Source organism: Puma concolor, chromosome B4 (genome assembly GCF_028749965.1).
Source record: "Puma concolor isolate L17-30 chromosome B4, mPumCon1.1.hap2, whole genome shotgun sequence".
Taxonomy (NCBI): Eukaryota; Metazoa; Chordata; class Mammalia; order Carnivora; family Felidae; genus Puma; species Puma concolor.
In genome coordinates this window covers 72,107,072-72,395,429 of record NC_141673.1, presented here as the reverse complement: position 1 = coordinate 72,395,429, position 288,358 = coordinate 72,107,072, and the positions used below count along the sequence as shown (strand labels likewise).

At 37.2% G+C, this 288,358-nt stretch overlaps 2 long non-coding RNA genes and 1 pseudogene across 2 annotated transcripts; 1 reads left to right on the top strand and 2 right to left on the bottom strand.

Moving 5' to 3' along the window:
• Positions 1-71,557: 71,557 nt before the first annotated feature.
• On the top strand, positions 71,558-253,702 carry LOC147579215 (uncharacterized). Its single transcript, XR_015253142.1, has 2 exons — positions 71,558-71,640; positions 253,164-253,702. It is a non-coding gene; the product is annotated as an uncharacterized LOC147579215 (long non-coding RNA).
• LOC112867536 (serine/threonine-protein phosphatase 4 catalytic subunit-like) lies at positions 175,067-188,688 on the bottom strand (annotated as a pseudogene).
• On the bottom strand, positions 198,897-287,635 carry LOC147579214 (uncharacterized). Its single transcript, XR_015253141.1, has 6 exons — positions 287,552-287,635; positions 208,837-208,985; positions 207,933-208,011; positions 206,169-206,311; positions 199,729-199,770; positions 198,897-198,988 (listed from the first exon to the last, which is right to left on the bottom strand). It is a non-coding gene; the product is annotated as an uncharacterized LOC147579214 (long non-coding RNA).
• Between the last annotated feature and the right edge of the window lie 723 nt (positions 287,636-288,358).

Below are 288,358 nucleotides of genomic sequence, written 5' to 3'. Positions count from 1 at the left end.
ATTATGTTACATAAATGGTTAACTAACAAGTTTATGAAACCAAGGGACTCATTATTTGTAAACACTTGTGAGACTTCTTCGGGATTATTTTGAGGTAGGTAGGAGGGAATTGGGGATGAGCGACAGTGATTTCCATGGTAGTAGCTAAGCTGGAGATCAGTTTTTTCTCTTCTTCTGGTCCCATTATTGCTCTCAGTAGGTACAGCCTGAGGAAATGTGAGTAACATGCTGGTGTATTTGTGCTGAGATTTACACATGGGAGATGGCTCCCAGGATAATAAGATGAGGACTCTTGGTAACTGTTTTGTCATTTTCAGGGATAGTTTGGTAAATTACTTTTTTTCCTAAATCTTAAATGGGCCCAAATATGTCCAGAAAGAGTTAATGTAACTCCAAAAAATCCTTTATATAGTGCTAGGGACTGATGTGGTCCCATGAGAAGCTATTTCCAAATTTAGTTTACAAACACAATAAAATGTGTGGTAAAACGTTTGAAAATATAAAGTTATTTAATTCATCCGTGATTTTTGGACCAACTTAACTTACCATCTATAGTCTGGTATAATATTTCTAAGGCTGCTGATTTCGAATTCCATGTTGAGCTTGCAAGCCTTCTTAAAAACCTCATTTCCTTAAAAGGAACAAGAAGCCCCGTTTTTGTCCCTCACAGAGGAATTTGTGCAGGAAACAAGAAGGTACCAGGGTTAGTTATTTGAAGCAGATTCCTGCTGTGTGCAGCATTGTTGACTAAATTGCATCTGAGGCTCCAAAGACAGTTTACTCAAAATAGGTAGATGAGCTTTCTGTTGATCCTAGAGAATAAATGAACTCAAGGACACACCATGCATCTTCTGCATTTCAGAACTCCTAGAAGATGCTTCTGTCTTTCATATTGAGACATGATGTAAAAACTCATAGTGAAGATATTCTTAATTAGCACCTGGAAATATTGATGATAGCCTCTAAGTCTGTATATTTGGTGGTAAGTCCCTAAATGAACTTGAGAAGCAAAGAACTATTTTGAGGAGGAGGAGAGCAGGACCTCAGAAAATGGAAGTGTGTTAGCCTGAGGAATGACCCCAATTCTCAGTCAATGAATAAGGCTTTTGTTTCAAGGGAGGTGACTTTATTCAGAAGAAAGAAGCAAATAGAACAAACCTCAAACTGGAGACATGGTTTCCTTGGCTCACAAGGCCGGAAGCAGCAGCCAGAGCCCAGCACATGGTGGTGTCTTATGCAGTTGGATTTTCAGAGAATGTCATCATGTTGGACTCAGAAATGGAGTTTGTTTGTTTAGTCTTTTTGACATTGTTGATAAAGCCAATATGGGCGTTCAAGGTCTCTGACCAGATGGTCACCGAATTGTCCTCCGTGTAGGGTCATCCATTTATCTCTTGTTTAGAAACAAAACATAATCGAGGTTGTAAAATGGTTAGGACTTGTATGCAGTCCAGACAAGCAGCCTAAGTTAGGAGGGAACAAGGTCAAGGCGATGAGGATAAAGGCAGATCTCAGAATAATTCTGGGCTAGGCGTGGCCAAAGGCAGAGTGGGAATAAGATCAAAACTGGAAAAATCAAGGTCAGAGTTGGAGTAGAGAAAGGGAGGGGAGAGGATCACAGGGTAGGATGCCAGGGAAGCAACACTGAAGCCTTTCTTCTCTTCTCGAGGAGAAGATGACTGTGCCTTCTGTTACAGAATAATAATGCTTTGAGTTTACATAGAATGTTTATACTGAAGAAATCTGGTTCAACAAAATATTGACAATTAGAGAACTAAATATTTAAAAAATTATATTATTGTTAAGAGTTTTTTAAATGCAATAAACATATTTTTTGAATCTAAAATGTAAACCCCATAAAAGCAAGGACTGTGTTTCATCCACTATTGAATTCTCAATGCGCAGGACAGTATCAAGTAAATATTTTTTAAGTGACTAAAACAGAAATGAAGCTCTTACGTACCAGGCATTATGCTAGAGGCTATGGAGACATACAGAGCTCCAGTTTTTAAAAGGATTATTAGGATATTAAGGACATATTAAAAAATAACCATACAAGGCAGAAAATGGTATCAGAGTAGACCATACTCAATGAGTTTACAGTGGAAATGGAGTCTCCCTGGTGGGTGGGAAGTTGGAGGTAGGTATATGGTCATTTATATTTTATTCAGGCTTCATAGGATAGGATGGGTTTAGAAATGGCTGAGATGAATAAACAGGTATTCCAGGCCAAAGAAAATATATGAATGAGGGGATCTGAAAAAGCTAGGGGACACTGAGTAGTTCATTTCAACCAAAGTGAAAGCTAGCTACATGATGGGGGCATGGGAAGTAAGGTGGGGAATGTGTGTCAGGATAAACTGATCGAACTCATTCAAGAAAGGAGTTTGAATATCACAGAAATGAGGTTTTGCTTTATTGCGTAGGATGGAGAGGGTTTTTCAAAAGGGGTCAGAATTATATTTTGGAAAATGCATTTGGTAGTAGGATAGGTGATGAATTTGAGAAGAGGGAGCAGAAAGGCAACTAGAGAGACCTTCAGGGGGACCAGGCAAAAGGCTATGAGCATTTGAACGAGGGTGGTAATAATGAGGTTAGACCATGATGGTGAATGTGAGAGATCTCACAGAGGCAGGGGGCACAGGTGTGGATGGAGTATCCAGGTAGAATTGTTTGATGTAGAATTAGAGATGTGGGGGTGAACCTCGGGAGAGAAATCAGGATAAGAAAAGATTTGGAAGTCCATTTGTATAGAGCTGTTAGTGGAAGCTGTAAAATTGAACTAGGCACCAAGTGAGCAAGAGTGGAAGCAACAGGGAATATTGCCAAGGAAAGATCATTTAGGAAAACCTAAATTTAAGGAGACAAAGAACGGGAGAAAAATGCAGCGGAATGATTGTCAGAAACAGAATGAGGAACGTGCATAATGGAAACCATGGGAGAGGAGTCAGAGAGTGTCCAATGGCTCCTGATGCCATAAGAAGGTGAACGATGCAAAATGAGAACAAAACGGCCAAAGCAACTTCATTAGAGAACTTAAGAGCGTGTGCAGTGATAAAATTGAAGAATACAATCCACTAATTCTGGAAGGTTGGAATTTAAGAGCAAAGACAGTAGTGTCTTGATAAGGTGCTGAAAGAATTGCAGAAAAAAAAATCATAGATGGGAGAGGTTGTATTGCACGGTAGATGAATGGAAGGGGGTGGAAAAAGGGAGTGCGGGAGGGATGGACAGAGAGAGACAGAGACAGACAGAAGAGAGAGAGATGGAAAACGGATGGAGCATCTGGGAATACCTAGAATCATTAGGCATTTTTTCTCTCTCTGATTCTTTCCAGTAGGTCCTGGAAAAGGGGCTTAGTAAATAAAAAGACGTTGAATTTGTTTGTTGAGTATGGGATGTTTACCTGAGCTCTGCTTTTGCCAAGGCCTAAATTATGTTTTTACAGAAGATCTTTTCCTATTATTTTGCTATCATTTGTTGGCTGGAGTATCCCCTGAGTGCTCTTGTTCTGCCAGTTTGGAAACACAGACCTAGACTTTTGGTTCCAAAGTATAAAAACTTATTGTTGAAACCATTGCCATGACCTATCCATGCATGTGAATGGCCTGGATTAGTATGGCCCCATCAAGTCATTCTGTACCTTTTAAGGGCTGTTTCAGCTTGTTTCTGGGAATGAGTTTAAGTTTGTTTTGAAAATGGAAGCCAATGCCAAAATTACACGCATATTCATAAACTATAAACAAACACAATTATACATACACAACCTGACACACCCCCTGTAATAATAAAACTGAAACCAAAGGCACCACACAAAATACTTTTTTGCTTTGCTGGCAGAAGTTGCGGAAGGCTTTCTGCAATACTGGGCTCAATTTGCAGAGTTTATTACAAGTCCACAATTAAAGATAGTACACACAAAGGAATTATTCTCAGATGTAGGATTGCAGTACTGTTTGCAACTCAAATATGCACTATCCGGGGTGCTGTTTGAGGTTCATAACGTAGTACATTTAATTGTATGTAGCCTTGGTCATGTTTTCAACATATTCTTGGAAAAGTTCTTTTATTTGCTTTTTAGCGTACATGGGCCTTTGCAATTTGTTCTCTTACTTGGACTGTATAAACAGCATCAATATGCTTTTTTCCTTTCATTCAAACAAACAATGGCTTTATAACTAAGAAGAAAATTAGTAACAGGTGAAAGTTTATTTTTAATGATGTTGAGATCAAATTGCTGTTTAACTTACACAGCAACCCCCCCATGTCTCTTTTAATGTTTCAAAATTATTTATAAATGAAACTTACACAACCTCTAAACACGCTCAGAGCATAAAAATGGCCTCTTTATTCTATATTACTAACAGAATATGAAAGATGATGCTTTGTTCTGCAAAACTATTTTTTGCAAAATTATTTTTAAAACATCTTGCATTATAAAAATTTACATAGAGCTGTCTTGGAGATTTTTAATTTTGTACTTGTATATAAATCAAAGTTCTGTTTTTAGAATTATGTTTCTTTTAAAATCCATACTAACATTTGCTTTTATTAAGTATGTTTTATATTGTATATATATTTGTTTATGTTGTAGTTCATTGCATTACATGATTGTGTCTTTTGGGGGCTTTGTAGTTATCCTGTTTCATCACTGCAATTTACAGAATTTATAACTGCCAATCTAATAAAAATACGTACTAAGAGTTAAATCCTTCCTATCACTTTCCTCTTTAAGTCATAGAATGTCTAGAACCTATAGAATAACATAAACAATATAAATGAAGATCTAGTTTTATCCAATGTATCCCTACTTGTATTGTAAATTTCTATTGAAACAAATTAAATGTTGAATGATTCCGTTGATGACAGTTTTATAAAGTATTTGGGAGAGAATGGAGAAGGATTTCAGTTTAAACAAATAATGTTTTGTAAGTCAAGAGCTCTTCAGAAACAGGAACAGTGCCCTTGAAAGGTGGAAGGGTTCCCCCCACCATAAGTGGTTTGATGATCCCCTGGGAAGGAGGTATCCTTCCTGGGTGAAAAAGTGGGGAAAATTGTCAGTGCCTGGTTGGACATGTCATGTGTGGTGTTGAAAATCTACCATTCTGTGGAATTGCAAACTTGAGAATAATTCCACAATGGACCCAATCCAAAGAATGTGGATTTTGAATATTGGGGTGTGATATGGTAGGTGGATATGTTTGAGGAAGGGGAGTTAGGTGTCTTGAAAATGGCTTTGATGACAAGTTAGATTTTTTTTTTGGATGTTTATTTATTTTGAGAGAGAGGGAGAGAGAGAGGGAGAGAAGTAAGGGCAGAGAAGGAAGGAGAGAGAGAATCCCAAGCAGGCTCTGCACTGTCAGTGTAGAGCCTGATGTGGGACTTGACATCAGAAACCACGAGATCATGACCTGAGCCGAAATCAAGAGTCGGACACTTAACTGACTGAGCCACCCAGGCACCCCTATTTTCTTTTGTTCTAACATTAGGGATTTTCTGTTGAAGGCTTTTAACTTACAACACTGTGTATATGAATATTTGCAAACTAAATACTTTTTAATGGTTTCATCTTTTCCCAAGTAAAAAAATGTTGATTAGTGTGTAAACTTCTGTGGGTTGAAAGCATGTCTTCTTCATAGGGCTCTTGGCATTCTTGTGTGATAGTCTATAAATTCTTGTGAACCTGAGATTATGCAAACAATGCACAGAGTTAGTCCAACTCCACTTAACAAACAATTTATCAGATATCAGTTATGGGTAGTAATTATGCTAGCATAAGACCCAGTTCTATAATTAAAGGTTTTGCACCCAGAGGAGTAGAAAGTAGGTGAAAGACTCTTTGATTCTTTCCCTCATATTCCCATCCCTCCTTTCCCATTGGCAAGCTGAATGAATAAATCCAACCTAGGGAGCCAAGGGTGGTTTGGGAACAGTTTAGTTTGGCAAACAACTTCTGCTAATGGAGGTTTCAGTGGCTTAGAGGTGAACCAGGACATAGGGAAAACATCAGTATCCTTTCAGCCAAGGAATGGATCAGGTTCATCCATTGATACTAATGCATGGAAGGCACCCATCCATGTTGACTTAACCAATGAATGGGCAGGACAAATGCCACTGTTGTCATCCTACCTACTTTTCTAAAGCCTCCCCTCCCCCAGCCTTTGGCATAGCCCCTGTTAACATGCTGCCATGGGTTTCCCAAATGCCTTCCCTTCTCCAGCTTAAATCAGAACTCCCACTCTCCAAGGAGGTCATTTTGTTTATCCCTGCTCTGGAGTGAGTCAGTGCCAGGTTTCTAAGAGGTGTCTGCATTTGAAAGACAAGCACATTGATCAGGTGCCTCTCCAGCTAGCATGAGGTGTTGGGTGATGGAACAGAGAACAGAGTTCTGAGCTGGGTGCTCCCAGTCTTCCCTTCTTCCTCCATGTTTGCCCACCTTACCTTCTCCAAGGACTAAAATGTATGGAGTCAGCTTTCCATAGATCATTAGCTGCTCCTTTCTCCTGCTTTTGCTGAGACTCTGCATCTCAGGGGCTCCAAAGAAGAATTTGTTGCTTAGTGAGAGAGGGTATGTTGCTAGAGCACATCGCACATATTTGAAATCCAGTTTCCCAAATAGGGAGCCTCCTCCAATTCTCTTGCAGAACAGTTCTTTTTTTTTTTTTTTTTTTTATGTTTATTTATTTTGGAGACAGAGCGTGAGTGGGGGAGGGGTGGAGAAAGAGGGAGACACAGAATCAGAAACAGGTTCCAGGCTCTGAGCTGTCAATACAGAAACTGACGTGGGGCTCAAACCCACGAACCGCGAGATCATGACCTGAGCCCAAGTCGGATGCTCAACCAACTGAGCCACCCAGGCGCCCCACTTGCAGAACAGTTCTAAGCACAGTGTCAGCATTGTTCCAGTTGCTTATGGCTACTCCCAAATCACCCAGACTTAGAGGTATAAGCAGCAGCCTTTTGACTCTGTTCACGATTCTGTGGGTGCAGACTCACATATACCATAGCCCCACAGCGTCTGGGACCTCAGCTGGGAAGGCTCAGATGACTGTAGCTGGAACCAGCTGAAGACTTCTTTAGTCATATGCCTGTCACCTGGGCTGGAATTACTCTCAGGTTCAACTGGGATTATTTACCAGCACACCTACATGTCACCTTCCCATGTGGTGTGGACTCCTTACAACATAGTAGCTGGGTTCTGAGAGGAAGTGTTCCCAGAAGAAGTATCAGGGGAGTGGATGTTCCAAGAGAACAGGGGAAGCTGTGAGGGCTTTTCTCATCTATCCTGGGAAGTCATGAACCATCTCTTGTGCCACATCCAAGGGAGCTGCTAGGCTGGCCGGATTCAAGAAGGGAAGAAGTAGACTGCACTTGTCAATGGAGGAAGGGGAGTCAAGGTCATACTGTGGAAGAGCATGTGGGCTGGGAGTTGATGGTGTGGTCATGTTCAGAAAATACAGTCGGCCACAGCACTTAACAATGTTGCCCCTTATTAGTATAGCCCACACTTTACACACATAGTCTCCAATCCTCTCAACCACCCTGCAAGGTAAACATTACCCTCGTTTCTGAGCTAAAGAAACTGAGGCCCAAGGAAGCTTGGAGACTTGCCCCAGGCCGCACATCGATAAAGCCAGGATTGTACCCTGGGCCAGTTTAACTCCAAAGCCCACACTCCTTCCGTTATATGACATTTTTATATTAGATTATATGGGGAAAGGGGAAAACTGTGTTTAATAGAACTAGTTTGAACTTGCTATGGTAATTAGCAAATTATAAAGGATTATGTAAACTGAAATAAATATACGTTCACATTTGAGAAATGAGAAAGTCCCACACAATACAAGTCATTCTCCCTTCTTACTGATTTTTTTTTTTTTTTTTGTTTACCCTGGAACAAGTTAGAATATGATGTCAACATGAATGTAGACTTTCTAAATTTAGGCTTTGTACAGTTTAGCTGTTATTGGGATAGTCAGATGCTTTGGTAGGAAAAAGACAATACCTCCCAAAATTTTGCCATCCTTGAACAACAGGTTATCTGAAAATGTTAACAATACGTGGCAGACACATTGTGAGAGGGAAAGATCTACATTGATTTTAACCACATTCCTTGGTTCAAAACTTTCCAGTGCATCTCTCCACAGACTCTCTGGCATTAATCAAAAAGAACTTGTTGAAGCATTTGTGATGTATTAAGTAGAATTTTAAGGTATTTTATTTTCAAAGGAAAAGTGTACATTACAGATGCTCTGTTTGTATCTGTAGGTAAAGGAACATTGCTGTGACCTAGAAGAAGCTAAAAAGCTGGAAGGTAAAATTTTACAAAATGCGTACATATCTGGTTCTAAAGTCTTCGTGCCTGTGTATCTATGTGTGTGGGAGGGGGTATGGGGCGTTAGATGGGGAGAACTGTTGGGAGAAACATGCTGGTTTTTTCTAGGAGGAAAAACATTGCTTTAAAACTAGGTTTGATTTATGTAACTTGCATATATTTACTTAAGAGAACAAAGAGTAAATTCTCAGGCCTCCAAATGACCAGTAAATTCCACGGACATGGATTCCTCATAATAGAATGCTGTTATGCTTTCTAGATAAATGTGTTAATAATTTATAACTCCCAGGCAGTTGGAGTGGCGATCCTGAGGTGTTTTCAGGGAATGGAACCTCAACTCTGATATATGTCATTATTGCTAATTGAGCATTTGTGTCATTATTCACAGTCTGATTTTTAAAGTTTCCTCTCCCGAGTTCCCATGAAACACCGCTACAAGCAGTGGGCGTAGAGGATTGTCAGTAGAAAGCACTGTGGTTCCAGAATCTGGGAGGGAGTAGGCTTTTTCCAGGAAGGGAGAGCTCAGAAACCAAGAAAGGCAGAAATTGCACTTCCTTCCTTGAACTCTGTGTCCCTTTGCTGAGGCTGCTGTAACAAAGTGTCCCAAACTGGGCACCTTCAACAACAGATACATCGTCTCACAGATCTGGGGACTAGAAGTCCCAGGTCAAGGTGTCCACAGGGTTGGTCCCTCCCAAGCGCTGTGAGAGAAGGGGCTGCTCTGGACCTCTCTCAACTGTCTTCTCCTTGTGTCTTCACATCATCTTCCCTCTGTGTGTGTGTCTGTGTCTAAATTTCCCCTTATTATGAGGACACCGGTCATATTGGATTAGAACACACCTTAATGACCTCATCTTGATTTGATAACCTCTGTAAAGATCCCGTCTCAAACAAGGTCACATTCTGAGGTACTGGTGTTTAGCACTCCAGCATGTGAATTGGGGGCAGAGGACATAATTCCACCCATAACTGACTCCATCCTGGACTTTGACTCAGAGGCATTATCTCCTCAGGAGAACCACAAGCATGGGCATGCAAAGGAGCATGAAGCACCCCAGATGTGTGAGAATCTGGTCGCACAAAATTACCCAGAGAAAGAGCAGAAAAGTTCCTCATGTGAAGGCGATTATATGATCTGTCGTGGAAACAGGGACACTTGAGAACAAAAGGGGACACTAACAGGAAGACTGCTGGGCCAGAGCATATCCTGGGACAGTCTCCCTCCGTTTTTTTGTTTTTGTTTTTTTAGTTTTTTAAATGTTTATTTGTTTTTGAGAGGGTGAGGGACAGAGTGCAAGTGAGGGACGGACAGAGAGAGAGGGAGACATAATCTGAAACAGGCTCCAGGCTCTGAGTTGTCAGCACAGGGCCCGACGTGGGGCTCGAACTCACAGACCGTGAGACCATGACTTGAGCTGAAATCAGATGCTCAACCGACTGAGCCACCCAGGCGCCCCTACCTCCTCTTACCATTTCAAGAATCCCCAGTTTAGAATGGGTGCATTCCCACTAGTGGTGCTTCAGATTCCTGACCATCCTTGTTTTGCTCATGGGATAATCATAGTGACAGTTACTGCCTGAGCAGCAGGCATGTGCTAGTTACTGCCCACAATCTCTATAACATTCTTCAAGGCAAGTATTGTTTTCATTTACAGGTGAGGAAAAGGAGACTGAGAGAGAGTTAGTGATTTGAAGGAAGTCACACAGCTATTACAGAGTGTGGATTCCCACTGCCGTTATCCAGGTCTCAAGCCTTTTCTGCCCATCCCTCTTCTCTCTCTCTTTTTTTTTTTTTTTTTTTTTTTTTTTTTTTTGAGCATTGCACACAGGCCACCCTGACATGTAGCCAACTGTTGTAGGGGCACTTTTTGAGTCTGAATTCGTCTAAATTCACGTTTGCCACAAACAAAGGACTGGTCTCATAACAGACACTGAGAAAGGGGGTACTAGTCTTGTGTTGGTTCTGCACATACCCAAAGCAATTCTCACTCTAGAAACATGTGGTCACAATATACTGTATTCAGTTAGTGTCATAGAGAGTTCTTTTAAAAAACTGGATGGATGGTGCACACATGTCCGCTTAACTAATACAGGTTTGGTGAGCTTACACCCCAATACAACACCTGCAGCCATTGCCTCGCTGTTCTATGCTTGGGGTCTTGCCACCCTGTTCTCACAATTCCTCATTTTAAAGCTACTTATGAATCTAAATTTTAGTACATGATTGCATATACAGCACTTAGCAGGGTTGATAATTATAGCCTTTGACCAAAGAAAAAGGATTAAGTGATTCAACTCACATTTAATCATTTTTATTTCATTCTGATGCAGAAATCCATTTCCTTTAGAATGAAATAAATGATTCAATCTTCCTCCAGGGAAGAGTTAAGGTAAATGCAGTTGCCACATAAAATCCAAATGGCTCAAGGTAATATTACATATTTCTAAAAGTAGGCAGTTGGAGATGGAAATGAAACTTAATAATAATATTGCAAGCATGCCCTGGGATTTTATTGTAAGTTTATTGCAATCATAAATATGGAATTTACATGTGATATATATATTTCGATATTATATTTTGTTAAATTAGTTCAGCATTTAGTCATTAACTTGGTGGTATGTTACTTATAGTCCCTTTGCATTACATACTTGACTTCTGAGACTCACAAAATGAATTAAAAATCAATTCTTTACCTTCACAACATATTCTAAAGCAGAGTTTATGTATATGCTCAGTATTTGAACCACTTAGGAGGTTTTTGACTAAAGCGCCTGTGAAAAATTAAATCTCTTCTGTCATCTGCGTGCGTGCGTGCGTGTGTGTGTGTGTGTGTGTGTGTGTGTGTGTGTAAAGCTGAGGTTGACATGGAAATTAAGCCGTAAACGACTTAATGACCCACCTAATGATCTACAAAGAAATCAAATAACTTCCTTCTCTACATTTCTACATGAAACTCCCAAGGCAGGCTATCATATTCATTCACCGGGGAAGCCCACATGTTGTCTGTATTTGAGCTGCCATTTTGTAAACACACGCTTGAAGAAATCCCACACCCAGAGCCCAGGAAGGTGGTCACGGCAGTGAGCTGTGGTCAGGGCATGCTGTGGACTGTTTTCCATCCCAGCCATCTTCCTCTATTTTGTTTCTGTGTCTTGTCTCCCTCCACCTCTCCACATTTCTCCCATGCCTGCCACCTCCCCTCCTCCTATGAAACAGTTAGGATCAAGGCTGCCAACAGTTTTCCTAGTTTCCAAAGCCAAGTCAAACATATTTGGGGACAGTTATTTTCCTTTGCTTTGGACTCTCCTAGCCTTCCTCAGAATGATCATGGATTCCAGACTGAGTATCAGAAAGAGACTTTTTAGTGGATTCTGTCAAACCCATTGATGCTTAGAGAGAATCCTATTTATAAATTCTGCTTGGTGTAAACTTATTACACATAGCTTTAGGGAAGAAAAAAAATGTTTCCAAAGGACTCAATCTGCAGTATTTGTTAAAACACCGTAATGTTCTGAAACCCCACGATAACATAATCTTAGGGTTCAAGTTGCACAACTGCACAAACACCAAGTCCTTCCAGTACTTTTTGTAACTAAATTTGCTTGGATGAAATGCAAGATAGATCAAGTCTAGGGTCACAAATTGAGTTGTTAGGCCCCAAACATAAGCTGTGTCTGCACACCCATGCCTCCTGGTGAAAGTATGTGGACAGTGAATAGTGACTACAGAATTTTTACAATGGGGTTTGGGGTGGAAAACTGGAACTCGTGCAGAGAGCTGCTTTTGCATGGAAGGCACATTTTTTTTAATTTAGAATGTCTGTTACAAATCAATTAAAATAGCAGGCTTCTATTTCCAGATGCTTTCGTTGACAGCTTATTAACATTCAGAGATGCCAAACGTCTATATCGAGAAATATTATTTCATTCTCCTTAGGAAGATTCAAACCCCCTCCCACATTCAAGCCCCCACCCTGGTGCTAAGACTAGTGAAAGTTAAAGCAATTTAAGAAGATGGGAACCAAACACAAAAGCTGAGTTTTGAACATGTACACTGGATGGTTGATTCAGGTCTCTGATTCTCCATATCCCCGTGCCCCACAACCTGACAAGTATTCGGAGGTGGTGCAATTGTATGGAAAGGGAAAGGAGTTGCTAAACTTGGGAAACAGAAACAAAAAATCGTGAAGATGCATAGAAAAGGCCCTATTAGCAATGTTAATATTGAAATTCCCTCAGCAATTCAAGGAAGATTCTAAATGCGGTTGTCTCCCACTTGTTATGCCCCTGTGTCTGGGGGTGGGGGTTGGTGTCTTTCTTGCTGTCATCACGACTTCCAGCTCCCTCTGTCTCCCTTTTCCCTAACCAGCCCCTCAGATTTTCTGCCCCTATCCTCAGACGACCACCTATGTCCCCTCCTTGAGGCTGGACGAAAAGATCCGTCTCTCCACCTCGTAACTTGAGAATTTTAACTTTCGTCTGTTTGTTCTCTGTCTTCATTCAGAATTCCTGAGTGTTTCAGTATCCATGTAGACAGGTTTCAAGTAACCTGACTCAAAGGTCCTCTCTTCCAAATTTCTTGTCCTCTGCCTCACTGCAGTTTTCCACTCCTACGGTCATATGTACCACAGGCCTTCTAATTGCCAGGAATAGCGTCTCTTCCGTAATAGTAATTTTGAGCATCACATTCTCTGCGTCCCTCCTCCTTTCTTTCCTCCTTACTCCCTCTGAAGCTCGCCTCAGAGAATTCTCTGACCCACTGGGAGAAACAATCCATTGATTCTGCTACTCTTTCATTATTTTGTACTCCCTTCTTGTCCATACGTCTTCCTCGCATTCCATCCCATCGTCTTTCTTCATCGTCATCATTATCATCGTCACTGTCATTACCTCCACTGCCTGACTCCTCTTAACTCCTCTTTCTCTTCATCGAGCTCACGTAAAAAATCTGAACTGTACACAATTTCAAACCAGCATCCATGCAGCTGGAAATGGCTGGAGAAAAAAACCCTACCATGCTGCCTGGTCTCCCTCTAAATTCATGACTGCCATCTTCATATGGGTTCCTGGAGCTGCCAGGCAATCCCATTTCGTGTTCCTAGTCTATTCATTACGTCACTCTTCCAGGTGATTATTCATTGCTTCTCCTCTTCCATAAGCTCCTCAAACCCCTTCCCCATCTCCAGTCTCAGTTAATGGCCTTGTTTTCTGTATCACTGAAAATTGTATCATATATTCCTGCCACCAAATTCACCAGCCCACTAGCACCTGTCTCCAAATGCCTTAGTGTCCACCTGTTCCTAGGGAAGAAGTGTCCATGTTCCTTGCTGCCTGACTCTTCTGATTGTGAACTAGATGCCTTCTCTTCTCCTTTTCTCAAGGACGCCACTTCAGCAAGTTTTCATTTTTCCTGGGAATTTATAAACTTTACCTTCTAGAGGTACAAACTTCCACAAAGATACAAGGACCCTATGATGTCCATCAATTAAAATAAAACAAAAGAAAAACACTTCCTGAACTTACTTTCCCCCTACCTACTGCTCCATTTCCTTTCATTTCTTTCCTGAAAAAATTCTTTCAAAGAGATTAAAATTATGCTTTACTAGTTTTCCTAATGAATATGTTAGTGGCTAAGGAGTTCCATCCAAGTCATAAACCAAATATAAATAAATAAATAAATAAATAAATAAATAAATAAATAAATAAAATTAAATACACCAGCATAAAGGGGGGAAAAGCAGGAGTAGAAGCAGGTGTTTGTCAGTCTTAGCCAGTCTGACTTGATAACAGTTTCTATTCCTCTCATCTCCCTTTTCATACATCAAAATTATGAATATTCTTGTCCATGAAGATCAAGCTTAAAAAGAATTCAAAACCTATAAATGTTTTAATTTTGCCAGTGCTATTTTATGAGACATGTATTTCATTTCCAAAATACTGCAAGTTTGAGTGAACCTTAATCAGCATTTTTGTTTGGTGACAGCTTTACAGGGAATTTAATGGAAAAGTTGCTGAGCACTTTTCCATTAAAGGACAGGCAGGAAGAAGTACCAGGGTAGAGCTCATTCTACATTTATTATTATAACCCTTTCTGTTAGAATAGTTTTCTAAATTTTTAGAATAGATAGTATATTCATTGTATAGCTCCTGATGACCGCAAATTATATGAAGAATATTTATTCAATCATTGCTTACAACTTTCTTTAAGCTTGGCAGCTAAAATGCAACCCTGCTTGTGTGTGTGTGTGTATGTGTGTGTGTGTGTGTGTGTGTGTGTGTGTGTGTGTATTTGATGTTTCCTGAAAGCAATATTTTGAAATGCAGTGCCCATCCATCTTGATGCACAAGCGATTCAAGCAGAAGAAAGAAGTTCAGAGCAAACTTCCATGAATAAATAGAATATATTGGGAAGTCCAAGAAAACTCCCTGGTTGATAAACAAAACAGAACCAAAATTCCTTCGACAATTAAATTTTCCAGAGCAGCAGGTAATGAATTAGCCACCCTTGAGAAAGACGTGCGAGAGAACTGACCCAGACTTCATTGCATATTCTCATGGAAAAGAAAAAGTGCTGCTATTAAGATGGTTTTGCACGTCTTAGCCATTTTGTCCCTGTAGTTACAACATTTCACAATGTAACTAAACACCTGACTAATTCATGAGTCCAGAAATTAGCATCCTTCAGGAGTCAAGAGACACAAGACTGCTGTTGAAATGGAATCTTGCTTGGAAAAACTATTAGGGACGTAGGTTTCTGAAAAACACTTGAGGGCCCCGTTGATTTGTACTTTTATATTTTATGTATATGTGACTTCTGTATTTACTTATTCATTTTTTCTCCTGAAAAATTCAGCATCAAAGTCATTCCTCAAGGCCATGTACAAAAATGTGAAAACCAAGGCAAATAAGAATAAACAAAAGCCATGTGTATCTGAGTGCACTGTTTGAGGCATGCTTAGGACATGCTGTCTTTAGAAGTCCTTAAGGCAGAGCTCAGAAGTGACCCAAATATCATCATGTCTAAAAGCTAGAACTGTTTTGATTTATCATAAAAAATAGATGCTCGAACGGTTCCTGAGAGCCATTTTTGTTTCTCAGTCCCTCTTCCCTGAGGATTCTTACTTCATGGTAAGAAGGAACAATGGTGACTTTGATTTTTTTTGTCCTTTTTCTGTTAGTGCCAGTTCCCTCCTCTTCCCTTTGGCCCTTCTCGAGTCAGCAAAAACCTTTTCAAAGCCCCCCCTGAGCTGGGGACTTTACAGCTAGCAGAGGCCAGAGAACTGGCAAGAATCCAGTTCTTATCATTCAAAGTCACTGTTGTTTCTTCTCTGGAGGGGATAGCAAAGGGAAGACAATTTCATGCATTGCTTGCAGCCAAAATAAGTCTTTATTTTGAATCTGTTCAAATAAGATCTTTTTCAAAATTCTCGATCTATAAAACTTTATGTAAATCTTGAAAAGTCATTTCTGCAGAAACCAGATTTCCTGACAGTTGCTTTCTATAATTCATTGGCTGGCTGCGGAGAAACCTTTTATCCAACATAAAATGTCTTTTATTAAAATCGTTGTGCCAAAAATAAAATAGAAAAAAAACCTATTTATAAGGCCCATGTGAAATCTATTTTTACCATCTTATTTTGATAAACTGTTTCAGTCACAAAGAACAATGGTATAAAAGTAATATAACAAATAAATGTGTTTCTAGCACAGTTAAGAAATAAAACATTATAATTGCAGTGGAAATCTTCTGTGTACTTTCCCCCATTGCATTTCTCTCCACTGGACGCAAAACCTAGAGATAACTATTGCCCAAAATTCAGTGCCAGTCATTCCTACCGTGATCTTATACTTTCTTTCCCTCAGTCTTCAAAGCAAATTTAGCAACCTAAGTCAAACAAAGCACATAAAGCAATATAACAGGAATTCAACAATACAAGAATCTGTAAAAAAAAAAAAAAATAGAGAGCTTTAGGGCATCTTCCCACTCTAAAAATTCCATGATTCTATAAAATGTCGAAAATGTAGTGAATCAGCTAATTTGTTAGTGAAACCAAATAGCTAGCAAAGCACATTGAACATTAGAGCCCCAGTGAGGTTGTGGATTCTATTTTCATTTAATTCAGCCATCTGCAGGATTAGACTTTGAGTTCAGTTTTTAGAACCAAGGCTTCAGAAACAGTGGCTGTGCAGAAGCAACAGTTTTTCTTGGACTTCATTCACCAGCTTCCCTCTGTGGGCTCATTCTGATAGGTGGACAGACCGGAGCCCCAGATTCACTTGCAGATTTCAACTTGTCCACCTGCACCAGTGCGGTACAGAAGCTGGTTAGCGGTTGTCCTTTGATGTATCAACTCTCCCTTTTGGGAAACACAGTTACAACTTAGCCAAAGTGACTCAGACCTAAAGGCTTTCTAGTCCCTTCCCCAGACCTGCTGCTGAGAATTTAAAGGCTTGTGTTCATGGGGTTTGTTTCTAGCCCACGTTCTGCAGTACACCGAGAAGCAACAAATCACACTAATGTATTCTTTATTTTCACTAGATATTATACAGGAGCTACTACTTGGCCGCTCAAAACCTTATCTTGTGTGAGTATTCGATTACCAGTGATGACGTGATGATTTAAATAACTGTTTCGTTGCAGCATGCCATGGACATCTAGTGTCCTTTTGACCAGTGGGCATGGTGTCTCTGATGACACCTTTATCAGACCAACATTTCCAGATTCCTATCCTTTTTGCTCTGTTCCCTGGAGCCCATTCTGGCAGCAAGAGCTATCGGTGAAGTTTCAATTGGCTAAGTAGAAGAACCATGAGGGTTATGGAATAAGAGATTTATATGGGAGTATTGTCTATTCAATCATAAAAGAAGCTGGAGCCACAAGGGTCTGAAAAGGGGAACTGTAGGATCAGTGAATATTCTCTAAGCAGCTCTCCTAAAGCCAGTCCCATCCATTACCAAACGTGAACACAAAGGAGGAGAGCTGGGAGAAAGACTAGGGAAGGCCATCATCTCTGCATCTGTGAGAGAGCCTGCAGCCGCTAGTGGCCATCAGGCCAGCTGTCAGGAAGAAGGGGGGGGGTATGGAGCCAGGGAAAGGGACAAGAAGCTGGAACCCAGCACCTGGCCATCTGTCTCTTATTGTACCTACCTCAGTGCAATGGCTACCACGTCATTTCTGCCCTCCAGATCTTGTACCAGTTTCTCCTTTGGCCACTTCCCACATAGAACCACGCAGGAAGGGGGATCCTGGAAAATGGGGTTCCAGCTTAGCCAAGGTGTTACAGAATGAAACCACTGTATCTTCTTAACCTCAGCTCAGGGCTCCAAATTCTGACTCAGAATCTATCCTCAGACTCAGAGTACCTGAATTAGATCTAATGTTTGTCCGTGTATCCTAATTAGGTATGACCTTTTTGCTGATTTTACCAAAATACCAGGCTGTCGTGTTCTATCTATATTTTCCTCAGTATCTAACTTCAGTCTGTAAGGATATTCACTATATTTATGGCAGCCAGCATCTTTTAAACCCATTTTCCACATTATTTTTCCATATTATTTGTATTTTTCATTCCCAAATGTAAGCTACAGCTCATCTTGCCAGCTTCCAGTAATCTAGGTTCTGTAAATCAACTCACCAGCATGGTCTCAGACAGATGTAAAAGCTTTAGAGGCAGGGGCGCCTGGGTGGCTCAGTCGGTTAAGCGGCCAACTTTGGCTCAGGTCATGATCTCACGGTCCGTGAGTTCGAGCCCCGCATCGGGCTCTGTGCTGACAGCTCAGAGTTTGGAGCCTGTTTCAGAGTCTGTGTCTCCCTCTCTCTCTGACCCTACCCTATTCATGCTCTGTCTCTCTCTGTCTCAAAAATCAATAAACGCTAAAAAAAATTTTTTTTTTTTAATAAAAGAAGGAAAAACCAAAGCTTTAGAGGCAGCAACAGCAGAAGTCCCCGTGTGTGTGTTCTGTACCAGGCGTCCCCACGGGTGAGATATGGTGCCTAGAAATGTTGAAGGCACCCACACAAGCATCCTGATGTTGAGCTTATGCATAATTCCTGGACGCAGAGACTGCCAACTGACTCCCTGGACCTTCTGAAGGCCCATAGGACCTTCCGAGATCCTAATGCAGCATAGGGCTTCTCACACATCTGTGTACATACGAAGCAGGTCTAGCATGGAATCTGGATTTTGCATTTCTATTAAGCCATTGATGATAGGGAAGCCTCTGGTCTAATTGATACAGGCCAAACCTATTTTCTTTTATTTTTTTAAATGTTTTATTTATTTTTGAGAGAGACAGAGAGAGAGCATGAGCAGGGGAGGGGCAGAGAGAGGGAGACACAGAATCTGAAGCAGGCTCCAGGCTCCCAGCACAGACCCCAACACAGAGCTCAAACCCACGAGCCAGGAGATCATGACCTGGGCCAAAGTTGGACGCTTAACCTATTGAGTCACCCAGGCACCCCAGGGCAAACCTATTTTCAACTTTGCTACCTTCTTGCCCTCAGTAGTGAGGCCAGAGTACTGAGGGATAAATAAGAACTCTAGTTGGTAAAGTCTGGGACTAGCGTGTTTGGGACTTTAATGAGGCAAGCCTCCTGCTGCAAAAAGGATATGTGTGACTGTTATTTTATTTCTAGTTGAGAGAAGTTTTCTTACAAAATTTTACTTATTATTTTACAATCTTATAATTGTGATTAGCAATCCTAGATGATCTCACGGCTTTAAGCACCACCCAGTCATTGTTGACTCCCGTGTTTCTGTGTCCATCCCAGGACTCACCCCTGAACTCCAGACTTGTAAATCTAAGTGTTAATTCGACGTCTCCACTCAGAAGTCTCATTTTAGATTTAACACAAGCCAAGCTGGAGCTCATGCTATTTCCCCAACACCTGCTCCATGCATAATCTTTCTCATCTCAGATAATGGCAACTCCATCATTTGAACTGCTCATGTCCAAATCTTAGAGGAATTCAGCTCCCCCTTTGCAACTAACATCCAACTCATCAGCAGCTTCTTTGCAAAATCCAAGTTTTAGCGCCTTCACTGTTCTCACTCGGGTCTAAACCACCATTGCCTCTCACTTGGATTATAAGCCTTCCGGTGCTTCTTTCCTTGGTCTGCTTGTCTGTCTTCACACAAACTATAGTTTTATTGGTAAACACATTGTTCATGTCACTCCTTTGCATAAGATACACTGGTGACTTTTCTTTTCTTTTGGAAACAAAGGCTGAACTCTTTATAATGGCCTACAAGGCCCTACGCAATGTGGTCCTTTGTCAACATTTGACTTTATCTTCTACTGCATTATTCCCCCAAACCTTCAGCTATAGCCAGTCTGGCTTTGATTCCTCAAACACAGCATTCATGGACTTATCTTTGCATTGGATAGTCTCTCTGTCTAGAATGTTATTCCCCTAGATATTCACAGAGTTTGCTCTCTCGTGACCTTTAGGTTTTACCCAAATGTCCCGTTTTTCTCAGTGAGGCCTTGGACCATTCTATCTAAAATTCAATACCCTCTCCCGAGCTTTCCTATTGCCTTTTTCTACCTTAGGGTTTTTTTTCCTATTCTTATTACCATTGCCCATACTATATATCTTGCCTTGTATATTTCTCTTTTTCTCAAAAGAGTGTAAGTTCAATGGGGGAGAGATTCTGTCTGTTTTGTTTATTGCTGTGTATACCATGCCTAGAAACATGCCTGGCACATAGTAGGTGATCACTGAGTGTTTGTTGAATGAATGAATTGGCAGAACAGAAGATTAGACGGTTTTAGGCCTGCCCAAGAAGTGAACTTCAGGACTTTCAGATAGATATCAAAGAGGAGTATTTAGTTCTTGTGGATAAGATAACACTGTATGGAATATTTCTTTATTGTACACTTATTCAGTAATGGGAAACGTGGGGTACGAGGTGTATAGAACATAGTCTTTGCTCCTAAAAATATGGAAGTCAAACTAAGATAAAAAAACATTTCCACAAATAACTGTAGTACAAGCTGGGTGTTGGTGGGTGGGATCTTCCAAGAATGCGCTGTAAGCAAGTAATTATTTCAAGGTTCACGTGGGAATGCTGCAGTAGAGGGGTTACTTTTAAAGCCTTACACAATGGCCTGATACCTATGATCACCCAGCTCAATGCTTAGTAAGTGGGAATCATTATAAATACTAGTATGTCTTTATAATAATGCCATTGGAGATGAGAGAGAGCTGCATGAAAGAATGTCTCAGAATTGGCATTAAACTACTGTAATTTTTCTGATTAGTTAAGCAGTATTGCTTATTACATAAAATTGAGAAACTGAGCAAGGTCAAAATATTGAATGAAGAAATTTAAATTCATGGATAATTCTATCCAGAGTTAACCAACTTCAATACATATAAATGAGATCATAAGGCGTATTCTGCCTTGTATTTTATTTTTTAGCTTATTTTATCCAGAACATTTCCCTTTATCAATAAATATCTTTTAAACATAATTTTAAATGCCTACAAAATATTTCATTTTATGTATGTTATACAAATGTTTAAGTTATTCTCTAGCTGTTGAATGTTTGTGTCATTTCATTTTTTTCAAAATTGTAAATAATACTATCCACTTTTGTATTATTTCCTTAGAATGGATTCCACAAAATTATATCAAAGTTTTGATTATGTATAAAGCAAAGAAAAAATACTTCTGTATAACACATACCTTCTAAAAAATACCAATTTACTTAGTATGTGAATGGATAAATAGAGATAGACATTTTTACAAGCTACATAATTAGAAAAATATACTCTTCTCACTTTATAATACAAGCACTCTATATTCTGTATTTCCTGTTGCTTTCAATAGTGTCTAACATTGTTGGCTCCAACCAGTAATTTCACTGTTGTTAAGAAGAACTTGGAGGTAAAACAGTTGGGTACTTGGGAGCATGGTTCTGTTCTCCCCATCTGGTTTGTACTTCCCACTGGAAGGGTTTCTCTTCCATGATATAAGTATATTTGAAATAGAAATAGCCCAAGTGTCCACCTACTGATGAATGGATAAAGAAGATGTGGTAAACACACACATACACACACACACACACACACACACACACACACACACACACACACACACACAGGAATATTACTCAGACATAAAAAAGAATGAAATCTTGCCATTTGCATGACATGGATGGAGCTAGAGAGTCTTATGATAAGCGAAATAAGTCAGAGAAAGACGAATACCATGTGATTTCACTCATATGTGGAATTTAAGAAACAATACAAATGAGCTAATGGGGAAAAAAGAGAGAGAGAGAGAGAGAGAGAGAGAGATGCAAACCAAGAAACAGATTCTTGGCTATAGAGAACAAACTGATGATTACCAGATAGAGGGGTTGGGGAGGGGATAGGTGAAATAGGTGATGGGGATTAAGGAGCTCACTTGTCATGATAAACACCAAGTGATGTCTGAAATTGTTGAATCACTCTATTGTACACTGAAAGTAAAAGAACACTTTTATGTTAACTAACTGGAATTCAAATGAAAACTTAAAAAAAACGTTTTCTCTGAATCAGTGCTGGTAAACTGTTTAGGAGAAGTAGGGTAAGTGAGCACCGCACCCCCGTAGCTGTCCCTGGCAGCAGGCAAGCTGGGGAAGCCTCATAATGCCAAAGTAAGCTACTGTATTAATGGTGTAAAGGTCTTCTCATCTTCAGAAGCATTAGCCAACACGAACTCATTAACCTTCATGCTATCCCTGTGAGGCAGGCCTAGCTAGTTAGGAAAAACTAACCAATGATTATAAGGCCCCTTTAAAATACAAATGCTATCTAAATGCTGAATACCAAATCATAAAAAGCAAATAAATATTATTGTCCCAGTTTTATAGACTGGAGAACTAGGTCATGGGTATTAGGTATTAAGTAATCACTCCCTGGGGACAATATAACTAAGGGCACAGAAGAATTCATAATTAGAACTCGGACATCCTCCAGTCTGAGAGGCTGTGCTCAGAGATTTGGACAAGGGCTTTGGCAATGGTCTGGAGCACTGGGAACCATTAAGATTGGGAACTAGTAGGGAAGATCAGAGTCTTGAAAGCTAAGATTCATAGCTTGTACTGAAATGTTCATGTTTGGCAATAAAAAAGCGAGTTGCAGTTGAATCCATAGTAGGGTCATGGCAGAATTCTTTCCTCTGAGCTTCCATTGTGCATATTAAATGTGTTAATATAACAGCACTTTTTTTTTCTCAAATAATAGTTATTTTTGGATATTTGTGTCTCTTGCTAAAGGCATCTCTGAGATCACAAATTGCATCTTATTTTTTGTACCTTCGGTGCCTGACTCAGTGCGGTACATTGTAGGTATGAAATAAAATTTATTGAGTGTACCAAAGAAGAAAAAATACTTAGAAATGTGGTAGCATCATAATTTTGTACAATGAATATACCTCCTAGGGAAGTGTATTCCAGGAGTTCTCAACAGAAAGCTCACTTCAGAATCAGTTGTAGAGCTTTTAAAGCATACAGTAATTACCCCGACCCTGATCTTCTAATTTATAATCTCCAAGATAACTTTCAATAAGGCTTCAAAACTGATCCAGTGTTTACTGCTGATGGAGAATATAGTCTATTTCCTTTGAAAATCCTTCAGTACTCTTTTGTCATCCCACTACTGAATGACACAGAAGTCCTTTACACGGTATATTTAACTTAACGTGAGAGATGTTGATAGAAAACAAGGGGAAAATCACATTGATTGAAACACCTCTTATGAGCCTGGCACTGGCCTGGTTGTTTATACAGGTGTTACCTGTCCGATCTTCACAATGACCCTGCAAAACAGGTGTTTCACGCTAATTTTCTTCACGTAAAGATGGGAAAATTGGACCCTCATGTTTCAAGTTAAATGTTAACTGCTATTGTCATCCCATTGATGTCTACATCCATCCAATATTGTGTACAAATATAATCTGTTTTTACTTTTGTGGTCTCGAAGGTCCTTAATTCTGCCACACTGCTGTCCTTTATTTAGTAAAGACTCAGTTTAAGGCTACTGTTTATCATGCACAATGCTAGGTCCCATCCTGCCGATTGAATTAAAAGCTGTGTAGAGGCTGAACTGCTCTTTCTTCCCTCCTTTGTTCTCTCTCTCTCTCCCTTTTTCTTCTCTCCCTTCTTCCCTCTCTTCTTTTTTTCTTTTCCTTCTCCTCATCCTTCTTCTTCATCTTTGTCCATCTCATTCTTCTTCTTTTCTTTCTCTGTTCTAAAGTATAGGTTTCTTTTTTTTTTTTTTTAATTTTTTTTTCAACGTTTTTATTTATTTATTTATGGGACAGACAGAGAGCATGAACGGGGGAGGAGCAGAGACAGAGGGAGACACAGAATCGGAAACAGGCTCCAGGCTCCGAGCCATCAGCCCAGAGCCCGACGCGGGGCTCGAACTCACGGACCGCAAGATCGTGACCTGGCTGAAGTCGGACGCTTAACCGACTGCGCCACCCAGGCGCCCCCTAAAGTATAGGTTTCAATTATAGATGGCCCACAGACGGGGAGACAGCTGCCCTTGAAAAGACAGTTTGCTACTCAAGGTTTCCAAGAGGAGTGAGTGTGCCAGTCATGAGGCAGATGGAACGAGGGAAAAGCATAGGCAAAAGCCTGTATTATGGTTTCTACAGGAACTAAGAAGAGGACAGAAGAGTGAGCAAGTTTAGGATTGGATAGTTTGAAAAACTTCAGTGAACTCTGCATTATAGGGGTAGTCTTAGTTGTCTAGTACCTGGCCCTGCAGTGATTTAGGTGGGGGGCGGTGGTTAACGTTCTGGATTGTAGGAACCCAGTAAAAGGAGATAAGGTTTGCGTTAGGATTTGAGATTGCTTGGTTTGCATATTAAGGACTTGCTTTGGGCAAGTTGTTTGTTTTCTCTAGGAATTAGCTAACCTTAGGAGGGGCTGTCCTTCCCTGGGCCCACAGGACACCAAGATGTCAAAGTATTATAAAATATAGAAAATAACCCCATGATTAATACACACTCTCTCCATTTTTCTTCATATTCATATATCAGAGTTATAACTCTATATAACTATAGTCTGTGCAGAATTGGACTCAATACATTTCTCATTTAAAACTTACAGCAACAAAAGAGAAATGAAACTGTGAATATAACTCTAGAATCCATATAGATTTCAAACTAACCACTTTCCAGAATGCCTTTTCTTTTAAAATAAAATTTTAATATAGGAATTAATGATTAGGTCCCAAAGAATTAAACTTGTATTTTACTACAGCAAAAGATGGGAAAATAAAGAAAAATCAAACTGAGCTAATGACCCAATTTGAAGCCGAAAACAGTGCAGAACTTGCAACCTTTGTCCTTGAGGATAAAAGAGATTTTCAGTTAAGTATTTGAGCTCTGAGAGATGTTTTTTACAGAAATAGGCACGTGGATCCAAGTGCCCAAGACCAGTAACTACAGCGTAGTTCCTTTAATCACCTCCCTACCCCCATCCCAACAACAATGGTCTCAGGACAATTTATGATGCAGAAACACATTTTGGGGTAATAAGATAAGGATGTAATTAAACAAAGAAGGATATCTAGGTTTCAGTCCATTGAAGACCCTTGAATAATGTTCAGCCAATATGAGGCAGAATATATCTAAATGTCAGCTTTCTACTCACAAAAAATAATGAGTAATAAGGAGAAGTTGGATCCACTGAGAAGATAAAAATTATTCCATGTTTTTTTCTAGCAGGGTGAATCATAAATATGATATACTGGTTGGAATTTCTTTCTCCTTAATACACATTTCCGTGCCAGGTCAGGAAGAATTCAGGAGGCAATATCCATGATTGGAATACCAGCTGCTTATAAAAGAGGATTAAAGATTAAAAAATACTCTAAATAAAATGAAGGATTACCGGAGAACAGGGTGGCTAGCTTTAAAGAGTCTTCAAATAGCCCCTTCTCTGAAATTGTTAGGAAATCATGTTCATTTCTTAAGTCAAGCTGTACCTTCGCAATTCAATACTGCTCTTGGAAGGGTAAAACCGTGTTATTGTAAATAAAATGGTTATAACTGACATTCCTATGACCTTCTGCACATATTCACCTCCTCCTATGCTCAGAACAAGTCCATAATCCAGGTTACTGTTTTCATTTTATAGATAATGAAAGAGAGGCTCAAAGGTTTATGTGTCAACCCAAGAATAAATAGCCAGCAATTGGCTAACCTGGGATTCAAGTTCCGGTTTTGTTGATTATAAGTCTTACACCCTTTAAACCACAATATCCTGCCTTCTTGTCCACTGGAGGTACTGGACAGACGTATGTGGAAATATACTGAGCTGACTTCAAATTTTGGAGGAATTCCAAGATGACATAGATATTTATTTTCTTTAGCAATCTTTTCCTTTTGAAATTTAAGATAGCCATGTGATTGAAAATGTACTTGGTTCCAAAAGCACTGGTAATTTTTGACCTATGATAGGAAGATAGACCTAAGATCATAGGGATCCAAATTTCTATGGTTTCTTAAAAAAAAGAATCCATCCCCTACCTTCAGGTGTTCAATCTGTCTGCAGCTGATTTGGGGGATACATCAGAGCCGTCTCCTTTTCTTCCTCTTTTTTTTTTTTTTTTTTTTTTTTACCAATTCAGAGCTTACTCTAGTCTAGTCCTTAGGGAAAGAAGTAGGAGAAGGAAAAGAATGAAAAGAGAAGATATGACCTAGGTTATGTGTCTTCGAGGTTACAAATCCTCTTCACTGCTGTTGATTGGAAGACGTGCACATTGGTAGCGAAGCCGAGCATCTTCACCTATCTCCTGAGGAAGCTCCCCAAACAATTCAAAACCTCGTGATAGTTCCATTTGTTTTTGCCAGGTGACACAAAGCCCATTCCAGTCTGGCAGTAGCCAGTGTTCAATGGCTGCTTCACTTTGGCTAAGAAATAACTATGGTATAGCAGGGATATGAGGGAGTAACAGAGAGATCTTGAAGCTGAAAGACCAGAGAAATCTGGGGCTTTTTTGTAAAAAAAAAATTTCCCAGGCACAATTGTTTCCTTTGTTAGGTTACTGCCTTTATTGAAACGGATGTCACATAGAAAGCAGTGGTTTATATCGTTTTCTCTCTGATCCCCTATTGTAAGGGCCAAATCTGACATCGTTGACTTTTTGGTATAGATCGAGTTTCCTCACAGTAATGAACGCTTGCATCTGCTGCTTTGCAGAGATTTATTTATTATTTATTTTTTTCGGGAAGGAGTAGATCCTCTCAATGTTCCTTCCGGCTCTTAAATTTGATGATTCTGTGACTGTAATATCAGTCGTCTGTCAAAATCTCAGTTATACAGCTGGGCTAAATGAACCTATCCTTGATTACATATGGACTCCCATCCATCTTGCATTAAGGAAAAATGCTTTTCTAACATGCTTCAGAGCTACTTTAATAAACCTAATGGTAAATCACTTCTCCCAAAGGTCAAGGGCAGCAGCTTGATTCAAAGGTTGAGCACTATTGGGATTTAATTGGGGTAAATGCCACTAATGCTTCTTTTGGCAAAAATGCTTTTGGCACTAAAATGGATGGCCTCTGGGTTTTACACCCTGGGGATGAGATACAGCTTGCTCTCTCAAAAAAAAAAAAAAAATTAAGTAAATTTTTACTGATTGGGCCAAAGGGATGTAGAACTAGTCATAGGAAACTCAAATAAAAACTAAATTTGTTTTGATGCTATCTATATCAGAGGAGGAAAGTGAGTGCAAGGAAGGAGAGAAGGAGTTTCATTTGACATTTGTTGTCCTGAGGAGTAAAAACTAGGTCAAGCGGTAAAAACAGCTTTGTACATCGAATGTGTTATTAAATCATACCAAGTCATTTTATAAGATTGTAGTCTACTTATATAGGAGTCACTGTAATAAAAATTCCAAATTTTGGATTCATGGCCTACATTGCACGCATAATTTCTCATCCGACATCGCTTTTAGTGTTGGTTGTTTTTCATATTGCACCTGGCACATGTAATTTGAAACATTTTCCTTTAATTATACTAATTGCATTAACTTCAGTTTTAAGACTAACACAGTAGTCTAGTTTATCAACTGAAATTTGTAGTGGCTAGACATATATTGAACTTCATAACTAAAAAATTGGGGGGCGCCTGGGTGGCTCAGTGGGTTAAGCGTCCGACTTCAGCTCAGGTCACAATCTCACGGTCCGTGAGTTCGAGCCCCGCGTTGGGCTCTGGGCTGATGGCTCAGAGCCTGGAGCCTGCTTTGGATTCTGTGTCTCCTTCTCTCTCTCTGCCCCTCCCCCATTCATGCTCTGTCTCTCTGTCTCAAAAATAAATCAACGTTAAAAAAAATTTTAAAAATAAAAAATTGGGACAAGAAAGATAAGGCAGTGGGGGATGGGTAGGAGTGATGCCATCAGATACACCCACATCTGATTGATTCCAAAGGAGCAGTACGTCTTCAATACTCCTGAGTGCATACTTCCTTTGGAGTCAGGCTTGTATGCTTAGAGCACTCAATGGTGAGTACAGCTTCCCAGGTGAAATGAGGTGGCTGAAGATACTTGGCCATCAAACATGCTTAGAGCCATCAAAGGAAATTCACACTGCCTAATCCCACATTTCTAATCTGTCTTCAACAGGCCAACGGACAGACTTAAAACTTTGGAACTTAGCATGTATAAATTGTGAATGAGACTGATAATCGAAGCTTAGTCATAACAGGAAATAGTATGTGCGACTGACTTCTAGCTGTTACTAGTGGCCGTCAGGCAGGGTAAAAACACAGGATATGTACACAAGCTATATGTGGACATTTATATTCAAATTAGATATGTTGAAACAAAATGTCATTATGCGTATGGTATTCTTTGTCTCATTGAGAGCTTGATATATCTTGCCTAATGAAGTCACTAGGTAGGAGAATGGGCCTTCTAGGAATCCAGTGTTCAGATGCAAACTTTTTGTTTTCCAGTCTGATAATCTCGTGTAAGCCGTACAAGCTGAGAGTGGGGACACTGGATTTCTTCAGGCTCTTGGCTTTTAGGCTAAGTATCCATAGTTTCCTAAATTAGTAACCCAAGATGAAAGATGAAGAACAAATATCTTCAGCAAGCACAAAGTCATGGCATATAAAGCAAGTTATAGTTAGCCAGAAAGGTGGGGCACAGAATACTTTTTAAAAACCATAAAATTCTCAATGATTATAGTTCTTTATGTCAAAATATTCAGGGCTGAAATTACCGCAACCCACAAGAGCAGGTGTTCTGAATGATAATTTAAGGTATAATTAGAGTTTCTGAAGAACACTATGCAGTGCAGTTAATTGAAAGACACTATATAGTTAATCATGGAATGATTTATTAAAAAATTTTTTTTAAATAGACAAGCTATAAAAAAGCTCCTATTTCCCAAATCTCTATTTTGGCTAAACATAAAGCTGAAATATGTTGTTACTTTGATTAAAAAATGTAAACAATTTAGTTATGTCTGTAAAATAGTATATAATTATCTCACTTTTTATGATATTACACCTCATTATTTACATAATATGTAGGTTGTTTCCAAGGTTCACAAAACCGTGCAGAGCAGACAGATTATAGGGATAAGTGGTAGGACTGTGTTTCAAATTCCACTCGGATTAAAGGACTTAAAAATATAGAATGAAATAGAGATGTAGCCTCTCGATACTTGTAACCACTTTGGGTACTCCTATTTAAACCACCGTAATCTCTATGTGTCTATCAATAACCTTGTAATCACCTCTTTAATTTTTTTCAATTCCCCAAAAAACTGATCTAGAGCTCTATGATTGTTATGAGAAGAATTTTAATGGATGATGATGGGTGCTCCTATAGCAAGTTAGAACAAGAATCCTTCAGAGACAGGACTTCACTTGAATACTGGTCTGTGGGGACAGGGATCACACACTATTGATAAGGAAGGAGTGAAAGAAAGAGTAGAGTTAGAAAGCTTATCAGAGGCATCACTTGCCCTCCTTTATTATGTAAATGAAAAAATTGAGGCCCAATGAGATTAAGAGAGTTTCTCAAAGGGTCAATACAGAGCACTAACCTTGCAGAGCAAAACAATTTGATCAGAGGTCTGCAACTTGGCCTAATCTGTGAGAAAGGCTCAGGCAAAATAATGTGGGATTCAAGAGAAAGGAGACATCACATTCAGTAGCAGGAATGAAAACGGCATCACGAAGAGAGGAATATTTCATATGGCTTTTAAAAACAGGGATTGAGAATTTTCACTGGTTGAGATGGAGGTCAAGAGGAATGACAAGGAAGAAATATCCTACTGTGAACAATGACCTCGTGGTAGAAAACATGGTATACCTCAAAGCAAGGTGTTCCAACCTCAGCACTATCGACATTTGGGGCAGATAATTTCTTGTGTCAGGGGCTACCCTGTGCATTGTAGACTGTTTAGCTCCATATCCAGGCTCTACCCACTAAAAGCCAGCAGTAAACACTGCTGTGCTGTGACAATCAAAACTTCCAGACTTTGTCATGTCCTTGGGGGGCAAAAGTACTCCCCAAGCTCCTGAGAACCACTGCATCAAAGAAATCGAGAGCCTTGGAGAAGGATGTTGGTCACTGTGTATACATTAGTCACACCTAAATGTTTGTCAGAAATAAAAAAGGAAGGAAAGGATGAGAAGAAAGAAGGGACGAAAGAAGATGAAAGGATAGAATACTTTTTCCAGAAAACTCTGTCACTAAGTTGAAAACCATTAAAATAAAAGCTTAAAAAAACACTTTTTTAAAGGTTTATTTTGTGAGGGAGAGAGAGCGTGTGCACAAGTGTGTGCCTCCAGGGCACGAGAAAGAGGGAGAATCCATGTTGTCAGCGCAGAGCCCCATACGGGGAGCTCGGACTCACTGGGGGCTTGAACTCGTGCACCATGAGGTCATGACCTGAGCCAAAACCAAGAGTCGGGGTTCAACTCACTAAGCCACCCAGGTGCCCCAGAACTTAAAAAAGAAAGAAAAGAAAAAATTAATGGGAAAATTGTGATGCATTCCATCTCAAACTGAGATATCAAGTAATTTTCACAGACAGAAAAATATTATCAGTTTAGCTCCAAAATGTTTCTTTTACTCTGTGACATAACATTCAGTGTAAGGAAGGTTTATTGTACTTGACAAAGGGGGAAGAAAGGATGTGATAATGCATTGGTGGTGATGAGGTATCAGGGGTCATTTGGTGGAAGGTGGTAGAGAGCTGGTCAGTCAGATGGTCCACTCTTAGCAGGCAACCTCTTGGCGACTCATATCTTGTACTTAAACCACATTTAAAAATAAAGTAATAGCACAGAAAAACATCTTCAGAGCAAAATGAAGGTTATAAATGAGTGTTTCGGTACCTATGGAACTAGCCCAACGAACACAGGAGAGCGAAGAGGAGTAAGAGTTGCTGCCCCTTTATCCCACTCATGGAGCGGTAGGTTTTGAGTTCATCCAAATATACTGCATAGTTAGAATTTGGTCCCTAAGATAGCCCCAAGCCAGAAATTGCTGCATCAAGTAAATTGGTTTCCTGTAGAGCAATGTCACAGTGTTGCTTCTTAGAGCCCAGTTTTTGGAGGGTTAAAACATCATCAAACGGAGAAACAAAAATCACAGATATCTTCAAGAACCTTTATGAAATAAAATAGTTAATTGAGCAAACACTACGTGATGTAGGTCTGTATATGTCAGGGCTAGTGGGAGACAAAGCTGGGAAGGTAGAATGGATGGAGATACATGATCTAACAAATAGTAGAGTCAAGTATATAGGACATAAAGACAAAAAATGCGGAACCTATCATTTAGGAAACATTACTCTAGACATCAGAGAAGTAGGAAACTTAATGTGACCAGCAAATCTGTGAAAGCCTCACAGAAAAGGTTGCCATAAATGAAGAAGTCTCCAAAAGAAGTGGGTGGGGAAAAAGCATGTTGTAGGCTGCTAAGTCTAAGAAGTCTAAGAAGACAGGTGGGTTCATAAAATAGAATCGAATCTGAGGTTTCCTACCAGGTGTGGACATGCAATAACATAGACACAGGACCCTAAGCCAGACAATAGAGCTGCATGTATGTGATATGAGTACGTTAGGTTTTGCTACATAATAAAACACCCCTATGCCTACATCTCAAAGAAGCAAGCATCTGTTATTTCTCATGATTCTGAGGGTTGGCTGAGTAGTTCATCTGGCTTGGGAAGGACCAACCGATTTCTGCCATAGACCAACAGTGTGACTGTGTGGGGATTCTAGAATAGCCTTCTTCAAATGTCTGGTCCTTGGCAGGCTGATTGTTCTAAACTGAGGATTGCCAAAATTTTGTAATGGACAAGGTGGTAAATTTTTTAGACTTCGCAGGTCAAAAGATAGAATTAAGGATACATTTATATAGGATACATTTATAAAGGCATACTTATAAAAAGAAAAAATTTCCATAGATTTTTATTGACAGAATTCAAAATAAAATAATAATGGAGCATAACTTTTGGGATCTAGGTCTTCTAATGAGGAGAATGGAAAATTCGGGGTTGGGGAACATTTGGGGTTCAAAGTTCGGGTTTCCTATTATCAAATTAATTGTTAATTTTTTTTTATATAAATCATTTTTATAGCTCAGGTTGTACCAAAACAGATGGCAGGCTGCATCATGTCTGCAAGCTGGAGTTTGCTAACCTCTGTTCTAGAAAATCTCAGCCATGCTTTATTCTCTAGAAGGTCTCATTCTCCAGTGTGCAAGCATGGCCTTTTTCACAGGGGTGACTCAGGATTCCAAAGACAGCAAGAGGAGGCAAGATCCAATGTGGAAGCACTTTGTGAGTCTCAGATGTGTCACATTTTCTAATGTTACACTGGCCAAAGTAAGTCATATGACCAAGTCCAGATTCCAAGGGTAGAGAAATAGACTCTATCTCTTGATGGAAGGAGTGATACCATCATAGCAAAGGGGTGTGCACAAAGATGGGAGGATTCGTGAACATTTTTGCAAGCCCTCTACTGCACGTTGTTGAGTTTTAAATTTATTTTATAGGTAGGGAGGCAGTAAAGATTTTTGTGCAGATGATTGTCGTGTCTGACACTGAGCTGAGGAAAACTTACCATAGCCATGTAAGAGAGGTGACGGCCACGGTGATGGGGGAGACTAGAGGAGGCTATTATAATTCAAGCAAGAGGTTTTCGAGGGTCCGATGAGAGACATAACAGAAGAGGAGCAGATAGATGAGAGAGTCACTGGAGAGCCTCCATGGTTTAATAGACAGACTTTGAGCCTAGAAGTTGGTCAGACCTGCCTTTTAATCGTGACTGTGTCATTTGCTATGTGAACACAGGTCAGTGACCTATCTTTATTTATTAAAACCTGTTTCTAAAGTTGTGAAGATTAGGGATGATAAGTATAATTGTGCAATATTTTGAGAAAACAAATACAAATGTGCCTGTCCTTTTTGCGTTTTCTAGCACATGAAGGTCTCTCTAATCAGCTCTTACCATGCATCTTATGTGTGTATGTGCACGCGTGTGTGTGCACATGTGCGTACATGTGTGCTGTGTGGTATTTGTGTGTATCTGTGTGGATAGGGTGGGGTGATCCCATAGCAGGAATGAAAAGCAAAAGAAAGTATTACTCTTCAGAATCTGGTATCCAAAATAAAATATTTGGGAAGATTGTATTTACAGAAGTCAGGCTTTAGTGGAGGGGGAGGTGAAAACATTCCCTTATTTCCTGCTTTAACAAGTGGAAGCAGGTGTGGCTGAACTGGAGTTTTATATAAAGGAGGTCCCATCTGACCAGGAAGATGAAGGGGAAGGGGACTTGACTGCTTCAGTTCCAGGGCTTATGGGAAGAGAAAAAGCTGGAGGGGGGTTGGACGGCCAGGGATGGAGATCTTTGACTACCTCTCTCTCCCCTGGAGGGATGCCTGACTTTGGGCTCTCCCTGCAGGAGTCTAAGAGTGGTACTCAATCAAAGCAACTCCATCTCTGTAGCCTGTTTAGGCAGAAGGAAAACCAGAACCTACATTTTCTGGGTTGTTTTTGATTTCTGTATGCCGTGAACTGGAATGAGAATGTCCCAGAGGGGTCACAGAAAACTACTGAGTAGAAAGCCAGTGATTCCTGCCACTGGTGTTGTCGCAGTAGGGGCATGGTGACCCACACCAGGGTTTGCAGGTGAATGGTTTAAGCCAGCAGCCAATGGGAGGAACTGCAAGTATTAGAGAGTCATCAGCACCAGCAAGAACAAAACAGCAGGGCAGATGACTGGGCCAGAGTTATAAACCACAGACTTCAGAAGCAGATGAAACCAGAATTCCCAGAGATGAGACCTGTGACAGTCCATTGCCACAGTTCTGAGAACACCCCAGTGAGCAGTAAGAATGCATCATTTTGTCTGTGGATCTCATCTCTCCATGAGGAGGTATCATCAAGATGCCATCTGGGGAAGGGGCAGAGGGAGAAAGGCGGATATATGAGAGATTGAATGCTTCTATCCCAAGAAGCTATATACACTGAAAGAAACTGTTTAAACTGTTCCATTGGCTAGATAGGACTAATATTTAGTTTCTTGTTTTTTTCCTGCTACCTTTCTAATGGAGCCCTTGAGGAAAACTCAGAGTAGTGTTAGAGATCACGAGCAAAAAAAACCAAAACAAAACAAAACAAAAAAAAACCTTCATTTTCTTTGTAAAGCCAGCAAGCAGTGTGGGTAAATGTGACCCCAATTTATATAGCCACAGCTTGGTACAGAATAGGTATTCACAAAATCATTGCTATTATTGTAGGACTTGATACCTGATTGGATTTGGAAGATTGAGAGAAAAGGAAGAACCACAGATTTTGCCAAGACTTTGTCCTGAATAGTAAGGGAGAATGCAGGCAAGGAATATGGACATCAGCAAGAGGGATTCATCATGTAGGGTAAAGATAGGGTGCTATGAAAACAAGAGGGCTGATGAGCTCTGAAGCATGGAATAGTTAAGAGGAAGGACTACAAAAATATAAAGTGTTGCATATTTATAATGCTAAACAGCAGGGGCCCTTGGGATCAGGGAACAGATTATTTATAGGAACTGGATCTTTGCAGTTGAGGGAAGGCTAACAAAAGTCTTGGTGGTGAGTCGCAGATTTTACTCTTACAATTGTTGTCTCTATAAAGTGGCTTCTACATGAATTGATGTGGGAATTTTTGTAAGTGAGCAAATACGACAAATCTCTCATAGCCATAGTTTGAGGCTGAGGAAACAGCGAATGCTCAAATAACATATAGAAGGTTACTAGTTTTCATTTTGGAAACAAACTACTTTTCTCATCCTCTGGATTCTTCTGTTTCCAGGAGGAGCAGCTTGGAGAGGGTACAGAGAAATGGAGTGGTAAGTAGGTGTCTTCCCATGGTTTCTGTTTTTTCCCCTTCTCCACACGCACTTTCCCAGCATTATTGTTTCGTAACACCCCTGGTGAAAGTAAATAGTCTTCTGGAAGGTTTTGCCCTCTATTATGAGAGGCTCAACAAGTCTAAAATTTATAAGGACCGGGATCATTGGAACACAGTTCCTTTGTTGACGCCGACTTTTACATTTTAGTTTGAAGGGCATCTGCTCAAGGGGACCTTTATAAGTATTATAGGCTAAGACAGAAAACTTCTAATACAATGTGGGAGGAAATAAGCAAATGTTACCTACTGTTTGCAGACCAATTGGTTTACCTGGGAGTATAAGTGTGTGTAGGAGGGGGAGACTCAGGAGAGGTTCTTGTTAGTGGCCTGCCTGGCACCCATGTTCTAGTCCTTTCTCCCATAAAATGTAGGGCTACCCCATGGCTTTAAGGGTGTAGGGAGAATGTGAATAATTCCTCTAACTGATGCTAGACAGTAGGAGGTGGAGAAAAGAGAGTATTGAGAATTATAGGGGGCCCCTGAGAAAAAATGATTTTGGAGAAACCTCAAGAATAGCAGAAGATCTAGTGGTCAGCAGCAGAATTAAGTCAATGGGGGAATGAAGTGTGGGAGGAGGTGAAATGGAGCTGGAGGGAGTGATGAAATTTAGAAAATGATCTTGGATACTGAGAACAAACTGAGGGTTGATGGAGGGTGTGGGAGAGGGGAAAGTGGGTGATGGGCATTGAGGAGGCCACTTGTTGGGATGAGCACTGGGATTTTGTATGGAAACCAATTTAACAATAAATTATATTAAAAAAAGAAATTTAGAAAATGAATGGAGGGAGAAATTAGGATGGATAAAATATAGGTTTTTTGGTAACTATTTTCTTTTAAATCATGTGCTATACCAGTGTGTAATGAATATAATTACGTAGGATTCTATCCCCAAAGAACTTTCACTAGGTGATCGTACATTTAGTATAAGGTGCGTTAAGTTAATATGATAAAAGTAAAATAATTCAGGAAGGCAAACATATCCCCTAATTAAAACAGGCCTTTTCTTCCTTTTCTTGATTGGCCAAGCTGCGGTGGGTCATCCTAAAACAGAGTATTTAAGAAGCCATAAAGTGTTTCACTAGATGAATTTGTGTTAGATAAGTGCCTGCTCTTCAAGTGCAGTTAAATAGTTCATGTTCCCAGTGCTCCAGGTGAAAACTTGCCCCCAAGTGTCACTTGCCGGCATGTCTGTTTGAGGTTCATCCCGTTTCGCCATTGAGTCGAAGAATTAATTTAATGTATTTCCTTCCTTTCTTCTCTCTGTCTCTCTTCCTCTCTTTCCTTTTCTCTTCTTCTGTCTCTTTCATCCACAATAAACCTACGGGGTAACCAGGCAACTGAACATTATTAATAATCCTAACATCCTGTTAGAATATGAACATATATATGGAAGGCTCATAAAACAGCAAATTTTTGTTGAATAACACACTTCCTACACATTCCTCAACCCCCTTCCTCCAGCTTCCACCCCCATCATTCCTGAAATAGTTCCTGCTAAGGTCACCAGTCATCCAAATTTAAAGGATACTGTTCAGCCTTCACTTTACATGACTTCTCAGCCGATTTCACAACAGTAAAATCATTCTGTTCTTAAAACAGTCTTTTCCCTTGTCTTCTAGGACAAAGCCATCTTCCTTGGGTTTTATCCCCACCTCCCCTTTCCAGACTCCTTTTGTTGGCTCATTTTACACTACCCAATCTTTAAATGTTGGAGTTCCTTAAGGCTTGTTTCTAGAATCCTCTCCTATTGCTTCTCTCCCACTGCTGCAGTTATCATATGCGTCAGTGACTCTCTAATGTATATTTCCAGTTTGAGTGGGTCTCTTCAGAATCCCAGACCTGTGTGTATCACCTACTTGATACCTTCACCCGGAGCTCGCATTTGCACCCCAGATATAGCATGTCCCAAACCCAACACATGATTTCATCTGTAACCCCTTTCAGTGCTCCCTACTACAGTAAGTGGCATCATGGTTCACAGAGCTTTGAAAGTCAGAAATCAAGACATCATTCTTGATCGAATCTCATCCTGACTGCCTTTCCTTTTTACTGTCATCGCTCTGGTCAAAGCTATCATTATCTCTCGCTGAGACTCATGCTCTTGCTTCCTAAATGATCTTCCAGGCATTCATTCTTCCCTCTCTGTAATCTGCTGTTTTCACTGCTACCTAAGTAATCTCTTTAAGATGTAAAATTTAATGTATCGATATCCTACTCAAAATCCTTGTCTGACTTCCCATTGTTATTAGGATAGAGACCCAAATCCTTACCTCCTAACACTCTCACCACCTTCCTACCCTTCTTGTGATGCACATAGTGACCTTGTTTATATCTTTGGATGTATCATGTTCTCTTGTCACCTAACACCTATGTATATATCTCTTTCTCTACCCGGAGTGCTTCTACTGCTGTGTGTCACTGGAAATTTCTACTCATCCATCAGATTTCATTTCTGCTGTCATGGTCTCATAGAAGCTTCATGCTGTTATAGTGTTCTATGCTCTCACAAATGCCTGTTCTTTACCATTGTAGGATTTACCAGAGTTTGCAACTCTCTCTTTATGGAAATAAATGTCTTCCTCGCTAGACTTCAAGCTCTATAGGGGAAGAGACCATTTTTGTTCTTCTTATCATTGTATACCTAGTGCTAATCATAGTACCTGGCACATAATTGGCCCTCAATGTTACTTGTTGAATCAATGGAGAGGCTATTTTCTACTTTGGTTTCTGACTCATGCAAAAGAAAAAAAGGCTTAATTTTAGTATACCACAAGTCTTTATACACATACAAATTTGCAAAACATGAGCTTGTTAGTGAATGTACCAAAATAATTTTACTCCCTGAAGAAAGAAGACATTAAACTTAGATAGCATTTAGGCTAGAATTTTTTTTCAGAGACAGAAGTACATTTTCCTGGGGTCTTTGGGGAACTGACTGTTATTTTAAACTATTATCGTTCCTTTGCTGTGGTTCCCAAAATCAGTGTATGGATGGAGAGAGGCAATGATTATAGTATACGTGATAACGAGTTTGGGCAGAGTGGGCAGTATTCACTTCCCAGCTCCACTGACTATCACAGAAAGGTACTGGTGGACCCCACATGTTAGCCATGAGAAATACCCATGCAAAGCCTTTTGTGGTAGGCTTCAAAAAGGAAAATGATGTACGCAGTTAGTTGGAAGTGAGTTGTCACCACGAGGGGAAAGAGCAGGTGGCCATTTAAGAAAGCACTTCACAATTATTCCTTCATGCAACCTGAAAAGAAACATATAGAGTGTCCAAACTCTAGTCTGTGGATTACATTGCTAGAAAAGTTAAAGACTAAGGGTCAGAGTCTGCAGGTGTTTCCTTTCAGTTTTTTGCCTTCAGGAAAAAACTAAAAGTAAATAAAAATTATGGTTATTTCGCTGGCACCGGAATAACACGTATGTATTTTTAGATTGCTGCATTTTAGCTAAAGCTATAAAAGATGAAAGTAGGACAGAAAATGTTATTTGAGAACTATCCTTTCTGCAGATCCTGATTATTTTAATAGATGTCACCAATGTGGATTTAATATTCAGAATTCTAATTCTTATAACAAACTCAATAAGGAGACAACAGACTCCAGTATTTCAGAAAGCTTTGGAGTAGCTGGTCTTGAAATTGTGTGTGTGTGCATGCGTGTGTGTGTGTTTTCCCAAGGTAAGAGATCTGTTTTTGTTCTGTTTATTTTGTTTTAGTCATGCCATGAGGAAACGAGGTATGTAAGTTAATTATTTTAATCCCAATAAAATGATAACAAGCTATAACTACATGATATCCTCCTCAACTGATCGACTTATTTAAACAGCATGTAAACTAGATATTTTTTGGTGATTTATAAACAGAGGGCCTAAATGTTCCTCATGGAAATGGATTACTCTAAAAATCACACTATCCTAGAGAAAATCTGAAATTGAATAAGATACAAAATCTCTTTGTATTCTATCCCAGGAGTCTTGTCTATATTACTATAATTTCAAAAGATTTAAAACAGTTGTTGAGACACACAAGAAACTCTGCTGTTATAATAGCATTACCATTTTACCCCTAAGGGATGGTTTTCTACATGAGTCTCAGATATGGTGTAAAATCTCCTAAAATGTTGCAAGAAACTCTTCTGAAATAATTATCATCTTTAGGGAACAAAAGTTTTCAAGTTAGCATGACACATGTATCACAAAGAACTCACAATCATTTACTTTACCAAGTATAACATCAACCAATCAATTAAAGAAGCAAGCAAGCAAACAAAAACCACCTCCCCTGTAGAGTTCTCTGGTGGGTTGAACAATGTCTCCTCCCCCATTTATGTCTACCAGAAACTCAGAATGTGACTGTATTTGGAAAAAGGCTCCTTGCAGATATAATTACCTGGGTTAAGATGAGCTCATACTGGAAATTATGGACTGAGTATTTGTATCCTCCCCAAATTCATATTTGAAATCTAATCCCCAATGGGATGGTATTTGGAGGTGGAACCTGGGAAGGCAATTAGATGCTGAGGGTAGAGGCCCATGAATGGGATTAGCCCTCAGAAGAAGAGGCCAGAGAGGTAGCTCACTCTCCCCACCATGTGAAGATTTAAGAAGTTGGTCCACTGCAACCGGGAAGAAGGCTCCAGAACCTAGCCACACTGACACCCTGACTGTAGACTTCCAGCCTCCAGAACTGTGAGACATAAATTTCTGCTGTTTAAGCCACCTAGGTTATGGTGTTTTGTTATAGCAGCCTGAGCTTAGATACTGGATCAGAATGGGCCTACATCCGATGACTGGTGTCTTTAGGAGAGAAAGGAGAGGAAGATCAGACACAGATGGATAGACACAGAGGGAAGAAGGCCATGTGAAGAAGACAGAGGCAGGAATTGTAATACTTCAGCTACAGGCTGAGGAATGCCAATAATTGCTAGTAACCCCCAGAAACTAGAGAGGAAAGAAAGGATTCTTCCTTGGACGTTTCCAAGGGTCATTGGCCCCTTTGATACCTTGAATTCACACTGCTAAACTCCAGAACTATGAGAGAACAAATGGATGTTTTCAGAAGCCACCTAGTTGGTAGTAACTTGTTATGGCAGTCAGAGGAAACCAACGCAATTCCTCAGGCTTCTTTCCTATCTTCTCCACTTCACAGTTGAACTTCTTGAAAAAATTGCTCACAATTGCTGTTTCCACTTCATGGCCTGATGTTCACTCCTCAGTCACTGCATTCTGGGGTCTACCCTCATCATTCCACAGAAATTGCTTTTACCAGGTTTACGAATAGCCCCTTGAGGCTATATTCAATGGATATGTCTCAGCCTTTTCATTATTTCATCCTCCTCCGTATCGGGCACCCTTTACCATTTCCTCTCTGAGTCCTGTGACTGAGTTCACACAATTTTCTTCCTACCTTTATGAACATTCTGTCCCAGGGGTTGTTCGAACTCAGTCCCTTCTTGTGGTTATCCCTTAAATGTTAGTATTATCAGATTCTGCCCTGGATTCTCTTCTTGCTCTAAGTATTGTGGGTGGTTTGATTCCCATGCATCTATTTGTTAATTTTTTCTAAGCCTGTCTTCAGACCAGGTCTCCCTCCTGAGCTTCAGACTTGTTATCAGCTCCACAATTTAAGTGGGACATCGCAAGTTAAATGCATCATAGGTAACTTCAAATCAATGTGCTTAAAACAGAAACCACCATTTCTCTCTCAAATCTGCCCATCCTCTTGTGTCCATGTCCCAGATCATGGCATCACCTTTCTCCCAGGTATAAAGTAAAAAAATCTAAGCGACATCCTTCGTTCTCTCTTCCTCTCACAACCTGAATCCTGTCTCTCTTTTCAGCCTCACAGACAAAACTCTAGATTCATCTGCTGGTATCTTTCTCCTGACTTTCTGCATGAGTCCATTAGCTGGTCTCCTCCCACATCTGCCCTGGAGTGATCCTTGTGAAATTTAAATTTGTCATGTGACCCTCTTGCTTAAAAGCCTACAGTGTCTTCCCAGATCATGTTGGATAAAATCTGGAGTGCCCGACAAGGCTCAGCAGGACAGGTCCCTCTATGCTCAGACCAAACAGAAAACCCTCCTCTCTGCCCTTGAGATATGCCATGCACTGTCTGCACTTGGAGAGAGGTCACCCCTGGGAAGCCTCTTCCACTTCCCATGACACTCCTCCCACTGCCTTGCAATCCTCTGCTTTCCCCAGTGGTCCTCTGAATTGCAAGGAGCTCATCTGTCTTATCTACTGTGTATCCCCAGTGCCAACTTCAGAGTCTGGAGTAGAGAGATGCAATAACAATTGGCAGAATGAATTACCCTATCCCCGTAAAAAAGAAACCAAGGCTCATAATATCCAATTTAGCAATGCAAATGCAGACCAGGGTCACATTTTTTTCCAATGATTCTCCATTCTGATGCATTTCCTTACAAAGAAAAGAAAAAACTTGCATTATGTAAAATGAAATATTGTTTAAAAACATCTCTTCTGAAGTACAACACAAAGCTGTGAACAAGTGATAAAAACCAAGAAAGGCCTAATTTATAAATGCTATACCTTCTAGCCAATTAAAAATAAGTTCTTTCTTCTAGTTACTACTTTGTGTCCTTTGTCTTTTCATCTGCTAATACAGCCACTTTTGCAGTTTTGAACTTTGCTCCTTCAGCTTGTACTCAGCTGCTGGCTGGTCCACAGGTGTCAAATGCCACATTCTTCTCTTTGCTCACTCTGAGCACTGGCAGTGCCCTCAAGACGCCTCCTGCACATTTTCAGCTTAATCCACCCATTCGTAAGCTCTGACTCTGCTCTGAACTCTGGCTCACCTTGCCTGCGTCTGAGCTGCCTTTGAAGGGGCATGCATGTCATGGTTCTGAATCTGCCCCAGCTGTTCCTAATTCTTTCATTCCTGAAGCGCCCCTGCCTCAGAGGTTGTGCTGGCTTCTCAAGGGAGGGGCTGGGCCGGGGAGAAGGGGGTGGGGTGCTTGAACCCCACTCAGCCCCCAGAGCCTTCTCCTCTCCCTAGGGGCCTTTAAAACTGCTGACCTAGTCAGTGATGCAAATTAGTTGTCTTTGTTTGGCTTGTTTCGTTTTACCAAAAATAAAAATTGTTCGTGTTCATTAAAGAAAAATTTGGCAATAGAAAAAAATCAGAAAATAATTCTACAGAACATGCAGTTTCACCAACCAATCACCGCCGTCCCAAAGATTTTGGTATATTTCCTTTTAGTCTTATCCATGTATGAAACTTTGACCTTGACACAATTATTCTCTTATCGTGCGTGTAATTTTGTATCTTTCTTTTCACTAAACACCGTTGAGGTCTATTTTGCAAGATATTTCAACCGGATGGATATGCCAGAAAATAATTATCCTCCTTGGTTATACTTATAACTTGTTTCCATTGTCACTGTGAAAAATAACAGAATGAATGTGATTTAGGCACTTATAAGGACGAAACAACTCTGAGAAGAACCTCTTTATGCCTAACACCTTGTCTCTATTTAGAAGGCTTTGCTTAAGATTTATATCCAGAAGTGAAAACACTGAGTAAAAGGGAATGAGTATTTTCAAAGATCCTATTTCATTGGCTCAAATTGCTTTCCAAACACGTACCAATTTATACTGCAACTGTGTATGTATGTGAATGGCCATTTCATTCATCCTTGACAGGCTGTGGTTATACATTTGTTTTCTTCCTAATTTCATATCATCAATCATGAAACTATAGTTTTATCTTAGTTTTAGAGAAGCTGAACATTTTCACAAAAGTTAGTTTATACTAATGGTGTTTTTTCTGCGAATTTCTTTTTGTGTGTCCTTTGATCATTAATGTATTGGGAACTTTGTACTTTTCGTCTTTCTTATAAGCTCTTTATTTAATAAAGATGTTAACTCTCATATTTGCTGCAAATGTTTCCTCTTAGTTGTTTATATTTCAAATGCTTTACCTACAGATTTAAAAGTTTTTATGTAGTCAAATCCATTTATCTTTTTAATTTTTACTTTTATTAAATTTGAGTTTAAAAGAATACTTTTCACTCCCTGTCTGCTCCCTGACTCCACCCAAACATTTAATAATATTCACTTCCATATTCTAAGATTTTATGTGTTAACATTTTTTACATAAACACTTTATTTAGTACATATGGGATTTTATTCCACTGTATGGAGTAAGGGGGATTTTTTTTTTCTAAAATTTTAACTAAATGTCCCCAAGCCATATCTGGAACATTCTTTTTCTTGTCCCTTGATTTGTGATTCTTTGTTAATTTTATTTTCAATTCTCAAATATACTGGGAATTGTTGTTGGACCATCTCTTACGTCTCACCGATCTGTGGCCATTTTTGTGCCAGTGGTCAGTATTTAGTAAATTTACAGTTTAGAATATGTTTAAGATTTGGAGTAAAGTTTATAGTTATTTTACACAGTTTGCAAAAAGCCCTCCTTTAGTGTGCAATTGAAAAACAATTATGCATTTACTGGGGATAGGGGAGTTGCCCCATTTAAAATAGGTTGTCCTTCCTTCCAAAGCATAAAAGATCTTGTGGGTTCCATTTCTATTAATGTTATTCTTGGATTTCTAGTTATTCTTGGATTTTAGAAAATTATTTTTGTGGATATTATTATTGTAGCCTCTTTTTTCCATTATACTTTAAATGGTTATTTCAGTTCTATAAAAAGACTATAAAATTTTATGTGTTTATTTTGAATTGGCCCCATTTCACAAAATAAATTTTGGAAGCTTTTTCTATTAATTCTTTTTCCAGATATGTAAGTATATCACCTGAAAATAATAATTTTGTCATTCCCTACCAATATTTTTCCTTTTCTTTACTTTGCATCTTACAGCATTTTCCAGACCTTTCATATTAAAAATGACATTAGTTCTTAGCGTTACTTTGTTTCTGATTTTATTTTTTTATTATTTATTTATTAAATTTTTTTTTTTCATGTTTATTTTTGAGAGAGAGAAAGTGAGAACCAGGGAGGGGCAGAGAGAGAGAGGGAGAGACACAGAATCAGAAACAGACTCCAGGCCCCGAGCTGTCAGCACACAGCCCATGCAGGGCTCGAACTCACAAACCGAGAGATCATGACTTGAGCCAAAGTCGGATGCTTAACCGGCTGAGCCACCCAGGTGTCCCAGATTTTAGTAAAATGACTAAATTTTTGCCACTAGTGTTTTATTAACTATTGATTTGGAATAAATATTGCATATAATTTAAAGAGAACATCCGTCTATTCTGATATTTTAAAAATAATTTTTGAATTACAGATAGATTTGGAGTTTTATCAGATAATTTTTATAAATGTTTTATAAATCTTTTCTATAAGGGCCTTACAGAAAAAATTCACCCTGCTGATATGAAATGCCATGTTATCTACCCTGATTTTCAACGACTCATGAATGTCTGCAATAAAGATTTCCTGATCATGACAGATTATACTTTTACGTTGAACATTTTATTGGGGGTTTTTCACTTCTCTGTCAATAAGTGAGATTGGTTTATAGTTTAATTTGGTGTTTATTTTTGTTAGATTTAATTTCAGAAAAACAGTTGCTTGGTAAAATTTAGCATTTCACTTTATTATGTTTCCAGAAAATATTTATGTAGCACAGAACTTATCTCTTAAATTTAATAAAAATAAAACTTAAAAGTTGGAAATAATTTTATCCTTTAAACTACCTAGACCTGGAGTCATTTGGGGCAGGTATTTGTTGTTGTTCCCAGTTTCTTCCTCAGATTCTGGTCTCTGCATCCTTTCTGTTTTTGATTTTTCTTTGTGATTTCTATTTTCCTCATAAAGAACAGCTTAAGTTTTCAAATTCAATTATTCTTTGTAAAATTAAGTGCTATGTGCTTCAGTTTATATATATTTAAAAATTTTTATTTATCTCTTCTCTTATTTTTTCATCAGATTTGTTAATAGTTCATTTGAAATAAGAACATTCATTATTGTGTTTACTTGTTACACATTTACTCATTTCAATATAATTATTTCTACTGTATCACTGTCACTTATCTCCATCTTCTTTCCTTAGGATTGTTAATACCAACAGTTTGTGTTAAATGCTTATTTTATTTATTTCTTCTTTATCTCTTTTGAGTTAAAAGACTAAATTTGTGTTTTAATTATTGTGTAAGTTGTGTGTTATTCTATTTTTTATTTTTTAATTGAATCAACAATTACATTTTTTTTCTGTAGTTTTGACTGGCAGTTTTGTTATTGTTGGCCTGATCTTTTATTTATAGTATCCACTTTTTCTTTGTGTTACAGTCAGAAAATATATGGTGCACATTTTCCTCTTTTTTGAAACTGTTTTAACATTTTTCATAAACATAAACTCAATTATAAATGTAGGAGATGGTGTATTTCTGTTTTCAATTTATAATGTCTGATACACATTTTATATCAATTTTTAGATTAAATAAGTTAAATATATTCTGTGTCTTTAACCCTTTTAGCTTGTCTCTTGTTCTATCATAAACTAGCAAGACTGAGCTGAACTTTCTACAGTTATGTTTTGTCAGTTTCTTACTGTCTTTCAAACTCATAACTATCATTGGTGCTTTAAGGTTCTTCATTGTTATACTTTTCTTGTACATTTTATCTTTATGAAATGCTTTTATTTATTCCACTTAATGTTTTTGCCCTGTGAATTCTTCCTTGCCTAGTACTTCTTTAGCCACTCTTGCTTTGATATATAGATTTTACATATCTTATGCTTGCTAATCTTGTAATGTTTTACCTTTTTGTTTGTACATTTCCGTGACCTTGTATTTATCCTTTAACATGCAGTTGGTTTATTGACTTTTATCTTTAAAAATTCGCAAAGCAGATAACATTAGTGTTAAACTATTTTAGTATACTCATGATTCTTAAAACTATGGAAATTAAATTATAAAAATGGAAAACTTCAACATTCAATTCAGTAAAGTTTTAACATTTAATTGCCCGATCATTTACAAGTAAGATAAAACTATCCACAGCACAACATTACGCTATCTTCTACCCCAAATTCACCATTTGTAACTTTCACAGAGTTGATCTCTGCTGAAGTTCCTCCTATCCCTCTGGCCATTTCTTCTCTGTCTCCTTTGCCAGTTCCTTCTCCTCTCCAGAATGTTGAAGCAAGTAGAATTCCGGAGGGCTCATTCTTGGACCCTTTCTCTTCACTGTAGGAAGTGACAGATGGGCTGAAGGGTAGGCAAGAGTCAGTCTCACGAATATGTAGCAGTGATTTCGTCCTGTCCTGTCCTGTCCTGTGGCATCTAATGCCACACATATGCAGTCATCTCTAAACCGTCCCAAGAAGTCCAAAAGGATTTCTTCACACCTCATTTTCCCCTTGCCCCACAAATACAGTCCATTAGCACACTCTGGATTCTTCAGCCATTATAGAACTGAATCAAGAGCCTGTCTCTCCTGAGTCTACTCCAATACACTTTAGCTCATTGATTGCCTGAACCGTTGTAATGGTCTCTTTACTGGCTTATCTGTCTCCACTCTCACTCCATCTGCTACCCAACAGTGATCTTTTCAAATTAGACATCAAATTATATCCATCTCTGCCTGGAAATTATTTAGTGACTTCTCATTAACCTCAAAATAGCATCCAAATATTTCAACATAAACAAAAAACCTTTCACAATCTGGTCTCTAGTTACCTCAACTAACTCACCTTTTACCCTTATTCCATTTTGCCTGCACTGTTCTCCTTTCAGTTTCTTTAATGCTCTTCTTACACAGGATCCTTCTTACACAGGATTCTTACATACCATGCCCTTTGCCTGAAATGTTCTTTCTAAAAAAAAAAATTTAACGGTTTTAACATTTATTTATTTTTGAGAGACAGAGCATGAGCACGGGAGGGGCAGAGAGAGAGGGAGATACGGAATCTGAAGCAGGCTCCAGGCTCTGAGCTGTTGGCACAGAGCCCATCACAGGGCTCAAACTCACAAACTACAAGACTATGACCTGAGCCAAAGTCAGATGCTCAACCGACTGAGCCACCCAGGCTCCCCATGAAATGTTCTTTCTAGATATAGATACTTCCTGCAGCTGATTCTTTCTTCTCCCTCAGGTCACAGGTCATCTGTCACTTCTTCAGAGAGGCCTTTCCTGACCATATAATGTAGAATATACTTCACCTGCAACAGCTTTCTTCTCTCTCATACTAACCACTTGCAAACATATATTTACTCATGTGTTTATTTGCTTAATGGTAGGTGACTTTTAAGATGGCCACCAGTGATTCTTTACTTCCTAGTTTCAGGCCCTCGCACAATCCCTTCCCTGTGAGTATGGTTTGGACTAGTGGTTTGCTTCTAACCAATATAATATGGCAAAAACATTGAGGGGTTACTTTTGTTATTAGGTTACTCTGACTTCTGTTGTGTTCTCTGGCTGGCTCACTCTGAGAGAGGCCATCTGGCGTGTGAATTTCCCTTTGGAGGGTCCAATGGCAAGAAACTGAGGGAGGCCCCCAGCCAATAGTCAGCAAGGGACTGAGGCCCTCGGTCCAACTCTTCAGGAGAAACCGAATCCTGCCAACAGCCACCTGAGCTATTCATCTCTCCCCCAACATGTCAGGAAACAGGTTTGGGAAAAGCTAGCAGGTCTTTGTCACAATAAGGCTGCCTTACTTACTTTTCCATTCTCATTTTTTTTGTGACCACTCCTTCGCACAAAAACTATTCTCTAGCCAGTATACTAGTAGTTCATTATTTAATTAATTAATTGATTCGATAAATATTTACAGAATACCCCCTATGTTCCAGTTACTAAGTTAGGCATTGGAATAAAGCAACGTACAAAATATCCTATCCCTACGTTAGTGGAGTTTATATTACGGAGAAGTAGAGACAGACATTGCAAAGGTATGAAATGTCAAATTGAGATTAGTGTTGATGGAGGAAAATAAAGTAACTGGGAGAAGGGCGTGTCAGGAGTTACGAGTCACTATTTTGTTTTGAGTGTGCTCAAGGCAATCCTCCCTGAGAAGCTGACATTTGAACAGAGACTCCAAAGGAGAGGCGGAGAGTGTCACACAGTTCTCAGGGGAAACGTGTCAGGTAGGGGAAAAGCCTATGCACAACCTCTGAAGCAGGTGTGTTTGAACCCAGCAAAAATGTATCAAATTCTATATATTTACCAAAGGTAGAGCTGATGAAGTTTGTTTATAGGTTGCATGTGGGATGTGAGACAATGAGGAACTTGAAAATGTTTCTGAGGTTTTGTGTCAAGCAACCGTATTAACCAATTGCCTTTTGCTGAGGTAGGGGAGACGTGGTATTTTGAGGGGGTGTGGGTGGAAATGAGAGGTTGTTTTTGTACTCATGTTCCAGAAACATGTGTTGTCTTTCACTTTGGCTCTTTGCATTCACTGATTGATCTTTCTAGAATGTCCTCTCACCTACGCCTTCCCAGGCTAACTCCTATGGGGGATACTATCCTCAGTGTCGACATCACCTCCTCCAGCGGCCCCCCTGTGCCAGCCGGATCTCAGCTGTAGAATCTAGTCAAGCTGTTTTCTTACATTCCTTCCTGATGGGAATGCAGGCTTCTAGAGAGCAGGAACTATGTTCTACTTATCTTTATAAATCCGGTGTCTCGCACAGTGCCAGTCACCTAGACGGTACTCGATAAAAATAAAATGTTGTTAGATGATTGAATACACGGGTATAAGAAATGATAGAGCTGCCGCAGTGCCAACAGTAAAGCATTTTCCAGACACAAACAGTGAATCAGCACGATATATTTGATGAACTTCAAATGGTTAGAAATTGTGGAGACATGAAGTGTATGGCTGTGCTAGGGAAGGGCCAAGTGGTCGCAAGTCACCCTGGCCACCTGAGGGAGGAGAGTGGAGGGAAGGGCTGTACTCCATGCTAACGTGCTGGGCAAATGTGTTGACCACTAACAAGTTGTGAGCAGAACGCTTCGTGTGTCTTTTGTGCTATGTCCCCCAGTTTCCCATGAGAAATAGAGCAGGCATTTTACTTGGCTTCTTATTTCCTATGCAAATCTAATTTAGAGGAAAACTTTACCCCTCAACCTGTAGGAGATTGTCAGTCCCTGACAGTTTGTGCTGAAGAATGTATTTATTTGCATCATGTTGATTTTTTTGCTCTTTGTTCATTCTTTTTTTTTTTTTTTAAGTTTATTTATTTATTTTGAGAGAGACAGAGACAGCCTGGAGGGGGAAGGGGCAGAGAGAGGGAGGGAGAGAGAGAGAATCCCAAGCAGGCTCTGCACTGCCAGCACAGAGTCTGACGTGGGGCTCGAACTCGCAAAACTGTGAGAGGATGACCTGAGCAGAAACCAAGAGGCCCACATATAACCGACTGAGCTCCCAGGCGCCCCCTTCCTGTTTGTTCCCTCTTAAGTAATGAAGAAGAGGGGCTCCTGGGTGGCTCAGTCGGTTGAGCGACCGACTTTGGCTCAGGTCATGATCTCGCAGTCCTTGAGTTCTAGCCCCGCGACGGGCTCTGTGCTGACAGCTCAGAACCTGGAGCCTGTTTCAGATTCTGTGTCTCCCTCTCTCTGACCCTCCCCTGTTCACGCTCTGTCTCTCCCTGTCTCAAAAATAAATAAACGTTAAAAAAAACTTTAAAATAATGAAGAAGAGTTAGGCTGTGTAGCTGTCTCATGTTTTCTAACCATCCACTACATTGCTGGTGAGATCAAAGTCTTTCAATGTGTTTATTAGTCTTTAATTTTTTTGTGTTTATTTTCCTAATTCTGTTAAGTTTTTTTTTATTTCTATGCTTTATTGGCTTTGTAGAGCTCTTTATATCTTAAAAAAATTAACGTTTCAGAAAGTTGTTCTTAAATGTCACTGAATTATTTCTAGCATTTAGAATCCCTGTTAAATTTGCTATTTCTCCTTTAGATATCTACCATTCCCAAGCAATGTGTTTCAAGGACAGACATCTCCTTTAGGACAATGAGATTTACATTTTGTTCTAGTAATACCAGCACTGTAGTTTTTTTCTTCCGAAAAAGCCAATGTGTATGCAAATGTAATCATTAGAGCTGAATAATAAAGCCATCAGTGTAGTTCTCTTATTCCTTGATTCTATACAGCATTTTAACTTATTTAAAGAGAAACATTATGCTTAGAAATTAAAACTTAGACTTTGGATTTCTAACCAACAGCTCTATTCTCTAGAATTGCGAGATTTGGAAAATAACATTCAATGAATAATTATAAAATAAAAGTTTTAAAATTTAGTTTCCACTTTTTGTTTCAAATTCTCTCTCCCTGGTGGCATACATCCATTGTTAGAATGATAACCAAGAAAATAAGCCCATAAAATGAACATGTTAAATCAAAATAATATAGAATAAACTAGCTTCTCTTTCTCCCTGTTTCTCTCTCTTTCTCTCTCACACACACAAATTATTTTTCACAAGTGTGTAATGAGCACAAATTGTGTAGACTATGACTTGGAGTCTTTTTATCTATGCTTTTTTTTTCCTTAGATGCAATCTTAGTGACTAAAATATCATCTATTTCAATGTCATTGAACCTTTCTTGCAATCCCAATGAACATGATAGAATAAGTCTGGAAAAGCAGAAAGGTTATGTTGAAAGAATCCAAAAGACAAGAAGGTGAAATCTAGGCTCCAGTTGCCAATTCACGTGAACTATCCTGTGAAAGGAACCACTTGTACACTCTGTAGCCAATTTCCTATCTATAGAGGCAGCAGCTACCTCAGGGGGTGGTGCTGAGATCAAATATACAAACTTCTAGAAAATATTAAAACCAGTTGAATGCAATCTGTGCCAAAAAATTAAACCATTCAGAAAAGAAAATGAGTTATATAAATCAAGGCATAAATGTTTCCCAATCATTCCATTTTCAAGCAGGAAACCAGAGTGAGATTTTTATTCTATGCATCAGGCACAAGCTCACTTTGGATTCTTTCTGAAAAGTCTGGTCCGGGGGTCACTTAAGCATTGTTGGTGAGTCAGCTTTTCATTCGTATTCTGACTTCTCCCTAACTTTATCAAGTCCTATGAATGAAAGAATATATAAATAATAGAAATTATGTAATTATATTCTGCTTTTAAAACTTTGTGTCCTTTGAAGGGGATGGGAAACTGACCAGGGGCATGCATTTTCTTTGTGAGGCTAAGAATATCCATGAGTACTCTGACCCACAAATCCCTCCTTGGTAAAGGCCAATTTTCTACTTTAAGAAAGTGCCTGGTTACTTAGTTCAGACTGGAGTATTCAGCAGTACTTTTTCATAACCACAAATTAATTTTTATAATCTGATTATGCAATAATGTGGAAGAAGATAATCTCTCAAATTGGGTTAGTCTTTAATCAAAGCCAAAATTTTAGGTCCAAGATACCTTGCATGAGACAACTATTAATGCAGGTACATAGGGGGGAAATCATGGCAATCACAGGTTGAGATGCATTTTGGTTAAAATAAGAAACTCAGTGACATAAGTTGGGCAACAGTGGGTTTGGATATAGATGGGCAGATGCCATAACTGATGTTTATATTAAAAAAGAACGTTTTGATCAACAATTGATATTTTACGTTTTTATTGATAACAGTGATTTTCTTTGTGTTTCACCCTAACCTGAAAGATTGCAATCATTTTTCTGGAAACATATACAAAGCCAAAGAGCTATTTGCAAGGGAAATGAATTTTCCAGGGAAACTCATCTAGAAATGTCGAGACACTTTTCAAATAGAAATTAAACCTACCAAATTAAAAGGCTGTTAGGAAATGCTTTCTTAGGTTCTGTTTTGTTTATTTTTACAATTTAGGGATAAATGTGCCAGTTCAAGAAGCACATTCATTTCAGTGTGAAGCATAGGGCTAAGCACTGTAGAGAATACCAAAGTGAACACCGAGAATTGCTTGCATTGTGTTGCATTTACAGCTTACTGTGTGCTTTAATATTTATTATTCACTTTGATCTTTCAGCCACCTTGGGAGGAACAGCTCCCAGGTATCATTACATGTATTTTGGACACAGAGGAAGAAACAAGACCAGATACCATAGTTGCCTTGGCCAATGTCAGACAACTAGTTTTACAGGACAGTACCTTCAGTGAATTAATACTACCGTAAAGGGGATCCTGACATAAGATAGACCAGTTCCAGCTAGGAGAAATGAAGGTACTTAATATGGGCCTTGAAAATGTCTTAGATTACAAAGGCTTGGCATTTCGGGTGGTGGAAGTGGTGTGGAATAAAATCTTGGATTTGTGAAAAGTAGGATACTGGACGACAGAGGGCCTTGGTCTGGATTTGTAAGAGGATGGGGAGCCACTGAGTATTTTTGAGGTAGCTTCTTGTTCATACAATGAGATTCAGTCTGCCATGGTTCAAATCTCAGTTCCATCACTTACAAATTATTTGGTCTAGGGCTTTATCTAAACCCCAGGTTCCTCAACAGTAAAGTGAGTCTCAAACCCACTAACTTCTAAGGCTTGTTGTGAGGATGTAAATGGGTGAAGGTCATATGCCTGGAGAAGAGCACCTGAAAATAATGATTAGTCATAGATATGACCAGATCAGAGGTACACTTTAGGACCGCTATTATGGTAAGACATGACAAAAGCCAGGGGTCATGGGGGAGTAACTGGAGGAAGGGATCAAGATGAAGTTCAAACAGCCAAGTTGGAGTCTACACCAAGAGTCCAAATGAGGCGCGGTGAGGGCTTACCTTGGAACATCAGCACTGGGAATGTTAAGTGTCAAACATGTTAATACCTTCTACAGGAGAGAAATAAAATGTGAAGCATGTGTTTTTAAACTGTCCCCAAATTAAAGCTTCTCTCTGTTGACTGGCTAGGTTTAAAAAGTTTGATGGCCAAATTTATGATGGTTTGTTCCAGTCCCCAAATCCTATAAATACACCAGATAATTCTAGCCTTCACACCTGTTCAAACAACAACAGAGATAAAACAAACTAGCGGAAAGACCATCCCTTTCCTTTCCTTAATGAGATTCCATCGATTTTTGCAAACAAATGAAAGACAATAAATTGCCCCTAATGCCATTTTTTTTTTTTTTTTCACAGCCAGGTTATAGGACGATTCCCAGCCTACTCAATGCCATCAGGCCACACAGCTGGACCATAAAATGCTTTTGCAGCTCTAAGGATATTCCCCTATGTCCCTTTGTTCCCAACAGAGCTCTGGGCATCAGGGAGTTTATCCTGTTGGTCTCAAGACTAATATTTCTTTGTTTGTTTCACACATCAATAACCAAAAATCTCTAAAAAGTCACAAAGGAGCTCATGAAGAGGTCAGAGGCTGCCCCAAAGGCATTTGATTTCTGTCCCAGGAACTCCATACAGACCTCAGATCTGGGCTGGAGTAACCTTTACCAACTTGTCATTTCCTACAAGAGTAGTGAGTTTGCTTCCTTCCAGTGGCTTCTGTTTTGTACGCTCAGTTCTGCAGAGGAGACTGAGGTCTAGGGTTGTGCTGTTCAGCATGGAGCCATGAGCAGCATGTGGCCACCTGAGCATATGAAATGTGGCAAGTATTGAAATGTGCTGTAAGTGTAAAATACACACACACTGGGTTTCAGAGGCTTAGTACGAAAAAAAGAAAAGAAAGTATCTCATTTTTATATTGATTACATTTTGAAATGACAATATTATAAAACTAATTTCATTAGTCTTTTTTTTTTTTTTTTACTTTTTCTAGTGTGTCTACTAGATAACGTAAGATTACATATGTGGCTCACATCGTATTTCTTTTGAAAAGTGCTGTTCTAAGAGGAGGATGCCATTAGTCCCCCAGATTCTCCTGACAAATTCAAAGCAATTGGCAATTGTTGATTATTTTGTTGAGCACTCTTTGGTTGGACATATAACCTCACTGTTCATAGGAGCTGAATTTTTAAATCTCTATTTTATATTTGTCCTGCAATCTGTCCTGTTCATTTGACTCTAGTGCAAGACAGCTTCCATTTTGTCTTAATAAAAGGAGGCAAATTAGGTAGAAGATAAATAAATAAAGGCAGATGGGAAAGAAAAATGCACCTTATCGAGAAATTTCTACTTAAAACACCTCTACAGTATGTTATTTTTGCCATTTTTACAGAGGAAGAAACAGTGGCTCAGAGAGGTTAAGTAAGTTTTCTAAAGTAATACACTTCATATCCATCAGAGGACTCACAAAGGTCTAATGGACTCCAAAGCACAAACTCCTCCTCTACATCATAATGGCTCTCTTCTATTGATAACTTTTGAGAAAACTAAACAGTAACAATTGATTTTGGAGATATTTCTTTTATTAATCACCAATATCCTGGTTTGTGATTTATGCTTGTATTGGTGCTTATTTGCCAAATTATGTTAACAATTTGAGTTAGAGTATATAGAACAAACTTTATTCATGGAAACTTTTATTCATAAGAGGTCAGTAAGTACTGCACTCTCTTACTTCTCTTCCATCAGTGTAACCTTAAATAGCCACGTATGCAACATGGAGTTAATGACACAGATCTCATGGGGCTCTTGAGGAGTAAGAGAAGGCTCTGTGGGAGAAGGTAGAACATCCACTTGCCAGAGTCGGCCTCTCCAAACCATCCTCCCACCCCTGGAGTGGACATAAGATAATGACGTCACCTTGTTCTTTATTGCCAGACATTTGGGGCCACTTTTCCTTTCTGTAAATGAGATACAATATGAAAAAGCTAGAAATTATGAGGACTTTATGGGTTGCCTACTTCATTGCTCTCTTAACACACAACTGTTTCTCAGGAACGACAGACAAATCTCATAAAGTTTCCTTTTAATATTCCATTTCAGCCTCTTTGATCTTTTTACTCAAAGACTTTTTTTCTCCTCTGCTAACCTAAATTTTCCTCATTAATTATTTTGGATGAAAATAAGAAAGATATTGGAAGATTACTGTCACTTCATAACTTTCTCTTCTCTAGACTAAGTTATCCTGTGGCCAGTAATTGTCTCCTTTTCCTCAGATTCACTGCTGTCTCCTGAAACCCATTTGTGTGAATTTTTCTTCAACTGGTTCTTATTAAGTAAAATTCTGATCATAGAGGAATGCATTTCTGTCATTATTTTAGAAAGATTTCCTCCAAAGTCAGTTGATATGTATTTGTTCTCTTGCTTCAACTAGACTCTAGGAGAATGATATAAGGAATTTGAGGATAATAATAGTTTGTTGCTTCCTACTGTTGACTCAGTTTCTCATTTTAACATTTGAGACTTAAAAAACTAAGATAAAGGATAGTGGAGAAGGAGGGTCAACAGAAAAGGCGCATTTGTTCATCAGGACTTGACATGGAGTCAGTGCAGTGTTCAGGTAGCATTGGAACCAAAGTGTAGTAATCAGTGTGTTGCATTAGGTCCCTGATGCTGTAAAGACCCTGCCCTTACTAGTTTACTTTCACCACAGGGAATGAAGGCATTGCCAAGGCGAATGTGTTAATACCAAAAAGAACAGTATTGAGACTCCTCTCAAAATTTAATTACTAATCTACTATCAAGACACTTTTTGTGTTCTTTAATCTCCATATGTTTAGAGATTTTAGTTTACGGGGGTCAGAGCAATGGTTCCAGGGAACTGGAAGGTGAGACTACCACTCTGCCACTCAGGCACCTCATACCACTGAAAGAGCATGTGAAAGCATATATATTTTGGCTAGGAGATTGAAGCTGATTATCTGGGGCAAATTGACTTGTCTGATACAGTGGCACCAAAGATGAACAGGACTGGAACTTGGAGGATTCTCTGGATGTGCTACTCAGTTTTCCCATATTCTGTAGCAAAATAATACAGGCATAGCTGTTTATTCCTTCAGGAATGAAGATGTGGGATCTTCAGGCAAGAAACCAAGACTAGGCTAGAGAGTATTCAGAATAGTAATGAAAGAAGGATATTATAAATCCAACTACAGCCATGGGAGTGATTTCACAAACAAGGGCCACAGAAGTCATGTATATTTTTTCCTTGCTTTGATACAAATATATTCATTTTTATTAATGAATCTTTTCCTCTGCTCAATTCTCATTAATGTAAGGTATGTTAGCAAGAACTAATGATGTACCTCAGTGTTCAACTACATGATATCGAAAGGGGAGAGTGGATTGCTAGAAGTAACTATCATCCAGAGATGCATAAAATAATATGGAGCTTTGTGTTTCATCTTTTGTGGAGGTCAGCATGTTGAGTTGACCCAAACACCAACTTTTCTAAGGCTGATAACCATATTTCTAACAATTCACTTCCCTGAATGGTTCTGGCATAGGGTTTACCCTTGAGAAGAACTACTGGGAGATTTTGAAGTTGGAAATAAAGCAGAAGCCACCATTATTGGGAGGACATGGTGGGAGGATGTTGGACAGATATGGAAACTCTTTGGAACTCTCCAGATGCCTCACTTCACAGCTGTGACTGCCAGACAGATGTCTCCATGAGCCCCTCCTCCACAGTCATGGCAGCCAGATGTGGTGGCTTCTCGACCTTCACAGTGACTCTTACTTGTCCACCTTTTCCAGTGCTGTGGGATAAAATCATGAGTAATGACTTCTCCAGTATTCTAGCTGCTGCTTTTCAGGTGTTTTCTGCCCAGTTCTTCCCACATTCAGAAAGCCTCCAATTCCTCTATCATTATTATCACTTTATTTTCAACATGTGCAGTGGATCTGTTTCCCTTTTTTTTTTTATTTATATATGAAATTTATTGTCAAATTGGTTTCCATACAACACCCAGTGCTCATCCCAAAAGGTGCCCTCCTCAATACCCATCACCCACCCTCTCCTCCCTCCCACCCCCCATCAACCCTTAGTTTGTTCTCAGTTCTCAACAGTCTCTTATGCTTTGGCTCTCTCCCACTCTAACCTCTTTTTTTTTTTTTTTTCCTTCCCCTCCCCCATGGGTTCCTGTTAAGTTTCTCAGGATCCACATAAGAGTGAAACCATATGGTATCTGTCTTTCTCTGTATGGCTTATTTCACTTAGCATCACACTCTCCAGTTCCTTCCACGTTGCTACAAAAGGCCATATTTCATTTTTTCTCATTGCCACGTAGTATTCCATTGTGTATATAAACCACAATTTCTTTATCCATTCATCAGTTGATGGACATTTAGGCTCTTTCCATAATTTGGCTATTGTTGAGAGTGTTGCTATGAACATTGGGGTACAAGTGCCCCTATGCATCAGTATTCCTGTGTCCCTTGGATAAATTCCTAGCAGTGCTATTGCTGGGTCATAGGGTAGGTCTATTTTTAATTTTCTAAGGAACCTCCACACTGCTTTCCAGAGCGGCTGCACCAATTTGCATTCCCACCAACAGTGCAAGAGGGTTCCCGTTTCTCCACATCCTCTCCTGTGGATCTGTTTCCCTAACTGAACCCAAACCAAGATAGTATAGGATCAAGTGATCATTGCACTGAGTAACTCATTATTTCCTTAATTTGATTCCTTCAAATTTAATTGCCATAATCTTGGGACCTAATGTTTCATTATAATCATTATACATGTAGTTTATCATTGTCATATTTATGAATAAGTAGATAAGCATAATTTTTGGTTGCTAGCTATATGAACATTTAACTCTTTATAATTCTGAATGAGTTATAAAAAAATAACAATGGAACCATACCAATATTTTATACTCATAGCTAGCTACCAGGTAAGATGATATTCAGTAGGCAATGGTCCTGCTGATGGTGACACCAAAACATCTAGATGAATACTAAAAAAAAATAAACCATCATTTGATGTTTGAGTACATGGTGATAAACATTTTGATGCTTTCAGTATTTGAGGGTTTTGACATTTTGTAGATAACATGCAAAAATGATTCATTAAGCTTTTAACTTTGTATTCAGATGTTTGCCATCCTGCTCTTGGAATAGAATAGGAACACCACTCTATTCCATTTGTTTTCATTTCCACATTAGTGCAGAAGAAACATAATTAAATAGTCAAAGTGCTGAGCCTCTGAATTAAGCACTGGCTCTGTAATTCAGACAATTTCATCAAATGCTCTTGCTGTTTCTGGACTTCCATCAAATCACTTTGGTTTAATGCCAGATTCATGGATTTCATGGCATGAAAGTTATTAGTTAAAATGTAATTAAACATGAATTATTTCCCATTGCAGTTTTGTAAGCTAACGCATATTTAGGTGGGAGTTGGCAATAAACTATAAACAAATATGGTCTCAAACACAAACCTCCCCCCAGTTAACCAAGACAATACTGGCTTTGCTAAATATGTCTATAGTATCCATTATGGTAATTTCAGCTTCAAATGACTACAAAGCTAATTGAACCTGACCGAAACAATGAAGATACTCCAGTAGTTCACAAAACATAAATTCTGAAATTCCCAGGAATGAAATTCAGCTAAGATTCAAACTTGTTTAAAAAAAATGTATGGGCAAAGCCTCAATCACAAACATGTCAAACTACATTGGAGAAGTAATTTGATGATGAATTGATCTGTCTAGGAATCTGAACTTTTTAAAAGCAAATCTTCATAATCTTCTGTAAACTATTGTTATTTCTGCATATTATTGATGTATGTTCAATAAAAATAGATTCATACAAAAAATCTGTTTCAGTTATTCTCTATATTTGGTTAAAGAAGATTTATCATACTTCAAAGTTGCAATCATAGAATTTCAGGAGTGGGTGAATCTTAACATTCATCTACTAGATGAATTATATATATATATATATATATATATATATATATTCAGAGAATCCAAGTTTAATAAATGATGGTTGACATAAATTATATCAGGCATTACTTAATTTTTGTTGTTGGCAATAGAGTACTTAAAAGTCTTTCTTCAAGGTCTTATTGTGATTATTAATCATTATACTCTAAAAACGCAAAAGTTTCAGTTAATAGTGTATAGGTAGTAGAAAGTTATATTAAAGCAGTGCTCCAACAGGCCTTCAGTGTTAACTCTCTTCAAGCTTATGCACTCCTTGCTTGCTGACCTAAACTCCATAGTTTGTAGCAGAACTAACCTACTTCCTTGAGATCCTGCAGACCACTGGCTTTGGGGAACAAAGGACCAGACTTTCCGGAAGATAAGGCCTGACTGGGCTCAAAAACAGCCTCAGCTGATCATGATATTCTCCATAAGAGACACCTGGGAGTCTTGATTACTGGAAAAGCAGAGGAATCTGGAAGTCTTGAAAGGCAAATGATTGACTGCTGAGCACCAGCTCCTTCCTCATGTTGCCCCCTCACTATTTCCCACATCTTCCCCTTTAAAAGCTTCCTGCTCCACCTGGACTCAGAAAAAATGGTTTTTTGAGATGTTAGTCTGTAATGGGACAGAGGTTTGCACAGAGAGTCGTGACACTGAGGCTTTTCTTTCCAGGAAGCAACTTTATTCCTGCCAGCACGGGTTCGGTGAGTTCATACATACCCCAAACACTGAGCCCTGAGCGCAGCTGGGTGTAGCCTTTTATAGGATTTCTACTTCTTTGTCTCCCATACATGGTAACTTACAGACATATGGTCTGATTGGGTGGTCTTGTGTTACAGAGTCGTGAGGTATATCATGTTCGCGCACGTAACCAGGTCGCCTTTCCTTATCTTGGGGTTTTTTTCACCACATTCCTTAGGGAGGGGACCCTACCACAAGTCTGCCATCTTCCCAGGTTGCAGGCTTCCTGAGTAAAGCAACCTTTCCTTTCCCACCAATGCTTGTTTCTGGACTATTGGCTTTCGAGCAGCAAGCAGCTGAACCTGAGTCTGGAACCAGTGCTCTTTTGGGTAATAACGTAAACCATGTCCATCCATAAATCTATGTTATTATATTTAAGTGTTTCAGGAAACCGTAATCCTAGGCCTTTGTTGGCAGTAGTCATCTGCCAAATGCTAAATTACCAGAGAAAGTTGCTGATTTGTTAATCTGGTCCTAAGGATGCGCTAGTGTGTACTGTGTTAGAAAATCTCAATGAATAACTGGTAAATATCAAAACAAGCTGAGTGAAGGTATGAAACTACTTTTATGCCAAATCTTGAAGCAAGAAAATTAGCCTTTTCAGTTGTGGGATGTGCAGCATCCCAATTAGTATCAACGTTTAGTAAACTTTAGGAAAACGCTTTGAAAAAACAAGTTTTCTGACCTTAATAATAATAGCATTGCTATATTTCCAAATATAAAAGCAATATGTGCTTATATACAATTTAGAAAATATGAACAACATAAATAAGAAGACAAAAGTCTTAGAATCTTACAAGCCATAAGTAATCCCTGTTTTTCTTTTTTAAAATGTTTATATAAATTTAATTCAAAAGATACAACTTGGCGTACTACATTCTAACATTTTCCATTAAATATTGTTTAATAATATGATTTTTATTTCCCTAATATTAATCATTTGGATGTATCATAATTAAACTGAGTTCATGCAGCTGGAAAATTAGATTGTCCACATTTTTGTTACTACAAGTCATTTGATGGAAAATCTCAATACCTAATTTTTGAGAATATAACAGGGTATTTTCACAGATTAATTCTTCAGGTAAGGCATTAAGTCAAATTAAATAAACATTTTTGAGATTTTGGATTTATAGATCCTAATTGTCCTTACTCAGATTCTTATAGATTAGCTTCTTGAACCTCATTGGCATAAGATTGTGTTGTTGGTGACTGGTTCTCAGCAACTTGATATTTCTGGATCATTGCTGCCTGCTCAGCCTTGAATCTATTCAGGGGATGTTTTTAAGGCACTCTAGATTGACCCTCTGGGGTTAGCCTATGGTCTTCCTTGAATCCTTGGGGCTCTTTTGACCCTGAATATCTGCTTCTGCTTTCTTCCCCAGTTTGGAATCCTTGATTTAGAAATCTACTTCACCTCACATGCTTTTTTCAGGCTATTGCTTCAACTGAATCCAATGGATCCTATGTCACCATATACTCACTTGCCAACAGATGGAATTCTGGCTTTTGGATTACAGACTAGTGGCAAAGGGCCTATTACTGATAACTTCCCAGACATAGCATTAATAGTGACCACTAAAATGACTGAGGAATGCATTTGAGAATGGTAAGGGGAACTATTAATAATTATGCCAGTACAACAGGCATAAATTGGGACTCTCCCAGGATATCTGGTAGCTTGGATACCTTATCTCCATGTATGCCCACCAGGTGGGGCATTTTGTGCTACATCTCCATGACTGATGGACTGCTTGCATCTGTGGTTACACTCAAGGTTCTTACCATAAAATACAACCTTAAAGTCTCTGCGTAAACCTTATTATAATGCTAGTTGAGAGAAATGCTATTTAATAGTATTTATGAATGAATGCTTGTAGGGCATGCAAGTTTTCCATTCCTGTATGAGATTCTAAAATTAGGCCATCTATCAAACCAGATGTTAGAGTTCTGCATTCTTGGAACCCGAGTTAATTGCCATCTGGTATCATTTTTTTTTAAAGGCTATATTGGAGCACATTTTAAGAAACAGGTGTTTGAAATGTGCTGCTTTATCAGTTGTTGACATGTTGTAAGAAAGGCATTTGCTTCTTCACTGTGTCATCTTTGTGAGAACAATGAGACCAGTTCTACTCTGGTCTCAATTTAAAGAGAAGAAGCTAGGTTTCTCCTAAGCTGTTGGTTTGTTTCTTATTTTACAGACATGGAACCATGTGACATTTTGTGTTTCTCTCTTTGCTTTGGTCACTAGTAAGCTCAGGGTGAAATTTTGCCACATTTCTAGCAACTGTACACGGCTTTGTATATATTTCTTACACTTGGCTTTATTAGTTTCTTATCTCTATTCCTCTTAGCCAAAATCCCTACATCTAATTTGCAATTTTGTAATGTAGTTTTAGTCTTTGTAATTGTTTCATTGTTAGTTACCCCAGGTCTTTTGCGGAAGGGAAGTAGGGCTTAAGAATACTAGTAAGTAAATATTTGACTAGAAAGTGTTACACAGAGAGACAGTCAAACAGATTTGGAGAAACCTTTTTATTTATAACTAAGTCTTACCCAGGTTATCGCTGGAAGTATTTCTTTTTTATGTGAGGTCAGTCGTACTGTCTCTTTCATGCTTTTGTCTCTGTGTTCTTTTCCACAGGTTCCCTTCCAAGAACAACTAAATGGTTTCAAGCCTCCCCTTTCTTTCAAAACTAAATCCTTCCTCTAGGGTTTTAAAACTAAAATTCAAGGCCCCCAGCCCCCTTATTCTCTGCTGCCTCTTTCTCTCCATGTTGAAAGAAGTGTGTGCAATCACTGTCTCCATGACTTCCCCTTCACTTCCCTAGGCCCCGAAGCTGACCCTTTGAAAGTCAGCCTGATCTTCTCAGTGTTCAGTCCAAGAGACGCTTCTCAGCTCCGGACTTCTTAGCTTTCCATTCTTTTTCAGAATGTGCCGTTCCCACGGAGTACTTACACCATATGCTGCTGGAATTTTTTCTTCGCTCTCTTTTGGCCACTGCTTCTCAGCTTCTTTTTCAGGCTCCTCTACCTCCATCTTTCCCTTAAAGTTAGTGTTTCTCAGGTTTTGATCCTTCTTCCTCTTTTCATTCTACCCACAGATCCTGTGTGGTCCCATTTGTTTCCTAAATTATCTGTCTAGCCTGATAACTGTCCTGATCGCTGTTGCCTATTTTTTTAAAATGTTTATTTTGTTTGAGAGACAGCATGCACATGAGTAGGGGAAAGGGGGAGAGAGAGAGAGAGAGAGAGACAGAGAGAGAGAGACAGAGAGAGAGAGAGAATGAACATGAATCTTAAGCAGGCTCCGTTCTGTCAGTGCAGGGCTTGATGCAGAGGCTTGAACTCATGAGCAGTGAGATCATGACCTAAGCCGAGATCAAGAGTCAGACACTTAGCCGACTGAGCCACCCAAAGCGCCCCTGATCTCAGTTGCCTCTTACATGTTGGACATTCGGATGTCTTGCTAGTCCATCACACTCAACTTTTCATCTTGGTCCTTATCCCCTGGACCTGTCCCTTCTTTTGTTTTCCTAGCTTTGATAATGGCACAGTCAGAGGCCTTCTTGTCAACTCCAAAAACCTAGGAGTCTTCTTTAGCTTCTCTCTTCCTGCCTGCATCCAGACAGTCACCAAAACCTGGGGACACGTTGCCTAAACATTACCTAAATCCCCGCCATCACAGGCTGACCCCACCACTCATACACCCCACAAAGCGTATTCATTCACTCAACTTGGTTACTCCTGCACTTTTACAATGCCAGGGACATAATAAGGGCTCAAAATATTTTTTGAATAAAGAATTAATTTTAGAAAACTGAGAAATATTAAGAGATAATGGCAGGGGCGCCTGGGTGGCGCAGTCGGTTAAGCGTCCGACTTCAGCCAGGTCACGATCTCGCGGTCCATGAGTTCGAGCCCCGCATCGGGCTCTGGGCTGATGGCTCAGAGCCTGGAGCCTGTTCCCGATTCTGTGTCTCCCTCTCTTTGCCCCTCCCCCGTTCATGCTCTGTCTCTCTCTGTCCCAAAAATAAATAAACGTTGAAAAAAAAAATTAAAAAAAAAAAAAAGAGATAATGGCAGTGGAATATGGATTTAAAAAATAACGTCATGTTATTAGTACACAGGTTTTTTTAAATTTTATCTTTTATTTTTAAAATTTACATCCAAATTAGTATATAGTGAAGCAATGATTTGAGGAATAGATTCCTTAATGCCCCTTACCCATTTAGCCCATCCCCTCCTCCCACAACCCCTCCAGCAACCCTCAGTTTGTTCTCCATAATTATGTCTCTTTTGTTTTGTCCCCCTCCCTGTTTTTTATATTTTTTTGTTTCCCTTCCCTTATGTTCATCTGTTTCGTCTCTTAAAGTCCTCATATGAGTGAAGTCATATGATTTTTGTCTTTCTCTGACTAATTTCACTTAGCATAATACCCTCCAGTTCTATCCATGTAGTTGCAAATGGCAAGACCTCATTCTTTTTGATTGCTGAGTAATACTCCATTGTATATATATACCACACCTTCTTTATCCATTCATCCATCGATGGACATTTGGGCTCTTTCCATACTTTGGCTATTGTTGATAGTGCTGCTATAAACATGGGGGTGCGTGTGTCCCTTCGAAAGAGCACACTTGTCCCTGTGGATAAATGCCTAGTAGTGCAATTGCTGGGTCATAGGGTAGTTCTATTTTTAGTTTTTTGAGAAAGCTCCTTACTGCTTTCCAGAGTGGCTGCACCAGCTTGCATTCCCACCAACAATGCAAAAGAGATCCTCTTTCTCCGCATCCTCGCCAACATCTGTTGTTGCCTGAATTGTTCATGTTAGCCATTCTGAGAGGTGTGAGGTGGTATCTCATTGTGGTTTTGATTTGTATTTCCCTGATGATGAGTGATGTTGAGCATTTTTTCATGTGTCGGTTGGCCATCTGAATGTCTTCTTTGGAGAAGTGTCTATTCATGTCTTTTGCCCATTTCTTCACTGGATTATTTGTTTTTTGGGTGTTGAGTTTGATAAGTTCTTTATAGATTTTGGATACTAACCCTTTATCTGATATGTCATTTGCTAATATCTTCTCCCATTTGTCAGTTGCCTTTTAGTTTTGCTGATTTTTTCCTTCACTGTGCAGAAGCTTTTTATTTTGATGAGGTCCCAGTAGTTCATTTTTGCTTTTGTTTCCCTTGCCTTAGGGACGTGTTTAGTAAGAAGTTGCTGTGGCCAGGATCAAAGAGGTTTTTGCCTGCTTTCTCCTCAAGGATTTTGATGACTTCCTGTATTACATTGAGGTCTTTCATCCATTTTGAGTTTATTTTGGTGTATGGTGTAAGAAAGTGGTCCAGGTTCATTCTTCTGCATGTTGCTGTCCAGTTTTCCCAGCACGACTTGCTGAAGAGACTGTCTTTATTCCATTGGATATTCTTTCCTGCTTTGTCAAAGATTAGTTGCCCATATGTTTGTGGGTCCATTTCTGGGTTCTCTATTCTATTCCATTGATCTGAGTGTCTGTTCTTGTGCCACTACCATACTGTGTTGATGATTACAGCTTTGTAGTATAGCTTGAAGTCTGGGATTGTGATGCCTCCAGCTTTGGCTTTCTTTTTCAAGATTGCTTTGGCTATTTGGGGTCTTTTCTGGTTCCATACAAATTTTAGGATTATTTGTTCTAGCTCTGTGAAGAATGCTGGTGTTACTTTGATAGGGATCACATTGAATATGTAGATTGCTTTGGGTAGTATCGACATTTTAACAATATTTGCTCTTCCTATCCAGGAGCATGGAATCTTTTTCCATTTCTTTGTGTCTTCTTCAACTTGTTTCATCAGCTTTCAATAGTTTTCAGTGTATAGATTTTTCACCTCTTTGGTTAGATTTATTCCTAGGTATTTTATGGGTTTTTTTTGTGCAACTGTAAATGGGATCAATTCCTTGATTTCTCTTTCTGTGGCTTCATTGTTGGTGTATAAGAATGCAACTGATTTCTGTGTGTTGATTTTATATCCTGCAACTTTGCTGAATTCATGAATCAGTTCTAGCAGTTTTTTGGTAGAATCTTTTGGGTTTTCCATATAGAGTATCATGTCATCTGCAAAGAGTGAAAATTTGATCTTCTCCTGGCCGATTTGGATGCCTTTTATTTTTTTGTGTTGTCTGATTGCAGAGGCTAAGACTTCCAATACTACGTTGAATAACAGTGGTGAGAGTGGACATCCCTGTCTTGTTCCTGACCTTAGGGGGAAATCTCTCAGTTTTTCCCCATGGAGAATGATATTAGCGTTGGGTCATTCATATATGCCTTTTATGATCTGCTCCTTCTATCCCTACTTTCTTGAGGGTTTTTATAAAGAAAGGATGCTGTATTGTGTCAAACGCTTTCTCTGCATCTATTGAGAGGATCATATGGTTCTTGTCCTTTCTTTGATTGATGTGATGAATCACGTTAATTGTTTTGTGGATATTGAACCAGCTCTGTATCCCTGGTATAAATCCTGCTTGGTCGTGGTGAATATATTTTTTTAATGTATTATTGGATCCGGTTAGCTAGTATCTTGTTGAGTATTTTTGCATCCATGTTCATCAGGGAAATTGGTCTGTAGTTCTCCTTTTTAGTGGGGTCTCTGTCTGATATTGGAATCAAGGTAATGCTGGCTTCATAGAAAGAGTTTGGAAGTTTTCCTTCCATTTCTATTTTTTGGAACAGCTTCAAGAGAATAGGTGTTAACTCTTCCTTAAATGTTTGGTAGAATTCCCCTGGAAAGCCATCTGTCCCTGGACTCTTGTTTTTTGGCAGATTTTTTATTACTAATTCGATTTCCTTACTGGTTATGGGTTTGCTCAAATTTTCTATTTCTTCCTGTTTCAGTTTTGGTACAGTATATGTTTCTAGGAATTTGTCCATTTCTTCCAGATGGCCTATTTTGTTGGCATATAATTGCTCATAATATTCTCTTATTATTGTTTTTATTTCTGTTGTGTTGGTTGTGATCTCTTCTCTTTCATGCTTGATTTTATTTATTTGGGTCCTTTCCTTTTTCTTTTTGATCAAACTGGCTAGTGGTTTATCAATTTTGTTAATTCTTTCAAAGAACAAGCTTCTGGTTTCATTGATCTGTTCTGTTTTGTTGTTGTTGTTTGTTTTCGTTTTTGATAGCATTAATTTCTGCTCTAATCTTTATTATTTCCTGTCTTCTTCTGGTTTGGGGTTTTATTTGCTGTTCTTTTTCCAGCTCCTTAAGGTGTAAGGTTAGTTGTGTATCTGAGATCTTTCTTCCTTCTTTAGGAAGGCCTGGATTGCTATATACTTATGACCGCCTTTGCTGCATCCCAGAGGTTTTGGGTTGTGGTGTTACCATTTTCATTGACTTCCATCTACTTTTTAATTTCCTCTTTAACTGCTTGGTTAGCCCATTCATTCTTTAGTGGGATGTTCTTCAGTCTCCAAGTGTTTGTTACCTTTCCAATATTTTTCTTGTGGTTGATTTCTAGTTTCATAGCATCATGGTCTGAAAATAAGCACAGTATGATCTTGATCTTTTTGTACTTACTTAGGGCTGATTTGTGACCCAGTATATGGTCTATTCTGGAGAAGGCTCCATGTCTACTGGTGAAGGATGTATATTCTGCTTTAGGATGAAATGTTGTGAATATATCTCTTAAGTCCATCTGGTCCGGTGTGTCATTCAAAGCCATTGTTTCCTTCTTGATTTTTTGATTAGATGATCTGTCCATTGCTGTGAGTGGGGTGTTGAAGTCTCCTACTATTATGGTAGGAGTTTCTTGATGTTTGTGATTAATTGATTCATATGTTTGGGTGGTCCATATTTGGCTCATAAATGTTTACAATTGTTAGGTCTTCTTGGTGGATAGACCCCTTAATTATGATATAATTCTCTTATGCATCTCTTGATACAGTCTTTATTTTAAAGTCTAGATTGTCTGATGTAAGTGTGGCTACTCCCACTTTCTTTTGTTGACCATTAGCATGATAGATCGTTCTCCATCCCCTTATTTTCAATCTGAAGGTATCTTTAGGTCTAAAGTGGGTCTCTTGTAAACAGCATATAGATGGATCTTGTTTTCTTATCCATTCTGTTACCTCATGTCTTTTGATTTGTCCACTGATGTTTAGAGTGAGTACTGAAAGATATAAATTCATTGCCATTATGATGCTTGTAGAGTTGGAGTTTCTGGTGGTCTTCTCTGGTCCTTTCTAGTCTTTGTTGCTTTTGGTACTTATATATATATATACATATATACATATACATTTTCATCATCTCTCCCCTCAGAAAGTCCTCCTTAAAATTTCTTGCAGGGCTGGTTCAGTGGTCACAAACTCCTTTAATTTTTGTTTGTCCAGGAAACGTTTTATCTCTCCTTCTATTTTGAATGACAGCCTTGCTGGATAAAGAATTCTTGGCTGCATATTAGTACACAGTTTATTTTAACAAGCCAAATGAGCCCAATATTTTTTATACCGAATTGTTTTGGGGAACATCTATATCAAAAGCATATACTTACGTATTTTGTAATAAGTTCCAGGAGGCTGCTTCTGGGGTGCCTGGGTGGCTCAGTCAGTTAAGCGTCTGACTTTGGCTTAGGTCATGATCATGGTTTGTGAGTTTGAGCCCTGCATTGGGCTCTCTGTTGTCAACACAGAGCCTGCTTCAGATCCTCTGTCCCTCTCTCTCTCTGCTCTTCCCCTGCGCATACACACTCTCTCTCTCTCTCAAAAATAAACATTAAAAAAATAACCCACATACTTAGAAATGTATTTTTAAAAATTCCAGGAGGCTGTTTCGTCACATCTTTTGTGGGAAAATGCTACATGGTGATAATTTAGTCACATGAGTCTTGGCTGAGATTTAACATATGAACATTTAGCATAACAAAACACCAAAATAAAGAAGTGGCATATAAATCGAATGTTGCCACAATTAAATTTCATGTATTATTTGCTTTTAGGGAAGCAAGAACTACATTTCTAAATAACTCTGAAAACTATAACGTTGGTGGTCAAAGAGACTCTTTAGTGTGTTGTAATTTATAAAAGTAAGTTCTTAGTGACAAAATTCTAATTGTTCAACCTACATGTGTTTATAATGAGGCAGTAAGAGTGTGGATAATTGGGTAGCTCCTTTGAAAATTGAATCCTGGTAATTTCTCCAACTGGTAATTAGTAACTGGATGCTTCACTTTCCCAGGGCACTGGGTTTTAAAGATTTTGCTAAAAGCTTCTGCAAAGCAGTATTCACTTCTAATATTCAGTCTTTCTGGTGATCAAACATTCTAAGCTGTAAGGAAGAAGAGGAAAGGATTACTTATGAGAGGATATCTATGGAAGAGTAGAATTGCTTCTTGAATTATGCTCACACTATAGGTCTGTCTAGGTTTTAACTGGTTGACATGAGAATCGTGGATGTTCTGGATGCACATTATTATGTTGAGTTACTCTTTACTCAGGAGAAGGTGGAGTGTGTCAGGAGGTGAATTAGAGGCTCTTAGTCTGGATGCTGTTTAAAGATTAATGTTCAGAGATTGATCACCTCTGTGATGAATACTCCTGTGGATATCCCTGGACACTGAACAGAAAGGAGTGACATTAGCTAAAGTTATCACGGTTAATATCTTTTAAGAAATCATGGTATTGGCCTTGATCACTTACAATCTTGACGTTGACTTGGTAGTGTACTTAAGTGAACTTGTTAACTTTAAAGTGAGGGTTGTTTAGACGCTGGATGGGCAGATTTCCAGTACATGACTGGACGTTTGCATTTTTTATTTGCTGGAGATTCCTTTGACCTTGGTGAAAGCCAAAAGAGAGGAAATAGCATTCAAGGAGGCAGAACTTACAATGAAAACCACATGAGATAGGAGTTCTCTGTGGAACTGAAGCATGGAACACTGACTAGGAATGTGGTGCTGTTTGTTCTTGCACACCTTGGCCTGATCACTCAGAGGAATGCTTGCTGTTTGTCCATATGCAATAGGCACAATGAAAAAGAGGTGATTATTGGGTGCTGGAATTTCTTCTACAGTTTTCCCTAAATATAAACCTTTTTTGATCACATATATGTACTTGAAGAATTCTGTGAATTTTTTTAATGTTTATTTATTTTTGAGAGAGAGAGACAGACAGACAGACAGACAGCGTGAGTGGGGGAGAGGCAGAGAGAGAGGGAGACGCAGAATCTGAAGCAGGCTCCAGACCCTGAGCTGTCAGCACAGAGCCCAACACGGGGCTCAAACTCACAAACTGCGAGATCGTGACCTGAGCCAAAGTTGGACGCTTATCCGACTGAGCCACCCAGGCGCCCCACTGTGAATTTGTTAATAGCTGTGAAGTTACCGTGTGTCTTTCATTTTGTCCAGTTAGAGACATCAAATTAAAAGGTCATTGGTTTCTGTGATCCTTCCATATATTGGATAAGGAGAGGCTCGCATAGCAAAAGGCATGTATTTACCATTTAGATATGGGAGACTTGTTATAGGTCACTAGGACTGCCTGTAGCAGATGCTATTATCTATTAAAACTAGTTATATTGTTAACATTTATTGTCCCATATAATAATGGCATCGGCATTTAAGAAGGAAAACAAGTCAATTACCCACATGAAAATTAATCTACTGAAATTAGACTTTAAAAATGAATCCAAGAACAATTTTCTGCCACTCTGCAAGTGAAATAGGAATTGCCATGAGCTTAACATTATATTTAAAAAATGTCATTATATAGTAGTAAAGTTTTTCTTTCCGCGGAAGTTTATTATGACCCCTTCCACTAATCTTTTTGCCTCAAAGTTTGTAATCAAACATAGGATTTTTGTAATAAAGTTAATAAATTTAATTCATGGCCCATTATGAAGTGTTTATAACTGAACAAATGAACTACTGGGTTCTCAGTAAGAGAGAAGTCAGCTCTACCTAAAAGGAACTACTAGTTCTGTCATCTTTGCCTCTTCCTCCAGTCAAGAATGATGATGAAATTTTAAAAACTGTACTTCACATGCCCTTACTTACCCTGTTTTCAATGTTGATTGCTCTTTCACTCTCTTCTCTGTTTGGTGAAACCCTAAGCATCCTTCAAAGGCCAGTATAAATGTCATCTTCCCCAGAAGGACTCTTCATGGAAGGACTCATTGCCTCCCTATGAGTTCCCTCTGCCCTAGGCCATAGGGCCCGGCAGTGCCTGTGACAAAGATCTGTCTGCTGTGGTTTCTAATGAATGTGGGGTAACACCTCACCATATTTGTGGCCCACTGGGTGGTACAATACCTGTCACAAAATGTTTCACTTAAATAATGAAGCATAAAATAAGTTGAGGGTCTTGAGATGTATCTCAAATGAAAATACTATTATTTTCCTAACTCAAGGAAATAAAAACTTTCCATCAAAGAAATAAGCATTTATTGTCTGCATGTCCAAAGTGATGGAATCCAGGCTTAAAAGCTTTTATTTGATTTTGTGTCTCTTGCTGGGCTGGTTTTGGGAATAAAGGACCAAATGGCTAAATATCAGTAAGTTTATGAAAAAATTGCTTATTTAATTTGTGTAAAACGGCTCTCTTATCTCCAGTTTTTCTTAAATGTCATCTCTTGTAGCCTGGCTCCTGACACATTACTGCTCGAAGCAATTAGAGCAACCAACAGTAAAATACCTGTTACCTGTAGCAGGATACAATTTAGCTTTTGAGATCAGCTTTATAAAAGTTTAAGGAACACTTTTTATTGTGCAGTTTGTCATTATTTTTACTTTGATGTCAAAGATATAAACCATCAATAAAATTTTGAAGATATAAGTGTAATATACTAATACACCCTAATATAATTATTTTTACTTTTGCCAGGGACTTCATTTATATACCTGTAATTATATGGAAAAGTACCATTGTGCATTACACTTTTTAACTGGATGCTATATCATAACGTTTCATGTTTCAGCACAGTCTTCGTTATTGCAGTTATAAGAAAAGTACTTTTCTCTTATGTTGTTGTGCCATAATGTATACATATGTGTGTATATATAATATAAATGCAAATTGTTTATATCATATACTTTTAAATAAATATATGCATTTGTCTATCATTTAGCTAGCTAGCTAAATAAACACCTATTTAAAATCCAAAATAAATCTTTCGGGTTACTAAATGAAATATAAAATTCTCTCTGTTTTCTTCTGATTATTTTGGTTAATTTTCCTGGAGATCTATCTGTATCAAAATTTAAAATGTTTTTGTTAGATAAATGGTCTAGTGACATGGGGAATAGGTGAAGAGTTTTAAGCTAAAAAAACTGTTTTTTTCAAACGAATGGAATATTTTATTTCATTTAAAACAAATTTTTCAATACTTACTATGTTTCAGGAATTGGGATTTTGCTGGGATCACAGAAATGAACCTGATAGATGTACCATCAGTGACTTGAACTCCTATTCCAGTGAAGGTAAGAAACTAAAACTAAGTGGACAAATATTTATGAATTGTAACATCAAGGGAGGAAGTTTTTTTAAAGCAACTCAGGTAGAAAAAGTCTGTTTGGAGTCAGGGTATTGGTGGGGGGGGGGTTGAGGGGGGCTGCTTTCAGACAGTGGAACACCGTAGGATAAAGCCCTGAGGTGGAGAAGGGTTTATTTGAAAAAACTGGGAGTGGGGAGGGGGAGCCTCAGATAATGAGCAGAGAGTAAATGGCATGAGATGAGATTGAAGCGATAGCATGAGATTGAGGGACTGGATAATGTTGGACTTGTCAGCTGGGATTAGTAATGTGTGCTTTGTTCTGGGTGTAATGTGAAGCCTTTGCGTGATTAATCAATGTAGTCACATTGCCCAACTTCCATATTAATTTCACATAATGTAGAAGATGGATTGGGGGAAGGGGAAAACAACGGCAAAGGAAACCATGTTGGAGTCAGTTGCACCTGTCCAGGTCAGACATGTTGGCATTGTGGAATGGAGTGATAACAAACAGAAAATGGAGAAGAGTGTGCAAAACAAGATGTGTCCTTCGGGTAGAAACAATGGCATATGGAGATATTTGGGATGTCAGGAGTAAAAGAAAGGAGAAATCGAGAATGATTAAATATCTGACTTAAGCTACCACGTCACTGGTGGTGATGTCTACTGAGATGTGGGAAATGTGTGGGTTGGAGGGGTGGGTAGCAGTGGTGGTGTTGAGTAGTCGCATATGGCGAATCTGGGGCTCGGCGGAAGGGCCTGGCTGGACAGGCTGGTTGACTCGTTTGGTGATGGGGGAAGGCCCCATATCTAAGGCCCTCTGACAATGTATTTGTCTTCATCTTAACTATGCCTTTAAACCTGAGGAAATGCATAAAATTATTTAGGGAGAGAGATGAGGGAAAGAAGAAAAGTCCTCTTGAGACCAAGTTTGGGAACACCAACATTTAAAGGGTGCAGGGAGTTGGAGAACCTGGTGTCAGAGATTTGACAGGTGAAAGCCTGGCTGTACCTCTAATGTTTTGTCCCTAAAAAGTCCTGGGAAAAAATTACAAATGCATTGATAAGTCTGAATGATAGGTACATAGATGTCTGTTCTATTCTGCAGTTTAAAAAAGATGCTTAAAATACTACTTAATTTAAAACATTTAAACTTAAATTATGAAATGCTTTGCCAAAGTCATTCATAACATGGTAACATTAGATAGTAGAAACCTCACAAACTTATTTATTACTTAATGACACTAGTAAACCACCGCTATAAATGTTGGAACCGACTAGAACATTGAGGTTCTTGTAATGATAAATGATGTAGACAATAAAGCATAATATATAGGGTCACCTACTAGAGAAGTTTTCAAGTGACCTTAAAGGCCGGTCTCTGAAATGCATCTATCTTCAATTCACATTCACTCTATCCACTGTGAACCATAGGTTCCAAAGCAGGAAGGGATTGTAAAGCTATCTAACCTGTCACATCATTTTCTGAAGAAGAAATGGATTCTTTAGAGATGCTGGTGGTCTTGCTCAGTCTCACACAAGACTGCACATGGTTCCATGTAAAGACCCATTGGGGTGACATGCATCCAGCGACGGCTTTATGCTGTATTAGAAATGTTCATGTTAAGACCATAGGTTTAGTTTACATGAAGTTTGGAAAGGCTCAGTTGGGTTGTTCTATAACATAAGCTTTGATTTTAACACATCTCTGTGCTTATTGTTACTATTGTAGGCTGTGAGAAACTTTTCTACACAACAAATAATAAAAGGCTGTGAGCAAGCTGATTAAGTAACAAAGTACAGTAAAACCTTGGATTGCAAGTAACTTATTCTGCGAGTATTCTGCAAGACAAGCAAACTTTTCTAGTTTTTTAACTTGATAAACAAGTGAGGTCTTGCAATAGGAGTAGTACGTGATACCAAACGTCACATGATCACACCTGAGCCAACGGTTCTTCTCTCTCTCTCTCCCTCCCTCCCTCTCTCTCTTTCTCTCTCTCGCTGCGGGATTGTGGGTGATTGTCTCCAGTGCTCAGATGCTCTGTCTCAGGCTGTGGTACGGTGTTTGGCAGAAATCAGTGGTTTTTCAGAACGTCGGAAGGTGTCCACAACTGGCACTAGGGTAGTTTTTGTCACTTCGGGGCACCTGTGGACAGCCCTTGGCTTTTCCCTACAAGAGTAAGCCTAGGTAAGCTTTGCTTCATTCTAGGTCAGGCTGCCTGCAGATATAGAACCTTTCCTCTGCTGTCTTATTGTGAGTTCCATTAAATACAGTATATGAAAAGAGTTTATTAATCCTGTACTGTAGTCAACATCCATGAGAGCATATACAATGGCCCCCTTGCAGAAAAAGATCCCATTGAGCCAAGAGGTAGCAGTAATTCCATTAGTGATAGTGAAAATCATCCTACGCAATAACCTTCCTCCCTCTTGTCTCCCTCACACCAGCCAGGAAGTTTTTCAAAGGTAAGTGCAGGTTAATTTGTTCATTTTTCTTTATATTTTGTCTTTTCTTTATTATTTTGTATTATATTACAGTATTGTGATCATTTTTATATGAATAGTTTGGGGCTGTGGAATGAATCATCTGAGTTTCCATTATTTCTTATGGGAAAATTTGCTTTGATATACAGATGCTTTGGATTATAGGCCTGTTTCCAGAACGAATTATGCTCATAAACTGAGGTTTTACCTAAAACCTTGTATACCTGAAAAACAAGGATGATTAAATATATTACAAGGGATTTTTTTTGCTTTTATACAAGAATTCCTTATACCGTTTTCTTAAATAGAAGGTCTGCTAATATAGAAATGGCAAACAGATTTAATTAGGTGTGTCATCTCTAATTGCTACCTAGAGCAAGTTTTGAGCAAAGACCAAGCCTGGACTCACTAGGAATATATAGTCAGAGTTCTCCAGGACCAATAGGATATTATTTTTAATATACATAGAAATTCATTTTAAGGGATGAACTCAAGTGATTGTGGGGGCTGGCTAAGTGAGGAATCTGTAGGAAAGGCCAGCAGATTGGAAATTCAGGTAAGAATTGATGTTGCAGTCTTGAAGCAGAACTGCTGCTTCCAGAAAGCTCAGTCTTTGCTCTTACTGTCTTCAACTCATTGAATGGTCCACCCATATTGAAGAGGCTAATCTGCTTCACTCAAAGTCTATTGATTATAAATGTTAATCACACTTAAATACTATCTTCACAGCAGCATCCAGACTGTTGTTCGACCCAACACCTGGGTATCATAGCTTAGCCAAGTTGACACTTAAAAGTACCCATCACACTAAGAAAGAGGGCAATGAACATGAACGCCTGCAGTGTTTTAAGGAGGGATGAGAGGCATCATTCCTGCCATGTGTTTGCCATCCTTATCCTGGTTGTATTTAGATGTTCCTTTAGCGTAAGAAAATCCATTTTATTGACAAAACTTCAAAAATATTATTGCATGAAATGAAAAAAAATTAAGTCCTAAAGATTTTTAAATTTGGGAAGCAGGAAGATAAAGACTTTTTATCTCATAAAGAGAGTTTGCAATAGATGTACATTTTACTTTATTGTTGCATTATTTCTAAAGATGTTTTAAATCCTTCCCATCCCATTCCACCCCATTATATAATCCAGAATTTCAGCCCACATTGATTGTGGATCTCTCACTCACCTGAGTATGCTGTAAAGAGGTCTATGGTAGTAATACTTTTAGAGAAATTACTGTCTGGAATTTTCAGAAACTAACCACTACTTACAGTCCCAAGATTAAAATGCAAACTGTCAAAAAATACTTAATAATCACTTGATGGCTTCAGTCTACTATGTTGGCTTTAATCTTTTTAAGTGATATGACACATCATAAACTTCTGGTAACTTCATCAGTGTCTCATCTAATCTAAAGTGATGTGCTACAGCCCAAACAATTGTACTATTGTATCTAATAATGCCCACAGTTTGGGAAAATGGTGGGGGGAAAGTCTCATTTGAAAAGTGGCTTCAGTTAGAGAAGATTTGAAATAGGACTTAAAATAGTAACCTTTGTTATCAAAGCATCTTAATATAAGAGCATTAAAAAATCTCGGGAAAAATAAATCCTTAGAAGTAAAACAACAGTTACCAAAGGAATGATACTTGGACAATATTTGAGCAAAACCAAATCCAATAAGGATTTTCATTAGAGAGTTCCTTTTGTTCCCCTTGAAAATGTTTTACATTATTGAATATCACATGTCTCCCTGAATTTCTGTTTTCAGGCACGTTTCCTGCTAGGAACATATGGAAAGGGTAAATGTCTGGAGTAAAATTTAAATGATATTATAAACTATGAGAGAGGATCTTGAAGGATTAATGCAGTTGAAAGAGCTAAAACTATGTCTGCAGTTAGATTTAGACAACGATTTTGCTTATCCTATACTTTTTTTTATATAGAATATGGAAAAGAAAATGTAAAACGCAGACCTTATAAAATGCCGTTACTTTATGTGTTTACGTTTTGATGTAGGTATCAATTTACTCTCCTGCAGATGCTTAGTATTATGTTTTGAACACAGAAATTTCATGTGTATAAAACTGTAGAAAATTCTACTGGTGGACACTTATGAATAGGAAAATGGTTTCCGTGGAGAACTTTCACTCAGAACCTCAGTGCTGATTTGTGACACCCCCTACACCTGGGACTTATATCTCAGGAACAAACCGAAGCATGTGATTCTTAGACGTTAGAGGTGAATTTGAGAGTCAGGGCCCAAAGTCAGGGTAGATATGGGCAATTACCTCAGTCAATCAGGCGTAAAATGTGCTGTTAGTGTTTGGCTCATTTAGTCTTCAATTCTGTACTTCGCTGTGGTTGTGAAGACATGGCCTTTCTTTCCCTTCATGATGTAAAACTTAGACCTCCAGAGAACCAAAGGCACTAACCCGTTGCCTTCCTGTGCCTACTCTTGGTTCAGAATCATCACGGAGGCACAAGGAAGCAGCCAGTGTAGGACTTGGAGGCCAGGACAGATTGCATACTGGGGTGTGGCTGGCCAACCGGGGAGATGCTGATAATGACTCTGCATTTCGTCCCATGCCACACTGTAGGATACACAGGCTTTCAGCAGACCTCCCACCAAACCTGGTAGATAGGCGTATGAATCCTATTTTACAAATAAGACAGCTCGTTTGAATTACTTGCTGGAGATTTCAGGAGTTTAGACCTAGGCTTGGAATTCAGCCATGTCTCCAAGACCTGCTTTGTTTTCCTTATACTTTTGTTATTATTTTTGTTACTGAACCCAGTCTTATACATTTTGAGTTTATTTACCCAACTTGATAGTGACTTGCTCCATTAAAAAAAATATGACAAATTATATCCATCAGTGCTAGGAGACATTTAATATATCTCTGGCTTTCAAAACAAGTCATCAAAACATTAGAATTCTTGTCATAGCATCAGCTCACAAAGCTGAAACAGACAGGGTATGCTTGACAGTGGAGACGAGGGTCCTTTAAGTGAGAACCTGGAATACTCGGGATTGATTTGGTTGTACCACAGGCCTGAAATTGGTAGTCATTCAAAATTCAGGGCATATGGTCTGTAGGGCTTTTGCATACTCCTGGGTATTTATCAATTAGGATTCAGTGGCATTTTGCCTGTTCTCATTATGTAATTACATAAAAAATATTCCTTATCACAGGAAAGAAAAACCTAATTACTAAATCTTGATTAAGCCTTGTGCTAGAGACTAACCTCTTGACCAGTGACATGTGACCATAACAAAAGAAAGGCAAGCCGGAAAATTCATCAAGGGGGCTGACAATGACCAGCAAGCACTCAGCAACTGATCTTGGAAAAGTGTTTGCTCTCTCAGTGTTTTATTCTTTTCTAGCAAAAATGATTACAAATAATATTAGCACCTAAACCACATATATTGTTGACAACCACAATGTCTTTTCCTACATGTATATCTTGATTTTGCTATAAATCCAGAGCTCCTCAAAACATATTCTCGAAGAAAAGCTTTGGTGGCCAACAAATGGGTACCAACACATTTCCTTTCCTTTTGCTTCCTCTCTGTAGGGAGAGAGTGTAAGATTGCATTGGTATACAATTAGAGCATAAAGCACATTTCCATTCTTATTGAATCATATGTAACAATAAGCTAAAACTTGTTTTTTGGGTACTTTTATATTTAATCAAGCTAATATCACCAGACTAGATGTCTCACAAAATAGTTTAAAAGTTTATTAGACGTTTTTGCTGATAAGCCATGGTTATATTTATAATGAAAACTTCAGGTCTTGATGTGGTAGATATTTTTACTGTCTTTATTACTTTTAGAAGGATTTGAGGCCCAGAAAGGTAAAGGGAATTTTCCAATTTTTTAACCAAGCAGTATTGAAAACTGTCCCTTTTCACCATTTGGAATGTATACTTTCAGCAATCAAGTTTGCGAACTCATAATTTTCTTAATGATTTGTTACCTTTTTTGCATATTCAAATAAATTCAGGAACAAGTTGATTACAAGAAACTGTGATCCCCATGCTTCTAAAATGTTTTATTTCTACATGAAGGTGTGCACTTTCCTTTCCTGTGGTTATACTAAGTGGAAATGTTCTTTGTAGTTTCAGCTCTTCTAAAGGTATGTAGGATTAAGACTTTCCTGAAAGAGTTTTTTCTTGACCATCTTATGGAAATTAGTCTTTCCCCTCCCTGCTCTGGCAATTATTTTGTTTATTCTGACTTCTGGTTTACCACACAAGAATGAAAGCTCCACAAGGAGGGATCGTGTCGGCTTTACTAACTATGGTTTCCTCAGTGACTGTGGTTCAATACTTGGCACATAGTGGGTGCTTAAGAAATACCTGGAGATGGAATGAATGCATGAGTGAGTGGATGTATACAGGCATCCCAGGATCTCGAATGTGGAATTCTGTTCCCATTGGCAGCTGGAGGCTGAGTGACAAATAACAAATAACAACAGAAATCCAACAGGCAGTTGCTGTTATTATAGCCACTTTCATTTATTAAACTTGTACTATATGCCAGATCCTGTACTATATGTTTTACTTTTCATTCCTCTCTATAGTACTAAGGAGATGATGTCTGCGTAGGAGAGAAGGCAGAGAGGAAAGAGAGGAACAGAGCTATTAGGTAGGTATTTCAGGCATAAATTATGCTATTGGCATTTGGTATATTTAGAATTTAATTGTTTGTGTTTCTTTGATGATGGAGAAATAGTCTTTATCTTTTTTAGTATTTGAAAAAAAAATTAATGTTTATTTTTGAGAGAAAAAGAGAGAGAGAGAGAGAGCGTGATTGTTGGGGGGGGGGGCTGCAGAGAGAGAGGGAGACACAGAATCCAAAGCAGGATCCAGGCTGTGAGCTGTCAGCATAGAGCCTGACGCAGGACTTGAACTCATGAACCATGAGATCATGACCTGAGCTGCAGTCGGACGCCTAACCGACTAAGCAACCCAGGTGACCCATCTTTTTTACTATTTTAAATTTGGGCCCTAAGAGAATGAAAGTCACAAACTCATTGTCCTCTGGAATATCTTTCCACAGAGCTAACTAGGTGCCAATCGCCCATGTCAGTAGTATCGGGTGATTATACCCAAGCTCAGAGTTCAATTGGCAGAGGGAAGAGGCAGGTCAATGACAGCCCATGTGTGTCTACCAGATGAGCCATGCAAATTGCAACTTCTGCTAATCAGCCGGCAGTCCTGTGTGGTGTATAGAATTAGTGCGGTAAGAATCTTTGCTCAGAGAGGCCATATAAGAGGGTGAAATGTATGCAACTTACAACCAAAAGCCATTACAGAGTCATGCCAGAGAGAGCTTTGCCACTCCCTTCCCCATTCTACCCCCAGTCCCCACTCTGGCATATAGGGGCAGGAGAAAATTCAGAGACAAATTGCTTGTGATGAGAAGTGACTGCACATAGATGGGATTTGAATGTCAGGATGACTCTATCCTTTTGATCATATAAGGAACCATAAAACCAGTTGGGCCTTAGGATGGAATTCTGACACTTGAAGTACATTAATACTTTTATTTTTTAACTAAGCAATCTAAAGACCAGACACATACATACATTGTACTGTGTTTCTTGGCTAGTCACCTTTGTCTTAAATCAGAAGATTAACAGTCTCTTTCTATACAATGAACTAACTTACCTATAATTCTCTGCAGTTGTTAGTTTGAAAAAAGGTAGATAATAAGATCAAGGCTAAGAGACACATAATATTTCATCTTACTGTCAAAATCTATTATTTAAATAATTGGAAACTTCTGAAACATTGAAATAAAAGTAGTCCCCAGGGGAATAGAAAGGATTTTTTTTTTTTACAGGAAGAAAAGACAGAAAAAGAAGGAAATTGGATTTTGTGTGATAATGACGTGTCAACGTACATTCATCTCGTGTAACAAATGTAGCACTGTGGGGAATGGTAATAGCAGAGGGTATATGGGTGTACTTTCTCCTTACTTTTGCCATAAATCTAAAACTGTTCTAAAAGATATAGTCTATTTAAAAATATAAATGGATGAGTTTAAAAGAAAATCTGTACGTGCAGCTAGGATATTGCAATGTTTAGGTTTTGGGTATTCATATTGATTACCACATCCATATTAATAACCACACAGAGTGGGGAAACCTGACCATTCAGGCTACAGCCACTCCTTCCATGTATGCCCCTTCCTCACAGGGCACTTACCTTACCACTTCTCTGAGCTACACTCCCATATCAAAATTTCATTTTGCTCTTATATATGAAAATATACTTTTGAGAGTAGTCCAACGGGATTATGCTTGAGAGTTCTGAAAGAACTTCTTTCTGTTTAAAAAAAAAATTCCCTATGAAGATGAAAAGGTCTAAAGATAATTGTGAATCTAAAACTAATCAAGCTGGGCCTCCATACACAGGGAACCCCGGTAGAAGCCTTGGGAAGTTCAGTTCCCAAGTTCCCATAATTGGTGGGATATTCTCATCAATTATGGTGGTTCTGTCTGTACAACCCAGAAGAGACTTTCAAGGCCTGATTAACCTGGTTCCACGGAATTTGTAGATTAGAGCTATGTTTGTTGTGTTAACTTGTGAACTTCTTGCTTTGCCTGACGTTTCTCCAAATAAGAGTGGGTTTGGTAAGGTGAGAAAATGCATGGTCTCTTTTTCAACTGATTTTAATGCTGGTTTTCAACTCTATGTCTTACAAATAGTGATCCCTTTCTCTATAAATTCTTCATTCCAAATTGATTGTTACCATGAGAAACCCTCATGTTCATTGGGCAGAGTTTGGAATGAGGTTCATGAGCTGTTAAAGTTGTAAATCAGGAAGTACAATATTTTACCCTTTTAAATTGGCCAACGTTCTGGGAAAGGACATACCAAATGGCTAGGGCACATTACAACTAAAACAGGAGATTTGGAACACAGGCAGACCTCATTTTATTGAACTTGTTTTGTTGTGTTTCACAAATATTGTGTGTGTGTGTGTGTGTGTGTGTGTGTGTGTGTGTGTGTGTGTGTGTTGTTTTGACAAATGGAAGGTTTGTGGCAACCTTGCATTGAGTCTATCGGTGCCATTTTTTAACAGCACTTCCTCACTTTGTGTCTCTATCATATTTTAATAACTCTAGCAATGTTTCAGTATTTTTCATTACTATACTTGTTATGGTGATCTGTGATCAGTGACCTCTGATGTTACTATTGTCATTGTTTTGGGGCACATAAATTGTGTCCATATTAGATGGTAACCACCACTTTGATCATTCAGCAGCCATCAACATCGAGTCAAGACGCTCCACCAGCAACAAGATTATGAATTGCTGAAAGTTCAGATGGTGGTTAGCATTTGTTAGCAATAAAGTATTTTTAAATTAAGTTATATACATGTTTTAAGACAATGCAAAATTAATAGTCTATAGTATGTTGTTAACGTAACTTTTATATGCACTGGGAATCCAAAAAAATTCATTTGACACACTTTTTTGTGGTGGTCTGGAATTGAACCCACGGTATCTCCCAGGTATGCCTATATTACCAACAGAAGGAAAGATGAATACTACCCTTTGGAAACTCTGTAATTTTTTCTTTGTGAATTGTGATGTGCAGCTCTTGAAGTGAATTCAGAAATCCAAGTTATTGTACATATTGTTAAATAATTTTATTCCTTGTGTATTAAGAACGCTAAACATTTAACAATGAATAGTTTCAGACATATTAGAATGTCTTTCTCAATTATCTGTTCTAAAATAAATGTCCACTCTCCCTTTAAGAATTTCAAAAGCACACTTTAGCCTATTGACTACATATATAACCATTTGTGAGATACATTAAAATTGCTTTGGGAACACTGAAACATCAGTGTCATAATAAAAAATCAACTCTGTATAAAAGGCACTGATTAATATAGCTTTTCCCCCCTTAGCTACTGAATGATTTATCAACTATTTATTGGGCCTCAGAAAGAAGTAAATAAAAATGGAAAATAATAATTACCCCCACTGAGGATTATTAGTTACCAGCTGACTTTCTTGAACCCATTACCTTACATAATAAAAATTATTCCTACACCGTGTGTCTCTCTATAATCTGTTTGAAAGCATATACTTACACAGTTATCTTTTCTAAGTAATGGTCTCATGTTTTTACTGTTGTTCTCAAAAATAGAGCATACAGCAGGAAATTTCTATTTCTGAATGTTATTACATAAAACCATTTTTTTATTTTATTTTTTTTTTTAAATTTAAATCCAAGTTAGTTAATGTATAGTGTAATAACAGTTTCAGGAGTAGACCATTTATAAACCTCTTTCAGTTGATGCTGTTTTTATTTAATTGTTACTAAGAAAACATTTCATCTAAGATCAGGAACAAGACAAGAATACCCACTCTCATCACTCCTATTCAATATAGTACTGGAAGTCCTAGCTAGAGAAATTAGGCAAGACAAATAAAAGGCATCCAAACTGGAAAAGAAAAATTGTTTCTATTTGCTGATGACATGACTTTACATAAAGAAAATTTCAAAGAGTCAATAAAAAAAAAACTATTGGGATTAATCAATGATCTCAGTGAAGTGGCAGGTTAGAAAATCAAGAGAGAAGTCAATTTCATTCCATTTCAACTAATGATAAAACATTGGAAAAAGAAATAAAGAAAACTGTCCCATTCACAATAGCACCAAAAATAACAAAATACTTAGGAATAAATTTAACCAAGGAATGAAAAATCTGTTCAATGAAAACAATAAGACTTTGCTGAGAGAAATCAAAGACACAAATAAAGGGGAAGACTTCCTGTGTTCATGGATCAACAGAATAAATTCTGTTAAAATGACCATACTACCCAAAGCCATCGACAGAGTCAATGTAATCTCCATCAAAATACCAAAGACATTCCTCACAGAAACAACAACAAAAAATTCTAAAACTTGTGTGGTACCACAAAAGATCTTAAATAGACAAAGAAGTCCTGAGGGAAAAAAATAGCAAAGCCAGATATATCCCACTCTCTGATTCCAAACTATACTACAAAGCTGGAGTAATGATGACAGTATATTAATGGCACAGAAGTAGACACATAGACAAATGGAACAAAATAGAGAGCCCAGAATTAAATTCTGGCATATATAGTCAACTAATATTTGACAAGGGAGCCAAGAGCAGCCAATAGGGAAAGAATAGTCTCTTCAACAAATGGTTCAGGGAAAACTTCAACAACTGGTGCTACAGAACAATAAAATTGGACACCTGTCTCACACCACTCCTAAAAATTAACTTGAAGTGAACCAAAGACTTAAACACCTAATACCATATAAAACTTCCAGAAGAAAACAGAAGACTTGTAGAAGAAAGGAAGCTCATTGATATTGGTCTTGGCAATGAGTTTTTGGATATGATGCCAAAAGCACAGACAACAAAAGCAAAAATCAACAAATGGGACTACATGAAACCCAAAAGCTTCTGCACAGGAAAAGAAACAACAAAATGAGAAGATAGCCTACAGAATGGCAGAAACATTTTGCAAAGCATATAGTAGATAAGGAGTTAATATCCAAAATACCAAAGAACTTATACAACTTAATAACATAAAACAATTGATTAAAAAATAGGCAAAAGAACTAAATGAACATTTTTCCAAAGAAGACATCAAAATGGCCAATGGGCACATGAAAAGATGCTCAACATCACTAATCATCAGGGAAATTCAAATCAAAACCGCACTGAGATATAATTTCACACCTATTAGAATGGCTATCATCAGGAAGACAAGGGACACAAGTGCTGGTGAGGATGTGGTAAAAAGGGAACCCTTATATACTATTGGGAATATAAATAAGTCCAACCACTATAGAAAAAATGTGGCAGTTCCTTAAAAATCTATGATCTATTCAGCATTATTTCTAGTGGGAAATATAGGAAAGATGAACTTTTGTAAACTTCCTGGAAAAGGTGGGAGTTGAGTTAGGCACTGATAGATGGGCCATGTTTTAATCAGGGGAGCTATAGATCTAGCTTCTGCTTTACAACTAGGGAGTTATTATGGCAAATTTAATCTCAGGTCTTGGATTCAGTCTAGAAGTTAGTGCTGTGTTATATTTTAATTTACAACTATTAGGTAACTAGGCAAGATTAGGTTTAGAGAGTACACTGAACTTAGGAACTTAGATGTAAATGGCTTTCAAAGGGGTTCCTGTTCATAAGCAAAATTTATTTAAAGTTAACAATATAGGAAAGTAAAAAGTTGTAAAAAAAAAATTGAAAATGCTATCAAGGCAAAGGCAAGCAGCAAACCATTAGGGAAGCCATTAAAAATTTAACAAAAGGGAAATAGGGATTTCACCCACCAAAGAGAATAAAGTATCACAGATATGACTGATATGTTATGAAGCTATCCCAGCAAAGGAGGTTGGATGGCTCCATAGAGCTGTTTCTGATTCTTTAATCCTATTACATTAATCATAAATAATGTGTGTTTATAAAGTAGTTCATGTTGCATTTTATTATACTTATGATGGCCATGTCTACGGTGTACTCGTACAAGGGAGAAAACTGAATGAGAATACAGAAAAAAATGGGGGAGAAAATTATGGAGCACAAAAAAGTTTGGTTGGCATAAACGCCATCAACCATCTTTTGAGGAAACAACCATCACTTCAGTAAATAATCTTGGGCTGAGAAGATTTGTTATAACATTTATGCAGAAAAACATTTCTCACCATCTATTGTATATACAGAAGGTAAGCACTTTAGCATTCCGAAGACCCTTTGTAGATGCCAATATAAATCCGACCTAGACTCTGCCTCAAGAATCTTATGGTCTAGTAGGGGAAATCTGTCAAGAATATGGGTACTTATGCCATCATCATGATCCAGTTAAATACCATGGGGTTTCAGAGGAGGGAAGTTAAGTTCTTAATAGCTGGTTTTATATTGGCATGAAATAGTGTTCTTTTAATCGTGGTTAAATGTCTTCCATCTCAAAATACATTGTTATTTTGCAACAAAAACTTAAGTCTTTTTGTAATAAAACTTTTTACAACAGACCCCAAAATAAACCCCTTCCTTTAACCTTGTGTCCCCCTCTAGGTATTTTTCTAGATTTCTTTTCTTCTGCTAGCAAAGTTCTTGAAAGGAAGAGTGTTTAGTTCCTTTTTCCACAAACTTATCTAAAACCAATCCACTCCACATCATCTACAAATGGACTTCCACATCCACCACTTTATCTGTGATCAGCGTCAAATACGTCAAACTGTTTTGAGTCCCTTTATTACCTTCCATGTCTTCTGCATTTAGTCCCTGATTTCTTTTTCCTTGAAACTGTTTCCTCCCCTAGTATACTAGATTTTCCATTCTGGTTAACGATTTCTTTTAAGTCTTCATCCCACATTTCTTTTCCTCAGCCAGTCCCTTAAATGTTGATGTGCTCTACAGATTAATCTTTGGATCTTTCAATTCTTTCTCTCATCACATTCCTCCTGGCTGAAATCCATTCTTACAGCTTTTTTTTTTCTACAGATAACTATGTCTCCTACAAATTGTTCATGTTCTCCCTTCCAACAATGTAGAAAGACTTTCTGACAAAGGACTATATTTTTCAGACCAAGCCCCCTTGAATCCAAGAGAGAGCACAAGACCAGTTTGTGACAATAGAATATGAGGAGAAAGGATAAGTCATTTCTGGGCCATGGAATTAAAAAAAAAAAAGACAACTCTTCTGACTTTTCCCATCTTTCCCTGGGAGAAATGGACCTAGACAGTGAAAGTAGTGGAATCCATAATAAGCATGTGACTAACTACCTGCCAGGAACATTTACGATTAACATTTATTGAATCAAAAAAAGTTCCATTGTATTAAGCCACTGAAATTTGGGGATTTATTTATTGCAGTAGCTAACATTAATATATAAATTGGTGACTTGAAGTGTGATGCTATGATTTGAAAACTCGAAATATGTGAAATTGGATGAGTATTTGGGTAGTGGGCAATAAGGAAACCAATATAAGAGTATGGAAAGATGATGGTAAAGTCCCACAGTAGTAAAATATTTGGTAAAACTGTTGCCTGTAATAATTTGGAAAACATCTAAGACCCCTATCTATAGTTGTAGGAGCAAAGATTGGGAAACAGAATATTAGTACTGTTTGTTGATTGTCACTGGTTGAGTTTAATAGAGTCTGAGAAGAAAAAAATTAGGTCAGACAAATAAGAATCATACGATCAATAAATAAAAGAAGTAGGGAGAGTTCTGAAATACGGAACATCTCAAAAGTGATAAACCGTTACTACATTTAGACCCAAATAAAAAAGAAATAAGACTTTGAAAGGTTTTGAGAAGATACAACACTGAACACAAATCCATGAAAGAAATTGATAAATCTGGACTTCATTATAGTTAAAAACTTATACTCTTTGGAAGACATGGTCAAGAGAATGAGAAGAAAAACTGCAGATGGGGAGAAAACATTGGCAAAAGATATACCTGATGACAGACTATTGTCCAAAATATATAAAGAACTCCTAAAAATTCAACAATAAGAAAGTGAACAACCCAATTAAACAGTGGGCAAAATATTTGAACATACACCTCACCAAAGAAAATATACAGATGGAAAATAAGCACATGAAAGGTGCTCAACATCATACATCATTAGGGGATTCTAATTAAAATGGTGAGATACCACCACATACCTATTAAAATGTTGAAAATCCATAGTACTAACAAAACCAAATGCAGGTGAGGCTGTGGAGAAATAAGAACTCTCATTAATTGCTGATGGAAATGAAAAATGGTATAGACACTTTGGAAAAGAGTTTGGCAGTCTCTTACAAAACTAAACATATTTCTACCATAAAATCCAGTAGTATTTCTCCTTAGTATTTACCAAAATGAATTGAAAATTGACATCCATAAAAATTCCTGCACATGGATGTTTATAGCAGTTTTATTTATACATACCAAAAATTGGAAACAACCAAGATGTATTTCATTAGATGGATGGGTAAATAAATGGTGGTGTGGATGGTGGAACATTATTCAATGCTAAAAAGGAATGAGCTATGTAGCCTTGAAAAGGTATGGAAGTGAAAGTGGAGATATTACAACTGATACCACAGAAATACAAAGAATCAAACAGACTATCAACAATTGTATGCTAACAAATTGGATAGTCTAGAAGTAATCGGTACATTCCTAAAAACATACAACCTACTAAGACTGAATCACAAAGATATAGAAAATATGAACAGACTATTAACAAGGAGACTGAAGTATTAATAAAAAAAAACTCTCAAAAGATATATACCCAATGCCAGATGGCTTCATTGGTGAATTCTGCCAAATTTCAAGAAGCATTAACACTAATCCTTTTCAAACTCTTTCAAAAAATTGAAAAGGAGGGCACACTTCCAAACTTATTTTATAAGTCCAATATTATCTTCATACCAAAGCCAGATAAAGGCACTACAAGAAAAGAAAATTACAAGCTACATCCCCAATGAACATAGATGCCAGAATCCTCAATAAAACATTAGCAAACTGAATTCAATAACACATCAGAAGGATTATATACACTTGTGGTGAGCATAGCATAATGTAAAGACTGGTCAAATCACTATGTTGCACAGCTGAAACTAATGTAACTTTGTGTGTCAACGATACTTTAATATAAAAAAGGGGTCATTCACCATGGTTAAGTGAGATCTATCCCTGCAATTTGGTGCAGGCTAAAAAATTAATATACAAAACTCAGTTATGTTTCTATACACTAAAAACAAGCTATCTGAGAAAGAAACTAAAGAGAACAATATCATTTATGAAAGAATGAAAGGAGTAAAATATTTAAAATTCAATCTAACAAAGGAGGTAAAAAATCAGTACACTGAAAATTATAAGACCTTGATAAACTGAAGACACAAATAAATGGAAAGATATGTCACGTTTATGATTGCAAGATTTAATCGTTGTTAAAAATGTCCATATACCCAAAGTGGTATCCAATTTCAGTGCAGTCTATCAAAATTCCAGTGACATTTTTTTCAGAGGAATAGAAAAACACAGTCCTAAGATTCATGTGGAACCACAAAAGACGCTGAATATCCAAAGCAATCTTGAGAAGAATGAACAAAGCTGGTGGCATCACACTTTCTAACTTTGGGCTATATTGCAAAGCTATAGTAATCAAAACTGGATGGTACAGGCATGAAAAAGACATATCAAGCAAAGGAACAAAATCAAGAGCCCAGAAATAAAATCATGCATACATGATCAACTATCTTTGGCAAGGCTGCCAAGAATACATAATGGTGGAAAAGATAGTCCCTTCAATAAATGGTGTTGGGAAAACTAGATATTCACATGCAAAAAATGAAATTGGATCCTTATGTTACACCATACATAAAAATTAACTCAAAATGAATTAAAAACTTAATGTAAGACCTGAAACCACAAAACTCTTAGAAGAAAACAGGGAAAAAGCTACTTGACATTTTTCTTGGAAATGACTTTTTGGATAGGACCCCAAAAGCACAGGCAACAAAAATAAACAAGTGGGACTATATTAAACCAAAAGCTTCTGTACAGCAAGACAAACAAGAAAATTAAAAGATGACCTACAGAATGGGAGAAAATATTTGCAAACCATGTATCTGATATGGGGGTAATATCCAAAATATATAGGGACCTCCTGCAACTCAATAGCAACAAACAAAAACTCTGAAATAACCCAACTAAAAAGATAGGCAAATTACCTGACTAGACATTTTCCAAAGAAGACAAACAAATGGCCAACAGATACATGAAAGGTGCTCAATATCACTAATCAGGGAAATGCAAATCAAAACCATTGTGAGATGTTACCTCACACGTGTTAGAATGGCTATTATTAAAAGAGATGACAAGTGTGGAGAAAAAGGAACCCTTGTGCACTGTTAGTGGGAATGTAAATTGGTGCATATGCTAAACAGAAGGAAGGCTCCTCAAAACAACCCTATTTCTGGGTATATATTTAAAGGAAATAAAATCAATATCTCAAAGATATCTGCATTTCTGTTCATTGCAGCATTATTCACGTTAGCCAAGATTGGAAACAACCTATGTGTCCATTGACAGATGAGTACATAAAATGTGGTATGTATTCTGCAATTTTATTCAATATACTGCAGTATTATTCAGTCATAAAAAGGAAGAAAATTTGCCACTTATGACAACATAGAGGGCATTATGCTAGGCGGAGTACATTAAACACAGAAAGACAAAATACTGTATGCTCTTACTTATATGTGGAATCTGAAAAAGTCAAACTCTTAAAACCAGAGAGAAAAATGGTAGTTGCCAGGGGCTGGGTTATGGGAGATATGGGGAGAAGTTATTTAAGGGTATAGACTTTCAGTTATAAGATGAATAAGTTCTGGAGAGCTAATGTGTAGCATGGTGATTATAATTAATAATACTGTACTGTACACTTGAAATTTTCTTATGTTCTCACCACACACACACACACACACACGTAATTATGTGAGGTGATGGATGTGTTAATTTACTTGATTGTGGTAATCACTTCACAATATATACATATCTTAAGTCATTACATTTTACACCTTAAAAGTCATGTTGTACAACCTAAATGTATACAATTTTCTACTTATCAGTCATACCTCAGCAAAGCCGTGGAAAAAAAAGAAAAGATAGGGAAGAAATTTATGTGCATATTGCTAAGTGAAAGAAGCCAATCTGAAAAAGCTCATATTGTATGATTCCAATTATAAGACATCCTTAAAAAGGCAAAACTATGGAAACAGTAAAAAGTTCAGTGGTTCCTAGGGGTTAGGGATGAGGGAGGAATGAATAAATGGTCAGAGTACAGAGGATCCTTAGGGCAATGAAACTATTCTGTATGATAATATGATGGTGGATACATGTCCTTATACCTTTGTCAAAACTCATGGAATTCACAACACCAAGAAAGAACTATGGACTTGTAGTGATAATAATGTGTCAATGTATATTCACCCATTATTACATTGGTGCCACTCCGTTGGGGATGTTGATAGTGGATGAGGTTGTATGAGTGTGGGACAGGGATATATAGGAATTCTCTGTACTTTCAGTTTTGCCATGAACACTGCCCCAAAAGAATAAAGTCTATTAAAAATGATAATAAATAAAAAAATCTAGTCATAATTTGTTAAAGAGAGGCTATCAGGATAATAGTCCCATTAAAATTTCTTATAAAACGAAAGAGCCCATGATGGTGGTCATTGTCTTAGGTGGCCTTACTTAGGTGGCCTCAAAGTACCCGTGTCTAAGTTGAGGGAAAGGAAGGATGGTAATAAAAAGGCTGAGTAGGATATACCTAGGAAAAAATCTTTGGGTATTTTTGCTTCCATGATTAAACTGACTACCTAAATATGGGGAAGTCTTAGCATCATGACAAACATAATATTTAAATGGATGGTACTTGCTGGAGCCACACTAACATCTCTGCTAATATCTCAGTTTCTTCCAACTTACTCTTCCCCTACATCCTACATCCTTTTCCTAGCCTTTTGTCTAGAGTATACAACCTAAAATAAAAATGTTGGTATCTCCAAAAAAGAGAGGACTTGAAACGGATAAGTAAGATGCATATTTAGTTTGGGCAGGCAAATTTAGTTTGGCCAAAATAATCAAATCCTGTGACTCTAAAACTACCACTGCATTCTCGAAAAGAAACCAGCAGGAAGGAGCTGTAAAAGCTGTGCAGGCACTAAAAAGCCCCAAAATCCATTTCAAATGTGACCATGGGGGACAAAGGGCAAAAAAACAATCTCCCAGAGATGGAGCCAGGAAATCATTGCTATAGAGTGATGAATGCTGTGTGTCTCTGATCCTTTTTTGTTTGTTTGTTTTTTGTTTTTTTCCTGAGTGGAAGTGTTCATTATAGTCTTTCTGTCCCTGTGCCAACATTATCTATTGGGTTAGGGCAAGGGAGAAGGGAGATAACTTGTCTTCAAGTACATTAGTTGCTGGATGATAAGGGATGATATTTGAACTTGCTGGAGAAGACTATGTGTCACTCAGAGATCCTGAAACTGGAGCTTGAGGAAGTGACAATATTGGACCATGTGGTGTCTTCTTTGGAGACAGAAAGTGTGTTTGTAGTATGCTCATGAATTTGGTGGCTGGAAATTTGGGCTTTGGCTCTCTATCAAAGATTCATGCTCCACTTCCATAATTGTATTAGCCAGGGCTTTCCAGAGAAACAGAATCAATAGGAGGGTGTGCATGTGTTTGTGTATAAAATAGATTTATTATGAGGAATTGGCTCATGCAACTATGGAGTCCTATTTATCTCAGATACCATGACCTAATATGATGGATCATCTCCCTCTGACTATCCTCATAGTTTCCTAACTGGTATGCTTGCTCCTGTTCTAGTTTTGTTTGTTTTAAATACTTCCTCCACAAAGTTGCTGTAATGATTTATTGAAAACATGGGTCAGACCACAGCACTCTACTGCCTAACAACTTTTAATGTTCATCAACGATTTCATGATTAAATCCAAACTCCTTAACATGCATACAATGCTCCCTCTAATGTGCTCCCTTTAAAACAATTCAGCTTTTCCTACAGTCACTTCTTACCTAAAACATGACATTGAATCAATAGTTCCACTGCTCGCCGTTCTGTGTTTCACCTTAGATCTTCTTTGACTTTGCCCTCTTTCTCCTTCCTTCAAATAATCAGCTCAGTAAATTATTATTATCGCTTAGCTTAGGTAACGCTTTTTCTCAGTCTACTATCCTCCCCACTTTCCCCCTCCACTCACCTGTATTAGGTATCTTTTTCTTTGGCCTGGTAGCATCCCAAATCTACCTCTATCACTGCACACAATTTATGGTTTTATGAGTATCTGTTGCTGTGTCCGTCTGCCCTCATTAAGTACAGTTTCTAGAGGTAAGAGACTACATTTATGTTCAATATTTTTTACCTACCTTTTGTGGCACACAAAAACTGATTTAAGTGCTAGAGTCTCTGACTGACATGATTCCTTCCATCAAGGAGTTTACCCTATAGAAATGAGATTTTAAAATAATAAGAAACATAAATAAAGAAGGTATTTTAGAGATTAATAAAGACTGAAGAAAATAAAACAATATGATAAATGACAGGGAGGGGTATGCTTTAGATAGAATGGTCAGCAAGGGCATTTGTGAAGAATCAAGTTTGAGCTAAGCCTAAAAGTATGAGGATTGTGACGTGTTAAGAAGCGGGTGAAAGTTCTAGGCAAGACAGAGATTGCTACAAGTTGGTTTTAGAGAAGAGACTGAAACTTTTTCTAACTGAAGGATCTGAAATCCTTTATACTGAGTTGTAAATGACAAATACTCAGCTTAAAAAATTATTGCTCTTAAGTAAAACTAAAATACTTGCTCCTCTTTTTGTAAATATTTCATTATCCTCCCCTGCACAGTTAGATCCCCTCATGCTGAGGACTTGGGAAGGAATATGGCACTTGACTGCATCTTGAGGAGCCCTAAAGTCAATGGTTGTGTGGTCATTTCTCCAGAGGGAGGCGGCAGAATAGACAAGAGAGGGATAGGATGAGAGAAGATACTGTGGTTGGCTGAGCACTAGGCTGTAATGGCTAAAGAGATGTTTAATAGTCAATTTTGATTTGACCGCACTTCTGAAAGGCAAAGGCCCTCTGTCACCAAGGTCATTAAAAGTTTCCACTCTGCTCACAAGAAGTTCTCATGGAAGTGTCTCCTGTTGATTTACGAACTTATATGTGTGTCCCGTTTTGGTAAAAATCAAGTAAAGGGGCTGAGTTTTGGGAATGTCTGCAAGTCATAGAACAGGAAACAAGAATTCATTGGAAGCCACCAGAGTCAGCTGGAAGGTACCATGAGATTCCTCAGTCCATGACTAGAATTTACAGAAATGTAGAGAGAGACTTGAGACAAGTCTCAAACTTTGAGGAAAGTTTGGAGCTTGAGCTTATCTTATTTGGATCTTAAAGAAGTGAGCGATTCTATGTGATGTCTTCATTACATAAAGCGTGTGTTTTCTAACACAAATTAAAATGTTAAGGGATGGCATTCCTTGTTTGAAATTTGAAGCACACAGTTGAGTCAGACATAATGTAGGGTGCATTTCAAAGGACTGAGAGAAAGAATACGAAAAAAACTAAAAGGAATATCTAGATAGGTCACTGGAAGGAAATGGGGAGAAAAAAAAAGTCAAAAACCTATTTCCCCAAGATGCCCTTAAAACTTTCCCCTTCCTTGTTCCTTTGCTCTCTGCTTTCTCTCTTTGGCTGTGCCAAGCCTGCCCAGCCCTGGTGGAGACTGTCGCTGCTTACTGGTATCCACTCCTCTTCTCCTTTCTGGGCATACAGCTGCACCACCTTTCCTAGTGCCCTTGCACTAGGTCAGATCATGGTATTCAAACTAGTGGAATGAGGGTAGTCTTGGCTTGACCATACACTATGTCCTCTCTCTTCTTCCAACTTCATGGATAGAAAGGAAAGTTGAGGGGATACTGTCTTGCAGAGCTACTGATTGGGGACATCTGCCTTAGATTTTATGTGAATGATGAGCTTTTGTGTCAAGCCACTGATACCTTGTTTTTGCTTTTATAGTAGCAATTGCTGCTGTGACTTGATGTAACAGCCGGTGCTGACTCTCTCCACCTCCTTCTCCCTCTCCCTCTCCCTCTCCCTCTCCCTCTCCCTCTCCCTCTTTATTTTCCATCTGGTTGAAATATCCATTTGGCTCATATGACTTTTGGGGGAGGTGGAAGGGGACAGGAAAAGGGGCTGAGTTTAGAGAATGGCTGTATGTAGAAGAGAAAAGAATTCAGTGGATACTGGAAGAGGCATCTGGAAGTTACCACGAGACTCCCCAGTCTCTCTGTCACACTTGATAAATCTGAGTTCCATGCTATCGCTGCTACCACCATTCATTACCTTTTAGCTATGTGCAAAGTTGCATCATCCCCATCACAGGGCTTGAAGATTTGGAAGGTTTGATTTTAAGCTAATTGAGGGCAGGGACTACACCTCTTTGCAGCTTTATATTTAATTAAAAGTTTTTTCAAAAGAAGATATAACTTGACAGGCTTCATGAAATTTAGGAAAGCATTAGATCTGCCTCCAAGATACTGATAAAAAATATTTAATTTGAATCATTGAATAAAACCTAATAAATTTTTATCCTATTATGAGTACACTGTTAAAATATGCTTATATTTTGCAAGGTCAAAACCACCCATTTTCTGCAAAGGTCTTGATGTCAGCAGTCCCTGCCAAGGTCACAGATGCATTGCCTCAAAGAACTTATGTACTATCTCTGTTATTATACACTGTGGGCTGCTTACAACATATTTTAAGTTCTGTAGTTATTTTTCAGGGCATCCATATAGACAAGATTCATTTGAAATCCTTTAACACATTTTCCTCATACGGATGTTACTGTTACAGTCCCTTGTGAGAACATGTGTTGGTTATGTTAGAATGAGACTTCAAGTAACAAATTGACTTCCTTTCAAATGCTTTAGAAAATTTTAACCCTCAGGAATAAAACCCTAATTAGGTGGTTAAGTCTCAGGGAGTAAGTGAAAATAGACGAGGGGAAATTTTCCAGCAGAGGTCTCCCCTTCTGGAGACCATCCTGGGGGAGTTGTCAGGAAACCACTATACTCCCCTTACAGTCCTCCCAGGTCCCTGCCACTGTCTGGTGGTAGTGTTAGGTAAAGCGATCCTTAGATTCCTTAGATGGGGAATGAAGGGAAGTGGGCAGTGGGCCAGTAATTCTGGGAAGCAAAGTATGGGAATGAATGTAGGATAGGCTGTTTACAAAAGGGAGAGATTTAGAGGAGATAAACTCAATGGCTATTGTGACCAAGGGCAAAGAATTAGCTTAGCTCATTCACAGTAAATGTTCTATTTTAGACCCAAAAGATCACATTAAATCAGATGACATCTTTACTTTTGTTTTGTCCCTCTGTAAACTGGAGTCTCTCAGACCTACCCTAGCGCATGCTTCTATGTTCTTAATATGCTTTTATATCTGTAATTCCTCACACAGTATCTCATTTTATCTTTATAATAGCCACCTGAAGTGGTGGGACAGACTCGGTATCAACAGTTTATGAATCAGCAAAGTAAATCTCAGAAAGCTTACGGGTATATTTTGGAAGGTATAAGACTAGGAAGTCTCAAGTTTGGGTCATTTGCTTCTAAACCTCATGATTAATACATAATATGCTCTTTATAGCCTACAAATCTCTTGATGATCTTGTTCTTTCCTTCTCAGGTGTTGTATTTTATCACTTTCTCATTTTGTAGTCTGTAATTCAGTCATGCTGAACATCTTCCAGTTCCTCCCTTTTGCCACAGTCTCTCTCACCTACTTTTTAAATGTTTATTTATTTTGAGAGAGAAAGAGAGAGAGAGAGAGAGAGAGAGAGAGAGAGAGAGCGCTGATCACTCCGTTCTCTGCTTCTGCCTTTAACATACTGGCCATCATTTTGTCCGATTAACTCTTAGTCAACCTTCACATTTCACCATGTATGTCATCACTTCCTGGGAACCTTTACTGACCAGTCCCCTCCATAAAAGCCCCCACAGTGCCTTGTTTGCCCTCCATCTTCATATGTGTCATGCTTAATGTATTGTAATTTTATCACCCACTGGTCTATGAACTATGTGAGAACAGTGGACCACATCTGTTTTATTTAGTGTCTGGCTTACAGTATAGTAAGTGCTCAATATTTATTCTTTGACTGACTGAAAAGGTGAATGAGTGAATGAATGGGTGTGTGTTCCCTGTTCCTTACTCAAGTGTACCTTTTCTTCCAGCTAGTTTCCAAGTCTCCCTTATTATTTTCTCAAATGTTTTAGCAAGCTAAGAATAACAGTTAATATGAGTTAAGGGTGTGTCATACATTTATAAATACAAAGTCTGTCTAGTCACTCTGTGGCCTTCTGAAAGTAGATCTTCTGGGAAGACCAGACGTCACTTTGAGTGAGGAGAAAGAAAGAATACAAAGATCCCACTTTGCTACTTTTCTGGGTTTATTTTTTTCTCACCACCTATTTTTCAGCCTTGGATTCCAGTCACTTCCATTTTTAGCCCATTCATCAAGGTTTGCAAATATTTTCTGTGAACCATTTGTTACCTATACAGAACTAACTCATAGGTCAAAATAACAATAAAAATGCAAATTTATAGGAGTATCACATTATGCAGAAAAGGTTATTTGAATTCTTAGTCTTAACATAATATAATTTTAGACTTTGCTGAAATCAATTCCCTTGAGATTTTTCCATCCAAAAGTTCTAGAAATTCTTTGTTAGATTTCTCAGTCCTGATGTGCAACTTTGAAAGCTTGGGCATACTCTGGCAGGGATTTTTTAATCCAAAGGGATAAAAGCTTCTTAAAGGTTATCTATTTTGAAATATGTCCAAGTTTTCCATGAACGAGCTACATAAAATCTTGCCATATGCTCCTCTTCATACTGGTACATCTGAATAGAGTAAGATATTTATAAAATAATCTAGGTTATTCACAGATTGATGAAAGTCATTAGTTTCTGAATATTTGGATAACTCAATATCTAGAATTGTTTGATTTACTTAGAAAAGCGAAATGTGGTTAAAACAAACCTATATGGTCTTATATCATGGGGCCTTTTTTTTTTTTTTTTTTTTTTTTTTGGCATGGAAAAGGTCTGGAGAGCAGCTGGCTACCAGCTGGAGCCTCATACTGTTTTATTGAAGTGGAATTGGGGCTTTAACAAGCTTAATTATAACAAGACTTCACCTGCCTCACAGAACCCGTTAACCACCCCCCCACACCCTTTTTAACACATTGCTGGTTGTTTTGAAGGCTGTTTTCAATATTTCCATGCAGACCATATTTGATCTGAAAGCTTTATAGTGATACTCTTGATTTAGTTACAATGGCATAAAAGGGTAAATTAAATCTAGCTACTTTTGTGTAGGTAAGATCAGGACTTGGAGATAACGGTGTTATCTATAAACTTTATTTAAGTGATAGATTTGGTTTGGTTAGATCTTCTGTTTCAATGAGTTGATGAAGGAACCATGTGTTCGTATCATTGGTCCATGTGTCCTGAGGGTTTACCTTTCTTTCACTTCATGATTCTCTTAAGCATATTATACAGTGTCAGCCTCACATTGGATTGTAAGCACTTCTAAGTACTTCCTAATGTAGCTGATATAGATCCCAGCACGCAACTGACACTTAGGAAATACCATTGATAGCTTAATTTACTGGAAGTCGATACAGATTTGCAAAAAAGATTACTAGTCACGTATTTAAATATTATATTATAAAGTCATGGGTTTTTTTTTTTTTAGCATGGACTGCTAAATGATGATTAACCACTGCTACTTCCTTTGTGTTGTGTTTTTAGTGTATAAGCAAATGATATTTAACCTCTTTAAGATGATGACCTAGGGGAGAGTTTAGACAGAGATTTAAATTACCTTTGAAACATTAAGAGAAAAAAGTGATGAAAATCTTTGGTTGGTGACAATAGTAATAATATAATGTGAAAATGTTGGTAAAAAGTAATAATCCCCTGTTGCTTTTTGTGCTAAAAGATTTCAGGATCCTAGGCAGCCTGGAAAGGCACAAGGCTACTGGATAAATTAGATGTTAGCATAAAATCAGCGGGTTGACCTTTTTAGATTTATGTTTATAGCTTTCTTGTCAATAAGATAATTATATTTCTATTTTTCAGCAACACTTGGGATTAGAGATAGTTATGCCTTGGAAAAGGAATTGGGGACAGTTGGCTTAGTCCAATAGCAATATTGCAATAGCAAGGTTTTCTAAACTGACAATTGGATGAAAGATTCATCTCTGATATTTATTATATACCTTATTTTGGGAGGGTTAGCTGACAAGCGATATTCAGTGAGAGACAGGGAAATGTCATATTGCTTTGGACAGTCTTATGAGGGAAGGATCATTGTCCTGTAATAAAAGAAAGGAAACTCTGTTTTTTAAATTATTATATGTTTTATTTAGTCTTTTTTTTCAAATATTTTAGTCTGTAAATTCAATTTCTCTCAAGCTCTAAGATTCAGGGTCAAACATCTTTTCTTTGTAGCTCTCTCTGACTTTCCTTTTTGCCCACCACTTTGCTCCCCCTCCGACAGGATTACCATCTCCTTCATCTCTGCTAACATCTCTGCTAACAGTGCATTCCTTTTCTCTTATAGCTCTTCTCAAATTGCATTGTAATTATTTGTTTACATGTCTGTCTCCCTCACCAGACTGTGAGTTCTTCAAGGACTGAGACAAGATTTTACTTAATTCATTCGGTATACCCACAGCCTGTCAGTGTCTCGCACATGATAGGCACATAATAAATGCTGCAAGATAAAAAGGGGGGCATTAATGAACAAATGTAAGTTACTGTCATCTCTGATTTATTTGGCAATCATATAGCGTGCAAAAAAGAAACACCCATTTTATTATTCTTTCACTGTCATGTAGTCTTTTCTAGAAAACTGCAGAGTGCTTAACAGTCTTCTGAGCTTATATTGCATCATTCCACAATAGTGATAACAGCACTGTAACTAAAACGTAAGCACTGCCAAATCATTGTAAATCATACTGAGTTGCAATCCTGGAGTCTATGAGTGTAGTTTTTGTTTTAATTATTTTTTTTTAAATGAGATGATGTCTGATTGGGTATATAAAACTTGATAACTAATAATTAGACTTCAAAACTTCATTTGCATTTACAAATAGTTGAAGTTAGAATTTATTTGTAGCAAGAAAAACTAGAGGGTTAAGTAGAGTCATCAAAGTGATCAAGTAAGCTTGTTGGTAAATGGTTCACTTGCTCAAAGACCAAGATTAACCCTCAAAGTTGGTGAGTAAGTGAGGTGGTAGCTGAAAAGCCTGCTGGGTATTAAGTTTATCTTTTGAATAAGTGTTTTGGTTTCATTAAAAATGAAAATGCATTCCACCCAGATTTTCTTATTATTATGTAAATTTATGTGTATTTAAGAGACATTTAATTATTCTGTTTCACTCATTTACACTTGAGTCATTAAAAAGATATTTGGTAATGGATAAGAGGGGCCTCTTTCTTGGCTTTACTCTTTATTATTACAAACCCCCAAGACATTTTTTTTCCCTGACAGCCAACAAACTTAACCACTTAGATGGTCTGACAGTGGCACAATCACCTCCAATACCAATTTTGGCATCGTTAGTAAATGATGTCTGATAGGTTATGTTGTTTTTATAAATAAATGTATGTGAAATTAAACACATAAAATTACAACAGGAACATTTATAGGTCTTTAAGAATGGGGACCATGATTTCTTATTCATGACTATATTATCAGGTCCTAGCAGAATGCCTAGGACAAAACAGAAACTCAATAAATATTGAATATGGATTAATTGATGAATGCACCAACAAATGTCATAGGATAATATAAAATTTTTTGTTTAGTGATTAAATCAGCAGAGGGGAATGCAAAGGTCATTTTTGTATTTGAGGCATGTCAGGAATTTCAATTACAGTGGGAGGCCTGCAGAGAGAGAAACCTTGATTTATATGCAATGCATATTTTGTACCCTGGAGAGAAAATAGGAGGGTTGGTCTTAAACAAAACAAAGCAAAGATTTAATTCAAATGACAGAATTTCTGATTAGCCAATACTGGGACTAGGAAAAGGTTGGGATGGAACCAGAAATGCTTGTTGTTTTCCCATTCCCTATATTCTTAAATTGACCAGATTAATTGTGGTCTCCAGGCATGGGCAACAGCCAGTTTCTCTACTCCCTGAATATGCATTTTTCCCCTCCCCCGCTGGACTAGACTTTTTGAACTCTCCAGAACTATTGTCTGGGAGGAAATCTGTTCTACTCAGTATGCTCTGGCTCCAGAATAGTGGTGTCCAAAGGGTTGTGCATGTTCCAGGAAAACTCACTGAATCATTGAGTAGGGTGTGAAAAGAAACAATTAAAACTGTCACTTATTTTTATTTTTATCTTATTCATCTTATTTATTTTATTATAAATTATTTTATATATTACTTATATATAATATACATATTATTTATATATTATAAAATTATTTTGTTATAAAATTATATTTGTCTTATTTTCTTAAAAAATTAAGAAAGTAAATTAAGCTTTACTCATTGTGTTTTTTTTAAATTTGTTAAGTATAACATACACAAAGAAAAGTAAATGATAAAACGCATACATTTAGATTAGCTTTCATAAAGTGAACACACCCGTGTAACCAACATGATCAAGAAACAGGCCTTATCAGTACCACAGAAGACCCCTCCCACACCCAGCAATATCTCCTTCCTATGACTACCCCTCAGAGAAAATCAGTATCTTGACTTCTAATATCACATGCTAGTTTTTCCTTTTTAAAAATTTTATATAAGTGGAATTTTTGTGTATTTTTAATCTGGCATTTCTCTACTCATCAGTATGTTTATGAGACTTACTTTTATTGTTACATATAATTGTTGTTCATTCATTTTCAGTGTTGTATATGACTCCATTGTACGGATGTACTATGATTTATCCATTCTACTGTTGATGAGCATTTGGGTTGTTTCCTTGTTGCCAGTTTTTGGCTTAGTACTGAAATGAATACTATTATCTATCAATATTTTTGTTGGATGAATACCTAGGAGTGGAATTCCTGGATTTTAGGGTACGCAAATATTAAGCTTCAGTAGATAGTGCTAAGCAGTTTTTCAAAGTGGTTGTACCAACTGATACTCCCAACAGCCATTTTATGAGAGTTCTAGTACTCCATATCTTCACCAACACATGATATAGTTAATTTTTTATAGCAAATCTTTTGTGTGTGTAGTGACATTGCACTCTAGTTTTAAGTTCTATCTCTCTCATGATTAAAGACTTAGAATTTTTCTTTTTCTTTTTTTTAATGTTTATTTTTTATTTATTTATTTTTTTAACATTTATTCATTTATGAGAAAGAGAGCACAAGCAGGGTAGGGACAGAGAGAGAGAGGGAGGCACAGAATTGAAGCAGGCTCCAGGCTCCAAGCGGCCAGCACAGAGCCTGATGCGGGGCTTAACCCCACAAGCTGTGAGATCATGACCTGAGCCGAAGTCAGACGCTCAACCAACTGAGCCACCCAGGCGCCCCTACTGTTTATTTTTGAAAGACAGATAGAGTGTGAGTGAGGGAGGGGCAGAGAGAGAGAGGGACACACAGAATCCCAAGCAAGCTCCAGGCTCTGAGCTGTCAGCATAGAGCCCAATGCAGAGTTTGAACCCACCAACTGTGAGACCATGACCTGAGCAGAAGTCTGACACTCAGCTGACTGAGCCACCCGCGCATTCTGACTTAGCATTTTTTCTAATGCTTAGTGACCATTTGGATATTCTTTTCTTGTTCATGTCTTTGCCCATTTTTTTTGGTAGGTTGTTGGCCTCTCTCCTTATTGATTTGTAAAAATTCTTTACACCAATCTTTTGATGATATATGCATTACAAATATCCTCTCCACCTCTGTGACCTTTCTTTTCACCATCTTCATAAGGAAACATTACTAATTTGCTTTATGGAATGACATTGGCATCCTCACTGCACATACATGTAAGATGGTCACCACATACAGAATGCCCATATGGAGCAAGGTTGGGAGGGGAAGCTGGATGGTGAGCTTAACTGTGGTGCCCTCACTTGAACCTTTTTTTTTCTTCTCAAGATATTATTATGTACTGTAGTTTAATATGTGCATAATTTTGCATTAAATGACTTGCATCCAGTTTTTACTAGACTAACCTTTACAAAATGGATAAATGGCTTTAAAATATTCCTGCAAAGCAAACTTAAATTGAAGACAATGTTAATAGAGCAAGCATTTAGGCACTACAAGAAAATGGTTGTTCTGATACCTTTTCCCCAAATAAGAGCTGTTCTTGGGGTAAATAAAGAAAATGACAACCTGATAATATCTGGAAAACTAGTCAAAAATAAACTTACCAGAAAAGCTATTTAAAATGAAGGTATGTCTACTCTAGTTAACAATGAGCCTTGTCCTAATATAGTTTTCCTTGATACCTTAAAGTATAAAGCCACCACGATTAACAAAACATTAAATATGTTTAGTTCATCTTTATCTCATCCTTTAAAATGTTCTAGTTTTTTTATTACATGTATAATTTATAAACACATTAATATACATCTATTAGGGTCATAATCAAAATAGTCTGGAGCACTGCTCTAGAAAATTTAAAACTCTTGAGGTACCGTCTCAAGGAAACTTGAAATGGAAAGGTACAAAGCACCTTTTCCATTTTAGTTTATACCTGGCTATTTGAAAAGCATGGCAGAGAGTTATATAGTGCATGTGGGGGAGTGGAGGCAGCTGGAAAAGAATTCTGATAGGTTTATAAATAATAGAAGTGACTGTTCTCCATTTTTCTAAATCAAAGCTGTCCTGAATATCCCCATATTCCCAGGAAAGGACTGATTCCTGAGAATGGAATATGCCTACCAAGGACGGTAGATTTCACTTTGGAATGTAGGATTCAGAGCCTGAGCCTGGATGCCTGGGAGTATCTAACTGTGTCTTTAACTATGGCAACAAATCAACTAGTAGAGGCAGTTGGCTATATGGTGGCAGGTGGCGCATTTTGAGGAGAAGCCAGCTTGAATGTCACCTTAACGGCTCCAGTAAGCTTAAATAGATAAGTATTTCGTTCCTACTAAAGAGTCTAAATCTAAATCTAAATAACGTAAAGAGGAAAAGACAATGGACACACGTATTTTTTCTTCGTATTCAAGAGACTTTGTAAGATTTGGTGACACTATTTGGCAGTTTGTTTGTTGGGTATTCGTTACAAATGCCTCCTTCCATCTGATGAATTAAAATGGCCTCAGGAATCACCTAATACATCCTGTGTGTTGCTGGCAGACCCCAGAGAGGCCACCCTGGGTGGATGAGTCTTCAGGCTCTCCAGGAGAGGAGTTTCCAGATCCTGTCAACAACCCGTTGCAGTTGTTTTTGGCTGCACACTTAGTGGACACTTTTCTTTCAGCCGAACCTCACATCATTCACTTGGAATGATCTGCCCTCCCCTCACTCCCATCCCAAACGCTGTGAACACTTGGAAGAAAATGCCGTGGAAATGTGAGGCATTATTTTAAGAACTAAATCTCTGTAGCCGCAAAGCTTTTGCAAAGCACTGCGTCTATAAGCGACATATCTGCCACATCTGTTTTTGTGTGTGGGAGGCACACTATATTTATCATCCAAGATGAGTCACCTCATAAAGGAGCATAATCTACTTGAGCTTTTGTGTTTAAACTGCTCTTTGGTAGAGTGAGCTGTAGTATTTAAGCTTTAAGTGGTACATATCTAGGCCTCCTGGTAGCACCCTGCCAAGAGCAACAATAGCTACAGAGGAGAAAATCTCCTTCCTTCCATTTCCTCTAAGTCTGTCTTTTTAATGATATTACTGCTGAGACAAAGGCAGTGAGGATCCTCAAGGGGCATCGCCCTGAAAGACCAAGCCATCCCACACCTGTTCTGGAATTAGAGCAGCTGAATTTGGCGATGCAAAAAGACACAGAAAGAAAAGAGAGAAAGAAATATTATAAAACACCAGTTAAATATCTGTAACCAATCATTAAGCATCTATAGTAGTTTATATCAGATCATCTGAAGTGTGGTTTCTCAGACAGGGTCTTTAGTATGCAACCCTTGGTCTCTCTGATCCATTCTCTAAAGATTTTTCTTTAGTTTCTCGAAGTCTAAACAAAAAGAGTGGCTTTAACCTTCTTTGCAATTCTGTCTTGGGGGATCTAAAAAAAAACTTTTTCATTATAGGTCATTCATTTGTAGAGAGAACATTATTTTCTTTGACTCCAAAATGTTTGTAAGGTATTTCAGTTAAGTACTGGTAAGTGGTATCGATGAAGTAAGCATGACTTTCAAAAGAAAATGTGTAGCTTGGAAGTGGAAATTAACATCCACTAGTTCTCCTTCTATCGAGTGGGTCTTAGATTTGTCTTCTATACCCCAACACTTGAATAAGAATCCTCACTTGGACCAACATAGCTCTATGACTTAAGTCATGAATCAAGTAGTGCTGGGTCTGTGAGTGAAACACAGCCCATAATATTGTCCCACATATTAACTCATTGTTTTCCCCTAGCTCCTACCCGCATATCCTGTTCAAAAAGAGAAGGCGATACAATCCAATTGATAATCATGTATGCTTCTCTACAGAGTTATGCAGTCTATCGAGTTATAGAGTTATATAACTATAGAGTTATATAGACATAGGATTTAGCTGTCACCTCGCTATCGTTATTTTGATCATTAAAATTGAGTGCTAAAGAAGTCTGGGTCATAAGTTCAGTCCCCGCTGATATCTAGCTACCTTTAGCAATGTGGAGCCTAACTGGCTCTCTGATCAAGTAATTGTGTGACACTGGTTCATTCCTCAATAGAGGAATGTTCTCTCTGTTCGACCCTAAGAAATAAGCAACATTTCTTTATTCTTGTTCCTGTCAGTCTCATCTTACTCTTTCCTATGAATTTAAATAACACAGTTTTTCTTGAACATAAACATAGTTTGGGGCGCCTGAGTGACTCACTTGGTTAAGTGTCTGAATCTTGATTTGGGCTCAGGTCGTGATCTCACAGTTTATGAAATGGAGCCCCACATCCAGCTCTGCACGATAGTGCAGAGCCTGTTTGGGATTCTCTCTCTCTGCCCCTTCTTCCCTTGTGTTCTCTCTTTTTATCAAAATAAATAAATAAACATTTTTTAAAAAACATAAACATAGTTTGGAAGGGATCACATATTAGGGTACCGCCAACCCTCAAATTTTTCTACAAGGTTTTTCCATCCGTCATACAGAAATGTTGAGGAATGTGACTGCGGTCGTGGTAATGGGAGAAGATGAGAAGCAGAGAAATAGAGTACAGCCTCCAAGGAGAGAAACAGTGATTGTTCTAGGAGGCCCAGGGAAGCAAGTGGGAAATTGGTCTGCGTTTGCAGGGGTGTACAAATAAGAAAGAGCACAGAAGTGTGCCAGGGAGAACGATGTCTATTTCCCTATTTGCTCACCCTTCCTTCTGTTTGATATTCTTGTGAATGAGTGAACGAGTGGCGCTGATTGTAAAGAGGCTGGTGAGGAAATCATGGATGCCTCAAAGAATAGCACCACTCATGGAAAAAGGCTGGAAGATGTCTGACTATGGGTGAAGAAATGATAGAAGTGTTCAGAGCGTCATATACATTTTTCAATTATATAATGCACTCAGCATTGTTCCTAGAGCATAATAAACATTCAGTCCATGTAAATTCTACTCCTCCTCCTCTGCCTCCTTCTTGTTTTAATTGCTGTTTTTGTTACTTATTCTCATTACTTCCTCCTGCCTTTACTTGCCATCCCAACTATACATGTGTTACCCAAGCATTAAGATCATATCTCTAGTATTTAAGTTCTATCTTTTTCATTAAGCTTTCTCTAACTCTAACCTACACTGACCTTCCATTTTGGAATTAATACTTTAGTTGCACACTATCTTAAACTGTTCCTTGTTATTTCAAGTATTATTAAATCTTGTTAGCTGAACAAGATACTAAAAACTTTGAAGGCTGAAGCCATATCCTATTTATTTCTCTGTATTTGCCACAATAATTAAAGCAATGTTGAGCATATAGAATGTCCTATGTAACTGTGTATCAAATAAATTATAGGTATTTAAGAATCGTTTAATTGATGGACTTCCCTCTGCATGCTTAGAAAAGTATACATGTTACTGTACTGTGAAGAAAAGAGTGAACAAAATCTATTAGTGTTCATGATTTACTTGGCATACTCATATTTCCATCTTGCCAGGTTAAAAAACTCTATTCGTGACTCACTACTCTGTCCAAAACAAACAAAAACAAATGAACAAAGAAAAGCCCCCAAAGGAAAAAAAGTTAAACAACAACAAAAAACAAAGCCAAAAACCCCACAACAAAAACCACAAAAAAACAAAAAAAAATCCAAACAGTCGTGAAATGAACAAAAATAATACATTTATAAGGTCAACACAGATAATCAGTATACAGATTATTACTGGGAAAGATTTACTCAGTCAAGGTTATGTTTATTATCCTGGAATTGAAGCAAATATTTGAAATGAATTAATAGTGGGTAGAGCAGCATCTGATTTTTTCCACATAATACAGTTTAGATCAGGAGTGTTTTGTAAAAAGAACATGAAATCAGTTGAGACCAGCTGACCTTTGCAGAGAATTGTGGCTGGTTAACTTCATAGTTCATTTTGTATTATATTTGCAACATGAAAGAAAAATCTCCCAGTCGCCATCTGCTGAATTATTCCCCTCCCCTCTTTTAAAGCCCAAACAGGAAACTACCAAAACTACCTCTCCCACAAAACCTTCACATGGAAACTGCATGTGAATATCCTGCTCTGTCATATTAGAACAGTGAACCAGCCATTTTCACTCTTAATTCAAGCAAACAAGAAGACAATTCAGTTAAATATGATTAAATATGCAGCAGGATTTTTATTTTCTTTTTTCTTTTTTTTTCTTTATTTCTTTTCCCCTTGTTTTTGTTTTGGTTTTGGTTTTTTGTTTTTGTTTTTTGCTTTTTGTTTGTGTTTGTGTTTTTTGCTGTGATTGCTCTTAGGGTTTGTCAGATCAGCTTGGAAGTAAGTATATGACAAAGAGAGACTGATTTTTTTGGTCCTATTTAAATTTTCTGGGTAAAGGAACTAAACTCCACACAGTATCTGCTAAGAGTACAGCAAATCTAGCCAGTGTCTTTTGTAGTTATTTAGCTTCTCTTTGGCTAAAACTAACACTTTTTCTAAGTGCTTGATAACAGAATGCTTCCAAGCACTGTTATAGCCATAACTCTTGTGCAAGTTGAGTAGTACAGACTTCTCCAGAGCTGAAAAAAAGTGCTGTTAAGAGAGTCATTTCTGTCTCCACCAGGTCCTATTTCTTGACGCTTCCCAGGCAGGCCACAGCTGGATGAACACCAACCCTAGTGTACTCCAAATACTAGACTAAATGAGATCGTTTGTGGAAACTCCACCATGAAGACATTCCATTCTCATGGTGGAGTCTGGGGTTGGCAGTGTGCTTTCCTGGCTGTGTTCCTATCTACTTCTTTGCATCTGTGAATATGAGTTGTTCTTTCTGTTCTGCTCCATTGTACCTACTGGAATGCTACCTCCTCTCTAAGAAAAATCATGTCTCTCTTTTTTAGAAACTATTTCTCATCTAATGGAAATGTTGCTCTCTCACTAAGAATCCAAATTCCCATTCTCTTTTTCATGGAAGTCTCACTTCCCGCTGGCCCTGATTAAGTGGGGTTGTAGTGAGAACTGGGTTTTTTTGTATGTGATTTCTTGATCAGTGAACCAGCTGTGTGAGCACGTATGGTATAAACCAAAGAGAGGGACATTATTTTATTTTACTTTAGTTTCACATGATAACAGTTGGAGTGCAGGAACCCTGCCTTCTGAAGAACCTCTCATTTTTATCACCTCAGGGCTATTACTTTCCTCTGTGTGGCCTTCCTTAAAACATCATTGCTATTCACTACCACACCCTGGAATTTATTTCAGGTTATATAAATTATTTGGTGCAAAACTTTCCTTTCTGAGTGTTCTCTGCAACCTTCCTTAATAACTTCAATACTTATACTTTTGACCCTGAAGATTCCTTGATCTGATTCCTTTCCACTCCTGACCCTATGGACCTGTAGCACATTGCTTTCTGAGCCACACAGAACGAAATTTGTCATCATAAGTCAATATTTTTCTTTCTGAAATCTTCAATTCAGCACTTCCCTGCCTCAACCACATTTTTTTTTTTTTTACCTTCGTCTTTCCCCATTCAACTCAGCATTTATTCTCCATTCTCTTTAGCACCTTTACATGCTCAAATAGCATCTCTCCTTTCTGACCCAGGCTTGTACACATGGCCAACTTCTCAGTTCATCTTTCTGATCCTTCTCCCTACCTAACTCATCAAATCTCTACCCTGGATAACCTCCACCAGTTGCTTTCCTGCCACTTTTTTTTTTTTTCCTTTGAGATGACAGAATGTTTGGAGAAGGAGGAAACAAAATCTGAAGGCTCTCCTGATGACTGAAGACACTCTGTTTTCACTGTCAGTTCTCCCTAACATGGAAAATTCATGTCTCCATTCAGCTTTCGCATCAAATTTAGTAATGTTGTTTTCTTTCATCTCTCAACACCATCAGGTTACCCCACTATTTTAGGGAGAAAAGAGCACGGGGTTTGCCCCCCTTTTGCATACTCTAATCTTCATTCCCCTGTGTTCCTTTCTCTCTGACGCTTCCCTAGTTGAGACTTCACTCCTCTCTCAATATTCTGGACTCCAAACATTACCAGAGTTTTCAGGATATTGTTATCACAAGTATCCACTTTTTCTCTAACATCTTCACTGGATCCCAATCTGTGAACACGCACATTTTAAATAAAAACAAAAGCAAAACAGAGCTCACTCATTCAACAAATATCGGTTGAACCTGCTCTGTATAGGTGCTTTGAGAGATATACAGGATGCGAGGAAGTAAGACTCCATAAACACAGACTTCTGGGTCCTTTGCTACCTTTTCTGTTTACCAACTGAATTCTTTACCTTCTTCAAAACCCTTCCAAATGTGGTCCAAAATTTACTTCCTCTACTTTTCCCCTATTATCTTCAGAATTTCTTAAAGTCTGGCTTTGCCTCTGTTGAAGTTGTTCCCTCAAAGATGAGGATAAAATGGTGGCTTAGATATTTTCTGTGTCCTTATTCTCTTTGCTCACTTCACTTTGGCTTATATTCATTCTGTTTTCCATTTTCCAGGTCTCCTCTTATGTCTCAGGCTTCCTCTTTATCTCGTCTCACACCTTCAGTCTGGTTGTCTTTTAAAATGTTATCATAAACCCAGGGCACCTGGGTGGTTCAGTCAGTTGAGCATCTGACTTCAGCTTAGGTCATGATCTCATGGCTAGTGAGTTCAAGCCCTGTGTCAGGCTCTGTGCTGACAGCTCAGAGCCTAGAACCTGTTTTGGATTCTGTGTCTCCCTCTCTCTCTCTGCCCCTTCCCCACTCACGGTTTCTCTCACTCTCTCAAAAATAAATAAACATTAAAAAAATTAACAATAACGTTAAGACACAGAATTCGAAGCAGGCTCCAGGCTCCAAGCTGTCAGCACAGAGCCAGACACGGGGCTCGAACTCATGAACCATTAGATCATGACCTGAGCTGAAGTTTGACGCTTAACCAACTGAGCCACCCAGGTGCCCCAAGAAGCAATTGTATTTTAAATTTCTCACTATCAGCCTTAGGTCCCTCTCTCAAAATTATATATCAACTCTGGCCTCCTCTGCAGCCCGTATTTCAAATGGCCTATCTAGTACCTCTATTTCAATACCCTGCCACACCTCAAATTCAACATGATCATAGCTATGAGGCAGATCTGTAACATGTTAAGTTATACAAGGACAGGAGTCCTAACTGGGATGAGGGCATACAGAGAGTTAATTCCTCCATAGAGTCAGCCCCAGCAACATCAACTGGAAATGTTCCAAGACATGAGTCCGATGGATGTGGTCATTTTACGTACATTTCAGGGAATGCCAAACCAGTAGATCTAAAACATAATTAGGGACACAGTGCTGGGGATTTCAGGAAAAGGGTAGAAATGTAAGAAGCTGTTTATATTTAGCAAGTTCTCAATTCACAGTTGTATAAATGGAAAATATAAAACAAATTTAGAGGAATGGATGAGCAAGAGGCATGGAAGGCATTTTAGATGCAGTTATTAGGTGAAATTCATGACAGTGACCTAGAATGGTAAACAGAGTTATGGAACAGATTGCATATAGATGATCAAGGCAAAAGCCTGGTTATATGGATGGTGGCAATCAGATTATATGGTGCTGGGAAGACAGATAAGGCATCTGTGGAAAGTATCTTTCAGCTAAGTGACAACATGGCCTGCCAGGATATCTATATGGTAAGGGCCAAAATATCTACATGGTAAGAGCTGATAAATTTTCTTTGCTATTCCAATTCCCATCTTATTGGACATCTCTTCAATACTGACACTATCAGGCATTGAGCTTTGAAAATCTCTACTGTGCTAACATCTATGAGGTTATTCTTTTTTTGACTCTTATTTTCTTTTCTTTTTTTTTTTTTTTAATTTTTAAAAAAAATTTTTTTAACGTTTATTTTTATTTTTGAGACAGAGAGAGACAGAGCATGAACAGGGGAGGGGCAGAGAGAGAGGGAGACACAGAATCTGAAACAGGCTCCAGGCTCTGAGCTGTCAGCACAGAGCCCGACGCGGGGCTCGAACTCACAGACAGTGAGATTATGACCTGAGCTGAAGTCGGACGCTTAACCGACCAAGCCACCCAGGCGCCCCTGACTCTTATTTTCTTGAATATTTCTTCTTAATCTTCCTTATGTGCTCTACATCTTCTTCTTTCAAATATTGGTGATTCCCTTGGATTCTGTCTTTGGCTCTTGGCCATTCTATCTTCATTTTCTTTGAGCAAACTCATTCACTTTCTTGATTTTAACTACCACCATGTCCTGTTGCTTTGGAATCCAAGTCTATAGTTCTGGTATCTCCCTGGAGATAACCTTCTAGTTAAATCCATTTAAATGTCTTACTCATCATGTCGAAATACAACATGTTCAAAGCAGATCTGAAATTTCTCTCTCTCCAAACCTACTCTTCCTTCCTATGTTTCCTATGTTGGTTAATTGCAACATTATTCACATAGTTACTCCAGCCAGAAATTGGGAGTCCTCCTAAGTCACTTCCTCTTTCCCATTCCCCATATACAATCAACCAGCCAATCCTACAAATTGTACTTTATGATTATTTCTCAATCTCTTAAACTTTTCTGGTTTGGTCCATCAACATTGCACACCTGAAATGCTTCACTAACCCAGTCCTTGCTCTCCCTTCGTTGTTGACTGGCTTCTCCATGTTACCTTACCCTCCAGACAGTCTGGGTGCTGTATTTGAAATACATATCTGGCAGTGTGTCACTTTCCTGCTTTTCACCTTGTCATGGTTTGTTTATTGAATCAACCTAAGCTGCTTAGTCCAACTTAAAGACACTTCATGATCTGTATGCTCTAGCATCATCTCTTATCATACCTTACCTTAAACTTCTTGCCTAAAACTGAAGTCATGATTTATTTTTATCTGCTTCTCATCCCCTAAATACATACTTCCTCCTATATATGTATCCATTTTTTTCCAATCTTCTAAACTAGAAAAGAAGTAAACATGTACTCCTTTACATCTCTCACCAGTAGTAACTCAAAACAATTTCTCACCAGATTTGATTAATTTTACCCCAGAGAGTAGGTCTCAAATCAGGATCCTTCATTCTATTACTCTTTTAATATTTCCTACCTGAACAACAAAAGCATCCTGATGCTACAAAATTTAGCTTTCTTAGCATTTGACGGCCCCATTCTGTGTTAGAGCTTTGGGTGTTCCCAAAAGTGCTCCTAAAATTATTGAACATTTCTGGAGGAAAAGCACATATTATAGATATTTATTACTACTAAGTCCAAAGTAGATACTTAATATAAAGTTTGGAAAAAAATGCATGGATTGATAGATAGAGATAACATTAAATATGTGGTCAAAATTACTCAGCCATTACTCATGGATATAAGTTAGTATTTATTTCCCAGTGTTTTTGTAGCATAAGGGACTAGTGTATTTTTTTCCCTACTAACAGCGAACCATGGTGAATTTATTAAAAACTGAAGGGACATTACAAAATATTCATCACCTAAATAATCTCAGTGTTGGGGCGCCTGGGTGGGTCAGTTGGTTGAGTGGCCAGCTTTGGCTCAGGTCATGATCTTGTGGTTCATGAGTTCAAGCCCCATGTTGGGCTTTATGCTGACAACTTAGATTCGGATTCTGTGTCTCCTCTCTTTTGGTCCCTCCCCCAGTCATGCTCTGTCTCTCTGGCTCTCTGTCTGTCTCAAAAATAAGTAAACATTAAAAATTAAAAAAAAAAAAAATCTCAGTGTCACCCCTACTTGCCTTCTTGCCCATATAGTGGTGTGCATAGACACAAAATGTTTTGAAATTATCTAGGCTTTTTTGAAAAATATAAGCAGCCACCTCCAAAAACTTGAGAGAAAATGTTTTCAAGAGAATTTTCTGGAGATTTGGTACTCCCTATTTTTGATTTGACCAAAACTGCTGTTCAAAACGAGACTTCTGGGAAGTAACGTCCATGAGAGGTCTCTAACTTGCATTTTTCCTCCTGCCAATTCAGATAAACAGCTCCTAATTCAAGCCTTAAATTAAGGCCCAATGAAAAACTATGTGCTTTTAATAATTCAATAGCTTCATAAAGGTCCTTCAACGCATGAACCTAACAGCAGTATGTACTGCTAATGAGAACGGGAAACTTGAAAAGAGAGTGTTTAGGAATCTGTTTAGGAAGTAAGATGGTGTAAAGTTACCCCTGTTTCATATTTTAAGTTGCAATTATAAAAAGGGACTGCTGAAAATGCTCAGAAGAAATGTTTGGTTGGTTTTTTTTGGAAGGTGCAAATAATTCACCATCCACCAGTTCATTTGGCTGGGGGTGGGGGGGGTGGGGATCCTTCTTTTCTGGACATTCAATCATGAAGACTCACGTTTCACTTTTCATCAACCATAGCTACTAATTTTGGCGGCTTCCCCTCATAGCTGACAGCACCCCCATGATTGGGATGGAATAGGAGACCAGGCAGGTCTGGCCTTGAAGTAATCTTCTTGAAGTTGCATTTGCATCAAACATTGTGTCTAAAAATGAGGACTGCCTTTAATGTTGGGAAGTTGATGACGAGGAAGAAAAAAGTGTCTGAGTTCTCTGAGAGGTTAACCTTATCTTGAGTGTGAGTTTGTTTGGAATATCAGCAGCCAGTCTGAAACAAAGACTTCCTTGTATGGTGAAGATGTCTTTTGAGTTTATTTTTCCATTGGAGAACTGAGTTGAAGACAATAGTCTCTGGGGGAGAAAACAGAGTACACTATACTTTGGGTCACTGGCATTTACAATTAATATGATTTTTCTTTTTTCCCGGTGACCCAAAATGGCAGGTATATGCCATTTTGATTCAATTATCTACTTTCCACATGTCCCCCATACCATCAATTTAGGCAGTCTAGACATTACGGTTGCTCTCTTGTAAGTGGACTTCTTTCTGGGAATCGATTCTTCTGGATCATTGAGGATGTCTCAGCAGACCTGGATAACTCTTCCCACACATTTCTTTTGCCAATATATTTCAATATCTGTGACTCCATAATAAATTAATACATCTGTATCATATTAATACTACATTAGAGCAATGCAATAGTAACATGATACAATAGAAACATTGCTCACCCCGTAAGACTTTCACGTGGGTCTGCTGGATGAAAACCATTACTGTCAATTTCAGCTCACAGACCTTATATCTGTGAAAAGGCAAAATAGACAGTGTCCTGGGTGTCTCTGAGTAGTATAAACTGTCTTGTTATCAACACCAACACTGCTGTCCAAAGATAAGGAAAGCAGACACTCCGACTGGCTATTCTGTAAGCTCTGCATTTTTTATAACCCTCGGCACTTTCGTCTTTAGCATTATTGGTTTGTCATTCTCTAGATAATTGTTCACAAATCATTGCTTAAATTGCTCATGACTCCATAATGTTTCTTGCCAAAAAGGATTTAATTGAATATTTAATAGATTTTCCAAAATAATTTATTCATAAGATACTTGGATTTCAAATTTTCAAAATGATAGAAAAAAAAAACAGAAAAAAATTAAGACTTTTCTAAAAGCCAAACTTGCTGGATATAATTTTTATTTCCAAAGTGAGCAATACAGATGCATGAATCTCAGCTAGACCTTTTCTAACCACATTACCAAATATCTCTTCTTTCTAGCTGGATCTGGGCACAGTACATTGCTTTTCTAGGGAAGTTGACTCCATGAAAATTTTCAAAGAAATAAATATCATAACCTATTGGGTTAATTGAGTCTATTGTTTTATAAGGACTTTACAAGGACTGACCTAAACCTTTATGGCGCATTCGAAGTCCCTGTCCTGTGCTTGCTTTTACCATTATAAATAAAAATTAAAAACAGCTGCTTACCTCTGCCTATTCCTTTTCACATCCTTGAAATATATTGGTAGGTTTGCCCCTTCATATTTCTACACTAAATAGGCCTAGTTCCCGTGACCTTTCCTTAGAGAGACAATTTTCCAACCATTTAATCATTTTCATTGCTCTTCTTTGGACATACTCCAAAGTCTCTATCCCTGGGTGGCCCCCAGTGGTCATCGTGTTGGGGGATAGACCCCTAAGCAATGCTGACTAACTTGGAAGTTACTTCATTAGAGGCACATAGCATGAGCCTGATGTCATTCTACCCATGTGGCTATACCTCATTTTATGTAACTTCACTATGTAAAAATTCAGAGATAGCTTAAAAATATACTTTGCAAGATGATTCATCAGAGAACTTCTAGAAAAATAATATGTCTAAAATGGGATTTGTTTTTCAAAGTCTATGTATGATGTACAACTTCTCAGAGAATATTTATCATGTGAGATGAAATACACAATAGCCATCTATTCATTCACTCATTCCCTCTTCTGATTATTCAAGAATGTTTGTCAAATGTCCAGTGATTTCTGATAACCACTGGGAATATAAAAATGAATACCTCACTTACCATGGCTCCTTAGCTTGAGGAGTATGCAGCCCAGAGAGACAAATGTAAATTGTTTGGCTTTTGTGTTTTTTTTTAATATTTATTTATTTATTTGTTTATTTATTTATTTATTTATTTATTGTTTTTTATATTTTACCTTTATTTTTTATTTTTTAAAATTTACATCCAAATTAGTATATAGTGAAGCAATGATTTGAGGAATAGATTCCTTTTTTTTTTTTTTTTAATATTTTTTTAAATTTTTTTTTCAACGTTTTTTATTTATTTTTGGGACAGAGAGAGACAGAGCATGAAAGGGGGAGGGGCAGAGAGAGAGGGAGACACAGAATCGGAAACAGGCTCCAGGCTCCGAGCCATCAGCCCAGAGCCTGACGCGGGGCTCGAACTCACGGACCGCGAGATCGTGACCTGGCTGAAGTCGGACGCTTAACCGACTGCACTACCCAGGCGCCCCGGGAATAGATTCCTTAATGCCCCTTACCCATTTAGCCCATCCCCTCCTCCCACAACCCCTCCAGCAACCCTCAGTTTGTTCTCCATAATTATGTCTCTTTTGTTTTGTCCCCCTCCCTGTTTTTTATATTTTTTTGTTTCCCTTCCCTTATGTTCATCTGTTTCGTCTCTTAAAGTCCTCATATGAGTGAAGTCATATGATTTTTGTCTTTCTCTGACTAATTTCACTTAGCATAATACCCTCCAGTTCTATCCATGTAGTTGCAAATGGCAAGACCTCATTCTTTTTGATTGCTGAGTAATACTCCATTGTATATATATACCACACCTTCTTTATCCATTCATCCATCGATGGACATTTGGGCTCTTTCCATACTTTGGCTATTGTTGATAGTGCTGCTATAAACATGGGGGTGCGTGTGTCCCTTCGAAAGAGCACACTTGTCCCTGTGGATAAATGCCTAGTAGTGCAATTGCTGGGTCATAGGGTAGTTCTATTTTTAGTTTTTTGAGAAAGCTCCTTACTGCTTTCCAGAGTGGCTGCACCAGCTTGCATTCCCACCAACAATGCAAAAGAGATCCTCTTTCTCCGCATCCTCGCCAACATCTGTTGTTGCCTGAATTGTTCATGTTAGCCATTCTGAGAGGTGTGAGGTGGTATCTCATTGTGGTTTTGATTTGTATTTCCCTGATGATGAGTGATGTTGAGCATTTTTTCATGTGTCGGTTGGCCATCTGAATGTCTTCTTTGGAGAAGTGTCTATTCGTGTCTTTTGCCCATTTCTTCACTGGATTATTTGTTTTTTGGGTGTTGAGTTTGATAAGTTCTTTATAGATTTTGGATACTAACCCTTTATCTGATATGTCATTTGCAAATATCTTCTCCCATTTGTCAGTTGCCTTTTAGTTTTGCTGATTTTTTCCTTCACTGTGCAAAAGCTTTGTATTTTGATGAGATCTCAGTAGTTCATTTTTGCTTTTGTTTCCCTTGCCTCCAGGGACGTGTTGAGTAAGAAACTGCTGCGGGCAAGATCAAAGAGGTTTTTGCCTCCTTTCTCCTCGAGGATTTTGATGACTTCCTGTATTACATTGAGGTCTTTCATCCATTTTGAGTTTATTTTGGTGTATGGTGTAAGAAAGTGGTCCAGGTTCATTCTTCTGCATGTCACTATCCAGTTTTCCCAGCATGACTTGCTGAAGAGACTGTCTTTATTCCACTGGATATTCTTTCCTGCTTTGTCAAAGATTAGTTGCCCATACATTTGTGGGTCCATTTCTGGGTTCTCTATTCTGTTCCATTGATCTGAGTATCTGTTCTTATGCCAGTACCATACCGTCTTGATGATTACAGCTTTGTAGTATAGCTTGAAGTCTGGGATTGTGATGCCTCCTGCTTTCGTTTTCTTTCTCCAGATCACTTTGGCTATTCGGGGTCTTTTCTGGTTCCATACAAATTTTAAGATTACTTGTTCTAGCTCTGTGAAGAATGCTGGTATTACTTTGATAGGGATCACATTGAATATGTAGATTGCTTTGGGTAGTATTGACATTTTAACAATATTTGCTCTTCCTATCTAGGAGCATGGAATCTTTTTCCATTTCTTTGTGTCTTCTTCAATTTCTTTTATCAGCTTTCAATAGTTTTCAGTGTATAGATTTTTCACCTCTTTGGTTAGATTTATTCCTAGGTATTTTATGGTTTTTGGTGTAGCTGTAAATGGGATCAATTCCTTGATTTCTCTTTCTGTTGCTTCATTGTTGGTGTACAGGAAGGCAACCAATTTCTGTGCATTGATTTTATATCCTGCAACTTTGCTGAATTTATGAATCAATTCTAGCAGTTTTTTTGGTGGAATCTTTTGGGTTTTCCATATAGAGTATCATGTCATCTGCAAAGAGTGAAAGTTTGATCTCCTCCTGGCTGATTTGGATGCCTTTTATTTCTTTGTGTTGTCTGATTGCAGAGGCTAAGACTTCCAGTACTATGTTGAGTAACAGTGGTGAGAGTGGACATCCCTGTCTCGTTCCTGACCATAGGGGGAAAGCTCTCAGTTTTTCCCCATTGAGGATGATATTAGCGTCGGGTCGCTCATATATGGCTTTTATCATCTCGAGGTATGATCCTTCTATCCCTACTTTCTTGAGCGTTTTTATAAAGAAAGGATGCTGTATTTTGTCAAATGTATTCTCTGCATCTATTGAGAGGATCATATGGTTCTTGTCCTTTCTTTGATTGATGTGATAAATCACATTGCTTGTTTTGTGGATATTGAACCAGCCCTGCATCCCAGGTATAAATCCTGCTTGGTCGTGGTGAATAATTTTTTAAATGTATTGTTGGAGCCAGTTGGCTAATATCTTGTTGAGTATTTTTGCATCCATGTTCATCAGGGAAATTAGTCTGTAGTTCTTCTTTTTAGTGGGGCCTCTGTCTGGTTTTGGAATCAGGGTAATGCTGGCTTCATAGAAAGAGTTTGGAAGTTTTCCTTCCATTTCCATTTTTTGGAACAGTTTCAAGAGAATAGGTGTTAACTCTTCCTTAAATGTTTGGTAGAATTCCCCTGGGAAAGCCATCTGGCCCTGGAGTCTTGTTTTTTTGGCAGATTTTTTATTACTAATTCGATTCTTTACTGTTATGTTACTGTTCAAATTTTCTATTTCTTCCTGTTTCAGTTTTGGTAGTGTATAGGTTTCTAGGAATTTGCCCATTTCTTCCAGATGGCCTATTTTGTTGGCATATAATTGCTCATAATATTCTCTTATTATTGTTTTTATTTCTGTTGTGTTGGTTGTGATCTCTTCTCTTTCATGCTTGATTTTACTTATTTGGGTCCTTTCCTTTTTCTTCTTGATCAAACTGGCTTATCAATTTTGTTAATTATTTCAAAGAACCAGCTTCTGGTTTCATTGATCTGTTCTACTGTTTTTTTGTTTTTTGTTTTTTGGTTTTTGGTTTTTATAGCATTAATTTCTGCTCTAATCTTTATTATTTCCTGTCTTCTGCTGTTTTTGGGTTTTATTTGCTGTTCTTTTTCCAGTTCCTTAAGGCGTAAGGTTAGGTTGTGAATCTGAGATCTTTCTTCCTTCTTTAGGAAGGCCTGGATTGCTATATACTTTCCTCTTATGACTGTCTTTGCTGCATCCCAGAGGTTCTGGGTTGTGGTGCTATCATTTTCATTGACTTCCAATTTCCTCATTTTAAAAATGAATTTATACAATGACAATTTCTGTTTCGTAGAACATTAAATAAGAGATGCATGTGGATAGTATGACAGAACATCTTATTCTCTTCCAGAGCCTTCCCTATAGCAGACAATTATATTGGCTGAATTAAGAAACATGAGTAAATAAGTGAAACATACAGGAAAACTGATTTTTACAATAGATTATAATAGGCAATATAATGAGATTATGAACAAAGTCTTATGGAGGAACAGAAGAGCAAAACACTAAGCCTATATGTGGAGATTCTAGGAAACATGTAGAAAGTAATATGTAACTGTGCAATTAAGCACAAAGAAATTGTATACTAGGTGAAAAATGTGAGGGAGGGCATTCCAGACAGAAGGGAGAACAGGTGTAAAGGCATTGAAATACAAGTAGGTATAGCAAGTTAAGAAACTGTGAGAGGTTATGGGACTCCTGGGTGGCTCAGTCGGTTGAATGTCTGACTTGGGCTCAGGTCATGATCTCGTGGTTCTTGAGTACAAACCCTGCATCAGGCTCTGTGCTGACAGCTCAGAGCTGGAGCCTGCTTCCAGATTCTGTGTTTCCTTCTCTCTCAGCACCTCCCCCACTTGCCCTCTGTCTGTCTCTCTCTCAAAAATAAATAAACATTAAGAAATTGTGAGAAGTGAGGTACATTTTAAATAGGGGGGCTGGATGGAGGAGAATTGTGAGTGATAGGGTTGGAGAATTAGGCTGGGGTCGAGTTGAAGGGTCACAGGAGCAGTCTTAGAATTTATCCTTCATGCAATGGAGAGGAGGTGAGATTTTAAGCAAGAGGATGAGGTTCCAAAAGAAATTGGGAAAAAAATTAGTAGTATAATTGACAGAAATAAAATAGGATGAAATGGGAAGAAAAGAGAGTAGTGGCATAAACTAGTTATGATATGATATGAAGCCTACTGAGGTGATCCAGGGAGAAGATGAGGAAGGTCTGAACTAATAGTGGCGGTGGAAATAGAGCAGAGAGCTCAGATTTGGGAGAGATTTTCATGCATGAAATTAATCGAATTTGGTGCACAGTTGTTTAGAGCTTCAGATGAGGGAGGTAGAGAAGTATATGTTGACCTGTTTAGAAGATTGCATACAATAGAAACAATTATAGGAGGATGAGAAGTGGATGAAAATAAATTATGAGTTCAGCTTTAGTCAAGTAGTTTAAGTCTTGGTCTACAGAGTTGGAAATTAGAATCTGTAGCTTGGAAGAGGGATTTGGAACAGAAATGTGGACTTGGGAATTGTTAATCTAGACAGTCATTGAAGGCTGAGAATAGAAGTCTCACATGGAGTTTGAGATCCTTTTTGGTGCCTATCTGTTGACCATTTTGTATCATACTTACAAAAAGTGTTCTTCTTTCAAATATAGATCACCTTAGAATTGTTTCTTTGGTATAATTTAGTCAAATTTCTTTGTGCATCTGTCATTAATTTATTTAAAGCTTCATTCTGTTTCTAAGACACTAGACCTTTTACCCCAAATGCATCTCTGTCTCCAAAATCATTTACCAAAAGGGATCTGGCTCAGAAGCATGGGACCGCATCAAGTGTACTTCTTCCCTTGAAGACCAAATGACAGGAATATGCAGGAATACTGGGTTGCATTACATAAACAGGGGACTTTACTAAAATGGGAAGAAATGATAGCTGCTTGTGATGTCACTGTAAAGAAAAACATTGATCAAAGATCCACTTGGAACTATTTAGAGCAAACTATCCCTCCATCAGTTCTGCTGTTCCTGAAATCCAGATCTCTTGCACACATGCCTTCTCTGTCTTCCAAGCCACAGTAAAGTTCTCATATCTGACTTGTGAGTATTGGGTTGCTTTGTGAACATTGCCCCACTCAACATCAAATACTTTTGTTAAGCAGTTATATGACTGAGCAGCCAAATAAATCCTGAGCCATTATAAGCTGTTGGCTTCTGTTAACTAGCTAAAATTATGCATAAGATTCTTTCAAATGACATCACTTCTAAATTATCAATACTGACATCACTTCTAAATTATCAATACAGAATGTTTGAGAGTGTTAATTTTAAAAATTTATAAATTCTCTTGCCTTTCTCTAAATAAACCTATGTTCTAAGACCTTCTGGAATTAAAAAAAGCATTTCAATTGTGATTAGAGTCTTTGCGTAAAATAAGAGACTCTCTTGTGCATGTCTCATTTTTATTTTTTCTAGCCCTGGGGTAGAGAACAAGGGAAAGAATTCTGCTGCATTTAAAAGATGGAGCTCGGGGCGCCTGGGTGGCGCAGTCGGTTAAGCGTCCGACTTCAGCCAGGTCACGATCTCGCGGTTCGTGAGTTCGAGCCCCGCATCAGGCTCTGGGCTGATGGCTCGGAGCCTGGAGCCTGTTTCCGATTCTGTGTCTCCCTCTCTCTCTGCCCCTCCCCCGTTCATGCTCTGTCTCTCTCTGTCCCAAAAATAAATAAAAAACGTTGAAAAAAAAAAAAATTTAAAAGATGGAGCTCTCAGGATGTGTCTAAAAATTATCATTAAAAAAATAAATGCTAAAGAGGTGGTCTGATCGGAGGAGACTCTGAAGAAGGAATGTTTTTACACTGTTAAACTGTTTCTTCACGATGTCATGTTACCCCCATGCTCTAAACATTCACAGTACTCTCACAGCAAGGGATGGGCATTTGTTTGTACCTTTTTCTAATTAGAAACAAACCCCTGATCTCTAAAATGATAATCCATTTCAGAGCTAATAGTCTGTGAGTTGTTCACTTCATGAATGAAACCTGTTTGGAAATCATTTTGCATTACAAAAAATATTTTCCTGGATTTTCATTTTCGAACTGCCCTGTGACTCATTTCTCCTAGCCCTATTATTAGCAGGTAAGAACCAGCTAAAATTATAAACAAATTCATGTGGATGTGTGTATGGATGCCAGTGCACATGCCTCGGAAAGAAAATGGCTTCACACAAAAGAGGGATTTAAAAGGTGAGAGTTTTAGGCCCTTTGGATAATTTTCAAAAAGCTAATTCATGAGGTGAAGGATCACTGACTACGTCTTTAATCAGACCACAGTGGTATGCACTGATAGAATTGTTTATAGAGCAATGCTACATGCCTGTAACAAAAGCATACTGGGGCTTCCAGACTTTTGTCTCTCTCTTTTTAAATGTTGGTTTGTTTTTGGGAGAGAGAGAGACAGAATGCAAGTGAGGGAGGGCCAGAGAGAGAGGGAGAAACAGAATCCAAAGCAGGCTCCAGGCTCTGAGCTATCAGCGCAGAGACTGATGTGGGGCTTGAACTCACAGACCACAAGATCATGACCTCAGCTAAAGTTGGACGCTTAACCAACTAAACCACCAGGCAACCCGCTTCTAGGCTTCTCTCTTAACTGCCTTTCAGTTTATGCTTCTCTACCTTTTTTTTTTTTTTTTCTATAGTAAGTCAATTTAGGCAGTTTTTATGGAAGGATACTTTTTGTATGATATTTTGAGACATAAGTGTATAATAACCAATAATATTTAGAAACCCCCCCAATTTTTTACTACCACAGGTAAGAGGCTGTCATTTCCCTTTTACTATATTAGTCTTCATTACAAAAAACAAATTCTATGACAATTTAGATATTCCAAATAAAGCTACAGACATGTTAAGGTTTTAAATAAATTGATGCATTCCATCTTTTTTAGTAACTACACATTTATTTCTCATTGCAAGTCTTCTTCAATCCCTAACAAAAATCTTTGCATAATTATTTGTTTTTTTTAACTTTATGTTCTTTGTGGGGAACGGAGACGCCAAGTAGTCATTTAAATTTTATGTTTGCAATTTCTTACTTTTTCTTTAAGAACTTTAGTAACCAAATGATTTAGCTCATGATGCTTCCGTGGATTAACCCACATCTGTTCCATAAATCTGGAAAGATTTCTGACAATTGCCAGTATTTTTTTATGGGAATGATAGACTAAGATCAAGCCTTTTCTTGTATTTATGTGTCTGATTTATATATATTCCTTCCTGGAGGGATCTGCTGTACCCAGCAAAATGGTTATAATGTGAAATCTAAAAAAGGGTTATCAGAGAAATCAACAGTTAAATTTTTATTAATACCCTATTCAGGCCTGCATCCGTGTCATATTTGGAAAGAAAATTAGGGATCTTAAGTTAAAAGATTTGGGTTAAATATTCCAGATATGATAATACTTTTATTCATTTCATCCACTAACAGATATTTATTGAACATTTATTATGTTTTAGGCACTGTATTAAATCATGATGTAGGCTTACTATATGTGTGTCTTTGAGCAAGTTACTTAACTAAGACCTTCAGCATTTGAATCTGCAAAAGAGTGAAACTTAGGCCTTCATAAGTAGACACTGTAATACAAACCCTGCCATAGAGTGCTTATACATATCCCCACTGGTTGCCAATTCAGGAGCCTGGGTGATCTTCTGAAGTAGGGAGTGTTCTATGAAAATGTTCTAGGCCTGGGGCGCCTGGGTGGCTCAGTCGGTTAAGCGTCCGACTTCAGCTCAGGTCACGATCTCCCGGTCGGTGAGTTCGAGCCCCGCATCGGGCTCTGGGCTGATGGCTCAGAGCCTGGAGCCTGCTTCCGATTCTGTGTCTCCCTCTCTCTCTGCCCCTCCCCCGTTCATGCTCTGTCTCTCTCTGTCCCAAAAAATAAATAAACGTTAAAAAAAAAAAAATTAAAAAAAAAAAGAAAATGTTCTAGGCCAGAACATATAGGAAAGTAGTTGATATTACACTTTGGCATCATGGTCATCTGTATTTTCACAATAAAGGAAAAGAAGGTGGCATGAGGAATGATGGGAACCCAGCAGGATTGTCCCAAGGAACTTTGGACAGATCTGTCTTCAAATCCTAGACCCACCTAATTGTTATGTGAGTGACTGTGCTAGTTACTGGGCCTCTATGAGACTGTTACCTCATCTGTTAAATGGGATAACAATATTGCGCCCACAAGATTGTTGAGTTAAATGTGATAATCCTTGCAAGAAACCTAGTACAGTAGATGGCGGTAATTATTGTTGTTGTTAGTGTTGCTATAATCAAGGATCCCTTGGAAACTCTACTGATTTGTCAGTTATGTTGCTATCTGTCCTTTTAAACATGCTTTTCCTGAGTTAACAGTACAATGACAAGTGGAGTCATAAAATTCCATGGCAATTTGAGAAGTCCATCTCTACTTTTAAAGGAAAAACGACTGTGAGAACAATCCCTGAATGGAACTACTATTCATTTGGACAGATATGTAGGTGAGGTCATACATAGACTTAATGTTGGGCCTCTAGGTAGAAAAATAACCAGCCCTTTTCTACTTAAAATTTCATACGCTTTCTTTGAACAAATCCATGGCATCTCATAAACTAAAGAAAACGTTATTTCCTCTGAGTTAAAGAAAACCCCAATATGTTCTTCAGTATTACCTTCGTAATTGTTACTTGTTCATCTATTCATATTGTAAACAGTTTAGAAATGGTCTATTTATTTCCCTATGTCAGCATTCTGCTCTTTCTCATGTGTGCATTGCTTATCCATAGAAAATGATAGAAAATCCTCCATGTGAAAGGTTTAGTGAAAGTAACAGCACCAACATTCTTTTATCTGTGATGATGGAAAGATAATCCACATGTGAAAGCACTTGGTGCTTCAGCTTATTTTGAGTGACGGAAGCATAATAGAATCTCCTAAGCATTAACATTCTACAATAACACAGCATTGTCATCCTTTGTGTGATCCTGGCTCATACAAATCTCACTCAGTGTTTCAAATTCCTAACAAAAACTAGAGAAATACACCTCAAAGCTATTATGTAAAAATGGTTTGAGATAGCTCTAAATCTTTAAACAAACCCTTCATGATATAAAAGTCCTATTTATATACTTCTCAATGGATGTTTACGAACAGGATGAAAATTATGAATCTGGATCTCACAAGCCTTTTGCATGCCTAAATCCTGAATACATTTTTTTTCTGAAAGTATTAGCCTTTTATGTTCTTTCTCTGCATTTGATAATTTGGCTTGCTGTTATGCAAACAGCTTTAAGAATGCTGAGAGAAAAATTCTATATCTATTTCAATTTAGAATTAAGGACATCATATAACCTTCCATTATCTCCTGACTTTTAATTTTAAAGAACAAAAGCTATTACCTTTGTTACTATCAGGTATGGTGAATCTTTGGCAATTCTGGAAATGGGAAGAATTTGTCAGCCATTTCCTCCCACATCTCTTTTGGTGCTCACCTTCTAGGAGGTGAGCTCTTCTGTGTTGCTCCCTGGCTGTCCTGAACTCTTGTCATATGCACTAAATCCAGACCTTCCTTTCCAGGCAGTGCCCTTGCTTCCAGTTATCCTTTCTTTGCACCCACTGGACCTTAACCGTCTTTGTTCTCATGCTCTTAGCTTTCTACTCCTAACCAGTGCTCAGGGAGGCAGCATGGTAGGGGTAGAAAGAGAATTAAGCTGGAAATACAGACTTGAGTCAAAGTTCTGGTCAATACTTGTGGTATGGTCACCTATACCAGGCCCTGCTTTAAGTGCCTGCTATGTGATAACTCATTCATTTCTCAAAAACAGTCATGAAAGCAGGTACCATTAGGTTAAATCACTTGCTTAAAGTCACACAGCTATCAAGGGGGGGAAAGGTTATAGTCCAAGTGGTCTAGCTCCAGATTCTGTGTGTTTAATTGTCTACTATACTGCCAATAATTCACCCTGTGGACTTCTCTTGGCCTCAGTTTCTTCTATCAAATGCGAGAGTTGATCTAAACTCTCAAGGATCACTTGCCATCATAAAAGTACAGGTCTAAGTACTAGCTCAACAGAATCAACCAAGTTACATTTAAAGCTAGACCTACAGCAGCATCTGGGGGGCCCAGTCAGTCGAGCATCCGACTTCAGCTCAGGTCATGATCTCACAGTTCATGAGTTCGAGCCCTGCATTGGATTCCGTGCTGACAGCTCAGAGCCTGGAGTCTGTTTCAGATTCTGTGTCTCCCTCTCTATCTCTTCCCCTTCCCCCTTGATCTCTGTCTCTCTGTCTCTGTCTCTCTCTCTTTCAAGAGTAAATAAATATTAAAAAAAAAATAAAAGCTAGACCTACAATTGCTTTTTGACTAGAGATAGAAGACACCAAATAAAATTTTGTTTGCTTAACATCAAATACTGGTGATATTGGGAATGGTCTTCTCTTATGTCACCATAAGTGGGGATGCAATTGACAGCTGATGTCTGGGTATATAAATAAATATCTACACACCTGTGATTATGCAATGTAACTTAACATGTTGTATCAGTTAGAATTTGATTTTTCTGTATATAAAGAAAACACAAAATATCAATGGCTTTCTCAAGACAGAAGTTTATTTCTCCATGTAGAAGAAGTCAGGAGATAAGGGTTCCAGAACCTGAGGTAACTTAATATCGTGATTCTTTCTCTAGTCCCACTCTACCCTCTTAGTTCATGTCTTCCATCCTTCAGATCAGCTCATGGTCTAAAATGGCTGTATTCTATACAGAAGGAAATAGAAGAGAGCAAGGACCAAAAGCCTTCCTCCCATATGAGTCAGCCATCTTTAAACACATTTCACTGAAAACTCATCAAGCACTTCTACTCAACATTTCCACTTATATATCTCTGGCCAGAATGTAAAGTTGATCTTATCCTCAAAGTAGGCTGGAACATGTTCTCTCTTAGCTGGGTGCTTTAAAGAAGAAAATCACTATTCAATGATGAATAAAGAAGAAAAGAATGGGTATTGAGTGACAAAAGGGAATTTTGATAACCATTGATGAGATAGCTATAGAAATCTACAAAAGAATAATAGCAGTGATATGAAGAAGTCCCATTTAGAAGGTATTTAAGGTAGAGTCAATAGGACTTAATGATTAATTGGATGTGAGGGATTAAAAAAAAAACCATGGAAGAGTCAAAGTCAGTGACTAAATTGAAGTGACAAAGTAGATGGAAGCACCATTCTCAGATAAAGAACATGAGGATAAACTGATTACATGGAGAAGATGACCCAATAAATTTTACCTTTGTTAAAATTCAGGTATGTAGAGAGGAATCAAAAAGGAAATTGAGAAGGAAGTTGAACATTAAGTACTGAAGCTCAGTAAATTAATCTGGGCTAGAAATGTGTAGATGTGTGAGCAGCTGGCATTATAGAGAGTAACTGAAATAATTGGAATTGGCAAGTTCACCTGGGAAGAGTTTGAAGAATAAGAAGAGAATATAGACTAGGACTCTGCTCCTGAGAAACAACTACCCTTAAAGATGGGGAGAGAGGGACACCTGAGTGGCTCAGTTACATGTCCGACTTTGGCTAAGGTCATGATCTCGCGGTTGGTGAGTTCAAACCCCACATTGGGCTAGCTGCTGTCACCAAAGAGCCCGCTTCAGATCCTCTGTCCCACTCTTTCTGCCCCTCCCCAGCTTGTGCACTCTCAAAAATAATAAATAAATAGATGTTTTAGAAAAAAGTTGGGGAGAGAAAGAAGAGTGAATACAAATACAGGGAGATAGGAGGAAAGCCAGGAGAGCTTGGGATCATTCAAGCCAGAATAAGAGTTTCAAGTTGAAAAGAACACCTAATGGTATTAGATGCTCCAGAAGAGCTGAGCTAAATAAGAACTAAAAAGATATTTTTAAAGATCATTTAATCCCAATGAAGTTCTCAATGGCTTTGAATGGAAGTTTTGTGGACTCAGTGAAGAAACAAGGAAACAGTGAAATAAGAAGTACACAAAAGGTGAGGAATGGAGATAATATGTGCAGACCACTTTTTTAAAAGGTTTGTTGTGAAGAGAGTAAAAGAGGATGATAATTGGGGAAAGATATGGAATCAAGGGAGAAGAAAATCAATACAGTGAGTTTTGCCAAGGCTATTGCAAAGTTAGATTACTTTTAGGTAGAAGTAAAGATATTTAATTCACTGTGATAGGAAGGAAGAAGAGAAGATTTAGAACCAGCTCCACCTATTTGTTGATAGTAAGAATTTAAAAGAGTTTCAGTATGATGCCTTTCTTTTCTCTGCAAAGTAATGGTCAAGTCCTCAGCTGAGAGAAAGGGTGGAGGGTTAAAAATTGTAGAGCAGTTTGAAATGACTCTGGACAATGAGAATATGGACCAACAAATTTTAAGGGATGCTGGTAATGGTCAAGGACATGATTAAGGTCAAAGACTTCAGAAGGCTTGTAATCCTCTTCCTCTTCTCCTCCTCCTCCTTTTGTTTCTTAACTTATACACATTTCCATATTTCTTGTTAGTTTTTTCCTAGGTACTCTATTTCATATTTTGATTTCTATTAGGATATTTTCCATAATATTTTCTAACTAGTTATTGCCAACATAAATCTATTTCAACTTACTGTATTAGTGTCTGACCTCCATGATAAAATTTGTTATCCAGAGTTGTTCAGATATAAAATACCTATGCAACTAATAACCATTTCATCCCTCATTGCTAAAATATATTTCCCAGTCTTGTCCCTCTTCTATTTAGTGACTACAACTTCTGAATAATTATGAATAACAAAGGTTACAGAAATAATCCTTTTCTTTTTCTGGACTTTAATAGGAATGTCTTCGGTGTTTCACCACTTACTAAGATTCATTTATCTCATAAATATTTATTGAGTACCTATCATGTGTTGTGATTGTATTAGGTGCTGGTTATACTGTGGTAAAATAATTTGACACCCTTTTCAATGTTACATAATTTAAAGTCTGGTAGAGAAAAAAATTTTAAGGTTATAAAGATATGGTCTCATAATTTGTGATAAGGGTTATGAATGAAGAAAGGGGGGACTCTATGAGACAAAAAAAATGTGAGCCCTAATTTAGAATGGAGGATCAAGTAATTCCTCTCTGAAAAAGTGACATTTAAGTTAAAACATAAAAATGGAGTCAGAATTATTAAAAAAAAAATCAGGTCAAGGTGCCAAGGTAGGGATAAGTAAGAGGAATTGGGGGTTTAATTAATGCAAGAACATTAGTGGGATCACAGATTGAGATTACTGTTTAGTTTGGAAGGCATATGAGAGCATATACTGAGTGCTAATGAATGTTGACACTATATATAATTTTAGATGATAACTTGAATCCTTTCTTATACCAAGAAAGTTAAATTTTAGACTTTGCTAAGATGAGTGTTTAAAAATAGGAACAATTTAAAATGTTATTAATAGGCCCTACAGTTGTATCCTGCGAGATGATCGATCATATGGTTTTTCTTCTTTTACCTATGAGTATGATAAATTATGTGAACTCTCCTTTCATTCCAAGAATCTCACTGGGCCATGATATGTTTTTTAAATATAATTTTTCATTTCATTGGCCTGTAACTTAGAGATTTTATAAATATATCAACAAATAAGTTTTTGAGAGAGTTTTTGGTTATTATTTATTTGTTTGGGCTTCTTTGATATAAGTAACTGTCAAACATATAGTTACCAAATTTATTCTAACTTTATGAAATCAAGTGGAATTTTTCTATTTTTCTGTTTAATGTTTGAAAACAGGTTTAGCAGCATAGGAACTTTCAAATAACACTGCTGTGAAACCATTTGACTTTTGTGATTTTGAGGAGCACATATTTCTTTGACGATTTTATCAATTATTTCTGGTTACATATCTACTAAGGTTTTATGTCTCTTTTTAAGTCAGTTTTGGTAATTTATATTTTCCTACTTTCAGTGACTCCTGAAACTGGACTGTTTACACTGTTTACACTGATTTCTAACTGGTCTCACTCAATTCCAGTTCATTCTTTTCATTGTACAGTCTGTGTGATCTCTCAAAATTGTCATTCTAATTAATTTATTTCTCCTCTGAAAACCCTTCAACAACTCTCTATTTCCCTCAAGATAAAATACAAACTCCTGACACAAGATAGGAGTTGTGAGTCTCTTCATTATTCTAAGATGACATCAGTTATCTTGTTCTCCTTTCACTTCGATTCCCAGAATATTCTAGGTTCACCTTTCCCCTGGGCATTCACTTCTGTTATTTCTGCTAGTTGAAATTCCTTTTTCCTCCTACTTCCCAAACACTGGGTAACTTTTCATATCCTTCAGGTTTCTGCTCAGATGTAACTTTCTCCAGAAGTCCTCCTTAACTTCCAAAACTGTATACTATGTGTCCTCCCATATGGGACCTGTACCTATAGAAGGACAATAAGAGAGTGTTTGGTCACCTGTCTCTGTCTCACACAAGGGACTATAAAAGTAAGTTGAGAGGAGAAACATTGTGTTATTCATCTTTGTATTTTCAATATTTGGAATAAAGGCTGGCACTTAGTAAGTACTCAATAAATATTCATTGAGTGTTGAATGAATGACAGGTTTGAATGACTTCCAATTACACTGAAATTTTTAGCAACTCACATTTCTTTTCCAAAGAATATTGATTATTTTCCAAAATATTCAACTTAGTTATCAGAGAAATAACATATTTTTCCCATTCACATATCATCAGGCTATATAATATTTAATTTAATTATGCAATTATAAAAACAAGCACAACTCGCATAGGGAAGCTTAGGACTAAAACCTGGACTCTTGCAAGGCACATAGCTAAACCCAAGAGAACAGAAAAAATTTGCTAGCTAGGAGCACAGAAATGGGCAGCATGTGTTCATTTGTCAGTTGGTTAAGTGAAAGTTTCTTAGAGTTTTCACTAGGTACAGAGGGAGCTCACAATCTAGAAATAGTTGTTGAAGTTTATTGGTGAATTTGATTAGTTGGTTTCAAAAAACATATTTTGTCATGCAAGATAACAAATGGTTAAGGCTAAAAGATTGGGCACAATGTCCTCATTAACGTGGAAGTTTAAGACTACATCATTACAGTCTGATTTTTAGGTCCAAGGAGCTGGAGACTGAACAGTACAGAAGGGAGGAGAATAAATCATATAAAGAGAACTTTTCTTTTTCTTGGTACTAGAAATACTCTGGGAAAAATTCCATAGTACATAAAAGAAAATTTTATATGTGAGCCCAGATGCTTCTGTACATTTCTCCTATCTCCTATTCAATTTCTGCCTCAGGTATTCCAAAATATTCTATTTTCTAAAATTTTTTGGAAGGTCTTGATTTTTAGACTTGATTTTTTTTTTTTGTTTCTTATTAGCAAAGCACCACTTAACCATTCCACTGATATATGTCAAACAAACAAATATTTATACCTAAGCTGGATATAAGTATAAAACTTCTGCTTTGAAAAACATTTAGCCTACGCTATTTCGGATGTATCTTTTGAATCATTTACCCTATTGCTGCCACTGGGGTAGTGTGCATTTTATTTGGAGGACTCAGAACTCAAGTCACCTGCCGAAGGAGTGAAGAAACTCGGCTGGAGCTGATTTACATGGTTTTATTAGTCCCCTTTTGTCCATCTATCCCTGCAATATTAATTTATTAGAAATGTCTAGTCAATGTCTCCATTCTCATGTAGCACTAAGATAATTTATCTTCCATTAAATGTCTGCTGAAAATCTTAACCCTGGAATGCAGATATCTGCTAGGGAACTCAGTGCTGGCCAGCTGTAGGATAGAGGTAGAAACCTCATTCAAGTTGGGGTATTTCTTTCTCCCCCTCCATCTCCCTCTCTCCCCTAGGAATTTGGCAATTAGCGTACTGAGTCAGTTCACTGAGCATATTGTGCTAGACAATTACCTAGAACTGGACTTTGAGTTGGTGCCAAAGCCAATAAAAGGTACATTTATGGAAGAGCCAAAACTAAAGAGGCTTTTAAGAAAACAGGTTAAAAACAAAACAGATGTACAGAGAAAAGTAGAGAAGGGATGTGGCTACAGAGACAGAGAGGCAAAGTGGCTGCCTGATGACTTTTAGATCTACTGAAATCCAGCTAAACCTCAAGCACTTTATTTCCTTGAGTTTTTCTAATATCTCTTCAATAAACTTGCTAATTTTCATAGTTTAAGTGGGTGTATGTGTCTTGGAACCAAATGATTCCTGGCTCATTCTTTGTACCATATTGAGAATTTGAAAACAAGTAAACTTTCAGATGGAAAATGTGACTCATTGAAGAGACAGGGTGAAGCTCAAGGAAAACATCGCCCCCTCCACCCCCACTCACGCTTTTGATATCTTTTTCCTTATAAATTGTAATGCCCAAGCCCCATACTGGTAGATATCAAAGTCAGAAACTTGCCTTTGATGCTCACATTCTCTTCTTTAATCCATTTGCTAGCTTATAGTTGTACTACCTTCTCTTTTTGGTACCTAGGGACTCATGCTTTCATCATTCTCCCTCTTACGACCAATTTCAGAAAAGTATCTGATACATTTACTTACACAAAGGGAAAATAATTTTAATGCGCTCTCTCTCTCTCTCTCTCCATGCACATGTGTCAGAGAGTTTCCCTTTTAACAGTATTACACATGTTAAGATGCAAAATAACTCTTGAACTGGGAAATTCCAGCTGGAAATGGGACTTGTGTTTCAGGGGCAACCTGAACATGTTTGAAATAACTGCAGAGATGGTTGTCTCCTGTGTTTCCTCCATGTGAAGGCTTGCTCTGATTTGCGTTTGTCTGTGACAGTGTGTGGAATGTGAATATTTGAGAAGAGACCACCCTGCCTGTTTGGATTAGTGTCTGTATCTATTTTAACAAGTATGGTGCCTGGGAGTTCAGTTATTATGAGTTCAACTCTAGTTTGGGGTTCTGCATACATTTCAAGGGTAAAGGGCAAAGTACTTGTAGTCTTTTCTCTATGCTTCATAAGACTCTTTGAAATATAATATTTTCTTGTAAGTGGACGTGTCTTCAAAATGAGCCAGCTAGTTGACAGATAGCTTGCATATGCTTATGGATAAGTACATTCATAACATACAACTATTCAAAAATGCCAGAATTGTTTTCTCAAAATTCAATTTTGCATAGTTCTGGTAATTAACTCACTGTCAAACTCTGCATAAATTTGAATTGCTTCAGTCTGCAATTTCCAAGCTTCTAAGAAGCTTGAATGGAGATCAAACAAAAACTCTCAACCTCACTAATGCCAATGACAATATAAAACCAACTCCAAATTTTTTCCATCATGTAATCAATAAAATCATATGAATTTGTAAACAGTCCTGTCAAATCTCTGGAAGTATATATCCCCAGACTTGAGGTAGCCTGCAAGGTCTCCGAAAAAAGTCTGAGGAAATTGGTTTTCTGTTAAACTCATCCAGGCTCAACTTAAACCTGATGTACTTAGATTCGTTTACTTTAAGGTATCATATCACAATTTCCTGCTACTGAATAATGATGCTGAAGAAGTTTTATTAGAGTCTTTATTAGGGAAGAGAGTACACAGCAGAATCACAGAAACCCAAGTGGGATAATTAGAGATGTGGACTTTATCTCAAGCCAGGTTCTTGATTCATGATAGAATTGGACATTTTATTCCTAAATCTTTCCATTTCAGTATAATACATTAGCTCTGTCTCCAACTCTCCAAGGAATTGCAATGTTAGGTGATTGGATGCGCGCAGATTTTAACCCAAAGTTAGGGACCTTGTTTTTGTCCCTAATGCTACTTGGTTTTTTATGGCTGCTATAACAAAATGTCATAGACTGAGTGGCTTATAAACAACAGAAATTTGTTGTTCATAGTTTGAAGCCCGGGAAATCCAAGATCACGGTGCCAGCTGATTCAGTGTCTGGTAAAGATGTGCTTTCTGCTTCATAGATGGTCATCTTTTCTCTGTATCCACACATGGCAGAAGGGGTGAGAGATCTCTCTGGGGCCTCTTTTATAGGGACTAATCTCATTCATGACAGGTCTAATCTTATGACCTAATCACCTCCCAAAGGTCTCAACCCAAACACCCTCACATTGATGATTAAGTTTCAACACATGAAACTTGGGGAAACACACTCAATATATGGCAATGATTATTAAATTTTCTAACATGAGGTCATTGATCCATTCATTCATCCCACTAATCTTTTTTGAGTTTCTATTAGATAACAGGCTCTATGTGAGGAGGAAGAAATTCAGACATAAATAAGTTACAGTTTAAAGAGTTTATGGTTGCCAAATAATGTAGAATTACAGGAATAGGTATGTGCACATGTATTATGTGACCCGAAAGAGTGGCACTTAGCCCATTTTAGTGTGAGTAGGAGATCATGGGATGGGAGGAGAGGAAAAGAGAAGATGAACCAAGGAGGGTAATGATGCTTGGATTGAATCTTCAAGGATATCTAGGTGGAAACCAGATTAAGAAGACTGCTTGAGCAAAGGAGCCCATAAAACAAATAGCAGAGAACATGCTCTGGTGTGTGAGTTAACGGTAAGGCAAGAGCACTGAGGGGTTGGTGAGGCTGGAGAGAGAGGTAGGGGCCTGATAATGGAGGACTGGAGGTGCCATCAAGGCCCATAAAATTCCGAATCCAAATATCTTGGGTTATGGGAAAATGAACCATTTCCTAATTATCTTTGTAGCACCCAGACACAGCACATGTCTACCACTGAGCAAATGCTTAATAAATATTACCTGATTTGATTCTCCACCTCTGGCTCTTTGTATTTACTTATTTTGTTTGTTTGTTTGTTCTCAAAAAGAGAGGCATTTTTACTTTTTAGATGGTATTACAGGTTTTAATTAATCAGGTAAAACCGGCTGAAAATTTTGAGTATATAAAATAATGTCAAACATAGCTTCATCCATTGTTTGATGTCTTACAGAGTACAAAATGGTTAGGACAACACAAATTGATTAACAAAAAATGAAGCACTCCCGTTTGATTGAGCAGTATCTAGGTGCTAAGCCTTGTGCTACCACTTGACATGTGAATTATTAACGTATACAACAACTTCACCCACTAGGTTCTACTATCCTCACTTTACATATGGGAAAGTGAGTGTCAGAGATGTGAAATGGGTTGCTCACACTCAGTTGATATGTACAGAGGCACAGTTAGCACCTCAGTTTGCTGGATCGAAACTTCTGGCACCACGGCACTTGCAACACTAGGTACACAAAATACACAGGAAGAACCTCTGTTTAGATTAATGCGAAAAGTTCACACACAGAAAAAGTTGACTTTTTTTTCTGCATTTGCTGATAGTTGAGTTTATATTACTAAATCATTTTATGAGATGTTTGACCAAAGCATTTAATAAACTCTGTGTTTTATATCACAATAATAGATCAGGTCCTTCTGACTTGGGATTGCTGAAAAAACCTCAAAACATCACTCCAAAATCTTTTGAAAATACCTCTTGGCTGAAGCTGCTTTAAATTGAGTTGAGAGAGGGAACCTTGTTTTTCCTCCTGTAGTTCTTGGAAGCCTTCTACTCTCTTTGTGGTTAGACATGCCCTTGGCATTTTTTCCTTCAAGGGAGACTGTCTGAATAGCAGCATTCAGGTTTTCAGAACTTCCCCCCTGCCTGGGAATGTAAAGTGAGGGCTTATAATGTACAGTTTGTTATTGGGCTCAAGTGATACAGCAACACACCCAATGCCCATTCTAAACAAAAATGAATGGAAGAATAAATGCAGGACATCCCATCAAGACAGGAAAATAATGGTAGCCAGACAAGATTTATATTTGGAGGAAAAAGTATGTAGGGCAATTATATTCACACCTTGAGTTGTTTATAATGTCTGCTTTGTTTTTGCTAAAAAAGATAAAAACATCTCTAACCTCGTTGCATGGGGCTCAGTATATTTCCAATTTTAAAAAATCCTTCCATTAAAGTGTGTGAATAAACGGAGTAAAGAAAATATTTTTTAACTGCCAGTTAAAACCTTTCTTTCTCTTTAAGTGATTTTCCCTGGTATTTTAGCTAAAGAATAATTTATTCCCAATTACCTACCCCTAACTTTCCCAAAGTCTTTATTTTCTCTTTGTCTTTTTTCATACTTGGACTTCTCAACATACTTCTGCTGAGAAAACAGCCCCAAGTTTCAGAGCCTCAGACTCATTGGAAAACTCATTGGAAGATGGAGAATGTGATTGGTTCGTTTTCATGTCAACTTGACTGGGACACCAAGGGGCGGAAGCAGGGGTGGGGTGAAGACCAAACATTATTTCTGGGTATACGTGTGAAAGTGTCTCCAGAAGAGATTAGTGTTAGAAATGGTGGACTGCACGGCACCTACGTGGCTCAGTTGATTAAAAGTTTGACTTTGGCTCGGGTCATGGTCTCACGGTCCGTGAGTCCAAGCCCTGCATCAGGCTCTGTGCTGACAGCTCAGAGCTTGGAGCCTGCTTCAGGTTCGGTGTCTCCCTCTCTCTCAGCCCCTCCCCTGCTAGTGCTCACTTGCGCGCGTGCTCTCTCTCTCTCTCTCTTAAAAATAAATATTAAAAAAAAAAAAAAATGGTGGACTGAAAAGGCCTTTTGCCCTCCCCAGTGTGAGCAGGCTTCATCCAATCCATGGAACAAAAACATGAAGGGAGTATTTATTCTCCCTGCATGACTGTATGAGCTGTGCCCTCAGTCTTCTCCTATCCTTCGACTAGGACTTAAACCATTGCCATTCCTGGTTCTCAGGCCTTTGGACTGGGTTTGGAATTTACATCACTGTCTTTCTTGGGTCTTTGTTTGCATATGGAAGATTGTGGGACTTCTCAGCCTCTGTAATGGCATGAGTCAATGCCTTGCAATAAATCTCATTATGTATATAATATATCCTATAGAATATATTGTATTTTTTCTGTTTCTCTGGAGAACTCTAACATAGGGAGTATGTGCATCTTTAGAGACCTCCCAAGTCTATAGAAGTCTATTCAGACTTCTCTTTCTGCCAATATTTGGGTTTATGTCTTTAGTACACAGGTCCAAGATGGCACACAATCTGACAGTCCTCTATAGTCTTGAAGCCTTTAGCATTTCTTCTCCTGTCTGTCTTTTTCTTCAAAAGTTCAGACATGACTAGAAAGTAAACCAAATCTGTTGCCACCTCTCTTCTCTCCCTTTCTTCCTTAACCTTTCTTTCTTCAAAATGTCCCCACTCTGCAAACCTTCTGGGACTCTAAACCTTTCTTTCCCCATCATAATTATCAGATCAGCATGGTTAGCAATCTCATTTTCTCAAGTTCAAGATAAATTCATTTGTAAATCATTTAAAATGCATTATTGATAGCTGATAATAATATATTAAAATTCCTTTATCTTCCTAAAGGCATGAGCGATAAGACATTTTAACACCCACTCACAAGTAAAAGAGAAAGACCTTCTAAGAAGAAGCAGTCATTTTGTACTACAAACAATCATTTCCTTGCTCCAGGAGGTGGCCCTTTCTGGACCTTCATGGATTCAGTCCTGACATTTAATCACCTCAGCCCTCAAATGATTTCTATCTGTCTCTCCATGGACAGAAAAGTGGTTTTCAACTCTTCATGTTGATGAAAAGTATTCATCAATATGTTCCTGCATTGGAGTTTTGTTCTTTTTCTTTTAGACTTAGGAAAGATCAAATCAGTTTTAAAGAACCTATTATCAGAGAGCATCTGGTAATGTTCCATACATTTTTTTTTCACAAACACTGAGACATTTCAATGAAAAGTATAACCCCTAAAGTAACTGTAGAGGAACATGTTGTTCTTACATTAAGGAAAGAATGAGGGATTCAGATTTAAATATGGTATTTTATCACATAACACGTAAGATCCTAGCATAAAGTTTTTGTCCAAGTGGCCCTTGTCCAATGTGTGTGTTTATATTGGCATCTCTTTTTGAATTTTTAAATAAACACTTGCCCTCTTACCATTGCATTTCCCTTAACATCTTCTAAAAGAGCTATGAGCCATATTAACATTGCTTATGATACATATAAAAAACATTCTTTTTCCTGAAATTTGGTAAGAGTCTTAGATTTACAAAAAATCTTATAATTTCAAAAACATTATATATATATATATAACATATATATAGCTACATATATATATCTATATATCTCTCTCTATATATGTATATATAGATATATACATATATATATGTAGCTATATATATGTAGCTATATATATGTAGCTAATGGTAAAAGCTACACCAAACATTAAAACACTTGTATTTTCTCTCTTCAAAAAGGGTACAGTTTTATAAAATGTTGTTAGAATGCCTTAAATATCATGGCCCCTTAGATTTAAATTTATTCAGCAAACTGCTCAGTTTCCAATTTCTATTTTATTTTGTTTTGGGTGAGTCATTGAAAAAAGATAGTTTACTACTTAACAGTAACAGGAAAGCTCCAAGCTTGGTCAAACAGTTTCAGTGTTGCTGATAGCAATTTCAAGTGATAGCATAGTCATGCATGAAATCATTCAGGACACAGAAACTGAGAAACTAATTTATACACCACAGCAACAATTTACTATGCACCAAATAAGGATCAGACCAGGTTAGACACATTGTTGTCTCTAATCTTCACAACAATCCTGGAGGGTAGGAATTCTTGCTGTGATTTTACAGAAGAAGGGAAAACAGAAAATTAAAGCAACTGGCTTAAGGATACATAGTTGCCAAGTTTCAGAGTAGTGACTTCTAACTTAGTCTGCTGGCTCCCAAACCCATGTTCTTGCCACTACACCATCCTGCCTCCTTATGATTAAAAAAAATGTGCTTCTGAAACAGTTTTTGGTTTTTCCAAAAAATGTAATCTGCTTTAATTTTTATATGATATAATTTCTGGGATACATTAAAAAATAATGGTATCTGGGATAATGTTCTAGAATGCCAGTGAAACATTTTTAGGTCTTTTTTTGGTGAAAATAGTTGTCATATAGTTTATAAAGGTTTATACAAAAGGCATCATACTATATGTATTGCTTTGCAACTTGACTTTTTTGTTTAAAATTGTTTTTGAGGGTCACCCTGGGTGGCTCAGTTGGTTAAGCTTCCAACTGTGGCTCAGGTCCTGATCTCACAGTTTGGTTCATGAGTTCAGCCCCACATTGGGCTCTCTGCTGTCATCATCAGAGACTGCTTCAGATCCTCTGTCTCCCTCTGCCCCTCCACCCCCTGAAAAATAATCATTTAAAAATTTTTTTAAATAAAATTGTTTTCAGGCTTGTCCATGTTGGTATCAGTAGCCCTAGTTCATTCATTCTTCAAATTTGTACCTATAGTTAGATTTTTTTCTTTTTTCTTAATGTTTATTTTTTTTGAGACAGAGACAGAGCATGAATGGGGGAGGGTCAGAGAGAGAGGGAGACACAGAATCCGAAGCAGGCTCCAGGCTCTGAGCCATCAGCACAGAGCCCGATGTGGGGCTCGAACCCACGGACCGTGAGATCATGACTTGAGCCAAAGTCGGATGCCCAACCGACCGAACCACCCAAGCGCCCCTAGATTATTTTTCAATGTCATTGTCCCAAATCATACTCCTGGCAGCAGTGTATGGGTACCCCCCCTTTTTAACACGGTGTATGGGTACCCCCATTTTTCAACAGCCTTGCTGCCATTCTTTTCTTACTAAGAGAAGCCTGATCTTTTTAGCAGTAACATGTCCAGTTTCCAAAAGTATATTTTCCAGTCTCCTTTGGTAATAGAGATGGTTATGTGATACAGTTCTGGCCAGTGAGATAAAACCAGAATCTGTTGGATATTTCAAAAACATTTTTCATTGGTCAGAGAGGTCTCAGTCCTTTTTTTTGCTGCTTCCTTGTTTTCAAATTGTCCTAGGGTACAGGCATGAGGTTAGAGGTGGAACAGTTATCTTGACCCCATGAGATGTTAGTATGAGGGGGAAAACGTACAATAAGGATGATGTAACAGAAAGATTGAAGGAACGAGGGACACTAATGAAGCTGTTCTATTGATAATGGACTGCCAATCTCTGTATGTCTGGTTAATGATCAAAGTAAACCCTTATCTGGTGAAAATCATTGTATAGAAAAATGTATCACTCTATTTCTATTACAATCTTGGCAGGTTATTAATGTGTTTAAAAAGATGGTTTTTACATTTCACCCAGTATGTTTAAAGTTTTGTACTTAAAAATGTCAGAGTATTTAATCACCATTTTTTTGCCAAAAAATGAAGCCTCTTTAACTCTTCAAACTTTGAACTTTTAATGAATTCAATGTTCTGCATGCTGGTTGGGAAAAAAAAATGTTAAAGTCCATAGTAACTCAAATAATAATTCATTCAGTTCTTTCCCTTTCTTCATTTAGTTTAATCTGCTTTCCAGTCCATTTTGTGGGGGTACAATACTAAAATCTTCTGTGATTATAGCAATTAAAAAAATCAAGGAGGAGAAGCACTTCTGGGGTGACACCAGGAGGAGCTCTGCTGACCCTCTCCCTAGTGAAACAACCATAACTGGTGAAAATCATTAAAAAAAAAATCATTTTAAGTATCTGGAATTTTTTTCTAAGGATACACAGCAAGTGGAGAAATATGTGGGAAAACATAGTAACCTCAGAAGACTGAGAGTCTGTCATTTCAGTTGTACCCAACTCCCCTTCCACCCCCAGCTCAGGGTGAAGGAAGGTTTATTCTGGGCTTGGATAACCAAGAAGGTGGGGGCTCCCTCTGCCCCTCAGCTTGTGGTCTATGGTTACTTTTCCTCTCAGTGAGAGACAGGCCACAAGTTTTTCTCATCCTCCCCAGTTCAGTGTTGCAGAAACTGTTCAGGCAAGCACTGAAGTCTGAGACCCACTCATTCCACCAAATTCCCAATTGATGATTGCCTTCATCCCAGTTTGTTCATGTAGCAGAGATTCCACATGAGGAAAGGAAAGCCAAGACCAAGTGCTACCATCCCCACTTAGTACTCTCCTCACAGAGAAGAGATATCTTTGGGAGATAAGCAGACAATTACATAGGTTCTGCAAAGGGCTGGAGGCAATCTGTCATCACAGAGAGCTTCATAGCTCACCCCAAGGCAACTGGTGTTATTTGGAACAGAGTATGGAGAAGTTCAAGCCTAAGGATTTTGTTGGGGGAGAAAAAGAATATTTTGGTGGTGAGTTTAGGGAAGGCTGGTAGCTTCATGATAGCAACAAGTGAAAGGGGAGATTAACTAGAAGTTTAGTAAAGAGAAGCAGGGGAAAATATGCTAAGAAGTTCTATCCTGGGGCATGACCAGGATCCAAAGACTGGTCTCAAAGACTGACTTTGCAAAAAAGCTGACGTTGATGGATTTGTGGAGGGATTTATGTGCTAAAGCATGATTCAAGGAAAAGAAAAGCTATCAGCTATCATTTATTAAAGTTTAACAACTGGGAAAGTATAAGACTAGAGGCAGATCAGTTAGAATCTTAGTCTGAAGATCAATGAAAAACATCCCAGCTAAAACCACAGTCATCTCTAAGCAAGATGGATATCAGGATGATTGCACATGTCTAAGGCTGTGCCTTCTGAGGTTGACATTAGAGCCTGCACACTAAAGTGGATGTAGAATTCACTGAAATAGTCTAGCCAAGTCACTAAGCAACTAAACAAGCAACAACTATAGTAAGCCCTCAGTTTGCAGGAAGATCAATACCCACAGTTGTTATGTCAAGTTTTCCACAAATAAAAATTGCAAAACATACAAAGAAACAGGAAAGTGTGAACAATACATAGGAAAGACAAAAATAAAATAAAAGCAACAGAAACTACATTTGAAAGGGCATAAATGTTGGATTCAGTAAAGGTTTCAAAGCAGCTATTACAAATATGTTCAAGAACTAAAGGAAACCATCTTTAAAGAATTAAAGCCATGATGATGATGTCTTATCAAATAGACAATGTCAATAAAGAGAGAAATTATAAAAAAGAACTAAATAGAGTTTTTGATATTAAAAGTAGAGTAAACAATGTGAAAAATAAAACTAAGGGGCTAAATGGCAGGTTTAAATTGACATAAGAATCAATGAACTTGAAGACAGATCAATAGAGATTTTGTAATTTGAAGAATAGAAAAAAGAATGTAGAAAAATCAACAGCACTTGAGAGAAATGTGGGATGCCATAAAGTAGAACAGAAGTACCAGACAACATTTTAAAGAGAAAGGAGGAAAGAATTCTTTTAAAAATGGCTGAAATATCCCAAATTTGATTTAAAAAACATCATCTATCCAAGAAGCTTAATGAACTCCAATCAGGATGAATACAAAGATATCAACATCCAGACACATTATAGTCAAAAGTTTGAAAAACAAAGGTAGAGGGAAAATCGTGAAAACAGAAAGAAAAAAATGACTTCCCAAGGACTTGGGATTCCCTAAAAGACTAAAAGCTGACTTATTGTCCAAAACAAAGGAGATTGAAGACAGTGGGATGACATATTTAAAGTGCTGAAAGAAAATATTACAAATCAAAATTCTTATGTCAAGCAAAAGTGTCTTTCAAAAAGTGAGGATAAAATAAAAACATTGCCATGTACACAAAGCTGACCTAATTTTTTAACCTGTCTTACCAGGCATACTAAAGGAAGTTGTTCAGACTGAAGGCAAGTGATCTTAGTAATTCAAATCCACATAAAAAAAAAAAAAAAAGAGTATTGGTAAAAGTATATAGGTAATTATAAAAGATACTATAATTGGAACTTTTCTTCAATTTCTTGTTTTTTAGAGCTTGTTTAAAAAGTTGTGTAAAACATTATGTATGTAATTATTTTGTTGTACTTATATTTACAAAGGAAGTGAGTGGAAGCAAAGCTGCATTAAAGTGATAAAATGGCATGAGATCATAAATCTACAGGAGGGAGAAGAGAACAGAAAATGGTAAATGAGAAGGTTAATATAACAAACCCTATAAATATGTCATTATTTTCCTCTCTTTTCTTAGCTTCTTTAAAGATATAAAATTATGCAAAGTGATAATTACAATAATGTATTGTTGTATACATAATATGTACAACAGTGTAAAAGATTGGTAGTGCAAAAAAGAAGACGGAATATAGATACCATTTGCAGAAGTCACATTTCTATATCTCACTGGAACTAAGTACTGTAAATCTATAGTATACGTTGATCAATTAAGATGTATATTGCGTCTTATGGGGCGCCTGGGTGGCGCAGTCGGTTAAGCGTCCGACTTCAGCCAGGTCACGATCTCGCGGTCCGTGAGTTCGAGCCCCGCGTCAGGCTCTGGGCTGATGGCTCAGAGCCTGGAGCCTGTTTCCGATTCTGTGTCTCCCTCTCTCTCTGCCCCTCCCCCGTTCATGCTCTGTCTCTCTCTGTCCCAAAAATAAATAAACGTTGAAAAAAAAAATTTAAAAAAAAAGATGTATATTGTGTCTTAGAACAACCACTAGGGAAGCAACTCAGAAGTATAGTGAAAAAATAATCACAGAAATTAAAATAATAAACATTCTCTTTTCTTCTCTCAGCTTCTTAAAAGACATACAATTATATAAAGTAATAATTAGAACCCTGCATTGTTGGGTTTGTAACATGACCATACTACATATAACAATAAGATCATGGGAAGAGGGAAAAGGGAAGAGTGCTATAAAGGAGTACATTTCTATATCTCATTAGAATTAAGTTAGTATTCATCTGACATGGATTCTGTTAATATGTCTACTGTAAGCCTAGGAAACCGCTAAGAAAATAACTTAAAAACATGGTGAAATAATGAATAAAGAAATTAAAATGACCCACCAAAATTATTAATTAAATATTAATAAAATCAATGAAAAAAAAAAAGGAACAGAAGAACAAAAAGACATGAAACATATGTAAAAGAAAAAGTAAAGTAACAAATGTAAACTCAAACATCAATACTAAGTGTGAATGAATTAAACAATCCAATCAAAGGATAAAAATTGTGAAGCTGGATTTAATATTTTAATTTTTAATTTTTTTATTTTTTAATGCTTATTTATCTTTGAGAGAGAGAGAGAACCAGCAGAGGAGGCCCAGAAAGAGAGGGAGACACAGAATTCAAACCAGGCTCCAGGCTGCAGGCTCTGAGCTGTCAGCACAGAGCCCAACGCGGGTCTTGAACTCATGAGCTGTGAGATCATGACCTGAGCCAAAGTCGGATGCTTAACTGACTGAGCCACCCAGGAGTCCCATGTGAGGTTGGATTTTAAATGAAAGATCCAATTAGATGTTGTCTACAAGAGACACATCTTATATTTAAAGATCTAATAATTGTTTGAAACAGTTTGAAAGTAAAAGTTTGAAAAAAGTTCTCTACAAACAGCAACAATAAAAGAAGTAGAGTAGCCATGCTGTCATTGGGCAAATAGAATTATACACACACAAAAAATAGTACTAGAGATAAAAGAAAGACATTTTATAATGATAGAATTGTCAGTCTGCCACGTATTATACAATAATTACAACATTTATAACATATATGCCCCTAACAACAGTATCCTAAAACACATGAAATCTGACAGAGTTAAAGAGAGAAATAGAATATTAAACAATAGTAATTTAAGCCTTCAATACTCCTCTTCTGATAGTGGATAGAATAACTAGGCAGAAGATCAACAAAAATATAGAAGACTTGGGGGCGCCTGGGTGGCGCAGTCGGTTAAGCGTCCGACTTCAGCCAGGTCACGATCTCGCGGTCCGTGAGTTCGAGCCCCGCGTCAGGCTCTGGGCTGATGGCTCAGAGCCTGGAGCCTGTTTCTGATTCTGTGTCTCCCTCTCTCTGCCCCTCCCCCGTTCATGCTCTGTCTCTCTCTGTCCCAAAAATAAATAAACGTTGAAAAAAAAAATTAAAAAAAAAAATATAGAAGACTTAAACAGCACTATAAATCAACTAGAGCTAATAGAAGTCTCTGGAACATTCCATCCAGAAACAGCAGAATAAACATTCTTCTCAAACACACATGAAAATTTCCCAGGACAGATCATAGCTTGTCATGAAATAGACTCAATAAATTTAAAAGGGTTACAACCATATACAGTATGTCTCCAACCGAAATTGAATAAAATTACAAACCAATAATAGAAGGTAATTTGGAAAATTTATAATTGTGTTGAAATTAAACAGTATATTCCTAAATAACTAACGGGTCAAAGAAAAAAAATGACAAGAAACATTAGAAAATACTATAAAATGAATGAAAATGAAAATACAAAATTATGGGATGCAGCTAAAGCAGTTTTTACAGGGAAATTTGTAACAATAAATGCCTATCATTAAAAAAGAAAGATCTCAAATCAGTAATCTAACTTCCACTTTAAGATACTGGAAAAGAGGGGTGCCTGGGTGGCTCAGTGGGTTAAATGTCCGACTTGTGCTCAGGTCATGATCTCACGGTCCGTGAGTTCGAGCCCTGCATCGGGCTCTGTGCTGACAGCTCAGAGCCTGGAGCCTGCTTCAGATTCTGTGTCTCCCTCTCTCTCTGACCCTCCCCTGTTCATGCTCTGTCTCTCTCTGTCTCAAAAATAAATAAACATTAAAAGAAAAAATTAAAAAAAAAAGATACTGGAAAAGAACAAACTAAACCTAATGCCAGCTGAAGGAGGAAAATAATAAATATTAGCGCATAAATTAATTTTAATAAAGAATTAAAATACAATTGAAAAAATACAAGTGAAAAAAAAATTGTCAATTTTGCCCATATTTTCAAAGAACCAAACCTTTAGTTTATTTTTTTTTAATTTTTTTCATGTTTATTTATTTTTGAGAGAGACAGACAGAGTGCAAGCGGGGGAAGGGCAGAGGGAGAGGAAGACACAGAATCTGAAGCAGGCTCCAGGCTCTGAGCTGTCAGCACGGAGCCTGATGTGGGGCTCGAACCCACAAGCCATGAGATCATGACCTGAACCGAAGTCAGACACGCAACTGACTGAGCACCCATGTGCCCCAAAGAACCAAACCTTTAGGTAGACCAACAAAAAAAGAGAGAAGATTCAAATTACTAAAATCTAGAATGAAAGAGGACACATCATGACTGACTTTACAGAAATAAAATGGTTCATAAGGGAATACTTATAAAGAACTACATGCCAGTGAATTAGATAAAGGAAATAGACAAATTCCTAGAAAGACAGAAACTATCCATATGACTCAAGAAGAAATAGAAAATCCAAATAGACTTATAACAAAGAGGTTGGACTAGTAATTTGAAACCTTTCCACAAAGAAAAGCACAGGTCTGATGGCTTTATTGGTGAATGCTACTAAACATTTAAATAAGCAATACCAATTCTTCATAAACTTTTCTTAAAAACATAAAGGAGGGAATAAATTGCAACACATTCTATATGGTCAGAATTTTTGTAATATATCTATGAAGGATTTTTATTCAGAATATATTAAAAAAAAACTCTGACAACTTAATAATGAAGATATACATACCCAATTAAAAAATGAGAAAAGGATCTGAATACACATTTCTCCCAAGTTATACAAATGGCCCATAAATGCATGGACAAGTGTTCAACATCAATAGCCTTTAGGCAAATCAATCTCAAAAGATATCACCTTACATCCACTATGATGACCAAAATAAAAAAAGAGAGTTAAAAAGTGGTAGCAAGGGTGTTGAGAAATTGGAACTTTTATATATTGCTGGTAGATCGCTTCTCGGCCTTTTGGCTAAGATCAAGTGTATATATTGCTGGTAGAGATGTAAAATGGTGCAGCCACTTTGGAAAATAGTCTAGCACTTTCTCAAAGGTTAAGTATAAAGTTAACATATGACCCAGCATTTTCACTCCTAGGTACATACTCAAGGGAAATGAAAACATATGTGCATACAAAATCTTTCACATGAATGTTCATAGAAGCATTACTCATAATAGCCGATTGATAAATCAATTCAGTTGATGAATGGATAATGTTGTTTGTTCACACAATGGAATATTATTTTCCAAGAAAAAGTAGTGGAGCTACAACATGGATGAAGCTTGAAAACATTATGCTCAGTGAAAGAACTTAAGTCACAAAAGACCACATATTGTATGATTCCACTTACATAAAACATCCAGAATTGGCAAATCTATGAATACAGAAAACAGATTGATATTGCCTAAGTCTGGGTGAGGCAGGAAGAAGTGGAGTAGGTGGGAGATTGAGTACTAAGAGTACAGGCTTTTGGGGGGGAGGAGTTGTGAAATTTTCTGAAATGGATTGTGATGATCGTTGCACGGCCGTAGAATTTATTAAAAAGTGTTGCATTATATCTTTTAAATGGGTGAGTTGTATGGTACATGAAATATCTCTCAAAGCTATTATAAATTTCTTAGGAAAGCGAGTGCTAAGGTGTACATGACATTTTGAAAAATTGCATGACTTTTTTTTTTTCTGTTTAGCATATATTGCTAGAAGTTAATCTCATGACTTACACACTATACTGCACTAGAAACTAGAAAAAAACAAGGATCAGAAGAACCACTTTTATATTACTTAGTCTGTCGTTTACATGTTGAATTGTGGAATATTGATGGCTTCTTTCTCTTGTAGAGGATTCAGACACAGTGAAATGCTCACGATTCAGAGGACCTTAGTGATCCTCTAGTGTAGCACCGCTCCCACACCCACCTTTTTTTTTTTTTTTTAATTTTTTTTTCAACGTTTTTATTTATTTATGGGACAGAGACAGAGCATGAACGGGGGAGGGGCAGAGAGAGAGGGAGACACAGAATCGGAAACAGGCTCCAGGCTCCGAGCCATCAGCCCAGAGCCTGACGCGGGGCTCGAACTCACGGACCGTGAGATCGTGACCTGGCTGAAGTCGGACGCTCAACCGACTGCGCCACCCAGGCGCCCCCACACCCACCTTTTAAAGGAGATATGGAAAAGAATGAAGCCTTCCTAGATAAAGTGGCTTACCTAAAGTCCAGGGGCATTAGAGATTGAACTATAACCCAGGTCTTCTGCTTCCTAGACTGGGATTTCTTCATTAGTTCAGATTATACTGCAGTTGCGAAACATCATATTTTGACTCTTCATTATTTATTTGTGCTTGGCTTCATCCATATTCAAAATACCTATGTCTAAGGTCATAGCTTAACCCCTGATGGCAGGACTTGGTTTTACTCCTTTATTTTCTTATGCAAGATTTCCTATTTGTGAAACCACAACATTCATTTATGCACACACTCGTTTCATTTATGAAGCATTGTGAAGCCCATATTACCTACCAATTTCTGTGCCCTGAAATTGCTGTCTTTGCACGGGACCACAAATATTAATAAAATAAATACTTTACATATAACCTGTGCTACTAAGATGAAAAAAAAAAACACACACAATAATAAATAATAACAGTTTAGTGATATGGGAACATAGAACAGGAAGCAGCTAACGCTATTTAAAAGTAAGACTATTCCCAACAGAGTTAGAAGGTGGAGAAGGAAGTCTGTTCTAAGGAAAGGAAACAGCATGTCCTAAAGGGCACAATCATGTTAGAAATGTAGCCAAAAAGACAGTACAGGGGAGGAGAATGAGCAAGTACTTCAAGAGGAGCTATCAGTCTTAACTTTGTAATTAAAATGTAACATGCAAATAGAAAAAGGCACATATCTAAAGGTAGCTAGCCCTCAGTGAATTTTCACAAAGAGAGCAGGCCTATGTAGTCAACAGACAGAATAAGAAACTGAATGTTATCAACAACCCAGAAATCCTCCTCCGCCTCTCCAGATACTACCTCCCTGCAAAAGTAGCCACAATCCTATTAAAAGGCTTAAAAAGAGAATGAGACAATTAGCATAGAAGATCAACCAAAATAGAAAGGGATTAATAGAGTAGAGAAAAAAAAAATTAGCAAGCTATTGGAATAGTCTAGGTAGGAGATAAGAATGACAAGTAATTCCGATAGGGATGAAGAGAATAAAAGAAATCAGAAATTTAAGGGCATATTTCTCAAACTTGACTATACGTCAGCGTTATCTGGGAGCTTTAAACAGAATATAAATCCAACACCCACTGAATCTCTGGGTTTAAGTACCAGGAATAAACATTTACAAAGCCCTCTTCATATGTTTTCTCATGTGCAAGCGAATTTAGGAACTGCTGACTTCAGAGACAGAATTCACAGTTTACGGAGACTAATTAACTTCAGGAAATGAGGAAGAGGGACCAGTCAATGGGACCATGGAATCTCTGTCTTGGGCAGGTGGGAGAATAAAAACAAGAAATTTGTTGAGTTTGGGGTGACTCTGGAGCATCAGAAGTAAACAGATGATAGGATACTGAAATTATTAGTCTTGAATTAAGAATGGACTGATGAAAATTTGGGAAATTTTAAATGTATGTGTTAGTTAATCCAATTGTATTAGATTGTTTACTTATTTGAAGCATTCTTCAATTTCTTTGGAGTGGTTGATGGAGAAGTGACTACACTTTATCTTGAACTAAGTGTCTACTCCTCTTTTCCAAATGGGGTGTTAAGTGATTTAGAATAGTTTAGTAAATATGGATGTCTATGACATCTTTGAATATAATTAATAGCCATGGGTAATCTGAATTGATTTCCTTCTGCTGTAGCTGTCACTAGTATTTTGAATGAAGGGAGAGGTAATTGGAGAAAAATATCAATGTCACAGCAATATTATACACACAGATACCTTTTAACTTGAACCATTGGTGACCCTATGTAATTAAGCAGTAGAATAAAAGAGACAACAGGTGTAACTACTGCTCCTTTGTATGTTATGGATGGACAGTAACAACTCACTTTAAGAAAAAAAATTTAAAGGGCACTTGCTTTCCTTAAAATATGAAAGACAAGAATTTCTTGGTCTCTTTGGTATGTGACTTGAAGGGTTCTTTCAAATTTGCAAGTACGCTTTGTTTAGCCATTTAGAATGAAACTAACGGCAATGAATACAGTCATTAGAAAAAATATGGCAGTCCATTTCCAAATATTTTTTCAATCTGTGTTATTTGAAGAAGCTTATAGACTTAGTCCTAGAGCTCTACAAGTGTTGGTTTATAACAACACACTAAACATTGGATTGGAGAATCCAATTCTGCTTCACAATAAAAAATTGAAAATAAGACCAGAGGCACCTGGGTGGCTTAGTCAGTTGAGCATACCAACTCTTGATTTCAGCTCAGGTCACGATCTTGCAGTTCGTGGCATGGACCCTAAGTCAGGCTCTGCGCGGACCTTGTGGAGCCTGCTTGGCATTCTCTCTCTCTCTCTCTCTCTCTCTCTCTCTCTCTCTCTCTCTCCCTCTCCTTCCCCACTTGTGATCTCTGTTTCTCTCTCAAAATATACAAATTTTTAAAAAAGAAAATAAGAAAACCTGCTGTACCAGAGAATCATAAATCAGATAGTGTGGGTCTGTGCTTTGTCTACTTAGTGGATTCTCCGATTTATGATGTCCTCAAGTACTGAAGGGTGTGAAGGGCACCTTGCTTTTTTTTCACTCTTTCCCCCTTCCCTGATATTGATTGGGAGCAAAAATAAATAAGTAAAGGAGTAATATATAAACTGAGTGAAAATATCTAGGCTCTGACCAACCAGGCATTAATCTTGCTCCCTTATTGAGTCTGTTGAGTTATGTTACTTTCATCTATTGGAATTCAAACTGGTATCATTCTCTTTAACTTTTAGTGAGTTTTCTTCACACTTTAGCATGCTATAAATTTGGTCTGTGGTCAAAGCAGTTTTAACTAAGAACGATCACCTGAAATTACAGTACAATCCCTATGAAAGTATGATTTGAATTTTTTCAAGATTTTTCTTTAAAGAAAAATGTATGTTTTTATTTTATTACTTGATAGAGATTTTCCATGTGTGTTAACATGAGTATGAAATGTGTGTTTAGTAACAATTTGCTTAAGCCCAGTGGTGTTATACATATTTAGCATAAATGTCACCACTCCTAAACTACATTATCAATATCAGTGTATTTCACTGGGCTTATTCATTCTCTATGTCTTATTAATGAAACTAAAAAAACTCCAGGTAAAATCTATCACTTTTTGTCTCTCTTCTCTAGCACTCTGTGCATACTTCCAGCCTGATGCTTACCACCAGGTCCTCTGTCCTGCCAGGGGGACATTCACACTGTGGCCTTTTGAATAGCTGTGTGTGTTCCAATCCAGAGGGCATCGTTTACATAGGCCGCAATGTGAATTTACCCCTGGAGTTGTGCAACATGGGGGCTCTGCTTATGTTGTTAAACCATAACTATTAACTTATTAATAGTTAATATTAACAGATTAGTTACCTGTTTGCCCCACTAGAGAGAAAGGTACTTGAGGACAAGAATAATGTCACGTTCAACATCGCATACCTGTTTCTAGCAGACTGCCTGGCACATTGGTAGTGCTGAATAAGCGTTTATTGTGCAAGTAAATAGGCAAACACATTTGATTCATGGAATAGTTCTCTAGAAAGCAGTCATGTCATAAGTGCACCATGTGATTCAGATGTCCTTCCACCATCTTTTGTTGCTAGACTAAAACTTAGCAGCTTAACAGAAGAACCATTTTATTATATCACGTGATTTTCATGAGCTATGGAATTCAGGCAGGGTTCAGCTGGTTGGCTTTTTTGGTTCCACATGGCATCAACGAGGGGCTGGGGATAGCTGGTCTGGTCTGGAGCATCCCAGATAAGTTCATTTACATGCCTGACTCCTGCAGTGAGGTGGCTGGAACACCTGGTGGTCAGGATTGCTTTCCTTTTAGCTGGTGGTCAGGATTGCTTTCTTTTTCCTCGTGGCTGGTTTGGGCTTCTTCACAGCAGGGTGGTCTCAGGGTAGCTGGACTTCTCACATGGCAGCTCAGGGCTTTAAAAGCAAGTGCTACCAAAGATCAAGTCAGAAGATGCAAGGTTCACTTCTATGGCCTTTTGTTGGTCAAGTAAGTAGCTAAGGCTGGCTTAGATTCCAAGGGAAGGAGATTAAACTTTACCTATGAGGGGAGGAAAGGCAAAGGATTTTTGACCATCTTTAATGTGCCACCGATATTTGTATCCAACCTTTATTTTTTTACACTTGACCTTAGCCAAAAGGCCAAGAAGTGATGTATCCAACCTTTGTTTTTTAAGAAAGAGGTTAAGTAAATTGAGAAGTAACTGACACTAGTAAGGTGTATATGTTTCGTGACTTCTATTAGGAGTGGCATCTTTTCTCCCCAATCTCCCAAATCATCTGCATCTATAGCTGTGCATGTGTCAAATTTACAGTATAAATGAGGAAAGGAATCTTAGTAAACTTTTGAGGTCAATTTCACCATTGTAAAGTGTCTTTACAAGGTTCCTGAAAATTAACTTGAAAGTTTAGAATATGTTTTATGCATTCTGTTGAATAATGCTGGAGACAACACATTTCATAAATATTATCATTAAACTTCAGGGGAAAATGTCAAAGATAATCTCCCACTGTCTATACCTAGGAATTTTAAGGTGTATGTTAGAGATATCTGATTTTTACATACTTCCGGGCTAAAAGTATTGTGGCCATTCCTTCATGGAGTTGTGTGTGCTCTGGTTAGCTCATCTGTCTCTGTTTGAAGGGTTCAAATATGACTTTCTGAGGGGTAACCTTGCCCCTGCCTATTTAATCCCTTGACTCACCATAAAGTAGTTCTCTGGTGGTCTTCTACGCAGGGGCTTATACTTGTTTGTTTTCTTAGTCTTCAGCGGAGAATATCAATCCTACTCACAGCTCAGCTGCTAAAACCTAAACTCAACTGGCAATAGAATACAGCTGTTATCCAGCTACTTGGAAGGAAGTATATATAATCCCTTGCCACTGAATACCTTTAAAAGCTCAATGGAAAGAAATAATATTTGTGGAGGACATCCTGGAAAGCACCATCCTATCTCTAAAAACTCACCCCTCTCCCCTTTGGTTAAGTCAGACAAGTTAGGATTGCCTGTCTTAGAATGCATCACTTTGAATTTGATAGATTTGCCTATCATAAAAGACAGTCTTACAAACTCCCTGCAACAAAGTAAGAATGCTGAGTACATCATACAAAGTTCTCACTACACATATGAAATGAAATATTATTCAGTTTTAGTATCAAGATAACTTGTTTACTCCTATGTGACTGGTTTGTTTTTGTGGACACCATGAATCATATGATCAGTCAGATTTCCTTTTTCTGCTAGCTGATAGCAAGTCTGTAGACAGTGGCTGGACTCTGCCAAGCGTAAGTGACTTCATGGCATTAGATGATCTGCATTAGGGTAACTCCTGGTCCCACTGAACTCTTCTAACCTTATTTTCCCTTTGTCCACTTTTTCTTAATTTTAAAAACATAAATTATCTTGCTATGTTTTAAGTGAATCCATGACTTGCTTTAAACCTTTTTAAGAACAATAATGGGGTACAAATTAATAAAAATTCAAATGAGCAGGTGCTGGAGACCTGCTGGTCTATTTTTCACCTATGCTGGGATAAGGTAGCTCCTTCTAGAGTTGAATTTAAAACCTCTGTAGGATAGCATTAATATCAATATTACTGTTTTTAATTATTGTAAATAGATATAGCTAAGTCTATGGAAGACTCACGGAAAGAGATACCTAATTCTATTGTGCAATTATGTAGTCACAGAGAGTTAGCATCTTGGGGAACAGGGAGCACTCAAACCACAAACCTTACGGTCTTGCAGAGGGAGGGTCTCATTCTGATGCCTGAGCCTGGGGCAAGGGATTCTTGGCATCTCAGCCTGGCACAAGGACTTTAACTCCCACAAAAACAATCTTCTAACTTGTGTTTATATGTAGTAAAAATATTACTGCCATTATATATGGTATAAAAGTGTATATAAATACCTATTTTAGACACATAAGTATAATTTTTGAGTTTATGTGGATATCTAATCATAATTTTGCAACACTGTTTCTATGAAAAAAATGTATTCCAAATTTTAAATAGCCTTATTAGTAAATCTACTGAGCCAGGGGCGCCTGGGTGCCTCAATCAGTTAAGCCTTCGACTTCGATTTGGTTCATGATCTCATCTGGGTTTGAGCCCCACGTCAGGCTATACATTGGAGCCCACTTTGGATTCTCTGTTCCTTCTCTCTCTGCCACTCCCCCGCTTGTGCTCTCTCTTTCTCTCAAAAATAAATAAACATTAACAAAAAATTCTGACCAAGATTTACTTGTGAGCTGGGACTTCTTTTGCCTGTATTTGTGCTTATATTGAACAGATCTGGAGGAGGTTAGAAAATGAATTTAGGTCACCTCTTCATTTAACACATAAAGGAAAGATAATTAATATTACAAAGGGTTTTGCTTTTTGCAATTCCTTAGTAAAGGAATTCTACTCCTGATAGTTTACATGTATGTTTCTTTACAAAACTATAAATATTATATCTTTATTTGTAAACTTTCTTTGTACAGTATGCTACTAAATATATAGTGGCTGAATTAGAGGGGAATTGAAAAACATATTTAAACTATCACTTATTTAACAAATGTTCAACTGGTAACTGCTTAATAGTGAAATTAGTACTGCATAAAATTACATTTGGGACTATATTTAAACAAGTAGAAATAAGAAAATGAGAATGATTTTAAAAAATAAGATTCATGAGAAAAGTAAAAATTTCCAGAGAATGGCTCTTAGCTATGTTTATTTTGAACAGATAATGAAATCAAATTAACTTTTCTTCTTCATATGATAACCCTATTTATCTTGTGACAACATCTTTGCCACCCAAGTGATGAGAGTGGGTGTTTAGAAAGGTCCATAATAGCCCCCTAAATGTAAAACTCTGAAGAAAAAGAGGCGGCAGGGCATTGCAGTGAGCTTCTGGATACATTTGAGGAAATATTTGAGGAAGGTGTGTGTGTGTGTGTGTGTGTGTGTGTGTGTGTGTGTGTGTGTGAGAGAGAGAGAGAGAGAGAGAGAGAAAGAGAGAGCGAGCGCACACGTGCGGGGGTGGGGGGGGAGAGCAAAGGGAACTGAACAAACGTTTATCTGTTAATCCTATACTGGCAAGGCATTATTCCAAGAAATCCAGAGTGAGAGAAAAGGAAAAGTGAGATAAAGAAGGAGAGAAAACAAAAACCAGGAGGTCCATTACCAGGCCGACCACAGCGTTGCAGAAGGCACAGCTGACTGCTTTGTCTGATGGGACATCTGAGAGGCCATATGCTGCATCTCAAAACAACCATTATAGGAGGACTAGGGGTAAACCATTTATCTGCTGGTTCTTTCCAGCATCATATCTCTCATTGGTCGGCCCCACAGAGCATTCTCAGCCCTGAAACTTTGCCTTGTATGACTGGGCGGCTCTTGCTGTCCTGGTGACAGCTGTGTGTGAGGGGCTTCTCACTGGGTGGCAGTGGACAGAGCAAGGCCTTTGTGACTGTGGGGGATGCCCTGAGCTGTCTCTAGGGTTACGATCATGAGTGAAGTGGGCAGGGCTGAGCCTACACTGAGGTCAGCACGTACATTTCAGATAATCTCTAAAATTTTGCAGAGCCACCAACAACTATACTAACATTTGTTTGCTGCTTACTATACTCCAGGTTTTATTCTAAGCATTTGATTTACATTATCTCTTCTCACACTCAAACACATGTAAAAAAGACACTACTATTATTTCTATTTGATAGGCAAGTGAACTGAGGCAGAGAGGGTATGGAGGAGCTGCCTAATAAATCTTGATCACAAAACATCTAAGCCTTACTCTGTCAAAGCTGGGCAGAGCCAATTAATCCACTGAATGAGGAATATACTTTAATTTTATGTCTTTCCAAATAGTTGACTTCAATAGTTTCAGATTTCATAACAATTTTATGGATAACAATTAATTTATAAGAACAACTTCCAGTCGAGTAGCTTTTTAAGAAGTGTTACAACCAGTGTCTCTGTGATCAGAGCCTTTTAGATTTCCTCTTTGCTTCAAAATGTCTTCCTTTTGATGATTTCATTGCAATGTAGTATCTCTTTCAGAGGGAAAAAGGAAAAGAGAAGAAATTCAATGAGTATTCATGGGTGATCAGATCTCCAAAATGGTTGGATGTAAAGACTGGTCGAAATAAAATCCTTAGGAAATCTAGAGTCTTTGTTTAGTGACCATCTTCTATCGCCCCACATAGTGTGGATGGCATGGAAGAGTCCTTCAGCAGGCTGAGCTTGAACTACTGAATTGAAAATTATTGCACTCTGATCACTCATGAGTAACTTTCCGAAGGATGGACAATTGTGGATAACTTAGCAGCCAACCGACAAAAGAAATGCCATGAGCAGAGCCGATTATTTTATTGTCATTCAATTGATGAATAAAGTGGATGTGGGCTCGGTGTTATGATTAATAATAAGTCACTTGGTTATGTGTTATGTGCACAAAGAAAATTCCACATCTTGACCTTGAGAGAAAATAGTCTTGTAATTTGGGGGGTAGTCTTAATGTAATTATTACCATCTGGGTCTTTTGTTGAATTTCCCCCCATTTCTAATGCTGTTAGCAGCAATATCCTTGATTCTGTTATCGAGGATCCCTTGGAATAATAGTGACCTCACAGGAATGATTAATGACTCTTAATCAGAGAATGGGGACAGGCATCCAAGCACCGATTCAAACACTGAATATAATTAGCATATTCACTTTTCAGAAGCCAGTCACTTTTTGTTATGGTTTGTGCTGGAGTTCTTGGACTGAAACTTGTAAGTAATTATTTCACATCCCTTTATTTATTGCAATGACCTCTAATGCTAAGCATGCTTTTAATTTTGGGAGAAGACTGCCTGTTGCGTGACTTCTTAGGGTCTATGCTTTTGATGTTGGATAGTTTGTCCTCAGTAATAGTCTAATTATCCCTCTGGAGGAGATGTTTTGTTTTCAAAGGAGATTATTCATGGCTTAAATCGGATACCCCAAAGCTGCCAAGTAATAAAAAAGATGGTTACGATTCTAAATCTTCTTGCCTAACTACTAAGTAAAAGCCAGAAATGTTGGTGTTATTTTGGTGACCACACTATTGCATTCTTCTTGCAAAACTGCATAATTGAAAGGGTGGAGTCTGGTTTGCATTCCATCTAAACTGACTTTTATAGCCCTTAGAAAGCTGGAAATCTGCTTCATGTTTAATATCTCTTTCCACAACAGATTAGGTTCATCCTTTTTTCACTTAAATCACTGAAAAGCATCAATGTTCAGGGTTTTTTTCCAAACCCAAGTGATGGATACCCTTAATATCTTTTTATGCTGAAATATGTTCCAATACAATCCTCTATTGTTGATCTCTTACTTTTATGTGCAGTCTTAATGTGCCAAATGATTTAGTCCCAACTTTATTTCTTAATAAGTAATAAATAATATTTCATTGGTGAGCAAATGCATATGTAACATCTGTTTTGGTAAGCTGGAAGTTTCCTACCTTGTGGGAAGCATTTCAGAGCATATCTCTTCCCTATTTTGCACTTAGCCTGGAAGGAAGTTCTTGATGCCTGGATGCAGTGTCTGTCCCCACCCTCCACCCCCCATCCCTGATTCCCCCACCTAGGGTTAACATAAGATGGGAACCAAAGAAAAATCAAACAATGAATCTCAAAGACCAGAAGTAAATATCTGAGCCAAAAAATCTGAGTCAGAGATAGCGCTAAAATAGTTCCAGTTATGGAATGATGAATTAAAGAGATATGGCAAACATGATAAAGTCCCCTAGCCTGTCTGCCATAGCACCATGCCTGAGAGTCCCGCCTCAATCTCTCCCCTAAACCATTCCACATGGATGTCTAGCTCGTTCTCAAAGGAGGCAGCTTTTCATACCTGCCTTACTCAATGTTTCTGGACACCACTGCACTTTAGTTATTTTTTTTTCTTTCTCCAGGTAAAATAAATAATCACTATTTATGACATACTATATTTATACAACCCAGGATAGTGACTTGGTTACCTCTCAAATACTTTCCAATCATGGTTCTGTAACTTTCAAATATAATACTATTAGGACATATGGGCTAGGTCTCTGTACAGACAACATAACTGCTATTGTACAGGAAGTTATACTGTAAAATAAATGTGACTTCAAATCTTAGTCAAATACAGATAAAAATCCTTCAGGTTTTATATCGTCTTCCCCATTAGCAACATCTTTTAATTTTTCTCCTTTATTCATAAAGTGTAGGCAAATTCTTTCTTGTAGTTGTATTGGTTTAGATATCCCTGCCTGAATGAGTAACTCTAGACTTTTTTTGCTACAAATTCCCCCTCTTTAGTGCCCACTTACTTAATATTTTACCTTGTTTTAGCTCATTTTTCATTGCCTTTTTCCTTAAAACTATTTTTAAAAACTTGAATTTTCTGTCTTTTAGGGCTTTTTTAAAAAATGTCTTATTAAGGTCTAAACTGACTATAGTCTCTTTCATGCTACTAGCCAGTGAGTACTCCCTGAATTCTAAAAAAAAATCATTTTCCACTTGTAAATTCATATTTCATTCAAGTTTTTGGACATTTTTCTTTGCCTTCTATTAATAAGTAGATAACTATCAATTCTTGGCCAAAAAAACAAATAGGAAATTTCATCTACATTTTTAAAAAAGATCTATACAGTGTAGTATTTTTCTTTTAGTCTTACAAGTTACAGTGAAGTTAACCTTCCTATGTAATTAATTGCCTCATACTGAAAAATGTCACACATCAGTCATCTGTCTTTTCAGAAGGGACCACTGCCCAACTGCCATGCCCAAGAGTGAGTATGGATTTAAAAACAGTTGACAGAGTGTTGAAGGAATGAACAGGACAGATATAAATGCTTGTCTCCTAGGAGTTAACTCAAGGTCCACATGTCCTATCACCTTCCCACAGTATGAAGGTATTTTGTAAGTAATAAAAGTATATAAGTATAAATTCTTCTCCTTCTCTTTTTTGGTAATATTTACAATGATAATTATAATTGCTATTATTACTGTTAACAGTTGGTGTAATAGAAAAGGTTTTGGAGCCAGGCAGAGTTGGGTTTGAATTCCAACTCCACCATTGTGTGGCCTTGGACAAGGTACTTCTCTTCCTCTGAGTCCTAGTGGCTTTATCTATAAAACAGCATATAAGAACACCTACTTATTGTGAGGCTATAGTTGTACACCTAAAGTACTATTCTACTGTCTGACACATAATATTTCAAAGTTCTTTTATAAAAAGTATTATCAATACCTCAGCCGCTTCAAAAACTGTTTTAAGACATAAACGAAGTTATTTAGCTATATCAAATCAGAGTTTCAGAACTAGAAGAACCTAGAAATCAATGATTTATAAAGGTTTCTCCAGTTTTATGAGCACAGAAATTAACTTTGATATCTTCAGAACCTTCAGATTGCCAGGAAGACAAGGTGTCTGAGATACTTCTGTAAGTATCTGTGAAGAAGATACATTCTTCTTCTGTGAAGAAGGCAGCTCTCAGGGAGGGCTATGAGTGCTCTATAAGATTAATATCAACCTAGTTGGAGAATCCTACCCATCCAATCTCCTTACTTTAGAGATGAGGAATCTGGATCTCAGAGAGTTCATGACAGCGAATCGGTGGTATTGCTGAGAACTAAAAAATGGTTTGCTTCCCAGTTGAATGCTCTTTCCATATGAAGTTATTTTGAGTCAACTAGAAAATCTGCAAGAACATCAAAACAATGTTCTTTCTTCCTCCGACCCAGTAATAACTGGTTAAGGATTTAGAATGCTTTGGAGAAAATCCTCAAAGCAGCTGCAGGTCCTCAATGTTCCAGAATAGATATTTTAAGTTCTCTAAGCAAAAAATCCTGATAAAGATCTTCTATTCACAGTAGCTAAAAAGACTTCCAGCTCTCTTTCTACAAAGTGGCTATTGAGACCTCAAATACAAGATGATCTCCTTTGAAGTAGCAGGAGGGAATGAACAGAACTCTAGAATGGACATCAAAAAAGTCCTTGATCCTAGTTATAACTCAATTCTACCTTTTATGTGGCATGAGGTAAGCTTTAGATATCTCTGAATTTGAAGTTATTTTTGACTCTTCTTTTTTTTCACACACCCTGTATCTAGTCCAGCAGCAAAGCTTGATGGTGCTATCTTTAAAATATATCTAGAATCTACAAAACAGATGAACATAAGGGAATGGAAGCAAAAATAATATAAAAACAAGGAGAGGGACAAAACATAAGAGACTCTTAAATACAGAGGACAAACAGGGTTGCTGGAAGGGTTGTAGGTGGGGGGGATGGGCTAAATGGGTAAGGGGCATTAAGGAAGACACTTGCTGGGATGAGCACTGGGTGTTATAAGTAGGGGATGAATCACTGGAATCTACTCCTGAAATCATTTTTGCACTATATGCTAAATAACTTGGATGCAAATTAAAAAATAAATTAAAAAATAATTTAAAAAATTTAAATAAATATATATATATATAATCTGACCACTACTCACCACTTCTGCTGCTACCTCCTTCATTCAAGCTGCCATCATTTCTTCTCTAGACATTTAAATAAATCTTCTAATGGGTCTGCCTGCTTCTACCCTTTCACCTTAACATTTTCATTAGTAAGGGTAATCTTGGAGTTTGTTAGCCAAGCTCCCACAATAGATCTGTCCCTTGTTTAACAACCTTAATTTGTTCTTAAAAACCCTGCTGCTAAGCAAAACCCTGCTGTATTATACAAGAAAGTGTTTTCATTAATTTCAATAGAAAAATTATGAAGAATTTCACTGCAACCCAAGGTATAAAAAATGTTTACAGATAGGAAACTATTTTAATTGAACATTAGTATATTCAATTGTCATAACATTGTGTAAGCAATTAACATAAAATTGAAAATAAATCAAATTGTGTATAAAATGTAATGACATTTTATATTGTATTCAGCAAAGGAGGAAAAGACTTGATGGCGGATGCTGGTTGGTAGACAAGTGTTGTGGCAGATGTCCATTGTGGAGTACATTCTTCCTTCGGAACAATTTTCTTTATCAATGCTTTAACAATTTGAAGGGTCATGGTTATTTTGCACTCAAAGTATACTTAAAGTTATAGCATAGAAACAGGTCTTTAGTCAAGGTAATAGCTAAAGATGAGAGCACTTGGAATGATGAAATAGTCTATTTGGTACATGGAGAATGAGAAGTCATAAAAAATTCACCTCTTCATTCTTCTGACTAGGCATACCTAAGCAAAATAAAATATTTTTAGTTTATCCAAAGAAGGTACACAGTTCAAGTTTATTCCGACTGATGTTTGATGATTAATAACTGTTGAGTCACCTAAAATAACATGTTCTCCTCAAAGACTGCAATGTCAAAATATCATTTCTTATGCTTAGTTGCTTTCTGTGCTTTAGGAAATAAATACCGCTATATCAAAAAAAGAACAAGTTGTTTTAAAAGTAGGGACAACTTGGGGCGCCTGGGTGGCGCAGTCGGTTAAGCGTCCGACTTCAGCCAGGTCACGATCTCGCGGTCTGTGAGTTCGAGCCCCGCGTCGGGCTCTGGGCTGATGGCTCGGAGCCTGGAGCCTGTTTCCGATTCTGTGTCTCCCTCTCTCTCTGCCCCTCGCCCGTTCATGCTCTGTCTCTCTCTGTCCCAAAAATAAATAAACGTTGAAAAAAAAAAATTAAAAAAAAAAAAAAATAAAAAAAATAAAAGTAGGGACAACTTTTGAAGAGTCATTATGGCAAAGAGTGATTAACTGAATAGAAATATTGTTTATGGTAAATCTGTGTTTACTGGTCTTTTATTAAGGTTCTTAATACTTTGTATGGCAGTGTAGAATATTGCTGACTCATTTATAACCCAGGAATCAGAACACAGGGAAGGGTGTTCACCTAACATATCTCACAATCAATTAATTCAACATGCATTTTTAAGTACCTTATATAACAGGTACCCTGATAAGATATGTACATCAAAAGGAAAAGGGTTATCTCCATTCTCAAGGAGTCCTCAGACTAGTTGGGGAAGAGGAGGGCAGAATTATAAACTCTATTATAATATTAAGTGCTATAGTGTGGAGTGCTATGCACATTCTTGTCAAAACCTGTTATGTTTTGTCTTTTTTTATTTTAGCCATTCTGGCACGTGTCAGGTGATATCTCATTTAAGTTTTGATGTGCAATTCCTGATGATGAGTGATGTTGAGCATCTTTTCATGTATCTGTTGGCCATTTTTAGGTCTTCTTTGGGAAAATGTCTATTCATGTCCTCTGCCCATTCTTCAGTGAGTTGTTGTTGGTTTGTGTGTGTGTGTGTGTGTGTGTGTGTGTGTGTGTGTGCGTTGAGTTGTATAAGTTCTTTATACATTTTGGAGACTAATCCCTTATTGTATAGATCATTTATTATTTTTTTAAAGTTTATTTATTTATCTTGGGGGGGGGGGCAGGGGAGGGGCAGAGAGAGAAGAAAAGAGAGAATCCCAAACAGGTTCTGCGCTGCCAGAGCAGAGCCTGACATAGGGGTTGAACTCATAAGCCATGAGATCATGAACTGAGCTAAATGGATGCTTAACTAGATGCTTAACTGACTGAGCCCACCCAGGTGACCCCTGGATATATCATTTTTAAATACCTTCTTGCATTCAGTAGTTTGCCTTGTTGTTTTGTTGATAATTTCTTTCATGGTGTAAAAGCTTTTTATTTTGGTATAGTCCCAATAGTTTAATTTTGCTTTTGTTTCCCTTGCCTGAGGGGACATATCTAGAAAAATGTTACTATGGCTCATGTTAAAGAAATGACTACCTATGTTTTCTTCTAGGGGTTTTATGACTTCATGTCCTACATTTAGGTCTTTAATCTATTTTGTGTTTATTTTTGTGTATAGTGTGAGAAAGTGGCCCAGTTTCATTTTTTTGCATGTAGCTGTCCAGTTTTCCCAGCACCATTTGTTGAAGAGATTGTTTTCTCCCCTTGTATATTCTTGCTTCTTTTGTAATAGATTAATTGAACATATATACATGTGCTGTTTCTGGGCTTTCTGTTCTGTTCCATTGATCTATGTCTCTATTCTTGTGCCAGTACTATTCTGTTTGGATTACTACAGCTTTGGAGTATACATTGAAATCTAGTATTGTGATACCTCCAGATTTGTTCTTCTTTCTCAAGGTTGCTTTAGGGCTATTCAGGGTCGTTTATGGTTCCATACAATTTTAGTATTATATGTTCTAATTCTGTGAAAAATGTTGGTGTTTGGATAGTGATTGCATTAAATCTAGAGGTTGCTTTGGTAGTTTGGACATTTTAATAATATTGGTGCTCCAAGACCATGAGCATGGAATATCTTTCCATTTGTTAGTGTTATGTTCTGTTTCTTTCATCAGCATTTTATAGATTTTGGGGTCCATGTTTTTAACCTCATTGGTTAAGTTCATTCCTATGTATTTTATTCTTTTTGGTGAAACTGTAAATGGGATGGTTGTACTAATTTTTCTTTCTGCTACTTCATTATTAGTGAAATAAATGCAACATATTTCTGTATGTTAATTTTATATCCTGTGACTTTACTGAATTCATTTGCTAGTTTTAGTAGTTTTTAGGTGGAATCTTTAAGGTTTTCTACATATTATATTATGCCATCTGCAAATAGTAAACATTTTATTCCTTTGTTAACAATTTGGTTGACTTTTATTTCTTTTTCCTGTCTGATTGCTGTGGCTAGGACTTGTAGTTCTATGTTGAATAGAAGTGATAAGAGTGGACATCTTATCTTTTTGCCTGATCTTCAAGGGAAAGCTCTCAGTTTTTCACCATTGAGTATGATGTCAGCTGTGGGTTTTTCATGTATGGACTTTAATATATTGAGGTATGTTCCCTGTAAACCTACTTTTTGAGAATCCTTATCATGAATAGATGTTGTACCTTGTTAAATGCTTTTTTAGCATCTATTGAGATGATCACAATGTTTTTATCCTTTCTCTTGTTAATGTGACATTGATTGATTTGTGAATATTGAATCACCCTTGCATTCCTGAAATATAAATCCCACTTGATCATGATGAATATTTTTAATACATTGTTGGATTTAGTTTGCTAATATTTTATTGAGGATTTTTGTATTCATCAAAGATATTGGCCTATAGTTGTCTTTTTTTTGTAATGTCTTTATTTGGTTTTGGTATCAGGGTAATGCTGGTCTCATAGAATAAATTTTGAAGTTTTCTTTCCTCTTCTATCTTTTGGAAAAGTTTCCAATATTTGGAAAAAGGAGCTCTTGTGCACTTTTGGTGGGAATGCAAATTGGTAGGCACTGTATGTGGAAAACAATACGGAAGTTCCTTGACAAATTGAAAATATAATTACCATATGATCCAGGGATTCCACTACTGGGTATTTACCCAAAGGAAAAAAAAACAGCAATCTGAAAATATATATACACTATGTTTATTGCAGAATTATTTATAATAACCAAGATGTGGAAGCAACCCAAACATCCAGCATTGATCCATAAATGAATGAATTGAATGAGTAAAGAATATGTAGCATACACACACACACACACACAACAATATTACTCAACCATAAAATCATGAGATCTTACCATTTGAAACAACATGGACTTAGAGGGTATAATTCTAAGTGAAATATGACAGAGAAAAACAAATACCATATGATTTCACTCATGTGGAATTTAGGAAACAAAACAAATGAACAGATAAAAAAGACAAATAAATAAACAAAAAAACCCCTCATAAATACAGAAAACAAACTGGTGGTTACCAGAAGGTAAGTGGGTAAGGAGATGGGTGAAATAAAGGGGATTACGAGTACACATATGGCGATGAGCACTGAGTAATGAATAGACTTGTTGAATTATTATTATACTGTACACCTGAAACTAATATAGCACTGTATGTTAATTACACCTCAATTAAAAAATAATAATAAATAAATAAAGAGTGCTCCAGCAGACAGTTAGGAGAAAACCACTAATTCTGCTGGGGTAGGGTTGAGTCTTCAAGGAGTAACTCAGAAAAAGAAACATCTTAAGATGAACCTTGAAAGGGCCTAAAAATAGAGGTGGATATGGGACTGTGGGTAGCCCAGGCAGAAAGATAGTATCTGAAATGGCATAGAGTCATTAAAATGAGTCTTTTCCTCAAGAAGTAGCACCTCTCCATTTATGAGCTTTCATCAGTGTTGATTGTGCTTTGTTTCATATTTAGGCAACAAAATCTCCTGAAAGGTTTAATAAGGGGAAAAATTATCACCATCATCTCGATCCACAAAGATGTGAAAATATCATTTACTGCTCGAGTTACCTGTTGCAAGAAAACAATGCACCCAAAACTTGAAGGCATAAAGTGACAAGCATTTTATTACACTTATGAATTATATAGGGCAGGAAGTTGAAGAATAGCAGGGAGGGCTTGATTCAGCTTCATGATATCTGGCTGCTCAACTGGGATATCAGAAAGCTGGGAAAGCTGGGATGACTTAAATGGCTAGGAGTTGGAATCATTTGGAGAATCCTTCACTCTGATGTATAGCACCAAGGCTGAGATGACTTAAAAGCAGTGTTCAACAAGACTATCTATACATGAATTCTCTATGTTGTTTAGGTTTCTCCCACCATAGAGGCTGGGTTCAAAGATGAAGTGTCCTAATATGTTCAAAGATGAAATATCCCCAAAATAAGCATTCCAAAGAACCAGATAGAAGCTGTGTGGTTTTTACTGAGTGAGCCTCAACTGTCACAAAATATCACTTTCTCTGTATTTTATTGGTTGATACAGCCCCAACAGAAATAAAAAGTTCATCTTTCTATGGCAGGAGTGTTAAAGAATTTGTAACCATTTATTTAAATCCTACATTTGGCGCATTATAAAATGTTTAATAATTACACTATAGTATTTTCTCCATAGGTTATAGAGGGAGGAATTGCTTTCTGGTATAACTGTCAGGTAAAATCTTTCTTCTTTTGAGTAATTGGTGTATTTTTACTTTATGGTTACTTGAATTATATAATTGTATTTCCTTCTTAAGTTTGGTGACTTGGAATACTTTTATGTTGTCATTTAAAATATTTTTAAGGAAGACACAGAGTAAACTGAAATATGTTTGTAGGCGACTATATTTGAGTTTTATATGCATATGGAGTAAGGACAGGGGAGATGTGAAGATAGTCAGGGGCCAGTTCAGAAAGGCCATGCATGTCCTGCTAAGGACTGATTCACTTTATGTTATCTAATTTAATCTTTATATTTATCCTATGGTGTAGGCATTAACAGTTAAATTTTATAAAGACAATAAGCAGGATAAATTACTTTTTTGACTTTAAAGTTCAAGAGCAGCATGGAATTATAACTACATAAAATTTATTTGTCTTTCCTTTCATTATAACACTAATTTAAGCACTGGCTTTTACAAATTTTCTGCTGAACTAAATTAGAGCAGTGTTTCTAGAACTATATGTGGTAAAGAATCCACTTTATTTTTTTATTTTCAATTTGCCAATCACTGACATTCCATAAAAAGAAATTAAACAAAAATGAAGAAAAGACCTATAAAATACAAGCCCATTTTTTGTTATTAGATTTAATAGGTATAAAATTCCTTTGTCAAATTGATGGGGAATTTCTAAACGCTTGCCTTCACTTTCTGTGCTTCGACTGGCAACAATTTTTGGACAATTGTCTACAGACAAATTTTGAGTAACATTGACCTATAGGATTAGATTTAGGCAGAAAAAAAATTTTCATGCCTTGATCTCTCACCCCAAACATAGTCTGCCCTGGGTGCCCATCTCAGTTAGCTTTTTTAGCTTGTTGAGGTTTTTTTTTAAGAGCTGCATACAACTTACTTTCAGTGATTTATGCAGAAGGGTCAGCTTACTCCAAATTCCCTGGAGAATTGTTAGTGCTCAGCCCATTGTTTAGCCTCAGCAGGTTTCTGAAGACCAGAGAAAGTCTTCTGGTGATTAAGCAATGGCATATGCATGCTATGCTTATAATTTACAGGCAGCTGTGTCCTTCCCACAGAATTCTTCCTTTCACTGGAAGGTAAAGAGAGACTGGCTCTATCTGAATGCTGTCTGTATATGGGATGGAAAGTAGAAGGTGGCTGTATATTGATGCTGTATTTGTGTTTGCCAAAAAAGTACTCTAAAAATATCATATGTCTCTAGAAAATGTGTGTAGATTAAGAATTTTTCTTTGCATAGCTTGGCTGAAATTTTGTCAGAGTTTGTGGTAGACTGTATTCTACATGAGTACTTTCTAAGCTTCTTTTCCAAGAAATAGAAAGAAATGCAGTTTGAATTTAATATCAGAGGAATTTGCCAATCTTGGATGCCTCATGAGGTTTGGCAACATCAGATTGGCATAACATTTTCCAAAGTGAATTTAAAGGGATTAGAGTTTGCTTTTCCTGATTCTTCTACTTCAGCAGATGATTTCTCAGAATAAGGCCTTGTACAGAAAACTATGGTAGATCAGCCTAGCTAACACAAGTAGTTGTCAACCTTTATTGTTGACATTGAAACAACCTTTATTGTTGTTATTGAAAACACCAGGAGAGGGGTGCCTGGGTGGCTCAGTCGGTTAAGCATCCGACTTCGGCTCAGGTCATGATCTCGCGGTCCGTGAGTTCGAGCCCCGCGTCGGGCTCTGTGCTGACAGCTCAGAGCCTGGAGCCTGTTTCGGATTCTGTGTCTCCCTCTCTCTCTGCCCCTCCCCTATTCACGCTCTGTCTCTCTCTGTCTCAAAAATTAATAAACGTTAAAAAAAAAAAAAAAGAAAAGAAAAAGAAAACACCAGGAGAGCTTTTTAAAAATGCTGATTCCTGGGGTACCTGGGTGGCTCAGTCAGTTAAGCATCCAACTCTTGATTTCAACTCAGGCCATGATGTCATGGTTCATGGGTTTGAGTCCCATGTCAGGCTCTGTGATGACAGTGCAGAGCCTGCTTGGGATTCTCTCCCCATCTCTTTCTCTCTGCCCCTCCCCAGCTCTCGCTCTCTTTCTCTCAAAATAAACTAAAAATGCTGATTCCTGGGCCTCATCTAGATCTAAATTCATTATTCTGGATTAGCACCTGGACGTGGATACTTTTTAAAAGCTCACATAATAATTCAAGTTTGAATAATAATCAAGGTTAGGAACCATTGCCCTGAAGGATACCATGATGGATGAGTCAATATTATTGGGGTCAAATTCTATTCTCATTATGTTACAGAAGAATTTTGCTTCAATAATTGATGAAAATAATATATGTGCTTACTACCTTTATTGTTGTATGTAAAATCCCAATCAGTTTGAGAAATAAAAATATGCCAAATAAAAAACTAATAATAATTTGTTGAGTGCCATTATGAACTAATTGTATTATCCCAGTTTATCCTCACAATGTTAAAGAAGTCAGCTTTTTATTTTGGTTTTGGAATTACAGACATTGAAGTACAAATAGCTTATGAAAATTGTCTATGGTCCTAATTTTAAAAAGGGAGAGCCCTGGACTTTGAGGTCCAGTATCTATTGATTTATTGAAAACTTAGCATCTTAAAGTCAATGCCTTCTCCCCACTGATACTTTTGGCTCCAATATATGTCTCCGTTCTTCCATAGGCCACCTTCTCCACCAACACCTCTAGGCTCTAAATTAAAATTTAAGCTCAATTCCTTGCCAGGTTTTGGATTATCCATAATTTATTCTGGGTCTCTTCTCTAACATTAGCTCCTTCTCCCACTGTTTCCCTCTTCAATTTGTCACCTTTGAGTTATCCTTTGCTTTGAAACACAGCTGCAGGGCTGAAATTCTTGGTTGTTAAATTTGATTTGTGTTTGGCCTGACCTCTTGCTTGGGAGATCTAGTCTATGACATACCTACAACACATCAATCCCACCCATGACCTCATTTGCTCCCCAAGTAAAAACAGAGATAAGACAGCTAAAATCTTAACATTTAAATGATCTCATTTCATATTCTAAATGGGATTTCCATTTCATACAAGCACAAATTCAAATCAAATGGAATGAGGTAACGATTGATGATGAAGCTGAGATGACAATTTTCTGTGTTATGTTTCCATTCCATTTCTTCCACATGCATAGGGCACATGCAAATACTGAAAACAGAACAGGTTGCCTCTGTCTTCCATAATTAATAGCGTATGGGGATTCATGTGTTCATTAATTCATTTGTGAATGTGGTGTTTATGTGGGTCACATACCAGGTTAAAACTGCAGTAAGAATCTGCTAGTATCTCAAGAAGCAAACACACTTCTACGGCTACTATCTAGGACAACAACTCTGCCTCACAAACACACACCACTGGTCACCAAGGAAATGTGGTTACATTAGCACAACCAATTGACATTTACTAGGAAAACCTAACCATAACCAAGACACCACCCCTTGCCAACACACTTTACCAAAAGACAGAGATTATTTAGTTAGCTTTTGGCAAGAAGCCTGCCTGCCTTCCTTTCTTCCACAATATGTATCAAAATGTATTTATTTTTCTGTTATTTATTTTTTCAATTTGAGTATATCAGACACCCAATGTTAGATTAGCTGTAGGTGTACAACTTAGTGATTTGAAAAGCCTGTACATTATGCTATATCCATCACAAGTATAGCTATCCTCTGTTCTGTTACATTGCTATTATAATATCACTGTATTCCTTATGCTGTGCCTTCTTTTTTCATGACACTCATTCCATAACTAGAAGCCTGAATCTCTCACCTCTTCTTCATCCATTTTGCCCAACCCCTGACTCCTCCTCCCTCTGGCAACCATCCTTTGGTCTTTGTATTTATAGGTCTGATTCTGCTTCGTGTTTGGTCATTCATTTGGTTTATCTTTTTTAGATTCCACTTATGAGTGGTTTTCTTTCTCAGCCTGACTTATTCCACTTAACATAATACCCTCTACGTCCATCCATGTTGTCTCAAATGGCACAATCTCATTCTTTCTATGGCTGTGCAACATTCCATTTTATATATGTACCACATTTTCCTTTATCCATTCATCTATTGATGGACACTTAGGATGATTCTATATCTTGGCTATTGTAGATAATGCTGCAATAAACAAAGATGCATACACCCTTTCAAATTAGCATTTCTATTTTCTTTAGGTAAATACCCAAAAGTATAATTATTGGATCATATGGTATTTCTATTTTTAATTTTTTGAAGAACCTCCATACTGTTTTCCACAGTAGCCGTACCTATTCGCATTCCCATCAACAGAACATGAGGGTTTCTTTTTCTTCATATACTGGCTATTTCTTGTCACTTTGATTTTAGCCATTCTAACAGGTGTGAGGCGGTATCTCATTGCGGTTTTGATTTGCATTTTCTGATAATGAGTGATGTTGAAAATCTTTTCAGGTGACTATTGGCCACTCTGTATGTCTTCCTTGGAAAAAAAATATCTATTCATGTCCTCTGCCCATTTTTAAATTGGATTATCTTTTTTTGGTGTTGTCTAAGCTCTTTATATATTTTGGATATTAATCCTTTATCAGATATATCATTTGCAAATATCTTCTACCATTCAGTACATTGGTCTTTTTATTTTGCTGATGGTTTCCTTTTCTGTGCAAAGCTTTTTGTTTTGATGTAGTCTCAATAGTTTGATTTTGCTTTTGGTTACCTTGCCTCAGGAGACATATTTAGAAAAATGTTGGTATTCTGACGTCAGAAAAATGCCTGTATTCTCTTCTGGGATTTATATGGTTTCAGGTCTCATATTTAGGTCTTTAATTCATTTTTAGTTTCTCCTGTGTATGTTGTTAGAAAGTGGTTCAGTTTTCCTGGCACCATTTTTTGGAAAGACTGTCTTTTCTCCATGGTATATTTTTGTCTTCTTCATCATAGATTAATTGACTATATAAATGTGAGTTTATTTTGGGGCCTCTATTCTATTCTCTTGATATATATGTCTATTTTTGTGCCAGTACTATACTGTTTTGATTGCTACAGGTTTCTAGTGTATCTTGAAATTTGTTATTGTGATACCTCCAGTTTAGTTCTTTGTCAAAATTGCTTTGGTTATTTGGAGTCTTACATGATTCCACATAAATTTTAGTATTACTTGTTCTAGTTTTACGAAAAATACTGTCCATATTTTGACAGGACTTGCATTGACTCTGTAGATTACTTTGGGCAATACAAACCTTTTTACAATATAATTCTTCTAATCCAGAAGCATAGAATATCTTTCCATTTGTGTGATCTTCAGTTCCTTTCATCAGTGCTTAATAGTTTTCAAAGTACAAGTCTTTCAACTCTTTGATTAAGTTTATTTCTAGGCATTTTATTCTTTTTGGTGCATTTGTAAATGGTGGTGTTTTAAATTTTTTTTTCTGCTACTTAATTATTAGTGTATAAAAATGCTACCAATTTCTGGGTATTAATTTTGTTTCCTACCACTGTTCTAAATTCACGTATTACTTCTAGTTTTTAGTGGAGTCTTCAGGATTTTCTGTATAGTATCACGTCATCTGCAAATAGTGTTTAACTCCTTCTTTACCAATATGGATGCTTCATTTCTTTTTCTTGTCAGATTGCTGTGGTTAGGACTTCTAGTATTGTGTTGAATTATGTTGAAAGTGATGAGTGGGCATCCTTGTCTTATTTCTGACCTTAGAGGGAAAGCTCTCATTTTTCACCAATGAGTATGATGTTAGCTGTCGGTGTTTTATATATGACCTTTATTATGTTGAGGTTTTGATGGGAGAATATATATCTTGCAAGTTAAACTTAAAATCTTCCACTGCTAATAATTTTGCACAAAGTCACAAATAGTGTATTATTTTTTTTAATTATGTGTATTACTCTGAAGTCAAGTCTTTATGATGCCAAATGTTGTGGTTATCTGAAAATAATTTCTCTTTGTTTTATTTTTTAATGTTTATTTTTGAGAGAGGGAGAGAGAGCATGAGTGAAGGAGGATCAGAGAGAGAGAGAGAGAGAGAGAGAGAGAGACAGAGGATCCGAAGAGGGCTCTGTACACAAAAAGCCCAATGTGGGGCTTGAACTCACTAACATGAGATCATGACCTGAGCTGAAGTCAGATGCTTAACTGACTGAGCCACCCAAGCGCACCTCTGAAAATATTTTCAATTACTTGATCAATCTATATAAATAACCTGGACCAGGGAGATAGTATAGATTTTTGAGTTTCAGCAATCTTCTACAGGTTCTCAATTCAAAGGATAATTTCATACTTAGACATTAAACAGTGTCACAAGTTTGTGGACAGTGTACAAAACCACTTCCCTAAAGCTGTAATGACACTATTTAAACATTCAGATCATTTTGATCCCAGTTGTTATGAAAAGAACAGCTTCTATAATTTGTGAAGTTTGAGTAAAAGTAAAAAAATAGGATGTACAGATTTCACTAAGTTGTGTTGCTACTAACAACATCAGAGATGAGTCTCATAAGTAATTAATACAACATATTGATCCAGCAGAAGTAGCCAGTTCTGTGACTACCAACCAGTATGTTGGTAAAAATGAATTAAAGACCTAATTATGAGACCTGAAACCATATAAATCCCAGAAGAGAATGATTAGTCAATTTGTTAATAAATCAAGCTCACTATTGTTTGTGAAACAGAAGAGATTGTCTTTTCATTTTCAACTAGATGTTGTTGGCAGGGATTAAACACAGATAAAAGTGAATCGATGCAGACAAAAATCAAGGAGATACAATTAGAAAAAATTTCTTTGAAATTAATACCCCATTTAGAGAAGGGCTAATTTGACATTTTTATAGTGTGGAATTTTCCAGGAGAGAATATTTTTGTTTTAATTTTAATAGACTATATGATACAGTAACAAAATTAATTTCATAATCATTAGAAATATATATTTTTGATTTTGCATTTTCTAATCCATGTTCTCATATTCCCATCATAAAATATTGTTTTCTAAAAGTTGATTTTAGGGGCGCCTGGGTGGCGCAGTCGGTTAGGCGTCCGACTTCAGCCAGGTCACGATCTCGCGGTCTGTGGGTTCGAGCCCTGCGTCAGGCTCTGGGCTGATGGCTCAGAGCCTGGAGCCTGTTTCCGATTCTGTGTCTCCCTCTCTCTCTGACCCTCCCCCATTCATGCTCTGTCTCTCTCTGTTCCAAAAATAAAGAAAGGGTGAAAAAAAAAATTAAAAAAAATAAATAAATAAAAGTTGATTTTAGTTATGAAAAATTTTTTAAATATCCTTCATCTTCAATGTTCATCATATAAATTATCATCATACCAGACAATATTTAGTTTAAGAAACATACATTTCCTTGCTAATATTCTGAAGTAAGTTGTTTAGGCTCATTGTTCAATAAAATATAGCTCATTATATATTGTATTATTTAGCAATTTTTTAATAATATTTGAGTCCAGATACTACCTCAATGTATTTTCCTAGCAATGGGTTCATTCACTTAAAACCAGACAGATTCTAGTTTTTTAAATCCATTCATCACAAAACTGCCTATTTTAGGTTTACCACAAAACAGACAGCAGTAATATTTTAAAGGCAGAGAAGTACAACCAGGAATACAGAGGCCTCAAAATGTCTCTTACAGAAGATGCTGGCAGTATGGAAAATTAAGTTAACCAGATACTCAGCTTTCTTCCACAAACACATAAAGAAAACCATGAGTAGAAGATTTAAATTACAAACAATTTAATTACGTAGGTTTACTCAAAAGAAAGAAGCCAGATAAAAAAATCTAAGCCAAAAAGGTTAAGTACATTTATATTTTAGCTGCTTCCAGGAGACCTGAGACCTACTCTAGGTCTTGGGCACTAGAGTTTTGGTATTACTAATATAAAATTTAATATTTTAATCTGACTCTCATAGTGTGTGGAGGCAGAAGCTGGAACTGAGTCTCCTACAGAAAACCTAGAGCCTTAACAGAGCTGTCCTGGCCTGAATAGGAGAATAGGAAAAATGCCAGACACCAATCTGGGTAAGAAGATATACAGATTTTTTGTAAAAAGAGAAAAACTAAGGTTCCTAGGAGAAATCAAAATCCCAGTTAAGATGTGAGCCCAGGGTTGTCTTATTCCAAAGCTCTTGTTCTTTGCTTTGGTTTATGCTGACTCTCCTTTCTCTGAATTGTCTCAATATTTATGTAGACTAATATAGAGTTTTCTCTTGAATCCAGAACCAAAACTTAGGATTCTCTAATTACAGACTATTTTTATAACATATTTATACATGTCACCCTACCAGCCTTGTTAAATTCTCATTTATTTCTTTTTCTTTTCTTTTTTATTTCTTTTGATAAAGATAGGGTACATTTCCTATTTTTTTGTGTAATTATTTTCTAGCATAGATCTCAAAGTTCTGCAAACTAGTGAACATCATACTAAAGCTGCAAAAACTTCAGCCCCTGACTCAAAGCTAAACTAAGCCAGAAACTGAATCCCATTATGTCACAGTGTATGCTCCAGAGCAGAATTTCATTGATTGTGCCCAAAACTGCACTTGAGCTAAAAGGCATCATTGTAATCACAAAGCTTCCCAACCTGAAGAAAGCTACAACTTGAGAAAGGATGCAGGTAGATATGAATATTGGATTTTGGTATTGAAGTTCCTTAAGAACAATCTAGATGTTACACTTGTGTTTTTAAAAATGGGCAGGTGGGGGCGCCTGGGTGGCTCAGTCGGTTGAGCGTCCGACTTCGGCTCAGGTCATGATCTCACGGTCTGTGGGTTCGAGCCCCTTGTCAGGCTCTGTGCTGAGGCTCACAGCCTGTGCTCAGAGCCTGGAGCCTGCTTCTGATTCTGTGTCTCCCTCTCTCTCTGCCCCTCCCCCGTTCATGCTCTGTCTCTCTCTGTCTCAAAAATAAATAAACATTAAAAAAAAATTTTTTTTAAATGGGCAGGTGGAGACCAACTTGTTGCTCATGGAACTCTGACATACATCTTGATTGACCAATATCGTACTGCATAGGCAGCGTCATCTGCAAAACTATACATTCAAATCTGTATTAAAAGTATTGAGATTAGTCATTCTTTTATTGTGCACACATTTTCATGAACTGCAAACCTGAGAATGTGATGAATGTCATAATACGGCCACCAAATTTGTGGGTGAAGGGGTAAAGTTCATTGGAGGTGGGCACTGGAACAGACTCGAGGCTGGAATCTATAAGTTGATATAAACTTTGTAGACATCTTATTTCATCTCTACTAATGAGCATCGCTTCCCACCAGAGTTTATCATGAAGTTAATGAATGAAATATGTATCTCCAAGTGCAACATAAATATTAAATAAATTTATCTGATAGACTGAGATATAACAAAGTTTATGGGAATTAACTCTGGAATCCTTCATAAGCTAGGGAACCTTAAAGTAGGGACCTTTCTCAGAAAGAAGTGTGAAATAGAAGAGTGTATTCTAACTTGTAGTCATTAGAGCCACATTTTCATGATTTTCCATATTTAAATAACTCCTGAACTATTATTTAGTATTTTCTTTTAAATCTACTCATTAAAATTCATTCAATACATTTTTTCCTCAAAATTTTATCTGAAACCAAAGAAAAAAGGGGGGAAGGAGAAAAATGGCACATTAATGGTTCAAGTGGGAGAAACAAGAGGAACATGGAGCTAAGGCTCCAAGCCTCTCCAGGAAAAGTTCTCATTCTTGAAGTGTCCTCTTTGAGGATGAGAGCAGAGTCACCGATGGTCCCCCAGCCCCAAAGCCCAGCTTCTTTTTGGAGAAGAGGGCAGAATCACAGTGGCCTAAGGCCAGAGGAATTGGAGGGGGAGAGGGGTCAAAAGGTTACAGGAAGTAGTTATCCACGAGCTTCTTGGAGTGGATGCCACATGTCTCTTGGGGGGCAGCCTGGAAGATAATGAAATCTTTCCAGAGATGTGTTCATCCAGTTCCCGGATGGCTGCCACATTCCTAGAATGGTAGAAACAGCACAGTGAGCACAGTTTTATTGAAGTGCCACCTGTAACCTTCCCTCACCATTTGGTGGGCACAGCAGATCAGGCCAACATCCTTGGCTGCATGTTACTGTGAAATAGGTAGGCAGCACCAGAAGCTCTCTTCAGGGTCTGATGGCCCCCTCATGAGGCACCTCTTGCTTTCAGTCAGTCATCTGAATCTGGTCTAGAGTCTGGATGGAGGGAGAAAGTACCCGTGCACACAAAAGATTGCCATTAATGATGGCTGACAGACTGATGTAGTCAAAAGAGCTCAGGGCAGTAGCACCATGTGGTCACCAAATCATATTCTCACAGGCACTCAGCAAAGAAGCCATAGACTTGGGGGATCTGGCAACTCTAGTGGTTCCCCAGGATCTTGGTGATGTAGTCATTATATTAAACATTAAGTACCAGCAGCAGGAGGAATGTTTCAATGCCTAGAAATCATGTTCCATAAAGTCTCTCATGAAAAGGTAGTTGGTCTCAGGGTCTTACCACCCACACTGAACAGTTCCTTGAAGTCATAGAGTTGTCCGTGGATGTCGCCACATATTGTGACCTGCGACTCCACCCTCTGTACATTGATCTCCTTTACCAAGATCTCTCCTGCCTTAGCGTGCAGGACACCTTGACTTCACTCTCCTGGATGATTTCACAGCATGGCAGTTGCTCCCACTGCGCATTAAGGTAGCTGACCTAACACCCTGGCCCCAGAGCTCTGAACCCCTCCCCTGCATGGGTCAGAGCCAGCGGGCTCCACTACGTGGAATTCGCGCTGGCTCTCCAGCTCCCTCCCTTCTGCTTCCTTCTTCTTGGCTCCTTGCCCTGCTGCTTAGCCTTCCATCTTCTATCTTTTTGTAGTATTTCTCCCTCCTTACCTCTAGTCTTCCTTACCCTGCTTCTCTTGATTTCTATTCATTTCTTCTTCAGATTTTAACTATTTCTTCTTCAATCATTTTTTGGGAAAGTTCTGTTATTAGTCCACATTCATTATCCTACATTCTGCATCTTGTTTGTCAAGTTATTTCCCCCACCAAAAATAGTTAACCCTCTAAAAAGTGTTAATAGATTTCTACCTACATAGGAATATTATATTTAATGAAAATATTATTAGTAATATATAATATAGTAATAATAAGTGATAGGAACACATTATGCATTCCATCAAAGCCAATACTATGCAGAATTATATTCCTTGAAAAATGGCTTCATGCAAGTAACCAGAAAAGAAAAAAAAATGTGTAGACAATCCTAAGTGGGTAATAAGGCAATAAAATTATATTAAGAAATACTAATATAAAGGATGAAACTCTGTTCTATATTATTGTCTTTTTTAATGTTTATTTATTTTTGAAGGAGAGAAAGAGTGTGAGCAGGGGAGGGCAGAGAGAGAGGGGTACACAGAATCCTCAGCAGGCTCCAGGCTTTGAGCTGTCAGCACAGAACCCAACGTGGGGCTCGAACTCACGAGCCGTGAGGCCATCACTTGAGCTGAAGTCGGATGCCCAACTGACTGAGCCACTCAGGCACCCCTATATTATTGTCTTTTGAATTTAAATGTAGATACTTAGTTCTTCTGAAAATAAATAATGGCATGGAAATTTTCCTTTCATTTGAGTTAATGAACTTGGCCATATTTTTCAATGAATGTTAAAAATAGAAAGTAAGACACATTGTATATACATTCTTCTTTTCATTAATTACTATTTGCGAAGGAAGAGTGTTTAATAGGTTATTCAAAATTTCAGAGAATTGAAATTGATTCTGAAAAGTTACTCTGTAACTATTATGATTAACTTTTCAACAGGGTATATGTGTACATGTATGTGTGTCTATCATTTTCAATCCTCTGGACCAGAGAGGGCACCTACCATTTGTCTAGGATGGTCTACATTCAGTGTCAAAAAAATGTTGACAAAATTTATGGTAGTCAAATACAAAACAATTCTATAAATTCTGATAGTAACACGTTTCATGTACTTTAACTTGCAAATTGGATAGACAGCGTCCTGAAAGAGTATTTTTAAAATGACAAAATCATCTATGCATACTCTAGAAAAGGTGTTAAAAAGCTGAGTTAAGGGAAGGAAAAGGTGAGAACAATTATCTGACTTTAGAGCATAACAAATAATCATGATGTAAATTAGGTTCTTTAGGGAATAAATTAGCACCCAACTTTACAAAATAGCTTAAAAGCAAACTACCCTTATAACATCAGAAGTAAGAGAAGATGAACACATCTCTTTGCATTGCTGTCTTGGCCAGATCTGAGTGTGCAATGATGAAAAAGATTGATTGGTTAGATCCTAAGTTTGTTTTGCCATCAAAGTGTCAGTATGGATTGATCTTTTTTCACTAGTGTGTTTTCTCTTTACTGCCCTGCCTGGAAAAGAATTCATTCTTCGATACACTCTCCCACTCCAACAAAAGAACAATCTAACCAAAGTCTAATAATTCTGCAGTATATAGGAACACGTGTTTGTTTTAAAGGATTCTTCCTACCCTGCCAGAATACATTTCTCACGAAAGACAATGTTGTTTCTACCAGGATGAGTATATGTGTTTTTCTAGACAGTTAATACAAATTTAAGGAGCTGTCTGTAGTTTGGAATTCCCTGAATATGTGTGATTTGGGCAAATAAACAAGGTTTGTCTGGTTCAAATGTGAAGATGTGGTTAATTTCAGAGGACTTGGTGACATTTTCAATGTGCACATCAAGGACTTGGAGGTACGGAAGATAGGAAGCAAATGTCAAAGAGAGAACAATTATAGTTTGCTAAACACTGCATAAGACATAGGTTTTTATGCTGTTTATATATCTCTAACTGCTAGGATATGGAGCTCACATAAAGTCATATGATGTCCTGTGATGAAGTAATAACAAGTGTGTTGTGTGAGTGGAAGAAGTCATTTAAAAGTATCATCTTGCAAGAAGTTTTTAATTATCAGTGATGAGGAAGAATAGTGACAAAGTTACCACATTCACCATTAGGCAAACGTTCATTTTAACAAATTTGAAATATTTGCATTTGACATCTAAAGCCAGACTAGGTGGCAGACATATATATAGGGGGATTGGAGTCAAAGGCAGGGACGTCTATATTTTCAGCACTGGAATGTTAGAGTCCCCAAATTTAAGCTGATTTTATAACATTGAATATGTATTACATACCTGGAAGTGAACACTGCAGTAATTTGATAAAGTGCCATTTCATTATAGATATCTATTACTAGAGTTAAATTTCTCATGGAATTCTGAACAAACACCTTTCTCTAACGTCACTTCATATTGTAATATGTAATATGATTCTGTCGGAGTACATGAGCCTACTCTCATTTGTTTCAAACTTTGATGTAGTGGTTTAAACTTTTTTACTGTAATTTTATGCTCATAATAGATTCACAGTTGAATTTCTATGTAGCAAAAATTTCCATTATTCTTTGACACTAGCTTCCTGCTCAGTGTTCTACCTGATAATCCATATACTTTATTTTTTTTACAGTTTTTTTACAGTTTTTACAGTATTTTTTCTTTTTGAATGGGTGTATGATCTGCCAGTACAGGAATATATCACATATTACTTATCTATCTATTTGTATTCAGGTATTCCTATTTTTCTTCAGCTTTACTGAGATATAACTGAAACGTAGCATTGTATAGGTTGAAGGTGTACAATGTGTTGATGTGATATATCTATATATTGTAAAATGATTATCACCACAACGTTAGCTAACAACTCCATCATGTTTCATAATTACCATTTCTTTTTGTGGTGATAACGTTTAAGATGTATTCTCTTAAGTACATAATACAATATTGTGAATTATGGTTCTCATGCTGTACATTAAATGCCCAGAACTTATTCACCTTACAACTAGAAGTTTATACCCTTTTATCAACATCTTTCCATTTCCGTCTACCCTTCTATAACAACCTTCTACTTACCCTGTTTCTATGAGTTCATGTTCTTAGATTCCACATGTAAGTAATATCATAACAGTATTTGTCTTTCTCTGATTTATTTCATTTAGCATAATTCCCATCCACACTGTTACACATGATCTTTCTCATGGGCTGAATAATATTCCATTATATCTCTATTTTTACACAGATAGACATTTTTATCTATCTGTTGAAGGTGAATGGTAGGGAAGTTTCAGAGAGAATACAGTAAAAATTACAAGGCCCTCTGCGTCTGAACATTTAAAAGTATGCTAGAAATGTGGGCGGGGGGGGAGGGGTTATAAATATTTCCATTCTCAGTAGGAAATCTTCATTTAGATTTAGGATTTGTAAGCTCTGTTTTTCCTTGTGCATTTTATTTTTTAAGTAATCTCCACATCTAACATGGGGCTCGAACTCACAACCCCAAGATCAAGGGTCACGTGCTCCACTGACTGAGCCAGCCATGTGCCCCTCGTTGTGCATTTTATTGATTTTTAGTGGTTCACAGTTAAACTTTATTTAAGAATTTAGGGGCGCCTGGGTGGCGCAGTCGGTTAAGCGTCCGACTTCAGCCAGGTCACGATCTCGCGGTCCGTGAGTTCGAGCCCTGCGTCGGGCTCTGGGCTGATGGCTCAGAGCCTGGAGCCTGTTTCCGATTCTGTGTCTCCCTCTCTCTCTGCCCCTCCCCTGTTCATGCTCTGTCTCTCTCTGTCCCAAAAATAAATAAATGTTGAAAAAAAAAATTTTCAAAAAAAAAAAAAAAAATAAGAATTTGGAATATTCTTAGGACTTCTTACCTAATTAGTGGGCTGCCTACTATTGAGACATGTAGTAGCTTCAGAATTTTCTAAAAAAGGGTATGAAAGTATGGGTTTTGAGGACAAATGATAATTAAACATATGGGAATCTCGGGATATTGCCATATTGGTTGAAGGATTTCAGGATTTCTTTAAACTGTGTTTGAAACTATACCTACTATCTAATTTTACCACCAAATAATTAATGTCAACTTTTTGTTGTTATTGTTAATGGGGAAGATGGTAGTAAAAAGGGTGGATAGGAGGAGTGTAGCAAGGGTAGACATTTAGATAAGGATAGATCTGGGCCTGAAAAAGTAAGAATGCCTTGTATGGTACATACTATTTCATACTTAACAGTACATTTTATAAATATGAATAACCCTTCTTCATAAGCAGATACATCACAGTTAAATCCCTTCCTTCCTTCCTTCCACCCTTTTTTTTTTTCATGTTTCTATGCATCACTTTTGTTTTTTGTTTATTATTTTCTCCAAGTTTTTATTTAAATTCCAGTTAACATATAATAATATTAATTTCAGGAGTAGAATCTAGTGATTCACCACTTATGTACAACACCTACTGCCCATCACAATAAGTACCCTCCTTCGTCCCCATCACCCATTTAGCTAATCCCCCCACTCAGCTCCCCTCCAGTAACCCATGGTTTATTTTCTATACTTAAGGGTCTATTTCCTGGTTTGCCTCTCTTTTTCTCCCTGTGTTCATCTGTTTTATTTCTTAAATTTCACATATGAGTGAAATTATATGTATTTTCCTTTCTCTGACTGACATATTTCACTTAGCATAATACACTCTAGCTCTACCCACATCATTGCAAATGGCAAGACTTCATTCTTTTTTTGATGGCCGAGTAATATTCCATTGTGTATGTCTATATGACACATCTTCTTTATTCATATCCTCCTACCATTTTTTATCTCCATCTCTCTCTTTCCTCTCCCCACCATAAACAAAATTTTTTAAGTGTTCAGTATATTTCCTTTTGTTTTGTGGGTCTTTTATAAAATGTATGTTACTTTTTAAATTGTAATTGAACAAATGTGTGACCAGTCTCCAGATGAAGAAATATAAATAATCAGCACCCCAACTGCCTCTAGTTCTCCCTCCCAGTCACTTCCTCCCACAAAGGGAACCATCATTATGACTGCTATCCCTAAATTAGTGGTGCCTATTTGAACTTTATATAGTTAGAACCATATGATACATACTCATTTGTTACTGCTAAACATTATGTCTCTAAGAGTCATCCAGATGGTTATGTTTAGCAGCCTTTCCTTCACTTTCTGTACAGTTTTCTATATTATGAATATGCCATACTTTACCCACTCTATTTTTTTGGATTTTGAGATTTTCCAGAAGAGGCTGTTATGAGTAGTCCTACTCGTGCACATGTAATCTTGTAGACATATACACTTATTTCTCCTGGCTATCCACTTCGTAGCATAATTATTGGTGGACAGTGTATGCTGCAAGTTCAACTTTAGATACACTGTCAAAGAATTTTTCAAAGTGGTTTATTGATTATGCTGTCATAACAGTGTGAACATTTCACTTTTGCTAATAATACCTGGTACTATTTTTTTTAATTTTATCTATTTTAGTGGCTGTGTAGTAGTTTCTCATTATGAAGCTACTAATAGCTTTATTGAGATATAATTGATATACAATAAGCTGCATGTTTAAAATGTACAGTTTGATAAGTTTTGACGAAGGTATACACCTGTGAAACCATCACCACAATCAAGGTAATGAATATATTTATCACCCCTAAAAGTTTCCTTGTGCCCCTTTGTAATTATTTAATCCTATTCCTCCTTTTCTCCCCTCTCCCAGGGCAATCACTGATACCTGTGCTCCCATGTACATAATGTTTCTATTTTTTTCTTCTAGCTGTTGGTTTAAGATTTTTCTGGTTTTCAGTCACTCGACTGTGATGTATCTTAGTATCAGCTTCTTCATATTTCTTGGAGTGGCTTTGTTGTACTTCTATGAAGTATAAGTTTATTATTTTTATCTAATTTGAAAAAATAATTGGCCAGTGTTTAAATTTTTTTCTCTGGCTTCTATCTCTCTCCTCTCTTTCAAGGACTTTAATTACAAATATGGTAAGCAGTTTGAAGTTGCCTTATAGCTCACTTTTTTTTAACCATATTTTTCCTGTGTTTAATATTATTGCACAATTTATTGTTACATCTTCAAGTCTACTGTTTTTGTCTGCAACATGTAACCTCCTATTAATCCCATTTGGCTCACTTTTCTCTCCTGAAATTTTCTTTCTTTCTCTCTGGAATTTTAGAATTTCTATTTTGCTCATTTTTATCTTCCAATCTGTCATTAACATATTCATGTTTTCTTCTACCTTCTTACACATATGGAATACAGTTATAAAACTTGTTTTAATATTGTTTTTTACTATTACTTGAGTAATTTCTGGCTCTCGTCTTATTGATTGAGTTTTCTCTGCATTCTAGATATTTTTCTGTGTTTTTTTTTTTTTTTTTTTTTTTGCACACCTGGTAATTTTTCATTAAATGCTAGATAGTGTGAATTTTCACTTGTCAAGTGCTGGATATTTTTGTCTTTCTATGATTATTTTGGAGGTTTGTTTGGGGACTCAGTGATTGACTTGGAAACAAGTTTAATCTTTTTGAGGGTTTCCTATTAAGCAATGATAGGCATGACCAGAACACCCTGTATTGTAAATGCTTATTCAAGCCATTTGCCTATTTTTCTGTTGGGTTATCTACCTTTCTTTAAATATGTTTAGCATATTCATTCTATCTATGAGCCATTTATTGAGAATATATAGGAAATATCCTTTCCCACTCAGTGGCATGTTTTTGAACTTTCCTTCAGTGAAAATGTTCCCTGAGAAAGAACATAATAAATATTTCCCTCCCAGAACAGGGTTGTCTACATTGTAACAGGGAGATAAATAGCTTGTCAAAACAATACAGGTTTAATGGTTGGATTTTTATTACCAGTTCATTATGCCAAGAAGTTCAATGTTACAGAACAATTCCTGTTATACCACAATTATGCCATCTTCTTTGCCTGCTGCTAGGATTGCTTGGTCCTGTGTGTAGAAAGCAAAGAACAACTTTTTCCTATGACACAGGCATGTCTTGGGTGAGCCCTATAGACCTAGTTAGTTAGTTAGTTAATGTGTATCTATTTATTTTGAGAGAGGCAGAGTGAGTGCGGGAGGGGCAGAGAGAGAGAGGGAGAGAGAGAGAGAGAATCCCAATGTGTACTGCCCGTGCAGAACCCAATGTGGGACTCGAACCCACAAAGTTATGAGATCATGACCTAAATCAAAACCAAGAGTCGGATACTTAACCTACTGCCACTCAGGCACCCTTACCCTTTTTCCCTACAGACCTTAAAAAAAAAAATCTCTGGAGCTCATTCACCATGAAATGTCATAAAATAAATGCACAAGCCTTCCTTTTTATTAAAAACATACTTTTGAAGATGAATGTTTATTCAGAGATGAAAATGCCTATAGGAATATTTTCCTAGAAATATGAATCATCCAGTGCTTTGGCTTTTCATAAAGAAAATGAATCTTTCTGCTTAAATGCATCTAAATGGGAACTTGTTATATCATCTATTTATGTTTCAAAGGGAAAAGGGTCAATTAAATAGCTTTAATCACTGTCAATTAAGTAATTTTCATTTCTTTGTCCAAATAATTTCCAAATATTCATTATCCCCAAATCATAGCAGCTGGGGAATTGACCTTATTTTTTCCTATCTCCCATCCCAGATAACATTAATTCATTTATTCTTTCAGAAATAATTGCCTACTATGATGTAAGACACACTGAACTAGCCACTAACTCTCCTCCAAAGATTGCAGGGAAGAGATATGAGTGAATAGGGGAGAGAGACCAGCACAGCCTTTGGATGCCAGTTGCTGATGGCCTATCTTCTTGATGCCTACAGGAAGAGCTATGCCTAAGTTGACTTTTGTGTAAGACAGTTAAATGTTACATCTTAGCAGGTAATGAAGTCAGTGAAATCTAAGTCAAGACATAGTTGTCTTTTCAAAATAAGTGAATATTATAGGCTTGCTGATGGCCTATCTTCTTGATGCCTAAAGGAAGAGCTATGCCTAAGTTGACTTTTGTGTAAGACAGTTAAATGTTACATCTTAGCATGTAATGAAGTCAGTGAAATCTAAGTCAAGACATAGTTGTCTTTTCAAAATAAGTGAATATTATAGGCATTTGAGTAAGGTTGTGTCTGATTTGTATGTAAAGGGGAAGGATGGGGGAAAGAAATAGGAGAAAGGAAGAAATCTGTAGATAATTAAGTAGGTTCTTTTAGAGAAAACTATATAAAACAGAGGAGTGTATCACCACTAGTTGTCGTCATCATCATCATCATCATCATCAAAACTACACCATTCATCATTTATTGAGCCTAAACTCTGGCCTAGGTGACATACAAGAATTGAAATTTGGTGTCCATAATGGTTCTGCTTAAAGTCTTGCTGCCAGTATCTAGCAGAACAGGGACTAGATTCAAAATCTGTCTCCCTGAAGACATACTTTTTGCACTTCACTAGGTTTCCGAGTAGTACATTCTAGTCCAGGAAACCAGGAGTAAGGGAACTGTTTGATCATGGAACTTGAGGGCATAGGTCCATAAGAGATGCACAAAAGGCTCAGACAAGTAGAATCTTTTCCATCTAGAAACTGAAAGAATTAAAAATATTAGATAATTTACAGATGACTAGTAAAGCTGGAATGTAGAAACTTTAAGTGGCAGGGCCTAGAAAGAACACCCAGAGATTAAGTGGGGGGTGATGGTGGGCAGATGGCTTGTGAATGTGGCTGGAAGGATTGTTTACTGCCTTCACTAAGTTAGCTAAGAAACATGAAGCCATAGTGGCTATATATCCTCACTCTCCATAGTTTAAAAAGGATCGGACTGTGCTACCCCAAAAGATGTATAATATGCAAAAGATGCACTTTGGCATAATGATTACTTTAAGCCGAAGGCAACTGAGAATTAACACGTGTAAGGAGAGTTCTCTGCCCTCCCCTCAGATGTCTAAAATCAGAGCACAAATTCTGCTTTGTTGAAGGACTCCAGGAAGAGAAAACCAACTCTTACAACCAAAGACAGAGGGTCACACTGAGAGGAATCAGTATAAACAAACCTTACCAAAATAACCCTTGTCTTCCATTATATTTATTCCTTGTACATCTACTCACCTTCCCACAACTTATCACCACTAGAAGCCCAAATCTCCTTTCCCCTTTCTAGTCACTTCTCCACAATGTATTGCCGTTTGTTAAAATGGTATATAATCTCTTTTGCTAACTAGTTCTTTGCGTTTTCACATCTTTTCTGTCACTTCTCCTATGCACATAAAAAAAATATTCACATCAGTAAAAACTGCAACTTTTTTTCCTGTTCATCTGTTTTATGCCAGTTTAATTCGTAGGCCCTAGCTACTTAACGTAATAAGGTGGAGGAAAGTTCTGTTTCCTCCCCATCAGTCTGTGCCATAGGTTTTTTTCATTCAGGAGGTAACATAATGTGGTGGGAAAATATCTGGCTAGGAGTTGAGATATTTATTAGTCTTATCCTGGACATTAGTTACTTCTGTGACTGAGTTAAAGGGTTCTACAAAACGTCTTTGTGGCTTAAGTTCCTTATGAGCATAATAAAAGAGTTAGAAACAAAGAGGATGGCAGACAAGGTTCACTTCCTGGCTGGAGGGCTTTGTCAAAGAAGACTAAGAAGCCACATGGGCCATGATTACCAACGGCTACCACAGGCACTGGAGCAAAGCAGTTCTGGTGGATGTACAGAATATATATCATCTCTGGAATAAAAGATGCATAAAATTTCTTCCACTTCTGCATTCGGTGAATTAGTTTGTACCCTTTTATGGATTCTACCTGAGGAAAAAGCGGGCACATGCAGCAAGTGACGATACAATGTTTAGGGGAGAAATGAAATCCCTTTTGAGCCTTGGGTGGTAAAGAAGCAATCCAAGATCTACCAAGAATTCAATATTCTATTTATCCCATGTTGTCCATGATGGTTTGGGTGCTACAGATGCCTGTAATAATGTGCAATTAACATATAGAGATAGGACCCCCATCCCAGTTCTAATGTCCAGATTAATTGGCTGTCCTAGAAGGAAAATCAGATCTATGAAGCATATATCTACTATTATCAAAGACTTGATTTCAGGAAACTAATAATGGATATTAGTTTCTTCCAGTGAGAACCAAATTGTATTATTTAAATACAACCGTCTCTATAACATGTTGCATTCAAAGTTTCAGAAACTTATTCCCGCACAATTTTACTCCCACCTCTTTCTCCCAGATGCAGATGTAATTCATGTAGAAGCAGACATTAAAATAAGTCACTCAGGGCAGACTTGCTTTCATTTACATAATGTTCTTTGAGGGGGGAAAGTATTAAATCAATTTTAACCTGTTTGGGCCTGTATCCAAATAATGCGCAGGCCTGTTGAAGGAGAATCAGTTTTGATATTTGTAAAAGAGATCATATGAAATGCATTACTCAATTAAGTAAAGGAATTTATACTTTATTATAGAATATTGTACCATCTGCCGGATGAATATAACTAATTAAATTTGACTTGGTATGTGGTTTTAACAAACAGTTGAAAAATGAAAATTCGACAATGAATTCTTCAGCAGCACCTGAAACGATAGATACCCACTGGGAAAGACTGCATCCAGCCCTGCTCAGGTTGCAAACAGACTTCCCATTGTCTGGTTGCAGTCTGCATAATGTTTGCATTAAAAAACAGGTCAGATTCAGTAACTACTCACAAGCAACACGGAAAAGAATGCAATGTGTGTCTGCTGTTGCCGAAGAACTAACAAGGTAACATCATGGAATAAAAAATGGCTGCAAAGCTTCCCTGGCCACAGAAAAGAGACGACTACTTTGCTCTGAAGTGTACTGCCAAAATCCCTGCTTAAAAAGAGGCTACCGAAGCAAGGCTGGCCAATACCCATTGTTGGTAATACTGCAGTCAAGCTGAAATGCTACCGCGACAAATCAGGCTAGAGCCATGCTGCTCTCCGGTCTTGGCCATGAGGCAGTCAAACCTAGCTGACTCTGTAGGTATCAGTTGTTATCTATCAAATGGCAATAATATTATGCCACCTTGTCAGGAGGGCTATTAGGGGAACCAAAGAGCTTAGAAATTGCTTTATACCAAATGTTGTGTAAGTTTATTGATGGAGATGCTAAAATAACAAAATGATTAGTTAAAAGAGAAACATTTCTTTTTTTTTTTCAATATATGAAATTTATTGTCAAATCGGTTTCCATACAACACCCAGTGCTCATCCCAAAAGGTGCCCTCCTCAATACCCATCACCCACCCTCCCTTCCCTCCCACCCCCCATCAACCCTCAGTTTGTTCTCAGTTTTTAAGAGTCTCTTATGCTTTGGCTCTCTCCCGCTCTAACCTCTTTTTTTTTTTTCCTTCCCCTCCTCCATGGGTTTCTGTTAAGTTTCTCAGGATCCACATAAGAGTGAAAACATATGGTATATGTCTTTCTCTGTATGGCTTATTTCACTTAGCATCACACTCTCCAGTTCCATCCACGTTGCTACAAAGGGCCATATTTCATTCTTTCTCATTGCCATGTAGTACTCCATTGTGTATATAAACCATAATTTCTTTATCCATTCATCAGTTGATGGACATTTAGGCTCTTTCCATAATTTGGCTATTGTTGAGAGTGCTGCTATAAACATTGGGGGTACAAGTGCCCCTATGCATCAGTACTCCTGTATCCCTTGGGTAAATTCCTAGCAGTGCTATTGCTGGGTCATAGGGTAGGTCTATTTTTAATTTTCTGAGGAAAAAGAGAAACATTTCTATCTGAAATGTGACCTCTCAGTGTGAACTACTGACATCATGCTATTTGACTTTTTCACCCAAATGTTCTCATTCTTTGTTGACAAAGCCTTGGTATTCCCGCATCACTCAAACGCTTCATTAATTGAGCACCACAAGAGTGCTAGTGTTATATCTTTTATGGGAACTAAGTCTGTTGAATATTTAGTCATCATTTCTCTGGTAAAATTAATACTTTCTCATATGAAAAAAAATTTTTTTAATGTTTATTTATTTTAGAGAGAGAGAGAGAGAGAGCACGAGTAGGGGAGGAGCAGAGAGAGACAACACAGAATCCAAAGCAGGATCCAGGCTCTGAACTGTCAGCACAGAGCCCCACGTGGGGCTTGAACTCACAAACAGCAGGATCATGACCTGAGCTGAAGTTGAATGCTTAACCGACTGAGCCACCCAGGTGCCCCAATACAATCTCATATTTAAATGGTGTTGTGTCTTTTAAAAAAATAAAATAGCTATAGCATTTTCTTAAAGGAACATTTCAAAGCATTCCATTTGTTCAAACAGTTGAACAGTAGTCCTTAATAAGAAGAAGGAGATGGATGAGAACAGCTGACTCTGGGAGCCATCCACGTGAGACAATTGTGTCGAGAAGCTGATCTACAGAATTTGGGGATAAAAGCTTCTGAGTAGCATATGCTTCCACTTTGGGCTGAGGGTGTTTACGAAGCACTCAGCATCATCACTCTTCAGAAGAGAGTTGGGGTCACACGGAAAAGAAAACAGAAGATTTGTCTGAGAAGCAGAAGGAGTTGACACCATTAGGGCGTCTGTGAGGAGACAGGTTTCTCAAGTTTCATTTGTGCAGGAGTTAGGGATCCGTGGGAAATGAACACTTTGGAATTAACTAGCTCACACAAATACTGAACTTATTTTTCTGTAACTGTTTTCCCTGGTATGAAAATCATGGTCTTCTTGGGGCCCTATATAAGACAGCTGAATTTAAAGTAACCTGTTGACATATGGGAATGATAGGAACAAATTCCAAATTGAAATAAGCAGAAGGAACATATGAAATAAATCACTGGAAAGCTGAGCACGTGTAGGTAGAGGTGGCCCAATTAGACTTTAGAAAACCAAGAAAACACAGAATGAGATAAACATTTGTGGTAGCAGTTGGGGAATACAATTATTCTCCTGAGGTCAGAAGAAGCTTCAACAAACAAGCCTGAGCTATTGGATTTGAAGGTAGCTGTAACATGAATTCCATCCAGAAATGCCATCAAGCCCTATTCCTTAATTACATATTTATTAAAGACATTTTACAGGATATCCCCAGTAAGCTGACCTGCCCATTTACAATATGTGTCCACTTAAGAATGGATTTATAAACATATATCATTTGCCAAGGTTCAAAATCTCCAACATCTTTTATAAATACATTATCCAGGCATTATTCACAAACCGGAACTATTGTCCTGGTGAGATGATTTCTGGCAGGTCTCTGTGGGATTTCCTGTTCTAATATTGTCTGAGGAGGTGCTGACCGCACATCAGTCAGGAAGCATGGTGACATGCACCTGTACTCATGGGAAAAAGCATCCTATCAACCCAGGGCACTGCATCTACCTTTCGGTAGCCTGTCTCAGGTGGTGCTGGCCGGAGAAGAATCTTGTCTTCTGAAGTTTCCTTTTAAAATTGTTTTGAGCCAATCCATCAACAGGTGTACGATTTTTCTGCCAGATACAGCAATTAAGATATCAACTGCTATTTCCTTGACTGCAAAGGGGGAACAGGAGGCTAAGATGTACTCGCTGAGCTCAGTTTAGGTTAGAGGCAGCATCTGGGTTTCTGTAAGGAACTGCTTTTATCCAGTTTGGCAGTTGATTGGAATGAGAAATCGGCATCCAGTGACATTTGCAGGTCACAAGAAGGTAATGTGGAACAGAACCTTAGAAAGGGCTGTCATTAAGTCCCACTCTCCCTCAATGATGGGATATAGCCACTCCTCTCTCTGCTTAAAAAGTGGTTTTGAATTTAAATATTACACACTTCAGATTTTTTATTGGATTTTCAAAACTAGTTTCTCAGAGACAGAGTTTTGGTGTACATATTTAATTTCAGAAAAATATACACTGCTGTAGAGTTGATAGAATTTTGCTTTTTCATTTCTTAAGTTCATGTGATACACCCATTGCCATCTCAGGAAGCTGAGGCATGAAAGTATATTTAATTTTACAGTATCCCTACTCATCTTTCTAACTCCAGCTACAAGGTTTCTTAGTGCAGAATGGTTATGTGGTAGGATTATGTTGTAATCTCCTTTTGGTGTCCCTACGCTCATTCCCGTCTTGGGTCCTAACTCACTGATTTCAAAAACCTATTCTGAATCAATTGTTTTAAGACTCGATGCTGCCTTTAACCCCTGGCAACAGTAACATGTATTACTCAAATCTGATAAAAAAGTATGATATTAGCATATTTTCAACATTTACTCCCCATATTCACCAAGTATGTTTTCATTTTAAAATGAAACAGCACTGGGGGCGCCTGGGTGGCGCAGTCGGTTAAGCGTCCGACTTCAGCCAGGTCACGATCTCGCGATCCGGGAGTTCGAGCCCCGCGTCGGGCTCTGGGCTGATGGCTCGGAGCCTGGAGCCTGTTTCCGATTCTGTGTCTCCCTCTCTCTCTGCCCCTCCCCCGTTCATGCTCTGTCTCTCTCTGTCCCCAAAATAAATAAACGTTGAAAAAAAAAATTAAAAAAAAAAAATAAATAAAATAAAATAAAATGAAACAGCACTGATGGATCACTTCACTCATTTGTTCATAAACTCAACTATTCATTGAGTGGTAAAAAAAAAAAGAGAAAGAAAAAAAATGTGGTAGTCAAGACCTCACTTTAAATCTCATTTCTGCCTTTTACCAGTTATGTGATCTGAGGCAGGATCCTCTAGCCAAAAGGATCTTTTGGAATCAGACATACCCCGGTTCTGAAAATTAATCGCATGGCCCTGGATAAATTACTTTAACTTCTCTGAGCCTCAGTTTCTTTACCTGTTAAAAAACAGAAGAATAAGCTGAGTACTTGGCACTGGGCTGAGCACAGAATGTACACATTACGTTGTGGTTATTATTAATATATAACTGTCATATGTTAATATATAACAGGAAGTATCTGTTGTGTCAAGGTAGATGCAAGTTGGTTCCCAAAGAAAGCCAGTAGCAGAGTGACCAGGATTCCAGGATCTGCACCCCCCACCCCCGCCACTGCCCGCTCTGTGCTTCTGCGGGAAGCCACTCTATCTCCTAAGTCCAGACTCAGGAGGGAGGAAGCCCTGGGAAAGGCATGGCGGAGAAGGAACCTGCCCAGTGCTCCTCCTGAGTGGCCTGTCTTCATGTCCCTTTTCAGTTTCAAAATGGCACATATTTCTTCCCCCCAAGCAGCTGTGTGGGGCACTCTGGATTGCACAATCCAAGTCCTGTGTAAAGTAGGCTCTGCAGTCCCCAAAGATCATTCCCGTGGATTTGGCTGATTCTGAGGATTAGTATCAGCTTGTACAGATGTAGAAATTATTGGTGCTTCTTACTTGAAGGGAGCCAGGTGTCTGAAAAGCCAGCCACAAATAGTCATATGTAGACATACAAAATGAGAAGTTTGAAAGAAAAAAAGAAATGAGATTCTGATTTTTTTTCCCCCTTTCTAAATGCTCTCTGCTTTGGAAGGTATTTAATTGATCAAAAAGGAAGCTTTTTGTATATGTATGTTATACGCGATACCTTCTTCTTAGTATTCAGTATTCTCCAGAAGGGGTGCTTTCTTTTTTCCCATTGTTTGTTTCTGGACCTTGGGTGTAGAGGCTTGAACTAACACACTCCTTGGTTTATGACTTTTACTATTAATTGACAAGAAAAGGTACTGATTTAACTGACTGATTGCCTTCTATCTCCTTTTCCAACATTCACTTGCTTCCCTCCACCCAGAGGCTACTATTCTGATATCATTCATATAAATTTCTTTAGTTATATGCGTTCTTACAAAATATTGGCCTGCATTATTCATTTAAATTAATGAAAGTTTCTCCACTTATTATCTTTTATGTTACATGATAGAGATTACATGATGGAGGTTTCTGTGTTCCTTGTTAGATTAATGCCTAGATATTTTATATCTGCCTATTTGTTATCTAGAAATATAGTTTTTGGTTGTTAGGAAGTTTAGAATCTCATTTTTTATTATATTTTCAATGTGTTGATATTTTATTCAGCCATTACCACAGTAACACTAAGTAACAACCTAAGTACCAACAAGATCAGTGACCATAATAAAGATTTTTTATTTTTGATTATATTTCAAATTGCTTCTTGCTGGTTATATTAGCTATTACTCCAGCAATTCAGTAAAGCAAGCCAATCCAAAATGCCGTGTTTTACAAAACATGTCTATTTCCCCTTGTCTGGTCTCTCACGTGTCTTTAGGTTAGTTAGAGCCGTGTAGGACTAGACTAAGAGGATCTGATCTTGCCTGTGGGCTACAGATTGGATGCGGATCCATTATATATGTCTGTTCATTCTCCTTGGAACAGTGGCTACCCAAGGAATATTCTTCTCTTGATGACTAGCAGGAATGCAAGAGAACCAAACTGAACCATGCAAGCAAGTTGAAAGCTTTTGTTCTCATTCAGTCCGCTAACAGGCCATTGGCCAAAGCAAATCACAGAGCCAATGCCAACATCACTTTGGAAGCAAGTATATTCTGCCATAATGGGGGCTGGAGGATGGTAGTGTCTAGTTATATGACAGAGGCTATGGATATACAATTGTTACATAATCTCTGTTGATGTAAATTATATCAATTTTTGTGAATTAAAAAAAAAATCCTTGCTGGATCCCCTTACCACTATTAGTTGTTGAAACTTGTGGGTTAAGGAAGGTAACTGTATTGTTTGTAAATGATGAAAGTTTAACGTCCTCCCTTTCAATGCTTACACCTATTCTTTCTTTTCCTATACTATTAGCCAGGATCTACTCTGTGGAAGACTAGTGGTGATGGTGGGCACCGCTGTCATAATCCACATCTAACAGGGAATAAATATGTTTTCTCTATTAAGTATGTTTACTGCAGGTTTTTTTGTCTGTAAGATTATCCAGTTAAGGAAGTCCCCCTCCATTCTTAGTTTTCTGAGTTTTAATCATGGTTCTTGAATTTTATCAATATTTTCTATGCATTGATTGACATAATTATATGGTTTTTGTCACTTGGTTGTTAATATGGTGAGTTACATTGGTAGTATTTCTGATGAACTCTCTTTGATTCCTATTTGAACTGTATTTATAAATACCTGAAAGATTCAGTTAATATTTTAAGGATTTTTTAATTGAGTACAATTGATACACAATGTTACATTAGTTTCAGGTGTACAACTTAGTGATTTGAAAACTTGATACATTATGCTCTGTTCACCATATAGCTACTATTTGTCCCATTACATTGCTGTTAGAGTATCATTGACTGTATTGTTTATGCTCTGCTTTCTTATTCATATGACTTATTCCATAACTGAAGGTTTGTATCTCTCTCTCCCCTTCTCCTATTTTGCTCAACCCCCATCCCTCTGGCAACCGTCGGTTCTCTGTATTTATATTTCTGATCCTGCTTTTTGTTTTTTCACTTTTTTAAGATTCAATTTTTTAATGGAATCATATGGTATTTGTCTCTGATTTGTTTCACTTAGCGAAGTACCCTCTCTAGGTTCATCCATGTTGTCTCAAATGTCATGATCTCATACTTTTTATGGCTGTGTAATATTCTAGCATGTGTATATATGTATGTACCACATTTTTCTTCTCTGTTCATCCATTGATGGACACTTGTTACTTCTGTCTTTGCTATTGTAAATAATGCTGCAGTAAACATAGGAGTACAGATATCTGTTTGAGTTAGTGTTTTTGTTTTCTCTGGGTGAATACCCAATTCACCTGGGTGAATCTCCAGTAGAATGGAGATTCCTCCCATCAACAGTTTGCCTTCCTATCAATAGTGCAAGAGGATTCCTTTTCCTCCACATCCTCATCAATACCTGTTGTTCCTTGTGTTTTTGATTTTAGCCATTCTGAGAGGTATGAAGTGATATCTCATTGTGGTTTTGATTTGCATTTCCTGATGATGAGTGATGTTGAACATGTTTTCATGTGTCAGCCATCTGTATGTCTTCTTTGGAAAAATGTCTATTTAAGTCCTTTGCCCATTTTTTAATCAGATTTTTTTTTTTTTTTTGGTGTTGAGTTACAGAAGTGCTTCATGTATTTTGGATATTAGTCCCTTATCAGGTGTATCATTTGCAAACAACTTCTTCCATTCAGTAGGTTGTCTTTTATGTTGTTGACAGTTGCCTTTGCTGTGCAAAGGCTTTTTATTTTGATGTAGTCCCAATAGTTTGAGTTTGCTTTTGTTTCCTTTACCTTAGGAGACTTATTTAGAAAAATGCTGCTACATCTAACATCAAATAAATTACTGCCTGTGTACTCTCCTAGGATTTTTACAGTTTTAGGTCTCATGTTTAGGTATGTTATCCATTTTGAGCTTATTTTTGTATTTTGTGTTAGAAAATAAGCCAGTTTCATTCTTTTACATGTAGCTGCCCAGTTTTCCCAGGACCATCTGCTGAAAAGTCCCTTTTCCCCATTGTATATTCTTGCCTCCTTTGTCATAGATTAACCATATAAATATGAGTTTATTTCTGGGGGTTCTTTTCTGTTCTCTTGATCTATGTATCTGTTTTTTTTATGCCAGTACCACATACGGTTTTGATTACTACAGCTTTGTAGTATATGTTGAAATCTGGAATTGTGATACCTCCAGCTTTGTTCTTCTTTGTCAGGACTGCTTTGGGGTCTTCTGAGGTTCCATATAAATTTTAGTATTATTTAAAGCTGCCCTCTCCAGTGCAGCCAGCAGTGCATCAGTCTCATAATCTGAAGGTCCTGAGACCTTCTAATTGTTCTAATTCTGTGAAAAATGCTGTTGGTATTTTGATAGGGATTGCATTGACTCTGTAGAGCGCTTTGAGTAATGTGGACATTTGCCAATATCAGTTTGTCCACTCCATGAGCATGGAATATCTTTTCACTTGTTAGTGTCATCTCCAACTTCTTCCATCAGTGTTTTATAGTTTTCAGAGTACAGATCTTTTACCTCTTTGGTCAAGTTTATTCCTAAGTCATCTATGTTCATAAATGAAATTACCCTTCATCTTCTATTACTTTTATTGTTTTTATCCCATTGTATAGGATTATTCTAATCTGATCAAATGAGCTAGATAGGCTTCACTCTTTTCTTCTGAAATAACTTTTGCAAAATAGGACAAAGTCTTCTTTACAAGTTTTGCTGGAAAATACCTACAAAACTATCTGGGACTGAGGCTTTTTGGAAGTAGGTTTTTGACTGCTGTTTCAGCGCCTTTGCACTTTGCTCTTTCCTCTGCCTTGTCTTCTTCTTTCTCCTCCTTTTGCTATAAACTCACATCAGCTTTACTTAAAGATCAGTTCTTCTTTATAGCAACTTTCACCAATTCTTCTGAACAGCAAATATACTTCCTAGGGAAATATGTTCCACACATGCTTTTGTCAATGTTAATTAGAGTGAAGTTCATGGCTCGGTTTGGAATATGATGCTTGTAAGTGAGATTATGGAGTGGTTGCAGTTATCAGTGATGACAAGGTCTAGAGAAAGCCTCCAACAGTGAGGGTAGAGGTAGAGGGAGGACACCCTCCTCATCCAAAGAGAAGAGTTCTTGGTTCTAGAAGGCCAACTGTCATAAACAGCATCTATATGCATATTGCAGGGGTGGCATTGGATAGAAGACCAGGAGCTAGAATTTCAGGGCATGACAAGCACAGTAGATGACTACAGCAAAAAAGGGATAATGGGTTGACCTGAAAGTCAAAGCTGAAAGTATTTGGGGAAAGGGACAGCACTGGTAACTAGAAGCAAAGATGAAATGTTAGGAAGGCACCTACAGTTATCTTCAGGTTCAGAAGTAAGAGGGGTATGACAGAGGAGAGCCACTGAGTGAGAAGACTTGGGGAAACAGTGTCCTCAGGGCTTACCCAGATTTTAGAGCATGTAGGTGAAGGAAAGGTATGGCAAAAAGGTCAAGGATCTGAGTGATTTGCTGATGACTGATCATGACATCTGCAGGCCCCAGGGGAAGTGTTTCAGGACTTTAGAAAAGGGTGGGAGATGAGTCAGAGGAGGGAGTAGAGGGAGATAAAAGCTATGGGAGATGTGGAATGAACTGGGAATCATAGGCTTCTTATAGTGACCAAATATAAGCCAGATAAAAAGCATAAGGAGATCATATCAGCCCTGTACCTTAAGAACTTAGGGACTAAGTAGTGGTGGCTGGTGAGTAGCCATATAAAGGTGGGCAAGTCTATAACGAACATACAGAATTCAAGGGCTTTTTCAGATTGCTAGTGAAAAAGCCTATTATACTTATTTATAATTTTTTACATTATTATAAAATTGTGCATATTATACTTATTTAAAAATTTTGAGCTATTTCAATAATTTTGCTTCAGGCGTCACATACTGCTCAGTTACTATTGTTGAAATAAGATTTGTTCTTATTAGGCAAGGGCTAAAGTTCACGTCTTTTCTGGTGTGTTTTGGGAGGAGAGCTCAGGCTGTCTCAGGCACAGGGCAACTCAACTTGTCTCACCTCAAGCAGAAATTTCCTTGTCATGGATTCAGCCTTAAACTAAATAGCAGCAGCCACAGCATTGGCAAGACACTCTCCTTTGGCTGGAATCCACTAGCCCTGGGGCTCTGGAGAGGAGCAAGTAGAGGAATGGCTTTGGGCTTCCTCTGGTCACATGGCTCTTACACACTGGCTGTTTCTTCTGGAATGCTCCTCCTTCCGACTTCCAGTTAACTGCAGCTCAAGGGTCACTTTACCAGAGAAACCCCCCTTTCCTCACCAGTCTAGACCTCCTTATGTTCTCCTAGAACCTGTTCCTTTCCTTCAGAGCATTTATCTCAGTTTGTAATTACATGCTCATTATCCTGATTATTTGACTTATGACTGTGTTCCCACAAGCCTGTAAACTTCACTAGAGTGGAAATGGTGTCTCTTTATTATCTCTAGCGTTCTGAATAGTGCCGGTACACAGTGAGTGAACGAATGAATGAATGAATGACTCAGAAGAAGAGCGGATGATATGGAGGACAGTTTCCACTGGAGCCAAGCAATTGATAAGCTTTAAAAAAAAGGACGGGGGTGGTCTTGAGAATAGCTTATTAGAATTAACACTGCCTCTATTGGGTGTCATTCTAAGATAAAGCACTCGTAAATTTCTTTCAATTGATATCTATAATTTTTACTTCCATATCAATTTTCTAACCTGATACTTCAGAGTGGGAAAATGTAAACCAATAAGTTAAAAGCTGTTACAGATAGATATAAATTATTTATATACATATATAGGTATATATATAATTTCAAAGTTTCATATGGAAAAATAACAGGGTTTTAACTCAGCAAAAATATTTTGGAAACTGTGGAATTAACCTCATTAATATGATTGATTACAGATGGTGACATGGATAAATGCAAGGCATAGTATTTCCAGGTTAAGTACTACTGTGTTTCAATTAAATTGTGGATCAAAAGAACAGAACATCTTCCTTTGAATTCTCTGGAGTATCACGTCTCATCTACCCTAAACAGCTTCTTCTATGAGGGAGTCTTGCTGAGAGAATGCTTTCAAGGGTCAAGGTAAATGGCTTATGATTAGATGGTAGTGAAAACATGAAATACATTGATTAGTCTGTAGTGTATAATGACTAATTTTACTTAAACTGATTCCTTGACCCTGTCAGTGCTATCGTTTGCATACCACTTTGGCTTTATAAACACACTTCTCCCATCCCCTTCCACTCTCTTAATCTGACACTCTGGAATGCAATTTTTATTAGCTTGTTAGCAGTACAACATTATTAACTAAATGGCACTTTTGCCCATTCTGTCAGGGTCCAATCAACATGGGTAGGCTGATGTTTAGGGATAGTAATGATATGTTAACAGTGAATAATTTTAACATATTAATTGTTTATTCCTCTAGTTGTGAGACTCTGGAAATACTAATGACAGTAGCCTTGGTTGATTTTACGTTTCTTTTAGCTGAGATGATTAGTATACTGAAATGTTGAAATGTCACTTCTGACATTTTTTGTTAAAATCAAAGTCAGGTTATCATACATTTGTAATGTTTTTCAAAAGAAAATAATTAGGAAGTGAGCACTTTTGTTTAACTTTTCCCCATTAGGAAACATTCTTTTTTAGGTTAAAAAAATACCTATTATTATATACCAACTTCAGCGAAATCAACTGGTGTATTAAATGAATATATATATACACCACATATCCTATAATATAGTAACATAAACCTTAAATGTTATCATACCATCTTAATACCTTCGCAGATAAATTGTAAGTGAACATTTAAACAGTTCAGTTTATAGAACTCTAAAATCCTTTCAAAACAGTCTGTGACCTGAGAAAAGGAATTCATCCATTTCTAGACATTTTCCACAGTAATAAGGTATACAGACACACATATACTTAAATACACACACATATTTTTAATATATGTGGATATGGGTGATGTAATGCAAAGAAAGAATAAAATACAAATTAAAAAATACAACTGAAGACATAACTAAGCAAATATCTGGGGAAAATCATTCAAATATGATAGATAAGGGTTTATTATATTTAATATATTAATAGTGTATATTCATGAGAAAGAAAAATATCAAGATGCTAATAAAAAAAAAATAGAGTGAGGAGAGGGGACAAAGAACCTGAGCAGATAGGTCAAAGAAGTCATGCATACAACACAGAAATTACTCACCTTCAGTAATAAATCAAGGAAACACAAAGTATAGTGTCACAAAAACATTTCCCTACCAAGAATAAAGACATATATATATATATATATATATATATATATATATATATAATTTTTTTTTTTTTTTAAAGTAAGAAGTTCAGGTCAAAATGGACCATTAAGTTTAAACTTGAAGGTACTGCTCCCAATCCCGGGCAGTGTTAGATTAAAGCTAAAAAGAAAAAGACATATCAGGATTCAAAAGGAAGATTAAACTCATGTATATTTTAAAAAGTTACAATAAACCACTATAAACTTTATGCTAATATATCCTTTAAATAGATATACAATTTTCCAAAAAAATTAAAAGACACAAGGGACGCCTGCGTAGCTTAGTCAGTTGAGCATCTGATATCTGACTCTTAATTTCAGTTCCGGTCTTGATCTCAGGGTTGTAAGTCCAAGCCCCATGTTGGGTTCTGGGCTGGATGTGAAGCATACTTAAAAAAATTTTTTTGGGGGACGCCTGGGTGGCTCAGTCGGTTGAGCGTCCGACTTCAGCTCAGGTCACGATCTCGCGGTCCCTGAGTTCGAGCCCCGCGTCGGGCTCTGGGCTGATGGCTCAGAGCCTGGAGCCTGCTTCCGATTCTGTGTCTCCCTCTCTCTCTGCTCCTCCCCGGCTCATGCTCTGTCTCTCTCTCTCTGTCTCAAAAATAAATAAACGTTAAAAAAAAAAAATAAAAAATAAATAAAAAAAATTTTTTTTAATTAAAAGGAACAAAATTAATGTAATAAGAAATAAAAAAACCTAGAAAGATGACCATTACATACATTTTGTCATTAATCAAATTCTGGTCTCTAATAAAAATGTACATATATATAAAAACTTCCATGACCAATGAGGAAATGATGAACTATTCAATAAGTGGTGCTTGGTAATTGGTTATGTATATGGAAAGATAATATACTTACCTCATTTCATACACAGTAGTCAGTTCCAATTGGAAGTAAGATCTAAATAAAGAAAATCTTTCAACATTTATATGAGAATATATATAAAATTTCTTTATAACTCGTGATAGGGAATTAGTTTTCAACCATGATTCAAAATCTTAATTAAAAAATAAAACTTTGAATACATTAAAATTATTATAAAGCAAAATGGTAATCTTGGAGAGAAGTTAAATAAAATACTAAAACTGACCAATATATTGTATCTATTATATGGAGAGTATTCTTCAGTTTAGACGTCTGTTACTGGCAATATGGCAAACCAGAGACACTGAAAGCCTCCTGCTATAAACATATAAAAGTGTTTGATTAAATCCATACTTTCAAGTAAATAAACAACCCTGTGAAATAATAATAAAATGTGCCAGTTCCAGGATCAAAACAAGAACAAAACTGCAGCAAGATAAGGAGGCTCTAAAACTTCTGGCCATATTGGTCTTCTAGAGCAAAGCATTCTGGGGATAAAGCTTTGGATTTGCAGTGCCAGGAGTCACAATGGAAACAGTCCTGAGATGCTACACCTTCAATGAGGTGGGTAAGCTAAAACACAAAACTGCAAGGAAAATTGGCCCTCTCATCCTTCACACTTTAGGTTGTGATTAATAAAAGTCTTCTGATCAATTACAGGACCACTGGCTAGCCTTGTATGGGTATAATGCCTGAATCAATATAAGTTGCATAATTTTAAATTCTTTAATCCAAAAAACAATGTAGATCTAGGTCTGTAATGCTCTTCAGTACCTAGCAAAAACGAATGCAGTTGAACTGTGGAGGAAGTATTATCCAATTCATGTTTCAAAAAATTCTTGCAAAAAAACAATATCTAAAACAGGTCTCCTAGTACTGAAATTATCAGTTACAATATACAAAATAATTATGTCTTGTACACTTAATAAAAGATGGAAATAAAAAATATGAGCAGTGAAAAATTAAATAAGCAGGAAAATTTATAAAAGAACCTAAGAAAAGCCCTAGAAATGAAAAATATAGTTCAAGTCAAAAACATAGATGATGGGTTAAGCATAACTGAAGAGAAAATTAGTCAATCATACCATCACAAAAAATTTCTCAGAATATAACACAGAATTAAAATAAGGGAAATATTAAACATTTATCAACATGGAAGATGAAGAGAGAGATGGAAAAGGGGAAATATTTAAAAGAAAATGGTGCAAATTTTATTCAGAATTGATAAAAGTCATGAATCCTCAGATTCAAGAAGCCCTAAGAATTTCAAACACAATGTATAAATAAAAATTCACACCTGGAAATATCATAGTGAAAGTACAATGCATCAAAAATATTACTCTAAAGAAGAAAAAGAGAAAAGAGGGTCCTTAAAAAAAAAATCCTGGGGCGCCTGGGTGGCACAGCCGGTTAAGCATCCGACTTCAGCCAGGTCACGATCTCGCGGTCGGTGAGTTCGAGCCCCGCGTCAGGCCCTGGGCTGATGGCTCGGAGCCTGGAGCCTGTTTCCGATTCTGTGTCTCCCTCTCTCTCTGCCCCTCCCCCGTTCATGCTCTGTCTCTCTCTGTCCCAAAAATAAATAAAAAATGTTGGAAAAAAAAAAAAATCCTAATGAGATTGGCAGCTGATTTCCTAATAGCAAAGATGGAAGCCATAGAACTCTGGACTGATATGTTTAAAGCCTGGAAATAAAAGTGAAAACCTAGAGTTCAAAGCTTAGCAACTCTATATTTTAATAGTAAGTGAAATAGTAAAACATTTTCAAGTATATGAAAAAAAGTGTCAGTGAAAAAAATATAGACCTAAATGATTTCTTCTGTCTCACAAAAAATGTCCGAGGATTAAGAAAATGTTAAAAACATGGATAAATGTAAACAAAAATGAATATATAAACCCATTATAATTGTAGCATTAAATTAGTTGTAACATTAAAAATAAGCAAAAGTATTAGATAATGAGTCTATTAAACCAGGAAGGAAATAATGGCACTAGAGTATTCTAAAGACCTTGGGGTAAATAGCCTAACTTTTTAGTCTTTATGCATGTCAATGTTTCTACTGTGAGATCAAAGGAAAAGAAAAAGATACACTTTTTTAAAGAAAATATACATTTTAAATGAGTGGAGGCTAGTAGAATGAGAAATAAAATGAAAAAATATCCTCAATCTATTTAATTGAAGGAAAGAGACAGGACAAGGCAAATTTAAATTGTCTCATAAGTGCATACATATTCAGCACATTTCTTAGTGATTTACTCATTTAGTTCTCATAACAATCCACAATCCTAAGAGACAGGTAGTATTATTATCCTCATCTACATTTTACAACTGAATAATAAAAATGTCACATATATATATTTTTTTAATTCAACTAAGGTACTTACAGGAAATATGATAACCTTAAATGTACTTTTTTATGTGATGAAAAACACATACTATAAAATTTATCATTTTTACTTGTTACTATTAAATACTACATTTGTTTAACTTTTATAGGGCAAAATAAGGAAATAAAAAGTATAGATTTTGGAATGTAGAAGACTGTGAGGTATTGGCATAAGATACACAAATAATAGCTCAAGGGAACACAAAAAGAATATAGAAATAGAACCACATGTATATCCTTTCTTGATTGTCATCAAAACCACAAAGGCAATTCAATAAAGAAAAGTCATTTCAATAAATAATGCTGGAGCTAACTTTATAGGAGGTTGTGGGGGGAGTGGGTGGAAATGAACCTTAGGCCCTACCTCACTTTATATGGAAAGAGTTGGCATGGCTCATCGACCTAAATGTCAAAACTAAAATCTCAAAGTTTCTAAAAGAAAATAAATGCGGGGCGCCTGGGTGGCGCAGTCGGTTAAGCGTCTGACTTCAGCCAGGTCACGATCTTGCAGTCCGTGAGTTCGAGCCCCGCGTCGGGCTCTGGGCTGATGGCTCAGAGCCTGGAGCCTGTTTCCGATTCTGTGTCTCCCTCTCTCTCTCTGCCCCTCGCCCGTTCGTGCTCTGTCTCTCTCTGTCCCAAAAATAAATAAACGTTGAAAAAAAAAATTTTTAAAGAAAATAAATGCAAATATCTTTGCAACCTTTAGGATAGCAAAAATTTCTTACACTGTACACACATACACACAAATAAAAAGAGTAACCATAAAAATAATTGATAAATTGAATTTCATTGAGTTTAGAAGAAATTATTTCCAAAATATTTGATAATGGTTTTTATACAAAATATACAAAGAACTCATAAATCAGTTGTGAAGATACAAAAAATCCAACTTAAAAAATGGGCAGAAATCTTGAAAAGGTTTTTTACAAAAAAAAAAAAAAGAATGCCCAATAAACCTATTAAAAGGTACCTAACATCATTAGCCATTAAGGAAATACAAATTAAAACTACAACATTACAGTATCACATCTACTACAATTGGTAAAATCAAAAGACTGATGAAGATTTATGCTTCTGCAAAATTCTTATGTGATGGAATTTGAGGTGGAGCCTTTGGGAAGTAATTAGGCGTAGATGAAGTCATTGAAGTAAGGCCTTCGTAAGGGAATTGATGTCCTTGTAAGAAGAGGAAGAGAGGGGCGCCTAGGTGGCTCAGTTGGTTAAGTGTCGACTTCAGCTCAGGTCATGATCTCATGGTTTGTGAGTTTGAGTCCAGCATCAGGCTCACTGTTGTCAGTGCAGAGCCCACTTTGGATCCTCTGCCCCCTCTCTCTTCACTCTTTCCCCTACCTTCCTTCCTTTCTCTCTCATCTTCTCCCTTTCCCTTACCACTATGTGATGACACAGGGAGAAAGTGGCCATCTGCAAGTCAGGAAGAGAGCTCTCATCAAGAACTGGAGCATGCCAGAACCTGCTCCTGACCTTGGACTAGCCCGATCTAGCCTCCAGAATTGTAAGCCCCTGAGTCTATGGTTTTGTTTTTTTTTTTTTTTTTTTTTGTAATAAAAGCAGTTTGAGCTGACTGAAACAACCAACAATAAATGTCTTTGAGGACTTGGAACATCTGAAAACTCGTATGTTGCTAGTGGAATATACAGTGGTACCACCACTTTGGAATCCTATTTAACAATTTCTTGTAAAGTTAAACACAATGGCCCAGGAATTCCACATCTAGGTATTAATCCAGTGAGAATCAAGAATATTCACAGAGGGGCGCCTGGGCTGCTGAGTCGGTTAAGCCTCTGACTTCAGCTCAGGTCATGATCTCACAGTTCGTAAGTTCGAGCCCCACGTTAGGGTTCAGTGCTGAGAGCTCAGAGCCTGGAGTCTGCTTCAGATTCTGTGTCTCCCTCTCTCTGCCCCTCCCCTGGCTCAAGCTCGCTCTCTCTCCCTCGAAAATAAACATTAAAAATTAAAAAAAAAAAAAAGAATATTCACAGAAGCCTATTCACAGTAACCAAAAACTTGAAACAGTTTATTGATCAGCAGGAGATGGATAAGCAATTGTGATATGCAACTCAGTCACTATAAATAAAATTTTGAAAACTACAGCTGCCTCCAGTAAAATGGATGAATCTCAAAAACATTCAGAATCCAGACAAAAAAGAATGCAAACTGTGTGATTCTATTTATGTTGAGCCCAAGAATAAGGAAAATTTATCTATACTGATAAAAATCAGAAAGTGGTGGTGGTGGTCTGAACTGACTAAAAGGAACACACAAGAATTTTCTGTAGTGAAAGAAACTCGTCTACATTTTTATATATCGGCAGTTACATGGGGCTATAAACTGATTGACCTACATAATACTTAAAGGTCTGTGCATTTTATTGTATTCAGCTTAGACTTCAATTATATAAAAATTATTAAGCAAATGGATAACTAAAAATTCAGGCTGCTGACTCATTTTGAACAAATTCACCTTCAGGGTTTAATTCCTAAGCAGTGTTCCTCCCAATGAGTAATTCAGACCACCTGCATAGAAATAACCCAAGAGCTGTGTTAAATATTAGATTCCAGTGCCTTACCCACATCATATCAATCAGAGTAAAATGCATTAATATTGCATGTTACATTTTCTATTTAGATAAATGGTCACCATTCTTATGTACCATTATTATGCTGGATATAAATTGATAAGAAAAACGTTACCCTAAAATGGTTTCTTTCTCTCCAGTATTTTTCATTTCCTCTCTGAGTGCTGTATGAATGATGTTCCTGTGTTTTTCTCTTTCTGTAAGAATAGAAAGGTCCTAGGCCCTAATGTGTTGGTGGAAAGAGCACCTTACAGGTTGAATCATTCTCCATTGGTCAGAAATAGTCAACACATTACTATTAACAGCCTGCTTAGAGTCAGCCTGTCAATGAAACCCATCAGAACATTTGGGGACCCTGGTTCTGCTAAGTCATAAATTACTGTTTCCAGTTTTACTTTATCTGCATTCGTTAGTTCAATTGAAATCACTACCCAAACTGTATTGCACTGGCACCTCATTAGATTCCCAAATCCTTGAGGACAAGGATTCTTTTTCCAATGCCATTTCAATCTCAACATCTAGTGAGTTTTAGGTGCTTAGTAAATAATGGTAGATTTAATGTAAGAATTAATAAAGCAACAAAAACTGTCCTGTAGCATATCCCCATCTAATTCCTTATCCTTGCCACTAATCAGCATCTTTGGACAGAAATATTCTACGGGTTACTAATTCATTCTATTTTACTCACTTGTAGCCTATGTATTTCATTTTGATTTCAGAATATTAGGAAAGAAGTAAGCCCTTTCCTGCCCCCAAGATGTGACCTTCCCTGATAGGAACTGTGGACCCCAGGAACACTAAATTGTTTGCAGTTCATTTGCACACATCAGAATGTTGCTTGCCTTATTGCTTTTGGTCATGGTCTCCCCCCAACCAAAAAGTCTTCTCTGATCCTTTGGTCTCAGCAGAGTCAGCTGCTCCTCTCCCAGGTGCCTGCAATATCACATGCCCATCCCTGAAACTCTTTGTATCATTTTATATTAATCTGTACCATATTCCACATTTGTAGCTTTCTCTTTCATTAGAGTATGAGCCTATTATGTATGGTGAATATAAGTACTGACCTCTATATAACTCTAACACATGCCTGTGCTTAACTCACATGATTTGAGAGAATGCATTCTGTCAAATGTTGAGTTCACACACAAAGTACCCACAGCATGTCACATATTGCTGCCTAATAATGCTAGGAATCAAATAAGATCATATCTCCTTCCAATGGTTACTAATTTTTTAAGTTTCAAAACTTTGGGGATGGGTTTGACATTAAAATCACCAAACTATTGTTAATGAATCTTTCTACTTCTTGTTTGGAGGGTGTGGGGGAGGGAGACATTTACCTGTGTCCAATCCTCTGGCATCTCTCCCATTCTCTACATGGAGTAACAAGAGCTTGGAGTAAGATAGTGACTATGAACATGGAAAGGAAAAAATGGCCATGAAACAATACTCACATGGTCATCAGCCCTGCTCATGCAGGAGGATGAAGAAAAGGCAAGAAGGATGCACAGATGGTTGCAAAGTATTGAGCCTGACAGCTTTCTGGGGTACGAAGGATGATCTATTTATTTGACAGAAACCTGCTGATAGCTTTGGCCTGTGGAGACAAAGGGATGTTATTCCAAGCAGAGGCCGGAGCAGCATGAACATCAGACAGTGACTTAGCCCTGAAAGAACTGGCCAGGAAACGCTAAGGCCTGAGAGCTGAGATTGGCCACTTCCCTCTCTTTTATGTGTTGCCCAGATTTTCCTCCTCCTCTCCAAAGCTTTCATCTAGCTGAGTGCTACTCACCCTTCCAGGATGAGCCAAATATTTTTGTTGGGCTTTATAGTTCATGAAGCCCTGTCACATCACGGTCTCATCAACCCTATGCAATAGAAACACATTCTCATTTTATAGTCAAGGAATCTGAATGGTAGTAAGAGGCGGGATTAGGAGTTGAGCAGAGGGATTGTGAAGTTTTTTTAAATTTCTACTATTTAACAATATATCAATTTCTCTAGGAGACAGAGGCAGGCCTTTTGACCCAAGGGGTCCATCTTTTGGGAGACAGCAAACATTAAATACATCAGATAATTAGAAAATAAGTTAAGTGTGTGCATTGATAACTATATATTAGTAAGTGTATAACAGTATGTCAACATAGATTTCTGTAAAAAACCTGCCACGTTAAAATCCAGCATGCCATTTGTATAAAGAATCTTTTAAATATTTATTCAGTCTTAGTGGCCAAAGACAGAATAATACAGAACTAGAGCTTTTATGGAGATTTTATAGGACCTCTAGCCTATTTGACTATATAGGACCTCTATCTTGAGAAGCCGAATTTCTCCACTTATAAAAATGCAATTTTTTTGGCCTATTTCCAAATAAAATAAAAAACACACATAAAAGAAAAGCTCCATAAATTCAACACACGTTGTAAGAAAAAAAAGAAAAGCGTATTTTAAAAATAATACATCTATTTTAACATTTTAGTCTGAAATAGGAAGATGGAGTGCTTGATGTGTCAGAAATATAATTTAATATGTGAGTTTCATGTTTATGGACTTTCTTATATTAAAAATGCTCTACTTGGGGCTCCTGGGTGGCTCAGTCGGTTAAGCGTCCGACTTCGGCTCAGGTCATGATCTCACAGTCTGTGAGTTCGAGCACTGCGTCAGGCTCTGTGCTGACAGCTCGGAGCCTGGAGCCTGTTTCAGATTCTGTGTCTGTCTCTCTCTCTTCCCCTCCCCTACTCATGCTCTGTCTCTCTGTGTCTCAAAAATAAATAAAAACATTTAAAAAAATAAAAATAAAAAAAATAAAAACGCTCTACTTAGTAAAGCAGAAGAAACTAAGAATTGATTTCAAAAGGTAGTAATTTAGTTCTCCTAGAGGAAATCACTTTTGACCCGGATTTAAAATAATTTACAGAACATGGATCCTTTCTAAGGATCCTTTCTAAGGATCCATGTTCTGCTTTTTGAGGATTATTTTTTTCCAAGCAGGTGTTAATTACAGTTTTTAGTCTAGTGTGTGTGGCAATGACAGGGGATGAAGTTTTGAGATTCTTCTCTAAACTCACCCCAGTACCTCAGTCTTCAATGAAGCTGGAGTAAAATAGGCTTCAGTCTTAAAGACTTTTTACCAAATTCCTTGGTGTTTACAAACAAAGCATTTTTTTTTTTCTTATCTTATCCTTGAAAAAATGAAAAACAGCTTCAAATCACTCTACCTGGGTTATTCATTCAACATCTTCCTTCAGCTTATTGCCATCCAGGAGAGGAGTTCTCTGTCCAGTTGAATAACAGACTCTGGATTAAAAGAGTTCAAACAAGAACAAAGGAGGGAAGGTTCTATGTAAGAAGGGCTTGTGTTAGAGAGGGAGCAGATAATGCATTTGATTTTATTTGTTAAATGAAGCTATTATCCTCTTCTTCCACCAAGGCTGTAGTGCAGAATATAGGAAACAGAAATGTCTAGAGGCCTATCTTGAAGAGGAGAAGACTGAGTCATCAAAGACACCCAGTTGTGTGTGGGAGTCATCACTGGGGGTTGAATTATCAGGCCAAAAACAACTAGGCATGGCTCAGTTTCTGGAGCTGTTTCATGTCAGGGTTAACTCCCACTTCAAAGAAACCCAGCAGACGGGAAATGAAAGTTCAGGACATCTTCCTTTGAATCTGTTTTCAAAATGGCTCATGCAGTTTGCTGGCTGGTATCTTGCAAAGGCGTATTTCAATGTTCATCATTACTATTTGCCTTTTATCAAGAGCCAATAATATGCACTGAAGATGCACATGTATGTATAAATTACTATCCTTCACTTATGAGGTTGGTGATGATAACATTGCAATTCTTTTGGGAGAATATAGCTAGAAAACTCTATGAGTGACCCCCACACACCCTCAATAAGAAAACCAGGTCCAAATCAAGTAGTTGGAAAAGTTATTAATAAGAGATGAGAAGACTTTCAAGGGAAGACAGAACACCAGGAGCTGGATACAAGTTTCATGGAAGGGAGCAAAGAAGCATTTGAAGGAAAAAAGGAGAAAAGTAAAGACACCCCTTCCTCCCTCCTTCCTGTTCTGTTTAGTCAAATAGAAATAAGCAAATTTTCCCAAATGAATCATCCGTACCTTCTTGGTGAATAGATCTTCATCTTGTAAGGAAAATGAAATCTCTCTGAGCAGTTTCGGACTCTGATTCTTGGGCTTCTGATCCTTAGGCGTATGATGGTTTAAGGTTAATGTGTTCTCTCTTGCAGTGCCCCAGATCCTGTCTGTACCTGGTAATCCATGTGAGCACAAGTATGAAAGCAGGGACCATGATAATCATCAAGAAGTCAGTTTTGTCTAGCCCTAGCCTAAACCAACAAATTTAGAAGTTGCCAGGAGAGATCTCCTAGCACAGTAAAACAAACACATAAAAGAGCTCTCCTTGCTCTTTCTGGGAGCAGAGACCCTCTTATTCTTTTCTTGCAGCTATTCTGATCCTATAGCATTTCTTTCTCTTTCCGACTCTGTTCACAAACAGCATCTTCATTCTGGGCTCCCACAGCCACTGAACCAAAATGGGGAAAATCGTGGTGAAGGAGATTCTAGCACTAACAAAATCCCTGCAGGCTCCTTGATGTTACCACTTTGACTCCTTCAAGGGGTCTTGCTGTTATTATTTTGCATACCTGAGTTAACGTTTTCTTTCCTTGTCACATTCTTTCATGTTAAATGTTTTATAGTATGAATTTTTCATCTAAATTTTTAAATAGTTAATGTACATGGTTCAAAAATTTAAAACATACTAAAAAGTACTTAAAAATTCTCACTTATAAAAACAATCACTCTTATCCAAGGCTCCCAGTTTCACCTAGTTCATACCTCATTATACATCCCACTGTCTGAATGACAGCCTTGCTGGATAAAGGATTTGGGGGGGGGGCATATTTTTCCTCTTCAGCACATTGAATATTTCCTACTACTCCCTTCTGGTCTGCCAAGTGTCAGTGGACAGGTCGGTTACTACCTTTATACGTCTACCCTTGTAGGTTAAGGCCTGTTTGTCCCTAGCTGCTTTCAGAATTCTGTTTATCTTTGTATTTTGCAAGGTTCGCAGCACAGATTCACTGTGATATGCTGTGGAGAAGACCTATTCCTGTTACATCTGAAGGGAGTTCTCTGTGCCTCCTGGATTTGGATGTCTGCTTCCTTCCCCAAATTAGCGAAGTTCTCAGCTATAGTTTGTTCAAGTAAACCTTCTTCCCCTTTCTCTCTCTTCATCCTCCTCCTCCTCCTCCTCCTCCTCTTCTTCTTCTTCTTCTGGAACTCCTACGATACAGATATTATTACATTTCATTGAATCACTTAGTTCTCCAATTCTCCCCTCATGGTCTAGTATTTTCTTCTTTTTCTCTCAACTTCATCATTTTCCATAATTTTATCTTCTATTTCACTTATTCTCCCCTCTGCTTCCTCCATTCTTCCTGTCACTACATCTAGTTTATTTTGCACCTCATTAACAGCATTTCTTAATTTGTTGTAACTGTTTCTTAGCTCCTTGATCTTTGCAACAATAGATTCTCAGCTGTCTTCTATGCTTTTTTTTTCTAGCCCAGCTATTAATCTTATGACTATTATCCTAATTTTTAAAAATCAGATGTATTGTTTATATCTGTTTTGAGCTATTCTCTAGCTGTCATTTCTTCCTTGAATTTCTTTTGAGGAGAATTCTTCTACTTAGTCATTTTGGCGAGTTTTCTGTCCTTTAATAGCTTGTTATATGTCCTGCACCTGCGAGCACTACTATATTAAAAACAAGTCATACAATGTCCAGGGCCTGGCCCTTCAAGAGATGTGTTTGGAATGTGTTGTGTGCTCTCTGTTGTGACTCTGGTTGCTTTATCTCCCTAGCCATAGTGGTGATTTGGACCTTCCACCAGGTGTGTTTTGACTTGTTCATTGAAGTAATCCTGGAAAAAATTTAAATAAGGGTGTGGTGGAAGAAGCCTTGTCCCATATAAAGAAAGAAATGACAGGGGTGGGGAAAAAGAAGAGAAAAAAAATTGACCAGGCAGAGAATCAGAGAAACTATATGGCTTAATCCAGAGAGAGAGGAAAATAAAGAGATACAGAAGAGGTGTAAAAAGAATAGGTTTAAAAACATCTGCTTAAACAAACCAACAACCAGAATAGAGAAGAAATAAGAGGAAGAAAGAAAAAAAATATGTGTAAATATGTAAAATAAGAATTGATCAAGAATCAAATCAGAAAATGCAAAACCTCTGGACCAATATCTGATGATGCCTTGGAACCAGTGGGTGTGCTGATCTGAAGGAGGAGCTGTCTGGTTAGATCAGTGTCAAACTTGTTGTTAGATACACAGTTACCAGGCATAGAGGGGTGTGGTTTGGTGTAGGCGGGTTTCACCTACACTGTGGACCAGCTGTCCCTTTCCCTGAAGCCCTACCTTGTTGGTGATGGGGAGAAAAATGGCGACACCCCAGTTTCTTCTCCCCAGACTGGACATCCCAGACCACTCTGTTCAGGCTGTCCTCACAGTGCCAAGCCAGCTAGTTTGTCCTGCTCCACAATCTTCCATGCCTCCCAGGTGCTCTGGTGGGATTCAAAACCTGACATCTTAAAGGATCTTGCTTCATGTGCACCGGTTCCAGGGTAGTGCCACTCTGCCCCACCAACAAAGGGCCTCTGGCTGGCTGGTGCCTGCAGGGTCTTTTGTCCTTCTTGGAGAGCCTTTATACCTTCTTCCCACCTTCTTCATGAGAAGGGACTGTGCTCTCTGACTGTACCTCTGAGCTCGCTATTGAGCCTGGGGCTGGCTCCCCCTTCCCCCAGGTGCATGTACAGGGCAGCTGGTCCCAGTCCAGGGGAAGTCCCACACCCCTAAGGCTGTTTCCAAGTTAGAAATTGGTTCTTTGTTTTTTTCATTCCCTGGTCAGTGATCTGGAGAGGTTTTTTTCTCATGTCCAAATACAATCCTACACTTCCACAGCCTCTCTTTCTCTTCCTTTTGTCTCTCTACAGAAGGGGATCCCTCTCCTCCAGGCCTATAGCTCCCATTTTATCTCTCCCAGTTTGCAATCACACACCTATGGCCCACCAAGCTGTCCACGTGGGCCCTTGGAGATGTTTCTGTCACTCTGCAGCCTGGATTCCTGGAATTCCAAGTCTTCTGGCCTCAATACTCCTGTTTTTGAGGGATGAGGGACTTCAGGCCCCCCTAATTCTCTACCATATTGACTCCTTCCATGCCAATCTTTTATGATATCTGGATTTTGATTCAGAGGTAGGAAGGCTATCTCCATTATAGGATTATAAAGGAATTCTCAGATATTTCTTTCTACTACTCTTATTATATAATGTAATTTGCCCTTTTTCCTATTGTGTAATGTGATATATGGATCCAACTTTATTTTGTTCCATTTTCGGATCCATTGTGAAATGCTAAATTCTCATATAAATGTCAGGGTTTTGTTTTTGTTTTTGACTATCAATTTTTTCCCATTGTCTTTCTAGTCACGTTTTATATTTTAATATCTGGTAGAGCTAATTCACATACATTGCCCCTTTTTAAAAAGTATGTCTGCTGTTTATCTTTCCAGTGAGTTAGATTGTATTATTCCAAACAAAACAATAAATAAATCAATAATTCTTTTGTACTTGGATATCCAGTTTTCCCAGTACCATTTATTTTATTGATTTTAATTGAAGTATAGTTGACATACAATGTTACATTAGTTTTAGCTGTACCATAGTGATTCAGCAATTCTATAGGTTATGCTGTGCTCACCACAAGTCTAGCTACCATCTGCCACCATACAATGATATTACAATATCATTGACTATATTCCCTATCCTATACCTTTCATCCTTGTGACTTATTCATCCCCTAACTGGAGGTCAGTACCTCCCATTCCCCTTCACCCATTTTGCCCAGGCCCCCACCACTTTCCCTCTGGCAACCACCCATTTGTTTTCTGTATTTATGAGTCTGTTTCTATTTTTTTGTTCATTTTTTTTAGATTGCACATATAAGAGAACTCATATGGTATTTGTCTTTAGCTATCTAATTTATTTCACTTAGCATTACAACCTCTAGGTCTATCCATGTTGTCACAAATCACAAGATCTCATTTTTTATCACTGAGTAATATTCCACTCTATATTCCCAATACCATTTATTGAAGACTATCCTTTTCCCACTTGGTGCCCTTATCAAAGTTTAGTTCACTCTATATGTGTGATTGTATTTCTGAACTCTAGATTCTTTTTCATTGGTCTATGCATCTGGTTTTATGGCAGTGCCATGATGTTTTAATAACTATAGCTTTGTAACATCATCTGAAATTAGGAAATGTGGTACCATTGGCTTTGTTCTTTCTCAAGATTGCTTTAGCTATTCAAAAATGCTTTGGTCTTTTGAGGTTCCATGTGAATTTTAGGATTATTATTACTATTTCTATGAAAAATGCCTTCGGAGTTTTGATAGGGATTTTGTTGAATTTGTACATTGCTATGGGTACACATTTTAACAATATTAATTCTTCCAATCCATGTAAATATAGGCTAGCTTTCCATTTACTTGTGTCATCTTCAATTTCTTTCATCAACATTTTAGAGTTTTCAGTGTATAGGTCTTTTGCTTCCTTGGTTAAATTTATTCCTAAGTACACAATATTTGATAGTATTGTAAATGGTATGGTTTTCTCAATTCCTCTTCTGATAGTTCATTTTTAGTACATAGAAACACAACTAATTTTTTATATGATTTTGTATTCTGAAACTTCACTGAATTTATTTGTTCTAATATTTTTGGGTAGAGACTTTATGGTTTTCTCTTCTATATAGAGGGTCATGTCATCTGCAAACAGAGATGATTTTACTTATTTCCAATTAGGATGCTTTTTATATCTTTGTCTTACCTAAGTTTTCTGGTTAGAACTTCCAGTACTATGTTGAATAAAAGTGCTTAAATGTGTCTTATTCCTGATCTTAGAGGAAAACTTTCAACTTTTCATCAACGAGTATGATGTTAGCTATAGACTAGCCATACATGGCCTTTATTATGTTAAGGTATGTTTCTTTTACACCTTAGTTGTTGACAGTTTTTTCTCATAAAAAGATGTTGATTTTTGTCAAATGCTTTTATTGCATCTATTGCAATGATCAGGTGATTGCTACCCTTTATTCTACTAATATAATATATCACACTGACTGATTTCATATGTTTAAACTCCTTGCATCCCAGAGATAAATCCCTCTTGATCATGGTATGATTGTTTTTAGGTACTGTTGAAAAAAAGTAAAACTGAACCCCTATATCACACCATTCACAAATCAACTCAAATTGGATTAAAGACTTAAATATAGGGTCTAAAACTATAAAACTTCTAAAGTAAAATAGGAACAAAGCTCTTTGACATTGATCATGACAATACTTTTTTCTTTTAATGTGACCTTAAATACAGACAACAAACACAAAAACAAATGGGACTACATCAAACTAAAAAGATCCTATGCAGCAATGGAAACAATCAACAGAATGAAAAGGCAAACTGTGACATAGGAGAAAATATTTCCAAACTATATATCTCACAGGGGTTAATATCTAAAATGTATAAGGCACTCCTACAACTCAATAGCCAAAAAATTAAAAAATCTAATTACAAATGGGCCAAGGACCTGAATAGACATCTTCCAAAGGAGACACACAAATGACCAGCAGGCATATGAAAAGGTACTCCACATCTCCAATGATCAAGAAAATGCAAACCAAAACCACAATTAGATATTGCCTTAGATCTCTTAAGATGAATATTATCCAAGACACAGAGATTACAAGTGCTGCTGAGGACGTAGAGCAAAGGGAACTCTTCCACAATGTTGGTGGGATTGTAAATTGGTACAGCCTTTATACAAAACAGTATGGAGAGTCCTCAAAAATAAAACTAAAACTGGCATATGATCCAGCAATCCCACTTCTCAGGATATAGACAAAGGAAGTGGAATTAGTATCTTAAAGAGATATCTGCACTCCCATTTTTTTATAGCATTATCAAATAGCCAAGATATGGAAATAACTTAAGTGTCTGTCAACAAATGAATGGCTGAAGAAAACGTCTATCTGTATATACAGATATAAATATGTATCTGTATATTGTATATATATTTATATCTGTATATACAATAGAATATTATTCAGCCATAAAGAAGTAGGAAATCCTGGCATTTGTAACAACATGGATCCATCTGGAGAACACTATGCTAGCTGAAATAAATCAGAAAAAGACAAGTGCTGTATGATCTCACGTATATGGAATCTTTAAAAAAAAAAAAAAAAGTCAGTCATAGAAACAGTAGAATGGTGCTTGTCAGAGGCTAGGAAGTGGGCAAAATAGGGAGGTGTTGGTCAAAGTGTATAAATTTTCAGTTGTAAGATGAATAAATTTTGGGGATCTAATGTACAGCATGGTGACTATAGTTAATACTGTATTTTATGCTTGAAATTTGCTAAGAGTAGACCTTTAGTGTTCATCCTACCAAAAAAATGCTAACTATGTAAGGTAATGGATATATTAATTAAGTTGTGGTAATCATTTCACAATGTATATTATCATGTTGTACACTACACTTTTAATATATACAATTTGTCAGTTATACCTCAATAAAACTGGAAAAAAATCAATACCTGCAGTGATTATTTAAATGTATAGAGTCATGTAGAGAGAAATGACAGGTATATCATATCCAAGTATGGTTTTCCATTTTCCCAAGTCTTCTGTATTCTTACATAGCATTTTAAAGTTATGTTCATATAGAAATATTTTTCTAAGGATGTCTTTTTAACATTTTTGTTGCTTTTATAAACAGGATATTAACTATTCTGTTAAATATATATTTTTATATATCCTATGAATGTAGTGTAGTGTTAAGCATGTTCACATTGTTGTGCAATAGATGTCTAGAACATTTTCATCTTGCAAAACTAAAATACTATACCCCTCCATTATAGTTTAAATTTTATATTGTGTGTATGAACACTTAATATCTACATTTTGTTTTATTTTCTGTTTCACCAGCTTTCTAAATCCTTTTATTGTTTTTAATGGTTTTAAAATGATCATCTTTGGTTTCTGTATATATCACATCTGCAAATAGTGAGAGTTTTATCTCTTCCATGAAAATTTGTTTACTTCTGATTTTTTTTCTCTTGTCTCTGTCTTGGCCATGATCTCCAGTAAAATGTTAAGTAACAGAGGTGAGAGTGGACATCCTTATCTTGTTCCTGACTTTAGTGAAAAGTTCATTAAGATACATTTTATCATGTTTGCTGTATTTGGTTTAGTCTTATTTTTATTGGAGGTTTTAAAAAATTCTAATTAAGCAACATGTTGAGCTTTTTCAGTATTACAAGTTATTTCTTCTTAGATGTATTCATATGATGGATTATATTAATAGGTTTCTTATCATTAAGCCATCCTTTCTTTCCTGTAAAATTCATCATGGTCCCAAAGTATTGTTCTTTTAATGTGCTTAAGGATTCTGTGCTTACTTTGGGTATTTGTATCTATATTCAAAAATGAAATTGACTTGTAACAGTCTAAGTCAAATTTGGTCATTTTCCTTCTTTTTCTATGTTTGGAAACAGTTAAAAGAGCATTGAATTATGTGCTTTTTAAGGTTTAGCTGAATTACCCTATAAAATCTAGAAAGTCAGCTAAGTATGGTGCTTTAGGTGGGTTGCCCCATGAAAACTTCCTTTCTCTCTCTTTTTTTTCTCCTGGTTAAATTGAGTTTTTCAATTCTTTCTTTCTTTCCTAGAGTCACTGTTGGTACCATATTGTGTTAGAAAACCATCCACTTCACCCAGTTTTTATTTCCATGTTTTTAGTGAAGAAACTGAATTTAGGGACATGTACTGACACAGTGATGACATTATTATTCATTATGAATATTATTATCCATTAATAATAGGAATGTGAAAAGCTGGAAACTAGAAAAGATTCTACCTATAATTGAAACCATTTTTTCCGTATTCAAAAGCTAAAAGAATTTTAGAAAAGAAAATTTAATTTGCAAGTTTCTTCAGTCATTTACATTTCTAATGAAGAGAAATAAATACACTCAGTAACAAACTTACAAACCTCAGGAAGTCCTACTAGGGAAATATCCTTACACCAGGCTGCACACTAAGTTCTTCACGGGTCATATGTATTTTAGAGGACTCTAAAGCTTGTACATACCATAAATCTCAGAATTGAAGAAGAGTTCTCATACCTACAGAATGACTTAGCAGATACAGGAAGAGACAGAGTTTTCCTAAAGATAAAGGTGCTAAACACAACATAAGGACACATATGTTCCTGAGAGAAACATTTAAGGAATTCTTCACTGTATATCATGAAATAAAAAAATAATTATTCAAAGGAATGAGAAAATCAAATCCACACAAAACCAGAATAATTAAAATCTACATGAATTAGGCTTTTAGAAGAATTACTAAGTTACCTAAGTTATCAAGTTTGGAAGTCCTATTCTCATTTCTAATACTTTAGCACATTTATACAGATTTTTTTTCCTTTTTTCCTTTATTCTGCTTTATTACATTTCTTTCTTTAGAGCACGCATCATATTTTTTACCTTATAAGATTTAAACTCAAAAAGGACCCAAGGACATTTTCCCTTTTCAGCTATAGTTTAAAATCATTTTTAAAGAACGATTTTCTAGAACCATGAATGCTTGGAAGAAAGCATTCTAGAAAGAAGCTCAAGAATTGCTTAGGCAATTCAAATACTAAAGCACAAAGCACAATGTAAAATATATAAAACAATGAGTTAATCTTCTACCAAGGAGGAAAACGGGTCATAAAGAATAAAGAATACAACCAGATACAGACTAAGCACCTAACATTGAAATTAGATTACAAGTTCAATATTTCCTTTTCTCCATTTATCAAATCAAGTCAGTTCTATGTGTCTGATTCTAGGAAATTAATAAAATTCAAGACAAATTAGAATAATTTCCTTTGGGAGAGAAAATCATCTAGCAAGACTATAGGTAGAAAAGGGCGTATTTTCAGCTCCAATGTCTGGCACTTGAAACTATATACATTTCTAATCACATACATGCTAATAACAAGGAAGGGGTTCAATCATTCCATTTCTTAATAGAGGTGGTATAAGTTATTTGTTGAATCCTGATGAAAGAGCCTACAATATTTTCCTTTCACTCCATTGGAAAGGACTGTAATTACATGGAAATCCATGATAATGTATTAAAGATCCCATGTCACTGCTCTGTAGAGCACTTAGAATGGAGTAACATTACGCCACACAGGGCAATTAGAATGCAACTAATTAGTGTCACTTACTGGGAAAAGCAACTGATTAATCATGTTTAGACATTGCTGCTGAGAGAAAACTCAGAGCCTATAGCTTCTAAATTGCATGCTCCGCCATTAAGCTAATCGAACACCTCTGCTAGCTCAATAGTTACCCCGTATTTAATTCAGCCTCACTATCCAGCTAATACAGGCACCCCTGAAGTTCTGCACTAATGCTATGTTCATGAAACTACTGTACATCAGAATTACAGTGTACTTTTCCCTCTATCACATTAGGAGAGTAATTAGTAAGGCAGCTGTGCAGCTACAGACTTCTAGACTCAACTTGGTGGGTAATAATATATTTCATCGTCATAGAGACAATATCCTAGCACCTTCAGCACATCAGTTTGGAAAATGAGAATCGCTGAGGGAGTCAAAGGAGGAGATGTGAGTATCTTTGTCAGCCTCTTGAAGCTACTGTGTCAAGAAGGCATTTTTAAAAGGGCCCCATACTCATGCCCAAATTTTTCCAAGTACCCATTTACCCTCAAATGTCTCATTTTGCTTTCCTGAAATGATTCTGATAATTGCCTCTCCTCTGTCATCTCCGTGTTTATGCCACACCAGGGTGGGAGGTGAGGCCAGATGGTTATTTGAAAGCGTCTCAGCCTGGCTTGCAGAATTTCTTTAAAGAAAAAGCTGCTAAACACCAGAATCAAAATAACCACAATAGAAGGACAAATAGGCTCCTAAGAGACACAACTAAGGACTTCTTCAACACAAATCATATAATTAAAAAATAATTATTCAAGAGAATAAGTCTACTCCATTACATTTCTACTTAAATCTGAAATTTGTTCTTAAGGCTGCTAGGGAGGATATTCAACTCCACTTCTGCCGTGTGCAGGAACAGCAGAGGCCCATCCAAGGTGAGCATTCACTCCTTCTTACAGATCCACTGAGTTCTGTCCACAACGCAGGTGGTGAGTCCCAGACCGTGTTGTAAAAAACGATCTCCATTATGAACTGAGCCTGACCCAAAGAGAGGGGACCTTGGCGAGCTGAATTTTTAAGTTGACAATTTATAATGTCAACTAGGACATCTCCTCTCCTTTTAAATTCTTTCTTCTCCCTCTGCCCCTGCCCAATTCCAGGCTTCTATTGGTTTCCATCTGTGCTATCAATTATCATAGGTTCATCATTTCATATTTAACATGTAGAAGATTTATGTATGGATCTTATTAAAATGCAATATACCTATGGTTAGCAATACTGTATTGTATACTTGAAATTTGCTAGGAGGGTATATCTTAAGTGTTCTCATTGAAGGAGGAAGAAGGTGAGGAGGAAGAGAAAAAAACGGTAACTGTGTGAGATTATGGATAGATGGATGTGTTAGTTAGCTTGATTGTGATGATTATTTCACCATGTATATCAAACACCAAACTGTACACTCTAAGTAGAAATAATTTTTATTTATCAGTTATATCTCAATAAAGCTGGAAAAAAAATGCAGATTCCAACTTGGTAGGTTTTGTATTTGGCACAAGGTTTGACATTTCTACCAAGTGCCCATGTCCTCTTAATACAACAGGCCAGCCAAACATGCCTTGAGTAGCAAGCTTCTAAGTGACCTGCTTGTGTCTAGTTTCTCCCTTTCCCAAAGCACCCTTAAATATTGCATTTGGGTTAATTTCTCTAAAGTTACACTTCATGAAATGTGACTCCAGGGTTTTCTGTAATAGGATCAGATCCCATTTGAGACCTGATTAGTCATAGCTTCTTAGGGTGATGTCCCCAAAACTCCAATTTTAACAATCATACCCCAATGGTTCTCACGTACCCTAAAATTTGAGAATTGCTATCATAAGGCAAGTATAATAGCCTTATCAAGTTATTTGCTCTTTCTAAAGCATTTTTAATGAAGACTTCAATGTTTTATTTTTTGAGAGAGAGAGAGAGAGAGAGTGATTGGGGAGGATCAAAAGAGGGCTCTGCGCTGACAGGGTGACAGCAATGAGCTCAATGGGGGGCTTGAACTCCTGAGCGCCAAGATCCAAGATCGTGACAGGAGTTGAAGTCAGTCTCACAACCAACTGAGCCACACAGGTGCCCCCTAAAACAATTTTTAATGGTCTCTTACTAGTGAATAAAATTCCAAGTTTCTCACCTGATATTTAACTTTTTGCATTTTCTATTCTCCATGCCTTTGTTATGCTGGTTCTACATGTTTAGGGAGAGAGAAGCTGACATAATAAAAATGGTAATAACTGTCCTTACTGAGCATCTCATTCATCTCATTTTACCCACTGAAATCTCACCATTCGTGTGTGATAATTTATTTCATTTCACTATCTTAACCCTTTGAGGTACATAATATTTCCTCCATTTTACAGATGACAAATGTGAATGTCAGAGAGAGAGGCAGGTTTATTGGTGTGATGGATTCAGAAGCTCATGCTATTTTCAACCATATTACATAACCTGGCAAGTCACCTGAATTGCTTTATAAATGTTTCCCTCTCAAATCATTATTTGTATGGCAAACAACTGGCAAAAAATTATGGCTATTTCTGGTGCACGCAACGAATGTTGGACCTATGTGCTAGACAAAATCACAGAGTTTCGCTGTACTGATGAAGCAAAGTGTTTCTAGTCCCCCTTTCTTTCTAAAGCTCTATTCAATTTTGCTTGTAATAGTCTAGCTCTCAGAATGACTCTCCAGACTAGTTGCAATAAAGAGTCTTTATAAAATATACAGGCCACGAATCCATCTTAAAAATTTAAAACCATCTGTGCATTGTTCGCCTAACACAGAACATATTTATTTGCACAATTCCTGTACGTTCTGTTGTCACAGAATATCAACGAATCACCAAGAGCTGTTGATGAATTTAAAGTAATATTTAGTATTGTTTATAAAAGACATTCCTGTAAAAATGTAAAAACTACTTTAACAGGAGACTGAATTTTGCCATTTTTTACATTAGCACTTTATAAATGGAGTGTATAAATCAATCATCAAATGGCATGTATTAAGAACTCTCAAGCATATGGTGCTATCTGAGGCAATGCATGAATAAAGCAGAGACATCTCTGTGATCTCCATTCCTAAAATAGAAAACGTGACATGGCAGAAAGTGAACAAGAATAGTTTTGTATCTCTTAACGTAATTGTCCCATTTGTCACTGGATTAAGGAAAAGAGGGCAATTTAGCACAAACCATTACTTTCTGTGGGTTACAGGGATTGGGACATTCAAAGAAACTTTTTCTACTGGTAAAATATCTCTAGGAATCTTGGAAAATATGTATGACCTCATATTAAGCGGGTATCATCAGTATCAAGCTAAGGATTTTGAATGGTCAGTTAGTGCTGTTTTGATTTGCAAAATAAATTAGGAAAGCAAATCAGTCACTAAGAAGATCTTAAATGATTTCTTTAACACCACATAAGTAAAACCAAATCATCTTGTATGAGCCAAAAGGCAAGGATCCTCACAAATATTTTTTAAATTTTTAATTGAAGTGTAGTTGACACAGAATATTAGTGTCAGGTGTATGACACAGTGATTCAACAATTGTATACATTATGAAATGCTCACCATGATAAGTGTTGTTACCATCTGTCACCACATAAACTTTTACAATATTATTGACTATATCCCCTATGCTGTGCTTTTCATCCCTTGTGACTTATTTTATAACTGGAAGTTTGTACCTCTTAGTCCTTGTCACTTATTTCGCCCATTCCTCCACCTCCCCTTTCTTCTGTCAACCACTAGTTCTCTAGGAGTCTGTTTCTGTCTGATTTGTTTTTTAGGTTCCATGTGTAAGTGAAGTCATATAGTACTTGTCTTTCTCGAAGAATAATATAGTCTAGGTTCATCTTAGTTGTCATAAATGGCAAGATCACATTCTTTTTAGAGCAGAGTAATATCTCACACACACACACACCACATCATCTTTATCCATTCATCCATAGATGGACACAGGTTGCTTCCATATCTTGACTATTAGACATAATTCTGCAATAAACATAGGGGTGCATCCTCCCAAGTCTTTTAATGGGAAGTCTGGTCAACTAAGTCAGAGCCCCAATTCTGAATTTCAATACATCAAAAAATACAAGTTATATGTAACATGATAAAATGTATGGGGCACAGACATAAATTAAAAGTAACAACAATAATAATGATAAAGACTAAAGGAGTAGTTACTATACTACTGCTATAATACTGGATTAAATTATATTCCTCCTTCTTATTAGGCATATTGCATAGCACAAGGAATGCTGAGAGGCAAAATGCTGATGTCTTAAAATATTCTATTGCTCCTTATAGTTCTAATATCCCATATTTCTGTTTTTCCATAGAATCTTCCTATGAGTCTTTAACCCTAATGAAAAAAAGTAAATGGGGTTAAGCTGCTACTTAATGGCTGAGACATAGGTCGTTACTTTAAAACTGCAGAGTAAAACTTTCCATGTAAAATATTTTTTGGATGTTTGACTGATGCTTTAGACTTAGGGTTTTTTAAATTCAGAAACAAATACCATATCCCTGTGTGCCTATCCCTTCTACAATAGAACTCATTTACTCTAGAAACAGAGACATTTATTAGCATCTAAATTTTTAGTCACTGAAATCAAAAATTCAAATATGTATGTTAACACAGCATTAAATATTATAGGTCCAATTTTATTAAGGTTCTTTGTTACCTAAGGATGGGCTATTGAAACAGGTTATCTAAACATGAATAGTAACCTTCCTTAGAGGATAACCACTCTCCCTCCTTCTGTTCCAGATCTAGCTATTTTTGTAACTCATTCCTGATAATTAGGAATGTGTCTGTCAAGTCACAGGCAAAGACGGTCCAGCCCCGTCATTCCTTCTTATTCATAGTGAGTTTTCTCTGGCCATAGATATTAAACTTCATAAACCAATAAAAAAATTTCATAAACCAAAAAAAAATATTGAAAACAATATCCCCGACAATATCTGTTTTTCTAACTGTATGTGCCCTATTGAAGCCAGGTACTTCCTGTGCCCCTCACCCCCAATTCAGACATTCATCAATTCTCTAAATCTTTGATCTTGCTGTCTTCCCTCCCTTTTCTTTCTCTCTCCCTTTCTTCTTCCTTTCTTTCTCCCTCATATCAATTCATATTTCTTTTAGATTTTAAATACTTTATGACATCTTTCTGTGGAAACTATACAATTAATAATTTAATGGCTTATTGTAATTTTCTCATAACTGTACATGGACCTACAATAAGAAAGCCTATTGTAATAAATTGACTTTTCACATCTCTGGGCCATCAAAATTTATTTTTGGTCTGAGGCATCATTCTTCAGAGTAAGACCATTCAGGAATTTGCCATTTAAAAAAAAATAGAATAGGGAAATCATGTTAACATGTGAAAAGCAACCAGAAAACTGTTCTTTGCAATTCTCTCCACTTTACTATAGATGTATGTGTATGTATACATGAATATAATGACATGGAGAGGGACCTGCCTGACAATAGTCATGAAAGTAATAGTCAATCTAAGATATCAGAACCTTGGTGGCCATTTAATAGAGTCTGCCAGGAAGTATAATGGTATCCACACCTGCACTCAGTTCTTGTTCAGCTTGGACCCCATTGGAGTTCTTCTTTCCCAACAAAATAGAGTATTACTATGGCAGCTTGCAAAGTAGCAGGACAGGACCATCCTGTTGCTCATGAGCAGCTTGGAACAGTCGTTTTGCACTATGAACATCTTTAGGACTAGCTCTGAAAAACTCTTGACAATTTTTGTAATTATAAACGATAAAAGACCTGAAATAAAGAAATCACTCCTCTGCTATAGAACAGAGTGGGGCACAAATAGATAAGTAATTTGGGGGCAGCAGAGGGGAAGGCCAGAAATTTGTACTGGACCAGCATAGAGGATGCAAATTCATATCAAAATCTTACTATGCATTATTTGTAAGTTGTTTTATTTATTTATAGTTCCAATAAGAGCATGGATTCTAGACTCAAATGGCTTTCCTTTAAATCAGTTCTCCACCAGTTACAGCTCTATGACCTTGGGCAAATTTCTTAACTTCTCCGAGCCACCAAGTCCTCAGTATTAAAATGGAGATAATAGTATGCAGTACCCATAAAATGCAGAGGCATAGACGCTCTTATGTCATTGTGTTTTATTTTTAAATTTTGAATCCCTCCGACTTACTTCTGGAGTTTATTAAAAGTACAGATTTATTCAGTGGAAAAACAGATCATCTGAGGCAACACATCGCAGATGCACACGCAGGATTGATGGGAATGAATCAACATGCCACATCCACTGCAGCTTTGCACAGCACATTGAACATATATACTGTAATGCAAGCTCTGTAAGGCATTTATAATGTCTTTTCCAGACATTAAGGATAATTTCTCCCTCTCATAGCGTTTGTGTAAGGGTTAAATGGGTTCAGGTATTGAAAGTGCTTACATATCAAGGCCACGGGGATCATTATGAAAGTGCTAGATGTTATTGTTATTTACATAGAAAGGTAGACTTAGTTTTTATTTTCATTGTGGTTTTATTTTTATTTCTCTTAATTTTTTTAATGCTTGTTTATTTTTGAAGGAGAGAGAGAGACAGAGTGTGAGTGGGGGTGGGGCAGAAAGAGAGGGAGACACAGAATCCGAAGCAGGCTCCAGGCTCTGGGCTGTCAGCACAGAGCCCGACGCAGGGTTGAAACTCACAAACCGCGAGATCATGACCTGAGCCAAAGTCGGACACTCAACCTACTGAGCCACCCAGGCGCCCCATCTTCATTGTGTTTTTTTTCTAATTGTTTTTTTAACGTTTATTCACTTTTCAGAGACAGAGAGAGACAGAGGATGAGCAGGGAAGGGGCAGAGAGAGAAAGAGACACAGAATCCAAAGCAGGCTCCAGGCTCCAAGCTGAGCCGAAGTCAGATGCTCAACCAACTGAGCCACCCAGGCACCCTTTTATTAGGGTTTTAATGATTGTCGTATAATCCTTTTTTTTTCTTTTTATATGCAGTCATACATTAGAGACCCCTCCAGGACCTATTATATGAGGATACCTGTACTGGTATATCCACCTGACTTTTGCACTTGTCATTCTAGGGACCAGAATGGGAAGATCATATGAGTGGTTCATCTTCTAGAATGTTACCCTAACCAAGTATATTTTTCTCTGAGTGTCAAATATATTACCATTGTATAAAATACCATTTTCCATTAGGATGATAACAAACCAGAAGTTCTGTTCATTTCAGTAGTACTCTTCCAAAAGGCATTTAGTTGTTTATTTAAGGAAAGCAACGTTAAAGTCCTGAACTAGAGGACCAGATGAAGTATCCATCATTTGTGGACTCTTCCCATTAATGGTAGAAAGTGTTATTAAACTAGTTATGTGTAGGTTAACACATAATTTTGAAATTGCTTTAAGTCGCACTTTTAGCAGTTTCCTTAAACAGTAGAACAGGTAAAGAATGACCAGGTCTTTAATGAGTGGCCTTTTTAGCTGCAAAAACCACTCCACCTTGGATCAAAGAAGGCAAAGAGGGCTGGAAGGCAAAATAGACAAAAGTGCATTCTAAACACCTGTCTTGGAGATTTGCAAGGCATATCCATATAGTAAAGGGTCTGATAAATTTTATTGTGAAGAAACCTAATTTTGTTTTACCCAGAATTTTCCAATAATATTTGACAATGGAAGCTCCTTAACAGAGATTTAACAGAGATTTTTATTCATTCATCAGTGTTCCGTGGAATGGGTTTGGAAAATGCTGCTCTAGAAGAGAGCTTCCAGAATTCCCCTTTAATCACTGATGGAACACCAATATTCCCAGCAGTGGAAACTAAATTAATTCTGTCTTAATTGCCTTCCCTTCAGTTCAGACATGATCCCAGAATCGTTGTTCACCTCAAATCCTCCCTCCTTTCAACTGTTACCTTTCATGCAAGACTAATTTAGCTTTGTGCCTAGATGCTACTACTTATGCTCAGTTGTCTTGAGGTTGAAAACTTGCCTTCAGACTTTCAGTTTCCCATTCCACATGGAAGGAGCTTAGATATTGTCACTTCATCTTAACAACAACAAAAATCTGAACACACTGAAAAATGAACTCTTCCTGGATACATAAGAGGTGGAAATGCTAGGCAAACTGCTGCCCCCATGGTTGGAGAATCAGACAGACAAATAGAGTGTCACAACTTAGCAGAGCAGAGACTCAGGAGCAGAAACCTTCACCAGAACCAGTGGTGGGGTAAGAAAACCTGGACTGTAATTGGTGAATTGCTGGAGGCTCAGTGTGGACAAGTTTGAGAATTAAAAACTTCGGGGGGACCCAGAGGCCCCCTCAATGTTGTGAGATTTACTTCCAGGAGCTGGACTAGATTCCCTCAGTAAAAATCAGAGAAAATTCACCTCCTGCTTGCGGGGGGAGGGGGGAGGGGAGGAAAAGGAACCATCCTGAAATTTGCCAGAGCGCTCTGTTCTTCACAAGGCCTGCCCTCAGGGGAACTAATTAACCAGAGCTTAACCTGCTGGGGTATTATCACAGCCTAACTAACCTGGAGAAAAGAAATACCTACCCAACTTCAGCTTCAGCTAGCTCTAGCCTTTCAAGGGGGAACAACTTCAGTCCACACTATCCATCTTGTCCCAGCTAAGGTTGGGGGGGGGGGGTGATAGGGAGAAACATTTGTGAAGCTCACAGTCCAGAGGCATATGCTCACCAGAAGACTGAGACCTACCTAATCATAGGACTATAGAATGCTTCCCCTCCCCCACACCTCATCACCACATTGCTAAAGGCCTATTTATGGCCATTGCTTTTACCACCACATCTTGTCTGGAAATCAAATAAAATAACATAAAAATAAAAATAAAAGTAAAATAAAATAAAATAAAATAAAATTTAAAATATATGAAATAAAACAAAATATAAAATAAAAATAAAACAAAACAAAATAAAATAAATAAATAATAAAAAAATAAAATACCACAAAGCATACCAAAAGGCGAAAAAAACAATTTGAAGAGGCAAAACAAGTGTCAGAAACAGACATGTCAGGGATGTTGGAATTATCAAGGGCATTTAAAGCAACTATGATTAATACACTAAGGGCTCTAATGGATAGACAGTATGCAAGAACATGTGGGCAATGTAAGCAGAGAGATGAAAATTCTAAGAAAAAAAATAAATGCTAGAGATCAAAAAGACTGTAACAGAAATGACAAATGCTTTTGATGGGCTTATTAGCCTGGACATGGCTGAGGAAAGAATCTGAACTAGAGGATATATCAATAGAATCCTTGAAAACCAAAAAGCAAAAAGAAAAAAGATGGAAAAAACAGAATACCCAAGGACTGTGGGGCAACTATGTAACATACATGTAGTAGGAACACCAGAAGGAGAAGAAAGACAGAAAGGAATAGAAGGAAAGTTTGAAATAATAATGATTGAGAACTTCCCCAAATTAATGTCAGACACAAAGCCACACATTGGGGAAGCTCAGAGAACATGATCCAGAGTAAATGCCAAACAAAACAAAACAAAACAAAAACCCTGTACCTTGACATATCATTTTCAATTTATAGAAAATCAAAGATAAAGGAAAAGGTCTTGAAGCCAAAGGGGGTGGGTAAAACACCTTAGAAAGGAATAAAGATGAGAATTACATCTGCTTCTCCTCAGACACCATACAAGCAAGAAGAGAGTGGAGTGAAATACTGAAAGTGTTGAAAGAAAAAACCATCAACCTAGAACTCTGTACTCTGCATAATTTTCCTTCAAAAGTGAAGGAGAAATAAAGACTTTCTCAGACAAATAAAAATGGATGGAATTTGTTGCCAGTAGACAAACCTTGCAAGAAATATTAAAAGAAGTTCTTTAGGGAGAAGAAAAATAAAATAGGTCAGAAATTTGTACCTACATAAAGAAGAGCATTGAAGAAAGAATAAGTGAGGTAAAATAAAACTTTTATTTTTCTTATTCTTAACTGACCTAACAGACAATTGTTTGTGTGTGTGAGAGCACCCATGTATGTGCATATACATATATACATTCTATGTATGCTTATATATAAGTGGAATGAATTACAGCAATGATACAAGGGACAGAAAGAAGGAATTAGGATTATTTTGTTATTATAAGGTTCTCACACTACGCATAAAGTAGTATGTTTTTATTTTATTTTTTTATTTTTATTTTTTTCAACGTTTATTTATTTTTGGGACAGAGAGAGACAGAGCATGAACAGGGGAGGGGCAGAGAGAGAGGGAGACACAGAATCGGAAACAGGCTCCAGGCTCTGAGCCATCAGCCCAGAGCCCGACGCGGGGCTCGAACTCACGGACCGCGAGATCGTGACCTGGCTGAAGTCGGACGCTTAACCGACTGCGCCACCCAGGCGCCCCAGTATGTTTTTATTTTAAACTGGACTTGGATTAGTTTTATGTTACAAATTCTAGGGAAACCACTAAAAAACATAAAACAAAGTAGTATAAGCAATTTGCTAAGAAAGGAGAGAAAATGGATTCACATAAAATGCTTAATTAAAACCACAAAAGGCAGAAAAAGAATGGGGAAAAATGGAAACAACAAATAAGACAACAAATAAAAAAGAGTAAATATGGTAGGTATTAATCCAATTATATTAGCCATCTCTTTGAATGCCAATCATCTTAATGCGTTAATTAAAAGACATAATATTAAAGTGTATCAAAAAAAATTTACCCAACTATGTTGTAAGAAATCTACCTTATGGACATATACAAAGTAAAAGTAAGTGGAAAAAATATATCATGCTAACACTAATCAAAAGAAAACAGGAATAGCTTTCAGGAACAGATAGAGCAGTTCTCAAACTAGGAAAGTTGTCAAGCATGAAAGAAGGACATTCCATATTGACAAAGAAGTTAGTTCTCAAAGAAGACATAACAGTTCTTAATGTGTGTGTGCCTAATGGAACAACAAAATATGTGACACAAAAACGAATAGAACTGCAAGGAGAAATAGAGGACTACATTATCACAGTTGGAGACTTCAACACCGCTCTTTCAGAAATAAGCAGATCCAGCAAGAAGAAAATCAGTAAGGACATAGGTGAATTCAACAATACTATCAATCAACGGTAGATAAGTAACATCTGTAGATAAACAGATCCAACAGCAGCAGCAGCATACATATTCTCAAGCTCACATGAACATTCACCGAGATATATCACACTCTGAGCCATGAAAATTGCTTTAAGAAATTTTAAAGAATAGAAGTCACACGTCTGCTCAGTGTGGAATTAAAGCACAAAGTGGAATTAAAGCACAAATCAATAACAGAAGGATAACTGAAAAATTCTAAAATACATAGATACTAAACCACACATGTCTAAATAACACATAGGTTAAAGACAAAATAAAAAGTTTTGAACTAAATGAAAATGAAAACACAACTTATCAAAATTTGTATGATGCTGTGAAAGCAGTGCTTGGAAGAAAATTTATAACACTGAATGCATGTATTAGAAAAGAAGAAAGCTAAAATTATAATCTGTATTTCCCTTATGATAAGTGATGTTGAGCATTTTTTCATGTGTCGTTTGGCCATCTGGATGTCTTCTTTGAAGAAGTGTCTATTCATGTCTTTTGCCCATTTCTTCACTGGATTATTTGTTTTTTTGGGTGTTGAGTTTGATAAGTTCTTTATAGATTTTTGGATACTAACCCTTTATCTGATATGTCATTTGTAAATGTCTTCTCCCATTCTGTCGATTGCCTTTTAGTTTTGCTGATTGTTCCCTTCACTGTGCAGAAGCTTTTTATTTTGATGAGATCCCAATAGTTCATTTTTGCTTTGGTTTCCCTTGCCCCTGGAGATATGTTGGGTAAGAAGTGAGATACCACCTCACACCTGTCAGAATGGCTAACATTAACAACTCAGGCAACAACAGATGTTGGCAAGGATGTGGAGAAAGAGGTTCTTTCTGCACTGCTGGTAGGAATGCAAACTAGTGCAGCCACTCTGGAAAACAGTATGGAGGCTCCTCAAAAAGTTGAAAATAGAACTACCCTATGACCCAGCAATTGCTCTACTAGGTATTTATCCAAGGGATACAGGTATGCGGTTTTGAAGGGGCACATGCACCCCAATGCTTATAGCAGCACTATCAACAATAGCCAAAGTATGGAAAGAGTGCAAATGTCCATCGATGGATGAATGGATAAAGAAGATGTGGTATATATGTATACAATGGAGTATTACTTGGCAATCAAAAAGAATGAAATCTTGGTCTTATGCTAAGCGAAACTAGTGAGAGAAAAACAAATATCATATGACTTCACTCATATGAGGACTTTAAGACACAGAACAGATGAACACAAGGGAAGGGAAGCAAAAATAATACAAAAACAGGGAGGGGGACAAAACATAAGAGATCCTTAAATATGGAGAACAAACAGAGGGGTTACTGGAGGGGTTGTGGAAGGGGGAATGGGCCAAACAGGTAAGGTACATAATGGAATCTACTCCTAAAATCATTGTTGCACTATATGCTAACTAATTTGGATGTAAATTTAAAAAAATAAAAAATAAAATAAAATTAATAATCTAAGTTTTCACATATGAAAACTAGAAAATAGCAAATTAAGTCCAAAGTAAGCAGAAGAAAAGAAATAAGAATTAAAGAAGAAATCAATGAAATTAAAAACAGGAAATCAGTAAGGAAAATCAACAAAACCAAAATGTTCTTTGAAAAGATCAATAAAATTGATTAGCCATACTAAGAGGAAAAAATAGAAAAGAAAGGACAAAAATTACTAATGTCAGAAATGGAAGAGGGGACATCACTACAGACCCCCTGGATATCAAAAGGTCAATAAAGGAACACTATGAACAACTCTCTGCCCACAAATTTGATAACCTAGATGAAATGGATTAATTTCTTAAAAGATATAATCCTTAAAATATAAAAATTCACATAAGAACAAATATCTGAATAGGCCTATATCTATTAAAACTGAATCAATAATTAATAATCTTTCAAAACAGAAAGTACCAGGTTCAGATGGGTTCAGTGGTGAATTCTACCAAACATTTAAGGAAGAAATTATATCAATTCTCTTCAATCTCTTTCAAAAGTAAAAGGAGATAGGATACTTCCTAACATATTCTATGAGGTCAGCATCATCCTAAATCAAAACCAAAGACATTACAAGAAAACTACAGACCAATATATCTCAAGAACATAGATATGAAAAATTCTTAAAAAAATATTGGCAAATTTAATTTTTAAAAAGTATGAAAACAATTATTTATCACAACCAAATGGGACTTATCCCAGGTATGCCAGGCTGAATCAACATTCATAGTCAATCAATATAATCCATCACTCTACAGACCAAAAAGGGGAAAATCACATGATCTTACCAATAGAGAAAGAAAAAGTCTTTGAAAAATCCAACACCCATTCATGATTAAAAAATTAAAAAAAAAAAGAAAACACCTCTCAGTTGAGTAGGAATAAAGTGAATAGAGAGGGTACCTTCTCAACTTGATAAAGATTATCCGAAAAAGAAAACAAAACAAAACCCTATAGCTAATAACATACCTAATAGTAAGAAACTTGATGCTTTCCCACTAAGATCAAGAAGAAGGCAAAGATGCCTCCTCTCACCCCTCTATTTTAAACACTGTACTGGAAATCCTTGCTACTATAGGAATAAAAGGTATACATATTGAGAAGGAAGACATAAAACTGTTTTTGTTGACATATGGCATGATCATCTATGTATAAAATACAAAGAATCTACAAAAAAACAAAACCCCTCCCCACCCCGAACTAAAAAATGATTATAGTAAGGTTGCAAGATACAAGTTTAATGTACAAAAATTACTCCTAAAGTGCCTGGATGGCTCAGTCTGGTAAGCATCCAACTTTTGGTTTCTGCTCAGGTTGTGATCTCACGATTTCATGGGTTTGAACCCCACATTGGGCTCCACATGACAGTGCAGAGCCTACTTGGGATTCTCTGTCTCCCTCTCTCTCTGCCTCATCCCCCCCACTCATGCTGTCTCTGTCTCCCTCATAATAAATAAATAAACTTAAAAAAATTATTTATTCACCTGTGTATCAACAATGAATACATGGAATTTGAAATTAAAAATATAAAAATAGAATTATAATATGATCCAGCAATCTCACTTCTAGGTATATATCCAAAGTGAATGAAAATAGGATCTTGAAGAAATGCATTCACACCCACATTGCAGCAATAATCACTACAGTCAAGGTATGAGAACAACCTAAAAATCCATCAACAGATGAATGGATAAAGGAGATCCTGCCATTTGCAACTAACTTCGATGAATCTTGAAGCCATTATCCTAAATGAAATAAGTCAGACACAGGTAGATACTGTATGGTATCACTTATATGTGGAATCCAAAAAAGACAGACTTGGAGAAACAGAGAGTAGCATGGTGGTTACCAGGGACAAGGGGGTGGGAAAAATAGGGAGATGCTGGTCAAAGGATATAAACTTCTAATAAGATTAACAAGTTCTGGGGATCTAATGTACAACATAGTTATTATAACTAATAATATTATAATATACACTTGAAATTTGCTAAAAGGACAGATCTTTTTAAAAAAATTTAATGTTTATTTTATTTTTGAGAGAAAGAGAGTGTGAGAGGGGGAGGGGCAGAGAGAGAGAGTGAGACACAGAATCTGAAGCAGGCTCAAGGTTCTGAACTGCCAGCACCAGAGCCCAACGCGGGGCTTAAACCCATGAGACAGGAGATCCTGACCGGAACTGAAGTTGGACGCTTAACTGACTGAGCACCCAGGCGCCCTTAAAAGGACAGATCTTAAATGTTATCACAAAAAAAGAAATAGTAATTATGTGACAGGATGGAGGTGTTATCTAATGCTCTACGGTAATCATTTTGCAATATATAGGTGTATCAAATCAACACATTGTAGACCTTAAACTTACATAATGTTGTATGTCAATTCTATCTCAATAAAGCTGGAAAAAACCCATAATACTATTTATATTAGCTCCCAAAGAAATTAAACACTTAGGCATAATCCTAACAAAATATGTAGCCAACCTATATGAGGAAAACTGAAAAACTCAGATAAATGAAATCAACTAAAGGAAGAGAGATTCCATGTTCATAGACAGAAAAAAATACTGTCAAGATGTCAGTTCTTTCCACCTCAATCTATAGAGTCAATGCAATCTCAGTAAAAATCTCAGCAAGTTATAGATATCAGTAAACAGATTCTAAAGTTTATAAGGAAAGGAAAAAGACCCGGAATAGCAAACTCAATATTGAAAGTGAAAAACAAAGTTAGGACTCAAACTATCTGACTTCAAAACTTATGCTAAATCTACAGTCATCAAAACAGTGTAGTATTTGGAATATAAAAGACAAATAGATAAATGTAATGATATGGAGAGCCCAGAAATATACCCACAAACATATAGTCAACTTATCTTTGACACAGAAACAAAGGCAATACAATTGAACAAAGCCTCTTTAACAAATGGTGCTGGAACAAGGGGACTTCCCAAAGTGGGGGAAAAAAGATCCTAGACAAAGACCTTACACTGTTCACAAAAATTAACTCAAAATAGCTGTTAGAAATAAATGTAAGATGCAAAAACTAAAACTTCCAGAAGATAACATAGGAGAAAATCTAGATGACTCAGTGTATGGTGGGGCCTTTTTAGACACAACACTAAAGACATGATCCATGAAAGAAGTGATTTATGAGTTGGATCTCATTAAAATTAAAAATGTCTGTTATGTGAAAGACAATACCAGCTGAATGAACAGACAAGCCAAGACTTGGAGAAAATATTTACAAAAGACACATCTGATAAAGGGTTCTTGTTCAAAATATACAAAGAACTCCTACAACAGTAATAACTGATTTTTTTTAAATGGGCCAAAGACCTTAGTAGACACCTCACTAAAAATGATAAGCAACTGACAAATAAGCATCTGAAAAGATGTTTCACATCATATATAATCATAAAAATACAAATTAGGGGCACCTGGGTAGCTCAGTCAATTAAGCATCTGACTTTGGCTCACGTCATGATATCGAGGTCCATGGGTTCAAGCCCAGCGTAGGACTCTGGCTGACAGCTTGGAGCCTGGAGACTTCTTTGAATTCTGTCTCCCTCTCTCTCTCTGTCCCTACCCCATTCATGCTCTCTGTCTCAAAAGTAAATAAACATTAAGAAAAAAAACTTACAAAAAAGAAATATAAATCAAAGCAACAAGATACCAATATGTACCTATTAGAATAGCCTAAATCTTGAACACTAACACCACCAAATGCTGGCAGGGATATGGAGCAATAGGAATTCAAAATGGTTCAGTCACTTGAAAGGAAGTTTGATGGTTTCTTGCAAAATGTAACATACTCTTACCATATGATCTCACAATTACATTCCTTGATATTTGCCCAAAGGAATTGAAAACTTATGGTCACACAAAAATCTGCACACCAATATATTTATATCAGCTTCATTCATAATTATTGAAAGTTGGAAACAACCAAGGTGTCCATCAGTAGGTGAATGGAGAATTGAACTGTGGTACATCCAGACAATGGAATATTACCCAATGCTAAAAAGAAATTAAATATGAAACCATGAAAAGACAGGGAGAAACTTAAATACATCCTAAGTGAAGTCACCCTAAGGTAAAAAATGGGTATTAGGTAATTATGATGGGTCAATGTAGGTTCATCCTTGGTTAAAAAAAATGTACAATTCTGGTGAGTGAAGTTGATAATGGTGCAAGCTATGCATATGTAGGGGCAAAGGGTAAATGGGAAGTTTCTATACTTTCTTCTCGATGTTGTTGTAAACCTCAACTGTTCTTTAAAAATTAAGTCACTAATAATAATAACAACAACAACAACAATACTTTTACTTCAGGCTACTTTTGAAACATATTTTGGCTGGTAAGAAATCTGTCAGTCTAGTTGTAGACCCTTTACAGGCCACCTGTCTTTTCTCTCTGGTAACTTTCAAGATTATCTCTTTAGGCTTGATGTTCTGCAATTTCATTATGATGTATCCCATGGATGTAGATTTTATTTATTCTGCCCTACTCTTTTTGTACTATTTCAGCCTAAGAAGTTCTGAGTTTTTTCTTGCAGTTCTGGAAATTCTCAGCCATTATCTCTTTGACAGTTTCTTCACAATTTCCCATATTCTCTATTACTAGAAATACATTGGAGCTTTTCCATCTAACTATCATTCCTTAGATTTTCTTGTTTTTCTCATCTCTCTGTGCTTCATTAGGCTGAATTTTAGGTACTATCACATTGTTTCCGTGATTGGATCCAATCTAAAATTCCTATCTGATGAATTCTTCAATCCTGTGGCTGTATTTTTCATTTCAAGGATTGTTAGCTGGTTATTTTTCATATTGGTTTGACCTTAATTTATAGCTATTTGTATTCTATCATTATTTTTATGGTTAATTTCCTATCCTTACCAGTTTTAGGATTGTTAACGTACAGTTAAGTCATTTTAAGATTCTATATTATTTGCATTTTGTCAGTAGTGAATACAACTTCTTTTTGCTGATTTTGTTGCTTCTCTTTCTTAATGTTACATTTTCTGTATGTGATTGGAAGATTCATGTTGAGGCTCATAATAGTGGAAATGACTTACCATTCCCTTTCTCCCCATCCCGCACTCTGTTTCCACAGGTGGATTTTTGTTCCAGGGTGACAATGGAGAAATTGCAAAGTTAGTCATTGAATCAGCAGGTGGTTTGGCCCAAGTGCTGCTTGTTTAGTTGTTCTGCTCACTCTAGCAGCTTTCAAAACCCACAACCCCAGGCAGCAGTCACAGACTTCTTCCATCTCTTCAAGGGCAGAAAAGTCCTACCCAGCCCCAGTTTTGTTGGAGTTGTTGTTGTTGTTGTTGTTGTTGCTTTCATGAACTTGGATCCAGGTCACCAAACTGTATGTGGTGATTTTTGTCCTTGTTACCCTTAGGAATCCAACGACCAGGCTCCTAAGACCTAAGGTCCAGCAGAGGCCCATGGCTTCATCCTCCATGCAGCTTGTTACTGATCTTTTTCTGGTTCACAAAGACTTTAGCTTAAATACAGATATATCTTCTTGTTTTGGGTCTCATATTTTATTTACCATTGCCATATGTTTGTTTTGGGATGGGGAGCATAAATTCATAGTACCACCAGGACCAGAAATCTTTGAAAAATTCTTTACATTCAATTTAAGTAAATGCATAGCTATTTCCCCAAATAAGGTTGTTTGATAACCTATGTGTTCTATATAATTAGTATACAGCTGTGGTTGTTACTGTCAGGTTTACAACAAACAATAGAAGGTATCTACAATAATAGTTTGTCCTTTAGAACAACCTAGGAAAAGTCAAAGTTGTTGACCAATATTCCTTGATTCAGGGTCTTCATGTGGCATATATTACAAATATTTACATCACTTTTAAAATAACTTATTTTGTGTCCCCAGACTTGTTACTGCTTTAATGGAAAGAGTTTCTAAATATGTTGTTTGCACATATCCAAACTAATTTCTTACAATGGAAAAAAAGGCTTCCCAAGAAACAGTCAATTATGAGCAGAAAAATCAGATTGAAAAATTATAACAGCCTTGAATTCTTGGGTAGTTGTTCCACTGGTCACTTCTGCATCATGAAGTGGTGTGAAAAGGTTAGATCTTCTACCAGATGATGGGAGAAAGACAACATAATCAGAAGCCAATAGCTGGTGACTTAATAAAGGAGCTTTTGAAATTATAGTCTTCTAAGCTGGGATGTGGGTGGGAGAAAAGTTCAAAGATGCATCCATGGTTACATAATTAAGCATGTATGATTATCCTTAGAGAAGAATCTCCAAAGAATATTCCAAGGCGTCTGTACTCCATTAATTGTAAGAGCCTGACAAAAGTGATTGGAGGGATTTTTGGCTCTCTTGATAGCTGCTGGAACTTTGTCAGTTTATGTGTAATGTATATGTCATTGTTCTTGCATAGTGAGCAATTGGTTTCTCAATGCCATCTGGCATTTTTTGGCTAAACACAGATGCAACACCATAAGGTGAAATACCAGCAGTGAGAAATAATAGTTTATATTTATCATAATGTACTAGCACAAAACCAGAAGCCAGTAACTGCTTAATGTTCCCAAAATCTGTCTTAATGTTTATTGTTTTTGTTTTGCTTTTGCTTTGTCTTCTTTTTGGTGTCAGTAGGCAACGAAATGGTTCAGTAGTTAATGGATTTTGAGAAGAAAAACAGACTTTCAATGGGCCCATCTTTGTTTTTATAATTAGCACACTTTCTTAAATTGGGTTAATGTACTGATGCAGTTGTCTAAAAAACGTTTTTGGAAACGTTTAGATCTCTTTTATATCACATAGCCAAGAATTGATTATTGGTTTCAGAGATACAATGATGAACAACATGGTCATGAAAACCCTCGGCATCCAGTCAAATATTCTAAAGTCTTTTTTGAAGGTGACTCTCATTTGATAGCATTATCAAGATCAAGATATTTTTAAAATATGGCATCATAATTGTAGTTTAGAAGAAGCAGAAACTCATTTTCATTTTCTAGAGTCAATTGAAATTCTGCACCGAAAGAACTTGGCCTATTACTTTTTTAATGGAAGATAATGAGTAGATATAATTATATATTAAAAACCGATTTTAAAAACACTTAGCCTTTTTCTCCCCCCAAAATGGCAACACATTGATTGATGTTTGACACATATGAAAGATGAAGCTTTTTGAGTGTCTTACTCACTTGACATTTGTGTTTCAAAGTTACACCATTTCAGGGGGCTTTTGTGTTGACAGCAGTGGCACAACCCTTCAGAGAGGTGGAAATGGTTAGAGACTATTTTTAAAAATTAAAAGTTAAAGTTTCTCTGTAATGTTTTCCTTACAACAAAAGGTAAATTTATAACTTTGAAGTAGTTAGACCTAGGTGAAATGACAGTTGTCAGCTTTAGTTCCCAAAAGAACACCTTAAAAAACCGGTAGAAAATTCCCTGTATGTTCTCATACTCCTCTATTGATATAAATGTCTTGAAGATAAATGATACAGGTAGAAAGAAAGTCCTTTTTCAACAATCCTCTAAATGACCAGGAGGTATACCTAACTTTTCTCATCTCCTTTCTTTCAGATTATCAAAATCTTTGCCATTTGATTCAATCTTCTTGTGTGATACCTAAATCCCATCAAGATACAGGAAGATTTTGGCAACCATGTGGTGAATATATCTCATCCCCAAACTTCACCATTCCTTGACTTCCTTAGTTCTAGATCTACTCTGTCCAATGTGGTAGCCACTAGTCACAAATGGCTATTTATCATTAGAAACATGGCTAGCTCGAATTGAGGTGTGCTAAGTGTAAAATGCACTCCTGATTGCAAAGGAAGGTAAAATGCCTCATTATGGTTATATATGGTATATATTGTTATCTGTTGAATATGTATGAAATATTTTGGATATATTGGGTTACATAAAGTATACTGGAAATTTTCATCTGTTTATTTTTAAAATGTGGTAGTAGAAAATTAAAATGAGATATGTGACTCATATCACATTTCTTATGGATGGTGCTATTCTATAGAGTTTCACCTTCATTCTTCTTTCCAAGCCATCCTCTGGATCTTGCCATGTGGATTAGGGTAATCATTTCTCTAGAGAAAGATTAAACTCAAGTGATCCAAGTTGTGGGCAAGAACAACTATAGAATAAAAACTGTGTGTGTGTGCATACACATATTTCACATTTCTTTTATTCTCCCAATCCTATTCTGCTCTCATAGTCTTAGAGAAATAAAGGTAAGTTAATAAAAACTATTTCCCCTTTATCAATCATTTTGATATTTCCTTCCCATTCTGCTTAGACCTAAGAATGATGACCTGACATCCACTTTGTCCAGCACCTGCTATTCTCATGTGCTATTATCTTTCCACTACATGCACTTTACAAAATCTAACTTCAAATCAACGCTACATTCCTTGTTATTTCATTTTATCTGAGAGAGAGAGAGAGAGAGAGAGAGAGAGAGAGAGAGAGAGGGAGGGTGGGTCAGAGAGAAAATCCCAAGCAGGCTCCACACTCAGCGCAGAACCTGATGCAGGACTCAATCTCACAACCCTAGGATCATGACCTGAGCTGCAACTAAGAGTCAGACACTCAGAGACACTCAGGCACCCCCTTTGTTATTTTTCCCTATGCTTAGACATAGAGAGCAGAATGTAACTATGCAAAGTGGAACCTTCCATAAATTCAGAGCACCAACATGACTGGACCCTCATTGCTGGCTACCATGTGTCTGATCAGCAACATTTTTCATTCTTCTCAGTAACTCTCTACATTCATTGTATTTATTTACTGATTCTTTTTTTTTCTTCTCACTAGGCATTATTGAAAGTCCTTTATATGCAAAGAGCAGTAGGTAGATGAAAAACATAGTTCCTTGTTTCAATAAATATACAGTCTCGTACAATATTTGTAAGGTGTTTGGAACAGTTTCAGGCACATAGTAAGAATAAAAGTGTTAAAAATAAAATAGTGCATACGATATAATAATTACTCTAATTCAGTAGAAGGAGAAACTTAAGGATGAAATAAATAAGTAATTCAGTTTGTATCTACTTAGAGTGTGGTGCTTGTGAACTTTCCAGGCTATTTCTAGGTAGTTAAAAAAAATAGTTCTAGAGCTTAGGATAGAGCATTGGATTTAAGATAAAAATACTAGAATACTAAAAGGGCTAAGTCATAGTTAAATCTTTGATAAAATCATCAAAAAAAATGCAATGAGAAGAGAATCAAGGTAAAGGCTCAGAGATATAAACAAGTCAGTTCAAAGAAAGGGTCTTCCAAGGAGAACAAACAAAAAAACCCAACAGCACAAGAAAAGATGGGTCAGAAAGTTAGAAGGACTTTATAGGACTGGCTCCTTTTCATCACTGAAGGCTTTGGTCAAATTTCCCCTTTCCAAGGAGGTCTTATCACATCATCGAAAATGATGCCCAGACCTCCCAAATCACCCTATATTCCATGTCCTGATTTCAATTTCTTTATAGAACTTTCCATGTTTGAAATGATCACAGGACTAATTTATTCATTTAAAGCCTGTCTTTTCTAGCTGAAAAGTAAGCTCTTCAAAGGCAGGAATGTTACCTGTTCATTAACCAATGTCTCCTTGAAGCCCAGGATCGTGTCTTTGCTCCTAGCAGACACTATGTTGGTATGTGTGGAATTAATGAAAGGACAAGGAAGAAGGGAGGAAGGGAAAGGAACCCAAATGGAGCACCCACTACTTGACAGAAGCTATTGTTACCACATGGATTCACAGAGCTAGTGTGATCAAATATTTTAATTTGCTGAAAGAAGCCAGAAGTCCAGATATTTACCATATTTCGCTGTTTCTAAAATATTTTTTCCACATTTCAACAACTCTGAAATCAGGATGTGTCTTAAGTTCCGTGAAATTAGGGATATGAAATTTTTCTGTTTTAAAAGGTCAAACACTGCTTGGGTCAAGCAAAACACTGTTGTCTTGATTAACATATTCCCAATGGGAATCTTTGACTCAGAAGTTTTCTTATTCCACTTCCTCGTATCCCTCCATTCTCCATTTTTCTTTTTTATTCCCACCAGCGATGAAAGTGTTAAAACATGAACATTGGGCAGAGAGGCAATCATTATCATGGTAGCTTACTTAAGGGTAGTATTAAACAGAGAACCAAATAACATCTCATTCTTTGAAAGCATATAGTATGTGCCAAATGTTATATATTGCACCTATGCAGATGCTTGGTCTTTGACTTTGGTTCTAATCACGGGGAAAAGTTGAAGAAAAAAAAAGGAGAAGAAGAAAGGGAAAATATCACCAAGCTACCTTTGTCTGGCATTCACATCTTTGAATAAACTAGGACTCTATTTACCAATCTATTTTTCCTTAAGGATTATATAAACTGTCTTTATAGCCTTTACCAGACGTTTAAAAAACTCATAAATGAAAAAAAAAATAGTCTATGCTGAGAAAGTGAGTAATTGGGAGAAAGAGTTAAAGTGTACGTTAGATATTGCAAGATTTAAGAATCTATTTGATTCTCATTTTATTTAGGACAAGGAAGCCCAAGAAATGTAATTTACTACCTTGCTTCTTGCCTCTTCATATTGAGGTCTTTTTTTAGTAGGAAATACTAGTTGAGCTCTAGCTGATGTATTGTGCTTTGAAAAGAAAAGCAAAATGACTGTTATTACCTTTTTAAATACAGGCAACAGCTTCATACCTCCACTTAATATGAAAGAATAAGCTGTTCTAACTGCCATTTTGATCTCATGATGTGTTTAATAAAAAGCATGTTACAGTAAATGGTAGTGTTTAGTTCATGTGTTGACATAAATCAATTTATAAACTCTGGGTTACATTTAATGAGTATTTTACATTTTGCAAATAGCACACTGAGAACAGTTCAAACATTACCGCTTTTTATTTCATCGCATTAATGTCAACAATGAACTTTGATGTTCTGTGATGTTAAATCACCTATAAGGCCTTAACTCATCATAGAACCATCTAGAAACTCATTTATGTATAGAAGTTAGGCAAAGAAATCTGAGAATGATTTATTATCTGGGAACTTTTGCTTTCCAAAAAAAAAGTGTACAAGAAAATAACAAGTAAAGATTAACATTAAGTGATTAATATATACATTTTAAACATAAATTTCTTTAGGAAGTAAAATTTTTAAGGAATGACATTTTATGTTTTAGAGAAGAGTGCACCTTTCCAAATAATTTTAAGCAATATTTTTAATATAAATATGGAAGATGATATGGATTAAGCATTTTAAGTTCATGAATTCATGTGTGCTCCCTAAATATGGTATCTAGACAATCAAAGGAGAATTTAGGGGATAAATGGGAACTATATTACATGGTAAAAAGAAAATTAGACAAGACTAAGACTTTAGATAATTGATCATAGAATCTATATTTAATGTAGCATGAAGTTCAGATTATCCAATTTGAAGTATAACATGTCTGAACTGAGTCTACCTTTGCTTACCTTGGTGTGTGACCTTCAACAAGGCACTCACATCCCTCTGACTCAATCTTTCTCATCTAAAAAAAGAAGATAATACTATTGGATTTGCAGGGTTATTTTGAGGATAAATGAACTAAGAGTATTATCTATTGGTACTTGGTTAGCACACAGTAAAAAACTAATTGCTATGACTTGGTAATTTATTCAACAAGTACATACTGCCTTATTTTTGGAAGGATGAATAGAATACAGGCTTTTATTTTGAGGAGTTCAGGATTAAAGGGGATAAGATGTAAATAAATAATTATAACAAAACACATAGAAATATGGACAAGGTGAGGGGCCACAAAGGACACCAACCAGGCTTGAGTCATCAAAGCTGTTTGAGGAAGTGGATTTATACCAGAGTCTTAAAAGAAATGAAGAGTTTGTCAAATACCTAATGAAAGATGAGGACACTCATCGGGATCAAGGGGAGGTAGTGGGGGTAATTTCCAATGGGACAGTATGTAGAGGCTTAAACTCATAAGCCCTATGTAAAAGGTGAATGATTCAGAAAGATAAGAGTCTCTTGAGGTCAATCACTCCCAGGCCCTATTATTAAGTAGTGTATTCCTTTTACAAAGTAGAATAGAAATCACTATTTCCTTTGTCAAGTTGGTATTCATCAAGCACCTACTATCTGGAGGCTATCATCTCAGAATACAGTGATGGGCAAATTGTATAGTAACCACCCTTGGGAACCTTAAAATATAGTAGGGGAAAGTGGCAGTAATTTGATTCAAACAATTCTAACACGTCCAAAGAAGTGCTTGGTGCTAGAAGGATCTGACTTACATTGATATGACCTAGTTGAAATGCTGTAGAAGGGGTCATGGACCTGAGATCTGAAGTGTGAGTAGCTATCAGCTAGGCATGGACGGGAGTCTATCTGCTGATAGACTGAGGTATAGAGGCCCTTTTGAAGAAAGAACAGAATCTGTAGGAACTGTATAGAGGAGAAATTATGACAGAACATGTGGAAATAAACAAAGACCAACCAAATGAGACTAAGCAATGGCTATTTATTCCAAGCTTGCCATAGCAAGAGAGTTAGCTACTGTCATTGAAGTCTTGGCAGAGACTGAAAGGCACAGAGAAAACTTTATCGTGAAAAAAAGGGAAGGCTTCAGGGGTGCCCTCACTGGGTTTGATGACATAGGGAAGCTGGAGGCCAGTTAATTAGAAATGGGATATCCTATGTGATGGGTTAGGAATGTATATTTGGCTTTTTCAAGTTGGTCCTAAGTTTGGAGTAGGACAAAAATTAGGGAAATTAAGGCAGTTATTAATCAAGTCCTGGCCATTTGGGGCTGATTGTTGCAGGGGTTATTGTTCAGCTTTGTACTCTGGTAGCTATAGATAGCAATCCAATATTCTACAAGTCTGACTTATAGTTGGGCTGGTTACCATAGATAATGGATTAGTTTCCTGGGCTGATTACTAAAGGTTGTGGGTCATAGCTCTATTTTTGTATGTGATTTGGCCATTTGCTGTATATTAAGTCTCTTGCATCTATGCTTTTTCCCAACTATAAATAAATCAAAACGAATATCATCTATGAACCAACTGAAGTAAATGAACATGATACAATTAGCCTTGCTTGAGTATGGAATTTTACTGATATTGAGCAACTCAAAAACAACTCAAAACTCAAAACATCAGGAAGCAAGGATATCCTTTGTGTCCTACTAGTTCTATATTGACAAGGTAGATCAAAAGTATAAGAACATATGGTACTTAGTACCCAGGAAGAGCCAAAAAGTTTAGAACAAAAATATTTTATTTCTTCTAATTATTCTTTTCTTCATAAATCAGTTTATTAATAAAAAATTATAGGAAAACTTTTAAAAATATAGTATATAAGGACCTGAGAAAAACATATACTTTCTCCTACCTTAAATTTAATCCAATAATTTATAAAGTTTACTGCCATACAGAGTGATAATTTCTGAAATATTGTGTGCATATTTTAAAGCATACAATTTTGTTCCACACTCATACTCCAGACCCAGCACCACAAAGATTTTCAAATTGTTGCTGAGTTCTAACACCTCTGGAATGAAAAAAATTAAACAGTAATTTTAGACATTTCTTTTGGATGGATTTGCACTTTGAATTATCTCTTTCCCTGAGGGTAGGCTTTTGTAGATGTCTCTCCTTTAGCCTTCCTCCTACCTTTTCTCCTTAGGGCTCTTCCATACTTGTTTTCCAAGGTTGGGGAGGGGCTCTCTAATCTCTCAGCTGCGGAGTTACATTCATGAGGAACTATCTGTCCCATAAATGGCTTCTTTCAAAAACCTCTTTTCTAAAGAAAATTTGGGAGCTTCTACAAATTAAATCACTTACTTTTTTTAAATTTTTTTAAACACCTGAACGATTATGTTTGAAATGTTTAACAAGAACCTTACTTGGATTTTAGCCAGCTAAAATCTAAATTCCATCTAAAAAAATGAAATGATTAGCATGAAATATTATGATGATAAAATCTTCAAATTTCAAAACTCATTCAAACATATCAAAGACAAAAATAGATTTTCTAACATTCATTATGAGTTTTGTCTTATTGGGTGGTAATTGAAGAAATCCAGAGTTTTTTAAGACTGAGCTATTTGAAGTACACACTTGATAATGATGTTCTTGCTGTTTCTGTGGATGACACATCATCACTACCATGGGAAGAATGAGTTCCAGACCAACTCTCGGTTGGCACAAACATAATTAGTTTTGACTTCCCCAAGGAACAAATTCTCAGCACCAGGTAGATGAATTAGCTCACACACTATTCTTTCCTAGACTCTAGAGAACGATTTTTCATTTTCTCCTGTTGGAAAGACTCCTGAAAGAAACATGTTTTGGGTGTTTTGTTTTGTTTTTTTGCTTGTTTTGTTTGGTTTGTTTCTTCTGAAGTAGTTTACAAAATTTACTTGAGGGCTACAAATAGGCTACAAATAGACTAAGCTCCACCATGTAAATACTGTATTTTCAAAATACAATTGGCAATTTCTCCCTTCTCCTTCCTGCCCTTCAATATCACAGCAGTTAAATCTATATACCTTCATGTATCTTCACATTTGTTTTCTTCTCTTAAATCAAAGGTAGTTTCCCTTCTCTATTCAAAGACCAACTCTTTCCCGTGTGAGCAAGGTCCCACCACGTCTGTCATCTCAGGGACCTCACTTCATTACTAATCTCTAATTCATGCTTCTTCACCCTCTCCCTGAAGAGGATCCTTCCCATGAGCACTTAAGAATCAGTGTTTCCCATATATATTAAAAAAAAAAAAAAAAAACCCAGTCCTGGACCTCTATCATTCCTACTCACCCTACTCTACTTCATAACCAAATTTTAGAAGGCATATTTCCATTCACTCAAAAACAAGTTGAATGGTTGCTTTGTACAAAGTACTATTTATTGTCTATTATGTGTCAGGTACTATGCAAGGCTCTCAGTGAGAAAAACTCACAACGACAACAGGAAATGATGGGAAATGGAATAAGGTGAATAGAGGACAGCAGCTGATAGAGGATTTAAACTGCAGTTTAAGTAGGGTGGTCTAGTAAGTCCTCATTGAAACGGAAATTTCTAAAATTCTTATTTCTTTCTGTTTTGAGTTTTTGGTTTCCTTATGTTTTGCTGAATCACAGGGATTGAGGGTTCCGTTACGCATATTCCTCGCTTTATGACATAATATCATTAGTGGGCCCTGCTTCCACTGCTTGTGGTTTAATTTCATTTTATTTTCTTCTCAGCTCCACTGAAAACAGATACTCTGATGTGTTTGGGATGTTTCCTTGGACATGTGTTTGTGTGCATAAATGGGGGGAAGGAGGGAGAGAATAGAAGGAGGAAGAAAGGGAGAATTAGTATATACAGCTCCTTTGTATACTTGTTTCAAATTTCCATCCCTGATTTTCTTCTGTGAGTTCTATCTATAAAATGTGTTAGAAATTATTGAATATGTAGACATATATGTACAGTTCAAAGAATAATATAATGAATATCCATGAATCTATTATTTGGTTTAAGAAATAGAGAATTAGTAGGAATCAGAAGTCCTTATACCTAAATTCTTCAATTCTCCTAAATTCTTCAATTTGTCCATTTTCCATGCAACAAGGGAACCATTACTCTGAGGTTTATATTAATAATTCCCTTACTTTTATTTATATACTTGGGCAAACATGTTTATACAGTATATTGTATATCTTTGCCTGTTTTTGAAATTTAAGTGGAAACAAGGATATTATTCTTGTATCACTTGCTTCTTTTGTGGTTTAAGTGTTTAAGGTAGTAAACTTCTCTTTATCAATATTTTTACTAGGTTCTGCCACATAAAATTCTTACTTTCATTTAGTTATAATGTATCTTAACTTCCCTTGTTTATAAGTATGTTTTAAAAATATCCAAATGTTTAGAATTTTTCTAATTTTGCTTTTTGATTTCTGTGGTCATTTATTTCTAAATTTTACTGAGATTAGAAAATAAGTGCTATGTGATATTAATCTTTTAAATTTTGGTGATGCTATCTTAATGACTAAACACAATTTTCAAAAGTTCCATGTATATTTGAAAATAATGAGCAAACTGGAACAATAAAGCAAATATTAATGGGCATAAAGAAATTGATAGTAATACAATAATAGAAGGGGACTTTAACACTCACATATATCGATAGATCATCCAAACAGAATATCAATAAGGAAACAATGTCTTGGAATGACCCATTAGACCAGATAAACATGACAGATATATACAGAACATTCTACCCCAAAACAACAGACTACACATTTTTTTCATGAGCACATGGAACATTCTTGAGAATAGATCATAGGTTAGGCCATAAAAAGCCTTAATAAATTTAAGACTGAAATCATACCATGATCTTTTTCTATCCTAACAGTATGGAATTAGAAATAAATCACAAGAAAAAAAAGCTGGAAAAATACAAACATATGGAGACTAAACAACATGACACTCAACAACCAATGTGTCAATAGAGCAAAGAAGAAACTAAAAAATACAAGGAGATAAGTGAAAATGAAAAAGTCCCAAAATCTTTGGGACACAGCAAAAGCAGCTCTAACAGGGAAGGATATAGTGATACAGGCCTACCTCAAGAAACAAGAAAAATCTCAAATAAATAATCTAACCTCACACCTAAAGGAACTAGAAAATGAAGAAGAAACAAAGCCCAGGTGAGTAAAGAAAATAATAAAGCTCAGAGCAGAAATAAATGACATAGAGACTTAAAAAATAGAGAAAAATCAATGAAAACAAGAGCTGGTTCTTTGAAAAAATAAAGTTAATAAACCCTTACACGGACTCATCAAGATAAAAGAGAAACAAGAGAGAAGAACTAACACCACAGAAATACCAACGACTATAAGAGAATACTATGAAAAACCATATGCCAACAAACTGGACAACCTAGAAGAAATTGATAAATCCCTAGAAACATACAATCTTCTAAAACTGAACAGAAAGAAATACAAAATCTGAACAGACTGATTACAAATAAAGAAATTTAATCAGTAATTTAAAAACTACCAAAAAATAAAAGTCCAGGAACAGACGGATTCACCGGGGAATTTTATCAGACATTTACACAAGAGTCAATACCTATTCTTCTCAAACTATTCCATAAAAGTAGAAGAGGAAGGAAAGCTTCCACATATATTCTACAATGTCAACATTACTCTGATATCAAAACCAGACAAAGACACACCAACAAAAAACTACAGGCCAATCTCCCTGGTGAACATAGATACAAAAATCTTCAATAAGATATTAGCAAATCACATACAACAATACATTAAAAGATCATTCACCACAATCAGGAAGGATATATTGCTGGAATGCAAGGATGGATCAATATTCACAAATCAATGTCATACACATTAACAAAAGAAGGATAAAAATCATACCATTTCAATAAATGCAAAAACAAAAACAAAAAAAAAACCACTTTTAACAAGATTCAATATCCATTCTTGATAAAAACTCTCAACAAAATGGGGTTAGACAGCAATAGCACTGCTAGGAATTTACCCAAGGGATACAGGATACATAGGGACACTTATACCCCAATGGTTATAGCACCACTTTCAACAATAGCCAAATTATGGAAAGAGCCTAAATGTCCATCAACTGACAAATGGATAAAGAAGATGTGGTTTATATATACAATGGACTACTACTTGGCAATGAGAAAGAATGAAATCTGGCCATTTGCAGCAACATGGATGGAACTGGAGAGTGTTATGCTAAGTGAAATAAGTCAGGCAGACAAAGACAGATACCCTATGTTTTCACTCATATGTGGATCCTGAGAAACTTAACAGAAGACCAGGGGAGAGGTGACAGGGAAAAAAAAAAAAAAAAAAAGGTACAGAGAGGGAAGGAGGCAAACCATAAGAGACTCTTAAATACTGAGAACAAACTAAGAGTTGATGGGGGTGGGGGAGAGGGGAAAGTGGGTGATGGGCATTGAGGAGGGCACCTGTTGGGATGAGCACTGGGTGTTATATGGAAACCAATTTGACAATAAATCACATATTAAAAAATTAAAAAATAAAATGTTTATGTCTATGTTAGAAAAAAAATGGGGTTAGAGGGAATACCTCAACATAATAAAGGCCATACATGAAAACCCACAGTGAACATCATCCTCAATGATGAAAACTGAGACAAAGATGTCTACTCTTGTTACTTTTATTCAACATATTACTAAAAGTCCTAGCCACAGCAGTAAGAAAAAGAAATAAGAGACATCCATATTGGTACAGAAAAAAATGAAACTGTCACTATTTGCAGATGACGATCTATACATAGAAAATCCTATGTATAGGATCCTAGGCTCCACCAAAAACTAGTAGAACCGATAAACAAATTCAGCAAAGTGGCAAGATACAAAATTAATACCCAGAAATCAGAAGTGTTTCTATAGATTAACAAAATGGTAACAAAGAGAAATTAAAAACCCTACCATTTATAATTGTACCAAAAATAATAAAACATTTAAGAATAAACTATAGTCCAAGACATGCACTCCAAAAACTATAAAACACTTACGAAAGAAAGTGAAGGTGATAATAAGAAATGGAAAGATATTCCATGCTCATGGATTGGAAACAATATTGTCAAAATGTCATAAAAAACAGTATTGTACTGGTACAAAAATAGACACATAAATCAAGAGAACAGAATAGAGACTCCCAAAATAATTATACTGTCAACTAATCTATGACAAAGGAGGCAAGAATAAACAATAGGAAAAGATAGTATTTTCAATAAAGTAGTATTACTATTATTTTATTATTTACCCACATATTTATCAATATCTTTACAATCTTTTTTTTCTCTTCATTCCAATATACTATTTGGGATTTTTTTTTTCATGCTTGAACATCTCATTTACAATTGCTTTAGTGAGAATCTTTTGGCTTTCATTGGTGCTATTAAGAAGTTGGTCACCTGGGTGGCACCTGGGTGGCTCAGTTGGTTAAGTGTCTGACTTCAGCTTAGGTCATGATCTCGTGGTTTGTGGGTTTGAGCCCTGCATCAGGCTCTGTGCTGACAGCTCAGAGCTGGGAGCCTGCTTCGGATTCTGTGTCTCCCTCTCTCTCTCTGCCCCTCACCTGCTCACACTGTCTCTCAAAAATAAACATATATTGAACAAAAATTTTTTTTAAAAGTCATTCCTCAATGTAATTGCCATTCTTGTTAAGAACTTGCCTTATTTGTTTCAATTTTGTTTTAATTTTTTAGGAATAAATTTATTTTTATTTTTATTACCTAAGTTTCACTCAACTTTGTGTCTGTTAGAGTTGATGACTTTTAACAAAATCTTCAACCAATGCCTGTTTAAATACAGCTGCTGCTTCATGTTATCTCATTCTGGATCTTCAATAAACTGTATATTAGACCTTGTTATTTTATCATCTTTAACTCTTAAGTTCTTACAGTTTTCTATCACCATTTCTACTTTGTTTTATGAACAATTTCTGCAAGCATAACTTCCAGTTTTCTCTAAATTTAACTAGCTCTTCGTTATTTTACTTTACCAGTATGTTTTCTCAAATTTCTAGAATATTGTTTTTTTTCAAATTGTCTTTGCATTTTTACGTCTTCCTATCTTGCTTATATTTGCAAGCTTCTCAATTTCTTTGAACAGTCTAGGTAAATTTATCTCTCATGATTTCAATATTTTATATTTGAGAGTCAGATATTCTTTGCTCTTTTTGTTTTTCACTCAATGACTTATTTCCATGTGTTTTATGATTTTTGAATATAAACTGTTCATTTTCTTTAGAACGTCCTAAACTTTTGAAACCACATTCCTCTAAATAGATTTCACCTTTACTTTTGCAAATTGGCTTTCAACTAAACCAAAATGACGCTGAAGTGATTTTTAATCCTAACTTTTCACAGACCACACAGGTAGTATTAATTGAGGTTATAAACTTATTTGAGGGCTGCCTTCTGGGCATGAATACTCAAGGAGATTTTTTGTTATCCTTTTGATAGCACTTAACTCTGAAAAAAATGATTTTTTCACATCTTCTGCATAATTGGTTTATTTTTGATACTTAATATATTGTCCATTTAGGCCCTAGTTTTATGATGAGGTCTCCAGGTAGAATCCTAATCCCAGAAGCACCTCAAATCCTTATCATTTGTCTTTTTTCCTTTTCAGCTATCAGGGTAGAAATTCAAGATTCCTTGAGCTGAGCTGAAGTGCTTAGGGCAAAATTAATCCTTGGTGTTTAGTTATCTTACTGAATGTCTGCTTTTGATTTTTGGCTTAAAATTTTTCTGCATGCTAATTCTGCATGCTAATGTGTTTAAACTAAAACATTTAAAAACATATTTTTATTCAGCATTTTTCCCACTGGGAAATTTATTCAGATAACTTATCCTGTCATATACTAAAAACTAAAAGTATTATTTTGATTTTTTTTCTTATTTGAGTTAGTCATACATTTTAAGGTCAATCCATGTTGTTATCTCTCTCTTAAATGTCTTCTAATTGGAATGTTTTCCACAGTGGGATGGAACATCTGGATATCCATATGGGAAAAAAAAAATGAATGTCTTTCATTATACACAAAAATTCACTAAAAATTGGCTGTAGGTCTAGATGTAAAATCTAATAATATAAAGTTTCAAGAATATAGGATATTATCTGTTACCTTGGGGTACATTAAGATTTCTTAGGACACATAAAACACAAACTATAAAATTGAAAAAAAATAGATTTAATTAAAATCAAGACCTTCTGCTATTTAAAGATACTAATAAGACATTAATGGCATTTTACCCTATTCTTATTCCTCCCCCTGGAAATGAGCTAAGTTACCTGGGTAGTTGATGACAACCATGGGTCATCATTTCTCACATAAGTGGTGCTAATTTTTCTGAAGTCCTAGCTCAGGAATTTGGTCCTTTTTTCTTTCAATTCTTCTCCCCAAGCAGGGCAGGTCCAAGAACTGAGTCCATTTGTGCTTTACAGATTCAAATGTGCCTTCAGATCACAAAGAGAATTAGCAGGACCATTTGATCCTCACATTAGGCTTTGTCTTTATAATTCAGTTTTTATCAGTAATAAAGATGATATTTTGATCTTCCCTCTGCCTCAAAAATTATTTATTTTAGTTATTAAATTATTAGAGTGGGGCAGAGGATGCATTTGGGGAGCTTCCTTTAAAGATGCATATATATAAGGGCGCCTGGGTGGCTCAGTCGGTTTAGGCGTCCGACTTCGGCTCAAGTCATGATCTCGCAGTTGGTGGGTTCCAGCCTGCACTCTGTGCTGACAGCTCAGAGCCTGAAGCCTGCCTCAAATTCTGTGCCTCCTCCTCTCTCTGCCCCTCCCATGCTCATGCTCTGTCTCGCTCTCTCAATAAGTAAATGTAAAAAAAATTTTTTTAATAAAAATGCATATAATAGATTCTTAAACAGCAATTTAAAAGCATGAACTTGAGATACACACTAAAATAAATTTCAAAAATGCAAGTTTGAAAAGAACGAAAGGGTTACAAAACATTACAGTATGATACTATTATAAAGTTTTAAAGCATAAAACTACTGCTATAGATTTTTCGTACGTAATCATGTTGTAAAATTATGAAACTATACATGATAATGATCAACATTAACTTCGTAGTGGTTGTTTCTTCTGGGAGAGGAAAATAGGAGTACCCAGGAACTTCCATTTCATCAAGAGTGGTCTATCTGGGGGCGCCTGGGTGGCGCAGTCGGTTAAGCGTCCGACTTCAGCCAGGTCACGATCTCGCGGTCCGTGAGTTCGAGCCCCGCGTCGGGCTCTGGGCTGATGGCTCGGAGCCTGGAGCCTGTTTCCGATTCTGTGTCTCCCTCTCTCTCTGCCCCTCCCCTGTTCATGCTCTGTCTCTCTCTGTCCCAAAAATAAATAAAAACGTTGAAAAAAAAATTAAAAAAAAAAAAAAAAAAAAAAAAAGAGTGGTCTATCTGTTCATTAACCGTGGTTCTGATCTATCAAGATTTGGCCAAAAAAAAGTTGCTGCATACATGATTTCATATTCTTGTATGTTTAAGATATTTCAGAGTAAAAAAAAAGTTAAAAAAAACCATTAATAGTATCAACTAATTCCCTTGCTCAAAACTTTGCAATACCTGCTCATTCTACTCCAGATAAAATCTAACACCAATGTTCAACTGGGTAGAATAATCAGACATATCAAATAGGATGGCAATATAATAAGTACATTCTAGAATATCAGAGAAATACCTTACAAACCATCAGAGTCAACATTTTTCCTATCTAAATAATTACCTAAATCAGAATCTCCGGGCATATAGCCCCAGGAAACTGTTCTTTTTTGGTGGTGTTGTTGTTGTTGTTACTGATGTTTTGTTTTGCTTTGTTTTGTCTTTAATTCCCCTAGAAGTTTCTGATAATTTGCCAGGTTATAACTACTGATTTCTTCCATTTTACAGAAAAGAAAGCTGAAGCTGAAAGTAAGAAACGTACAGAGAAGAGGAGCAAAGCAAATTCATTCTTACTGAGCACCTGTAATGAATTGAATGCTGTACTAGGGTCCTACATTTCATTAAACATACACTTCACCTAGCAACCATGAGAAGTAAATGTTTTAGCTTTACTTTTTTACTTTTGAAAATAATTATACTGAATTTGTAAAATATAGTGCATGCTGTTTATAAAAACTTTTTTAATGTAGAAAAATACAAATTAGAATAGTTTGTATTGATTATTTTCTATTCCCACCCTGGATAAACACTTAGAATTTTGAGTAAACACCTTTTTGCCATGTGTTTATACATATACAAATTGTGTATATGTGTACATATATATGTATATGTAAATATACAAATTGTGTAAATAAATTTGTACAATTATTTTCACTTGGGATCAAATGATGAATGCAGTATTCTAACATTTTTTTGCTAAAAGAAAAATGTGTCAAATGTGTCCATAAACATCTATCATGGAATTAAATATAAGTATCTTTATCCTAGTGAATGAAAATTTGAAGTTTTGGTGATTTTTTTTTGTTTTAAAATATATGATCATCACCTTTGTGCATCATCTATAATTCAAAGATCAACAGGTGTCAACTTTCATCTTAAAATCTATACATAATTGATTCAACTTATATTCCACAAACTGTGGATAATTTAGTGCCTCTCCAAGGATTTCTATATATTCAGAAGGGGTGCTTACTTTCATCATTACTGGTGGGTTGAGTTCCTGCTTCCACTGACTTGGTTTAATGATCATTTCATCACTCTGCTTATATTTTTTCTCTTCGGAGTCAAACTCATCTTCCTGAATATCTTCCAAAAATATCCTAACACACAAGTTGTCTTTGTGTGAAGCATCGAAGATTTGGGGAGATCAAAGGAAGTGTATCATAACGAGGCAAACAAGTCCACATTTTACATTATGGTTTTCATGTTGTTAAAAATGATCCTGCCATTTTAAACTCAGGTTCCAACTAACCCTTCAATTGTTTTGAGTTTTATCCCTCACCCTCATGTTACTGTCGGTTCCTGTTGTTAACAGATGACTTTCTCATTGTGACCTTGCCCCTAACCTCAACTTGAAAAAATTATACTATTTTCTATCAGACAGTTCTTTTTCTTAAAGGATAGGGGATCACTGGGGCGCCTGGATAGCTCAGTCGGTTGGGCATCTGACTTCAGCTCCGGTCGTGATCTCACAGTCTGTGAGTTCGAGCTCAGTGTTGGGCTCTGTGCTGACAGCTCAGAGCCTGGAGCCTGCTTGGGATTCTATGTCTCCTTCTGTCTCTGACCCTCCCCAGCTCGCTCACACTCTCTCTCAAAAGTAAGTAAACATTAAAAATTTAAAAAAAAAAATAAAGAATAGGGGATTACTTTCAAAATTGGTAGGACTTTGTCCTTTGGGTTAATTTTCACCCTGATACCTATTTTATTTTGGCTCTTGAATGCTTAACTTCTTAGGGAAATTTCTTAGGAATTTCTTGTATCAATTGTATTCATCTTTTACATTTTGATACACATTACCAGACTACCATTCTGAAAATTTGAACCAAGCCTTGTAATATTTTTTCAGGTGAGCTTCAAAGAAGTAGATTCTATTGAACTAGCTACAAAGCTGATAATATAGTAGATGGGATATTCAAAATCAGCCTTTTCTCTTACTTTTACATTCATAAATATTATTGATATTTATGACCACCTTAGATATAAGGATCAATTAGGGTAACATGTAAATGTAGAAGACCTCAATGTATCTAAATACTAAATAAGAAATTACACATTTTCCACATCATTACTACAGGTGTTGTGACTGCACTAGAGTATTCCTATTTCTCTACTTTGGTCTCGTAACGCAGAACTTTACCATTCTTACGCCGCCTATCACATTGAAACAAAACAGTTCTAGACACATGGATAAAATCTACCACATACCCTATAAGCTTGTTTTGGTCCTTTCCTAAAATCTATACATTGTCCCATAACATCTTGAAGATACCTTTGCAAGGAAGTTACTTCACTTTTCTACACGCTGGTTCTATATCAGTTCCTGCACAAAATTATTCATCTTGCATTTGAAAAATCAGTTGAAAACAGTACCTCATTAGTGGAAAGAGCTCAGTCTTTCTAGTTCAAACACATAAGGTTCAAGTTTTATTACTTTTAATGTTTTATTTATTTTTGAGAGAGAGAGAGACAGAGCATGGGCAGGGAGGGGCAGAGAGAGAGTGATACACAGAATCTGAAGCATGCTCCAGGCTCTGAGCTGTCAGCACAGGGCCCAACGCAAGGCTTGAACTCACAGACTGAGAGATTATGACCTGAGCTAAAGTCGGATGCTCAACCGACTGAACCACCCAGGCACCGCCATAAGGTTCAAGTTTTGAGTCTCTAACTTATTAGCTATGTACTATTGTGAAATTAACTAACTCTCTGAACCGGTTTCTTGGTCTGTAAAATAAGGTAATGGTATCAGTAAGATTTTTGTAAAGATTAGGCAACAATAGGTCAAAACCAATGTGAATGTCTTTGCCATTCAATACACATCAATTTCCTCTCTTATCTTACCCTTTATGTTTACTATTAACTGCTTCTTTTAACAATGAATAAGTCCATTAAACATGGAACAAAATACTTTTTAGGGAGTTAATAGTGTGATAGAGTAGAAATAGCATATGACTGAAGTCAAATACATCTAGGTTTGAATAGTGAGTCTGCCACTTCTTAGCTCTGTAACTTTGAATAAATTATTTAACCTTTTGTAAGTCTGCTTCTGACAGAGCTAATAAAACCTCACTCCTAAGGTTGTCATCAGGCTTTAACCTAAAATTTGCCCAGAGAAAACTGTACAGAGTTGCCTACTTATTCCAATTGAATGGACGATGTAGATTCACCTCTGTTGTGTTTAGAGTGGTTGTCAACTGAGACCTAAAAATATCAAATTACTATGGTCTAACAAAATATCAAGTCCATAAAATATGTACTTGCAATTTTCATGTGATTGTCTATGTATCTCAGGAACAAAAAACAAATTTTTTTTATTTCACAGTAAAGACACTTCTATGCAGTTACAGATGAGCCAATAAATCAGGAACTAAGCAGTGACATCAACATTTTATTTTGGGGACCTGTCCTCTGACACATTGGTCAAAATATTATGCAATCCCTTACCTAAGATACTAAAGTAGTCAAGACAACTGATTTGCAACCTGATTAAAAACAGGAAAGAATAAAGTAAAATAAGATGTTTGAAAAGGAAATTGGTAGTATAAATGTCTTTCCCCTTTTTGTTGAAATAAAGCAAATTATCTCTAGTGGTGCCACATACGGAGTTCTCATCACCATCTGCTCACTTGGGAGTCACATTCTCATGGGACTAACAGAACTTTGCTTTTCGTTTTTGTTAAGAGAGGCATAATCTATTAAATGAACAAGATTAAAAATGATTAGTATATAGGGAGCATACCTTCATTGCTGAGCTGTTTTAAGAGGGGATGTGTGTGTGTGTTTCATCTTTCTCCTGAACCTCCACTATCAAATACCATTCGCTATGAAAACCAACAATGTCTTCGTCTCTGCCTTAGCCTTTGGGACTTGGTCTTGAATCCCCAAAGAGCCTATAAAGAGTGCCCGTTGTCTAGACGGATGGAGAGCAGGTGTGCAAGTGCTAGTCTCACGGGTACTTTATTCTCCAGCTGAAAAGTGCTCAATCTGGTCTTGTGTCACTGGTGCAAACCCATAAAATCTGAGAGTGTAGGTTCCGTGTTCATGGAAAATGATTTAAGTCAAGCAATTAAGTCTGGAATGATGACAATAGCCTGGATCTCAAAATTGGTATGCTGTCAACTTTGAGGTCCTCACAAAGCTGATAGTCATTAATATCAACGATAGGTTTATGTTGACTAGTTCCTCCCTTGCAATGACAAACTAGTTAGGGCCTCAATGAAAACAACAAAGTGACCCTAGAAACAAGATCGTTAAAGCAGATGACAGGAAGAGGTACTATTTATTTCTAAGCAGTAGTCAAAGAAAAACTGCCAAGAATTTTCAGAAATGAGTAGCTTGTTTTGCCTAATCTCAGACCACCTACTGAAACAATGGTTTTTAATTGCTAAATTGTAGAATTTATTCTTATTTTTTGTTTCTTTAATGAGGAATCCCAGACTTGCAGAAACCAGAAAATGACTAATGATATAATATTTGTGAAATATAACTTAATGATTTTACTTTGAGTGGATTTATATCTTATCAGATATACTAAGATTATTTGACTTCAAAATTTACATTCCTTGTTTGTGACTCAGAAAAGTTAAGTTGAACTACATAAATCCCTCCCTCTCTGAAGAATTTTTACCGTGAAGTACATCAGTACAGCCAGGCAGAAAATAAATGTAACTAGAAAACTGGAAAGCAATCCAAATACATTATTTTGTGACTTAATTTTTAGAACATTAACAGGTAAGAAAAAATCTTTTGAATAAGGAGTTGTTATGTTATATTAGGGTCCTAAGACAACCATCAAAAATTGAGTTAGCAGTAAAAACAATTTAGAAGGTTTTCAAAGATATCCAGAACCATGTGGAAGGCCAGAGAACAGGTCGCCCAAATCAAAGGGAGGCTGGGTGGCTGGAACTTCAGGCAAATCATGCCACACCACTAGACCAACAGGATCACATGTTTGCCCCAAGGAGCACTGGATGCACAACTTGCCTCACTAGCACAACTCCTGCTGAGCTCTGGACATCACTCTTGCAACTCTGAACACTCTGGTTACTTCACTCCTAGAAACTGAAGTAGTGAAACTTCACTACTTCCAACACCACTGCCCCCAAAGGAATTTGCCATGGTCTCTGCATAGGGTGCTGAGAAAGTAAGTATGCAGTTTTTTCGTTTGTTTTTTTTTTTTTTTTTTTTAGATTCTATGGCAGGAGACAATGAACTCTTCTTTCCCCATAAAAACCAATACCCACTTCATCATCCTTGCACATATTAAGGTCATGGTTTTTTTTTAAACTTTAAGAATTACTCCTTTGTAACAAAATGCAACCATTGTTCATAGAAATCCAAGCATGCTTACCCTCTCAGCAAATGAAGCACCTCAATTCTTTGTTAGGTGGCACCCAATTCCAAGTTTGGAATTTGAGGGTGATGTCTATTCCTCCTCTAGTTCCATCAAGACACTGATTTAATATCATAACAACTATGGAAAAAATCATAAAGTTAATAACTATCCCAATATGTGCCTATATACAATAATGACACAGGAAAAAAATATAAAGGTATGCATATGCACACATACACATATATGTTGTGCATAAACTTAAGTGCACAGCCAGGCACATGAATACATAGATACATCTGCATATATGTATACATATAAACATACACATATAAACACAGAGGCAGTAATCTATTTCCACAGTTTGTCAGGGGTCTTAGCTGCATATATGAGTTCCCTTTTCTACTTTACATTCTAAGTTCCTTTAATTCTGATGTACATTTCAGTTGGCTGGGATCTAACCCTCTTGTACTATTCTTCAAAATTTATTAGCAGACATAGCAATAAAAGGAAGCATCCACAAAGATTTCCTGTGTCCACTCATAGCCCTCTTCATCCCCACTAAATAGCAGCAATCCCATCTTTCCCTAATAGTAAGGATCAATTACCCAACCAACATCCCAAATCTGCTTTTGTTTATTCAGCCAATGGTGTGAAAAATCCCCAAATGATAGCTGGCAGTTTTATTTTCCAATTCAGTAGAAACATGGTATGTCGTTTGGTTAAAAGGAAAACAATAGAGCCAAGAATCTTGGGAACAGAAAACAAAAAATATTTTGCGAGTGGGGTGATAGGAGAAATTCCCCATGTCCACCTTTTTATTCTCCGACTCCTAGATCATATCTATAAAAGAAATAGTATAATTATATTGGTCATTGGTTTAGAACATATACCGTTGCCCGCAGGACAGCAGATTTACGGGCATCTGCTCTAGGCCTTGAATCTTTAATTATAAAATGAGGAGAATACATGTGGTATGAAATATGATAATGGTATATAAAGCATTAAGGAGTCCACTGATAATAGTGCTGGAAACAAACTCACATTTAGAATAAGTATCTTCAAAGGAGAACAAATTGGAATAAATGCTTCCACCCATGAAGAAAGCATTCCATTTTAATCAACCAGCCATCAGGTAACTAGCTAGTTGCCCTGAGAACACGGAAACTCCTGGTAGGTTGTACTGCTTGCGAAGGGAAATGTCAACGATGGCAGTAGCTGAGTCAGTCTTAGTGAAAGCAAGTCATTTTGTCCATGCAAAGTCCATGCAAATAATTTACCCTTAAGAACATGACCCTTTTCATCGAGACCCTCTTCTACTAGGAGACACAATAATAGAGGAGTTTCTTTGCATTTGGAGGCAAAGTCTATTACATGGAGGATAAATACAATACTTTATCTTTGGCCTGAAAGGCTATCACTTTTGATTAGGTCCAGAGCAAGAGAAGGAGTTCTACTTACTTAGTCCACACTGCCATGTCTGACGTCGTTCAACTCAGAATTTCTGCTACTCTGCCATGAACCCATTGGCACAGACTGAGAAATAAGACTGATGGACATCTATAGAACTTGTCAATAAGTGTGGGCTTTTTGGTGGACACTCACATGGGACATATTCTAGGAGTTTTACCTCTATATCTCTTCCTAAAAATTCAGGAGTCACAAACTTAAGATTTGTATGTATGCTTGATTTAGACCATCATCTCTCCTTTGTCTGAAAAAGAAAAATGATGGTTACCAGAGTGGGGGTGGTCAGGGGAATGGGTTAAATAGGTGATGGGGAACCAGGTATGGAAATGTTAAATCACTAAATTGTAAACCTGAAACTAATATTATACTGTATGTTACTAACTGGAATTTAAATTAAGACTTTAAAAAAAGAAAGAAGAAAAAAAAAGATATTTTACTTTTTTTTTTTTTTAACACTAGTCAAATATCCTTTCTTCATAATCTATTATGGTCACAATTCCATGGGCTCTAATGCATCCATGGTCCATTCCCCACTGGTGTCAGAATATCATGAAGATACATTTACAAAAAGTGAAATTAATTATTCCTTCTCAATTGTTTCATCATGGAGAATACCTCCATGAAATCATAAGTGAATAAGCTGAATAAGAACTGGCAAGGCAGCATGTATAGGAAGGCAAGAAGTAGTAAGTAACTGGTTTATGCAACTTATTTGTTTCTACAGGAAACTTTTTTTTCCCTCCTCACTTTTACTTGTTGGTGAAGTACTGCTTAGAATGAGTTTATGTCTATGTAGATCATAGAGCATTCAGTTCATGTTGGGAACCTTAGATTGCATGTCCACTTAGTGTTGAACGTTTGCCAGATTAACACTGTTCAAAAGTAAATGGTTGCCACAGAATTTAAGGCTCTGCTCTGAAATCCTGGGCCCTCCACTACAATTTTTCTCCTAGTTCATGCCAAATGTTTCACATGGTCTTTTAATCGGGCAGATACGGAGAACCACTGAAATTACTAGGTCGGGTGAGTGACAGAACTCCATTCATTAAAGCCTGAACCAACTGGAGCACTTTTTCTATGGGCCCAGTCAAAACTGGCTTTTTAGGCCAAAGGTAAATAGGTTATATTTATACCTCAGTGCAATATACCTTGCTTCCAAAATGCAAAGAAACTCACTGATTGTATGACTTTCTTAGTAGCAACTTCTTAACTTTAAAAGGGACATTTTTACATGCTCTAGTCATATAGATTAGGGGAACTATCTACAGGCAAACTAAAATCTACAGGTCAGATCTAGCATGACACCATTTTTTTTTTTTTCTTTAACAGACTGTGAGCACATCTTGAAGGCCTAGTACTGTGAGCCACCGGTACCTACATAACACTTGGTTCTCTAGTGAATCTCTTGTAGACAGCATATAGTTGGATCATGTGGGTTTTTGTGTTTTTTTAATTTTTAAATGTTTTATTTTTGAGAAAGAGAGCATGAGTGCAGGAAGGTCAGAGAGAGAGAGAGAGAGAGAGAGAGAGAATCTAAAGCAGGCTCCAGGCTCTGAGCTGTCAAGCACAGAACCTGACATGGAGCTTGAACTCATGAACTGAGAGATCATGACCTAAGTAGGATTCTCAACCGACTGAGCCACCCAGACACCCTGTATCAAGGGGTTTTATACATTCTGCCAATTTCTGTGTTTTGATTGGGGAAGTTAATCCATTTATATGGATATAAATTATATATATGGAAAGATTGTCTGCACTGTCATCGTGCTGTTTTTTTATATGCTTTATAGTTTTGTCTTTCATTTCTCACAATATTGTCTTTTGCAGGTAGTGGATTTTTTTGTAGTAAATGTTTTAATTTTTTCTCATTTCTTTTGGTGTATATTCTATAGCTATTTTCTTTGTGGTTACCATGGGGACTTCATTGAACATCCTAAAGTTAGGATACTCTAATTTGAATTTTTACGGACTTAACTTCAGTAATATATAAGAAGTCTGCTTCTCAATAGCTCCATCCCACCTCTTTTGGTTGTTTAGGTCACAAAATTACATCATTATACATGGTGCACCCCATTACATAAAGTAATAATTTTTAAAAATGTATCCAGATGGGGGTGCCCGGGTGGTTCAGTAGGTTGAGCGTAGGACTTTGGCTCAGTTCATGATCTTGCTGTCCCTGAGTTTGAGCCCTGTGTCAGGCTCTGTGCTCAGAACTGCTCAGAGCCTGGAGCCTGCTTCAGATTCTGTGTCTCCCTCTCTCTCTGCCCCTCCCCCACTCACACTTTTTCTCTCTCAAAAATAATAAACATTAGAAAAAAGTTTAAAAAATGCATCAGGATCTTCAATTAAGAACTACATTAGGAAATACAAACCAAAGTTACAATAATATTAGCTTTTATAATTGCCAATGTATATTTGCCTTTATTAAAATCTGTATTCTCCATACAGTTTTGAGTCCTTGTCTCATGTCCTTTCATTTCACTTTGCAGGAATCCCTACAGCATTTCTTGCAGGGAAGGTCAGGGGGTCTTGAACTCCCTCAGCTTTTGTCCATCTGAGAAGGTCTTAATTTCTCATTCACTTTTGAAGGACAGTTTTGCTAGGTTTAGGATTCTTGGCTGATAGCCTGGTTTTTTTGTTTTGTTTTTAGCATTTTGAATATGTTGTCCCACTGTCGGCTGTTCTGCAAAGTTTCTGATGAGAAATCTGCTGATAATTTGTTGGATAGTTTATATGTAATGACTCACCTGTCCTGCTGCTTTTAAGATTCTTTGTATTTGGCTTTTGAAATATGATTATGTGTCATGATGTGGGTATCTTAGCTCATCTTGGAGTTCATGGACCTTCTTGGATGTTTGTATTCATGTCTTTCATCAAATTTGGGGAGTTTTCATCCATTATTTCTCCAAATATTCTCTCTGCCCTTCTTGCCTTCTTCTCCTTCTGGGACTCTCACAGTGCATTTTTGGACTACTTGATGGTGTCCCACAGGTCCCTTAGGCTCTGTTGGCTTTTCTCAATCTTTTTTCTGTTTCTCAGTCTTGATAATTTCCACTATCCTATTTTCAAGCTGATGGATTCTTTTATCTGCTCAAATCTGTCTTTGAATCCCTGTAGCAAATTCTTTTATTTCAGTTATTGTACTTTTAAGCTTTTCAGAATTTTTTTAGGTTTTCTGCCTCTTTGATAGTTCTATTTTGTTCACACATTATTTCGATTTTCTCTATATTGCTTTAGTTTTTTTCATGTATTTAAATATTTTTAATAGTCTTTTTCTAGTATATCTGCCATTAAGTCTTTTTCAGGGAGAGTTACTGTTGATTTTTTCCCTTTTGAGTGAGTTTTTGCTCCTGTTTTTATGTATGCCTTGTGATTTTTTGTTGACCACTGGACATCTGAATGTAATAATTTGGTATCCTTGGAAATTAGATTCTCTCCTTTCCCCAGGGTTTGTTGGTTATTGTTTTTGTTTGTTTTTTTATTGTTGTTGCAGGGAATCTCCACACCAGGGACCAGCTGGAGGTATAAACTTAAGGTCTCTTCAAGTCTTTTCTGAGCCTTCCCCGGAGTATGTATGGTCACTTTTGAATTTTCCTTATATATGCAGTTATTTTTGAATGTTCTAATTCTTTATATCTGGCTCTTGAAAGGGACAAAAGTAAAAAATAGAGGGAAATTAAAAGAGTGCTGGCCTTTTAAGTCCCCAGGTAGTCACTTCAGCTGGAAGAGGTGGTGTAACAATAATTGATGCCTCTTTGTCTACACCTCTGTGATCAGAGGCAGCAAACATCAGTCAGAGCATAGATCCCTATTTGGAGGATGGGATCCTTTTTACCCTTGTTGGATCCCAGACACTATATGTAATCTACTCCAGGACACGTGCACAGCTGCCAGCCATGTGGCTGATGGGTAGCTGCCACTGTGCTAAGAGTCAAAACTGACCAAAATTAACTACAACTTGCCATCCAAGTCTTCCCTTGGAAGTTGAAAGCTTTCAACAGACTCCAAAGTTCCAAAATAGTTACATCACACAGGTTCTGCCAGTGAGATTTTTGTCAAGGTGGGGAGACCAATTCCTGTGCTTTCTATTGTCATCTTCATCTGGTCACAGTTTTGTCAAGCAACAAATTACAACTGCTTTTACATGTTTAAAATAGTACATGGAATTTCTGATAAGTGCTCACGTATGTGTGAACTCACCCTGAACCAAAAAAATGTTTTCTCTTATTTGTCCAGCACACTTTTAATTTATTTTCACAAATAGGCTCCAGGTATTTACTGATACAAATTACTATTCTTTGCAGTTCTTTTTCAGCTTCATTTATAATTTGTCTCCTTTAATTAATTGCCTCCCCCCCCCCCTTTTTTTTTTTTTTTTTTTTAACACACAAGAGCTATACTAGGAAGTCATGGTAAGAAGACAGTCCACACCCTCGAGGAGTTTCTAGTTTGGTGGTATTGTAATTTTTTGATCCACTTAAATAAAATCCATACTTAATGATTGAAATATATTAGTCTAGAGCTGTGGTTTTTAATTGAGGAAGGTTTTGTACCTAGGAGATATTCGCGAAAGCCTGGGGATATTTTTGGTTGTCACAATTGGAGGATGTTAACTGCATCCAGTGGGAAAAAACCAGGGATGCTACTAAATATCCAAAAATGCACAGGGCAACTATTCTCTCCCTGACAACAAAGAGTTACCCAGCTGAATCAACAGTGCTGAATAAGAGATCTTGATATTATGATTGAAGTTGGCTATCTTCACTCCCCTTATCAAGAGTATTTTACTGATTGCTTTTTTAAATTTTCATTCAAAATATATCTGAGGAAATCTGACTTATCTGATTTTTAATGACAAAAGTACAAATGAAAACTTTCCTAAACTATACTTTATGTGAGGCCCTCAGCAGATTTCCTCTCATTAGATTCCATTGGATAGGAGTTAGTTTAAAAATAATCTATTCCACCACAACAATATGTTTGATTTCAGGTGACACAAACATATTTTAAACTCTTAAGGGCAGACTGCTAAATAACCTAATAATTAGTCTTCTGTTGAAACAAAACTTCTCCTGAAGAGCTAATAGTATTCACTTATTATTTGTAGAGCTTAGAGTTTTGCATTATTTTCTTACAGCCATATAGAACATCTACCTAGTGTGTTATTTAACTCACCTAAGTGAACAAAAATTATATTGTCGTTACTATTATTCTATCTCCATGTAAGGTGTTTAACACTATAAGTTAATTACCCTTTCACTTAGACTATACTCATCATCCTTACCATCTGACTTTCAAACTCCTACCTGTTTAATATTTTTGTAGATATGCACCAATCAGATATAAAGTTTCTTTAAACTGTTAGGTTCAAGTTATACACTTCTAAGTATTTTAAACCAGGTTTTAAGTCCTCATTATTTCATAAGATCTGTTAAGTCTTCTAATGAAAAAGATGATACTATTTCAACCTAAGGAATTTTTACATTAACTTCTAGTCCTATCCTTCTTAAAAGATTTATTTCCTCAAATAAATAAAGACAGACATTAAAAATATGATGCTCTTTGGGAAAACTTAGTGGTGAAAATGTGTTAATGGATTAATCGTTGCTCCAGGGGAAGGTGTAATTCACATTCTGAGAGAAGCAGCTGTGCCATGATAAATGTACTAGGGGTTATGCTTCTGGTTTTAGAGAGAACATAACACCTGATCGACATGTAGCAAGAGTTGATCACACCAAGTTTTGGGTTTTTTTTTTTGTTTCACGCCATCCCCCAGAATATGGCTAGTAATATTAGACTAAAGAGACTGATCATTATGCCCTTCACATAGCAGTGTTATTTCAGCTGGTATTAATTTTGTTGTCAAAGATACAGTTGTTGTAGGAAATATTTTGAATTTTTAGTACCATCTGGTGTGCGGAAGGAAGAAGTAGTGCTCTGAGCATTGGCATCAATCCACCCTCTAAATGGGTAATACTAGTGCTTTGAAAAAGGGGTTATCAAAAAGGGAGATGAGAGAATCATTAATTTCAACCGTTTTCATCCTCGTATTGCACTACAAATACGGCAGTATACCAATTAAAATTTGTATGCGTGCATGTTCAAAATCCTTCAGAATAGTTTATCGTTTGTATGTAACATTGACATTATTCATAGTTCATGTCCAGAAACTTAGATATCACAGTAACATATGTTGTCAAATGGTTGTCACCAATGAGAAAAGAAAGATGCGTCAAGGTTGGGCTACCCCTTGTTAAGGGAAGCAATAATCTGGTATTCAGAGTTAGATTGGTTTTCCCTTCCATCACTCTTTAGCATCAGATACTTTTTTTTTTTTTTTTTTTTGGTAATGTTTATTTTGAGAGAGACAGATATATTTTGTAATGTTTATTTTGTGTGCACACAAGCAGAGGAGAGGCAGAGAAAGAAGGAGAGAAAGAATCCCAAGCAGGCTCCACACTGTCAGTGCAAATCCTGATGCGGGGCTCAATCCCACCAACTGGGAGATCATGACCTGAGCCGAAATCAAGGGTCCGACACTTAACCGACTGAGCCACCCATGTGCCCCTATCATCAGATATCTTATTAACATGTTCACTGAACTCCTATTTTCCTCCCAAATAGGTATAAACTAAAAACATGCAATTACTTACGACATAATTTCTTTTGCTTCAAAAAGTTGGAATCGTTTTTGTGTTTTTTCAGCACCTGAAAGTTTCCCAGAGATCAAAATATAAAAATAAGGTACTTGCTTAAAACACAAGTCTACATAGGGTACTAAAACATCATTGGAGACTCAAACATTTAATAAAATAAAGAAAATGTGTATACCAGAATCTTTACACAGAGAAGTATATGTAGTAGCAGGGATTCTTGACAGGACAGTTTGGGTACAGGGTGAGGAACACCATCATGGGACATGCTTATATAATAGATTCCTATTAAAGTGATTTTTCTGATAAGTGTATCAGGTTTGGTTTATAGAGTGACATATGATTTGAGTCCTATCAAAAATTCATGGCTGAATCTTTAGTTTGAATGGTGGTGGCTTACTTCTGTCCATTCTTCATGCAACATTCATGCTGTTCTCCAAATAAATGGTGAAAATTTACCTACAGAGTATCTTTTTGAGCAAGCACAAAATGAGTAGCTTCACAGAACACTTGTAGGTTTTGGGATAACCCTGGATTGGAAAGCTATTATGTGGATTGCTAAATTATCATGCAAATCCCTCTAGGCTAAGGGGTACATCTGAGGCTTAAAGTGCTATGAAGTTTCAGAGGAAAGCAGACTTTTTATTCTGTTGGTCAAATGGGCTGAATTAAGGAAAAATCATAGAAGAACAGACATTTTAGCTAAACCTTGAGAAAGAAATAGTATTTCGATCATGAGAAGAGATCTCTAAGCAAAAGCAAAATAGGAGTTAAGACTCAAGAAAATTCAGAAGTGTTTTTGAAGCAGCTGCTAGACTAATGTTGTTGGGCTCTGAAGTCTTTATAGGAGAATAATGGGAAATCAATTCATACGAGTTGGATATAGACAGGACATGGAAGAGCTTAAGTAGTGACTTTTGACTATTTATTGGGAAACCTCGAAAACTTTTGAGACAGCAAATAGCATTATGGCCGTAAGTGGAAGGACAGATGCTGGCAAGGGGTAGGGATAAAAGTGGGTAACTCGTAAAGTGGCTACTGTAATGATTTAAAGTTGCTGATGGTTAAAGAGTTGATAACTTGAATAAAAATAAATAAAAATGGAAATGCAGAGACAAATACAAGCAATACTTTGGAGATAGTGGCACTAAAGCTTAGCAACAGAGCAGATGTTAGAATTCTAGTGGGATGGGGGAAATCAAAGAATGATGGCAAGTCCACAGTGGTAACTAGAATAAAGCAACTAGGAAATGAAGTGGTCATGGAAAAATGTTGAGGTAGTGATAGGATGAGTAGAGTTTGGTACATATTAAGTTGGCTTTCATAGGATTTAAGATCATTCCCTTCTTTGGAGCACATGATGATAGAGGGGCATCGTGGTGAAATAATAACTACCATTATTGAGCAGCTATAGTTCATTACTTTTAACGTAAGATATTTTACAAATGCATCCTTCTAAACACCATAACAACTCTAGAATATAAAAGTCCACCAATCTCCATTTTAAGGTGATGAAATTAAAATTCTGGTAGGTTATACTATCTGATCAAGGTGATGTTAACTAATAAGAAGGAAATGTGGAATTTGAATCTATGTCCACCCAACTTTATTGTACATAAGAATTAAAATATGATGAGAAGAAGATAGTATTGGGAGACTACGGGAGGAAAATTTATTTAACTTTAGACAGGGGATTTTATCTCTAAACTGGAAAAAAGTAAGATAAGCAAGAGCCTGAAAAATTCTCCTGAAAGACAGATTTGTTCTATACAGTTAAGATAGCACATGACAGTCATCTGATTGATGGCTAGTAAGTTGTTAAAGTTTTCCCGTAATTGTAGGTCACACCTGATTTCAGAAACATTAAATTCTGAAATAGGCATCTTAGAATTGAAACTATAGTGTATTAAACTATGTTTTATGAAACTATATTATGAGGTTGGCTATTATTTTAAGACTAATACCATTACTAGGAGGAAGATTCCTTCTACTCCTGGCTTTAATTTTTTTTTCTATTTTTGTTGTTTTTAAATAGCAAAGTAAATTGTTTTTAAATTGGATTAAATAATTGTGTTACAGCTTTTATATAAACATAGGTTTATCATTTTCCTTTACTTCCCCTATTCTGCCACCAGTTGCAGTCAGTCAATCTACATGGGTTCTCCATTTTACCTCCTAGATTACATCCGAAAGCTCTCCATTTGTCCATCTCCAATACTATTGTCCTCCCCCATCTACTACTGGTCTTGAACGCATTTTTTAGGTTTTAAAAGCCACTCTCTCCACTGCAGCCCTTGTGATTATTGAAAAGTGTAAATAACTCTCTTGCTTAAAACCCTTCAACAGAATCTCACAGCATTTTATATAAAGATAAAAATCCACAAAATGACCCAAATTAAGGTCTGTGTGACCTAGGTTCTCCCAGGCAGACTGTGGATATGTCAAAGAGTAATGCTGCCTTCTGGGGCTGTCTTTTCTACTCAGGATCATGAAGGTTGGGCACATTCGTGGGTTGCAAAAAGGATATAATTACTGTCAATTTCACCTGGACTTTTGACACATCATTTTTTCTTTACTTCTTGAGATTGATGCCAGTTTTTGTCTTTAATGTATTCATCCATGGACATTTTAACTGAAACTCAAGGGAAAAGTGGGTTGACAGTTGGAGTTATGAACTAGCATTTTTTATTTTCCATATGAAGCTAGCAATGCTAATTGCTGTTTCAATGGTCTGAGGTAGTAGGTTTCAAAGGTCTTGGTTAAGCATGTGTTAAGTAGCAGTCAGAGACAAATAGTTGAGGTAACGGTTCCAGTGGAGCTAACTTCTTTCTCTCACCACATTTCTCTCTTTAGAGTCTGAGAGTGAGATTCAGACCCTCAGGGTTCACAGACTGGAGGGAATCCTATTCTAGAAACAAGTCGACATAAAGGCTTTGCTCAGCTAAGATCTAACTGCGTTTTTCTATACATCAAACTCCAGAGCTTGATTATATAAGCAAGGATGTTATATATTCAAGTTATTATATATTTATTACACAGCCTACATCTAACTTGAACTCAAAACATGAAACCATCTCATTTTTTATTGGAGATATTTACAATCTGTCCAACCGAAGACCTTTGTTTCATGTTCACATTATTTTCTGAGGTTTAAAATCACTGGAACATAAAAATAAACTATGGTATAGGAATATACTGAAAAATGAAAAGGAAGGTGGCAAGAGAATGGGACTGGAACAACCTGACCAAACTTTAACCTCATTTTGGACATCGACACAACCCCGAATGGAATGCGCCAGAAGATGACTAGTAAAACATGCAGTAAGTTAATTAGGCTCTGGAGCACCTGGTGGCTCAGTCAGCTGAGCATCCAACTTCGGCTCAGGTCATAATCTCACAGTCCGTGAGTTTGGCCCCACGTCGGGCTCTGTGCTGACAGCTCAGAGCCTGGGTCCTGCTTTGGATTCTGTGTCTCCTTCTCTCTCTTTTCCCCTCCCCCAGTCACACTTTGTCTCAAAAATAAACACTTAAAAAAATTAATTATGTACCAATCTCTCAAGGAAGAATGAGCATGGCTTTTCCTTAGAACACCCCTTCTTTGATCCAAACGCTTTCCATATACCAGGTATGTGCCCTTGGGGGAGCACAAGTACTGGAAATAAAGAGTAGTGTTCCAGAGGGTCCACTAGCAAAATATTTCCCTACCCAGATGGAAAAGAATTGGCTACTAATGACCCTGCATGATTTAAGGAAGGCCATGTAAATTTCCCCTCCTCCTGACCCCAAGTACACCAATTCAACCCTATCCTCCTTCCCCAACTTATTTGTGACTGATCTCAAATTCTAGAACTGAAGTTTCATTGAATCGGCCTTCTTTGCAAGGAAAATTCAATTTTTAAATTTGTAAACACCTCGGAAAAAACAACAAATTAGGTTGCTAACAACACAGTAGTATTGTGAGGGAATTACGTATGTAGAAAAGGGTTTAGAATATGTGGGATACGTCCTTCTTTTTCCTCTCCGAAGTATTTTTCCTCAGCCTAAACTTTGAGCCCAATAGAGAATAAAATGTCCTTAGATCCTCGGGATTCATCAGAGACTCTTAGAGAACAAACAAGGTGTAGGTGTATGGGGGGGATGGGAGAAGGGCATGCCTAAGGAGGAAGAGGAAAAATGTCAGAGCCTACACATTTGAATTTCTGCTATACGCCAAGCTAGATCACTTTGCCTTTTAATACCACAGAAATAAGAGACACCTGTAGACAGTCCACAAAGAAGATCCTTGTAACAATATCTTAGGAAGCCTCAGACAGAACTCAGGAACAGAAAAATAAATAGAGGAGTTTAAGCACAGTTAGTTTCATGCAGGAACATCAACTCAGCAGGGACAAGACATGAAACAGACCTATGGTTCAAACATACCACTGAGTATCTAGACTATTTCCTGAAATGAGCTTCTTGGATATAAATAGCAAAGTAATACAAATATACATACTTTTTACTAACCTAACTTTAATGGTCCCTGGACTCTGCTTTAAAGTGAATCTGAAAATGCAATGCACTTGGTTGAGGAAGGGTTGCTTTTTGAACCTTAATGAACATTACGGCTAATGGAACTATGCCTTAAAATTCAATTTGGAGACAAAATCGTGAAAAGGAGTGTTTTCTTATTGATAATCTCTTCTGCTGTTATTTGTATTTTACATGTAGACAAATATTTCACAAGTTAAGAAAACATACAGCAACAGTTAATAACTTGGTTACCATTCTTAACCAGATTAAAAGGGATTTCATTTAACAAGTGCATCATTAGTTTATTTATGATAATGAATGACTGTAATGTTCTCTTGGGTATTAGAAAATTTAGAAAATTTTCATATGATATAAAAAGATAATTTTAAAAGCTTGTATTTCACCACATAGAAATAAATATTTTAGCATTTTGAGGTACTTTCTTCTACAATTTTTCCCGGGAGTTTGAGTGTAAAGCTGGTTTTCTGAAGATAGCTGTTATTTTCTTTTAGATGTGCCATCATCCTGATTTGACCAAGTAAATGTTCAAATAATCATAATCACTGAAAAGATATTTGATCAGGTTTAGGAATAATTGTTAAATTTTAAGTGTAATAATATTATTAAAGTTATGTTTTAAAGATTAGAAAGTAGGGGTGCCTGGGTGGCTCAGCCGGTTAAGCGTCCGACTTCAGCTCAGGTCACAATCTCGCGGTCTGTGAGTTCGAGCCCCGCGTCGGGCTCTGGGCTGATGGCTCAGAGCCTGGAGCCTGCTTCCGATTCTGTGTCTCCCTCTCTCTCTGCCCCTCCCCCGTTCATGCTCGGTCTCTCTCTGTCTCATAAATAAATAAATAAATTTTAAAAAAAATAAATAAAAATAAAGATTAGAAAGTAAATTTCAGTAGTTGGAATGGTATGAGCTCTTGGATTCGCTTTACAATAATGCAGAGTGGGATGAAGTGATACAGTCTAGGAGTTAACAATTGAAGATAAATAAGGGATACATGGCCTTTCATATACCATTTTTTAATGAAAAGTTTAAAATATTTTAAGTTATAGTCTATGATTGCTGGTATGTTATATATCCATTTATCGACACCTTGAACTTCACTACTTATAACTTAACTTCTATACTCATTTATGTTTATGCCAGTTTTACTTGTTAAGAGCAGAAATAGGTTTGTAATGTCACTCAAACCATTATGTTTGGCTAAATTTTTTCCAAGGTCCAAGGTTTTTTGTTTTTGTTTTGTTTTGCTTCATTCTGCAATTAGGTTATTTATTCTAATAACATATGTCCTTTCTCTTTCTTCATTTATATGCATCTAATATTTTATTGACATGTTTTCTGGTCCCAGTTAATTTTTTGCCTCAGGTTTTAACTCCAATACTTACTTTTTCTTTTTGTTTTTGCTGGATAATTCTTGAGAATCCTTTTGTTGTTCTGGTTGTTGTTTAAATTCTCTGGCACTTTGTCTTTAGATTTTCTGCTTAAGAAACTTTTTTAAATAACCATGATTATTATTAAATTGAGTAAAACTGACAACTGTTTTCTTTCATAAATCCCATGTTTAAAATTGTAGTTCTCATCTTGAACTTTTTATTTTTTACTAACAATATGTGATGGATTCACATGTATATACATACATGTATAAACATATGGACTTATTTTCTTTTAAACTCTGCAGAAATATGGTAGTTATGTAAACTCCTTTTAATTCTATTAGTAATAGAATTTAAGTACTGTAAAACATTCCTTAAACATTAACCTTGTTTCCATAAATTTGAAATCAAGAAATGAAAGGTTTAGCCTAACTTTATCCTATATAAAATGAAAAATTCAATAGATTTTTATTTCCCTCGCCACACCCTACTCATTACTATTTTTGGATGATGTAATAAAGGGTGTGGTTTCAAAATGCTGTTATTAAATTATTTATAAAAGCAATCTTACCTTCTAGGTTGTTTTGATTTACAATTCATTTCTGTAGCATGCATAACAAAAATCTAGATAACATGTTTTATTAACTTTGATCCTTATCTGTAATTTTACATTATGACATATCTTTTATATGAGACATTAGTGTTTATATTGTAAAGTATTATAAGACACAGAATTCCAATCTCACTTTGTATCCTTAATTTCTAAAACTATATTACTAATAGAATTTATTTTCTTCAAAAGATTCTATATGAAACTATAAGAGGGAACACTTCCCTACTCATTCTATGAGGCCAGAAATACTCAAATACCAAAACCAAAGACATTACAAGAAAAAAAAGCTACATAAAAAAATAAAGTAAAAGAAATTTTAAAAAAAGCAGCAGACTAATTTGTAAACTTAATTTTGCATTTAAGACAATGTAGCAAATGGAATCCAGAAATAAGTTTTATCAGATAATATACCATCACTAAGTAGGATTCATCTCAGAGATACAAGGTAGTTGTATCATTTGATAATAAATCAATGAAATTTACCATATTAACAAACTAGAGGGGAAAAGCATGTTTTCTCAGTAGATACAGAAAAACCATTTGTAAAAACTTAACAGTCATTCATGATAAAAAAGAGTAAACTAGGAATACAAGGGAACTTCCTCAACTTGATAAAGGCCATTCAACATAAACCTACAGCAACATATTTAATGATTTTCTACTATAAAACAAGGAAGTTGGCTTTCATCCTTAGATGGATTGGGAAGGTAGAAATAAAACTATTTTTATTCATAAACGATATAATCGTCTATGTGTAAAATCCTAAGGAACTCACAAAGAAACTAGAAATGAGAGTCTAGCAAGTTCATAGAATATAATTATGAGGTCAATTATCTCTCTTGATCTATAGTTTCAAAGCAATTCCAACCAAACTCCCAGAAAGTTGCATCTACAATAAATGGGTGAAGGATCCTGGGAAGATGGCCTAGGAGGACGCTGGGCTCACCCCGCGTCCTGCTGATCACTTAGATTCCACCTACACCTGCCTAAATAACCCAGAAAACCGCCAGAAGACTAGCAGAATGGAGTCTCCGGAGCAGACGAGAGGCCCTCGGAAGAGGGTAGGAAGGGCCGAGAGGCGGTGCGAGCTGCACAGACTGGCGAGAGGCAGCCAGAGCAGAGGGGTGGCCCGCCAGCCAAGCAGAGCCCCCGAGTCTGGCTGGCAAAAGCGGAGGGGCCGGAGGGAGTGTGTTCCGACAGCAAGCAGGACCTGACATCTAGAAGGTTATAAGCTAAAAGCTCTGCTCGGACAACAGGAGGGCTGGAGGACAACAGGAGGGAGAGTTGTTGGGCCCCGGACGACAGAGCTCAGCTTGGCGGGGAACAAAGGCGCTCACCAGCGCCATCTCCCTCGCCCATCCCCCAGCCAAAATCCCAAAGGGCACCAGTTCCTGCCAGGGAACTTGCTTGCCCCACGCAATCACCCAACACTGCGCTTCTGCTGATCCATCCCTCAGGCGGGTCTGACTCCCTCCTGGTGCCGCAGGGCCCCTCCCAAAGCGGATCTCTGATGGAAAAGCAAGCTGAACCTGCCCCTCCCGCCCCTGTGCACCCTGCCGATCCACCCCAACTAATATGCCAGATCCCCAGCACCACAAGCCTGACAGTGTGCAAGTAGCCCAGACGGGCCACACCACCCCACAGTGAATCCCGCCCCTAGGAGAGGGGAAGAGAAGGCACATACCAGTCTGACTGTGGCCCCAGCGGTGGGCTGGGGGCAGACATCAGGTCTGACTGCGGCCCCGCCCACCAACTCAAGTTATTCAAGACAGCACAGGGGAAGTGCCCTGCAGTCTCACACCACTCGAGGGACTATCCAAAATGACGAACGGAAGAATTCCTCTCAGAAAAACATCCAGGAAATAACAACAGCTAACGAACTGATCAAAAATGACTTAAACAATATAACAGAAAGTGAATTTAGAAGAATAGTCATAAAATTAATCACTGGGCTAGAAAACAATATAAAGGACAGCAGAGAATCTCTTGCTACAGAGATCTAGGGACTAAAGAACAGCCAGGAGGAGCTAAAAAATGCTATCAACGAGTTGCAAAATAAAATGGAGACAACAACGGCTCGGATTAAAGAGGCAAAGGAGAGAATAGGTGAACTAGATGATAAAATTATGGAAAAAGAAGAAGCTGAGAAAAAGAGAGATAAAAAAATCCAGGAGTATGAGGGGAAAATTAGAAAACTAAGTGATGCACTAAAGAGAAATAATATACGCATAATTGGTATTCCAGAGGAGGAAGAGAGAGGGAAAGGTGCTGAAGGTGTACTTGAAGAAATAATAGCTGAGAACTTCCCCGATCTGGGGAAGGAAAAAGGCATTGAAATCCAAGAGGCACAGAGAACTCCCTTCAAACGGAACTTGAATCGATCTTCTGCACAACATATCATAGTGAAACTGGCAAAATACAAGGATAAAGAGAAAATTCTGAAAGCAGCTAGAGATAAACGTGCTCTAACATATAAGGGAGACCTGTAAGACTCGTGACCGATCTCTCTACTGAAACTTGGCAGGCCAGAAAGGAATGGCAGGAGATCTTCCATGTGATGAACAGAAAAAATATGCAGCCGAGAATCCTTTATCCAGCAAGTTTGTCATTTAGAATAGAAGGAGAGATAAAGGTCTTCCCAAATAAACAAAAACTGAAGGAATTCGTCACCACTAAACCAACCCTACAAGAGATCCTAAGGGGGATCCTGTGAGACAAAGTATCAGAGACATCACTACAAGCATGAAACCTACAGACATCACAATGACTCTAAACCCGTATCTTTCTATAGTAACACTGAATGTAAATGGACTAAATGCGCCAACCAAAAGACATAGGGTATCAGAATGGATAAAAAAAACAAGACCCATCTATTTGCTGTCTACAAGATACTCATTTTAGACCTGAGGACACCTTCAGATTGAGAGTGAGGGGATGGAGAACTATTTATCATCCCACTGGAAGTCAAAAGAAAGCTGGAGTAGCCATACTTATATCAGACAAACTAGACTTTAAATTAAAGGCTGTAACAAGAGATGAAGAAGGGCATTATATAATAATCACGGGGTCTATCCATCAGGAGAGCTAACAATTATAAATGTCTATGCGCCGAATACAGGAGCCCCCAAATATATAAAACAATTACTCACTAACATAAGCAACCTTATTGATTAGAATGTGGTCATTGCAGAGGACTTTAACACTCCACTTACAGAAATGGATAGACCATCTAGACACACGGTCAATAAAGAAACAAGGGCCCTGAATGATACATTGGATCATATGGACTTGACAGATATATTTAGAACTCTGCATCCCAAAGCAACAGAATATACTTTCTTCTCGAGTGCACATGGAACATTCTCCAAGATAGATCACATACTGGGTCACAAAACAGCCCTTCATAAGTATACAAGAATTGAAATCATACCATGCATACTTTCAGACCACAATGCTATGAAGCTTGAAATCAACCACAGGAAAAAGTCTGGAAAACCTTCAAAAGCATGGAGGTTAAAGAACACCCTACTAAAGAATGAATGGGTCAACCAGGCAATTAGAGAAGAAATTAAAAAACATATGGAAACAAATGAAAATGAAAATACAACAATCTAAACGCTTTGGGATGCAGCAAATGCAGTCCTGAGAGGAAAATACATTGCAATCCAGGCCTATCTCAAGAAACAAGAAAAATCCCAAATACAAAATCTAACAGCACACCTAAAGGAAATAGAAGCAGAATAGCAAAGACAGCCTAAATCCAGCAGAAGAAGAGAAATAATAAAGATCAGAGCAGAAATAAACAATATAGAATATAAAAAAACTGTAGAGCAGATCAACAAAACCAAGAGTTGGTTATTTTTTTGACAAATTAAACAAAATTGATAAACCTCTAGCCAGGTTTGTCAAAAAAAAAAAAAAAAAAAAAGGGAGATGACCCAAATAGATAAAATCATGAATGAAAATGGAATTATTACAACCAATACCTCAGAGATACAAACAATTATCAGGGAATACTATGAAAAATTATATGCCAACAAATGGGACAACCTGGAAGAAATGGACAAATTCCTCAACACCCACACTCTTCCAAAACTCAATCAGGAGGAAATAGAAAGCTTGAACAGACCCATAACCAGCGAAGAAATTGAATCAGTCATCAAAAATCTCCCAACAAATAAGAGTCCAGGACCAGATGGCTTCCCAGGGGAGTTCTACCAGACGTTTAAAGCAGAGATAATACCTATCCTTCTCAAGTTATTCCAAAAAATAGAAAGGGAAGGAAAACTTCCAGACTCATTCTATGAAGCCAGTATTACTTTGATTCCTAAACCAGACAGAGACCCAGCAAAAAAAGAGAACTACAGGCCAATATCCCTGATGAATATGGATGCAAAAATTCTCAATAAGTTACTAGCAAATCGAATTCAACAGCATATAAAAAGAATTATTCACCATGATCAAGTGGGATTCATCCCTGGGATGCAGGGCTGGTTCAACATTCACAAATCAATCCATGTGATACATCACATTAATAAAAGAAAAGATAAGAACCATATGATCCTGTGAATTGATACAGAAAAGGCCTTTGACCAAATTCAGCAACTTTTCTTAATAAAAACCTTCGAGAAAGTCGGGATAGAAGGAACATACTTAAAGATCATCAAAGCCATTTATGAAAAGCCCACAGCTAACATCATCCTCAATGGGGAAAAACTGAGAGCTTTTTCCCTGAGAACAGGAACACGACAGGGATGTCCACTCTCACTGCTGTTGTTTAACGTAGTGTTGGAAGCGCTAGCATCAGCAATCAGACAACAAAAGGAAATCAAAGGCATCAAAATTGGCAAAGATGAAGTTAAGCTTTCACTTTTTGCAGATGACATGATATTATACATGGAAAATCCGATAGACTCCACCAAAAGTCTGCTAGAACTGATACATGAATTCAGCAAAGTTGCAGGATACAAAATCAATGTACAGAAATCAGTTGCATTCTTATACACTAACAATGAAGCAACAGAAAGACAAATAAAGAAACTGATCCCATTCACAATTGCACCAAGAAGCATAAAATACCTAGGAATAAATCTAACCAAAGATGTAAAAGATCTGTATGCTGAAAACTATAGAAATCTTATGAAGGAAATTGAAGAAGATATAAAGAAATGGAAAAACATTCCGTGCTCATGGATTGGAAGAATAAATATGTCAAAATGTCAATACTACCCAAAGCTATCTACACATTCAATGCAATCCCAATCAAAATTGCACCAGCATTCTTCTGGAAACTAGAACAAGCAATCCTAAAATTCATATGGAACCACAAAAGTCCCCGAATAGCCAAAGTAATTTTGAAGAAGACCAAAGCAGGAGGCATCACAATCCCAGGCTTTAGCCTCTACTACAAAGCTGTCATCATCAAGACAGCATGGTATTGGCACAAAAACAGACACATAGACCAATGGAATGGAATAGAAACCCCAGAACTAGACCCACAAACGTATGGCCAACTCATCTTTGACAAAGCAGGAAAGAACATCCAATGGAAAAAAGACAGTCTCTTTAACAAATGGTGCTGGGAGAACTGGACAGCAACATGCAGAAGGTTGAAGCTAGACCACTTTCTCACACCATTCACAAAAATAAACTCAAAATGGATAAAGGACCTGAATGTGAGACAGGAAACCATCAAAACCCTAGAGGAGAAAGCAGGAAAAGACCTCTCTAACCTCAGCCGTGGCCATTTCTTACTCGACACATCCCCAATGGCAAGGGAATTACAAGCAAAAATGAACTACTGGGACGTTATGAAGATAAAAGTCTTCTGCACAGCAAAGGAAACAACCAACAAAACTAAAAGGCAACCAACGGAATGGGAAAAGATATTTGCAAATGACATATCGGACAAAGGGCTAGTATCCAAAATCTATAAAGAGCTCACCAAACTCCACACCTGAAAAGCAAATAACCCAGTGAAGAAATGGGCAGAAAACATGAATAGACACTTCTCTAAAGAAGACATCCGGATGGCCAACAGGCACATGAAAAGATGCTCAACATCTCTCCTCATCAGGGAAATACAAATCAAAACCACACTCAGATATCACCTCATGCCAGTCAGAGTGGCCAAAATGAACAAATCAGGAGACTATAGATGCTGGAGAGGATGTGGAGAAACAGGAACCCTCTTGCACTGTTGGTGGGAATGCAAACTGGTGCAGCCACTCTGGAAAACAGTGTGGAGTTTCCTCAAAAAACTAAAAATAGACCTACCCTATGACCCAGCAATAGCACTGCTAGGAATTTATCCAAGGGATACAGGAATACTGATGCATAGGGACACTTGTACCCCAATGTTTATAGCAGCACTCTCAACAATAGCCAAATTATGGAAAGAGCCTAAATGTCCATCAACTGATGAATGGATAAAGAAGATGTGGTTTATATATACAATGGAGTACTACGTGGCAATGAGAAAGAATGAAATATGGCCCTTTGTAGCAACATGGATGGAACTGGAGAGTGTGATGCTAAGTGAAATAAGCCATACAGAGAAAGACAGATACCATATGGTTTCACTCTTATGTGGATCCTGAGAAACTTAACAGAAACCCATGGGGGAGGGGAAGGGAAAAAAAAAAAGAGGTTAGAGTGGGAGAGAGCCAAAGCATAACAGACTCTTAAAAACTGAGAACAAACTGAGGGTTGATGGGCAGTGGGAGGGAGGGGAGTTTGGGTGATGAGTATTGAGGAGGGCACCTTTTGGGATGAGCACTGGGTGTTGTATGGAAACCAATTTCCCAATAAACTTCATATATTGAAAAAAATAAAAAATAAAAAATAAATAAATAAAATAAATGGGGAAGTGTGAGGAATAGTCCAAACAATTTAAAAAAGAAAAACAAGGTTGGAGAATGCATCCTTCCTGAGTTCAATATTTACTATAAAGTTAGTAACTGAGATAACATGTGATTGGCAGGAGAATAGATGTACAAATTGGAACAATGATCCACAAGTATTTGATAAATAAACTTTCAATACATGTTCTAAGGTAATGAGGAAGGGATAGTCCTTTCATCAAATGATGCACAGACAATGGATATCAATGTGAATAAATGAAGAAAGGTAGAGGTAGAGACAAGGGGAGGAGGAAATTTTTATCTTTACCTAACAACATACTAAACACTAAAATGGATCCTAAGTTTCAGTGGAAAAACTAAAAATATTAAGTTTCTAGAAAAAATTATGAGGAAACCTTAACTTTAGAGTAGGCAAAATTTTCTTAGATTATTAAAAGTATAAGACATAAGGAAGAAAATTGATAAATAGAACTTCATAAAAATTCACACCTTTTGCTCTTCAAATAGCACATTATGAAAGAGGCCAACTGGAAGAAAATGTTTTCAAAATATATAATAAAAGACCTATTCCAGAATTCATACAGAATCTCAAAACTCAGTAATACAAAGGCAAGCAACTCCATTCAAAAATTGCATTTGAACAGACACTTTGCCAAAGATACAGAAATGGCAAAATGAATGGCAAATAAACATATGAAAAGATGCTTAGTATTCTTAGTTATTAGGAAAATGCAAATTAAATACAATGTTAGATACCATTTCATGTGCACTAGAATAGCTGGAATGAAAAAGACTGACAATACCAAATGCTGACGAGGATAAGCATTCCAGGAACTCTCACACATTGCTGGGGGAAACACAAAACGGTATGTATATAGTCCATTCGGAAAACAGATTGGCAGTTTCTTATAACATTGGATATTCACCTACAATATGACCTGTTAATCCAACTCCTAGGTATTTGTCAAAGACAGATGAAAACCTATGCTTACACTAAAATAAACTCCAATGTTTCTAACAGGTTACTCATAATAGCCAAAATGAAAAATGTCTATCAACTGTTGGATAAACAAATCATGGTATATCCATAAAATCAAATAGTCAGCAATAAAGAACTGCTGATACACGCAACAATAAATCTCAAAACAATTGTAATAAATGGAAGTATATACTGTATGATTTTACTTACATCACATTCTAGTGACAGAAGTAGAGAAGTAGTTTCCAGAGCCAAGAACTGGGGGAAGGAGTTAACTACCAAGGGGCATAAGGGAACTTTACAGTGCTAGAAATGCTTTATATCATGACTGTGGCACTGGCTATATACCTGTATGTATTTGTCAAAATGTACTGAAATGTAGATTTTTTAAGTGTTTCATTTTATTGTATATGAGTTACAGCTCAATGAAACTGATTTTTTTTTCCACGAAGGCTTCTAACATAAAGACATTTTCAGACAAAAAAATTAATAAATCCTGCAAGTCACTATTACTCTAAATACATCAAACTTGAGTCACTTTACATCATCCCACAGCAATGGAGGCAAAACTAGGAGACAGGAATAAACAATTTATTAATCTTAATAAACTCAAGTATTTATTGCATAGCTATTATGTAACTGTAACATTGCGCAAGGTAATGGATATAATAATAATCATAGCATTGATCTTTATCTGCTTTAAATTTTGGTTGAAAGACAAAAACAAGTACTTTTTTACCATGAGGGTGAAGGATGAAAATATTTTGGAAGTGCATGGTCCGTATAGTGGACAGAGCTGGGATTTGACCTTAGCTCATTCTTCATTTTGGTAGGCAACTCAATATTCAGTCATCTGTTGGTTCAATTCAAATGCTCTTGACTGAATGTGTGCTCTGTGCCTAGGACTGCCACTGTGTGGCTTAGAGGGATATGCCCCAGTAAACACTCAGTTTTTGTAAATAATTCATCTTCTCTGAAATTTTTTGGAACCTGTTATTGAACATGGTCCCCCTTATATCTCCTTTCACAAGACAGAATTGGAGAGTGAAAATGGAGACAAGTCACAAGAATGTTTTACTCCTGGATGTAAACCTCTCTGTCTACCTTGGCTGTTCCTAGTCAACAGCTGTCCATTGTGACAATGTTCTATTCTGTTGACAGTATCCCCCAGTTCCCTCCTTTGGGGTGAGTATCAAGGGTATTTGCTGCCCCTGTCCTGCCTCAGACCCCTCCTGGGTCTCCGGCAGTGACCTGAGTGCTCCTCTTTGACCACTGTTCCCCATTCTCCCCATTTGCTCCCCGTTGCTGTGCAGGTGCCTTTCATCCACAGAGCATTTACTGTTGATCCTGACAACTTTTCTTTCCCCTCAAAGTATTAGTGCTTTCCCTTTTATAAAAAAAACTTTCATAGATTAATTGCTTCCTCTTTTGTTATAAGATTTCTTGGAACGTCAAATGTATTGAGGAGTACAAACTCCTTAACTCCCTTCCGTCCCAGGGAATGAAGAGTCCCAGCAGACTACAGGCTTCCTCCCTAATACACTGTCTGCTTTGACAATGAATAAATAAATAAATAAATAAATAAATAAATAAATAAATAAATAACAAGTGGTTGAATGATGAGTCAGTAATTCTTATAGAAGGGAAGACTCCAATATTTTAAAAAAAATCCCTATTTTAGCCATCCATAAAGTGTTTTTTTCTTTACAAATGTGACAGTTTTACAACTACCCTTCTCTTCAAGTGAAATTCTCAGTCATGCAGTAGAGTTTTTATATATTTCTGACTATTGGTAGCTAAATACACACACACTTATCCACAATAGCTTCATACCTTTAGTTACAAACATAATCATAGATCTTTTATTTGTAAATTTCTTTGATCCTTACACATCTTATTAGCACAAAGTCCAATTTCCTACCCACTTGTCTAAAAATTCTAGGGACTATTGAAAGGGCTCACTCCATTTTATCTTTTCTTAGTGCCATGGGCTTTTTATTCTTCTAAATATCCCGAGAGATAGTACTTGTCCACTACTGTGAAGGAAGATTCCATTTCCTTGGTAATCTGGTAAAGGGTGCCCTACCCATGCATGAGCTTCTGTGGGTGCAGCTTTAGGCATTCATCTCTTTCACTTCAAGTTTCCCAGCAGCTACCACTGCATGAACCTAGAATCCTCATACATCATTTCTTTCTGGCAACCACATGCTTTCCACTGGGGCCACTCCTCATAGCCAGAGCTATTAGAAATCTCCTTCAAAAGGACACTGCCCTCAGCAATCCCAAAGGGACTTCCTGTTCTCCTGCACACCTTGATATTGCTGGCAATTTTTCTTGTTAAAAAAGGAACCCACACACACTTCTGGTGGGACAATGCCTTCAATGGGAAAACTCATTGGTGACTGGGATGGCATTATATACTTATGTGTGTAATGGACTTATATACACACTTATATATACATGTGTATATATAAGGGTGTGTTAGTTTGAGCTCAATTAAAAAAAAAAAAAACCCTGCTAACTGAGTTAGCCACTGGTATATAATATATATAATATATACCCAGCCACTGGCATAGAAGACGGTTCTCTCTCAAGAACTGTAGGAAACCAAGCAAATAAGCAACCACAATCCTGTGTGATAAGTACTGTTTCAGAGTTTTGCATGGAATACAGATACTGGGAACAACATTCACGAATAAATTTTACGATGGGGTAGCAAATTCAGTAGAATCTTGTCACTATTGGCAGTTTTTATTCCATAATTAGGCCATGGATGCATCGCTTGATTTCTTTCTTTTGTCTTGGATTCGTGATATACTGAGAGTTGTTTTGTCTTAGAAATAAAACTTAATAAAAAAAAACTAACAGCACATATATTCTAGTTTAATGCTTGCATCTGTATTTCTGGTATAGAGAAAAAGTATACATTAAAATCGCAACAAATAAAGATTTTATAAAGCTTAAATGGACACATTGCATTGTGGGTAGTGTTGGTATAGGGAATATATACATTGTAAAAGTTTTTTTGTAATTTTTTAATGTTTATTTTTGAGAGACAGAGGAGACACGCACACAGAGACACGCGCGCAGAGACAGAGACACACACACAGAGACACACACACACAGACACACACAGAGAGACAACGAGCAGGAGAGAGGCAGAGAGAGAGGGAGACACAGAGTTGGAAGCAGGCTCCAGGCTCTGAGCTGTCAGCACAGGGCCCAGTGCAGGCCTTGGGGCCACAAACCGTGAGACCATGACCTGAGCCGAAGTCGGTCGCTTATCCAACTGAGCCACCCAGCTGCTCCATCTATAAAAGGATTTTTATCTGAGTGTATTCAATTTAATTAAAACTTCTGGCACAATCAATTTGGTTGGTACACTCAACAAGATCATTCGTCAATACCTGAGCTGACCACACTTCTAACGCATGAATTGTTGGGGGCCCCTGGGTGGCTCAGTCAGTTAAGCATCCGATTTCAGCACAGGTCAAGATCTCTCGGGTTTGTGAGTCCGGGCCCGCGCCTGGGGTGAGCCCAACTTCTCCCCACCCCCACTCTCTGCCCCTCTGGGATTCTCTCTCTCCCTCTCTCTCTGTCCGTCACTCGCGCCCTCTCTCAAAAAAAAAAAAAAAAAAAGAAAAAAGAAAAAAGAGGGGGGGCTCACAGCTTTGTAATAACCAGCCCTGAGAAGTAGCAAGCTTATTCTACTCTTTTTCATACTGGCATCTAATTCCATATAAAACACTGACAGTGGCAACTACAGCAGAAGATCCAAATTGTATCAAACCCCCCCCACACACGGACATTCCAGTCGTTTAACCGTTTTCATTATTATTGTTCTATTTTGACATGAAACTTTGACAGAAGTTAGAAATCTTGGTAGGTTTTAATTTTTTTTTTTTTTTAGTAATAAAGGAATTATTTTTAAAGGTTTTATCGATTCGGGACTTATTATGAATGTTTACATCAAAAGCGGAGAAGAGAAAAAAGCTAAAAAACCTTCACAATTTATTAGTATATAAGGATTTTAATCTATTTTCTTGTAACCAAAAATTACTGGCCTATTTATTAGGTACTTCTGGGGACTTTATCAGCCGCTGAGCAAGACCAGAAACACCCTGGAAGTGGTTTAACTCTACTCTACTTGTGCGCAATTGTGTGTGAGTATTTCTGGAACACTATATAAACAGGTCTTTACATAAAACTTCAATGACTACATGTTCACTTAGCAGACTGTGAAACATTTTGAATGGAATAAATAACTTCATGAACTTCAGTGATTGCATGATGTCGTCTGCGGTGGGGTCAGGGAAGAGTTTGGAAAGAGATCAGGCTAATATTTACCTCTAGAATACGTAACCTAATGTCTGAGGTTAGTAACAATTTTCCAAACAGGAGAAGAAGATGCCCTATGTTGCCTATTGTGATTCTACTTGAAAACTTCAGCTTGATGGCTACCTCGTTTGCAAGCAGGAACATTGCTGGGGAAACAAGAAGTGCTCCAGTCACAAGCACTTATAAACCACTCAGGTCAGAATGGACGTGTGTAGGCAGTCTTGGGGGCGTGTGTATGCACCTTGTTGGAAAAGGGGTTTTGGCAAGATGAGCAAGTGTTGGGCAACATGTTTATAGGATTTGCACCACAGCCTCCAGGAAAACACCGACAGCAATATTTACTCAACATTACTTTTCATTCTTTTAATGTTCTTTCTTCTAAGAAGTAAATACACGGCATTTGGCATTTGTTTTGTTTGGTTTTAAAGTAACAGCTACCTTGTTAAACCTCAATTTTGACAGTGCTCGCTCGTACCTCAGGTTATACTAGTTCAGCTTCGTCAACTTGTAAATGGGAATAATTCAGAGAAACTCCCTGAAGTTAAAGCTCAAAGTGAAACCAACTTCCCAAAGTACCAGGAAATATTATTCAGAAAAAACAAAACTGCAACATTTGGTAAAACTTATTTTTCCCATCTTCTTAAACCACATTTGTTTTATTAGTATTAAAAACTACAGTGGTGTGAGGTCTGCAGCTGATAGTGGTTTGGTTCAAACCAGAGTCAGGGGCAGCTGCAAAAATACAGAAACATCTCGTCTGCTGCCATGCGAAGATTCGAGCATAACTCCTAGCAAGCCAGCTTTATTCAGACTATCTCGGGTTTATCATGTAAGAATCAAAGTCACATGTCTCTGCATGAGCCATGTTAGCTGAAAACCCTCTAGCCTAATAAGTAGAGAAACGTAACCACAAGAACCATGAGGCTTTCTACATTTGAAGGACAAATGAGGGAGGCATTCTCTTCTTACAGAGCAGTTTCTATCCCAGAAGCCTGCCCCATCCCATTCCTACAGCTCTTAATTGCCCCCTCACCTCCCTTCAAAGATTCTCCAACTAGAAATCGGTTAGGTAGTTGGTTCCAATAATACACGGCTCTCCTCCAAGAGAGTTACCGTCTGGTCTTTGGCCTGTAGTGCTAATTCATAATCCCTAGACTAGCTTTCAAATGCTTTTGAACCCATAAGCACAGCAAGAAATCCACTTTCATCCAGAGCCAGTATACATAGAAAACTGTAGCAAGAGCTTCTTGAAAAATATATATCTTTACTACATGTGATGCACTGATAGTTTCCATTTTATATTGTTTAATTTTATGTGGTTTTTGCACACCACCAAATTGACTCCATTACATACAAGTGCATCATGACCCACAGTTTATAAAATACTGCCAAAGTTCATTACTTTTCATGCCCAGCTGTGCATCAAAATCACCTGGGGAGTGTTCTCCAAATAAGCCAAGGCTGGCGAGGGGAGAATGGGGCGTGACTGCAGACAGTTTTAAAAGGCAGACAGTTTCTCCCAATAATTCGCTGTGTGACCTTAGATAGGTTACTTAACCTCTCAGAGTTTTAATTTCCTCACTTCCAAATAACGATAGAATCTTCCATACAGATTTGTTCTGGGTATGAAATGACATTTCTAGGACAATGCTTGGTTTTGGTATGGTAAGAACGCATTATTATTTTTAATAATCTTGTGACCATACTATTTTTATAGTTAAGTTGCATTACTGATATCTAATGGGGATTTTTCACAACATGTCCTAATCTGCCTTACACGCTGTGCCTTTCCTAGAGCCAAAAGTGGATTAGAACTCAGCCACCTCATTAATACCTTGCTTGGCTACTAAATTGGAGGTGCCTCAACAAGGTAATAATGAGGTGACCAAGTCCTAACCTGATCTTGGCCCCCACTAAATGTATTAATAAGGTGACCAGGTTTTAACCTGTTCTCGGCCTCATGGATATATTGGTTTTCAAAGCAAGTGAGAACCTGTTTTTAAAAGGCTATTAAAAACATCAAATCATGAGCCTAGGTGTTTTTTTTTTTTTTAAGAGAACATTAATAAGAGATACAAAGGAAAGAACTAGACAGAGTTCATTAGAAACTCCTAATATTAGTCTCTCACGTTGCCTTGTACCAATTTTCCTGAAGAACTAACATGGATTGCAATTCACGTTAGGTAAACATTTGGGCTTTTCCAGTGAATACTTTTCAATTTAACACAATATTCTATATCCATAGGTCCTAAATTGAATCCTGTAACAAAGATTTATCGAAAAGCCAACACTAACCACACTCAATTCAGAACTATGAGAACACTAAGAAAATGTGAAATGTAGTCCCTTCCCTCAAAGTGCTTGTAGTCCACTTGACAGAAGGAACTTACAAAGATGGGGATTAATAGAAACTTGGCTGCATAGTAAGACCACCAGATCGGGAGGCGATTGCCATTGAAAAGAGCGTGTTACTCACGTTCCCAAGCAGTGGGGAGGGCACACCCGTCAAGAAACCCCACACCAGGAAGCGTCCGTGAGGAGGCAGGGAGGTAGAGACACTGTGGGCGAGAGGCTTTATTGCAGTTCCTCCAGGAAGAAACAGGTGAGGCTGGGTAAGCAGGTTTAGGATTGACTAGTTTGAATAATGTTAGCATATTTAAGACATAGGCGCTCTCCGTAGCTGTCTGGTACCTGGCCCTGGGGTGTAGGTAGATAGATAGACATCTATCTACCTACTTATCTATCTACCTAGCTACTATCTATCTACCTACTACTTTCAGAGTGTGAAAGCCCAACAAAGGAAGTGATTGGAGGGGTGGGCTCTGAATTGGTTGGTTTGTTTTTGAAAAGCACTCTTGCAGGGCAATTGTTTAACATTTCTAGGAACTGGCTACACCTGGGGGAGGTGGTCTCTCCTGTGTCAACAAAGCCCCAGATTTCAAAGCACCAGAATACATAAAGCAAAAGACATGGTTAATACAGAAACAACCCAAAACTTGGAAAATGTTAACAACATAATTTACCACTAACGTGTGTATCAAATGCCAAAAGAATTGAGGAATTTAGGGAGTTGTCAACTTTGACTATACATTGGAATCACCCAGAGGATTATAAAAGTACTGCTCGAGTCCCTATCTTAGACTCTTAGTTTAGGGTGCAGCTGGGCATCAGGAGCTTTAAGAGCTTTCCAGGTGACTCTAATGTATAACCTAAGGTGACAACCACTAATTTAGAGCAAGTGTGACAGGACAGGTGGTGACAAGTGTATTTGGACCTTGAATGC